This window comes from Sus scrofa, chromosome 1 (assembly GCF_054392235.1).
Source record: "Sus scrofa isolate SSC_HxYL_T2T_F1_AM1 chromosome 1, Sscrofa_HxYL_maternal_Yorkshire_Landrace_v2.0, whole genome shotgun sequence".
Classification (NCBI taxonomy): domain Eukaryota; kingdom Metazoa; phylum Chordata; class Mammalia; order Artiodactyla; family Suidae; genus Sus; species Sus scrofa.
Window position 1 is genome coordinate 195,105,322 of NC_139383.1, and position 288,358 is coordinate 195,393,679.

Genomic DNA, 288,358 nt, shown 5'->3' on the forward strand with positions numbered 1-288,358 from the left:
ATTACCATATGGGCTATTGACACTTTTATAAACCTAAGTCACATTATGGTATTTTATGGATCTTTTTTTCATGTTTTGCAATTTCATCAATTAAGGAATTCTTTTACCATACACTTCAATTTTCCCAGCTACATTTAAAAAAGGAATTAAGGGTAGTTCCCTTGTGGCACAGCAGGTGAAATACCAGGCATTGCCACAGCTGTAGTGTAGGCAGCAACTGCAGCACAGGTTCAGTCCCTGGCCTGGGTACTTCCACATGCCATGGGTGTGGCCAAAAACAAATTAATAAATAATGCATAGGTCAATAAAATTTCAAAATAAGATACATGAAGTATAAAAGGAACTAAATTGTAAGAAAATTGAAAAATGATGGAATCACTTAAAAGGATGATCAATGTTAAAAAAAAGTTACTCTGCAATTTTCTTACTGTATTACCCAAAATGTTACATTTTTTTTTTTTTTGGTCTTTTTGTTGTTGTTGTTGTTGTTGCTATTTCTTGGGCCGCTCCCACGGCATATGGAGGTTCCCAGGCTAGGGGTTGAATCGGAGTTGTAGCCACCGGCCTACGCCAGAGCCAAAGCAACTCGGGATCCGAGCCGCGTCTGCAACCTACACCACAGCTCACAGCAACGCCGGATCCTTAACCCACGGAGCAAGGGCAGGGACCGAACCCTCAACCTCATGGTTCCTAGTCGGATTCGTTAACCACTGCGCCACGACGGGAACTCCTGTTGCATTATTTTTTAAGAAGGAATAAAAGAAGACTGGAGGGACTATCTTTATAGTCTGCTTTAAGATTTCATAGAACAATAAGCAATGAGATCCTGCTGTTTAGCATAGGTAGCTATATCCTATCACTTTTGATAGAACATGAGAGAATATGAGAAAAAGAATATATATATATGTGTGTGTGTATATATATATATACATATATATAAAAAACTGGGTCACTTTGCTGTATAGCAGAAATTGACAGAACACTGTAAATCAACTATAATAACAAATTAAAAAAAAGATTTTATAGAACAAATTGGGAATTCAGAATTTTTCATTTTCCATCCATAGTGGTGAAGAAAAGGAAATTGTGAGGAAGAGGTTTCAAAGTTATTAGATGAGTCAGAAGATAAATGCAAAGGCAGATAGCAGCACTCTAGATGCTATTAATGATGGTGGAATGGGTCATATAAATGAAATCTCAAATTATGTGCTTTCAGATGAAGATACTATAAATGAATTTTCTCAAACTGAAGAATCGATAAGTGACCTACATATTTCTAAGAACGCAAAAGAAATGTGCTATTTTCACCCACTTAGTCACTAGACAGGAAGCATGTCATCATGCAATATTTTGTGACAGGAACTTGGACCATCTTATTCTCCCAAAATGATATATGATGATATTCTTTAATCTTTTTTATTGTTTGTGCACCAATATTCACTTGAGTTCAAAAGGCTTGTTATGTTTAAACTCCTAACACTTCTAATAAAGTTTTTCTTTGCTTAGTATTCCTTTATTCTTCAGCAAATTAATCATAAAATGACTTTGAAAGAATAATGAATATTTTTTCTTGACATATTGACAAAGAACACTCAGATTTCTCAGTTGTGAGCTCAGAATCCTTTATTAGTGTTAGCAGAGAAACATATTGATTACCTTGTTTAGGAGTGGCTCTGTGCCAGGCTTTGACAAAACCAAAAAGCAAAACAAAACAAAACACAACACAGGTCTGTCTTAAAGAGCTTATAACCCTGTTGGAGATCAGGAATATAAACTCTCTCTCATTGGCTGCAAATGCCACCTTAGGGTTTATTTCCAGGTGTGGGAAATTCTCAGCTCTCTCTCTTATGTTTAATATCTTGCACAATGGTAAGAAAATATCAAAACCAAGAAACACTGAAACAATCCTTGCAATTTATTCAGATTTTACCAGCACAGCTTATTCGTGTGTGCATGTACCTCTATGCAGTTTTTATTACATGTAAATCCTGTAAAACCACCACTCTAATCAAGATACTCAATTGTACCATCGCAAGACTTACCCTTGTCACCTCTCTGTAGTCACATCACTCCCCTCCCCATCTTTAACTCCAGCTACTAATCTGTGCTATATTATTTCATGAACATTACATAAATGGAATCATCCAGTGGAATGGTATCAAAGTATCATTTTGATATTGGCTTTCACGCAGCTTAATTTTCTTGAAGTTACTCCAAATTGTTGCTTATATCAACAGTTTGTTCCTTTTTATTGCTGAGCAGCATACCATGCATAGTATGAATGTACTATAGATTACTATTTAGCCACTAGGTAGTTTTATTTAGTACTATTTAGGACATTTAAGTAGTTACCAGCTTGATGCTATTAAAAACAAATCTGCTGTGAACAGTTATGCACAAGTTCCTATGTGAAAATAAGTTTTCATTTCTCTGGAATAAGCGCTTAACAGGGCAATTGCTGGTCACATAGTAAGTCCCTTTTAGTTATCAAAGAAACTGCCAAACCATTTTCTAGAGGGGCTGTACCCTTTTACATTCCCATTAGTAGTATGAGTGATTCAGTGTCACTGCATCCTCACTTGCATTTGGTGTTATCACCATTTTTCATTCTAGCTCCTCTGATAGGTGTGTAGTGATGTCTTGTGGTTTCAATTTGCATTTCTCCAATGGCTAATGCTCTTAACATCTTTTCATGTGTTTGCCTTCTGTATATCCTCTTAGCGAAACGTCTCCTTGTGACTTTTGTTCATTTCTCATTGGATTATATGTTTGGTTTTTACTGCTGGGTTTACAAGTTCTTTATATATTCTAGATATGCCCAGCTACTATTTTTACTCAGCTGCTATAACGTTTAAAGGAGAAATGATGTCACAAAGAGTCTCTATCTCATTGAACCACATTAATACTCCTCCCTCTTTAGAAAAACCATCTATATCAATTCCAGTCCAGATGTCTTCAGAGAGGAACACTCTTTGTGGGGGCCAGGTTCCAACCTTCAGGCAACATTTTATTTACCATTGATCTGTTCCAGGCCATTCCTTAAGAATTAGTATCACTCTTCATCCTTCTTTCTCTAGGATGTTATGAGGGCCACAAACGCAGCTGAGATAATGTTGACCTGACAATTTGTTTGTTTTTAAATTCCCCCCCCACTTTTCCACTTTCACTAGATGGGTTTCCTCTGCTCATTCGTGTCTCTGCTTCTTCACCATGTAAGCTTTCCCCTGGAATGGCTATGGCACTTATTTCTACATGCCTATGCGGCTTGGTTCCTTAGATTAACCGACTCTGCTTCCATGTCTAAATTCCATATTTCAGGGTGAGAGATGGGAATCCCTGAATACTGGGGTCAGTTGTGCACTTCTAGTGCAGCTGTGGCATGGGGAAGTGATAGCAAATGATATGTGGCAATCTTTCTGGGGGTGTGGCCTATGAAGCCCTCTGAGAAGGAGGTCTGAGGAGAAAATTGATGTCATCTTTATTACAAGGACCACAGGGAACAGTCAGAGAGGCTAAGTGGTCCCCAGAGCCAGTGAGCTCCAGTGGTAGGGACAGTATATAAAAGCCTAAGCCTGTCAAGCTCCACAGTTTCTACTGCACAGACTGTGCTGATCACCACACCAATGTTGTTCCTGCCCTTGAAAACCTGGGTTTCTTGGGGAAATCAACAAGTACCCACAATTACAATGGAGACACATACATTCCATGAAAAATACACCAAGAGGAAATAGAAGACAGAGATCTATTACATGAAATACAATTAAAAGAACAATAGCATTCTTCTGTGTTTATAGTATTATCCTCATTATAAAAATTCTTTAGTGCGTTTATGAGCCCTTGGGTGAGGTGGTTCAGTAACATAAGAAGTTAATTACATAAAGTGACAAAAAAAAAAAAAAGAATGGCACAAATCCCTTTGAATAAGATACATGCTTTTACACAATACATTTTAATTTCGTCCCCCCCTTTTTTTTGTCTTTTTAGGGCCACACCCACAGCATATGCAAGTTCCCAGGCTAGGGGTCAGATAGGAGCTGCTGGCCTACACCACAGCCATAGCAATGTCAGATCTGAGCATGTCTGTCTGTGAACTACACCACAGTTCACTGCAATGTCAGATCCCCAAGCCACTGAGCGAGGCTAGGGATCAAACCTGCATCCTTATGGATACTTGTCAGGTTCGTTACCACCACAAGCCACGATGGGAACTCCTAATTTTATTCTTTTAATTTTTTTTTTTTTGGCTGTGCCTGGGGCATATGGAAGATCCTGGACCAGGGATTAAACCTGTGCTGCAACAGGAACCTGAGCCTCAGCAGTTAACAATACTGGATCCTTAATCCACTGAGCCACCAGGTAAATGACTAATTTAATTTTCATTGGGTTTACAATGCTGTGTTAGTTTCTGTGTACAGAAAGTGATTCAGGAGTTCCCATCGTGGCTCAGTGGTTAACGAATCTGACCAGGAACCATGAGGTTGCAGGTTCGATCCCTGGCCTTGCTCAGTGGATTAGGGATCTGGCACTACTGTGAGCTGTGGTGTAGGTCACAGATGTGGCTTGGATCCCGCGTTGCTGTGGCTGTGGTGTAGGCCGGTGGCCACAGCTCCGATTAGACCCCTAGCCTGGGAACCTCCATATGCCTCGGGTGCGGCCCTCAAAAGACAAAAGACAAAAAAGAAAAAGAAAGAAAAGAAAGTGATTCAGTTATACATACATACGTATCTATTCTTTTTCAGAATCTTTTCCCTTGGAGATTATTACAAGATACTTACTAATGTTAGACTAATATTGTACTCTTGTGATTAAGTAAATGGGGTAACTAAATAGTATCTTTTTAAATACAATGTTGGATCTGGCCTACTAAAATTTTTACTTAATGAGTTTTCCCTATGTTCATGAGTGAGATTGGTTTATAATTTTTCTTAAACTAATCTTGTCAGGTTTTGATATCAAGAATATGGCAGTTGCTATACTCAGTAATTGGTATAAGATTGTAACTTATACTTGACTGCGATAGAACTTGACTCTAAATTCACCCAGCCTTGGGAGTTCCCACTGTGGCTCAGTGATAAGAGAACCCAACTAGTATCCATGAGGACTTGGGTTTGATCCCTGGTCTTGCTCAGTGAGTTAAGGATCTGGCTTTGCTGTTCGCATGAATACTGCGTTGCTGTGGCTGTGGTGTAGGCTTGCAGCTGCAGCTCTGATATGACCCCTAGCCTGGAAACTTCCATATGGCTGTGGGTATGGCCCTAAAAAGCAAAATTAATTAATTAATTAATTCACTTACCCAGCCTAGTGGGTTTTTTTTAAAAGAAGAATTTTAAATACAGGCTAATTTTTAAAACTGGTTATATAGACTATTCTGATTTTCTATTTCTTGGAGTCAGTTTTTTCCTCCCAGTTTTATTGAGCTATAATTGATATATAGTACTATGAGTCGAAGGTGTAAAACATAATGATTTGACTTACAAAAACTGTCAGGACAATTCAATGGGGACAGGAGTCTTTCTACAAATGGTGCTGGGACACCTAGATACATGCACAAGAATGAAGTTGACACCTCTCTCACATCATACGAGGAAATAAACCCCAAATGGATCAAGACATAAATGTAGTTCTAAAAACTATAAGATTTTTAGAAGAAAAAACATAGGCATAAATCTTTGGCCTTGGACCTTGGATTAAGTAATGGTCTCTTAGATATAATATCAGAAGCACAAAGCAGTAAGAGAAAAAGTAGATGAAGTTAATTAACATCATCAAAATCAAAAATCTTCTGTGCTTCCAAGAACACCATCAAGAAAGTGAGACAAATCACAAAACAGGAAAAGTTCTTTGTAATCGTATGTCTGATAAGGGGCTTGTATCAAGACTATAAAAACAACTTCCAACTCAATAGTAAAAGGACAAATAACCTAATTTAAAATGGGCAAAGAGGAGTTCCTGTTGTGGCTCAGTGGTAACAAACCCAACTAGTAGCCACGAGGATGCAGGTTCGATCCCTGGCCTAACTTGGTGGGTTAAGGATCCAGTGTTGCTGTGAGCTGTTGTGTAGGTCACAGATGTGGCTTGGATCCCGTGTTGCTGTGGCTGTGGTGTAGGTCTGCAGCTGCAGCTCCAATTCGACCTCTAGCCTGGGAACTTCCATATGCTACGGGTACAGCCCTAAAAAGAAAAAAAAGAAAATAAATAAAGTGGGCAAAGAATTTGAACAGACATTTTCTCCAAAGACAATACACAAATTGCCAATAGCACATGAAAAGATATTCCATACCTTTAGCCATTAGGAAAATGCAAATCAAAACCACAAAGAGTTATCACTTAACACCCACTTGGATGGCTGTAAAGAAAGATAGTAACAAGTGTTAGTGAGAGTGCGGAGAAATTGGAACCCTCAGACATTGAGGGTAGGAATGTAAAATGGTGGTTTGGCAGTTCCTCAAAAGTTGAACACAGAATTATCATGACAAAATTAATTCAAACATTATTCAGAATCAAACCTAATGACAAAGCAAGATGAAGCAGCCAAGAGCATAACAAAAGCTGCTATTTATATAAAACATTACCATGTGCCAGGAACTATGTGCTTTTACCTCATTTAATTCTCCTAACTCTTTGAAGTAGGTTCTATTAGTATGCCCATTTTACAGATAGGTGGACAAAGGCTAGACCTTGCCAAAGGTTATTCAGCTGGTAGGTATTACAGTAGGTCTTCAAACCCAGGTAGTCTGGCTTTGAAATCTGTGCTTCCAACCATTGTGCTATAATATCTCTCAATAGCAGCTTATAATTTAAAAAATCAGCAATGTATTCCTTCCCAACCCTGAGCATTATGAGACAAGGAATATCCTTTGGCCCCTACACATCTAGATTTGACATATTTTGTTGCTTCCAACCTGTAACTACAAATCTACTCTCAACTTTGAGTCACCTGATTTTATTTTACTACTATCTCTCAAACCCACCCCTGTACTTCACCCTTATTCAGTGGCTACATTTGTATTAAGGTCTACTTAGAATAGTAACCAAAAATGTATAAAATAAATCGTTTGTTCACATCGCAACACAACAATGGGAGGAAAAAAAATATATACATGTATGTGCAACTTGGTCCCCCATGCTGTACAGCGGAAAAAAACAATTAAAAAAATAAAATAAAATAAAAAAATCTTGTTTGTTCAAAATAAAAGAGAAGTTAAACATTTCCGTCTAGTCCTCAACTACTCTCTTATCAGGGCTTCAGAGACTTGCTCAGAAAAGCACTGCTGATGCTGATAACCAGAGCAGCCTACCAAGAGCACGTTATGCTCTGGGCTGCAAAACTACCAAAACAGTATCCTACATTCTTCTCTTTTGCTTGTATAATGTGTAACAGGACGGGGTTTGTGGAAATTATGGTAGTATATTTTCTAGACACACTTCCATTTCATGGAAATAAAATATGAAGACCACATCAAGATAAATACAGAAATATGAAGGTTTTATTTTTTTTAAAAAAAAGGCTACACAAATAGACAACTGAAAGGCATATATGAAGAAACTGCCAGAATAAACAAAAGGTCTCATCTACAAAATTATTTACATATTTAGGGCCCATATCAAAAAAACATGGTCCCCTATGTCTAGTACAGACATAGAGTTGTCTACGGTAACACACTTGGGAAGAGGACTTCTGCTGTACGTTCCAGTACAAGACATAACCAGACAAAGAAAACCCTAGAAGATACTTCAATGCTCAGAGGTTTTTAGATCTTGGCTTTGATGATTTTTAAGAAACAAATCAAATTGGCTTCCAATGGGACATATCAGTGGCCTCCAGTCAGTGACTATGATCACGATGTTTCCGAATGGCCCTCCATTTGTGGGCAGAGCATCTGTAGAGAAGATAGTTTTTACAAATGCCCTATTACCTACACCATTATAATTACTACATTATCTTCTTATAAAGACAAACAGGAGTCTTTAAACTTCTAAAAATATATGAGTTTCCTCAAGAATTTTTTAAAAGGTCCAGATTCATCAAAGATGAGTAAAAAAATCCATTACTTTCCTAAGTTCACGTTCTTACTCTATTCCTGCTTAAATGCAAAAGCTGACAATTTCTGATTTGCAGAAAGATTTAAAGGCTTTTGCTTTTTAGGCAAATTCAGATTCTCCTTCGTTTTTTCTTCCTGGTTTTCAGTTTCATGACTTTCATCGACCACACGTTTTCGCTTCTTTTCTTCAGCTCCATCACTTGCAATTCCTCCTTTGGCCTTGGCAGCCCAAGCCTTTGTAAATATATTGGAGGAGAAAAGATTTTTAGGCAGTAACAAAGAAATCAGAAGGAAATCATTTCTTTCTTTTTGCCACTCCATGACATATGGAGTTGCCAGGTCAGAGATCAGATTCGAGCCGTAGTTTTGAACTACGTTGCAGCTGTGGCAACGCTGGATCTTTAACCCACTATATTGGGCTGGGGATTGAACCTGTGCTTGAGACACTGCCAATCCTACAGCACCACAGGGGGAACTCCTGATTTCTTTACTTTTGTAGGTAACACACCTTTATATAAAGCAGCATAATTAGCACTTGAATTATTTTTTTAATTTTTATTTTTTTATTTTTGTCTTTTCTAGGGCTGCTCCCGTAGCATATGGAGATTCCCAGGCTAGGGGTCTAATCGGAGCTATATCCACCTGCCTTCACCAGAGCCACAGCAATGCGGGATCCGAGCCGCGTTTGCAACCTACACTACAGCTCACGGCAACGCCAGATCCTTGACCCACTGAACAAGGCCAGGGATCAAACCTGCAACCTCATGGTTCCCAGTCGGGTTTGTTAACCACTGAGCCACAGCAGGAACTCCATGCACTTGAATTGTTAAGCTAATCATAACGGGTTCTCATTTTTTCAAAAAACAAATCTTTTACTATTTAATTGCAGGGCACATTAAAAAATTTACATTCTATTTCTGTAATATTTCAATTTAAACTCCGCTCATATTTAACCACATTGTGAAAAACACTGTAACTGAAGATACTCTTAAAAAAGGAAAACTTTTAAGATTATTATAAACTCACATGCAGTTGTAGGAAACACAGAAAACTCCTATGTTCCCTTTACTCAGTTTCTCCCAATGGTTGCATCTTGCAAAACTGAACCTCACTATTACAATTAGGATACTGACATCAATAAAATCCCCCTTTTTACTTCTACTCATATGTGTGTAATTCTATTGTGGGCTGTGTGTTTGTTGCCATGTGGAAGATATACAACGGTTCCATAGACAGGAGATTCCTCCTGTTGCCCAGCCCTGTTCCTCTCCTCTCCCAGGCCCCAAGCTGTGGCAACCATCACTTTGTCTTACCAGGAACATTATACACACCATATGTTCTTTTCTCTTTTGGGGGGTGGGGGGGGGGCAGCTGTGTGCAGCAGTCTGATGTGGGATCTCAGCTCCCAGACTAGATATTAAACCTGGGCCACAGCAGTGAAAGCACTGAATCCTAACCACTAGACCACCAGGGAACTCCCTAGTACTTGTTCTTTTGGGATTGGCTTCTGCTCACTCAGCAAGAACCTAACAAAGTCCACTCATTTCATTTATCTCTTAAACCTCTTTTAATCTACAACAGTTCCTCCTCCTTTATTTTCCTTCCCAGTCATTGTTGAAAAGGGAGCCTTGGAGCTAGAGAATTTCTCACACTGACAGACTAGATTTAAGAGCTGTTTAAGGAGTTCCCGTCATGGGAATTAGCAGTTAACAAACCCGACTAGTATCCATGAAGATGCAGATTCGATCCCTGGCCTTGCGCAGTGGGTTAAAGATCTGGCATCTCCATGAGCTGTAGTGTGGGTTTCAGACGTGGCTCGGATCTGGCGTTGCTATGGTTGTGGCACAGGCCAGTGGCTACAGCTCCATTCGACCCCCTATCCCGGGAACCACCATATGCCGCGGGTGTGGCCCTAAACAAACAAAAAAAAAACTGTTTAAGATTTACACTAAAAATATTGATTATATTTTAAGTATTCAAAAACACAGACACGACTTTTGCCAAATCCCTTTCTCTTTTGCTGCATAAGGTCTCATTCACTCAGATGCCATTGTATCTAATTCTTTAGAATGTTTATCCTTTTATAAATACTTAGAAAAAATGAAAAACACAAAGTTGCTAATGAGATTTTAAAGGAGGCTAGAGGTGATTAAACAAATCTCTAGCTTCCTCATTTTGCAATACCTTTACTCATAAAAACCAGTATAGCAAGGTAAGTATCAATGTCACAAGTGGCCCATGCTGCACGCCGTCACCCCTGGGGAAAGGAGATCTGAGGCTTTATTGATACACCGCACACATTCCTTCCCCTAGCAAAGGAAAGCTGCTCCTAGCCTTCTTTCACATGCCAGAAACTGACATGAGAAGCAATAGGTACAAGTCACCTACTCCATGAGAAAGGCTAGAACATCAGTTTTTCTCTCTCAAAGCAGTATTCTCATTTAGCATTTGATGTGTAATTAAACAGCATTTTAAGATATTCTGCTTATAAGGACCCTAAAGTAGCAGTCAAAAAATGTGAATTAATTTCATTTTTACTTAATTTTGATTTATAAACAATGTACTTTCAGTTGCTATACTTCTTCTCCACCAAGACTTTACTAAAATGTATTCAATTTTCAAAAACAGAAAAAGGCATTTTCTTTTTTTTTAGGGTCACACCCATGGCATATATGAAAGTTCCCAGGTTAGGGGTTGAACCAGAGCTGCAGCTGCCAGTCTACACCACAGCCGTAGCAATGTGGGATCTAAGCCACATCTGTGATGTATACCACAGCTTGTAACAACTCTGGATCCTTAACCCATTGAGAAAGGACAGGGATGGAACTACATCCTCATGGATACTAGTCAGGTTCTTAACCTGCTGAGCCACAACAGAATTTTTAAACCTAAGAATTCACTAAGATTTTAATCCCAGCACAATTATCCTTACCTTCCTTTCTTCAGCTGACAATACTCTAAATCGAACCATTCCTTCTTTTATTATGTCTGCTTCATCTGAAAAGTCAGGATTGTCTGACAAAATATTACTTCTGTTTTCTTCCAGCCACATCTGGAACCCAGTCTTTGGCCTAAAATAGCAGTTATATTAAAAAAAAAAAAATTATACTCAAGACAGTTTTAAAGTGCTTTTGGATTTTTCAGGTTAGTATTTAACTATTAGTTTTCCCATACCTATATATAAAGAAAGACACAATTAATTACACTTTTTAATATTTGTAATTACATATTACTTAAAACTACCCAGAGACTGCAGAAATAATGAACTGAAAAAATCCTCTGTAAGGTCAAGTCAATGGGATTACTAACATTTGTATTTTCCAAGTGCAGGAACTGTGAACTCTGTGCTTTCAACTTTTTTCTGAATGCTGACAGGTTCAAGGTCTCCAATCATACTTGGCCCCTCTAGCCCAATAAAATCCTTCCAGTATCCTTGGTAGGCTCTCTCACTTCCCAGACCAGCTATTTGAACTCTTTATGACTTCTCTCAAATTCCTTACTCATCCTCTTATATTCGTTCTCACAGCTGACCTGGAAGTATGGGTCCTTTCTTGTACCATCATAATGTAAAGCATGGATACAGCACACTTATCAATTTTACTAGATTTCACTTCTGACAGAAATTGTTTTTAGGTCACAAGTAAAGATTTAATGCAAACATTTAATGTTTACTGAGCACTTTTTTTCTGCATGGCCTGTGGATAATATAAAATACTGAATCTTTTGGAGTTCCCCAGTGGTTCAGTGGGTTAAGGATCTGACTGTCACTGCTGTGGCTCGGGTTTGATCTCTAGCCTGGGGAACTTCTGCATGCCTCAGCCACAACAAAAACAAAACAAACAAACATTAATCTTTAAAATTTTGGTGCTAAATATCTAAATTAAATTCAGACAAGGGAGTTCCAGTCATGGCGCAGTGGTTAACGAATCCGACTAAGAACCATGAGGTTGCGGGTTTGATCTCTGGCCTTGCTCAGTGGGTTAACAATCCAGCAGTGGGTTAACGATCCAGCGTTGCAGTGAGCTGTGGTGTAGGTTGCAGATGCGGCTCGGATCCCGCGTTGCTATGGCTCTGGTGTAGGCTGGTGGCTACAGCTCCGATTCGACCCCTAGCCTGGGAACCTCCACATGCCGCGGGAGCGGCCCAAGAAATGCCAAAGAGACAAAAAAAAAAAAAAAAATCATACCAAAATAGGAGAAATAAACTACAGCTACCCCCTCAAATTAAATTGGTTAACATCAGATACCAGGTAACTGAAATACATAATGCTAAAAACGAAACAGTGACTTTTTCAATTTAACTGAGACATTTTAAATAATTCTAGCATATAAGAGATCAAGAAATTTGGTAACATATTGAATTGGTGGACAAATAGGAAATGGACAAGCAGGAACTCACATACTGTTGGGTGTATATAAAATGATACAACATCCATGCAGAACAATTTTGTAATATCTGCTGGAATTACAAATGTATTAACTTGAATCACACAAGAATTCATCTTTTTTTTTTTTTTTTTGTCTTTTTGCCATTTTCTTGGGCTGCTCCCTCGGCATATGGAGGTTCCCAGGCTAGGGGTCTAATGGGAGCTATAGCTGCCAGCCTATGCCAGAGCCACAACAATGTGGGATCTGAGCAGCATCTGCAACCTACACCACAGCTCACGGCAGCACTGGATCCTTAACCCCTGAGCAAGGCCAGGGACCGAACCCGCAACCTCATGGTTCCTAGTTGGATTGGTTAACCACTGTGCCACGACAGGAACTCCCATCTTATGGTTTTATGTATGTATATGTGAGAAGTCATATTCATATAAAGTTAATCACTGTACTATTTGTACTAGTAAAAGACCAGCCAATACCTTTTGTCCACTGGTAGAGAAATAAATTATGGTATAGCCATTCAATGGAATGTAAAAAGATTAAAAAAACTCTTCACGGAGTAGTAAGAAATGATTTTCAAAGGCTGCCGTTCAATAAAGAGTAAGATACAGAACAATGTGTATACTATCATTTCCGTAAAACTAAAAAAAAAAATACATAAAAGTGTAAGTCCAAAAGGCTCTATTAGAAACTTGTGCAATGACCCTTTGTGGATGGGGAACTAAGTGGATAGAAAAGAGATTTACTCTTTTTTGTTTTTTTTTTTTTTGTCTTTTTAGGGCTGCACCCATGGTACATGGAAGTTCCCAAGCTAGAGGTCAAATAGGAGCTGTAGCTGCTGGCCTACACCACAGCCACAGAAATGCAGGATCTGAGCCACATCTGCAACATACACCACAGCTCACGGCAATGCTGGATCCTTAACCCACTGAGAGAGGCCAGGGATCGAACCTGTGTCCTCATGGATGCTAGTCAGATTCATTAAACACTGAGCCACAACGGGAACTGCAAGAGATACACTTTTCATCACACATCAGTTTGTATCTTGACTGTTTCTCCCACATAATTGTATTACCTATTTTAAAACAAATTGAAAAACTGAACTAACTGGAGTTCCCATAGTGGTGCAGCAGAAACAAACCCCACTAGGAACCAGAGGTTGCGGATGTGACCCCTGGCCTCACTCAGTGGGCTAAAGATCTGGCAATGTCATGTGGTATAGATCACAAGACGTGGCTTGGGTCCTGCATTGCTATGGCTGTGGCGCAGGTCAGCAGCTGTAGCTCTGATTTGACCCCTAGCCTGGGAACCTCCATATGCTGAGGGTGTGGTCCTATAAAGACAACAGACCAAAAAACAAACAAACAAACAAACAAACAAAAAAACCCAACAACAAAAAAAAACTGAACCAATTATATAGTGTCCCAACAAAAGGTGTGTGTAATTTAAAACTTGTCAATATCTGTGGCTTCTCTAAAGTTATAAATGTTCAGAATCAGAATGCCCACTACCTGTGCCATCATACTATTTACGATAATGAATAATAGGACCATATAATTTTGTATTGCTACTTTTGTATGCCTTATATTGGGATACTGTATCTTGAGAATATTACATTTCTATGTACTGACCTTTGGTTTTCAGTGTTTTGAGGACATACAGCGGGAGTTTCAGATGATGAATTCTTGGTATTTTCTTCCTTTATTTCCTCAGTCTTATCAGTTTGGGAAGTTCTTTTCTGGAAAAACGATGCTGCTGATGCCTGTAAAAACAAACATAATGAATAGTGTTAACAAAATCCAGTGTGATTTTATGTTACAAGCAAACTTTGAAAAATGTGGGAAAATAGTCATGATTATTTAGAATTCTTACACTAACATGTGAAGTGCTGAGGTTCTCAGTTGAAAATTAACATGTATACACGCATAACACCGAAAAAACTATACTTTGAATTTCATGTTTTCCAGATGAATAAAATTATATGAAATGGAAAAGACAAACAATAGATCTATTTTACTGATGACAAATCTGGGATACCAAAACTGGGATGATATCTGGGAGGCAAAATCAGAATACAGAACAAGGAAAGATTAGAGCCAGGTGCTAAATCAGCTATCATTAAATAGGGATATGCATCAAAAGCATCTGGAATTGAAAACAAACATAAAAACCCCAACAAATAGATGCATGAGTACCGGGTATATATATATTTTATATATATCAATATATATATTTTAAAGTGATTCCAAAGCAAAACCAGAATTGAGAACCACTGCCCTTGCTTAACAATCAGGTATAAACAACTAGAGCCCCCTGGCTCATACCTGAAAGAGTAAACAAAATTAAAACAAAACAAACAGACCATGAGCTGTTTACTGCAGATGGGGGCAGCTGAAATCATACCTGCTTAGACTTTGGCTTTGGAACCAAAGGCTTTATAACTGGAGATTTTTCATTATTTGTGGCTCGATTAAGTGCAGATTTCTTGGATTTGTTCATATTGTCTAAAATATTAGTTGAACGTACTGAACTGAATGAATTGGCTGGCTCTTTGGAACTGCCTGATACCTAAAGTACAAACTGGTATTAGCACTTATGTTTAAAGAACAAAAATCTCAAGAAATTTATTTTTCCTGTAAATTTCTGTTAAATTTGCATTATAATCTCACCTTTGAACTGAATACATTTGGTATAACCCAAATTAAAACTGATATACATATTCCCAAATACCACATCCCCCCAAAAAAACCAGGGAGTACCTTTCAAAACCATAGGTTCTTAGAAAATAAGCAGAAAATTCTGGGTCCAAGAATGAACTAGTGCTGCTTTCAACTTTATTTTTTGCTTTTTAGGGCTGCACCCAAGGAACCCAAGGAGGTTCCCAGGCTAGGGGTCTAATCGGGGCTGCAGCCGCTGGCCTACACCAGAGCCACAGCAATGCAGGATCCAAGCCATGTCTGCGACCTACACCACAGCTCACAGCAATGCCAGATCCTTAACCCGCTGAGCAAGGCCAGGGATCAAACCCGAAACCTCATGGTTCCTAGTCAGATTCTTTTCCGCTGAGCCACACTGGGAACTCCCCTTAACTTTGTTTACTTAAATATTTTTAAATTTAAAATAAATATTTTAAAATTTAATCTGCTAGTCTTTAATCCCTCTAGGTCTAGGAAGGGTCATCTGGTAGTTTAGAAATATCTCCCTGTTATGGAAATGTACTTAAATAATAGAAAACATCACTGGAAAGAGTTTACCTTGAAGGGGTTTATTCGTCCTTGGCTGCTGGAGGTAACTGCACCTTTCATAAGAAAGAAACCCTCACTTAATGGTGGTAAAACTCAGAAGACTTCAGACTATTTTAATCTGTATTATATGAAAATATATGCACTTTGCAATTTTATTAATAACTACATATGACCTTCTTCCTACTTCCAAGATCAAAGAAAACTCAAACACTCTCCCCGACTAGTCATGATTTTCTCTCATCTCTCCTAAGCAGAAAAATGGGGGTTTTTTTGTTTGTTTTTTTGCTTTTTAGGCTACACCCATGGCATATGGAGGTTCCCAGGTTAGGGGTTCAATTGGAGCTGTAGCTACTGGTGTATACCACAGCCACAGCAACATGGGATCCAAGCCGCATCTGTGACCTACACCACAGCTCATGGCAACGATGGATCCTTAATCCACTGAGCAAGGCCAGGAATGGAACCCACAACCTCATGGTTCTTAGTCCGATTTGTTTGACGGGAACTCCAGCAAAATTTCTTAAGAGCTGTCTACACAGCTATTCCCATCTCCTCACCATTCATATGTTCCACCATCCAAAACTTGGCTTCCAGCTTGACTACCCTACAGAATCTTCTCTTGCTAAGGACTCTGAACAAACTCTTAGGTGGCCAAATCCTTTTCAGCCATCATCCTATTTGACCAGTCAACTGCACGCCAGACAGCTCAGCATTCCTTTCTTCTTGATGCCCTCTCCCCCTTGACTTCAGAGATACTGCATTCCCTGGCTAACCTCCTTGCTCTGTTACATTCTCATTCTCTTTTGACGGTTCCTCCTCCTCCTCTGCTTCCTCTACCTGATATATAAATGTTGATGATTCTCCAGGTCTAAGCTCATTTTCCCCTCACTTTACATTCTTCCCCAGTGCTCACTCACCCATACCCATGGTTTATGCTGTTTATGCCAGTGGTTTTCACTTTACATTTCCATCCCAGAGACACTCCCTTCCTGAGCCAATAGAAATTCCTCATCCTCCCTCTAAACCTACTTCCCCTAGTGTTTCCTGACTCAGTAAATGGTGCCATCATTCACTCGAGTACTCAAGTCCGAAACTGAGTCATTCTTCACACCCTGACCTTCCATATCCTCTGTGTAATCTTCAGAAACACCTCAATTCCTCCCATTCTTTCTACCTAGTCTGGGTCACTACTTCATCTCAATTGGGACCTCAGTAGTCTCGACATATAATCTTCCTCTGCACAGTACGCCATACTAAGCCCCTAACAACCTCCCAGCAACCTCAGAATAAAGATCAAAATCCTTACTATGGCCTACATGGATCTTCAGTTTGGTTCCTGCCCATCACTCCAAAACCATTCAGCACTTTCTCTTTGCTCCCTGTGCTCCTCACACTACTCTTCTTTTTTTCCCCCCATTTTTGGCTGCCCCCAGGCATATGGAGTTTCTGGGCCTAGGATCAGATTCGAGCCACAGATGAGACCTAAGCCTCGGCTGCGCCTATGCTGGATTCTTAAGCCACCGTGCTGGCTGGGGATTGAATCTGTGTCCTAGCGCTCCTAAGATACTGTAGACCCTATTGTGCCATAGCAGGAACTCCTCACACCGCTCTTACAGTCTTCACACATGCTGCTCCTTAAGCCCACATGCTTTTCCTCTGCTGCTGCTCCCACCACCTTTGCCTAGCTGACTCATTCATTCCTTAGATCTCAGCTTTAAACAGTCATGAGGCCTTCCCTGGGTCCCAACCATCCTTCGCTACTGACTGGATTAGAACCACCTTTTATATGCTTTTAATACTCTGAAGACAAGTAAAAGTACATTTTTAAAAATCAAACTAATTTTTTTTGGCTGCACTTGCGACATGTGGAAGTTCCCGGGCCAAGGATGGAAACTTTGCCACAGCAGTGACTCAAACTGCTATAGTGACAATGACAGATCCTTAACCTCCTGCACCACAAGAGAATCCCTATATGTACATACTTCTAGAAGCCAAACAGTACTGTAAGGCTTATGTAGGGATCAAACACACATGTGTGTACCTGACTTCGGTATCCCCTATCTAGTCGAATCCCTGACAAACAAGAGGCATTTAATAAGTGTCTGTTAGATGACCACAGTTTCACAAACAACATTCTGACTGAAAACAACAAAAACAGGTCCTAAAAACAGTCAGGTGAATTTTAATAGACGTATGACCTGCAAAATTTCCTTGACATTACAAAATCTAAGGTATTTCTTACCTGACTTAATAGCTGGCACATCAGTGGAATCTGCACTTTTAAAAAATGGGTTCTGTCCTACAAACAATTAAGATAAAACAATACAGTGTGAATGGGAAGATAAAGTCATCTTCTATAATCGACAACCAGACAGTAAAGATGTCTTGAAAAAGCATAGGTATTCAATTTTCCTCAGCCAAGTAAAATGAGGAAGTCACACATATGAAATTTTTCATCTTTAAATTGACTTCAAGATGTATCTTACTATGTTTGTGTATTTCTGGTTTTTCTTCTATATCATCAACCTCCTCAGTGTCCTCTGTATCTTCTTCAACTCGATTTCTGAGCCTTGGCTGACTCCACTCTGTAGGAGTATTACTATAACTAAAAGACAAGAATATTATTCAACAAAGAGCTATGCCAAGACCAAGTGAATATTTAGGATGTAAAGGAAAACTCAAACAACTGAAAATTTCTTACCCAGCATTCAACTTTTTTCTGAAATCCTCTTCTTCCTCTTCCTCTTCTTCAGCTTGGGGTGCTGCCAATTCTGCTGCCTTCTCTACAGCCAGTTCACTAAGTTTTTGGGCCAATATTAATCTCCGAGAACGAGAAGCATATTTAATGGCTAAATTCACAGCATTCTGAGTCATTAGATCTGCAAGTTCCACACATCGAAATTCCCGCTCTAGTTTACAAGAAAGCTAAAGGGAAAAAAAAGGGTGGTTGGTATATGGGCAAAATTATGTTAAGTAAAGCTTTTTAGAAATGAAAGAACAAGACTACTAGAAGAACTGAGAAAACAGTCTTCTAGACAATGTATCTCTGATTCTAAGATGCACTTTATTTTTTATTTATTTTTTTAGGGCTATACCTACGGCATATGGAGTTTCCCAGGCTAGGGGTCCAACTGGAGCTACGGCTGCTGGCCTACCCCACAGCCACAGCAATGAAGGATCATAGCTCATAGCAATGCCGGATCCTGAACCTACTGAGTGAGGCCAGGGATCAAACCAGCATTCTCATGGATACTAGTCAGATTTGTGTCCACTGCGCCATGGCAGGAACTCCTCTAAGATGTATTTTATACATTTTAACATCTCTCTCAGAAGTTGGGGAGCATCTTACAATTGATGATGAGTCAAAGTTTAATGGGCAGCATTTTTTTGTCTCAGTGACTTAAATAAAATAATGGTGCACTTTACAGTCAACTATTAGCTTAGAGTCAATGAAATATGACATACCATTGTAAGTTATTAATTGCTAATAAAGTAAGACATTTATTTAAAAAAATTCAAAAATAGTTCTCCTACATTTGTTTCCCCGCCCATCCTCCTACCTGCCCTCACCAAACAGGGTAGCAAACTCAAAGAAAGAATACACTTTCCATGATTTATTTGTTATTACTTTGCCCAGAACTGGGACACAAATGCTACTAAGTGAATTTGGGTGGGCAAGTAGATTTATCCATTAGCTTTTTACGTGTGATTGTCTATGATCTCTAACTACCCGAAATATTTTTACAATTTCCAAATAAACCTCTTTTTTGAGGGCTATATTTACAACATAAAATGAAGAATATTTATCATCTCTTAGAAAACACTAGCTTTTTCTTTTTGGTATGAATTCTGACAACTCAAATGGAAGCAACTCAAATATAATGTGAGGAAAATTAATAATTCAAAGACTACTAAGGGTTTCATAATTCACAGGACAGAAGAATTATTTTGTTATTTAGACATGTCAAGTCTGATACATTGGCATGGAAGTTTTAAATATTCACCTGCACATCCTTCTCAAGTTTCCCACAATCGCTTGTTTATAATCAGTATTTCTCCACCAGGGTGGTATTCTGCCTCAGGGGGCATTTGGAAACAAAAGGGAGCTGCATGGTTCTTCCAGTAACTAGATTCAACAATGGGTTTTTGCTGGGGGGCAGGAATGCTAAGGAACTGGCCAGGGTGCTAATACCCTGCTGAGGAATACTGCACTCCAGAGGAAAAGCCCCTCTGAGGCTAAATAGTAAATAAATCCAATGTATTTCCCTACATGTGTTGTAGGATACAAAAACGTCACTAGTTCATGTATCAGAAATAAGACTATATACGCAGAAAAAGCCTTTGACAAAATCCAACACCCATTTCTGATAAAAACCCTTCAGAAAGTGGGCATAGAGGGAACCTACCTCAACATAATAAGGGCCATATATGACAAACCCACAACCAACATAATTCTCAATGGTGAAAAGAATTCCCGCTGAGATCAGGAACAAGACAAGGATGTCCACTCTTGCCCCTACTACTCAACATAGTTTTGGAAATCCTAGCCACAGCAATCAGAGAAGTAAGAGATAAAAGGAATCCAAATTGGAAAGGAAGAAGTAAAACTATCACTATTTGCCAATGACATGATACTATACCTAGAGAATCCTAAGGATGCTACCAGAAAACTGTTAAGAGCTCATCCACGAATTTGGCAAAGTCACAGGATACAAAATTAATACACAGAAATCGACAGCATTTCTATATACTAACAATGAAAGAGCAGAAAGAGAAATTAGGGAAGCAATCCTGTTTACCATTGCATCCAAAAGAATAAAATACCTAGGAGTAAACCTACCTAAAGAGACAAAAGACCTGTACTCTGAAAACTGTAACACACTGATGAAAGAAATCAAAGATGACACAAATAGGTGGAAAGATATACTATGCTCATGGATTGGAAGAGTTAATATTATCAAAATGACTATACTACCCAAGGCAATATACACATTCAATGCAATCCCTATCAAATTACCAAGGACATTTTTCACAGAACTCGAACAAAATATTTTAAAGTTTGTTTGGAAGCACAAAAGACTCAGAATCACCAAAGATATCCTGAAAAAGAAAAATGGAGCTGGAGGAATCAGGTGCCCTGATTTCAGACTATACTACAAAGCAACAATCATAAGAACTGTATGGTACTGGCACAAAGACAGACATACAGATCAGTGGAACAGGATAGAAAGCCCAGAATTAAACCCACACACCTACAGCCAACTCATCTATGACAAAAGAGGCAAGAATATACAATGGAGAAAGGACAGCTTGTTCAATAAGTGGTGCTGGGAAAACGGGAGGGCCACATGGAAAAGAATAAATTTAGAACACTCCCTAACATCATACACAAAAATAAACTCAAAATGGATTAAAGACCTAGATATAAGACCAGACACTATCAAACTCCTAGAGGGAAACACAGGCCAAACACTCTCCGACATAAACAACAGCAACATCTCAGATCCACCTCTTAGAGTAAGGACAGTAAAAACAAAAATAAACAAATGGGACTTAATTAAACTTAAAAGTTTCTGCACAGCAAAGGAAACCCTAAACAACACAAAAAGACAACCCACAGGGTGGGAGAAAATATTTGCAAATGAACTGACTGACAAGGGATTAATCTCCAAAATTTATAAACACCTGCAGCCCCATACCAAAAAAACAAACAACCTCATCAAAAAATGGGCAGAAGATCTAAACAGACAAGTCTCCAAAGAAGACATACAGATGGCCAAAAAACAAATGAAAAGATGTTCAATATCACTCAGTATTAGAGAAATGCAAATCAAAACCACTCTGAGGTACCACCTTACACCAGCCAGAATGGCCATCATCCAAAAGTCTACAAACAATAAGTGCTAGAGAGGGTGTGGAGAAAAAGGAACCCTAATACACTGTTGGGGGGATTGTAAATTGGTGCAACCACTGTGGAAAGCAGTATGGAGATTCCTCAGAAAACTAAAAAAAGAACTCCCATTTGATCCAGCAATCCCACTCCTGGGCATCTACCCAGAGAACACCATGACTCGCAAAGACACATGTACTCCAATGTTCATTGCAGCACTATTTACAATAGCCAAGACATGGAAACAACCTAAATGTTCATCAACAGAGAAGTGGATCCAGAAGATGTGGTACACATACACAATGGAATATTACTCAGCCATTCAAAGGAACAAAATACTGGCATTTTTTAGCAACATGGATGGACCTAGAAATTATTATGCTAAGTGAAGTCAATCAGACAATGAGACACCAACATCAAGGGCTTTCACTGACATGTGGAATCTGAAAAAAGGACACAATGAACTTTGCAGAACAGATACTGACTCACAGACTTTGAAAAACTTATGGTTTGCAAAGGAGACAGTTCAGGGGGTGGGGGGATGCGCTGGGGTTGTGGGATGGAAATCCTATAAAATTGGATTGTGATGATCATTGTACAAATATAAATGTAATAAATTCAGTACGTAATAAAAAGATGAAAAATGAAAAAAAAAGAAATAAGACTATATAAAAGGAAAACTTACTCTCTAGTAAACTAAATTTCTTTAATACTAAATTCAAGGCAGTGTTGCATAGTGGTGAGAGTAGTGAATACTGCCTTTTGGAGACTGCAGTTACAATCAGCTCTGTGGTTTTAGATGTCACTTTTCCCTCAGAACTCTTTCTCCTCAGCTTTAAAATGAAAAGTCTGGGCCATTTACTCTTTTAGGAAATACTGAGTCTACTACATATTAGCCACCATGCCATTGCCTGGTATATAGCAGTGAAGGACACGTGGTCACTGCTTTCAAGGGTACAGACACTGCCTTCAAGGGTACAGTCTAGTGCAAGAAGAGCAGACAAGAAATCATTTTTTTGTCTCTCTCTCTCTCTTTGTTTTTTTTTTTTTTTTTTTTTTTTTTTTTTAAAGGGATGCACCTGTGGCATGTGGAGGTTCCCAGGCTATGGGTCGAATCGGAGCTAGAGCTGCTGTCTTACACCACAACTACAGCAGTGCAGGATCCAAGCTATTTCTGCAACTTATACCACAGTTTACGGCAATGCCGGATCCCCAACCCACTAAGCAAGGCCAGGGATTGAACCCACTTCCTCATGGATATTACTAGTCAGGTTTGTTACTCACTGAGACATGATGGGATCTCTGAGAAGAAATTATACTGCTGCCCATAAATTACTTTGGAATAAGGACACCAACATACGAACCTTATGTTTCAAAAAGTTCATTATCTCCAAAGATAAATGTATTTTAATATCCAAGGGACCAAACCTGGTCACTGGCTACAGACAATTTTTACCACACAAAGCTGCCTAAGAGGAAATCAAAAGGAAGGCATATCTAAAAGCCTGATCAAAGTTCTCAGGATTGCCCAGCCTAGAGATCTAAATGTCCACATTCAAACGCTATTTCCTGCTCATGATAAAAGCAGGAGCTAAAAAAAAAAAAAAAAAAACAAATAACAAACAAACAAAAAACAACAACAAAAAAAGCAGGAGCTAGAGTCAGTTCTCAAACTTTATTATTAATTTTTAGGGACACACCTTCTGCATTTGGAAGTTCCCAGACTAGGTGTAGCAGAGGAGCTGCAGCTGCCGGCCTACACTACAGCCACAACAATGTGGGATCGGAGCCCCATCTTTGATCTGCACTGCAGCTCACCGAAACGCCAGATCGTTGACCCACTGAAGAGGCCAGGGATCAAGTCTGCATCTTTATGCATGGATACTAGTCAGATTCTTAACCCGCTGAGCCACAACAGGAACTCCTCAAACTTTATTAATAAGCATCAGAATCTCCTAGAGGGTCTGTTAAAACAGACCAGTGGGAGGTAGCACTAGAATAGTTTATTTCTTCTTATAATCTTATATATTTTAGCTGCAACATCAACTGGGAAACATAAATTTTAAGGGAGAAAAACACCACCAGATACAACTTAAGAATTCTAGGTTGTGGAATCTAGTGATAATTCACATATGATCAATAGTCAATCTGGGAATTCCTGTCATGGCACAGTGGAAACAAATCCAACTAGGAACCATGAAGTTGTGGGTTTGATCCCTGGCCTAGATCAGTGGGTTAAAGATCTGGTGTTGCCGTGAGCTATATGTGGTGTAGGTCACAGACACGGCTCGGATCTGGCCTTGCCGTGGCTGTGGCATAGGCTGGCAGCTATAGCTCCAATTAGACCCCTAGCCTGGGAACCTCCACATGCTGTGAGTGTGGCCCTAAGAAAACCAAAAAAAAAAAAAAAAAAAAAAAAAAAAAGTTCAATCTAGAGAAAAGCATTTAACTTTTATTCCCCCAAGTACATTTATTTTACTTACCGCAAGCATTTTCATTAAAAGTTCCTGTTGTTCTTTTATTGCTTGATTTTTAGTACTCTCTTCATATTCATAACCACTTTTAGCTAAATAATCAAGATGATTGTGAAACAAAACTGAACGCCAATATTGTTCCTATAAAAGTGAAAAAATTGCTTAGTCACCTGAATACCAGGCAAGTGTTAAATAATTATCATATGATACCAGTTTCTGAATAAAATATTTTCTGAAATATTCCTTTCTATGGCTTATTTTACAATCCATATTCTAATATGATACTATGGCTTGACTTTATCTTCTAACCTTAAAAAATGGGGAATAGTTGAACCTTAGAACAATGTGGGGGTGGGGGGGGGAGATGGGGTGCCTACCCCCTATGTGGTTAAAAATCTGCGTATAATTTATGGTCAGCCCTGCATATACTCGATTACTTCATATCTGAAGCCTGACATCCTCAGATTCAACCAATCGCAGATCATGTAATACTGTAGCAGTTACCAATGAAAAAAATCCATCTAAAGTGAACCTGCATGATTCGAACCCATTTTCTTTGAGTCAACTATAGAGCATTTTAAAGTTTCCTAGCTATCATGGTTAATGCTCAGAGAACTAGATTTTAGAAGTTGATTTGTTTCTTGTTTAGAATAACTAACTGCAAGATTTCAAATGACTTGTAATGACACAAGCCTATGACTAGGGTGAGACACACCTGGCACCTAGGGTACAAAGTTCACGGAGGCATATCCTTCCGACTCGGAGAGCAAGTACCTGACCCTAGAGAGGCCCTGACAGTCATACCCATTTACCTCAAAGTCCCTAGAAGCGGCAATGGCAGTCAGAGCCTTGGGGATCATAAGCCCTCCTCCCTCCCAGCTACTGCTATTTATTTAACTACAAAATAATGAATAAACACTAGTCATCAGGACAATTCTAAATGCCTACATCACAGGCATGGCATTATCAAATTCGGTGTCAAGGTAAGATTTGTGCATACCTCCATTTGCCCTTTCTCTGTACCAGTCTGGCAGTAAGGAAGCTTAAAGGATAACACAGCTATAGCAGGGCGTGGAAGGGTGGGAGGAAATCGAGAACCTTTGCAAGGAATGCACCTGTCAGGAAAGAAAGAGTTTTACAGTAACAACTTTCTAAAATATCATTAAAAACTGCTACATTATAAGTTTTGCACACATTAGTAACTTAGAATACCATTATTCCAATAGCTGGCTTAATAATACACAACAATTCCTCTTTTAAAGAAAGTACTTTAGGCCTGATTATGCATAAAAACTATTCCTCCTCAGAGTCCCCGTTGTGGCTCAGTGGTTATGAACCTGACTAGGATCCATAAGGATGCGAGTTTGGTCCTCGGCCTTGCTCAGTGACCTGAGGATCTGGCGTTGCTTTAAGCTGTGGTATAGGTCAGGAGCTGCAGCTCCGATTTGACTCCTAGCCTGGGAACTTTCAGGTGCAACCCAGAAAAAAAGCAAAAACAAAAACAAAAAACTGAAAAAACAAAAAGTAGAGTTCCTGTCGTGGCTCAGCAAAAACAATCTGACTAGTATCCATAAGGACACAGGTTTGATCGCTGGCCTCACTCAGTGGGTTAAGGATCCAGTGTTCCAGTGAGCTGTGGTGCAGGTCACAGATGCAGCTTGGATCACGAGTTGCTGTCGCTGTGGTGTAGGCCAGCAGCTGCAGCTCTGGTTGGACCACTAGCCTGGGAACCTCCAAAAGCCAAGGGTGTGGCCCTAAAAAAAGCAAATAAACAAACAAAAAAAGCTATCCCTTCATGTATTTCAAGAATTTCAAAAATTCCTCCTCATGTCAGCTTTATTAAATAAACAATTACTACAAGTGAAATCAGATCTTTTCAGATTTTCCTTAGCAAAATGTCCACTTTCAAAATACAGAAATGGTGCCATAGATACTTCCCGTGGGACCTATGTTAAAAAACAGATCACCCTCAGATAAAATGCTGATAAAGCATATTCACCTTCATCCATCAGTTTGTAAATACTTGGTAATGAAGGTAGAAAATGTCATGTAAGAGAAAAAGATCACAAAATGTCCAGTACATGTAAGTGTTATTATAGACATTGATAAAGGATTTTGTTCATAAGTCTTTCAGAGCACTGACTCAAAAGTAGATAATAATTTTACCAGCCAACTCAGGCTGCTGGCCTGATTTATCTTTACATAGCATAGGATACATATTCAGTACTTTAACCAATGCTTTAAAAACTTGCAAGAAAAACCCAAACAGTTTTCAAGAACATTAGGTAACTCTTAAGAAGGAAAAGAAAAAGTTGACGTTTGTAGAGAACAAATCAGACTATAGCACGGAAAATTAGTAAACTCTCAGTTATGTATTAACCAGTAGTGACATGAAAAAAATCTTCAGAGGATAACATAAAGACAGTTTTTGCTAAAATGATGTTCATTTCAAATAGAGGTAGGAGTGATAAACTTCAGATCAGTAATTAAAGGTAGGTGTTTCGGAGTTCCCGTCTTGGCTCAGTGGTTAACGAATCTGATTAGGAACCACGAAGTTGCGGGTTCGATCCCTGGCCTTGCTCAGTGGGTTAACGATCCGGCGTTGCCATGAGCTGTGGTATAGGTCGCAGACGTGGCTCAGATCCAGCATTGCTGTGGCTCTGCCGTAGGCTGGTGGCTACGATTAGACGTCCAGCCTGGGAACTTCCATATCCCATAGGAGCGGCCCTAGAAAAGGCAAAAAGACAAAAAAAAAAAAAAAAACGGTAGGTGTTTTGTACTGATTCAAATGAATTTTTAAAAATTTATTTTTAACAAATGTATTACCTCACCAAAAAGAAAGCATACATACTGCTGAATTTGTGTTAGAAAATGTATTTATCTGGCTATATAGAACAGGGAAAGATATCTAGTCACTTGTGATGGAACATGATGGAGGAAAATGTGAGAAAAGGAATGTTGGGGGAAAAATTGTAACTGCAATGTATACATCTAAGGATAACCTGACCCCCTGGCTGTACAGTGGGAAAATTAAAAAAAAAATAATAAAATATCCTGGCCTTTTCTCTCTTGGAATATTAAAAAAAAAAAAAAAAAAGGAATGTATATATATGTGTGACTGGGTCACTTTGCTGTACAGTAGAAAACTGATAGAACACTGTAAACCAACTATAATAGAAAAAGCAAAAATTATTTTTTAAAAAAAGGATATAAATTTCAAAAAAAGAAAAAGAAAGAAAATGTATTTCAAATGGAAAGACTGGAAAGTTTCCATTGTGGTTCAGCGGAAGCGAATCTGACTAGTATCCACGAGGATGTGGGTTCGATTCCTGGCCTCACTCAGTGGGTTGGGGATCTGGTGTTGCCGTGAGCTGTGGTGAAGGTTGCAGATGAGGCTCATATCCTGTGTTGCTATGGTTGTGGTAGAGGCCAGTAGCTGTAGCTCCAATTTGACCCCTAGCCTGGGAACCTCCATATATCTCAGAAATGGCCCTAAAAAGCAAAAAAAAAAAAAAAAAAAAAAAAAAAAACCACCAAAAAACAGATATCATGAAATACAAAGCTAAATGCCTTAAAGATAGTATGGAAACTACCTTTGCTATTAACAGCTGACGTTCAATGACTACTGACCAAGGCCAGGAACTATGTACTCCTACATCACTTCATCTACACAGCAGCTCTGTGAGATGGGCGTTAGTTTCATCCTGGTTTCAGAAATGAGAAACAGAGGCACAGAGAATCTACAAGTGTCAAGGCCAGGGCTACAAAGTGAGCATTTCAGCCAGGATACCACAGCAGGCTCCAGCACTGGACCGCTATGAAATGCTGCTTTTCCAGAGGAGCAAGTGATTTGCTATCTTTACCATGAACACTAAAAGCAAACAGAAGTGTTAGAGATTTAAATAAACACAAGGGTGGATTTCTTGATAGCAAGGATAGGTAAATCTTATTAAACACAGCAACGGGCTACTAAAGCTGGCTGTACAATTTTTTTCCCTGGGCTTTCATGGGGCTATCAATAGGAAGGAAATGTATCGTCTCTAAATGTGTCTAAATTTAAGGAAAGCTTGTAAGAGAAGTGTAGTAGGCCATACTGAGAAATGCAGCATCCAATCTTTGAAGAATATTCTTCTTCCTTTTTTTTTTTTTTTTTTTTTGTCTTTTTTGAAATGCACCCATGGCATATGGAGGTTCCTAGCCTAGGCGTCAAATTGGAGCTACACCTGATGGCCTACACTATAGCCACAGCAACTCAGAATCCAAGGCTCATCTGCGACATACACCACAGCTCTCCACAACGCTGGATCCTTAACCCACAGATCGAGGCCAGGTATCGAACCTGGATCCTCATGGATACTAGTCAGGTTCGTTAACTGCTGAGCCACGATGGGAACTCCCTGAAGAATATTCTTCAAGTTGATTCTCCCAGAATAAAGCCAGAGGAAAAAAAAGCATTCTGACCAATTTATCACGGTACATACAAGTATATACATTTTTCAGCATATCTTCTCAGTGTTTCAGATGTCTGCTGCAAGATTCCTCTCAGTAATTCAATTATTCTCATAAAATAAGCCAGTTCTTAAGGGAGAAGTTTATTCTTTCAATCTATTTCCATTACTACCATATCTCAATACAGAAAAATAGAGGAAATTTTTGCTACTCATTAGGTGTGTGATCTTAAGTTACTTAATCTTTTGGGGCCTCAGTTTTACCCAGTTACTTAATCTTTTGAGGAGAAGGACCAGGAGTGAAGGCAGAGTTGAGGACCTGGACCAAAAGAAACTGGTGGTTCCATTTTAAAAAATTCTTGTTGGGCTGTTGAGCTATTACATACTGACCATGCATTCACATAGGCACAATGAACTGTTATAGAATGAATAAAAGTGCTTCCACTTGATGTATTAGTTTTCACTTGTATGCAGACAATATAACTTATAAATACAAACTTAGGTTAAAATATAGTTTTTAGGTATATAGAAGCCTTCTGCAATTATGGATTTCCTCTATCAACTGATACTCCCTGTACAAGCTGCTATTGTTTGTAAATTATGAAATGCTTTGACATTTAAAAAGGCTCTTATTCTTTAAAATGTCAGGAGCTACAGGCTTAGACAATTTCTAAAATCCTTCCAAGTCTAAACACTGTAATTCAGAGTCTATTATTTTTTTGTCCCATGTTGATTTAACAGTTAAATGTTACCAGCTGTAATTATCAGTCTTTAATAAGAGTTAAAACTCTTTACAGACCTTAACTGTAAAGCAAATAAGAAAGCCAGTTGTATAAATTACTGGGGGGTTAAAAATTGAACATGATAAAATACCTATAATATTAAATTAAATGAAAAACCAAAATTATTCATTGCAAATGAATAATTTCACATACCTCCTTAACATAATGACATTAACAAAAAAAGAATCATCTTAGTTGAATAAACATGTAATAGAATGGAAGAGTAAAAAATCCTTATAAATTCAAAACTTAACCTTTAATTAAGATAAAATATAAATTCTTCCATTCAAATTACTAAAAACTTGATTCCTGGAAAGAGACATGTAAAAATTTTCTGGAAACAACCTACACCCTAAGAACTGTTAAAAAGTTAACTAATATAATCCTTCTGATACTAAACATGTCAATAAAGGGGTATCTGGAAACTTTGAAAAGATAAGACATACAGAAACAGTAACTAGCAATTCCTCTACAGTTTTCTACTAAGTTCAATTTCACATTCTTTAAGAAGACTGTGTCTTCTCAAACATCCCACACTGCCAACCAACACCTTCAAAACTACCCTCTACCTTGCTTCAAAATCTGCCACCAGGGCAGAAGCCATCAGACAGGAATTACTTTCATCTTTCCTCTACCAAATCTGTCTGCATTTGTGCTTTCTTCTTTCCTCTCATTATGACAATAAAGTATCTTCCTACTTCAGATAGCTGGTCTAATATCCAGCACCTTTTGGGGGGGAATTTCATTCCTTCGTTTGTCTCCTTTTTTCAGTCAATCTCACCCTCTTTACTGAATGTGCTGCCAAAAGATTATAAAAATGTTCTAGAATCCCCAAGCTAAATATAGTTGGTACTTCATATCCAAAGATGTTGAACCCTCAGATACAAGGGCCGAATGTTCCATGCCTTGCTGTAAAAGGGGATTAGGCATCTGCAGATTTTGGTATCAGTGGGGTCCTGGAACCAGTCCTCTGAGGATACAGGGGCAGAACTGTAATCCCTTCCTTGACTTCTTATCCTCCGTTAGATACCCCATCTAAACTCAATTCATGTGTGTGGATGTAGCTCAGTGGTACAGCTCAGGCTTTGCATGTATGAGGTCCCAGGTTCGATCCTGGGCATCTCCACTTTAGCTAAACTTTGGCCTAAGAGTCACAACTGACCAATTCATGGAGAGTGGAGCTGTTTAAATTTAGGAGTTAGGTGTATTGAATTGCTCTAAGAGTCCCCTACTCAATAAACTCAATTCATTGCCAAACTTCTTCAAAAGAGTTGTCCACATATTATTCTTTCATTTCTTTACCTCCCATGCTCCCAGCTACTCATAACATTATATTGTCACTAAAAGCACTTTTAAAAGGGTTACCAATAATCTCCATGTACCAAATTAAGATGTTTTCTTGAATTTGAATTCTAGCCTTCCCAGACTTAGGTTATTGAATTGACTCTTTCATTAAAAGAAATTAATTTACTTAGTTTGGAACAACTAATACATTTACATGCACAAAAAGTATAAAAAAGAATATAGAGAAGTCTCCTATACTAATGAGTTTCTCTCTACCAGGTAACTACTGCTGTTAGTTTCCTTTTATTCTTTTTTTTTTTTTTTTTTGGTCTTTTTAGGGCTGCACCTGCGGCATATGGAGGTTCCCAGGCTAAGGGTCAATTCAGAGCTACAGCTGCCCACCTACACCACAGCCAAAGCTATGCCAGATCCAAGCCACATCTGTGACCTACACCACATCTCATGGCAATGCTGGATCCTTAACCCACTGAGCGAATCCAGGGATCAAACCTGTATCCTCATGCATACTAGTCAGAATCGTTTTTGCTGAGCCACAATGGGAACTCCCCTCCTTTTTATTCTTCCAGGGTTTCTTTTGCATATATTAGCAAATTTAATTACCTATTCTTATTCTCTCCCTGCCTCCCCTTTTTTGGTCTTTTTTTTCCCCTTTTCTAGGGCCGCTCCCACGGCATGTGTAGGTTCCCAGGCTAGAGGTCTAATCGGAGCTGTAGCCGCTGGCCTGCGCAAGAGCCACAGCAACGCGGGATCCGAGCTGTGTCTGCGACCTACACCACAGCTCATGGCAACGCCAGATCCTTAACCCACTGAGCAAGGGCAGGGACCAAACCCGCAATCTCATGGTTCCTAGTCGGATTCGTTAACCACTGAGCCACGAAAGAAACTCCTCTCTACCCTTTTATACAGATGGTTTTCATTTCACTTAACATATAGCGTCCTTACCCATTTAAACAATAATCTTGAGATATAATTCATGTTACAATGTTCAGAATACATACCATAACCATATCATACTACAGAGTGCACAATTCAATTTTTGGTATATTCACAGTTGTGCAATATCACCAAGTATCTAATCCCAAAACATTTTCACTACCTCAAACAGAAACCGCAGCCACTCCCTATTCTCCACTGCCCTCTCCCCTGCAAGCCCCTGGCTTTGCATTTGTCTTTCAGCAAATGTCCTATGCATATATCCATTCATCTATTGCTTAGGTTGCCTCCATGTAATACCTTGGTAATTGTAAACAATGTTGCTATGAACAATGGGGTTCAAGTATCTTTTCTAATTAGTGCTTTTATTTTTTTTTGGATATATACATAGAAGCAAAATTGCTGGATCATATGGTAGTTCTACTTTTGGTTTCTTGAGAAACCTCCACACTGTTTTCCACAGTGGCTGTACCAACTTCCATTACTACTAACAGTGTATGAGGGTTCCCTCTTCTCCACATCCTCACCAACATTTGTTATTTGTATTCTTTTCCATGGATCATACTTTAAATAGAAAGTACTAGCTTTTCTGTAAGATAAATCCTAAAGATAATAATTGGGTCAAAGACCATAAGCATTTCTAATTCTCATAGTTCTTAACACACTGCCTTCCATAGGGACCGTAACCAATTTATACTCCCATCAGCAATATATATACTAGTTTTTTTGATTATTTCCCCACAGCCTCACCAACTAAGAGTGTTGTCAAATTTTCAAATCTCAACAAAAACAAAAATAAAAAAAAAAAGGAGTTCCTGTCGTGGCTCAGTGGTTAATGAATCTGACTAGGAACCATGAGGTTCCGGGTTCGATCCCTGGCCTTGCTCAGTGGGTTAAGGATCCAGCATTGCCGTGAGCTGTGGTGTAGGTCGCAGACATGGCTTGGATCCTGTGTTTCTGTGGCTCTGCCATAGGCTGGGAGCTATAATTCTGATTTGACCCCTAGCCTGGGAACCTCCATATGCCGTAGGTGCGGCCCTAGAAAAGGCAAAAAGACCAAAAAAAAAAAAAAAAAATTCAAATCTAATACGTAAAAAGAGAAGTCTCTTTTTAATTCTGGTTTGTATTTATCTTACTTTAAGTGACAGCAATCATCTTTTCATGTATTTTAAATATTTATTTCCCTTCTGATTATTGCCTCTTTCTTGAAATAGTCTTCACGTAACAGTTTCTGTGATATGACTCTCTTCAGGTGATTTTTCTCTCAGTTGCTTAGCTAATCCTCCTTTTTCTCATTCAAAAGCTCCTACTCCAATAACTGACCTCTAAATGTTGGAATTTCTTTAGGGTTGGGTTCTGAAGACTTTTTTTTTTGGTCTTTTTAAGGCCACACCCTTGGCACATGGAGGTTTCCAAGCCAGTGGTCTAATCGGAACTGTAGCTGCCAGCCTATGCCAGAGCCACACATGTGTGTGTGTGTGTGTGTGTGTGTGTATACTGATGATTCTCAAATATATACCTTCAGCCAAAATTTCTCCTAATTCAAATTATATATTCCAATACTTTCTTGATATCACTCTATCAATATTTTTCAGGCTTAACACACCCAAGAGGGAATTCATTTTCACCTTCCTTATTTCTATAAATGGTACACCTAGCCATCTAGCAACTTGAACTATAAATATGGGTGTTATTGATTCTTCTCTCATTTCCAACCCCCAGTCTGCTAGCAAATCCTACTGTTTCTTTCTTGAATCTGCTTCTTTTCATTTCCTCTGCCCCATGCTAGCTCCAGTCATAATTACCACTCAGTAGATGACTGCAAAATCCTCCTACTGTTTCTTTCTTGAATCTGCTTCTTTTCATTTCCTCTGCCCCATGCTAGCTCCAGTCATAATTACCACTCAGTAGATGACTGCAAAATCCTCCTCAAACTTATAGCATTTGGGGAAGGACAAGTTGTAGCTAAGTAGGACTATCCCATACACTAAGATGTTTAACAATCCTGGCCCTAGCTTTCTGAATGATGGAGTAACTCTTAATCACTGCGACAGCTAAAAACAATACCCTACATTTCCAAACATCTCCAGAAGAGTGGAAAAACTCCTGGTTTAAAACTGCTTGTCCCTACTGCCAGCCTTACCTGTGCCAATCCATTTGCCACATACATTTTTCTTTTTACATTATAAAACAGATTACATCATTCCCCTAGATAAAACCCTTGAATGGCTTCCTGATACACTTCAAAGAAAATCTAAACTCTATAATGCAGCCTATGATTAACTTACTGATACCAGCTTGGACTTAGGTTCCCCTGCTTCTTTGGACTTTAGCCATGTTTATAATCTTTCAATTCCTCATATATACCAAGTTCTTTCTAACCTCAGAGGCTTTGTACATGCTATTTACTCAGCATGGATTCCCTTTCAATCCATTCTTCCATAAGAGACCCTTTGGTCTCCAGGGCTCACTGTAAACACTACCGCCATTAAGATCTTCTGTGACCATACTACCTAGAAAACGCTCTTCTACTACTCTCCATCACAGGTCTGCTCAGATTAACTAGGGGCATTTATCCCAAGTAGTAATTAATATTACTTGTTTCCATTATCTGTCTCTCCAGTCAGACTATAAGCTCCATGAAAGCAGAGACTTCTTTGTTCACAAAATACCTATGCAGTGTCACTGACAGTCTTTCAGACCAAGAAGATACGAGGTGCCAAAAAAGAGGAAAATATTCAACACAATATTGAATGCAGACTGTATGTACTGCAAATTCTACACCTGCTGTCAACTACTAAATTCCTTCTAGCTCTCTCCACAATAACAATAATTAAGCTAAAAATTTCAAAAAGCAACTAAATTTTATATTCATGTCTAAATCACATTTTAAAATATAAGGCTGTAACAAAAGATGAAATGCCATGTTTAACCAGAACTCCCCTTCCTATCTGGCTAAAGTGAAGCTTGTCACACTAATAAACTCAATTCCTATTTTGTTCATTAGTTCTAAGTCAAGCAATTGGTTGCAAACTTCAAAGTAAATATAAACAAATTCCTAATTTAGTGAATATGGAAAGCAAGTAAATGAATCAAGGTGAAAGACAGATTTTAAAAACACCTTTAGGAGTTCCTGTCGTGGCGCAGTGGTTAACGAATCCGACTAGGAACCATGAGGTTGCAGGTTCGGTCCCTGCCCTTGCTCAGTGGGTTAAGGATCTGGTGTTGCCGTGAGCTGTGGTGTAGGTCGCAGATGTGGCTCAGATCCTGCGTTACTGTGGCTCTGGCGTAGGCCGGTGGCTACAGCTCCGATTAGACCCCTAGCCTGGGAAACTCCATATGCCGTGGGAGCCGCCCAAAAAATGGCAAAAAGACAAAGACAAAAAAAAAAAAAAAAAACAACAACACCTTTAAAGAGCACAACACAAAGAGTTTCAAAATACTTTTTAAAAAGGGTCAACTGAGCATTTTCTAATAACCCACCGGAGATGCTGGGGATTTTCATGGATACCAACCACCCAGTAGTGATCAGATTTTCCTTTGCAGTGTTCTCTTGTGTTACATATGGGAGTCCATGTATAACCAAGTCCTCTGTTAAGCATTCGAACAATGCCTTCTGAATCCACATAACATGGGGTACCTATACACCAAAAGAAAAACAAATCATATGGAAATATAGCTATCTAGTTGTTAAGTGTTTTTTTTTCTTTTTGCTTTTTAGGGCGGCGTTTGCAGCACACAGAAGTTTCCAGAAGTTCTGATTAAATCTGAGCTGCAGCTGGTGCCTTTCATCACAACCTTAGCAACTCGGGATTCCTAACCCACTGAGCAAGGCCAGGGATTGAGTCCAAATCCTAGTGGACACTATGTTGAATTCTTAACCTGTGGAGCCACAATGAGAACCCCAAATAAATCCCTTTTCAAAAACACATACCAATCATTCCACTTTCAAATCAAAAGAAAAAAAAAAAAAGCCCCTAAAAACAAAAAGGTTGCATTTTTTCTCTTGTGGTAGAGCTGGTTAAATATCTAGTGTTGTTAATGCAGTGGCCCGGGTCATGGCTATGGCTTGGGTTCAATCCCTGGCCCGGAAATTTCCACACGCCACACATGCGGCCAAAAAAAACCAAAAAAGATAAATAATCAAGATTATTTCCCATCAAATTTCATTAACCACATAGAGTAAGACCTAACTGAATAAAAGCGGAAAAAACTGCATGTGATACGACTAAAATTTACCCAAATAAAAAGGAAAAAAACTGATCTGGTTCACTGAAAAATATGCCACCTGCTGGAATATAATAGTTTCTTAAAAACAGTGTTTTTTTTTTTTTTTTTTTTTTTTTTTGCTTTTTAGGGCTGTACCTGTGGCATATGGAGGTTCCCAGGCTAAGGGTCAAATCAGAGCTACAGCTGCTGGCCTACCACAGCCACAGCAACGCCAGGTCCGAGCCGCATTTGCAACCTACACCACAACTCATGGCCACACCAGATCCTTAACCTACTGAGCGATGCCAGGGATGGAACCCACAACCTCATAGTTCCTAGTTGGATTTGTTTCTGCTGTGCCACGACGGGAACTCCTAAATTTCTCTTTAGTACTCTTTCTCCTCCCTTTCTTTCTTGGCCTTGTCACTATTCTGTTTCCCAATTCCTAAGTAAGTTTGACGTAGGACACAAGGAAGCATTCCTGTTTCCTTCCTACTCTGTTCCCACTTCAGGATTTTGCATGGCAAATTCTGTAATTACCCTTTCCTTTTTTCTTTTTAGAGCCACACTCATGGCATATGGAGGCTCCCAGGCTAGGGGGTCTAATTGGAGCTACAGCTGCCAGCCTATACCACAGCCACAGCAATGCAGGATCCAAGCTTCATCTGTAACCTACACCACAGCTTATGGCAATGTCCGATCCTTAACCCACTGAGTGACAGCAGGAATCAAACATGCAATACTAGTCGGATTCGTTTCCTATGCGCCACACTGGGAACTTGGCAATTACCCTTTGCTTATCTGTGACTTTATACCCCTCTCACCCTGCAAACAGCAGTTTCCTCATTTCCTCAGGGTCTACATCTTACTGGTAATTGGGAGAAAAAAAAAATAAAGCTATATGAAGGGAAGTTATTAATGGTCACATTATGAAAGCGTAAGTGCTTAATAATATCCCAAGAGAAAACACATCCAGAAACGGTTGATTTTTAAAAAACAAACTGGAGGAGTTCCCATCATGGCTCAGCAGTAACAAACCCGACTAGTATTCACAAGGATGTAGGTTTGATCCCTGGCCTCACTCAGTGGGTTAAGGATCTGGCGTTGCTACAGCTATGGCATAAGTCAACAGCTGTAGCTCTGATTCCACCCTTAGCCTGGGAACTAACATATGGTGCATCTGCGGCCCTAAAAAGCAAAAAGAAAAATAAAAATGAAATACCACATAAGTCATAAATGTAATGTTTTAATTTCCTAGTGTCACATAAGAGGGAAAATTAGTGAAGTTAGTTTTAATAATATATTTTATTAAATCCAATATATCTAAAATATTATCATTTTAACATGTAATCAAGACAAAAGAATTCCTGAAATTTTTTACATAGTTTTTTTCATACTAAGGTTTTTTCATACTAAGCCTTCAAAATTTGGATAGTATTTAGTATCTATAGCACATCTCAAGTGCTCTATAGCCACATATGGCTGGTGGTTCCTGTAGTAAGACAGTGCAACAGTGGAAAATTCCTGATTTTCACAAAGAATCTGCTAGAAAAGCCACAACTTGAACACTGATTTCTATCTTCTTGCTAGCTAATCAACTTTTAGAAAAATCTATCTCCCTCTTTGCAAGTTTTATAATCAGAATTCTGATGAAGAAGAGATTTTGTACATAAAACAGCAGCTACCTTGCCCAACAATTCCAGTTTCCAGTTCTGCCAACATATTAAAAAAAAAACTTAAACATAAATATAGACAACTTATCTTTAAACAAATTAATTAAGAATAAAATAATGAAACAATATTCTTCTTGAAAAATATCCCTAATATAAAGAAATGATTTTATCTTGCCTTCAGCTGAAAATCCAAGCCATACAAGGTAGGATTTCCTTGTAAGAGGAAGAGGATCACCATGTAAGATTTGTTTTTTCTTTTTTCCCAGCTGTAGCAGTTGAATTCCAAGGCACTGATCCCCATCAAATCCTGTACCTAGTGATAAAATGTAAACATAAATTAGGTATTAAAGGTTATTTAGCTATAATGCAGCCTAACTTATTTTCTGGGAATTGATTTTGTGTTAATTCCTAGATTAACACTACTTTTTATAGATAACCTATCTAACTGAGGCAGCATTCAGATATTAGAAGCAGAATATTAAGTTACATAGACTATTTATATAAAATGTTTATAAGTGGTAATTCATTCACTCAAGAAGTATTTACAGAGCTTATTTTGTACCAGGTACTGAGGCTACAATGGTAAATAAGACAAAGTTACTGTTCTCATGAAATTCATATTCAGGCAGGAGAAGAAAAACAAATTTTTTTTAAAAAAGAAAAAAAGCTAAGTGTTATTATCAATGACTAAAATACGAATGTGATAGCCTGTCAGACTGAGTGGCTACTTTAGACTGGATAGACAAAGGTGGCCTTTTGAGAAAGTGAAATTTAAACTGCGATATGATCTGCAAATTGGAGCCAGCCATTCAAATCATGGGGGAGGGAGCTCCTATTGTGGCTCAGTGATGACGAATCTGACTATTATCCATGAGGACGCAGGTTCGATCCCTGGCCTTGCCCAGGGGGTTAAGGATCTGGTGTTGCCACAAGCTGTGGTGTAGGTGGCAGACGAAGCTTAGACTTGGCATTGCTGTGGCTGTGGCACAGGCCAGTGGCTACAGCTCTGACTGGATCCCTAGTCTGGGAACCTCCATATGCCACAGGTGCAGCCCTAGAAAGACATAAACAAACAAACACACAAACAAATGATGGGGGAAGAGCACTATAGTAGACAGGGAACAGCTAATGAAAGGGGCCTGAGATGGGAACAAACGCAGTGAGTTTGAAGAACACAAAGAAGCCAGCAGGAACAGAACCAGTAATGAGCATAAGCAGTAAAAGATGAATTTGAAGAGGCAGGCAAAAGACAGATCATGTAGGACCTTGTCACCTGTGATAAGAAGTTTTTTATTCTAAAGCAATAGGAAGTCATCAGAGGAATCTGAGCAGAAAAGGGACATGATTGGATTTATGTTTTTAAAAGATCACCTAGGCTGCTATGTGGAGAATGGATTGTGGAAGGCAGGGACTGAAGCTGAAAGGCTAGTTAAGAGGTTACTGCTATTGTGACAGTCCAAGACAGGAAGTCTGGGTTGGACTGGGTTTATTTGCTTTGGCCACACCTGTGGCATGTAGAAGTTGCCCAGGCAGGGAATCAAACCCATGCCACAGCAGTGACAATATTGGTCCTCAACCTGCTGAGCCACCAGGGAACTTCTGGACTGGAGTTTTAGTGCAGATGAAAAGAGCATTTGGAATATGTTGTGTAAACTGACATGATGTGACTTTGCCAGCAAAGGTGTTGTGGGGGGTGAGGGAAAGAAAAGAATCAGAAAAGGGAGTTCCTGTCGTGGTGCAGCAGAAATGAATCCAACTAGGAACCATGAGGTTGCAAGTTCGATCCCTGGCCTCACTCAGTGGGTTAAAGATCCAGCGTTGCCAAGATCTGTGGTGTAGGTCGAAGACTCAGCTCAGCTCCCATGTTGCTGTGGCTGTGGCGTAGGCCGGCAGCTGTAGCTCCAACTAGACCCCCTAGCCTGGGAACCTCCATATGCTGCAGGTGAGGCCCTCAAAAGCACATACACGAGAATCAAGGATAACTCTTACATTTCTGGCTTGAGTAGCTAGATTGACAGTATGCCCTTTACCAAGACTGGAAAAAACTAAGAAAGAAGTAAGTTTGGAGGGGGGAAAAACCCAAAAAAACCAGAGGTTTCATTGTGGCCATGTTAAGTTTGATATTCATATCAAAACTCCACATAGAGGAGTCACCTGTTGGCTCAACAGGTTAAAGATCTGGCATTGTCACTGCTATGGCTCAGGTCACTGCTGAGGGTTCAATCCCCGACCTGGGAACTTATGCATGTCCTGGGTGCAGCCAAAAACCAAACCAAACAAACAAACAAACAAAACAAACAAAACTCTACATGGTGATTTCAAGTCAGCAACTGGATATGTAAGCCTGGAGATACAAGGAGAGGGTAGGGCTGGTGATACTAATTTAGAGGTCATGAACACAAGGTGAATTAAAGCCATGGGTCTTGATGAGATATCCCAGGGTAGTGTCTCAAAATGCAGTTTCTGACCTGTGAGTCATGAAATCTATTCAGAGTTACAACAAGCATTTTTTAAAAAATGAAATCAAAGAGTAAACATTATCCATGAGATTACCATTCTAGTAACATTTGCACATATGCACAGAATAGCAAAAAAGAATGTATTTCTCACTAGGGCTAAGCACTTGAAAGACTGATAGCTCCCGACGTGGTTAGAGTATCAGCAAAGAAGGTCTGTGACTGAGCCCTGGAGCACCCTGGCTAAGAGGCTGGTGCAGGAGAAGCCAGCAAAGGGGCTGAAGGTGTTATCAGTAAGGAAAAAATTGGGAGTAATGTCACAGAAGCCAAAAGAAGAAAGATTTCCAGTGGAATTATTTAAATAAATAAGCATAAAAGATCATCAGTAGCCTTGATAAAACCAATCTGAGTTCATATAACTGTGAAATAATGTATCTAGGAAAACAAAGAGATCAATATCTGAAATCAAAATTGTAAACTGAAATCAAAAGTGGGGAGGGCTGGGAGTTCCTGTTGTGGTGCAGCAGAAATGAATCTGACTAGTATCTATGAGGATGTGGGTTTGATCCCTGGCCTCCCTTAGTGGGTCGGGGATCCAGCATTGCTGTGAGCTGTGGTGTAGGTCACACATGTGGCTTGGATCTGGTGTTGCTGTGGCTGTGGTGTAGGCTGGCAGCTACAGCTCCAATTTAACCCCTAGCCTGGGAACTTCCATATGCTGCAGGTACGGTTCCAAAAAGGAAAAAAAAAAAGGTGGGGAAGATTGAAGAAATGGAGATTGAAGAAAAGGAGGCAGCAACTCTTTAAACGTCGCATCCAAAGCTGTTTTGATCCATCATACAAGAAATTAGGTGGGGTTTTTTTTGGCATTTAAACTGATAGTTCTTATAAGATAATGACATGGAAGCAACTAGCCAAACTCCACCTTAGAATTCTTTCTATAGCAGTTTTTCTATAAGTAAAATGTTTTCATTTGCATTGTAATTAGTGAATACAACAAAATTCTATACAAAGACTATTCTGATTCGAATTCTAAAATAAACCCCAAAGGAGATATACCCCAAAACAAAAAAAGAGAGAGGAAGAAAAAAAAAAACAAAAACTCAAGTGATTTCCATCTTACTTCAGGTCCTGGTAAAATTACAAAAGATTAAAACCAGTCTACCTCTGTGATAAACAATGATAAGCTGTTCTCCATGTCCTGCCATTGACACCACAGGTCCAGGGAGACTGAAGACCTCTTTCTGAACACCTCCAATGGTAAACAAGCGAAGGAGCAAGGAGCTGGTGGCAGCAGCAGCCCATCCCTGACCAAGACATACGGCTTCAATATCCTCATTGGGAGGCATGTCTACAATCCACTCTTTGCTTGAATCCCAAGAACTAAAGTGCAGGCAGTGAAGCTTGCTAAAAATTAAAACAAGACCGAAACAATCAAACTTTCACATTTGATATTTTGTATGTATATATAAAACTAATCATAATACCCAGTAACAAAACCGAAGTTTATTTTTCTATAGTACATAAATAGTACAAAAATGGCTTTAAGACAGTATGAAATATCTTTAAAATGGACTATGTTAAAACCATTAACAGTTATGTTATTGAAGAATATTTAAAAATACAGGAAAATGCTTACAACATAATGTTAAATGAAAAAAGGCAGGCTAAAATCAGCAGCACATGATTCTAGTTCGCAAATACACAGAATGATCACAAACTTTAAAAAAGGAAGGAAGCATCAAAATGTTAGGTAATAATCCTCTCATTGCATACACATATGTAAAAAATTTAATATAGAACAAAGAGAAAAAGAAAAAAAAAATCCATATAGCAAGATTACCAACCACAGCTAACAATGTGACTTGTGTTTCTTTTTTCTTTGCATGTATACATATATATCTATATGTAAATTATTATGAAACTTAAGCTTCAGAATCCAGATACCACAGTATTTAGAATCAGAGGCAGTACTGACTTCCTGAACAGTAATTTTAAATTCAAATTTAAAATAAAAGGATAACATTCTATATGACAGTGAAATAATTTACCTAGTAAAACAAAGAGGATATATGAAATCAAAATTGTACATGGAAATAAATGTATATAAGATATTCTGAGTTTGAGACACTAAGCAACAGTGATTTATTTTAGTAAACTGATTTAATTCAATAACAATGTGTAAATTAGGAAAGCAACTAACATAATAAAATGGTCCAATTTGGTATTTCTCAAGCTTCAGTGCACATTTTATCACCTCAGGATTTTGTTAAAATGCAGTTTCTGACTCAGAAGGTCTGAGAGTGGGTCTGTGAATCTGTTTTCAATATGCTCCCAGTGGACCTATGTTCTTAGTTTGCGGACCACACTTCAAGCAGCAAGAGCTAATGTGTCCACTCAGAAGGATTTTAATTTCAAATCACCTGGGAGTTAGTAAAATCTATGATCAAGTTTATAAGCACTATGATCAGCTATAAAGAAAAAATCAGGAAAGGGCAAGCTGGCTGAAATAACAAAGTTGAGTAAAATATTTTTTTCTTCTTAAAAAAAAGTATAGATTCTGCATACATTGCTTTTCCATCATGATTTTGTCTCTATATCTACCTACCTACCAACATAGCTAAGAAGTCTAAAATATATTAAGTTAAAAAGCCAAAATGACAGGAGTTCCCATCGTGGCTCAGCAGTTAGTGACCCTGACTAGCGTCCATAAGGATGAGGGTTTGATGCCTGGCCTCACTCAGCAGGTTAAGGATCCTGTGTTTCCATGAGGTGTGGTGTAGGTCGAAAACTCAGCTCAGATCCCATGTTGCTATGGCTGTGGCTGTGGCATAGGCCAATGGCTATAGCTCTGATTGCACCCCTTGCCTGGAAGCCGCCATATGCTGTAGGGGCGGCCCTAAAAAAAGACAAAAAGACCAAAAAAAAAAAAAAAAAAAAAGTCAAAATGACAAATAGTACTAATAACATTTTTTTTTTTTTTTGGTCTTTTTGCCATTTCTTGGGCTGCTCCCATGGCACATGGAGGTTCCCAGGCTAAGGGTTGAATCAGAGCTGTAGTCACCAGCCTACACCAAAGCCACAGCAACGTGGGATCTGAGCAGAGTCTGCAACCTACACCACAGCTCACGGCAACACCAGATCCTTGACCCACTGAGCAGGCCAGGGATCAAATAACATTTTTTAGTGTATTTTTCTTTTTAAAGAGAAGTTTCAAATCTAATCTATCATGACAAAGCTCAGATCAGAAGTTGTCCAAAACTGAGATTAGATTAGATTAACTATAAACTGTTAACAGTAGTTATATCTGAGAGCAGAATTTGCTGGAGGTGGGGGGAGTTGGCAGCGGAATTTCTATTTCCTAAAAATTCTGTACTGCTTTAAGTTTGTTTAAAACTAATATGCATTTTAGTAAGAAGGGGACAATTAAGTAAAAACAGTCATATGTTCTGAAGTATTATGGGTGTGCTGGTATTTGTACTAAGCTCTTCTTTCTGAAATTTCATACTACAAAAGATGTAATTTAGTTTTCTGTCTCATTAACTTTTTGTATAGAAATTCAATATCTATATCTAACAGTTCAACAATAACAAATTCTTCCTAATAATCTTGAATTTACCTTGCTAGTTCATCAGTGCTCTCACATGCCAACAAAATAGCTTCATGGGAAAGATCAGCTACTGTATAATTCAAAGTGTTTGATAAGTGTGTTGCATGGTGTATGGAGGTATCATGGAACTCCACATCTATGGCATTGTCTTGCTCATCGTTATAGCAGCGAATAATTCCAATAGAATTCCACACCTACAAACATGTAAGATTAAATACAAGTCTGAGAAAGACTGAAGTTCCTAGAATCAACAAGCCAAAATGGTACAAATTAACAAATAAAACCATAATTCAATCTGAATCAAGGTTTAAATTGTGAGAGCAACTACAACTTACCTACCCCTGAAATAGTTTCAGGTAACAATAGGAACATCAGAGCAGCAATTACTAATTATTTTTCTCCTCATGAAAAGAACATACATATATATTTATTTATTAGAAAATGGAATATTTCACTTAATATTTAAAAAAATTTTTTGTCTTTTTAGGAGTTCCCGTCGTGGCGCAGTGGTTAACAAATCTGACTAGGAACCATGAGGTTGCGGGTTCGGTCCCTGCCCTTGCTCAGTGGGTTAACGATCCGGCGTTGCCCTGAGCTGTGGTGTAGGTTGCAGACGCAGCTCGGATCCCAAGTTGCTGTGGCTCTGGCATAGGCCAGTGGCTACAGCTCCGATTCAACCCCTAGCCTGGGAACCTCCACATGCCGCGGGAGCGGCCCAAGAAATAACAACAACAACAACAACAACAATTTTTTTGTCTTTTTAGGGCCACACCCATGTCATGTGGAGGTTCCCAGGCTAGGGGTCGAATCAGAGCTGTAGCAGCTGGCCTACGCCATAGCCACTGCAATGCCAGATCTGAGCCGTGTCTGAGACCTACACCACAACTCAGTGGATCCTTAACCCACTGAGTGAGGCCCAGAATCAAACCTTCGTCCTCACAGACACTAGTTAGATTCATTTCTGCTGAGTCATGACGGGAACTCCAATATTTTAATATTTTTATAAAACTGCATCAGTGTCATAAAAAAATACTGTATGATAGGCCTTTGAACAACCAAACCATTAAATTCCTCAAGAGAAACATTTCAAAGATTTATTTACTTACAAATACGAGGAAAAATGATTGTGGGTTTTTTTTTGGTCCAAATAAGTAGTTTATAGTTATGGCATAAATATATACATTTTAAGGCCGCATAAATTGATACCATTGGGAAAATTTGTCTTCTACTTATGTACACTATAGGCTCACACTAGGTAGGGTAAGCCCTAGTTTTTCCCTTCCCCTACCACAAATACAATACAAATACAATAGTTGGCAATAGCAGAAAAATTAAGACCTATTACTTGATGATTACTGAGGTAAGAAATTTTTTTTCCAAAATAAAATATCTTTAATGTTAACCTAAAAATTTATGCCAGGACTAAACCATTCAAAAATGACAACAGGTGGGAGTTCCTATTGTGGTGCATTGGAAACAAATCTGACTAGTATCCATGAGGATGCAGGTATGATCCCTGACCTCATTTAGTGGGTCAGGGATCTGCCGTGAGCTGTGGTGTACATCACAGATGTGGCTTGGATTCTGCATCGCTGTGGCTGTGGCTTCGGATGGCGGCTGCAGCTCCAATTCAACCCCTAGCCTAGGAACTTTCATATGCCATGGATAAGGCCCTAAAAAGCAAACAACAACAACAACAGTAACAACAACAAAACAAAGAAATGACAACGGGCAAAGTCCTCAGTGGAAAACCTCAAGTAATCAACAAACAGAACTATTGAACTTAAAAAAAAAACAAAAACTTTTAGCTTTCAAACTGAAGACAGAAAGTTAATATTCATCCATAAATACATATCTAATATCTACTGTGCCATACCTTGTTCTAAAGCGCTATCAGTAAACAAAACAGTATAAAGATACCTATTTATGTGGCACATACATTCTGAAGGCATGGGAAAAAGCGGCAAGTAGTTTTTATTCATAGTACCTATTACCTTCTAATAGCATACTGTACTAGGAGTTGCTTTCTAAAAAAACACCTTTTAACTAGTGTTCTGAATCAGTACAACCTCCCATATAACAACTAACATGACAAAATTTGGAAGTGTAGCCAAGAAACGGCAAGATACAGTTTCATTTACTTACGTTCATTATATGTCATTTTGCAAAGTAGAATTTTATTTAACACAATTTTCAATAAGGTTGAAACAAGATTAAAACTGTGAGCTAGGGAGTTCCCGTCGTGGCGCAGTGGTTAACGAATCCGACTAGGAACCATGAGGTTGAGGGTTCGGTCCCTGCCCTTGCTCAGTGGGTTGACGATCCGGCGTTGCTGTGAGCTGTGGTGTGGGTTGCAGACGCAGCTCGGATCCCGCATTGCTGTGGCTCTGGCGTAGGCCGGTGGCTACAGCTCCGATTCAACCCCTAGCCTGGGAACCTCCATATGCCGAGGGAGCAGCCCAAGAAATAGCAACAACAACAACAACAAAAAAAGACAAAAGACAAAAAAAAAAAAAAAACTGTGAGTTAATTATAAAATAAACCAACCACAAAATTACAATCAACCAAAGTGCTCCAGGCCAATTAATCTATAAACTTATTTTTACTAATATACCTACAGTGAAATAAAATGCTTAAAAGTGAGCAAACACCATTTTAAAGTTAAGTGTAGACACCCAAGGCTTACCATGAATCTGTGAGTGAGATGCAAGGGTGTAGAACCTGACTGGAATGGCTTCTGCCGGGGAGTTGGCATAGGACCATCATAAAACGGCTTTTGAGATGTTATAAGTGGTAGACTGTGAATGTTGCCTGCTTGATCATCTTCCTCCTCCTCCTTGAGACGACTAGAACCAGTTTTTAGCATTGTAACATCTAGAAAACAAAGGATTATACTCAGAGAATCATAAATACCAAGGACCTTGAAAAGAAAAGCATTATGAAATCTAATAACCTTACCCACTCATATTTAATAATATTAACATACTATTTACTTCTCTCATTGCGTTAACATCTGTGGTAATAGTTCAAAAGCAATGGCAGGTGGGGGAGTTAAACTATTGGTACCTTAGCATGAATCAAAAGGGTGGCACCAATCTGTACTAGTAGTCAGTGTATTGTTAACCACCACTTAATTGCAGTCAAAATAATAAAAACATTAATTTTATTAAATCTTGATCTTTGCATAGATCAAAAAAATGTTCTCTAACATAACACCGTAAGTCAACTATACTTTAATTTAAAAAATTAAAATAGAAAAATTAAAATTATTCACTGTGCTAAAATGAGAAGTGCACATAAAAAAACTGTAATGGCTGTCTCAAAGAACAAAAAAGCATTTGTGCAACTGAATTGTAAGCTGAAATACCTAATTTTTTCAGTAACACCATTTTTACTTGAAAGACTGCTAGATAAACTATGGTTATATAGACTCAGGTATGTGGCAAACATTTTCTTAAAAATGAGTGAAGTGGGAGTTCCTGCTGTGGTGCAAGGGATCGGTGGTGTCTTTGGAGTGCTGAGACATGAATTCAAGCACTGGCCCAGTGCAGTGGGTTGAGGCATGGTCGAAACTGCAGCTCGGATCTCACCCCTGACCCAGGAACTCCAAATGCTGAGGGCCAGCCAAAAAGAAAAAAAAAAAAAAAAAAAAACCTCTAAAATATACAAACAACTTATACAACTCAACAGCAACAAAGCCAACAGCCCAAATGAAAAATGGGTAAAAGACCTTAATAGACATTTCTCCAAGGAAGATATACAGATGGCCAACAAGCACATGAAACAATGCTCAACATCCCTGATTATTAGAGAAATGCAAATCAAAACTACCATGAGATACCACCTCACACCAGTCAGAATGGCCATCATTAATAAGTCCACAAATGACAAATGCTGGAGAGGGTGTGGAGAAAAGGGAACCCTCCTGCACTGTTGGTGGGAATGTAAATTGGTACAACCACTATGGAGAACAGTATGGAGGTACCTTAGAAAACTACACGTAGAACTACCATATGACCCAGCAATCCCACTCTTGGGTATATATCCGGACAAAACTTTCCTTGAAAAAGACACATGCACCTGCATGTTCACTGCAGCACTATTCACAATAGCCGGGACATGGAAACAACTCAGATGTCCATCGACAGATGATTGGATTAGGAAGATGTGGTATATATACACAAAGGAATACTATTCGGCCAGCAAAAAGAACAAAATAATGCCATTTGCAGCAACATGGATGGAACTAGAGTCTGTCATACTGAGTGAAGTTAAGTCAGAAAGAGAAAGGCAAAAACCATATGATACCACTTATATCTGAAATCTAGTATACGGCACAAATGAACCTTTCCACAGAAAAGAAACTCACGGACTTAGAGAATAGACTTGTGGTTGCCAAGGGAAAGGGGGAGGGAGTGGGAAGAAGTGGGAGTTTGGGGTTAATAGATGCAGACTATTGCCTTTGGAATGGATTAGCAATGAGATTCTGCTGTGTAGCACTGGGAACTATGATTAGTCACTTATGATGGAGCCTGATAATGTGAGAAAAAAATATATACATGTATGCGTAACTGGGTCACCTTGCTGTGCAGCAGAAAATTGACAGAACACTGTAAACCAGCTATAATAGAAAAAAATGAAGATCATTAAAAAAAAAAAAAAAAAGAAAGAAACTATCATTTGTTGCAGTTCCCATTGTGGCTCAGAGTTTAACAAACTCAACTAGTATCCATGAGGATGAGGGTTCGATCACTGGCCTCACTCAGTCGGTTAAAGATCAGTGTTGCCATGAGCTGTGGTGCAGGTCAGACATGGCTCGGATCCTGCATTGCTGTGGCTGTACCTGGCACCTGCAGCTCTGATTCAAGCCCTAGCCTGGGAACTTCCATATGCCCCAAGTGCAGCCCTGAAAAGTTAAAAAAAGAAAGAAACAAACAAACAAACAAACAATCATTCATTTTGGTGCAGCATCAAAGAAGAACATCCAGGAGTTCCTGCAGTAGCACTATGGGATCAGTGGTGTCTTGGGAGCGTGGGGACTCAGGTTCAACCCCCAAACCTAGCATAGTGGGTTAAAGATCCGGTGTTGTGCACCTGTGGCTTGGGTGGCAACTGCAGCTTGGATCTGATCCTAGGAACTCCATATGCTGTGGAATGGCCAAGAAAGAAAAAAAAAAGAACACCCACAATTATTTCAATTCTGAAATACCTCTCCCTTTTCCAACTACATTTCCTTCACGAAATTCAAGCAAAAACTTTATACGGCAGTAGAATGAATCTTTATGGCAGTAGACTGAATCTTTAAGGACGTGAGAGACTCCAGCTGTCTTCTATGCTAAACGTAAAGGGACTTGCAAAAGGGTAAAAGGGACTTGCAAAAGGGTAAAACAGTGCCATTTTTCTTCCTTTCTTCCTTCCTTCCTTCCTTCCTTCCTTCCTTCCTCCTTCCTTCCTTCCTTCCTTCCTTCCTTCCTTCCTTCCTTCCTTCCTTTCTTTCTTTCTTTCTTCCTTTCTTGTCTTTTTAGGGCTGTACCACGGCATCAGGAGGTTCCCAGGCTAGGAGTTGAATAGGAGCTACAGCTACTGGCCTACACCACAGCCAGAGCAATTCCAGATCCAAGCCACGTCTGAGACCTACACCACAGTTCACAGCAATGCCAGATCCGCAACCCACTGAGCAAGGCCAGAGATCAAACCGAGTCCTCATGGATACTAGTTGGGTTCATCAACCACTAAGCCACGATGGGAACTCCCAATGCCATAACTAAATTTTTTTAGTTATGCCATAACTAATTTTTGTTTTCACAGAAAATGTTACTTGTGTTTACATATGAGTTTATTAATGTTCTTTTAAAGTGAATATTTAAAAAATTTCTCAGCTTTAACTTTTAACATGGTAAAAACAAACATAACTCCATAGGCAATTATTTTTGGGGTCCTCAAAAACTTTTAAGAATGTGATGAGGAGTTCCCTGGTGACCCAGAAGTTAAGGATCTGGCACTGTCATGGCTGTGGCGCAGGTTCAATCCCTGGCCCCATGAACTTTTGTATGACAGGCACCAAATGAAAAAAAGAAAAAAGAATGTAATTAGCTCCCAAGACTAAACACTTCAGGAGTGCTACACCATAAACCCTATATGCTTTAAATGCAGCACAATTTACCACTGTATATTGGTATTTTACTTGGTAATGTTCAAATGTGTCATTATTTCACAAATGCGTTATTTCAGCATGTGAGTTGTTGCAATAGGCATTTTATTTAAAGTTATTAAATTACAATCTTTTTTTCCAGTAGCCACATTTTAAATAGTAAAAAGAAACAGGAGTTCCTGTCGTGGCGCAGTGGTTAACCAATCCAACTAGGAACCATGAGGTTGCTTGTGGGTTCGATCCCTGCCCTTGCTCAGTGGGTTAACAATCTGGCATTGCCATGAGCTGTGGTGTAGGTGACAGATGCGGCTCGGATCCAGCGTTGCTGTGGCTCTGGCGTAGGCTGGCAGCTACAGCTCCGATTTGACCCCTAGCCTGGGAACCTCCATATGCTGCGGGAGCGGCCCAAGAAATGGCAAAAAGACAAAAAAAAGAAAGAAAAAGAAACAGATGTGGTTCATTTTAATAATGTATTGCATTTAAAATATTAATTTCAACACGTAGTCAACGTAAAAAACAACCAAGAGGTGTTCCCATCGTGGTTCAGCAGAAACGAGTCTGACTGGCATCCATGAGACTGCAAGTTCCATCCCTCGCCTTACCCAGTGATTGCCGGTAGGCCACAGACGCAACTCGGATTCCTAGTTGCTGTGGCTGTGGTGTAGGCCAGTGGCTGCAGCTCCAATTTGACCCCTAGCCTGGAAACCTCCACATGCCACAAGTACAGCCCAAAAAAGAAAAAAACAAAAACACCGATATATTTTATATTCTTTTTTTTTTTGTACTGTATTCAAAATCTGGTTGCATTTTATATATACAAGACATCTTAATCTGAACTAGCCACATTTTAAGTGCTCAATAGCCACTAGCGGCTAGTAGCCAACATACCTGGTAGTGAAGGTCTATAAGGCCGGGGGGGGGGCCTTTCATTATTTCTATCAGTCATTTGTATCTTACCTTCCATCAGGAAAGAGATTTGTTAAGTGTATTGATCTAGTCAAAGAACTAGCTTTTGGTTTTACTGACTTTATAGCTTTTGGTTGTCAATTTCATTGAATTCTGCTCTTTATGATTTCCTTCCTTCTGCTTTGCTTGGCCTTTATTTCCTCTTCTTTTTCTAGTTTGCTAAAGCAGAAGCTTAGATGACTGATGCGAAACCTTTCTCAACATACGTATTTAAAGCTATAAATTCCCCTCTACATACTGATTTAGCTATAGTCTACCAATTCAATGACTTTAATAGTTTTAATGAAAAATTGAAAATATTTAATTAACAAGATGGATGATCCCATTCACAAAATCAATTCATACCAACTGAGTTCTCATCATCTTCTAGGATGTGACTTCGTTGTCTAGGACGACCTGAAGCCAGCATGAGGTCATCATCATCTTCCTCATCATTTCTAGTTTCTTTTGAAAAAGAGTGGGTTTCGACTGCATTGTCATTTGGAAAATCACCAACATTTCCTGTATCATCTCCATCAAAAAGATCATTGTAATCCCTTTCCACTCTGCTAGATACCTTGAACAAAATTAGCAAATTAGAAAGTATTAGTGGACTATTTGGAAAAACCCAATTACTCAAAAGGCAGTATTCTAAAATGATAAAGAATATAAACTCTACCAAGTAAGAAAACGCCCTGGTGAGAATAATTAGCAAACATATTTTTTATATAAGACCTAGTCCTTACTTTAAATGTCTTGTAGTCTAAGGATAAGGTGGGACTGTAAGACAGACATGTAAAAAACACATATATACACAAATATAAGGCAAGATTTTATTCCTCATAAGTTTTCCTCCAGAAAAGTCACCTCTGAGTTCTAACAAAGTCCCTCATTATAAAATATTCTCTCGTTTTCTTTTTTTTTCCTTTTCACTGCTGTACTTGTGGCAATGGAAGTTCTCAGGCTAGAGGTCAAATTGGAGCTATAGCAGAGGCCTACACCTCAGCCATGGCAACACCAGATCTGAGCCACATCTTTGACCTACACCACAGCTTAAGGCAATGCCAGATCCTTAACCCACTGAACAAGGCCAGGGATAGGGATAGAACCCACAATCTCATGGAAACTACATCAGGTCCTTAACCTGCTGAGCCACACTGGGAACTTCTACTTTTGTTTTTTCTGTTTGAGCCCATGGCACATGGAAGTTCTCGGGCCAGGGATTAAAACCGAGGCACAGCAGTGACGTAAGCTGCAGCAGTGACAATGCTGGATCCTTAACCTGCTGCCAGCCCCATGGGAACTACCCTCATTTACTTTTATTTTGAACCAAATAGTGCTTAGGTAAGAGATTGTTTGCTTTAAATGACCTTGGTTAAACCTAATTTTTTGTTTTCAGGGTTTTTTTTTTTTTTTTTTTTTGGTGCTTATAGAAGTAATCTATACTATATATTATTAGATAGAACCAATAGAAAAACAAAGGTAGCAAAGAAATTCAACATTAATTATTGATTCCCAGGGATATGAACACATCATTGCAGGTACAGAATGTCACTGTAAATAGTTTTTGAGATCACTTTAGAAAGTGAAGAGTAACAAATACACTGTAAAGATCACAATTATTCCTATAGAATGAATGAAAACTGTACGAAACGGACATTTAAATAAATGAGAGAACAGAAAAAATAACTTCTAAATTCACATATTTAAATATATGATTTGAATAATTATATTAGCAACTAAATGCTATAAGAAGATATTTCAGGAGTTCCCATCATGGCTCAGTGGTTAATGAACCCAACTAGTAGTCATGAGGACACAGGTTCGATCCCTGGCCTTGCTCAGTGGGTTAGGGATCTGGCATTGCCATGAGCTGTGGCAAAGGCTACAGATGCAGCTCAGATCCTGTGTTGCTGTGGCTGTGGCGTAAGCCAGTGGCTACAGCTCTGATTTGAACCCTAGCCTAGGAACTTCCATGTGCTGCAGTTGAGGCCCTAAAAAGACAACAACAAAAAGGATATTTAGGGAGTTCCCATTGTGGCTCAGTGGTTAACGAGCCCAACTAGCATCCATGAGGTTTCGGGTTCGATCACTGACCTTGCTCAGTGGGTTAAGGATCCGGCATTGCCATGAGCTGTGATGTAGATTGCAGATGCGGCTCAGATCCCTTGTTGCTGTGGTGTAGGCCGGCGGCTACAGCTCCAATTAGACCCCTAGCCTAGGAACCTCCATGTGCCGTGGGAGTGGCCCTAGAAATGGCAAAAAGACAAAAAAAAAGGGGGGGGTTTACCTTATCCCCATGGTGAGGGCCATAAAATGTTAGAGGTATTGTGAGGGGAAAAAAGCAAAAGGAAAGAGTGGGCAATTCTAGATAGGTGCGTTAATGTTTTAGGTTTAAGGTTTAAGAAAATGTGACGACCTTTGAACTAAAAATTATTTCTCGATTTAATTTTTTAAATCAATGTTAGACAGGCATATAAATTTGTCAGTGTTACATGGTTTATTTTAAAAATGAAAATAGTCCCCTGAACGGCCTCCAACTTACTTCTCTGTTATTTTAACTGTTTGATACTTTCCTCCACACTTGTAAATAATATTCTAGTGCAATTTTTAGACATTTTTCCAAAGATGACGTAGAGATGGCCAACAAGCACATTAAAAGATGCTCAAGACAAACGGATGGCCACAAAAAAAGAGGCTCAACATGGCTAATCATCAGGGAAATGCAAATAAAAACTACAATGAGATACCACCTCACACCTGACAAAACGGCTTTCCTCAAAAAGACTACAAATAAGAGTTCCCTGGTAGCTAAGTGAGTTAAGGATCTGGTACTGTTGCTGCTCAAATAGCTCAGGTTATTGCTGTGGCAAGGGTTCTATCCCTGGCCTGAAAACTTCCACATGCTGTAAGTGTGGCAAAAAAAATAAATAAATAAAAAAATAAAGGCCATAAACAACAAATGTTAGCAAGGATATGAAGAAAAGGAAACCCTGGAGTCTACTGTGGCTCAGCAGTAATGAACCCAAAGAGTATCCATAAGGACACAGGTTTGATTCCTGGCCCCACTGAGTGGGTTGAGGATCCAGCATTGCTGTGAGTGGTGTCGTAGGCTGGCAGCTGTATCTCTTAATTTGATTCCTAGCCTGGGAACTTCCATATGCCTTAGGTGTGGCCCCATAAGGAAAAAAAAAAGGAACCCTTCCATAATGTTGGTAGGAATGCAAACTGGTGCAGCCACTGTGGAAAACTGTATGGAGGTATCTCAAAAAACTAAAAACAGAACCACCATAATACCTACCACTTCTGCTCCTGGGTATATACCTGAAAAAAACTAAAAGCACTAAATGGAAAAGATTCATGCACCCCAATGTTATTAACATTATTTACAGCTGCTAAGCTATATAAGCAACCTAAGTGAATGGATAAAGAAGATGTGATATATATATATATAAAACAGAATACTAACTTAGCCATAAAAAAATGAAAATTTGCCATTTGCAACATGGATAGGACTTGGAGGGTATTATGCTAAGTGAAATAAGTCAGACAGACAAAGACAGTGTATGATATCACTTATGTGCAGAATCTGAAAAATATAACAGTGAGTATAACAAAAAAGAAACAAACTCACAGATGCAGAGAACTGATGGTTACCAGTGGGAAAGGGAAGGGAGGAGAGGCAATCCATGAGCAGAAGATTAAAGGGTACAAAGTATTATCAATAAAATAAGCTATAAGGACACTGCATAACACAGAGAATATAACTAACATTTTATAATAATTATAAATGGAGTATATCCTTTAAAAATTGTGACTCACTACATTGTACACCTGTAAGTTACATAATATTGTACACTGATCTATTTCAATAAAAATACAAATTAAAAAAAAAAAAAAAAAAAGAATATCCTCCCTGCTCTGGTCTTTTTTGTTAGATTCCCCCAAAGATCATTCTACCAATCTCCTGCCTGAAAAGCCTAAGACTGGCTGACAATGCTCTGGGAGCCAAGTATAAAAATTAGGCTGGGAATTTCACTGTTTACAGGCAGAAATCGAACCCCCACCATGGCAGTGACCCAAGCCACAACAGTGACAATGCCAGATCCTTAACCCGTTGGGCCACCAGGGATCAGGTATTTGAGCAAAGATAAATGGGTATATTAAGTCTATGATCTTTAACCTGAAGTCCAAACTAAGACTTGAAATATGAATGAGTATATTTGCCAGGCAGGTAGAATAATGAGCAAAAGCAAGGAGTTATAAAACAAGGTGGCCTGCTTAAAGCAGTTCAGTAAGACTGGGCAGCTAAGCCTAAGGGGTATATAGTTAACTTTAAGAGTGAAGGCTAATTCAGAACAGAAATGTCTATAAGCTAAACTAAGTTATAGGTATTAATGCTAATTTTTATCCCTATAAAACATTTATTTAACTAAAAAAACCCAAGAACACCAGGATACTAGTATTTCACAAAGGTATTGCTTAGAAAGCCGTAGAATATTAATAGGCATTATATGGAGGGAAATAAGTTTCTTAGTAAAATATATCTGGGAAACATTAGGATATACACGTTTAAACTGTTTTATGATAAAACATTACTGAACATCTAATAACATAAATAATACTTTTCAAAAAAAGTAATGTAGCTTGTAGCATTTCCCAAATCCCCACAACCACAGAAAGACTGAAGAAACTGCTCTACCCTATTACTTTTTACCTTACTGCCTGACATCTTTCCATTAGGATCACAAACATTCTCCAGTAGTCCAAGATTTCCTTCTGCATCCGTATAAGCTATTTGACCACAAGTAGGATGCCATGACAGGCCACAAATTGCATAACCTTTCTCATGTTTAACCCTAAAAATTAAAAAGTGAGTTCTTAAAACACTGTCAAGAAAAATATAAACTATACATTTCTTATTTAATTCTGTATTTACTTATTTATTTATTCTTTTTTTTTTTTTGTCATCTTTTGTCCTTTTGGAGCCACACCCATGGCATATGGAGGTTCCCAGGCTAGGGGTTGAATCGGAGCTGTAGACGCCGGCCTACGCCAGAGCCCAGCAACTCGGGATCCGAGCCTTGTCTGCAACCTGCACCAGAGCTCACGGCAACACCAGATCCTTAACCCACTGAGCAAGGCCAGGGATCAAACCCGCAACCTCATGGTTCCTAGTTGGATTCGTTTCTACTGCACCACGAAGGGAACTCCTACTTACTCATTTTTAAACTATACATTTCTTTAGGTATATTTTTGGAAAAATTTAAGGAATTTTTGATAAACATTTATTTGCATTCTGACAATCTAGTAACTAGAAATTTGAAATTTTTCATAATAAAACAAAAATCTAATAGAAATAAGCAAAAAAGAGAAAAAGATATACTGAATCATACCTTTCCATGCAATCTTTGGTTTCCACATTCCAAACTATAATTAAACCATTAATACTCCCTGCAGCTAAATACTGTCCACAAGGAGACCAGGTTACTATATTAAGGGTCTAGTAAAGAAAAATAATTAATCAATAACAATTTGATATATTTGAAACTAAACATTCATTTTATTACCAAATTCAAATTTTTATAACCCTTATTACACATACAATTTATAATTAAATATAGTACACAAATGGCAAGACAAAAATTGCCCCATTTTTAATTTTCTTTTTCAGTAATACTTAACAATCAGAGTAGTAGCAGCTATTACTTTACCATGAGAAAATTACACAAGCAAAATTTCAAAAGCAAAATCTAAAATATGTTATTATCCTGGAAGGAGACAGAACACAAGGTATCCTTTTTGCAGTCATCATCAAGATAAAAAGAAGTGGAGTTCCTGTTGAGGTTCAGCAGTAAAGAACCCGACTAGTATTCATGAGGATGCCAATTCAGTCCCTGGCCTTCCTCAGTGGGTTAAAGATCCAACATTGCCATGAGCTGTGGTGTAGGTTGCAGATGTGGTTCAGATCCTGAGTTGTTGTGGCTGTGGTGTAGGCCGGCAGCCGTAGCTCTAATTTGACCCCTAGCCTGGGAACTTCTATATGTTATGGGTGCAGCCCTAAAAAAAGGCAAAATAAAATAAAGAGAACTAGGAAGTGAAGTGAACCACAACAGTCTTAACTGCAAAATGGGTGTGTATGACTGAAGGAGTGGGGGAGGGAGGGAGAGAGGGAGAGAGGGAGGAGGAGAGAGAGAGAGAGAGAGAATACAGACCTACAATCTTTCTTGCTCTAAAATCCCAGTGACTATGATCACAAGTCTCAATGAAACTCACTTAACAATAAAGCCTAATTACTGATAATGTGAGAATTATTTGTTCTAACACTATGCTAGGGTTAAATCTGACTTTGTTCCCCTTTTTTTCTTTTTACATTTGCACCTGTGGCATAAGGAATTTCCCAGGCTAGGGGCTCAATTGGAGCCACAGTTGCAGGCCCATGACACAGCCACAGCAATGTGCCTCGGCTTGTAGCAATGCCAGATCCTTTACTCACTGAGCGAGGCTAGGGATCTAATCTACATCCTCATGGATGTTAAGTTGGGTTCTTAACTCACTGAGCCACAGCAGGAACTCACAAATTTGCCCCTTTTTTGTGTGCTTTTTAGGGCCACACTTGCGGCATGTGGAAGTTCCCAGCTAGGGGCTAAATTGGAGCCACAGCTGCAGGCCTATGCCATGGCCACAGCAACGCCAGATCCGAACTGCATCTGCGACCTACACCACAGCTCACAGCTGCCAGATCCTTAACCCACTGAGCAAGACCAGGGATCAAACTGGCATTCTCATGGATACTAATCAGGTTCTTAACCCACTGAGCCACAACAATAACTCCCCAAATTTGACTTCTTATAAATTAATTTTCTTATCAAATTTCACAAAGGAAAATGGTCAGATAGGACATAGCAAAAACTCACCTACTGGCTGAATGAAGAAAGGGTGAGAGTCGGAAAGTGGACACATGCACAACAGTCTAGGGTTGTTCTCATTTCCAACAATATTCCAACTGTAACTGTATTTCAGCAAAGCATGCATTAAATATTCCCAGTAGCCTACCACAAGTATCACTAACAAAACCTACCTGAGAGATGAAATTATCTGAAAGATCAAACTGATTGCTCCAAGTTTCTCTTCTATATAGCTTAACAGATTTTTCCACAGGAACTGCCAATAACTATTAGGAAAGATAAATAATTTAAACAAAAGTTTACATTCAATTAAATTTAAAGAGAAAAAAATCAGAACATTCATCCAAATAAGCCTACAAAACATAAAAGCAAATCTCTATTTTAACTGGCAACAAAACTCAGAAAATTACTTAAAATTTTGATAAGCAAAGAATGGGTGATGGTCATGTTGCTTGCAGTGACTAGTATTTTTACTACTAACTGAGAAATATAAGCTCTTTAGATCTAAAAATTCATCTTATATCGGGGAGTTCCCGTCATGGCTCAGCGGTTGGTGAACCTGACTAGCATCCTTGAGGATGCAGGTTCAATCCCTGGCCTCACTCAGTGGGTTAAGGATCCGGCGTTGCTGTGAGCTGTGATGTAGGTTGCAGATGCGGCTCGGATCCCTCGTTGCTGTGGTTCTGGTGTAAGCCGACGGCTACAGTTCCGATTGTACCCCTAGCCTGGGAACTTCCATGCACCATGGGTGCGGCCCTGAAAGACAAAAAGAAAAAAATTCATCTTATTTGCTAGAAAGAAATAGAGCCTGAATACTCTGAATTTGTTAAGAAAAGGACACCTATCTTCTTATACATTCTTCCAAAGAAACAGATTAGTAAAAAAGAAAATATGGTATATTCTTTCCACACTTATCAAAAAAAAGAGAAAAAAAACCTTGCCATTTATGACTAGTAAAACTTTGTTTCATTTAAAAATTTTTAAATTAACTACATTAATTAATGTTTCATAAGCAAAGAGAAAAATACATACTGGTGTTCCCGTTGTGGTTCAGTGGTTAACGAATCCGACTAGGAACCATGAGGTTGCGGGTTCGATCCCTGGCCTTGATCAGTGGGTAAAGGATCCAGCGTTGCCACAAGCTGTGGTATGGGTCGCAGATGCTGCTCAGATCCCTTGTTGCTGTGGCTCCGGCATAGGATGGAGGCTATAGCTCCAATACAAGCCCTAGTCTGGGAACCTCCATACTGGATTTCCCAACTATGACTTTAGTATAGAATGTATTTTTAAAAGTTTACATGACACAACAACGCATACACTGAGAAGTTACCCTACAATCCCTAAATTCTACTTCCCAAAAGCAAAAAATAAAGTATAGAGTACACAAGAATGCATATGTACATATATACAAGTATATATACACAATAAACAGTAGCATTCTATCTACTGTCTAAACCTACTGCTCTACAGCTTGATTTTTTTTTTTTTTTTTTGTCTTTTTTGTCTTTTCTGGGGCTGCACCCATGGGATATGGAGGTTCCCAGCTAGGGGTCTAAACAGAGCTATAGCCCCTGGCCTACAACAGAGCCACAGCAACGTGGGATCCGAGACGCGTCTGTGACCTGTACCACAGCTCATGGCAACGCCAGATCCTTAACCCACTGAGCAAGGCCGGGGATCGAACCCGCAACCTCAGAGTTCCTAGTTGGATTTGTTAACCACTGAGCCACGATGGGAACTCCCGCGATGTTTTAATGTATCTAAAAATTATTCCACATGAAAACATACAGATATACTTCATTCTAACGGTTGCATAGTATTCGACTTTCAGGAAAAAATTCCAGAATATATTTAACCAGATCCCTATTAATGAATACTTAGAATATTCCTAATCTTTTGCTACTACAAACAATGATACATTTTTATCATACATACTCTGTAGTGTCTATGTATAAATATGCTTATACACAGGGAACCATATTCAATATTGAGATAAAAAATAACGGAAAACTGGAGTTCCTGTCTTGGCGCAGTGGAAATGAACCTGACTAGGAACTATGAGGTTGCATGTTGGATCCCCAGCCTCACTCAGTGGATTAAGGATCCAGCATTGCCTTGAGCTATGCTGCAGGTCACAGACATGGCTCGGATCCCGTGTTGCTGTGGCTCTGGCGAAGGCCGGTGACTACAGCTCTGATGCGACCCCTAGCTTGGAAACCTCCACGTGCCATGAGTGTGGCCCTAAAAAGCAAAAAATAAATAAATAAATAAATATAATGGAAAATATAAGAACTATATATACATATAGATATACACACGCATAACTGAATCACTTTGCTGTACAGCAGGAATTAACAATCATTGTAAATCAGGCATACGTCAACAAAAATAAATAAAATAAGCTTATAGAATACATGCCTAGGCCTAGTACTGTTGGTCATTCAAACAGAAAATGCCATATCCTTTTCCACACAGTATATAATGAAACTTGATGTTTGACCATCTGACAAATGAAAAAATACACTATCGTGTTTCAATTCGTTTTTCTTTTAGTACAAAAGGCTACATGTGCTTTCGTATGTTAAAAGCCATCTGTGTATCTTTTTTTGTACACTGTCTGCTCATGTTCTTGTTCTTCTATTGGGATCTTATTGATTTATAAGAACTCTTAAATATTAAGAAAATTAGCTCTCTTGTCATATTGTTTCAGACTTTCCCCCAACTTATCATTTGTCCTTTGATCTGTAATATTTATCTTTTACTTTAAATATTGTCAAATTTTTGCATATACAGAAAAATTGAAAAAGTAATACAGCAAATACCTATACAGAGATTCATTTCACTGGTATGAAGCCTCCAAGATAGTTCTCAGTAATTCTCACCTTCTGGTATCCACGCCCTTGGCCAGTACATGTACTAAATCTCCTTTTCTCCACCTTTACAAGACACTAAATTTCTATATAAATTGTATCTATTTCTGATTAATAGATGTGTCTATTCATGAGTTAACAGCAAATTTTTAATCCCCATAGGATCATAGTATGTTCTGTCTGATTGAATTAGACGTCATCACTCCTCTTTTTCAAGACTTTAAGTGTTCCATATGGCTTTAGAATCAGTTCTATTTGGTTCCCCCAAACATCTTACTGATATTTTATATTTGAATGATCTCAAAACTAACTATAGATAATTTAGGGAAGAACTGACATCTTCACATCAAAAAATTGTTTCTAAGAATGGGATATATTTTTCTGTATCTTTTTCTAAATGTTGCCATTTGCAACATGGATGAACTTGGAGGGATAGGCTTAGTGAAGTAAGTCAGACAGAGAAAGATAAATACTGTATGCTATCACTTGCATGTGAAATCTAGAAAATAAAATAAATCAAATGAAATGAATAAATATAACAAAACAGAAACAGACTCTTGGATATTAAAAAAACAAAATAGTGGTTAGCAGTGAGAAGAGGAGAGAAGGGAGGGCAAAAAGGGGTTGCGCATTAAGAGGTACAAACTATTTTGCATAAAAAATAAACTAGAAGGACATATTGTATAGCACAGAGAATATAGCCAATATTTTATAATAATTTTAAAGGGAATATAATCCATAAAAATTTTGAATCACTATGTTGTACACCTGAAACTAGTATAATATTGTAAATCAACTATACCTCAATAAATAAAGAAATAACTTAAAAAAAGAATGGGACATATTTGTATTATTTCTGTCTTTTACTCTTCTTGGTAACAAAGTTTTCTTTATATAGTTTTGTCACATTTTTTGATAAATTTATTCCTAGCTATTTTGTGTTTTTTTTTTGATTTCACAGTTAGTGCATTATTTTCTCCCACCATATTTATTTTTTGGCCACACCCATGGCCCCATATATATATATATATATATATATATTTTTTTTTTGGCCGAGCCCATGACATGCAGAAGTTCCCAGGCCAGGGGCTGAACCCAAGCCACAACAGTGACAACACTGGATCCTTAACCCTCTGAGCCACCAAGGAACTCTATCCCACCATATTTTATAAATGGCTATCGTTTGGGAATATAGCACTGTTACTTGTTTTGTATACTAATTATTTCTCAACTATGTTACTGAATTTTCTTAGTATTATTTTTCCCCGAGCTGATTTTCTTGGGATTTCCTAGTACACAAGTATTTCATTTGCAAATACTGAGCATTCTCCTTCCTCTTTTTAAACCTTTCATATCTTTCTATTGTCCAGCTCTATCAGCTAGTACCTCCAAAATGTTAAATGCTAGTAGTAAGAGTTGACATAACAAAACTATTGCCAAAGTTGTTCCACTAAACACGAATGTAGGAGTTCCCGTCATGGCTCAGTGGTAACAAACGCAACTAGTACCCATGAGGACATAGGTTTGATCCCTGGCCTTGCTCAGTGGGTTAAGGATCTGGCATTGCCATGAGCTGTGGTGTAGGTCTCAGATACGGCTAAGATCTGCCATTGCTCTGGTTGTGGTGTAGGCTAGCACCTGTAGCTTGGATTCGACCCCTAGCCTGGGAACTTCCATATGTTGCAGGTGCAGCCTAAAGAGAGGAAAAAAAAACAAACAAACAAACAAACCACCAAAGAATGTAAAATCAACTCATTCACACAAAAAATACTCTTCAAAAAAAAGAACCTTTAAAAAGGTGGAATATTTCTTAAACCATTTCAATGTTAAACAGTTGGCTTGGAGCTCTAAATTTATAATCTAAATGAAAAACTTATACTTTTAAAAACTATTCTTACTAAAAATATTATAATAAAAATAAATAAAAAACCATTCTTACATTCAAAAATAACAAGGACTAGAACATATGATCAAAACAAAGTTTGAAAAATAAGAGTCACTCACCTTCCCACTTTTTGGCTGCCAAGCAAGTCTGCAGATTGATTTTGCATTTATCACATCGTTGCATTTTTGTAAAAGTGGCCAACTAATAGCACATGTCTGATTAAAAAAAAATTATTTCCCTTTATGAAAATTCTCTCAAGAAGATATACATCACTGAATACATTTAATAAATGATTTCTTCAAGCTGATATATAGCTCAGAAAAAATTCATATTAATTTAACTGTAATATTTGATTTATGTAAGTTACTTTTAAGTCTTTCAGAGTTACTAAATAATTAACTCAGGAGTATTTCCTATGTAGAAGAAGCAAACAACATACTCACCAAATAAACACACAGAAACAAAAAAACCCCAATACATTAAATTCATAAAGTTACTACAAAAATAAACTTGAGAGATCCACAATAAAATGTTAAGGTGTCAAAGTCAATCCTTTTAAATAGTTTAAATAAACATGAGGGGAGGATCTGTGGCTATTAGCTGAGGCACATCTGTAGGGGATGTTTTCCTCATCAGCCACATCATCCCTAGAAATGCCAAGCCTTCTCCAATTGGCTCAGGAAAAATTAATTGTTCCTCTGACAACTGAGAAAGCACTTTCTTCATACCTCATTGAAAACTATCATCACGCTGTGTTAGAGTAAGTTTTGTGACTCTCCAAATCAAGTGTGGCCTATGCCTTTCTTTCATATCCCCACCATCTAGGGACCACCAACACATGGTTTACTTTGTAAATATATAATGATCGAATCTCCCTCAGTGACTTAACAAAACCTACAAATGAAACAACCATTTATAACTTCCTTTGTGATTAGGGACAAAATCAATTAGTCTTCAATGATATTTGCTTTTGCATAGATTATCATGGAATGTGATCACAAAAAAGTAATGTTACTCAAAAGAAATTACAAGGAAAAATAATTATTACTTTGGTCCAATAATACATTATGTAACCCAACATATGACAGAAATAGGCAAAAAGTTCTAAATAGAAACTGATTAGTTTACCTGATCTGAAATTTGCCACACTTTGACAGATCCATCACAACTAGATGACGCCTGCAGGAAGAAAAGAATAAATTTCTCTATAGTTACAGACATAAAAACTATATGGAAACTGGTTCAATGACTAAATGAAAGAGACCTTTATCAACTGTAAAATTTTCTGCTAATTCTCTTACAGTTTTAAACACATTCTCAAAACACACACACACAAAAAAAAAAACAGGGAGAAAAATGATTACCAGAAAGATGTCCTTAGGGTCAAAGGAAAGACTTAAAACAGGGGCATCATGTCCTCGAAATGTTTTCTGTTGGCTGCAATCCATCACATCCACAACTTTGACTAGAAAATCACTAAGAAGAGAAATGTACATCAATAAACACCAATACAAAAGCTTCTGAAAAGCTATGACTGAAATATTTCAAAATAGTGAGTAAATGAGTAATTTCTTTTTCTTAAGTTTTTAAAAATTACGGTTGATTTACATTGTTGTGCCAATTTCTGCTGTACAGAAAGTGACCCAATCGTACACGTGTATGATTATATATATACACATATATGTATGTATATACATGTACACACACACACACACACACACATATATACCCACACACCATTTCCTTTCTTATATTACTTCCATCATGGTCTAATCAAAGAGAATAAATATAGTTCTCTGTGCTATACAGTAGGACCTCATTGCTTATCCATTCCAAATGTAATAGTTTGCATCTACTAACCCCAAACTCCCAGTCCATCCCATTCCCTCCCCTCTCCCCTTTGGCAACCACAAGTCTGTTCTCCATGTATGAATCTGTTTCTGTTTTGTAGATAGGTTCTTTCATGCCACATTTTAGATTCCACATATAAGTGACATTATTTGTCTTTCTCTTTCTGACTTCACATAGAATGTTTTGCCTATGTTCTCTCCTAGGACTTTTACGGCGTCACATCTTATGTTTAAGTCTAAGCCATTTTGAGTTTACTTTCTGCATGATGTGAGGGGTGTGTTCTAGTTTCAGTGACTTACATTCAGCTGTGCAGTTTTCCCAGCACCACTTGTTGAAGGGACTGTCTTTTTCCCATTTTATATTCTTTCCTCCTTTGTAGAAGACTAATTAACAATAGGTGTCTGGGTTTATTTCTTGGTTCTCTATGCTGTTCCATTGGTCTGTATGTCTGTTTTTGTACCAGTACCATACTGTCTTGATTACTGTAGTTTTGTAATGTTGTCTGAAATCTGGGAGAGTTATGCCTCCTGCTTTGTTTTTTTTCAGGATTGCTTTTGCAATTTTGGATCTTTTGATTCCATATACATTTTTGGATTATTTTTGTTCTAGTTCTGTGAAAATGTCACAGGTAATTTGAGAGGGATGGCCTTAAATCTGTACCCTGCTTTGGGTAGTATAACCATTTGAACAATATTCATTCTTCCAATTCAGGATTATATGGTTTTTGACTTTTCTTTTGTCAGTGTGGTGTATGCCACTGATTGATTCACATATGTTGAACCATCCTTGTGAACTTGGGATGAATCCCCCTTGGTCGTGGTGTATGATCTTTTTTATGCATAGTTGGATTCGGTTGACTAAAATTTTGTTGAGAATTTTTGTGTCTATATTCATCAGCGATATTGGCATATAATTTTGTTTTTTGTAGTATCTTTGTCTGGTTTTAGTATTAGCGTGATGGCTTCATAGAATGCCTCTGGGACTGTTCTTTCTTCAACCTTTTGGAAAAGTTTAAGAATGGTGCATCTAAGTTCTTTGTGTGTTTGGTAGAATTTCCCTTTGAAGCCATCTGATTCTGGATTACGTCTTCTTGATTGTGTTTTGGTGGTCCATATGTCTCTAGAAAGTTGTCCGTTTCTTCTAGGTTGTCAAATTTGTTGGCATATAACTGTTCATAGTATTCTCTTAAGTTTTTTTGTATTTCTGAAGTATCTACTGAGATTTCTCCTTCTTCATTTCTTTTTTTTTTTCTTTCTTTTTTTTAATGACCCACCTGCAGCATATGGAAGTCCCTAGGCTAGGGGTCGAATTGGTGCTACAGCTGCTGGCCTATGCCACAGGCACAGAAACACCAGATCCAAGCCACATCTATGACCTTCTACACCTCAGCTGATGGTAATGCCAGATCCTTAATGCCACTGGGAAGGGCTAGGGATTGAAATCATATCCTCATGGATACCAGTCGGGTTTGTTATCACTGAAGCACAATAGGAACTCCCTCCTTTTTCAATTCTTATTTTATTTGGGTTCTCTCTTCTTCTTGGTGAGTCTGCCCAGAGGTTTGTCAATTCTTTTTACCCTTTCAAAGAACAAGCTCTTGGTTCCATTGATTTTTTTCTACTGTTTTTATAATCTCTATTTTGTTGATTTCCTCTATGATCTTTCCGATTCCCTTCCTTCTGCTGACTTAATGTTTAATTTGTTCTTCTTCTAATTCTTTTGGGTAGTAGGTTATGTTGTTGATTTGAGATTTTTTGGCTTTTTGAGGAAGGCTTGTATTGCTATGAACTGCCCTCTACGAACTGCTCTGGTGGCATCCCACAGATTTTGAATAGTTGTGTTTTCATTATCATTTGTCTCAAGGCATTTTGTAATTTCCTTTTGGATTTTCTCAGTGACGCACTGTTTTTTTGTGTGTGTGTGTTGGGGGGGGTTGTTTGTTTTTGCTTTTGCTTTTTATTAGGGCCACACCTGCAGCATATGGAGGTTCCCAGGCTAGGGATTCAATCGGAGCCACAGCTGCCAGTCTACACCATACCAGATCCAAGTTATGGTTGTGACCATCACCACAACAAGGCTGGATCATTAACCCACTGAGCAAGACCAGGGATTGAACCTGAGTCCTCATGGATACCAGGCAGGTTTGTTACAGCTGAGCCATGACAGGAACTCTGATTCATTGGTTTTTTAGTAGCATGTTGTTTTGTCTCTAGGTAATCGTTTTTTTTCTCTTTCTTTTCCTGTGGTTCATTTCTAGTTTCATGCCATTGTGGTCTAAGTAATTTCTATACTCTTTAATTTGTTGAACTTAGTTTTCTGCTCCAGTATGTGATCAATCCTAGAGAATGCTCCATGTGCACTTGAAAAGAATGTATATTCTGTGTTTGTCAGGATGTAATGTCGTGAAAATATCAATTGAGTCTTACCTATTCTACCATATCATTTAGGATTTCCATTGCCTTGTTGATTTTCTGTCTAGAGGATCTGTCCATTGATGTTAGGGTGAATTTAAAGTCTCCTACTGTATTCCCATTGATTTCTCTCTCTCTCTCTCTCTCTCTCTCTCTTTTTTTTTTTTTGTCTTTTGTCTTTTTTAGCAGCATATGGAGGTTCCGAGGCTAAGGATCAAATTGGAGCTGTAGCTGCCAGCCTACACCACAGCCACAGCAATGCAGGATCTGAGCCATATCTGCGACCTACACCACAGCTCGTGGCAATGCTGGATCCTTAACCCACTGAGCGGGGCCAGGGATTGAACCCACAACCTCATAGATACTAGTCAGGTTCGTTAACCACTGAGCCACAACGGGAACTCCCCATAAATTTCTCCTTTTATGTCTGTGAGGGTTTGTTGTACATATTTGGGTGCTCCCATATTAGGGACATATATATTGATAAGTGCAGTATCTTCTTGAATTGATCCTTTTATCATTAAAAGCCTTTTTCTTTATGACCTTTGTTTTAAAATCTATTTTGCCTGATATGAGTATTGCAACCGCCACTTTTCTGTCATTTCCATTCACATGAAATATCTTTTTCCATCCCTTCACTTTCACCTTATGTATCCTTTGCCCTAAGGTGGGTCTCTTGTACGTCAATCCAGAGCTGAGGCTGCCAGCCTATGCAACAGCCACAGCAATGCTAGATCTCAGGCGTGTCTGCAACCTACACAACAGCTCACAGTAATGCCAGATCCTTAACCCACTAAGCGAGGCCAGGGATCAAACTTGCATCCTCATGGATACTAGTCAGGTTCATTACTGCTGAACCATGACGGGAACTCCTTTGCAAATCTTACTATATGCAGATGGGTTTTTGGATGTTTGTAGGAAGTGAGCACCACATCCTAATCCTCTGCCATCTTGGTTACATCTCTAAATGCCGTAATTTCTTTATAGTAATGTGTGAAAGTTGGCACCGAAACTTAATAAGTTACGTTTTAGTTTTGCTCTATAAGGATGCTAAAGATATAACTCAAGATTTCCCATATGTTAAAATACAAATATTGGAGTTCCCGTCGTGGCGCAGTGGTTAACGAATCCGACTAGGAACCATGAGGTTGAGGGTTCGGTCCCTGCCCTTGCTCAGTGGGTTAACAATCCGGCGTTGCCGTGAGCTGTGGTGTAGGTTGCAGACGCGGCTCGGATCCCGCGTTGCTGTGGCCCTGGCATAGGCCGGTGGCTACAGCTCCGATTCAACCCCTAGCCTGGGAACCTCCATATGCCGCGGGAGCGGCCCAAGAAATAGCAACAACAACAACAACAGCAGCAAAAAGACAAAAAAGACAAAAGACAAAAAAACAAACAAACAAAAAAAACAAATATTTTTAGGAAACAGTTTTCATTACATTGCTAGTCTAATTACAGTCAAAACCATTTTTAAAAGCACTATGCCTTTTAATGCAGCTCAGCAACTCACCAATTACATTTTCGTTTCTTGTGACAAATAAGCATCAATGCAAACAACTCTGACTGTATAGTCTAGACTCCACATAAAATAATTTTCAAAATTTTGTATCCAACCATCATCTTTCCTCAGTCTTTTCCAGCATTTACTGAACAGGCTATTGGTAAAGAAATACATCTCAATTCACAAAGAATCACAAGTTGTCACCAAAAATCTTTACCAGAAAAAAGACTTGGATATAATAATTAAATAACAACAATAAAAAGCAGGAAGAGAATTCTGAAAATGTTACCCTGGATTCAACAAATCAGACCATTTTGTCTTAATATTATTTCCTTTTCTGATATCAAAGAGCCTTACCTAGACCCAGCAGCAATTTTTGTACCGTCCTCATTAAAGATCACATGGTTTGCATTTGTAGTAAAGCGAGTTAATATACCATCTGGAACTCCTTCAGGAAATGTGTGCACCTGAATAGTATTGTTAGATACTGCAGTGACCAGTTTCCCATTCTAAAAGAAAAATAAAAGTAAGAAATATTGGAAAAACTAAGTAATTAATTGGGACTCTATAGCTAAAAATATGTTTAAAAGAACTTACAAATGTAGTTTGTGTCAAGAAAAAAAAATACCACTTAATGGACAGTTTTTCTGAAATGGCTATTAGCAAGAAAAATTTATTTGCTGTCTTTGGAAAATTTAATTCCCCTGCTATCAGCCAAACTTTTAGCCTCTGATTTTTCTTGTATTTCTGGCAAGAAAAATATTTAAACGATGTTTTCACGGATTCCCAAATGTCATAAAAAAGGAGACTCAGAACTGCTTTTCAGAAAATACACAGCTCTTCTCAACAAGGGACGAGTACAACAGCTGCACTATTAGTGCTGCCGTAAGTTTCTACAAAACCACTACTAAATGTCTTCTTGGCATAGGACAAAATCTAAATGCAGAATCCATGGTTCCCTCCATCCTGTTTTTTCTCAGCAGTGCCCGTGGCATGCAGTAATCCCTGCACCAGGGATCCAGCCCACACCGCAGCAGTGATAATGTGAGATCCCCAAACTGCTAGGCCATCAGGGAACTCCTCTTGGCTCCTTTTTTAAAAACACTAAATAAAAAGAAAGTTTCAGGATCTGAAAATGACCTGCAGATACCACTGTTGTGCAGAGCTTTTAGCTAAGAATCATAAAAAATCAAGGATCCGCCCTAGCCCCTTTATTACTTATCTAGCAGAAATTAAGTCCTGACAGATTAAATCACAGTCTACCAACCCTATGTACAATTTGATAAGTCATATGGTCAATTTATTAATTTAGATTCAATGATAAATGCTAAACTACTGAAATTTATTACTGAACATACTTTATCTTACGGCAAGAGGTCTCAGTCATATTTGCACACATAGAAACCCTCAGCCTATTGATAGCATCTGCTCCCATTATAATGGAAAAAGAACTTGGTGATACAATGGCATGTTACTATACAGCAAAATTTGGGGAGATGTATTTATCTGTTCCAATAACAATATAAATGACTCAAATTTGAACTGTTGTACATGCTTATCTTCAAGTTCAACACTGGAAAAGTATGGTTTATGCCCACACTGCAACTATTGTATATAATTAAACAATCTACAATAAACTAAATTCATAATATTGAAGGCAACAATAATTTTAGTGTGAAAACAAGAAGAGAATCAACAAAAAACTATAACCAACTCAGGACAATACTGATGATGTTAGAGGAGTTCCCATTGTGGCACAGTGGAAATGAATCTGACCTAAAACCATGAGGTTGAGGGTTCAATCCCTGGCCTCACTCAGTGGGTTAAGGATCTGGGGCTGCCATGAGCTGTGCTGTAGGTCGCAGACATGGCTCAGATCTGATGTTGCTGTGGCTGAGGTGTAGGCCAGCAGCTGTAGCTCCGATTGGACCCCTAGCCTGGGAACCTTCATATGCCATGGGTGTGGCCTTAAAAAGCAAAAAGAAGAAAAAATACTGATGATGTTAAATGTCCTTTGGGATAACTGCAGAAACAACAACTATTTATGTGTGCACATGTACAGGAATTTTGCAACCTGGCTATGCTCTACTTGGCAGACAGATTTATTAGGAGAATACTAACTAAGCATTCTCAGCTCTATAACAAACCTGAGTAATTCTTTAATAAAACACTGCAGTCCTCCCGTGGTGTGGCAAGTTAAGGATCAGTTTAAGGATCTGGTGTTGTCACTGCAGTGGCTCAGCTCACTGCTATGGTGCAGGTTCAATCCCTGGCCCAGGAACTGCCACATGCCACATGAGGGGCCAAAAAGGAACAGAAAACCAAAAAAATCCAAAAACACTTTAAACTAGTCCGCTATTCATGTGAAAATGTTAAAGTATATAACTATAACTATACTAACTCATCTGGGAAACCTGAATAAAAGCCTTGCTTTGAAGGCACTTTCCAACAAATCCATGGGAAACCAAATCACCATCGGTATATGGTGTCAACTAATAAAAATTAAAAAAAACAAAACATCCAAAGGATCAGGGCTATGGTCCGGATCTGGTCAAACTACTCTTCTTCCTGGTAGGTTGGTAGGAATAAAACACAGCATAGCAAGACTTGGGCTCCAGCCCACTGTGTTCCTTACTAAGTCATTTGACATTCCTCTGAGCTTTGATTTTCCCAAGAATAAAATGGAGATAGTCCCAGGTACCTCTCCTAATCTTTTTTAAAAGGCCTTGACAATGTAAAATACTATGCAAGCATTAACTACTACTACCCACAAATACGTTGATACATACCAGCCTGACTATTTTGGAGGGTGATATTTTTTCTGTTTGTTCTTGAATAAAGCATCTAATTGTACTTTCTGTACCACTGATTTCAAGAGTACATCTTTATGGGAATTCCTGTTGTGGCTCAGGGGGTTAAGAGCCGGGCTAGTATCCATGAGGATGCATGTTCAATCCCTGGTCTCACTCAGTGGGTTAAGGATCCAGCATTGCCATAAGCTGAGCAACATAGGTCGCAGACGCCACTCGGATCTGGTGTTGCTGCAGTGTAGGCTGGCAACTGCAGTTGCGATTCACTAGAAATGTTAATATGATTAAGTATGCTTCTTCATTTACTAAAATTTTTTGCAATATTTTTTATTCTGGCCAATCTTACAGGAAAAAATCCAACTGTTTAATCTGTACTTCTTTTCTTATTAATGAAACTTAGCTCTTATTTAATGTACACTGGTCATTTAATGTTTTTCTTCTGGGAAAACATCTACCATTATATATGGCCACTTCAAAAAGACTATCCAAAGTATCTAAAGACCATATCCTCTACCTTAGTGAATCTCGGTTTGAAAAAAACATGAATTCTGTGGAAAGATCTTTTTTTTCCCCCAAATACAATACACTCATCTTAAAATTCATGGCAAATAAAAAGCTTAATGGTTTTCAGATACTTAGTTTGCAAAGTCTTTCTAAAGACATACCTCCATTCTCTAGGTAACATACATCTCATTCCTATATTTACCTCACATAAAACATTATAGACGTGTGAAGTATATCTCTTGAAAAGGTTAATAAGTAGTCCTCTTTTCCAGTACAATTCCTAAAGTTATCTGAATTAGTGAGCTAAATACCTGAAAATGCAGTTTCCTCTCAAAAGGAAAAAAAAAGGGAAGATTTAAACCTCTTAAAAGATAAAGCGTAATTTTCTGTGTGTATTTTAACTGGCTCACCATTACTATCCATTAATCACCTTTAATAAGCCATTCAGATTTTACTTGTAAAAATTCTGGGGAAAATTATGGCATTAATATACATTTTTAATATTATTCATAAAAGAAACAAACAAAAAGGTACATCTATATTCAAACCTCTATAAAAATATTTATACCCAAGCATAAAACATCACAGAATCTGGCAGAATCATTTCATCACAGAATGATTCTGGCAGAATCATTTCATATCAGTTGCTTTAATTGTTTTTAATACCTTCAAAGCACATGAATATGCCTTTTCTCCAACATTAATGGACTTAGGATCATCATCATCCAAGTCTTCCCAAATCCTCACATCACCATCGCTTCCACAAGTTACAATACAGCTGTGAAAGAAACACATTTATTAAAAACTCACCCAGCTTTAGGCCTATTAAACTTTGGGAATGCTACCTTATCTCTATTTTAATAAAATCAAGTTACTAGCCAACATGTTTTCTCATTTTATATACACAAACATCAATAATAAGGACTATTAACCTCCTATTCTGCAAAACGAAAGGTGAGTTTATGTTCTCTAGTTTCTCCTTGACATAAAATTCTTTATATATTTGTAATAATGTAAGAAAAATGAATGTGTCATCTCTGTAACAGCAGGGATCAGGTCTACTTTGCTTACTATTGTGTCTCTAGCACAAAGCAGTCTCTGTTAAGTAGATTTGATAAATGTTGAATGAATAAATGGATGAATGCAAGAGCTCAATTATCCAAAGCAGATTATTCAAATGGCTGTCAGCTCTCTAATCTTGTTTTGAGTGCTTTTATTCATTTGGTATGTGTCCTATTAAGACATATAAAAAAGCAAATAAAATATAAAAATAATATGGTAAATGGCCAAGAGAAGCCATATTGAAAAACTATGAATGAAGTTCCCATAGTGGCTCACCAGAAACCAATGTGACTAGCATCCATGAGGACTCGGGTTCGATCCCTGGCTTCGCTCAGTGGGTAGGATCTGGCGCTGCCACGAGCTGTAGGTGTAGCTGCAGACGAGGCTCGGATCTAGTGTTGCTGCGGCTACAGCTCTGATTTGACCCCTAACCTGGGAATCTCCATATGCCATGGGTGCATAAAAAGACAGAAATAAAATAAAATAACACAAAAACTATGGATGTTCAGAAAGAAAAAATTAACTCCCATCAGAAAATCAGAAGCGTTTGTAAGAAAAGTGATTATTAACATTAGGAAATCAAAGGATAGCTAGGACTAGACATGCTGAGATTGGTGAAAAGGGCATTTCCAAACAGACAAAATTACATAAACCAAAATATGAAGATAGTGAAGCACAGGGTAGTTTACATGGAGCAGACAGGCCAGAAAACTGAGGAAAAAAAAGTAGATTGGGGTCATCCTCTTTAAGATGACATGTCAGAGTGAGGGGCTTAGCCTCTGTTTTATCAGAAATAACTAAGACTACAAGCCACAGTTTGCCAAGGACATTTCTGGGAGTTACGTATCCAGCTGGTTTGGCATTTGTCCTTATTTTTCATTTTAGGACATATTGGTATTAGTTGTGTCAAAATTGTCAGGTGGATTTGACAGACTTCTTTGCATTTCTAGCTTCTGTTATCATCTTGTTTAATAGTGTAACACATGGAATGAATAGAGTTCTCACCATAACATGGAGATAAACAGGAAAGACAACCAGTGATAACACATTTTCCCCTTTCCAATCCTTTCTTTTTCTTTTTTTTCTTTTTTTTCCAGGGCCACACCCACAGCACATGGAAGTTCCCAGGCTAGGGGTTGAATCAGTGCCACAACTGCCGGCCTACATCACAGACACAGCAATGCAGGATTCAAGCTGCGTCTGTGATCTACACCACAGCTCACGGCCACACCAGATCCTTAACCCACTGAGCAAGGCCAGGGATCGAACCCGCATCCTCATGGATCCTAGTCGGGTTCATAACCAACCGCTGAGTCATAACAAAACTCCTCCAATCTCTCTTGATGTACTGTAATACCTCTTTTCAAGGACAACAGGTATTATCTGCTAAGAAAAAAACAAAAGTGAAGTCAGACATGATGCCGTGGGAAGAGTGATTTCTTTCAGTTTCCAGAGGTGATGGTAGAAGTATTTCATATCCCTGTTCCAACCAGCTATCTGGTGTATAAGCTAGGTGTTCTGAGGGAGATGTAGAAAGTTGCAGTTGCCAGTTGGTGTTGCAAGTGGGAAATTAAACTGAAATAACAGTGGAATTAATAAGAAATATATGCAAGAAATAAAGTTCAACAGTTCTTTGAAGAGCTTTTAGAGTAGTCTGAAATTTCTTCCTACAATGTTTTTGTCATTTACTGTAGGAATAAAACTATGTAATTTTATTGTTGGCTATGTTTTTAAAATTTTACCAAAAAAAAAAAAAAAAAAAAACTCTAATAATCAATGGAGAAAAGCTGAAAACCTTCCTGCTAAAATGTACAAGACATCCAAGACTCTCACTATTTTTATTCAACACAGGAATGGAAGTTCTAGCCACATCAATCAGACAAACACAAGAAATAAAAGACATCAAATTGGAAGAGAAGAGGTATCCATGAGGATGTGGGTTCGATCCCTGGCCCCATTCAGTGGATTAAGAACATGACGTTGCTGTGAGCTGTGGTGTAGGACACAGACCCACCTCAGATCTGGTGTTGCGGTGGCTGTGGTATAAGCCAGCAGCTGCAGCTCCGATTTGACCCCTAGCCTGGAAATTTCCATAAGCCACAGGTGCGGCCCTAAAAGACCAAAAACATAAATAAAAATTTAAAAATAATAATAATACTAAAAAGATTAACATTTGGTATGCATTTATGTATACTAACAATGAAATATTAGAGAAGGAATATAAAAGACACCTTTTAAAATCACACCACCAAAAATTAAATACCTAGGAATAAACCTGACCAAGGAGGTGAAAGACTTACATGCTAAGAACTATAAAACATTAATCAAGGAAATTAAACAGGACTCAAAGAAACAGAAAGATATCCCATGCTCCTGGATTGGAAGAATTAATACTGTTATACTACCCAAATCGGCCTATAGATTTAAGGCCATCCCTATCCAATTACCCATGACATTTTTCACAAAACTAGAACAAATAATCCAAAAATGTACATGGAATTATAAAAGACCCAGAATTGCCAAAGCAATCGAGGAAGAAAAAAAGAAAGCAGAAGGCATAACTGTCCCATACTTCAGACAATATTACAAAGCTACAGTAATCAAGACAGTGTGGTACTGGTACAAAAACAGACATACAGATCAACAGAATGGAACAGAGAGCCCAGAAATAAACCCAGATACCTATGGTCAATTAATCTTTGACAAAGGAGGCAAGAATATAAAAAGCGAAAAAGACAGTCTCTTCAGCAAATGGTGCTAGGAAAACTGGACAGCTGCATGTAAATCAATGAAACTAGAAACACCCTCACACCATACACAAAAATAAATTCAAAATAACTTAAAGACTTGAACATAAGACGTGAAACCATAAAACGTCTAGAGGAGAACATAGTCAAAACATTCTATGACATAAACTGTATAAATGTTTTCTTCGGTCAGTCTCCCAAGGCAATAGAAATAAAAACAAAAATAAACCAATGGGACCTAATAAAACTTACAAGTTTTTGCACAGTAAAGGAGGCTATTAAAAAAAAAGATGAAAAGACAACCTACAGGATGGGAGAAAATAGTTCCAATGGATGCAGCCGACAGGGGCTTAATCTCTAAAATATACAAAACAACTCAACAACATAAAGCCAAACAACTGAATCAAAAAATGGGCAGAAGACCTAAATAGATATTTATCTCTCCAAAGACATACGGATTGCTAACAGGCACAGGAAAAAATGCTCTAATTATTAGAAAAATGCAAATCAAGAATATAAGGAGGTACCACCTCAGGCTATCATTAACAAGGCTACAAATAACATGCATTAAAAAAAATAAGACTACACATAACAAATGCTGGAGAGGGTATGGAGAAAGGGAAACAAACCTCCTGCACTGTCGGTGGGGATGTAAATTGATACAACCACTATGGAAAACAGTATGGAGGTACCTTAGAAAACTATATATAAACTACCACATGACCCAGCAATCCCAAGCCTGGGCAAAGATCCAGACAAAACTTCCATTCAAAAAGATACATGCACCTCTATGTTCACTGCAGCACTATTCACAACAGCCAAGACATGGAAACAACCTAAATGGTCACCGACAGATGAATGAATTAAGAAGATATGGTATATATACACAATGCAATACTACTCAGCCATAAAAAAAGAACAAAATAATGCCATTTGCAGCAACATGGATTCAACTAGAGACTCTCTCTTTATATGTGGAATCTACGATTGTTTCCCTAGTAGTACAAAGTGAGTATGCATCTTTTAAAAAATGACTTTTCGGAGTTCCTGTCATGGCTGAGGGGAAACGAATCAGACTAGCATCCCTGAAGACACAGGTTAGATCCCTGGCCTTGATCAGTGGGTTAAGGATCTGGCCTTGCTGTGGCTGTGGCATAGGCCATCGGCTGCAGCCCTGATTCAATCCCTAGCCTGGGAACCTCCATATGCCATGGATGTGGCCCTAAAAAAATACAATAAAAAATGACTTTTCATAAGAATTCAATGATGGAGTTCCCGTCGTGGCGCAGTGGTTAACAAATCCAACTAGGAACCATGAGGTTGCGGGTTTGGTCCCTGCCCTTGCTCAGTGGGTTAAGGATCTGGTGTTGCCGTGAGCTGTGGTGTAGGTTGCAAACGCGTCTCGGATCCTGCGTTGCTGTGGCTCTGGCATAGGCCGGTGGCTACAGCTCCGATTCGACCCCTAGCCTGGGAATCTCCATACGCCACGGGAGCGGCCCAAAGAAATAGCAAAAAGACTGAAAAAAAAAAAAAAAAAAAGAATTCAATGATATTCGATAGAACCTTCTGAGATAATGGAAATGGTCTACATCTGCCTACTAAGCAATTAGTAGTGACTACTGACTAGTATGACCAAGGAACTGAACTTTTGTTTAATCTTAATAGCTACATATGACTACTGGCCACTGTACTGGACAAAGCAGTGCCAAAACAATGACACTTGTTCTGAATTAATTTTGTTTATTTTTCATTCTAGGTTTTCTAGGAAATATGAAAAATGAAATCATAACTATTATTACGTTGTCTCTCTCAGTAAAAAGAACACTTTCACTCAATTAAATGATACTGGTTTTATAGCAATGTTACCAAAGGTTTTAAAAAGAAAATCAGTCAGATTAATTTCAATAATGTTTTTATTTTCCCTTCAGTTCATGGAAACAAAGTAAAGCTCTCGGAAGTTCAAAGCAAAGCTTGTGCAAAGTGAAATATCTGAAACTACTGGGAGTTCTACCTAATTGCATTTGAAGGGTTCAACACTAAAGATAAAATTCTTAATTTTCTGGTAATAATACACATTTTGGTAGAGTATAGCATTATAGTAAAAACATTTTTACTAAATTAAGAAATCTATGGGAGTTCCAGTTGTGGCTCAGTGGGTTAAGAACCTGACTAGTGTCCACAAAGATGTGGGTTCAATCCCTGGCCTCGTTCAATGGGTTAAGTATCTGGTGTGGCCGTGAACTGTGGTGTAGGTTGCAGACATGGCTCCAACCCTGCATTGCTGTGGTTGTGTAGGCTGGCAGCTATAGCTCTGATTTGACCCTTAGCCTGGGAAGTTCTACATGCTGCAAGTACAGCCCTAAAAAGCAAAAAATTAAAAATAAAAAAAATAAAGTGTTTTGAGTATTTGAAGAGTGACCTTATAAAATCTAAGTGTCCTTATAAAATCTAACAATGGTATTATTATTATTATTACTATTATAAGCAAGTTCTCTAAACCTTAGTTGCATTTTGTTCAGAATCAGTTAGAAATCCTTTTTTTTTTATAGTAACAAGCATTTTTATTTTTTCTACTGTACAGCATGGCGACCCAGTTACACATACATGTACACATTCTTTTTTCTCCCATTATCAGGCTCCATCATAAGTGACTAATCATAGTTCCCAGTGCTACACAGCAGAATCTCATTGCTAATCCATTCCAAAGGCAATAGTCTGCATCTATTAACCCCAAACTCCCACTTCTTCCCACTCCCTCCCCCTCCCCCTTGGCAACCACAAGTCTGTTCTCCAAGTCCATGAGTTTCTTTTCTGTGGAAAGGTTCATTTGTGCCGTATACTAGATTTCAGATATAAGTGGTATCATATGGTTTTTGCCTTTCTCTTTCTGACTTACTTCACTCAGTATGACAATCTCTAGTTCCATCCATGTTGCTGCAAATGGCATTATTTTGTTCTTTTTGCTGGCCGAATAGTATTCCTTTGTGTATATATACCACATCTTCCGAATCCAATCATCTGTCGATGGACATCTGAGTTGTTTCCATTGTCCCAGCTATTGTGAACAGTGCTACAATGAACATGAAGTTGCATGTGTCTTTTTCAAGGAAAGTTTTGTCCGGATATATGCCCAAGAGTGGGATTGCTGGGTCATATGGTAGTTCTACGTATAGTTTTCTAAGGTACCTCCATACTGTTCTCCATGGTGGTTGTATCAATTTACATTCCCACCAACAGTGCAGGAGGGTTCCCTTTTCTCCACACCCCCTCCAGCATTTGTTATTTGTGGACTTACTATAGTTAGAAATCTTGAATCAAAGCATTCAACTTAAGTCTTTGAAGCTTTTAGTGAAATGTAATTAATGAAAACAAAGCTTATACAGAGGAGACACTGAAATTCATCTCTACAGAAGCAAATCAGAACTGAACAAATTGTATATTAAAAGATGAAATGGTGAATGACTTAATTTTGATATTCAGTAGTTGCTCTCTGGGATATCTTGGCTTTTGGGAAGAACCCTCTGATATACCTCCTCTTTTCAATTGCACAAATTTATATCCTGTGCTAGAATGAAATGGAGTAGGCTTAAAATTTGTGAAATATTCAAAGGAATCACAGAGAGAATTTACTTGATGAATTTTGTCTTTAAAAATATGGTAGATTTTATCATTGAAAAAGGGTACTGTAAATGCAGGTGAAAAGACAGAATCTGTAAAAATGCTGGAGGTGAAATATTTATCCATTTCAGGTAAGGCAAATTTTTAAAAATTGAGACTTCCTTTTAGTAGAATTTGCTCTAAGCTTACCAAGTAGGTTAGAACCTAAATACTACTGCAAAATACTATGATTTAAAGAAAAGAATCAACTGAAGGTCTCACTTCAAATTTATTAACCATAAAATGCAACTCTGAAGAACACTAGAGCCAATTTTATTAGAAGAATAAAAAGACTATATTGAAAAAACTTTTTTTTCAGAAAAATATCAGCTACATCATGTTAGAGACAGGCTAAAAAAATTAAGGTATATGAATATGTACCAAGAATCACTATTTTATTTATTCTAATATTTAGATTATAGAATCTAAACATTTTGTTCATTTAAAAATATTTTAATGTGGAGTTCCCGTCGTGGCGCAGTGGTTAACGAATCCAACTAGGAACCATGAGGTTGAGGGTTCGGTCCCTGCCCTTGCTCAGTGGGTTAACGATCCGGCGTTGCCGTGAGCTGTGGTGTAGGTTGCAGATGCGGCTCGGATCCCGCGTTGCTGTGGCTCTGGCGTAGGCCAGTGGCTACAGCTCCTATTCAACCCCTAGCCTGGGAACCTCCATATGCCCCGGGAGCGGTCCAAGAAATAGCAACAACAACAAAAGACAAAAAGACAAAAGCCAAAAAAAAAAAAAAAATAGGCAAAAAAAAAAAAATTTTAATGTCACAAATAGAGAGTTTTTCCTGGCCATGCCCAGGGCATGCAGAAGTTCCTGGGCCAGGGACTGAACCGGAGCCATAGCAGCAGCAACTGAAGCCATAGCAGTGACAACACACAATCCACTGAACCACCATGGAACTCCACAAATACATTTTTTAAGAAAAAAATGTTTTGGAGTTTCTATTGTGGCTCAGTGGTTAACGAATCTGACTAGGAAGTATGAGGTTGCGGGTTCAATCCCTGGCCTTGCGCAGTGGGTTAAGGATCTGGCGTTGCCGGGAGATGTGAGCTGTGGTGTAAGTCACAGACTCAGCTTGGATCCTGTGTGGCTGGGGCTGGGGCTGTGGCTGTGGCTGTGGTGTAGGCTGGCAACTACAGCTCTGATTAGACCCCTAGCCTTGGAACCTCCATATGCCGTGGGTGCAGTCCTAGAAAAGGCAAAAAAAACAAAAAGAAAGAAAAGAAAAAATGTTTTGAAATGGTTTATTTATTTATTTATTTATTTTTGCTTTTTCAGGGCCGCACCAGTGGCACAGGGAAATTCCCATTAGGGAGTCAAACACAACAGAAACTTCCTGAAATACTTTCTTAATAGAAATAAGTTTCAGATCTACCAAAACAGAATAATTTGCCAATAAATCAGTAATTCAAAAAACTGTAATTTTAATTATTTTGAAATATTTCTCCCCATTTTTTTTGGCCACGCCCACAGCATATGGAAGTTCCCAGGCTAGGGACCATACCTACACCACAGCAGCAATCCAAGCCACTGCAGTGACACTGGATCATTAACCCACTGTGCCACAAGGGAACTCCCCTTCTCCCCATTCTTAAAGATGTCCTGGTTTAGATGAGAAATTAAGAAATCCACTGTAAATTTCTGAGCAAAGGATGAATTCTGTCATGCCCTTATCCTTTTTATGACATAACTACAAGAAACCAATGATTACCAAGGTATCCTCACACAATGTTCTTTGCCTAATCTGATGACACACGCCCCCCCAACCTTCCACTGGGCCTCATGAGATTCATGGTCAGGCAGCAGCAAAATCAGCTTTTCTCTAAACATTCCTCTGAGGACACCGTTTCCTCTTCAGCCCACTTAAGTGGTGGCTGATTTCTTTTCTACATCCCTCTGGGGCTTGGAGCTGGGCCTTTACTGCACTTCATTACCATTTCCATTCTATTGCCACACCCTACTCTCCCTTAAAAAAAGTGAAAAAAATATAAAACTGCCACCAGACCACCTCCAGATTCAGAAAGAGAAATGCCCCTAATTCTCTTAGGATGTTTGCCCAGGGCTCATTGTAATTCTCTCGCTAATAACACTATTCCTATCATAATTCTTGGTTTGTTTTTTTTTTTGGTTTTTTTTTTTTTTGTCTTTTTGCTATTTCTTGGGCCGCTCCCGTGGCATGTGGAGATTCCCAGGCTAGGGGTCCAATCGGAGCCACCGACCTATGCCAGAGCCACAGCAACTCGGGATCCGAGCCGCGTCTGCAATCTACACCACAGCTCATAGCAACGCCAGATCGTTAACCCACTGAGCAAGGGCAGAGATTGAACCCACAACCTCATGGTTCCTAGTTGGATTTGTTAACCACTGCGCCACGACGGGAACTCCCAATTCTTGGTATTTTTAATATTCATGTAGATGAAATCTTCTGATTCTCAATTCTGTCCTCCACCCCACCTCAGACACCTGTGGTCACAGCCTAGATTTTTGTCTTTACCAACAGTTACAACTGCCTCATAATCTCAGCTTCGATCATCCTAATTACTTGCCCTTTCATTTTATGCCCTTAATATCCTAAATCTAATAATTTTTAAAATTCTATTAGGATTGACAATTTATTGAAACTACCTTTTTACTTCCTCTCACTCCCTTCAAATTATCACATCCCTTCTAATCAGGTTTAGATTCCACAGTCTGTCATTAAAGTTACTCCTCTGCATCACCCTCAAACTTCTGGAACTTCTTCACTTTGTCATATTTACCTGGCAAACCCCAACCCTGGTTAAATCCAACTCTCTACCTATTAATAAATTTGTACTTACAGAGCTAAATATGGCTGAAAAAGCACTTAACCGGGTTATTTGGTCTCACTTTAAGGTTTTATTTATTTATTTATTTATTTATTTATTTATTTTTGTCTTTTAGGGCCGCACCCGAGGCATATGGAGGTTCCCAGGCTAGGGGTCAAATCGGAGCTGTAGCCACCGGCCTACACCAGACACAGCAATGCCAGATCCAAGCCGTGTCTTAAACCTACACCACAGCTCACAGCAACGCCAGATCCCCAACCCACTGAGCAAGATCAGGGATCGAACCTGCATCTTCATGGATACTAGTTGGGCTCGTTAACCACTGAGCCACGATGGGAACTCCTCATTTTAAATTTATAATCACTAATTTGAACTAGGCCTTTAGTTCTACCCTGCAACCCAATTACACTTCCCTATTCCATTCAATTTTCCCTCTATAAACTATCTCATCTCTCTCCTTTCTTCAAACCTCTACCTCATGCCCACTCTCAACTAATGACTTTACCTCCTATTTCACTAAGAAAACAGAAGCAATGTATAGAAATGGTCCACATGTTCTCCCCATCCCTCCCAGGCACTCCTTCCCTCTATTTATAAAACTGACCATACTCCTATCTTTGGCCAATCTCTCCACTTGTACTATAAATAGCCCCTTTCACCTACTCAAGAACATCACTCTAGAAATCCTCCCTCTTTTACTCTAACATCAGCTTATCCCTCTGTTAGATTATCACCACTGATACATATGCCCTAATTTCACTTAAAACAAAAACTGGAGTTCCCATTGTGGCTCAGTGGATTGAGAACCCAATAGCTTCCGTGAAGATGAGGGTTTGATCACCGGCCTCTCTCAGGATCCAGTGTTGCCACAAGCTGGGGTGTAGGTTGCAGATGCAACTTGGATCTGGCATTGCTATGGCTGTGGCATGGACCCACAGCTGCAGCTCCGATTCAACCCCTAGCAAGGGAACTTCCATGCACCACATGTGTGGCTGTAAAAAGACAAAGAATGAAAAATAAAACAAAAACCACCTTTCCTGACCCCACATTCCTACCCGACCACCCTCATTCTTTTGAGTGTTATCTTTAAAAGCTCCAATTCCTCCCTTTCCATTCTCCTGAATCCACTGCAACAAGGCTTTTATTCTTACCACTTCATTGAAAAAAAAAAGTTCAAGATCATCCATAGCTCCCATATTACTATATTTAATGGGGAATTCTCAGCCCTCAACTTACCTACCAACAACATTTGCCAGTCTATTACTTACTCCTCCTTAAAATACTTTATTTGGCTTTTTTTTTTTTTTTTTTTTTTTGGTTTATTTCTTTTAGGGCCACACCTGAGGCATATGGAAATTCTGGGCTAGGGATCGAATGGGAGCTGCAGCTGCTGGCCTACATCACAGCCACAGCAACGCAGGATCTGAGCCATGTCTGCTACCTACACCACCGCTTGCAGCAACACAGGATCCTTAACCCACTAAGCAAGGCCAGGGATCAAACCCGCATCCTCATGGATACTAGTCAGGTTCTGAATCTGCTGAGCCACAACAGGAACTCCTATATGGCTTACTGCTATCATTCTTGTCTCTTGGTTTCCTACTTTTCTAGCCATCCCTTATTATTCTCTTTAGCTAGATTCTCCTTCTCCTCCTACTTGATCTCTAAATATTTTGGAGTGCCCAGGGCTTGGCCCTTGAATTTTTTCTTAACGACATTCATTCCCCTCCCTAGCAGATTTCATCCAAGTTCACAGCATTAAATATCATCTATATACTGACAACTGCCACATTTAGATATCCAGCCAGGACCTCAAATCCTGAATTCCGGGAGGTATCAGCTAAAGATGTAGATCTCTATTTCTGGCTCACATTTCTTCTCTGAGCTTTACATGCATTTATCCAACTGTCTACATTTCTAGTTGGATTTCTCAAAGACATCCTATACTATGTCCAAATGCAAACTCATAATCTCCACCCCCTGTTCTACCTCTGAAAAAGGCTCCTCTCCAAATACACTGGATATCTGCAAAAGGCCAATTATTTCTCCAGAAGCATTCAGAAATACAGACGTTATCCCAGACACCTCCCTCTCTTTCATCCCTAATATGTGATCTATTCTGTTGATTTTACCTGTTTAGTATTTCCTGAATGTATCCTCTTTTCTCCATATCCATGTCTACCGGAGTCCAAACTTCCAACACACTCAACAAAAGGAGTAATAGATACCTTCAAATGGGCTCTCTGCATCCACTCCTACCCCTTTTCCAATTCGTCCTCCATGTATATGCTCAAAAACATGACTGGTTACATCTGTCTGCTTCAAATCTTTAATACCTTCCTACTGCTTTTAGGAATAAAAACAAAATTCCTTAATAAAGTCCTAAAGGCCTTGGATAAGATGTCCATTTCCTACCTTCACAAATTCATCTCCCATCAATCTCTGCATCACTCTCTACACTTCATCACGACCCCACTGCCCCCACCACCCATCTCTTCATACTTCTTAATGCCCCCTTAATCTTCCAATCTCATCTCAAGAAACACTTCCTCAGGAGTTCCTGTTGTGACTCAGCAGTTAACGAAATCCGACTAGTATTCATAAGAACGCAGGTTTGATCCCTGGCCTTGCTCAGTGGGTTAAGGATCGGCGTTGCTGTGGGCTGTGGCATAGGCCAGCAGCTACAGCTCCAATTCAACCCCTAGCCTGGGAACCTCCATATGCCATGGGCATAGCCCTAAAAAGACCAAAAAAAAAAAAAAAAAAAAAAAAGAAAAAAAGAAAAAAAAGAAACACTTCCTCAGAGAGGCTTTCCCTGCCTCAAACTAAATCAACTTCCCCTCATATATGCTAAATATACACTTATTTTTGCAACTGATTTGTACTCTTTCAATCTACAAAGATCTTAAGGGAAAAGATTATGCTTTAGGCTATTGTATCTCTAGCCCCCACTGGAGTAGACATGCAAATTTTTTTTTAGTGAATGAATCAACATAGGAGGAATAGCAGAAGTCACACAATTAGACAGTACTGCATAGGAACGGGATTTAGAAAAATAAAATGGATGATGGAAGAAATTCTCACAGTGAGGTATGGGGAAATCATCTGGCTTATACATGATTTAACTTAAAACTTTATCCTAACTAGAACAGCCTGTCTTATGGACTGTCAAACATAGGCTGTTCATTGGCTTTAACCACTAAGGAGAAGAATTCATTAAAATATCAAAATGGAGTAACTGCAGTTCAAGTATTCAAAACGGAGCTAGGTGGCCACTGTGGTTTTAGACACATTCCTGCATTACTGAGAACCTGAATTTTCTGAACTATATTGTACCCTAGGATACCACCAACCGTTCTCAAAACAATATGCTAGCAGTTGCCAGCTGCAATTCTATGGTATCAAGGTCTCCCCTTATAACTATGCAACCATACTGAACAAGTAACCCTTACTTAACAAGCACCCTTAATTCTCACCAGCTGCAGTTATAACTCTTCACAAACAACTTACGTAACTTTGCAGTATTCGCTGTTATAAGCCTCCCTCATTGTGCAGTCTGATAGAACACAATTTAAGTGCTTTAATCTGTGTCTCCTGGGCTACAGCCCTCAGCTTGGCTCAAATAAAACTCTTTTCTATTCCTAGTATAGGCCATTTATTGATTATTTCCCTCTACAGGGACTAGAATAACCCTGCGACAATATCACCACTTAGGAACCAAGCTGAAGAAATAAGAGGAAAAAAAAAGCTGTTTGAAAGTTAAATACAATTTAGAACGGGAAAGGGCATCATAAAAGGCAAGGAAGGATAAAATATCCCGAAGACAGAAAGGGCCACTAAATTTGACAAACAAGCAGCTACTGATCTAGCAAAAGAACTATTATTAATAATAATAGTGTGAGATGCTCAGGGGACGTGAACAAAGGGTTAATGTGGGGAAAAGCTCACACCCTTCCAACTCCTCTGGAAGTAAGATTTCACGCTCCTTAACTTTCTTGATACACTGAATTACCACGGTCTGAATGAAACAGTAAATATGAGGAAATATATGTGCCATTTTAGATTTCAACCTTATTTCTATCCGAATAATTTTAGGCAGACAGCTAACAGGACATATAAGAATAACTGTTCTAATAAATCACACCTGAAACGTTCCTTTTGCTTCTCAAAGTGCCTTACCTCCCAGAATCATCAAAACAGACATCTGTGTGTCCCTCTGTGTGTCCATATCTCATAGGCTTCTGTGTGGCAGGCATCTTTTCCTTTACCTACCTGAAAATGTTTTATAAAAGCTAGTGTTATTTTAAAGCGGCAAGAAGAGAGGTTAGTCTCCTCCCGGACACACCTCGGCAGCCCCTTTTCCCCCACCCGAGGGGCAGAAACAGGATACAGGAGAGGCTTGTAAGACACTAAGCCAAGAAAAAGACACGCTTCTCCTCCATGGGCCGCACGGACGCTGACTGCAGGGAGGAAAACTCACCCAGCAGACCGGACCCCTGCGACTGTGAAAAGCCAGAAGCCAGCGCGCTCAGGGCCGCTTCCCGCGCTTGGCGTGATCGCATACGGCGCCTGCGCCAGTCCGCCCACGCCCAGCGCGGGTCTGGACCCAGGTCGCCGAGCGGTGGCGTCAGCGGCGCGCCGGCCGCCTGGGAAAAAGCCGGTTGCTGGGGGAGTGAGGAAGAAAGGGAGGGAGCCGAATACGGAAGTGGTGGCATCGCTGGGAGAGCGGGTGGAGGCAGTGACGGCGATATCGAAGATGAGAACCCAGCGCCGAGGGATAGAGGCTTGCAGACCGGCATCCGCCTTCTAGGACCTACAGGAGGTGCTGGAGTGGGTGGGCCTCACTCCTCCCCCTCAGCGAGCACCCAGAGTGATGGCGGTGCTGATGGCGGCAGTTACTCGGACAGCCCTAGTTAAACTGCACTCCGAGAGGTGAGAGGGGGAAGGGTGATTGCTGCCTGGCAGTGCCCGTCGGGGTCTGCTTCTACTTGCTAAGCGCTTCTCACAGGCAACCATATCCCGGTCCCTTAATGGGTCCAGCCCCTCCTTGCGACCCGGCTAGGGAACGAGATCTTTGGGCATGTTCTTTGGAGAAGAGGTAGGCGAGATCCTTCTCTAGCCTTCAATCTTGGCATTCTTCGCTCCTTCACCTTGTCATTTCTATATAGATAAAAGAGAGAAGAGTTAATCTCAGTTCATGGTTCCTGGAGGTCTGGCATGTACATTAATGCTTATTCTTTAGGACATTTCATATGCATCCCTTAAAAAGAAACTCAGGTTTCCGTATTCAGACCCTTCCTAAAGTTCACTGAAGTTCATTTTCAGATTAAAAAAAAAAGCAGCAGCAGCAGCACTGGAACTAGAGTATTTTGTTGAATACTTGGTTCGATCCTTGCGGTCTTTGCTAAGCTCTTGGCCATTCAGTTTATGCTGTCCTTGTGTCTTCACGTTCTCCATGTTGGGAAACCAGTCTTTGATGAAAACCTTCACAATGACATTTTTGTGTGGTACCCACCTTCTGGTCTCAATCGGACGTTGTTTATGACGTAAGTGGAACGTTTTTCTATTGTAGAGATTTTTCCCATTGTTTTTCAGTCTAGTTCCTTTGGGAAAAGTTGCAAACGCACATTTAGACAAACCGTGGTATTGTTCTTAATGAGGCGGCATTGTGAAAGGTGTTGTTTTGAGTACTAGGGCTCCAAGTAGGCTTGCCAGACACTGAGGTTTGACATATGAATGAAGATGAAGAGTGATTGGCTGAAAAAGAACTTGGGGTTTGTGGAAAAATAACCAACCTATTGTTGATTTCCCACAAGAGCAAAAGATATTCTGAGATTATTTTTTCCGAGTGAGTTAATTTTATTTGGAGATCATTCGTTGTCTAGATAGACTGATTTTAGATCTAATTTTTTTTAATCCGAGTCAATATCATCAGATAGACTAGGGGTTCAAGGCGAACTCTGATAGTATGTCCAGTAAATCTTCATGAAATGTCAGTGTAGTGCTTTTCAGAGCTAAGCATAAGCAGAATCTGCATATTTGGAACTAAAGTTATAGCTATAAAATGCCCTAACTATAAAATCTGTAACACCATGTGACTTTAAAATTATGAATGGTGTCCACATTGCTTTCACTCTGCCTTAGCAACCGAGCTGTTTTATTCATAGGTTTAACAAATTTCACAGGTATGGAAATTAACACACACGTTCAATGATCTTGAGCTTTAGAAATGACCTTGAATATATGCTTCTTTACTTTTTTGGAATGTCAGTTTCTTCTCTAAAATGTAGGTTACCTTTATAGAATTGATAAAGTATATAGTAGATACTCATGCATGAATAAAAGTAATTGTCATGTGTTATTAATGAGGTATTTTGGGTGGGCATTTAACGGTTTCATTTAAAATGGAGTTGTTGGAATCATTATCCAGTAAAAATTTTTAAAAGACAGATTTTAATGTCTTCAGTGAATTCATCATCTTGTTGAGGGAAACAGACATTCAAACAATATGTACAAGACAGTAGTGTGGTAATGAAATGTATATAACATATCTTAGCAAAATTGCCTGGTTATTTAATATAGCTCTTTAAAAAGAAACCAGTGTAGCTCTCTGTCATTGATGTGATTGTCAATTTTTTCCAAATGGACTTATTTATCATTAACAGTGCATGTCTCATAGGAGTGAGTAGCTGAATGAACTCACTGAGAATGATGCCAAGGTCGCAGCTTCAATTGCAGTGAAGGTTAGTTAGCTTTGCTCTGTTGTGACTGTTCATACCACCCGTAGGCTCACAAATATTGCTGTTCTCAAGGACAATAGGGTGAGAAGGCATGAATATATTACCATTTTACTTATGGCAGTAAGTGTTCTCTGTATAAATAAAAATATCCTGTAATCTTAGTTTATCGAAGAGGCATGTCATTATTGCCTTATGGAAAGAGTTTTTTAAATGCCTTTTTAATAAAATATTGTTTGATGTAGAAATTATTAATCCTCTGAAATATAAGGCCAGAAGAGAGTAATAACAAAACTGAGAAGAACGGAGTATTGGAAAAAGAACATTGAAGGCAGTTTAGAAATCTGAAGATTTTTATATCTCTGCAAGTATCCTGAAACTTCCCAGTCTGTTTATTTTGGACGTAAATAATACTTGCACATGTATAAACTTCTTAAGGTATAAAAGGGAGTACAGTGAAAGTCCTACTCCTAGCCTACCTAGTTCCCCTGGCTAAAGACAGCAGGTATATGACTCTTGTGTTGTTACACTGCCAGTGGATCCTTACCACAGCAAGACAGTTATAATCTAAGTTAGAGTAACTTTATACTAGTTTGTAGGTAAAACTTGTTACCCAAGTTTAAGTGTAAGCATACATAATTATTACAAAGCAATGAAAAGAATAATCTGTCATTAGTTTAAAAAAAAACCTCACCTACTGTTTGTTGAAATCTATTTATTTACTAAGTTAGCTTGCAAGAAACAAATTTTTTATAATTAAGTTTGTTATTTACATCCATAATATTTTTTAAGATTTTAAAGCTTAAAAACTCTTTAAAAAGAACATGTTCAGTATCAAGAGTAATATAAAGTGCTTTATGATTTCAGAAATGCTGAAGCATCCTCAGCCTCAGGTCTTTGAGATTTTTTTTGTGCAGATTTTCTAGCCTTATATGTGGTCTTTGTTTCCTCCCATTCTTATTCCGTAATTTTGCAACTTTTCCCACCTCGTTTTTTAGAAACTAGCTTCTTCATAGAAGGTTCAGAGAATACAGTAATAAGTATTTTCATTAAGCTCAATGTATGCTATTTTCATACATGTTAATCCTGGCAGTAAAAATTTGGGGCAGCTAGCATTATCCAGATTTATCAGTGTGAACACTGAAGCTTAAATGAGATTTTAAAAATCAGGAGAGAGCGCTTGTAAGTGACAGTCTAAATTTTAGATCGTGTTTGATGATAGAGCAACCCATGCTATCTCCTTTGTACCATGCTTCATTTTTAAGTATGATATAGTGAAAAACTAGATTGTTAGGTTTTTTTATGCATCTTTAACACTTAAAAATTTTCTCTTTAGGGAGTTCCCGTCGTGGCGCAGTGGTTAACGAATCCGACTAGGAACCATGAGGTTGCGGGTTCGGTCCCTGCCCTTGCTCAGTGGATTAAGGATTCGGCATTGCCGTGAGCTGTGGTGTAGACCGCAGATGCGGCTCGGATCTCGCGTTGCTGTGGCTCTGGCGTAGGCCAGTGGCTACAGCTCCTATTTGACCCCTAGCCTGGGAACCTCCATGTGCTGCAGGAGCGGCCCAAAGAAATAGCAAAAAGACCAAAAAAAAAAAAATTTTTTTCTCTTTAGGCTAAATTGCTCTCATAGGAAGAAAGACTGCAAGGAAATTGGCCAAAGTGTCTAAATTGATTGCCTCGAGGTAATCAAATTATAGTTTTTCCTTCCTTTTTGAACTTTTCTGAATATTCCATATATTTTTAAATGAGCACATATTGTTTTTATAATTTAAAAATTACACATTGAAAGGAAAAAAATACATCCGTATGATATAATTTATTCTCTAAAGAGTTATAGTTGAATATCTTAAATATTCTGGTTTCTAAGATTCTGTTAAGGTTTTTTCACTTTTAGAAGTTTGTAGTGCCTGCTCTTAGTTTTCTGTTCCCTCTTCACTCTGGATTAACCTTTCTCAAGTGACAGGTCCTAGGCATTTCTCTTTATCTTTAGCTAGCATGCTCAGGGAATATATACCTATTTTAATGTTAGCTCAAGATTAATTTTTCTCCCACAGTTTGTTCCACAAAAAGGATTTATGATGAGTTAAATCTAGGAAACTGTGGCTTAAGCAGGTTTCCTAACTGAAGAACCTCTTGGAACCTTTTGCTAAATGTGCATTGTAATCGTTCAGAGGGAAAGTGATTCCCAAACTTGTTTGACAAGGAAACCTCTATGTATTAACATTTTTTAGTACTAAGTGTCCACAAGATTTCAGATTGGAGGACACTGGCATAAGCAAACTATAACTAGGAAAGTTAAGTAGAGAAAGTTTGAAGAGAAGGAAAGGTGTAATGGTGCTAATCTGTGTGTGTGTGTTGTTTTAAATAAATCCAGTTACATCCCATGAACCATAGCTTGGTGGCATGAAAAAGGAAATGGAAATATTTACTGTAGAGTTCCGGTCATTGTGCAGCGGAAACAAATCCGACTAGGAACCATGAGGTTGCAGGTTAAATCCCTGGCCTTGCTCAGTGGGTTAAAGATCTGGCCTTGTGTGAGCTGTGATGTAGGTCACAGATGTGGCTCGGATCTGGCATTGCTGTGGCTGTGGTGTAGGCTGGCAGCTGTAACTCCAATTAGACCCCTAGCCTGGAAACCTCCACATGCCCCAGGGGGCGGCCCTCAAAAGAAAAAAGATAAAATAAAGTAAAATATAATATTTACTGGAAAATGAACCTGTATTGCTTTTGTAATGAGGAAAAAACACTTTAAAATTTCAGAGATTTTTCTCATTTGAACAAATGATTTTTCATATTTTTTTCATTAACATTCCAAAGAATTTATCTGTCATGTACTATCCAGAATATTCCATTTATGGACTCTGTTTCCATAGAATCCAACTCAAGTATTAGGCTATGATGAAATATCAAAGTCTATATCCCACAGAATCCAATTTAAATATCATGGACTTTGATCAGAATGTGTTCAAGGGGTTTGGGACACATAATGGCAGGTAAACTTTGGAATCATAGATTTGATAAGGAAATTCCTAGGGTTAAATTACTACCAGAATAATAATTTATTTGTGATTTCTTTATGTAGTATAGTAAATTATTATTTATAACATCAAATTTATTTTAATTTGATATTTATATGAATTCTGTTCTCAGACATCAACATCAGCATTGTAAGACATAATAATTCAATGAATAATTAATACATTACGATAATGCTTTGTTATCCAACATCATAGAAAATACAAATGAAATTTATGGATAAATGAAGTTTAACTATTTAATTACTGGCTTTAAAACAGTTTTCTGGAGTTCCCGTCGTGGCGCAGTGGTTAACGAATCCGACTAGGAACCATGAGGTTGAGGGTTCGATCCCTGCCCTTGCTCAGTGGGTTAAGGATCCGGCGTTGCCGTGAGCTGTGGTGTAGGTTGCAGACGCGGCTCGGATCCCGCGTTGCTGTGGCTCTGGCGTAGGCCGGTGGCTACAGCTCCGATTCAACCCCTAGCCTGGGAACCTCCATATGCCGCGGGAGCGGCCCAAGAAATAGCAACAACAACAACAACAAAAAGACAAAAGACAAAAAAAAAAAAAAAGAAAGAAAACCGAGAGAAGAAGCAGGAAAGAATCATGAGCTTGATTTCAGGTAAGAATGTGGTAGGAAGATGAGAATGAGAGAGAGAATTGAGAGGAATAGCAAAAAAAAAAAAAAAAAAAAAAAAAAAAAAAAAAAAAAAAAAAAAAAACAGTTTTCTATGGAAATCTTGAATTAAAATCACCTTGCCAGCCAAGAGAATTATTTAAATCTGTTGTTAGCTTATGGTCACATTGAATGTTCATTCCTTAATCACAGTCAGTGCAATTGATTGTAGAACCTGGGATCTAATGGCTAGTTAATCTGGGAACTTGATTTCTTGAGAAAGGCTTTTTATATATAAACTTGCTTCTTGCTCATTAAGAAATAATAATAAATGTAACTGTGTACTCCCCAGAACATTGTAACTTAGATGCCTTCATAAAAAATTAATTATTGAATCAAGAGTCAAAGCAACCTTCCCCCAAGTGATTCTTTCACCATCTTTTAAAAAAAAAAAAAAGCATCTTTGCAGTTGCTAACAAAGATTGTTGATTTGTCAACACCTTTCAAAGTATCATCTTTGATTTCTATACTACATAAAAATGGCAATAAAGCCACTTTCTTTTCATTTTCTAACTTGTCTTCTATTTATTTCATTTCTACAAAGTTTGTATAAAATTCCAACAGTTAATGATAGGATATTTGAAAGGATTCATTCAGATTCAGAACCATACACTTTTTCTTTTAACATTCAGATTTTACATGGATAGGCAAGACACCAAAGCACTTTTTTTTTTAATCAATTCAATTTTATTTCCATTTTAACTAGTAGATTATCCTTGGCCCTAGGGAAAGGCTCCACCAGTTCTGTGTTCCTGAAATACAAACCAGTGAATATGTTTTGAGGCCAAGTAATTCAAAGACAGTTTATTCACAAAGTACATTTTTTCGATAGTTTCAAATAAAGCCTAAGAAACTACATAGCAATTGGAGGTTCAGAAATATTAGAAGAGACTACACTGTGAAAATCAATGCCAATCTTTAAATCAGTAAACAAAAATAAAATGCCATTATTTATTTATATATTTGTACCTTATAGGTCTGTGAATAGTGTGTCTTCTGCCAAAGTGAACACTTATGCCCACCTACCATGGATTAAGCCTAAAGTCTTCACTCTCTTTTCCTTAATTATGAATAAAATCTTTCTAATAATTTAATCTACTGGCTCCTTAATATGTAAAATTCCAGTGACTGAATCCCAAAGACACCAAAAACACTTTTAAAAAATCCTTTTTTAGTCTTGAAAAATAAATAATTTTCTCCCCCAAAAAATTAATGTTACTTTTATTGAGATCAGTGTGATTGAATTTTTTAATTTTGTGAACTTTGTTTTAATAGAACTTGTAGAAGGGATTAAAAAACCTTTTTCCATGTGAGAGTTTAGGTGCATGATGCATTTTTATAACAAAATCATGTAATAGTAAAGGAAATTCTGAACATCTTTTTTCTAAAAATATCTCTCCATCGCATGCTTTTTTAAGCAGTTACTTTCTCAGTAATTAAAATGTTACCTAAACCATGAAGTGACCAGATAAATGTTTTGTTTTGCCTTCTTAAAGTATTTGCTAAGCAGCTCCTCAGAGCTACCTATTATCCCAGTAAAGGTCATCAAATTTAGAACACTTGTCATTTTGTAAAAGAAAAATGCACAACTTAAAAATTTCTTAAATGTTCAGCAACTTAAGTACTTTGCCTGAAATGACTAGCAGACCTTATGTTATAAAATTTCCATTATCATGTCTATTTGCAAAGCATTGTAAAGATTCTCTTACATTAAATAATGTAATCCACCAGTATAGTCCAGCAACGTAAGTGAACAAAGACATGGAGAGGGTTGCCATCAAGTCCTCAGCTTTGTGTGTGTGTGTGTGTGCGTTCACTTTTTTTGTTTTTGTTTTTGGCCTCGAACGTGGCACGTGGAATTTCCAGGGCCAGGGATTGAACCCTCACCACAGCAGTGGTAACTCCAGATCCTTAACCCTCTGCACCACCAGGGAATTCTTCCTCAGCTCTTTGGAGCTCCCTCTCTTCCTTCAGGAACAGCACCTCCCAGACAAGTAGCCATCTGACAGTAAGTTAAGGGAGCATCGTCAACCATATATTCAATATTAATAAATTTTAATTATTCTAATTTTTAGACAAGTATAAATAGGAATTAAATTTCTTCCTACTTTGAAGATTACAACATTAAATGACATTCTGGCCTTTATATCGATATGGTATGGTATGGTGTATTTTACCAAATATATTTTTTTGCCAAATGAATTTATAAAAGAAGGACTTCTGGGAGTTCCCCTATGGTTCAGTGGGTTAAGAATCCAGCATTGTCACTGCTGCGAGTGGGACTTCTGAAGCATGAACTCAGTTTTCTAGCAAACAAATGGCTGTATAAAATTTATAGAAGGCTCTAGGTCTCAGATACCAAAATATAACCAGTCAGGAGAAGATCTTCTATGTATTAACTTTAAGTACAGGTAAATATATGGAAAATTTATCTAGGGTATTGGTATTTTTTGCTTTATTTTATGGACACCTGCAAAATTAGCACATGTAAGATTAACCTAAAACCAAAGATAATTTGATTGATTTGCACCTATTAGGTACAAGTTGGTAAGCCTTTCCAAAGTAAATCTGTTATGTTAGCATGTAAATTTATATAGAGTAATGCTGGAAATTAGTTCTCTGAGGGAAAATGTCAGATTGTTCTATAGCTTCATGGTCTGTTGAGTTTCAGCTATATCTGGCATATTTACCCTTTTTTTTTCTTTGAAACATTAGTTATCATCTTGAAAATTATATTTGCTCATAAATACCACCAAGGTATTTGTGATTTCTTCAATTATGATCTATTTCTGTAAAATTGGCTTAACCTGTAAGGGAAGAAAAGCAGAAGAAGATAAATATAACTGAATCACTGTGCTGTATACCTGAAACTAACACCATGTTATGAATCAACTATACTTCAGTTTTTAAAAAACTGGCTTAGGTGCATTAATGAAACAACGTACGTAATATCTGTTTCTTTTTTTAAGAAAGAGAAACATATTAACATTTATTGCATACTTGCTACATTTAGAATCTGAGCTGCCTCCTTCACATACATTATTTCATTTAATTCCCAATAGCCTAGTGAAATAGATAGCATCAGTATCTCCATTTTACAGGTGAAGAAATTGAAGTTTCAAAGTCACATGGCTAGTACTAAATAAACTGGACTCAAACCATAAATCTACTGCCTGCCATCATTGTGCTCTGGAACTGAATCCTCCTCATATGCATGTATAGAGATACTGAAACTGTTAAAGCGGTTGCTGCTGGGTTGCAGGATGATGGACAGGTTTTACTTTTTTCTTTATAACTTTAAGTTTGAATTTTTCATAGTGAGTATAAAGTACTGTTATTTTTGTTTATGTTCATCAAGGTGATATATGTACCTACATTGAAATTAAATTTAGCCGAAAAGCTTAGATAAGCTAAGAAATGCCGCAGTCTTCTCCTACCCATCTCAGAGGCATTTATTTTCAAAAATTTTAACTATTTTTCTGATGTTTGTTTTCACATTTCTTTTTTGTTCTTAAGGCCACACCCATAGCATATGTTAATTCCTAGGCTAGAGGTCAAATCAGAGCTGCAGCTGCTGACCTACACCATAGCCACAGCAACACTAGATCTGAGCCGCATCTCTGACCCACACCACAGCTCACACACAGTAACACCAGATCCTTAACCCACTGAGCAGGGCCAGGGATCGAACCTGCATCCTTACAGATATTAGTCGTATTTATTAACGCTGAGCCACAGCAGGACCTTCACATTTCTAAATCATGTACTTCTCTCTCAATACATCAATTATTAGACATTATTGGTTGAGTTTCTCTTATGATAGATGAGGATTTACCTCTCTTTTAGTCTCCTTCCTTTCTTTCCATTACTTGCTATACAAAGAGCCTTATGTCCTTGTGTGGTTATATGGACTAGTTTTTTGCTCTCTAGCAGTTCCAGACACCCTTTTGTCTGGAAACCTCCCTTCTTAATCATTGAGGTATTCACATTCACTCTCTCCTCTGTTAAATGTCTTGTTTCCTACATTATGCTTTTTGTTTGGGGTTTACATCCTAATTTTAGTAGAGTACATCCTGCAATATGAAATATGAGGTAAAATTCTTGATGCTTTGCACATCTAAAAATGTCTTTATCCTGTTTGATCATTAGGCTAGTTGTCTCTTCAAGGTTGGAAACTATCCTCTAGCTTCCAATGTTACTTACTGTTGAGAAGACAGATGCTGTTTTATTTAGGGTCCTTTGTGACTTTTTTCCCTCAAGTAGCTTTTATTTTTATTTTTTTGGCTGGGTTACATACATAAATTGATTGATTGAACACTTAACATGAGATCTACCTTAACAAATGTATAAGCAGTACAGTACAGTATTGTTTCCCATAAGGTAAGAATAAGAAGACTTTGGTATTGCCTCTTTATCTCTAGGGTTCTAAAATTTTAGAATACTGTAACTTTGTGTATTTTCCCTGGTGCTGGACACTCATGGTACTCCTCTGGGGAGACCCATGTCCTTCAGTTCTGGGAAATTTTCTAATACAGTTTGGTTTATAATTTCCTCCTCCATTTTCTTGTTTTCTATGAAATGTCTGTAATGATCTTCTAATTTTCTTCTCTAATTTTCTTCTCTGTCATTTTTTCCTCTTTCCTATTATTTCTTCAACTTAACCTCCAACTTTCCTGTTGAATATTTTATTTCTGCAGTCATGGTTTTAATTTCCAAATTTTTCTTATTCTCTGATTGTCCCTCATCTTACTCATTGATTGGTATGTCTCCTCTTAACTTGGAAGAAATCTGTTTTATTTCTTGCTTCTTTCATGGTTACCGTTTTCTGAGTTCTTTGTTTTAGTCACTGTTTATATTAGAAGCTTTCTTCTAACACATGATGTGCAATAATGCTGCCTGAAAGCAGTGCATAAGTAGGCAGGGCTAATGAATGGATGAGCTTCACAGAATGCTTGGTTGGCCCTCCAGCTTTTTATTGGAGGATTTCTAGTAATCAGCATCTATAGATCTCTTCTCTTTGGCCATTGTATTTCTCCAGCAAAATATCTTCCAATCTCCTATTAGGAGGTATAAGTCTAGCTGCTAGAGTTCTGGAAGCTAGATGGAAGAAGGGAGCAGGGAGTTTTCCCTCAGATTTTAGTTCCAGGCCTCCCCTCTATCCTCACTATGTATGGTTTCCAAAGTCCCTGAGCCTCACTGGTTCATTTTCTCCAAATAATAAATATCTCATCTCCTCTAAGTATGAGAGTAAAAGCCAGAGAGATCTAGCTGCACTTGGCAAATTTTCAACCTATCTCCCCATTTTCTCCATTCATACTTTCTGTAGCATCTGGTGCCTCAGGGTCCTGGACTTTGCCTGCTCTGTTGGCTTGTTTCTCATCCATGTTGCCTCTGTGCCGGGTGTCTCCCATCTCTCCACTGCTGAGTCAGTCATTGCTCCTCTGTTCATTTTCTGTCCTTGTATTTTGTGACTCAGGTTGTAGATATCTGCTAGTTTCACTGAAGATCAAATTTATGTTTTTATTTCTCATTTTCCTTTGGGGCTGACTTCTGAGAGAAGGGTGGAATAAAAAGATTTTCACTTAGCCATTTTTATTTTAAATCAGATCTTTCTTTCTTTAACAATTAGAAAAAAAACAGAAGTATTTTCTTTTTGAGGGGAAATCAAGTTATACTACTCATTAAAAAATTTAACATGGAAAACAGCTGTTATAACTAAAGCATCGGAATCACTAAAAGAGTTTATAGGCGTTCTAGTTGTTTTTGAAGGCAGATAGAACAATGGAAGAAGACCCTGGTAAAGGTGGGAATGTCATTAAGAGCAGAAGTAGAGGGCTTAGTTATCTCTAATGCAGAAATGAAGGAAGATGAGAGACCTCACAGCCAGTGGAGTAAAGTTAATCGTAGAGTTAATAAACTGCCATTTATATATATATATATATATAAACATATATATATAAACATATATATAAACATATAAACATATATATAAACACATCATATAAACATACATATATATAAACATATATATAAAAACATACATATATATATATATATATTTTTTTTTAGTTTTACGGCCACACCTGAAGCATATGGAAGTTCCCAGGTAGGGGTCGAATTGCAGCTGCAGCTGCAGCTGCAGACCTACACCACGACCACAGCAATGCAGGATCCTAGCCATGTCTGCAACCTACACCACAGCTCACAGCAACACCAGATCCTTAACCCCCTGAGTAAGGCCAGGGATTGAACCTGTGTCCTCATGGATCCTAGTTGAATTCATTACCACTGAGCCACAATGGGAACTCTAAGCCAAGGACTCCATCTGCGTTGCAGCTGTGGAAATGCTGAATCCTTTAATCCACTGCACAGGGCCAGGGATCAAACCCGAATCTCCACAGCAACCTGAGCCCCTGCAGTTGGATTCCTAACCCATTGTGCCACGATGGGAACTCCTGATATTTTGAAAATAAGTAAAAGCACTAGGCATTTCAAACTTTAGATGATATTTTTTTATATTATGCTGAATTAAGAAGTTGAAAGTATGGAATGTTAACCAAAAAAATCTGCTTGGGGCTCCTTTTAAATTTTTTTATTTTAAAAAATATAAATGTAAGTTTTTAGTACCAACTGTCTCTTCTGATCAATGACTCTTCATATTCTACAGCCTACTTTGTGGCGTCTGCCTGTTTATTTTTGTTCAGTTGGAATTTAGTCAATGAACAACCAAAGCATGCTGTTGAATATAATTTTGGTATACTAACTGATGGTGTTTCTTTCAAAATTAGATTTTAAAATATTTTTCCTTGTGGATTTTAAATGATTATGTACCAGTGAGCTCATTAAATCAAAACAATAAGTATAATCACCAGATGCTATTTAGTGTTTAGAAATGGGGTACTTTATATGGCAAGCCTGTGTCATTTGTTCACACTTTTAAGTACTTCTCAGTCATATTTGCCACTGCAGATGCTTGTTTCAAACCCTACAGATTTGAAAATGGATTCAAGTAGCTCTAAACATTTATTTGACTGTTGGGATTATTAATGTTCCTCTAACATAATCAGAAGTTTAATCATAGTCAGAATGTTAAGTGCAGCTGATTGTCACAAACAATCACAAAATTCAACTTGCATTTGTAAAATACTTGAAATTATAGAATTACTCCCCAACCCCAGTTCTGGCCTTAAATCTTTTTCTAGCTAAGAATAGTTAGTTTCTGTCTACAATCAAATTAATAAAACTCAGTATTTTACATTATAAATTCTAGTATATCTAGCCAACTTATATATAAAATAACAAATTTTTATCCAGTTGCAAATTTTCTGAAAACTACCTAGACTGACAGTAAACTTGACCAGTTATTGAAATGAATTGACGAAGTAGCATTGAGAATTCTTGCATGACCTTCCTACTATTCCCTGGTGATTTTATTTAATAAATTCTTAACAGCTTTCTTAATGTAACTGTTCATATTTTTCAGTCAATAGGAAAGAAAACAGAAGAAAGGTAATGGTTTGTCACTAACTCTTATAAAGAATTCCCTGGTCTGCTGTGAAATTAAAAAAAAAAAAAAAAAAAAGAGGAGGAGAGATTGGCATAAGAGGCACCTCAAAACCAGAAATTTTTCATATTTCAGACATATTTTGGCTCAGAGGGTAGGCTTAGTTTTTGCTCCACATCGAAAATTAGCTATTGGAAAGACACTCAGTTTCTTGGCTCTATGGCACTATGAAGTTATTAGCATATGGTAAAGTAGTTTATTTAAGTGGGAACCAAATACCTTGGAACTGCCTTCCAACATTTCCAGTACTTTTTCATCTTCTCATCTTACATCTAATCAGGGCTTAATTATATAAACTATACAATGTTAATGACAAATGATTAATGATTTTTTTTCCTTAGATACATCCAGAAAGCATCCAGAAGAAATATCCTACTGGAAAAACTGAAAAAGCTGTATTCGTAACACTGGAATTTGGACAGTTTGTTAAAATGGCGGAAAATAGTGAGAATAATAGTAAAAATGTAGATGTAAGGCCCAAAACTAGTCGAAGTCGAAGTGCTGACAGAAAGGATGGTTATGTATGGAGTGGAAAGAAGTTATCTTGGTCAAAAAAGAGTGAAAGTTGTTCAGATGCTGAAACAGTGAATGCTATAGAGAAAACTGAAGTTCCTCTAAGGAGCCAAGAAAGGAAGCACAGCTGTTCATCTATTGAGTTGGATTTAGATCATTCCTGTGGCCACAGGTTTTTAGGCCGATCTCTTAAACAGAAACTGCAAGATGCCGTGGGGCAGTGTTTTCCAATAAAGAATTGTAGTAGTCGGCACTCTTCAGGGCTTCCATCAAAAAGAAAAATTCATATCAGTGAACTCATGTTAGATAAGTGTCCTTTCCCACCTCGATCAGATTTAGCCTTTAGGTGGCATTTTATCAAACGACACACTGCTCCTCTAAGCCCCAAGTCAGATGAATGGGTAAGCACAGACTTGTCTCAGAGTGAATTGAGGGATGGTCAACTAAAACAGCAAAGAAACATGGAAGAAGAGGTCAACTGTTTCTCACATACGGATGTTCAGCCTTGTGTCATAACCACTAACAGTCCTTCAGATAGAGGTAGTCCTGGGACAGGCTCTATGATAAACCTGGCTTCAAATAACAGTATAGAAGATAGTGATATGGATTCAGATGATGAAATTATAACACTTTGCACAAGTTCCAGGAAAAGAAACAAACCCAAGTGGGAAATGGATGAAGAAATCCTGCAGCTAGAAACACCTCCCAAGTACCATACTCAGATTGATTATGTTCACTGTCTTGTACCAGACCTCCTTCAGATCAATAACAATCCATGCTACTGGGGCGTTATGGATAAATATGCAGCTGAAGCTCTACTAGAAGGAAAACCAGAGGGTACCTTTTTACTGCGAGACTCGGCACAGGAAGACTATTTATTCTCCGTTAGTTTTAGACGCTATAGTCGTTCTCTTCATGCTAGAATTGAACAGTGGAATCACAACTTTAGCTTTGACGCTCATGATCCTTGTGTCTTCCATTCTCCTGACATTACTGGGCTCCTAGAGCATTATAAGGACCCGAGTGCTTGTATGTTCTTTGAACCACTTTTATCCACTCCTTTAATTCGGACTTTCCCCTTTTCCCTGCAGCATATATGTAGAACAGTTATTTGTAACTGTACAACTTATGACGGCATTGATGCCCTTCCAATTCCTTCTTCCATGAAATTATATCTGAAGGAATATCATTATAAATCAAAAGTTAGAGTACTCAGGATTGATGCACCAGAACAACAATGCTAGGAAAAGGGTAGGAACATGGAAATGATTATATACATATCTTCATTTAATATTTTTATTATGCCATTTTGAATTTTTCTACAAGGGCAGATGAAATCCAGAATAAACTTCTGCCCTAAATTTCATTTCCAGATCAGTTTATTTTTCTTAGGATACAATAATTGTTTAAGGTTACACATTAGGAGTTATTGGATATTTTTGACCAGGTGTTTGGCTTTTGTTTTTACCATGTAGATTGTATACTTAATTTTTTTCTTAATTGTAGCTTGCATATGATCCTACCTATTTGAAATTTGGTAGACATTGCAAACACAGCTGAATAATCTGTAATTTATACTTTTCTTTAAAGATAATTGTGTCCTTTCTTGCATATAAAATGCTTTGTTAACCTCACCCTTTTCAGAGTTGTTCTAAAGTTCTTCAGTGAAGCTGAGTGTGTTGTAATTTACAATCCATACTAATGTAATTGACTTGTAATTTACTCATAGGGATGTTAAAAGTTTACAAAATGGCTTAAAATCAAATTTGATGTGTTTTCATTTTAAATGTTAACTAAAGCAGGATTACTAAATTTGATTAATCAGGTCGGTGAGAATCAAATAAGGACATGATGTTTTGGAGGTGAACTTATTCTATAATGCAGCATGGTCATTTGCTATTGCCTGAATAGGTCTTTCTCTCAAACCTAGAAGAGTTACCATCTTGAGAACATAACTATTATTCCTCTTTCACTGGAAACTTTAAAAATAATGATAGCACTATTAGTAACTAGTAGTTACTAAAGTAATAAAGCAACTAGGGTTTTTCTGTATTATGAATTGTTGCTTCTGCTCAGCCCTTTTTTAGAAACTAAGCCCATTACTTTGGAGAGATGCCACAGTATATAAACAGCCACAAATTTCCATTGGTAACCAAAGAGACCCAAGTAGTTTTTCATTATTTTAAATTGAGTTTGAATAAAGATTCAGGAAGTAAACATGGAGCTCAGTATTCAGGAAGCTTAATATTGTTTTTGATCTTCAGGTTTCAAATAATTATTCCTGTTTTCAGAATTAGCATGTCTTTAGTATGGCTTTCAAAAAAGGAAAACATTTTGAAAGCTATGTGGCTTATGCCATACTGAACAATACTGCACACCAGGCATAATACTTTAAATTTACCATCCCAAGAACAGGGAAGTATTTTGAGAAACATCATCCCAGTATATAAGATAGATGGAATGATAGCCTATCCAACTTTTCTTTTTTAAAGAGTTAATGAATAATAAATATCCTGACAGTTGTTTCTTCTGGTGAGTTGTCTACCCCTTTGTACAAATTGGCATTTCTAATACCATAGTAATTGATTTCTTGATACTAGTTTAGCTGTGATAGAGAGCTGCTTCTATCTGGATTAAATGAAATTTGATTCAAATTTCCAAGTTAGAATAGATGTTCTTAAGTCTCATTGCTTTTATGTTGAAGTAGCATTTCCCTTTCCTGCAGTTTTGCTGTTAACATAAAGGTGGCATTTTAAAATAATTACTTCAAAATACATCTTCAGCCGTTATCATAAAAACAAGAAAACCTGTTACCAATATCGTCTAGCATTTTTTTCCTCAGTGATCTCAAGATTGTCTTGGTTCCAGTGAGGGTTAGCTACTAAAATGGCACCTCTCTTAGCAGTGATGAGGCTCAGGATATCAACACCAATGTCAAGATAAGAATCCCTTCTAAAAATGGTATTTCCCTTTTACAAAAGTGGGAAAGTCTCAAACTACCTCATCTTTATTGTGGCGCTTTTGTAGATCACTGAGAAGCTTCTCTTATTTACCAATATAACGCTTCCTAAATATCCACCTTTGGTGAAAGAAAATTAATAGTATGGTAAGACTCTACCCATGATTATAGTTTTTTATCAGAATTTGATATTGAGACTTTCTGTTTCTATGAAACAATATTGTTTTAAATATTTTTCTTTTAAAAATAACTTTCTATCAGTACAGAAAAACCTAAGGGATGACTAGGTAATGACTATTCTGTTAAAAGATAATTTTATAAAGATAAATGAAATATAATTATGTTGTCTTTTATAATGGTAAAAATTAGTGTTTATATGAAAATCAAGATCTAAGTAGCTTTTCATATATTCACACTGGTTGCTTGTGATATATTTTCTCTCACTGTCTTATTTTTTCAACTTCAAGGTATTGGTAGCTGTTAACATTTTCAAGTACTGCCATTTATATAGCCTTGAAGTAGATGATCTAATAAATGAGAGCAGGAAAGAGATTCATTTGCTCTGAAACAGTCTGTATTTTTCCTTTGGTATTTGCCACAGTGAAAAGAAATCTGGAAAGTAGAAATATAAGAATTGGGAAGGGAATTGTTTACCATGAAGGAAAAAGGAGAGTAATAATAAATTAACTTTTTAAAGCATGAATGGATTGAAATTTAGAAATGTTAATAAGCCTTTCTTGGTGACTTTTGAGGATACATTTGGAAGAGCATTCAGTATTCAGAAACTTATTAAGAAATGTTACTGGAATTATGTATAAGTAAATTAGTAAAGTTATGAGAGAAACTGTGGGAATATATATATCTAAATATAAATTTTGTGACTCTGAGTTGGGCATTGTGAGCAATTGAAAAGTGTAAATTTTGGAGTTGAGAAAGCATTCAGCATGGTGGAAATGTGTAGCACTTATTGGTGAGAAAGGATGGGGCTAAAAGAAACGAGATAAAATATTAAAATTAAGAATTTAGGCATTACCTCAGGGGGAAACACTTGACAGTGAAAGGGAACTACTTAATCGCTAATAGCTAGTCTGGACCAGACACTTAAATGCACTTTGGGATTCATTCTGCACTAACCAGGAAATAAACTTGACTTTTCTATTTCTCTCTGAAGCTTTCAGGAGTACCCCCGATACACACCCTATTTTAAAGCTACAGCATCTTGATTCATACTGTAATTCTTGAAACATGCTGAATGGAGTTTTTTTAGGTTCCTTGAGCATTTTTGTATGAAGAATCATATCTAATTCTATAACCATGCCATTCACTTAAATAATTCATAGAGGGAATGGTTTAATTTAAAGGAAGACCTAATAGGAAGAGGATTAAAGGAAGCTTTTAGTCAGCCTGTGGCTAGATTTATTGATTTGGTGATCAGACCTGTATTCTTTCCTGAACTTCAGCTAATGGCAAACTGTGGTCAAAAAATGGCTTTCAATTAAAGTTTTGACTTTCTTAGTATAAATAATATAAAGAATGTCTAAGTAATTAGAAATCCTTCAAAAAAAAAAAGTAGAGCAAATGTGGCAAATAGGAATCATATTATACAAATTCCATTTCTTTTTATAAGAAAAACACAAACCATTATCATTTATTCATGAGCCAAAGCCATTAAGATAAATCAAGCTATCAGCTTCCTGTCTTGCTGAAGTTTGGATCATTTTATAGATCCATGTAATAGAGAACTTCCTTCCTATGAAACAAAAACCTTGAGACCTAACTCATAAATATACTCTTAGTTTTCATTAAAAAATCTTTTTTGTCACTTTTAGCTCTAATCAGAGTCAAAAAGGTTATATATTGATTTGGGGAGAGCAAATTTCACAGGAAGTAGACTTAATTGTATAACATTCCTGGAGACAACACAAGGGAAACAGTGTTTAAATGTAAAATAGACTGTGTGCTAGGTAATTTAATGCCCAAATGAATAAAAGATTTTTAAGTCAAGATTATTGTTTCTAGTTTAGAAAAAAAAATCTACAATCTCAGTTTTAATAATCAGTTTTACATCCTTTTTTATTTCTAAAGAATAAACAGAAAGCACAAGAAGTTTTCCTTTTTTAATGGCCTGCTGGATATGACCAGCAGTACAAGAGTCTGTCTATACTATTCTAACACATTAAAATATTGGACATAAAATGGAGATAACTTTTGGAAATGGTTTGGCTTTTAAGTAGAACTGAAAACTAATGGATATAACCCAATGAAAAGGGAATCCTCTCTTCAAATAAAGCCAATCTTTGTGAATTACTTTTACATTTTGAATAGATTACTCAATCCTAAATCTTTCTTTACTCTTATTTCCTAGCACATAAAATATAGATAATAATACTTGTCACTTGACTTCCTGAAGGTTAATTCTTCAGTTAAGAGGTGACCATTGGAGCATACTTGAAAATAATTTCTGTCCAGCTGTTAAGTACTAATGTGATGATAGGTTTTCAAAGTATCCCCTTAGTGGACGCTGCAGATTCGCATTCACTTTTAGTCTGTTAATAGGCTTTCTTGACTTGATTTGATAATAAAGATAATGGTACAATTTGAATTTATGGTTTAAACTCTGCAATTAGATGAACGGTTTCAATTTCCTCCTATCTTTAATAAGGTTTGTGTAAAATTGATGTTTGCCTAAGTTATTTTAAAAGTTGATTACATTTACAGGAAGCAAAGATAATCACTTTTGTTGTGGTTATAATTTAAGCTTTCAGACTCGAGAGTGTAAAACTTAAGGAGATATACTTAAATTATGCTGAGTTTGCTAGAATTGGATAAATTTAGTATAAACCAAGTATGAACTTGATAAACACCTGAACATACAGAGTTGAAGTAGTAACTTCACAAAGCTATTAGTACTCATCAGTCAGGCTTGTGTGATCCACCCCTTACCCAAAAAGAAGTAAATGTTTCCATTTTTATTCTAATGCTGAAGTTGAATGTTTCTTGGATGTGAGTTCAAATAAATTGATCTGAATAAGTTTTCATTTCTTATTAAAACTTCATATATAAAATCCAAAGTCTTTGTAGTTTGTTTAAAACACACACACACATTTTTTCTTTCTTTTCTTTTTTTTTTTTTGTCTTTTGTCTTTTGTCCTTTTAGGGCCACACCCTCGACCTAAGGAGGTTCCCAGGCTATGGGTCAAATCAGAGCTGTAGCCACTGGCCTGCACCACAGCAACGCAGGATCCGAGACGTGTCTGCAACCTACACCACAGTTGGTGGAGACGCTGGATCCTTAACCCACTGAGCAAGGCCAGGGATTGAACCTGTGTCCTCATGGAAGCTAGTCAGGTTCATTAACCACTGAGCCACGAGAGGAACTCCAAAAAAACCCACATTTCTTTCTTTACCTGACACATTCAACTTAGATCTGATAATAGAAAATTTTAAATCTGTTACACATTTTCCTTTAAGTTTTTAGTGTCTCATTTTGGGTCCTCCAGAAGCAGATGCCAGGATGTGACTGAATGTGCAAGAAATTTATTGGGGGGGGGTGCACACCTATTAAGAAAAAAGGGAAGAGAGGAGGAGAAGGTGGGAAGTCTTCATCTCACATTGCAGATCTGACATCTCTGAAAGGAAACACTGGGTAGGGAGGGCAGTGCAGTTCTAAAAAAGCTAGGTGGGGATTTAGTTCCCAGTAGAGAGAGGTTGCCTGTAGAAGGCCACATGAGACAGAGCTGCATAGCTCTGGAACTTCCACCATGCTCAGTTATTGACTGGGAACATAGGAAGAGCTGGAGGCTGTTGCTCACTCTGATACACATGACCAGGACTAGAATGAGGTGAGTGAAGCACTCAATGTGGACACAAAATTTTTTCGACCAAAAGACAGTGATGAATTTTTTTTGTGCAACATTTAAGAATCAAAAGAAGGAGTTCCCATTGTGGCGCAGTGGTTAACGAATCAGACTAGGAACCATGAGGTTGCGGGTTCGGTCCCTGCCCTTGCTCAGTGGGTTAATGATCCGGCGTTGCCGTGAGCTGTGGTGTAGGTTGCAGATGCGGCTCGAATCCCGCGTTGCTGTGGCTCTGGTGTAGGCCGGTGGCTACAGCTCCGATTCGACCCCTAGCCTGGGAACCTCCATATGCCGTGGGAGCGGCCCAAGAAATGGCAAAAAGAAAAGCCCAAGAAATGGCAAAAAGACAAAAAGAAAAAAAAAGAAATTTACAGTAGGAGTTCCCTTCCAGGTGCAGTGGTTAACGAATCAGACTAGGAACCATGAGGTTGCTGGTTTGGTCCCTGGCCTTGCCCGCCTTGCCAAGTGGGTTAATGATCCGGCGTTGCCATGAGCTGTGGTGTAGGTTGCGGACGCGGCTCGGATCCCGCATTGCTATGGCTGTGGTATAGGCCCCCGCATTGCTGTAGCTGTGGTGTAGGCCGGCGGCTACAGCTCCGATTCGACCCCTAGCCTGGGAACCTCCACATGCCGCGGGAGCCGCCCTAGAAAAGGCAAAAAGACAAAAAAAAAAAAAAAAAAAAAGAAAAGAAAAGAAATTTACAGTAAAATGTCCCTTCAACATCTTACGCAAAGAAGCAAAAAGTTGTAAAAATATCGCATACTTGTAATTTTTACATGTAAAATACATGTACGTTTTATATGTGTTTTGCCCATAGTTATGCAAAATTATTACCACATAGCTATATATATATATACCACATAGCTATATATAGCTGGTAATCTTCATTACCAGCTAGCTAGCAGGTTCCTTGATGGTGGGGCCACGTGTCAATCATCTTTTGGGTGTGACAGAGTAGGTATTTAAAGGTATATTCGAAAGTGGACAAGTGGAGTGAGACTCTCCGCGTAGCAGCGGGTTAAGGAACCGGCATTGTCAATGCTGCTGCTTAGGTCGCTGCTCTGGCTCAGCAGGTTCTACCCCTGGCCCAGGAACTTCCACATGCCAGGCGTGGCAAAAAAAAAAAAGTAAGGACAATACTAAATGAGAAAAATCTACAAAGACATCCGTTGTTTCTGTAGTTAGTATCAATTTGTCAAGCTATTTATAAACAAAATTTTTTTTGTCTTCCCCTTCCCGTATGGTTGCTTTAGCTCTCCCCAGTTTTGGTCAAATGATCCATGTCCAGAGATTAGGCTGCTTTCACACCTAGCCAGCTGTGGCTCTAGAGACCACCAGCTGTAGGGAATCCAGAACCTGCCTTCAAGCCTCTCCAGGAGACAAGTTAGCAATTTCAGCCAGACTGCTCAGAACGTCACCGGCCCCTAGCGTTTCCTCCAGATTGCCCAAAACTCCGGAAAACCCAGAGCTTTCCTCTAGCCCAACTGGAGGAAAGAGCCGCCCTAGGGCAAGCACAAGGGGCAGGGGGCCGCGGGGGCCTGGACGGCCGCAGTGCTACCGGGCCCCTCTAGGGGGCGCGCGCGGCCGGCCCGACCCAGCCGAGCCGACCCGAGGGAAGGCGGAGCGCGGGCGGGGGCTACGCGCTCGGAGCTCGACGCTTCCTGTTCCGGCGCCAGGAGGAGCCGCGCGCTGCTGGTGCTGCTGGTGCTGCCGCCCCCGCCGCCGTCGCCGCTGCCGTCAGTAGGGTTGCGCTCGGTTCTTCAGCGCCAAGTTCCTGCGGACCCATCGCCACTTCTAGACCTTTCCGCGGGCTCGGATCTTGTCGGGTGAGACTGCTTGGGCACTAGCGGAATCGTGGAGGAGAGCGAGGGATCACGCCCAAGCGGGAGGCGGGAGCGGTAACGGAGGTGACTGGAGTAGCTTCTTGGGGGATGGAGGGCTAAGGCTTTCCCCCCGTCATCCTGCTCCCGGCAGCGGGCTGATCTCCGGATCGCCCCCCGGGAGGAGGTGTGGGAGGCGGGTGACGTCGCTCGGGACGGGTTTCTCCGTGCTTGACGTCAGGCTTGGCTGGGGGGCGGGGCGGGGAGCGGGCCTGGCCCCTCCCCCACCCCTTCCCGGGCGGGCACGACCCCTCCCCCATCCCTTCCCGGGCGGGCACGACCCGCTCGCTAGCCGGTTAGCTCCGGTTGATCCCGGACTCCTTTTGTTCGTCTGGCCCTAAAGGGCTGCGGGCCTCGAGCCCCTTGGCCCAGCCCGCCTCCCTCATTCATTACTTCTACTGAAAGGGAGAGGCAGGCCCGATTCTTGGAGGCGTCCTTGGAGCTAATTGAGATTATTCGCAGTGTAACATTCTGGTCGGTATTTCTAGAGCAATTGAAAGCAATTAGAGGAACACCCGTGACAGAAACTATGAGAAGTCCTCAGTTTTGTAATACTCCCCATTTTTAGGATTTAGGAGCGCTTGGTAGCTTTGGACCGTTTTCTTTTAAAAACCAAGAGTAATACTTTTAATAAATATAGATTCTACTGTTGAAGAATCAAACCGTACCCACCTGACCGGAAAAAAGTTTCTAGCATTGCTAGTAAAGAAATACACACTCAGACACCTAGTGGTTCTGAGCGCCTGTTTTGAAAACTAACTCTCATTACATGCGAAGGTAGCCTTAAGAAATCTTACAAAAGTTCTTTTGTTCAGGAGTGTTCATGGGGCAGGAAGAATAGAAATTTTCCTTGCTGCTGGCATTTCTGAACCTCCTGGTCATAACTAGGTTGTCTCCAACTTGTATATACCGGCGTGTTCTTCTCCTCTTTCCAGGAGGAACAGAGCCAATCGCCTAATCGAAATCTTTGGGATCAGTATGTTTTGGAATTCAGAAATCTTTGGATTTTTATCTTTAGAATTTAGAAAGACAATAAGGTGCATAGATGAGAGATCACTCCAGCAGAGTCTGGGCAGCACCCTAATCCATTATTAACATTTGTGCAGATATAGGTAGGAATTAATGAAAATGAGAAATAACGTCAGGTCAGATTTTTGCCACCAAGTAAGGTGTACACCGAACTTGGGAGCATTTCTTTCATTTTTAGAGGTTTCTGAATTGAGAACTACAGATAAGGTTTGTGGACCTATGGTAGCAGTTGTAAAAGCTGAGTTTTGCTGTGTGCCAGACAGTGACCAAGAGGTGTGTTTATTATGCAGGTCTCAATAAATCTGAGTGAGAGTGGGCGCTATTCCAGTCTGCTTTCACCTCTTAGGTTTGCAAAGTTCAGCTTGTCCAGAACCTGCCAGGGGAGAACTGCAATGTTATCTAGTCAGTCATACTTCTGGTGTTTTAACCATATGGAATTCGCCCATGTACCACGGAACGCAAGATAGTATATTTTCCAAGCACTTTTGTTATAGGCACTGGATTTACCAGTCCCATTTAGTCTGTCACATTACCAGCCCATTCTTTTAGTTGAAGTAACAGGTTCATTCAGATGAGCTGACAGACATTCGCACCTTGGTCTGGATACTGCTAAGGCTTACGTCTTCCCCTCTCTATATTCCCACCATTCTGAACTGCTTACATGTCCTTCCCACATCTCTCTTTCATCTCTTGCAGCTTTTGCAGACTTCTCCTCTCCCTAGAGCCTGTCCCACCATCCCCTACTCCCAGCTCTTTCCTCATTGTTCTTCCAGACTGCACAGGCACCACTCCTCAGGATTCCTCCCCTGATACCCTTGCCTTGACTCCTTTGGGAGCTCTTCAGGGTACCCCCATAGTGCCCTGTGCTTACCTGCGGTCAGGTAGCTTCTGTTTAGATGCTAGATCTCTGACAGACCAGCAGCACTTCAAGCCTTTATTCCATGTTCATTTCCCCAAGGCCCAACACAGTACCTGGCACATATGTTCCAATAAGTATCTGAATGTAGAAAATATGGCTGATGTGAGGTTGCTGGAAATATTATTTTTTAATTATATGTTTTTAAGTAACTTAAAGTGTCTGAAATGTTGCAAATCCCTAATTTCTGGAGTTGCCTAAATACAGAGCTTATCTGATAAAAGCTAACACAACTTTCAGATATGCTAATTCAAAAAATACATTTCCACGAAAGTTCCTGTTGTAGAGCAACAGAAACAAATCTGACTAGGAACCATGAGATTGTGGGTTCAATCCCTGGCCTCGCTCAGCAGGTTAAGAATCTGGCATTGCCATGAACTGTGGTATAGGTCACAGACCAGCTTGGATCCTTCATTGCTGTGGTTGTGGGGTGGGCCGGCAGCTGTAGCTCCAATTTGACCCCTAGCCTGGGAACCTCCATATGCCATGGGTGTGGCCCTAAAATAGTAAAAATATATATATATATTTTTTCTCAGTACACTATATTACCATTATCCTCTCGTCCCCATACTAAACAAAACAGTGCAAAAATCCTGCTCTCTCTTAGTGATTCTTAATAAATATCTTACTTCTTTATAACATGTTACAGATTATTAGATATTTTACTAACATGTGGTCAAGAATTACAACTGTTTTGCTGATGAGAAAATGGTCTCTGGTTAAAAAGCTTGCCTTTGTCAACAGATTCAGACAAGAGGATTGATGTCCAGGTTTCATAACAGTATGGCTCCATACTGTTACCGACTCCACCACAGTTTGAAACCCTTTGAAATGTTCCTTATACAGCAGTGAATAGTAATTTATGGAGTTCAACTTTTTTCTTTTTTTTTTTCTTTTTTTGCTTTTTAGGGCCGCACCTTCAGCATATGGAAGTTCCCAGGCTAAGGGTCAAATCAGAGCTATAGCCACTGGCCTGTACCGCAGCCACACCAGATCTGAGCCTCGTCTGCAACCAGTACCACAGCTCATGACAACACTGGATCCTTAACCCACTGAGTGAGGCCAGGGATCGAACCCACATCTTCATGGATGCTAGTCAGGTTCGTTAACTGCTGAGCCACAAACGGAACTCCTGGAGTTCAACTTTTTAAAACCTCCCCATAAATTACTGTTTTTACTTTAAAGGCCACAGGCATTACAGAAATGTTTTCCTTTTCCTAGTGCATGTAAAAGAAATGTTGTACTCTAGTTTAAAATTACTCCTACTCTTCATAAAATACAATGATTATTTTTCACATGATGTATACTGCCATAAAGTGTTAATGAAAAATTGTGGAAGTAATAGCTATAGATTATTCCAAAAAGAAAAACGAAGATCTTCCCTTGATTTTAAACAGTTTTTTTTTTTTTCCCTAGTTCAAGGTTACATTGGCCTCATCTTAGTTGGCATAATCCATATGTTTTGGAATTGTTTTTTAGAAGATCTAAGGTTTTTGTTTTTTGTTTTTTTACATTCTTCAGTTCTTCTCGTATTGGATCACCAACACTATTTTTTAAACCTTTTTATGATAAAGTATTCCCCAAAGAGTAAATTGGGATGTTTTCAATTAATATGAACACTTTATTCTAGGCATGGAGAGCAGGTCGCTTTACTGTGCAATGCCTTAGAACAGGAAGTAGCCTGTTTCTAATCCCTTTAGTCAGGCCTATTATTTCCTCCATCTTCCAGGATTTGATTTTGAATGTAAATTTTTGGAAGCAAGACTCAGTTTAACATTATTTCATTAATGGAATAATATTTTAATGTAATGCTATGATTAATTAACTATAGTTTTTCAAAAACTAAGAAAGAAAGAGTAATTCTGAAAACCTGAACTCAAAGACCATGTGAAATTGAATGTGTTGCTTTGTTGTTTTCTCTTTCAGAAGTAATATGAACTTTGATACAGAACAATTTTCTGTTTCAGAGGGGTTCTCCCTGTTTGAAAACAATGTTATTAGTCTTATGTAGACTTTAAAATTGTGCACTGATAAACTTTCTTCGGAAGTTAGTCCTAAAAATTTACTATTGTGTGATGGGACATTTTAGCATAAAACAAAACTTAATAGGAATGAGTGAATAATTGTATTTGCTATAATTCGTGATGTGTTTTTTAACATATGAATTAAGGGCAAGGTTATAGCAGTTGTTACGGTGGACTTTGAGTTTATTTTCTCTATCATTCTCCATGATAACCAAATCATATTTAATAAAACTTTGTGAATGTAAGAATGGCTCACTATTAAGCTATATATATATGTGCTTGTGGGTATAAATGTGTGTGTGTGTACACACATATATATAATCTATTGTGTATTGATAGGTCAAAGGAGAAAAACTGAGATTAACTCATTAGATGGTAAGAAAATCTTCTAAAGAAATTTAGTGTCCCTTTTTTTTAACCAGCAAAATAGGAATAAATAAATCTAGCAACATAGGCATAAGAAACTTGCTTACTGTAATTTTTTTAAAATCTTAAATCTACAAATGAGAATTATACTTAAACATTAGAAGCATTGCCAAGAGAGTTGAGAAGAAGACTGCTGTGCTTACATTATCACTATTTAACATTTCATCATTTTTTGTCTTTTGTCTTTTTAGGGCCTCACCCATGGCACATCGAAGTCCCCAGGCTAGGGGTCGAATCAGAGCGCAGCAGCTGCCTGCCTACACCACAGCCACAACAACGCAGGATCCTAGCTGTGTCTGAAACCTATACCACAGCTCACGGCAATGCCAGATCCTCAACCCACTGAGTAAGGCCAGGGATCGAACCCGAATCCTCATGGTTACTAGTCAGATTCACTTCTATTGAGCCATGACAGAACTCCTAGCATTTCATTGTTAAGTCCTAGTTTATGCAAAAGAGGAATGAAGTGTAAATATTAGAAAGAGCAGGTAAAATTATTTTTTGCTAATGGCATAATTCTTTACCTGCAGATTTGAGAGAATCAACTGACTCAAATAAAATAATTCAATAATGTCACTCCTTACAGAAGTAACACACTAAAATTTAAAAGCCTTTTCCCATATATGAACAACCAATAAGAAAATATAATGGAGGAGCCAACTTGTAACCATAGGAAAAAGTATACCAAAAGAAACATCAGAGGTCTATACATCTTTCTTTCTTCCTTCCTTCCTTCCTCTTCCTTTCCTTCCTTCTTTCTTTCTTTTTAGGGCTGCATCAATGACATATGGAAGTTACCAGACTAGGGTCAAATAGGAACTATAGCTGCCGGCCTACACTACACCCACAGCAACACGGGACCCAAGCCAAATCTTCAGCCTGTGCTGCAGCTCATGGCACTGGGTCCTTAACCCACTGAGCAGGGCCAGGGATTGAACCCAAGCCCTCATGGATACTAGTCAGATTCATTACTGCTGAGCCACAATGGAAACTCCTATACATCTTTTAAAGATCCATAGAGATCAAAAGAGGAGTTCCTGTTGTGGCTCAGCAGCTTACGAACCCAACTAGTACTCAGGGTTCCATCCCTGACCTCTGTCAGTGGGTTAAGGATCTGGCGTTGCCATGAGTTGTGGTGTAGGTCACAGACAAGGCAATCTGGTGTTGCCTGGCTGTGGCGAGGCCTGCAGCTCCTGTTCAGCCCCTAGCCTGGAACTTCCAAAGGGTGGGTACTGTCCTAAAAAGAAAAAAGAAAAAAAGAGAAAGTATACCATTTAGAAATTTGACTCAAAAAAATTTGTAGGAGACTTGATTTTAAAAACCACTGAGTAATAAATGATAATGTTGGGACTAGGAAGACATACCTTATTCTTGAATGAGAATATTTTATATTTTAAATGTATCAAATGTCCCCTAAATTAATCTGTAAATTTAATGCAGTTTCAACTAGAACGCTAACAGATTCTTTTTTTAAACAAAATAATCTGGAAAAAATAAGCATGAGAATTTTCAGGAAAATCTGGAAAGACAGCAATACTAGGTCATAAAAATCTGTTAAAAATATAAAGCTGCCCTAATAAGATGACATGTTATAGTGTGAATTAGAAAAGAATAAAGCTCACAATACCTATGGGAAATGATGGGGGCTCTACAGTCTGGTGGCTAAGAGCCTTGGCTCTGGATTATACTTGCGTTTAAGTCGCTTCTCTGCTTGTCCCTAGCTCTGTGACCTTAAACAAGTTAACTTGCTAAGCTTCCTTTTCTACAGCTGTCAGCTGGGTATGATGATAGAATCTGCAGCTGCTAAATGAGATTATATACCTAACACACTTAACGGTACCTGTTCCATGATATATATTCAGTATTTGTTGTCAGTAGCAGGTGTAGAATGTGTTAAAGGTAGCTTGTTATGTCAATTGAGAAAAGATAGATTATTCAGTAATTATTATTGGAAAGAAAGATTTTAAATAAGATAAACCATATAAATACTATTAGAAAGCATAGGTGAACTTTTTTTCTCTCATAAATGACAGACAGCTAATTTCCTTAATGTGTTAGAAAGCACTAAAAAAGATGTACTACTAAGTAGTAAAATGATCAAAGTAAAAAAAAAAGTATGTTGCTGTCTAATTTATTATGAAATCAAGGAACAAGCAAAAACTAAGAAAGTGACTGTTGAGTTGGAAGAGGGAATTGATTTGAAAGTAGCCTGTGCAAACCTTGTGGACTGAGGGGAATGTTCCATATCTCAGATGGTTATAGGGGAATTTACAACTGTCAGAGCTTACTGACCTGAACACTAATCCATGCATTTTATTGGGAGTTAATTGTACTTGAGGTTTTTTTGTTTGTTTGTTTTTGTCTTTTTGCCTTTTCTAGGGCCGTTCCTGTGGCATATGGAGGTTCCCGGGCTAGGGTCGAATCGGAGCTGTAACCGCCGGCCTACACCAGAGCCACAGCAATGCAGGATCCGAGCCACGTCTGCGACCTACACCACAGCAACTCTGGATCCTTAACCCACTGAGCAAGGACAGGGGTCAAACCTGCAACCTCATGGTTCCTAGGCAGAGTCGTTAACCACTGAGCCATGATGGGAATTCCTGTACTTGAGTTTTATTTATTTATTTATTTATTGTCTTTTTGCTATTTCTTTGGGCCGCTCCCGCGGCATATGGAGGTTCCCAGACTAGGGGTCGAATCGGAGCTGTAGCCACCAACCTACGCCAGAGCCACAGCAACACCAGATCTGAGCCACATCTGTGACCTACACCACAGCTCACGGCAACACTGGATCCTTAACCCACTGAGCAAGGGCAGGGACCGAACCCGCAACCTCATGGTTCCTAGTCAGATTCGTTAACCACTGCCACGACAGGAACTCCTGTACTTGAGTTTTAAAGATTGAAAAACATAATCCAAAGCCATGAGCATATTCACAGAAAAAGAAGTCTAAATGAGGTATTAAATATAAATGATGCTCTGCTTTCCACCTAATTATGTAAGTTAAAACAACAAGATGCCAGTTTTTTTAACCTATCATAATTGAAAATGACTTACAAATTTAATAACATCCGGTGATGAAGGGGAATTTTAAAAAGATAGTGTAGGAGTTCCCTTTGTGGTTCAGCGGTTAACGAACCCAACTAGGATCCACAGGGATGAGGGCTCAGTCCCTAGTCTCTGCTCAGCAGGTTAAGGATCCGGCATTGCCGTGAGTTGTGGTGTAGGTCAAAGACGAGGCTTGGATTTGGCTTGGCTGTGGTGTGGGCTGGTGGCAACAGCTATGATTCGACCCCTAGCCTGGAAACTTCCAGATTTCGAGGGTGTGGCCCTAAAAACAAACAAACAAAAAGAATAAAAAGGATAGTGTAAACTGGCATGGGCTTTTTGAGATGGATTTTAGATGACCTTACCTGTCGATTATATATTTCACCTCTAGTACATTTCCCTGATGATAGACTCAGAAAGATGTGTTGAGAGATGTTCATTGTGTTGTTATTTAAAACAATTCAAAATGTGAACAATCTAAACTGCCACCAAATTGAGTGTAAACTGAATTATGGATCACTTTTATGTGATGTGCAACCATTAAAAAGGGATGAAGTTCATAGAGCTGTATGAATGAACTATTATAGAAATTATAAGTGATTAAGATTCCATTTAAGTTAAAATGATAGAAAGTTACTTAAAGAATATACAAGAAATGGTAAACACTGGTTTTGAAATATTCCTTCTTTTTTTTTGTTTTTGTTTTTGTTTTGTTTTAGGAAAATGTCTGATGAATTTTCGGTAAGTTGATGTATTTATTCTTCATAGGTTTTTGGCTCTTAGGAAAAAAAGGCGTGGTCCTGATTGTGGGCCATAAGTTTAAGAGAAATAGCTTTTGTGATCCTTGGATTTTTTTTTTTTTTTTTTTTTTGGCATGTGATTTTGATAGATGATTTGCCTTAATTTACTTAGCTTTAATGTGTTTGAAAATGCATTCTGTCTGTTTATTTCTTTATAACTCCTTAAAGTGTTAAGTCTGTCCTCTTATCCTGATGTTAATAATAGCCAACATCTGTTGAAAATTATATACCAGGCACTGTATTAAGTGCATTACATGAGTTATCTTGTTAAGCATCAAGTTAGCCCTAAGATACTGTTTTGAAAATGAGGAAACCCAAAGCTCAGAAAGGGTATATAACTTATTTGAACTAAAACCAGGATTCAGCTCACACTATGCTGATCAGCTGTATTTAGCAAACTTGAGTTTCTCTGTGGAATTTGCACTGTAAAACTGAAATTCAAGGTAACTCCTCAAATTTTGTATTAAATAAGTTGTTTTTAAATTGGCTTTTGAAGAATCCCTAAACCTTTATGGGTTTATATTCATGTTTGGCATTACTTGTCCCTGAATGAGATGAGTAAGACATGCTTGTTTTGTATTCCAGTTGGCAGATGCACTACCTGATCACTCCCCTGCCAAAACCTCTGCTGTGAGCAATACAAAACCTGGCCAACCTCCTCAAGGCTGGCCAGGTTCCAGCCCTTGGAATAACCCAAGTGCTCCACCTTCTGTGCCATCTGGACTCCCACCAAGTGCAACACCCTCCACTGTGCCTTTTGGACCAGCACCAACAGGAATGTATCCCTCTGTGCCTCCCACTGGACCACCTCCAGGACCCCCAGCACCCTTTCCTCCTTCTGGACCATCATGCCCCCCACCTGGTGGTCCTTATCCAGCCCCAGCTGTGCCAGGCCCTGGCCCCACAGGGCCTTATCCTACACCAAATATGCCCTTTCCAGAGCTTCCAAGACCATATGGTGCACCCACAGATCCAGCTGCAGCTGGTCCTTTAGGTCCATGGGGATCCATGTCTTCTGGACCTTGGGCACCAGGAATGGGAGGGCAGTATCCTACCCCTAATATGCCATATCCAGCTCCAGGGCCATATCCTGCTCCTCCTCCTCCCCAAGCACCAGGGGCAGCACCTCCTGTTCCATGGGGCACTGTTCCCCCAGGAGCCTGGGGACCACCAGGGCCATATCCTGCCCCTGCAGGATCATATCCCTCACCAGGACTCTATCCTGCTCCCAGTAATCCTTTTCAAGTGCCTTCAGGACCTTCTGGTGCTCCACCGATGCCTGGGGGCCCCCATGTGAGTGTTTAATTTGTTATTTAACATGTACTAATAGTCCCATAAGCACAAATGACAGATTGTCTCCAGTTTGGGATGGAAGATTAGAAAGCTTTTTAACCTTTTTAAAAAAAACAAAAACAAAACCAAAAAACTGTATATAAAGTAAGAGTAAATTTCAAGCTTCAGATGAACTTTGGGTAAAACATTTAAAAGGATGAAAGCACAAGTTACACATTCCTGATACTAAAAATAAGAAACTTCCCCAAAGACTGTACTGTAGTGAGCAATGTCCTCAAATAGCATTCATCGGGTAAACTCAGATGTATTTCATTGGACTTTTTAAAATTATAACATTTCTCAGTAATGTTTTCTAGTATCATAGCAAAGCACAAAGTTCAATAAAAGTAATCTCTGCCATTCTGGCTGGATATAGAGGTAGTTTGTTTTTTTTTTTTAAAGAGAATCCAAGGCAGTGAATGTGTGATGTCGCCCTTCTTTGATACAACTGCCTGTAGTGTTTCTCGGTCAAGGTTTTGTTAGATCCTTAGCAGCGTTGAGCTCCAGGTTATACCACTCTTCTGCTTTGCCAGTTATATATAATGCCATATGCTTTACTGTCAGCCAGGCTAGAATAGGGTTGATACCTTAGTGGAGGACCCTGTCTCAAACATATGACCAAATAGAAAAGCACCCTGTTTCCCCGTGAACTGAGCCAAGCCAGATTCTTAGGGGGAAAAAAAATCTATTTATTCTTAACAAAGAATGAATCATATCTCCAACCATATTAATCAGTCATCCACTTGAATTGTAATGGAAAAAAATCTTAAAGGGCCCTCAACTTCTTTTCATTAGTTTAAGTTGCTATTATATAGTCTTTAAAAATTTTTTTTCTAAATTGTATGCCAGAATAAGTGATGATTTGCCGTTTGGATTTATTAAGCAATAAATAAATTTTATTTTAAGCCACAGCAAGGAGTTAGTAAACTCCATTTACGAAATCTAGAAGTTTACTTTTTCTTTTTTCTGTTGCAGTCTTACCATTAAGTTAACAATGGACGAAGAGATGACGCTTTGCTTTTTGAAGTACATATATATATGCACATGAATGCATATATAAAAATTGCTGTTTCACTATTCTTAGAGGGCATTCATGAAAGAACACCTCTTGCACCTCTCAGAAGATATCTGCCTCTTGTGCTTGGATGTTTAGTACATCTGATGGATATAATCAGATAAAAATGTAAAAGTAAATCATTCAAATGTGATTTTTATTCGGTTTTTATGGAAAGTTAAAGTTAATAAGTATATTGAATAGCTCTTTGATACAGTTGTTTAAAAGAAGTTTTCGATTTGTTTAAATTATGAAACTGAACACTTATATAATCACTTTTTCCCGTAAATAAACACACTTTGAAAACAATCACATTGTCATAATTTAAACAAATGATGCCTCTCAACATCTTGAGCTGCTCTATCTATAGGATAAATAACCTGGTCCTCTTGAGGTTATATTTTGGATATAGATTTTAATACTATTGGTAATTATTGTCAGATGTTGAGTTCATTTTTATCCTTGAGCTTTTAGTAAGAACTTTTCCTTCATTTTGACTTCCACCTGATTTGTTTTATTTTTAGCCAGATGGGTTGTAACAACTCTAAAATCTGCCCTTGATGGAAGCTAACTTTTTTCCTTAATGCAGGCCAGCATGTATGTCAATTATATTCTGAGAGCATTGGTGATCTCTTTGTATTGCTTAGAACAGATTATTTTGAGATGTCCATATTACTTTGGGAAGAGCTCAAGGAAGAAACTAATTCTCCTTCATCTGAATCCACACGTAGAGGAGACCCTGAGAGTTGCTTTATGGTAACAAATAATTTGCATTCCCACAGGACACTCTTCTACAGGACCTTCCCTGTAGCCCCCTCTTCCTCAGTTCTTTAGAAGGAGCACAGCCTTTGATTCATCCCTGATACGGAAAACTGGCACACTCTAGGGGTCTGTCACAAACACACAGATGTTAATGTTTAGAGAACCTTCGTCATACAGACGAGCAATTGAAATATGTATGTCTCTCAGAGTCTGGTTAAGCTATGTCGTTGTCAATTGCATAGTTTCCTGGATCTGTTTGTAAAGTGCTTATGGCTAACAGTTCAGTTCTGTATTTTTTGACAGGTAAATAGGTAGAAGAATAAGTGCCATCCTTAAAAATTATTCTCTAGCTCTAACAATAATAATAAAGTGTAGATCTCTGCAATTGAGTTTAAAGCATTGTGACTGTTACTTAAAAATAAGTGTTGTTTGTAACCTTCAAAGTAGCTTTTTGGCACCTTACCTTAAAATCACATTTTTAGATTTGGGATATAACTGACCATGTTATTTGTCAAATAACATTTTGAAATTTTGAATGTATCCATTGGGTTACTAAAATGTGAATTTCTTGAGCAGTATATGAGAGATTTATGCTGGAGCTCTTATTTTTGCTTAGAAATAAAATAATTTAGTAGTTTATTTCCCTTATAGTTAAAAATGTCAAGAATGCCAAATGCTGCCAAGTTAATGGTTTGATAGCTACCTCCTTTTTAAGAAAGCAAGATTGCCACCTTTGAGAGAAGTATTCAGTTTAGGCCTCCCTTTTAAGTGGATGACAAATTCAAGCTTTCAGAATTGAAACTAATTTGTTTAGATATTTTCAGACTGGGGAATGTTAGCCAGCTCTTTCGTAGTGGCAGTCTTTTATTCTTGCACTTCTCTGCTGGGACAAGTGGCAGCTATCTACAACACTCTTGGAATCTGTTGTCAAAGTATCCTTCAGTTTATAAGGCAGTAGCCTAAGAAGGTGTCAGAGCTTAAATTATCCATCTGTTTCATAATGTCTATCATAATGTCAGCTAACTCTGGAGGGGTGATAGGAACAGTGAGATGGCAGCAAAGATATCTCTCCTTTTGGTTATTTTGGTTGCCCCACATTGTGATAAGTGGACAACTCTGGCTTTAAATAAAATAATTAATGTAACACTAGAGAGGATAATGTCTGACTAAAAGAAAAAGAGGTAATGAGTTTGGGAATCTGTAATTGTGGAGTCCATTTATGATTGGAGAAAACCTTCTGCTCAAGGACTTGAAGGGCCATGACTACAAGATTTGGAATTACTATCCCTTATAAGTATATTAACTTTGCTGGCGACCCATACTGCCAGTGTGCCCTAGAGGACACTGCCATTTTAAATTTTGCGTTTCAAGTATCTTCTAAGTAATATTTGGGTTTGGTTGGTTTTTGTTTTTCTTTTTTTTTTTTTTTTTAATGTAAGAGTGGAAATCAGAGGGAATAAGTTTGCTTTTACATTATTTTTAATTCTTTTAAGCATCATTTCTCAACTTGGAGAAGGGGCAACTCAATTCTTGTGGGTACTCTGGGGCAAAAAGTATTTTTAGGTTCAGGGCGGAGTTTTAAGGGTGGAATGGAGGAAAGCATCTAAGAAGGTTTTTGTCTTTACAAGGGAATAACATTGCTTTTAAAACAAGTTGTGCTAGGCTGAGATTGGTTTGTAGAAGAGACTGCTTGTTAGAAAGTATGTTTGGTCTTAAGGGAATTCGAAGTATGGAATATGCTGGCATTTGGACTTTCAGAGCAAGAATTTTAAGATAAATGTGATGGAGATAGTTGAGATATGTTGAGGAATAGTGTTTCTGGAATTAGGACTTTACTTAGAGTTTGAAACATTGAACCTAAAAATGACACCAGAAAATTCAAATAGAGACCGTTAGGTCCTCATTCACACACTCAGTCCTCAGGAATCAGGACTCCTGAAAGGAGTACTTACAATGCCTGGCCTGTCTACTGGACTCCGCCCGACACTTTTGCGCTTTTGAAGATGGCTGTTAACAGCTCTGACTCCACAGGCCTGTTTTCTGTAAAGTATGATATTGATTATTTGGGCATAGACAATACATTTTTTAATTCCCCAAAGGCTTTCCTTCTTTGCCATTTACAGTTATTGTTTTCAGTAGAGAATAATAAAAGGGCAGAGAAGAAAGAGGTGAGTTTTTGGCCTTGGTCCTCACTTTCTAGGAAAGAAGTTGGTTTTGCCCCTCATACTTTTACCTCACAAATAATTTGAGCTACCTATTGTACTCAGATGTACAGTTTTTGAAATTATTCGTGTACATCAGCATAGCTCTACTCAGAGTTTCAATTTAAATACCATGCCAAGTTTGCATATCAGTCAGTTGCCTACACTTCTAAATGATTCATGCCAGTGTCTTCCTTCCTCACCCTGAATAATCTAGTGCTAGATTTATAAAATGCCTGGTTTATAAACCTTGGAAATTAAACCTAAGCACAGACCTTCAAGTGTTCACGTTTTTGAGAAGCATAAGGCTTAATTCAGATGAATCACACTGATACACTGTACTATGCATAGAAAGTGGTGGGTGGCTTTCAGGGAAGACTATAATCTTAATAAAGCAATATTTAGTATTGAAGACAGATACTGTTCTTTTTATGTTTCAGAATTCTGCCAAGTAAAACAAAAATTGCCAATAAAATAATCAGTATTAAAGAAGTGCCATGCAAGCTTCTGGCAATAGAAAACATCTGAAAACTGCATTCATTCAGCAGACATTTAAATGTCTATGATCCAGGTGCTTTGCCAGATGCCAGAGATACAGAGATGAAAGAATGCCTGTCCTTCAGAGACTTACAGCCCAGGGGAAGCATTGCAGAGTTGATTAGTACCCCCAGTATTAGTTACCTGGATAAACATTCTAGTATTGCTGCTGGTAGAAATTAGAGACCAGCCTTTGGGCATTTAAAAGTAAGAAAATGCTTTTCAGGACTGTATTGTCAGTGCAACTATTCAAGCATGTGAAGTAATGGGATATTTTTCCCCTGGATAAAGGCACTTTCCTGCCTGTCACTGATTAGCAGATACTGATTTGTTGCCATTAAGTAAGCTTGACTTCTGATGTGTGCTCTATAAAGATTTTTTTTCTTGGTATTGTGATTTTTTTTTTCATTGACTCAATAATGACAAATTTAATGTATGTAATTGTCTATGCATTTTAAGTTAAACTGCCTACAATGTGATTTGAGACATAAACATTTGTATTATGAACTGTAAGCAGTCTGTTTAAGATGTTAGGTTTTATCACCTGCTGCTGTATTTGTAAACAAAGACAAATGTTGCTTTAAGACGTAATTATAATTAGGAATAGTCTATGGATGTGATACTTGATATTTTTTAAGATAAACCTTTGCTTTTGTGTATTATACCTGGAAACTTTTTTTAAAGTGTATTTTCATGGTTTTACAGCTTTTCTACCAATTTTATTAATTAGGCCCAATTCTTGACTTTCTAGAACAAGTTTGGAGCCTAATTAACTGCAAATCTGTTGTCATAAAGAAAGGGAAAAAAGGGCCTGAGACATCCATCTGTATGTGGCCTGCGTTCACTATGGCATTTAAATAGGCTGCCTGGGAACAACCCCTCCTCCACAAACCATCATTCAGCAATGAAGTGTCCATTGTGAGGACTTGTTCTTCTCCCTTCAAGGCTATTCTCTGTAACAAGGTTATCTGTACACATGAAGCTCGGCAACCTTCCCTAGCTGCCCCTGCTGCCACCATCCCCGCTTTCTTGTATGAAAGATCCTGCTCTGCCTGTGGTTAAGATAAGGGTCACATTATTCAACTTGATGTATAGTTGCCATTCCTTCCCACATCGGGGGTTACTAGCCTTTCCTGAAACCCAGTGTAAGTAGGGCTATAAATGACCGAATAATTTATACTATATTCTACTTCTGAAAAGGATTTATGTTTTTGCCTTGTAACTGGACAAAATGCAACAAGTTTTTAAAATTGCATTTGATGTCCTCATTCATACCTCCAAAACTTAGCACTAATCATTTTGCAACAGATCTCTGAAGCAAAATAGAATCCTAAATATAAGCTCACTTATATTTTTTGTCTTTTTAGGGCCGCACCCCAGGCATATGGAGGTTCCCAGGCTAGGGGTCAAATCAGAGCTGTAGCCCCTGGCCTATACCACAGCCACAGCAACGCCAGATCTGAGCTGAGACTGCAGCTTAACCCACAGCTCACAGCAATGCCAGATCCTTAACCCACTGAATGAGGCCAGGATCCAACCTGCAACCTCATGGATACTAGTCAGATTCGTTTCTGCTGGGCCATGGTCACTTATTTTAGATAAGACAATGCGATAGAATTCTAATACCAAAAGAGAATTTGGACCATCTCTATGGTGGTCTGTGGCTTGATCCTATAGCATTTGAACATTATTCTTGTTAAGGGAAGGCTTTTATGTTGATGCACTGAAGAGTTGTTTGTGTGTGTGTGTGTGTCTTTTTGCTATTTCTTGGGCCGCTCCTGTGGCATATGGAGGTTCCCAGGCTGGGGGTCAAATTGGAGCTGTAGCCACCGGCCTACACCAGAGCCAAAGCAACGCGGGATCCGAGCCGCGTCTGCAACCTACACCACAGCTCACAGCAACGCCGGATCGTTAACCCACTGAGCAAGGGCAGGGACCGAACCCGAAACCTCATGGTTCCTAGTCGGATTCGTTAACCACGGTGCCACAACGGGAACTCCTGAACAATTTTTTTTTTTGGCCACACCCGAGGCATGCACAAATTCCCAGACCATGGATCGAACCAGCATCATAGCAGGGACAACTCCAGATCCTAAACCCACTAAGGCACCAGGAAACTCCAAACAATATATTTTGTAGTTCTCTGGGGTTCTAGGAATGAGGAGGAGACAGAGTAGTCCGGTTAAGCCTACTTCCTCTCTGCTTGCTTGCTTTCTCTAGAGCAATTTGACAATTACATTGTATGTGTTTTAGTTAGTGTATCAGTCACTTTGGGCTGCCAGTACAGAATACAGACTGAGTGGTTTAAACAGTAGAAGTTCTTACAGTTCTGGAGGCTAGGAAATCCACAATCAAGGGCATGCCAATTCAGTTCACTTCAGTTCCCTGATGAAAGCTCTTCGTGGCTTGCCACCTTCTTACTGTTTCTTCTCATGTGGGGAGAGAAGAAGCAAGCTTTTAGTTGTCTCTTACACAGACACTAATCCCATCATAGAAGCCCCATCTCCAGATACCATCACACTGTGGGTTAGGACTTAAGTTTTACTGCTTTTAAATTTTTAAAACTTGTAAATGACAACATCTCCCAGTCGAGGTTTGCTAAAATCAGTCATATCCACAGTTATAATAGAATATCCATCTAGAATTCTAAGCTCTGCTTACAAAGTGTTCGTGTCACACAGGAAAAGAGGAAGATTTTGCTCTGTCTTGTATTATTTTAGGCCTCTTTTTTTAAGATGGTCATTTAGATTAGCATTCCCTAAAGAGAGGTATATTAAAAAGCCTTTTTTAGGGATAAGGAAATCTTTAAAGAGAAATTAAACAGGAGTTTCCGCTGTGGTGCAATGAGTTAAGAATCCAATTGAAGCGGTCGATGTCACTGCACAGGTTCAGTCCCTAGCCCAGCACAGTGGGTTAGCTCATTGAATTCTTAACACCATACAATCTAGGAGGAGACAGAAGTGAGTCCAGTTGACAGTTTACGTGCACTGTTCCAATTAAGCCTCACAACCAACCTCTAAAACCAGGACAGTTCTTAATCCCCATTTTATATTAAAGATGATGGGACTGAGGCTAAGACGTAGAGCTCACATAGCTGGTGTGTTATGGAGCTGAGATTAGAATCCTAGGTGTGACTGATGGCACAGCTTTGCTGCAGCACGGGCTTTCCTAAGGACAACAGGTTCTCTATCTTACCCATGTCTGATGTGGTTGCCTTGGTGCTATACTTCTTCCAAAATTGTACACCTGGAAAGCCAAGTCCATCTAACATTTATTGAATGCTAGGTAGCAGACTTTTCACACATTTTGTGCCAGTGAATTAGTTTGACTGGTTGTTCACTTTAAAAAGCTAGTGTTTGAGGAGTGTCCGTCATGGCTCAGTGGTTAACGAATCCGACTAGGAACCATGAGGTTGCGGGTTCAATCCCTCGCCTTGCTCAGTGGGTTAAGGATCTGGCATTGCCATGAGCTGTGGTGTAGGTCGAAGATGTAGCTCAGATCCTGTGTTGCTGTGGCTGTGGCCAGTGGCTACAGCTCCGATTCAACCCCTAGCCTGGGAACATCCATATGCTGCAGGAGCAGCCCTCAAAAGCCAAAAAGACAAAAACAAACAAAAAAACTACTGTTTGAAATGCACATCCTTAGAGTTGGGTGAATAGGCACAGTTCTCAAACTGCTAACTTAGTTGTATTTTCAAAAACAAAAATAATATTCAAGGTGTAGCAGCCAGGAGAAGGTTAAAAAATGGATATGAGAATTGTTATATAAGGTACTAGATGATCAAGTCCCTCATTTCTGCCCTAATGACTATTGAAGACCCTGATTATCCAACTGCCCTGAAGTGGGAAAGGCTTGGACAAGGCTGTCAGAGGGGCAGAGACAAAAGCGGTCTCTGTTGGTAGTAGATGAGCAGCCAATATGTACACGAACTGCACAGAGGGTGGGGGAGTCCAAGGGAGGTTCTGCCAAGTATGGCTTGACAGTTCTTTTTTTAAACTTGCCAACACAGGACATGCTAAGTTAAAACGTCTTAACTGTTGCTTAGTTACTGCAACACAGAAAAATCTCAAGTACTAAACTTAATGAATACCTGGATCTCCTCTTGAATGCCCAAAGAAATCTATATATAAAAAAAAAAAAAAGACCAAACTACATGACTAATGATCAGACTCATACTTGGGCTTTTTATAGCAGTGGAATGAAGAGGATTAATGTGAATTAGGAGAAGCCTCTTTACAAACTTCACAAGACTTCTTATCTGAAAGGTGGTAATAAGTCTCCACCTCTGGCAAGTCCATAATAGAAATCTGATCAAATTCTAGAATGCAGCTGTTCATGGTTCAATGAGCAGCGTGATTGCTGGGGATTCGGGGGCAGTTTTTAGCTTTGAGCTTAGCAGGGCAGAGTTGATTTGGTGCAACTGACTAGCTCCCTGTGCTTATTTACCTAATCTGTAAAACAGATAATATACAAAGTACTCAAAGCAGCAGGAGAGGACAATGGAACATTCTTTCCACTAGCTGAGGGGTTCTATTTGGTGTATTAGCATAACTAAAGGATCACACATCTAATGTATAGTATCTATATTAATGCTCTTTTAAAAAAATCAGATTGTCAAATTTGAAGGCTAAAAGTTATATACAATGTGAATATATTTATTGAACACAAAGCATTATAAGTAGTTATACATGCCAGTTTGCCTGGGACAACTCTGATTTATATTGTCTAAGCATAATTATTAACAGCACCCTCCTTGGGTTCTCAAGTGTCCCAGTTCCAAGGATAAATTATATGGTTATCCTAACTATAACAAAAGAGAACACAAGATATTCCATGTTTGTTTCCTGAGATTTAAAAAAAAAAAAAAATTCTAGGAGTCCCCTTGTGACTCGGCAGGTTAAAGATCTGGCATTGTCACTGCTGTGGTGTGGGTTCAGTCCCTGGCCTAGGAACCCCCGCATGCTATGGGTGCAGCACAAAAAAAAAAAAAGAAAGAAAGAAAAAATCTAAAAAACATTTCACTTTGCTGTACAGCAGAAATTGGCACGACATTGTAAATCAACTATAATTTAAAAATTAAAAAAAAACACTTCAGCATAGAATTACCTTTGATTCATGCATACTATCTAGGGTGCCACTTATATTGCATCTTATACAGGCAAAGAAAAGTGTCCTAGTCACTTAATTGCAGCCACAGTTGTCTTCAGAAAATCCCCAAAGAAGAGAGCATATTCTAGTCCTGGAACAGGAAGCCATGCCTTTTTAAATAGAGAAGCCAGATAGAGAAGGAAAGATGAAATAAAGTTTCCTACTTTTCTGGGCATCTCTCCAAGGGTTTCTGCCTCAGAGCCTCAAATGTGTCTTTTTTTTTTTTTTTTTTTTTTTCTCTCTCTCTCTCTCCATTCTGAAAGCTGTTTCTCTTAAAGCTCTGAGTTCTTTCCTAACATAATCCTCTCAGACTGAGTAGTACTGAAAATTATGTCCAGTTCTGGGGGTCCTTTAGCTACTGCATACAAACTACCAAATCTGTGACAAAATTGCATTGCATTTCCTCCAGTCCTGGCTGACATGAGTGTTTCTCATTCATAGTAATGGTGGAGGGGAGGGCAGGGGAGGAGACAGTGAAATTATTTCATAAGGTACATTAGTGGCAGGAAATAAATGATGAAAACTTGTTAAGCTATTTCAGAAGTATCTGTTGGCCGCCATAATAGTTCTCAATTTTTTGCTACTTGAGGCACATTTTTTAATACCAGAACTTGTGGCTCCCTCCCCTGTAAGGATTCATTGTTCCATGGGTTGTCTTCATAGGCTTGGTAGAGCATCTGCTGCCACACCCAAGTTCCCAAGTCCTCTCACAATGGCTACACTGCAAAGTCCTTGCAGTGGCAGGAGCCGTTTTTCCTTGGTGCTGGCATACTGGCACACTCCCGCCCTGCAGTCTGAATCCTGCGCTTTCTTTACCATCAGCAGCATCTTCTCAGCTTTCTATTCTGACAGCCATTGCCATAAAAGTACATGTCCCCAGCTATGGCAAAAATTAATTTTGCACCTTGACCACAATTGAGTGACACATCTGTCCTCAGCACACTATTAGGCTGCAGTGCTTGTGAAGTTAGAATTGGAAATGCCTCACTGAAAACATCAGTTTGAATAGAAAGTGAAACCTCAAAATGCTCCAAGTTTGGAGCATTTGAGGTCATCTGCTGCCAACACTTTTCATAACAAAGTACTTGGGAATCCCATCTGACTTATTTATCAGAAATTTATTGTTCGCAAAGAACTCATACTCTTTGTATAAAGAAAAACTTATTAGCATTACCAGGGGGAGGGTTGGAAGGGAGATGCAACTAGGAACAGGAGTTGATGGAAGGCTTGATAGAGTCTGCTAACGTTCTACTGAGTAGGCTGATACAAATGTTCGTCCTATTTAACTCCAAAGATGCGTAATACTCTTGAATACAATTTACATTTTTTTTTAAGTATATGGGGCCTGAGCACCTAATATCGAACAGAAGCCCAGTTTCACCCAGATTCTCTTTGAGAAAGGAAAACAGGCCAGAGTTTCATGTGACTGATTCCTGAGACCTGTTAACAGCAGCATAGGCCGTGCCTAACATCAGTGTTTTTCCTTTGACCTAATAACTGAACATCTCACTTGCTTTAGGAAACAAACAGACAGTTGTCACTAAAAACAAGAGCATAATGGGTCTGCCCAGTAGTCCACTCAGTCTAATGTCCAGCAGACAATGGCACCAAGAGGTGTTTTGTGAAAGAGCATAATTGGTATCTAAACCCAGCAGGAGACAAGTGGAAAGACGACTGTAAAGCATTTGATTTTATTAGGCACTGTGTTAGGCTCTCGCAAAGAGTATCCCAGATAAATGCCCTCCCCTCCCCCCTACACACAAGAGGAGATGGTAGGGATGATGTGTTCCATGGATATACTAGGGAACAGAAAAATGAGGAAAACAATGAAAGTGAGAGTGAGGTGGTGGAGTACAGTGTAAAGAGCACAGGTTCTGGAACCTCATCAGCTATATATACCACCTAGTAGATAATGTCACATTGGGTGAGTTACTTAACGTCTTGGTGCCTCCATTTCTTCAGCTATAAAATACAGGTAACAATAATTCCTAACTCCATAGGGTTTTGAGAATTAAATGAAGTAATCCAGGAAAGGCAATTAGTGCTTGACATTGTAAACACTCAACAAATGTGAATTTATCACGAGACCTGGAAGGCATTTTTCTAGGTCTTGGGCCTACAAGGGTGTTATATTCTAGTAGAGGAAAAAGAAAAATGAACAGGAGGTTTTCATCAGTGTGATGTTAGGTTTGCAGCAGGCACAGATGACTGAGAATGCCCAAGGAGCACCTAATAGTTAAATAGCACTACAGTCTCCTAAGGGCTTTGATGACATCACCCCATTGAGTCCAGGGGTAAAAATTCAGCTCTGAATGCAAAGCCAAGTTCTTTCCCCTTTGCAATGCAGATCTCTGCCAGGGATTCAAGTCATTTGGCACTTTAGAAAAAGTCCTGTCTCAGAGAAAGAGAATAGAAGAGACCAGCCTCACATCTAGCTCCTTTGGCCCTGGCATATTTTCCTAATCACATCCATACCCTGTTTGAAAGCAGATGACTTTGGGGTAGGCTAAGAGAATCACAAGCCCCAGGCAGGGATGGGTATGTGAGTGAGTTGTAGGGAAGGATGAGAGGCAGGCAAGTACTCTGGGGAGGAACTGATTGAGGCAGGTCAACTGTTCTACCTCTGAGTAGCCTGTGTTCCCAACATTCCAGAGAACATTCCAGCCCCACCCTGAAACAGCTTTCCATGCACTATTCCCAATGACATCAGCAGCATACCTGCAAGCACAACTCACTTCCTGGCTGCCCACAGCTCCACCATTCCTCCTTGCTGGGCTTTGGGAGTACACATGAGCTATTCATTGAGGGTCTCATGCCACAGGAACTCCAAAACACCTCATTTTTAAACAGAGAGCCCTGCTTTTCCAAGGCTCCTTTGCTCCAGGTTACATGAGACTTTAGCCCATACACAGGGATGCCAGATGCTACTCTGATCAGGGAATAGATAAAAGGCATTTCTTAGAATGAGCATAGGAGGATCTGAGACTTGGTTAAAGGGAAGTGGGGAGACTAACCTAAGACAATGGAAGACAGAACAGCCCTAAGTTAAATAAGCAAAAATATATCAACACCTAGATTTTTTCAGTTATTCAGCTGGTTTTTTTTTGTGTTATATTATTATTTTTATTTTATTTCATTTTTTGCTTTTTCAGGGCCACACCTGCGGCATATGGAAGTTCCCAGGCTAGGGGTTGAATTGGAGCTACAGCTACCCCACAGCCACAGCAATGCAGGATCCAAGCCTCGCCTGCAACCTGCACCACAGCTCACGGCAACATTGGATCCTTAACCCTCTAAGGAGGCCAGAGATCAAAACTGCATCCTCATGGATACTAGCTGGGTTTATAACCTGCTGAGCCACAACAGGAACTCCCCCAACTGATATTTTTTATTAACCACTTACTCTGTACCCTATGCTGGTAATTCAATAGTGAGCTTGTCAGTTTCTGTCCTCCCACAGCTCACAAGCTAGTGGAAGAGACAATCATTAAATAATATTAATTACATGTATGATAAGTGATGGGGAGAAAAGCACAACCTAGTATATAGGAGTCAGATAAAGCTCACCAGAGGAAACAATGCTTGCACTGCAATCTGAAGGATAAGCAGGAGATAAACTGGGAGAAAGGTGCCAGGGAGATGCTGTAAGAGGGGCAAGAAGGCAATCTTTGTGCAGGAGGAAGGGAGCACAGGAATGGGGGTACCTGCCTCTATGTTGATGGTGTTGAGCAGAGGATGTGAAATGGAGCACACACGATAGGAAGAAGACTTGTGATTGGCTCTACTTCTTTTCCCCTGCTTTGTCTACTAGATTAAGTTAGCCGGCTTTCTGCTGACAAATGCAGAAACCCCTATAACTAGTTTCAAGTCTTTAGAATCCCTTGATCCTCCAGGATAACCATACCTGAGAGATCCTTTTCATAGAGACCTGGGTTCCCTGACATCTCATTAAACTAATATTTTCCCAGCCTAATGGAAGAGGAGGACTTTTTAAAAGTACTCTTAATAGCTGTCAAAGTGGTGATTATGCAGCATCCTGTAAGCCCTTAGTGAAAGAATTATTGTCAGCACTGTGCTGATTAGGGGACGGGGTGTCCATCCTTGGGTTTATTCCAAAGGAGAAATTAGAGAACTCCTTGACAGAATAATTGGTCAGCTCCGGCCCAAGCAACCCCAATTTTCCTGTCTTACTTCTTGCCATAGATTTCTTTCTAACCCAGAAAATCTGAATGTCTATACTTACAGGATACACAAGGGGCTTTCAAATCAACTGCTTAGTCTGCAGTTGCTATAGGGAATATCTACTATCTCTCAGACCTCTTTAAGGCCTTGCACAGAGCAATCCCTCAGGCAGCATTTCCCAAGACATGTTCTATAGAACAGAACACTAATTGCTAGATATGTACCTTGAGTTCCATGAGTCAGTAAGTTTGGGAACACTACATGTTCTATTGCTCATGGAAAGGTACCCCTACATCAGTGCATTAAGGCACTAACAAGTCTTATGGTAAAGACACCCAAGAGTTCCCATGTGTATTTAACTACAGGAACTTTTTGTTTGAATAACTATGCTTCTATGGCAAGACTAGATGATAGTATTGCTTCTTTTCTTTTCTTTTTTTCTTTTTCTTTCTTTCTTTTTTTTTTTTTTTTTTGTCTTTTCTTTAGGGCCGCACCCACGGCACATGGAGGTTCCCAGGCTAGGGGTCGAATCGGAGCTATAGCTGCTGGCCTATGCCAGAGCCACAGCAACGCCAGATCCAAGCCATGTCTGTGACCTACACAACAGCTCATGGCAACACCAGATCCTTAACCCAATGAGCGAGGCCAGGTATCAAACCCGTGACCTCATGGTTCCTAGTCGGATTCGTTTCCACTGCACCATATTGGGAACTCCAAGTATTGCTTATTTTCTATTTAACGTTTATTCAATATGTGCAACATAAAAGTAGTGAGTGTGTCACAGAGAGCTGAAGGAAGAACAGGAAAGGAATAACAGAAGGGGAAGGTTTAATACATTTGCTGTATAGTTTCAATATATTCAATTTTAGAGTTGCCGTCACGGCACAGTGGAGACGAATCTGACTAGGAACCATGAAGTTGCAGGTTTGATCCCTGGCCTTTCTCAGTGGGTTAAGGATCCAGCATTGCCATAAGCTGTGGTGTAGGTCAAAGATGTGGCTCGGATCTGGCATTGCTGTGGCTCTGGCATAGGCTGGCAGCAACAGCTCCAATTAGATCCCTAGCTTGGGACCCTCCATATGCCATGGGTGCAGCCCTAAAAAAAAGAGTCCGTACTTTGGCCACCCATTAGTGATACCTCGTCTAGCTCCATGTGCCCGCCATGGCTGTTCAGCAGACTATTTGACTAGCTGCAATTGTGGTTAATTGCATCTCTCCAACAGAGCAAGTATGTATCACTGACACAGGACCCTGTTGCTTGAACCTCAACTCTAGTCTTTTTTTTCTGCTTTTTAGGGCTGCACCCATGACATATGGAAGGTCCCAGGCTAGGGGTTGAATCAGAACTACAGCTGCCAGCCTGCACTACAACTACAGGAACATAAGATCTGAGCCACGTCTGCGACCCTACACCACAGCTCATGGCAACATCAGATCCCTGACCCACTGAGCGAGGCCAGTGATCGAACCCTCATCCTCATGGTTATTAGTCAGATTCGTTTCCACTGTGCCACAACGGGAATTTCCAAACCCTAACTCTAGGCTTCATACCTGCACTTCCAGCAGGGAAAGCTAAAACATCAGAGAAAGAAAAATGTAGAAGTCCTAGGAATATAGCACACCCCAATAACATCGTCCTATGAATACCACTTGTCCTTATCCTAAGTGTCTAACATAGCCATTTTCCTCCTGTGTTTCTCACAGTGTGTTTTTACATTGACTTAATAAACTTTGTGATACAAGCATTTCAATTGGGTGCTTTATATTCCATGAACTCTGGGATAGCTTCCCTAGAGGCTACTACTAGATGAAGGTAATTTTCTACATGACAGAGTGAGACACACATAGATTTTTTTAAATTAATCTAGTCAATAACACTGATTAGGAGTTCCCATCATGGCTCAGTGGTTAACGAATCCGACTAGGAACCATGAGGCTGCGGGTTCGATCCCTGGCCTTGCTAGTGGGTTAAGGATCTGGCATTGCCGTGAGCTGTGGTGTAGGTTGGAGACGTGGCTTGGATCCTGTGTTGCTGTGGCTCTGGCGTAGGCCGGAGGCTACAGCTCCGATTCAACCCCTAGCTTGGGAACCTCCATATGCCATGGAAGCAGCCCAAGAAAATGGCAAAACAAACAAACAAAAAAAACCCTACTGATTAAACCTAGGATAGCATGATCAGGAAAAAAAAAATAAAACACCAATTACCAATATCAGGAAAGAAAGATATGAGATGACTACACATTCTGCATATACTAAAGGAAAAATAAGGAAACAGTAACAGATTTTTCTTTCTTTCTTTTTTTTTTTTTTTTGTCTTTTTAGGGCTGCACCCTCAGCATATGAAAGTTTCCAGGCTAGGGGTCGAATTGGAGCTGTAGTCCCTGGCCTGTATCACAGCCACAGCAATACAAGATCTGAGCTGGGTCTGAGATCTACACCACAGCTCATGACAACACCAGATCCTTAACCCACTGAGTGAGGCAGACAACACCGGATCCTTAACCCACTGAGTGAGGCCAGGGATTGAAACTGCATCCTCAGGGATACTGGTCAGATTCATTTCCACTGAGCCATTAACAGCTCAGTTTATTGGCATAAGCCAATAAATTCAACAATTCATATGAAAGTGACAAATTCCTTGGAAGACATAAACTATCAATGCCCCCAAAAGAAGAAATAAATAAATAGCCCTGTCTTTTAAAGAAATTGAAGTTGTAGTTTAAAACCTTTCCTTAATGGTACAGCCACTCTGGAAAATACCCTGGCAATGTCTAAAAAGGTTGAACTTAGAGTTACCATATGACCAAGTAATTCCTCTCCCAAGTATTTGCTCAAGAAAAATGAAAACAGGACCTGGGGATTAGGATGGTGGAATAGTAGGACTGGAGCTCAACTTCTCTCCTAAAAACAGCAAAATTTACAACCAAATACTGAGCAATCTTCAACCAAATGGACCAGAAACTTTCAAAAAGATATCCTACTCCAGAAGAAAAAGAGGACGCCACATCATGAGGTAGGAGGGGGAGTTCCCGTCGTGGCACAGTGGTTAACGAATCTGACTAGGAACCCTGAGGTTGCGGGTTCGGTCCCTGCCGTTGCTCAGTGGGTTAACGATCCGGCGTTGCCGTGAGCTGTGGTGTAGGTTGCAAACGAGGCTCGGATCCCGCATTGCTGTGGCTCTGGCATAGGCCCACAGCTACAGCTCCAATTAGACCCCTAGCCTGGGAACCTCCATATGCTGCAGGAATGGCCCAAAGAAATAGCAAAAAGACAAAAAAAAAAAAAAAAGAGGTAGGAGGGGCCATTATGTGATATAAGCAACCCCATACCTCCTGGGTGGGAAGCCCCACAGACTGGAAACTAACTGGTTCACAGAGACTCACCTACAGGAGTGAGAGTTCTGAGCCCCACATCAAACTCCCACCTGTGGGGATCTGGCACTGGGAGAAAGAGCCCCTAAGCACCTGGCATTGAAGGCCAGTGGGGCTTGTGCACAGGAGCTCACAGGACTGGGGGAAACAGAGACCCTCTTCTTAAAAAGCACACACAGACTTTCACATGCACTGGGTCCCAGGGCAAAGCCAAATCTTCATAGGAATCTGGGTCAAACCTGGCTGCAGTTCTTGGAGGACCTCCTGGGAAAACAGAGGTGAACCTGGCTTGTTGTGGGGGAAGGACATTGGAAGCAAAGCTCTTGGGAATATTCATCAGTGTGCCTTTTTCTGGAGGTGGCCATTTTGGGAAAATCTGGCCCTACCCATCAGTCAGCACTGAGAAGCCCCAGGGCAAACAACAATCCAGGTGGGATCACAGCCCCCCCCCCCCCATCAGCAAACAGGCTGCCTAAAGACCTCCCAGGCACAGAGCCACCTCTAATCTCACCCAGAGACAAAGCCCCACCCACCAGAGGGATGGGAATTAGCTCCACCTACCCGTGGGTAGGTAAGAGTCCCTCCCATCAGGAAGCCTACAGCAAGTCCTCATATCAACTTCAGCCACAAGAGGAGCAGACACCAGAAGTAAGAGAGGCTACAACTCTTTATTATCTGTAAAAAGGTCACCACATCAAAAACCTATAAAAACTATAGCTCAGATGAGGGAGAAAGAAAAAACCCCAGAAAATCAGCTAAGTGATCAGGAGATTGTCAGCCTCCAGGAAAAAGACTTTAGACTGTTGATGCTGAAGATGATGCAAGACATTGGAAATAAACTGGAGGCAAAGAGGGATAACTTACAGGAAACACTGACCAAAGAGATACAAGATATAAAACTTAAACAAGAAGAGATGCAAAATACAGTAACTGAAATAAAAAACTCTCTAGAAGCAGCTAACAGCAGAATACAGGAGAAAGAAGAACAAATAAGCAAGGTGGAGGACAGATTAGTGGAAATCACGGATGTGGAACAGAAAAGAGAAAAAAGATTGAAAACAAATGAAGATAGTCTCAGAGAACTCTGGGACAACCTTAAATGCACCAACATCCGTATTATAGGGGTGCCAGAAGGAGAAGAGAGAGAAGGGGACAGAAAAAATATTCGAAGAGATAATAACCAAAACTTCCCTAACATGGGAAAGGAACCACTCACTCAAATCCAGGAAGCACAACGAGTACTATATAAAATACAAGGAGGAACACCCTGAGACACAGATTAATTACACTGACCAAAATTAAAGACAAAGAGAAAATATTGAAATCATCTAGGGAAAAGAAACAAACAATATACAAGGGAACCCCGATAAGGTTATCGGCAGATTTTCAGCAGAAACTCTGCAGGACAGAAGGGAGTGGCATGATATACTTAATGTGATGAAAGGAAAAAAACCTCTAACCAAGATTACTTTACCCAGCAAGGCTCTCATTCAGATTTGAAGGAGAAATCAACAGCTTCACAGATAAGCAACAGCTAAGAGAATTCGACAACACTAAACCACCTTTACAACAAATACTAAAGGAACTTCTTTAGCCAGAAGGGAAAAGGCTGCAACCAGAAACAAAAATACCACAAATGACAAGGCTCACCAGTAAAGGTATATGTATAGTAAAGATACGAAATTATGCACGCACTATTATGCCACCAAAATCAGAAATTGTGAGAAGGGTACAAATGCAGGACACTGGAGATGCACTTGCAATTAAGAGACCAACAACTTAAAACAATCTCTTATATATATATATATATATAGACTCATATCAAAGCCAGAATAACTGCAAACCAAATATCTACAATTCATACACAAACAAATAAGAAAAATCCACACAAATACAACACTAAAGATAGTCATCAAACCAGAGAGGAGAGAACAAGAGAAAAAGGGAAGAAAAAAGAGTAACAAAAACAAACCCAAAGCAATTAATAAAATGGCAAAAAGAACATACATATCAATAATTACCTTAAATGTTAATGGACTAAACGCCCCAACCAAAAGACATAGACTGGCTGTATGGATACAAAAACAAGACCCATATATATGCTGTCTTCAAGAGACCCACTTCACTTCTAGGGACACATACAAACTGAAAGTGAGAGGATGGAAGAAAATAGTCCATGCAAATGGGAATCAAAAGAAAGCTAGAGTAGCAATACTCATTTCAGACAAAATAGACTTTAAAATGAAGAATATTTTAAGGGACAAGGTCACTACCTAATAATGATCAAAGGATCAATCCAAGAAAAATATATAGCAATTTTAAATATCTATACACTCAACATAGGTTCACCACAATATATAAGGCAACTGCTAACAATCTTAAGAACAAATCAGCAATAGCACAATAATAGTGGGGGACTTTAACACCCCACTTACAGCAATGAACAGATCATCCAGACAGAAAATCAATAAGGAAACACAGGCCCTGAATGAAGCATTAAACCAGATGGACTTAATAGATATTTATAGGACATTCCATCCAAAAGCCACAAAATATACATTCTTCTCAAGTGCACATGGAACATTCTCTAAGATTGATCATATCCTGGACTACAAATCAAACCTCAGTAACTTTAAGAAAATTGAAATCATATCACGCATCTTTTCCGACTACAACACTATACAACTGGAAATCAACAAGAAAAAAACTGCAAAAATCCACAAACACGTGGAGACTGAACAACATGCTACTAAACAACCAATGGGTCACTCAAGAAATCAAAGAGGAAATTAAAAAATACTTAGAAGCAAATAACAACAAAGATACAACACTCCAAAACCTACAGGATGCAGCAAAAGCTGTTCTAAGAGGAAAGTTTATAGCAATACAAGCCCACCTCAGGAAAAAAGAAAAAGCTCAAATAAACAACCTAACATTATATCTAAAGCAATTGGAGAGAGGACAGACAAGACCTAAAGTTAGCAAAGGAAAGAAATCATAAAGATCAAAGCAGAAATCAATGAAATAGAAACGAAGAAAACCATAGAAAAGATCAGTGAAATGAAAAGCTGGTTCTTTGAAAGATCAACAAAATTGACAAACTCTTAGCCAGACCTATCAAGAAAAAAAGAGAGAGGATTCAAATCAATAAAATTAGAAATGAAAAAGGAGATGTTACAATGGACATCACAGAAATACAAAGGATCATAAGAGACTACTACATGCAACTATCTGACAATAAAATGGAAAACCTAGAAGAAGTGGACAAAATCTTAGAAAAGTACAATCTTCCAAGACTAGACCAAGATGAAATAGAAAATATGAATGGACCAATCACAAGAACTGAAATCGAAACTGTATTTAAAAGACTTTGAACAAACAAAAGTCCAGAACCAGATGGCTTCACAGGCAAATTCTAGCAAACATTTAGAGAAGAGCTAACACCTATCCTTCTGAAAATATTCAAAAAAACTGCAGAGGAAGGTACACTCCCAAACCCATTCTATGAGGCCACTATCACCCTGATACCAAAACCAGACACAGATACCACAAAAAAAAAAAAAAAAGAAAAGAAAAGAAAGAAAGAAAAAGAAAATTACAGGCCAATTTCACTGATGAACATAGATGCAAAAATCCAACAATACATTAAAAGGATTGTACATCATGATCAAGTGGGATTTATCCCAAGGATGCAAGGATTCTTCAATATCTGCAAATCAGTCAATGTGATATACCACATTAACAAACTGAAGAATAAAAACCATATGATCCTCTCAAAAGATGCAGGAAAAGCCTTTGACAAAATCCAACACCCATTTCTGATTAAAAAACCCTCCAGAAAGTGGGCATGGAGGGAACCTACCTCAACATAATAAAGGCCATGTATGACAAACCCACAGCTAACATCATTCTCAAAGGTGAAAAGCTCAAAGAATTCCCGCCAAGATCAGGAACAAGACAAGGATGTCCACTCGCCACTACTATTCAACATAGTTTTGGAAGTCCTAGCCACAGCAATCAGAGAAGTAAAAGAAATAAAAGGAATCCAAATTGGACAGGAAGAAGAAAACTATCACTATTTGCAGATGACATGATGCTATATCGAGAGAACCCTAAAGACTCGACCAGAAAACTGTTAAGAGCTCATCTATGAATTTGGCAAAGTCGCAGGATTCCAGAAATTTTTTTTAAAGAAGTGGCTGCACCCATGGCATATGGAAGTTCCTGAGCCGGGGATTGGCCACACACACGAAGTCCAGGATATAAAATTAATACACAGAAATCAGAGTTCCAGTTGTGGCTCAGCAGAAACTAATCTGACTAGCAAACATGAGGATGCAGGTTCAATCCCTGGCTTCGCTCAGTGGGTTAAGGATCCAGCGTTGCTGTGAGTTGTGGTGTAGGCTGCAGCCACCAGGCCAGTGGCTACAGCTCTGATTTGACTCCTAGCCTGGGAAACTCCATATACTGTGGGTGTGCCCCTAAAAAGACAAAAAAAAAAAAAAAGAAAAAAAAAAAAAAAGAAAAAAGAAAAGAAAGAAAGGAAGAAAAAATATAGAGAAATCAACTTTATTTCTATATACTAACAACGAAAGATCTGAAAGAGAAATTAGGGAAACAATCCCATTTACCATCACATCAAAAAGCATAAAACATTGAAGAATAAACATACATAAAGAGACAAAAGACCTGTACTCTGAAAACTATAAGACACTGATGAAAGAAATCAAAGATGACACAAACAGGTGGAAAGACACCATGCTCTTGGATTGGAAGCATCAATATTATCAAAATGACTATACTACCCCAGGCAATCTACAGGTTCATTACAATCTCTATCAAATTACCAAGGACATTTTTCACTGAATTAGAACAAAGTATTTGAAAGTTTGTTTGGAAGCACAAAAACCTAGAATATCTGAAGCCATCCTAAGAAAGAAAAATGGAGCTGGAGGAATCAGGCTCCCTGACTTCAGACTATAATACAAAGCTACAGTCATCAAAACCATTTGGTACTGTCACAAAAACAGAAATATAGATCAGTGAACAGGATATAAAGCCCAGAATTAAACCCATGTACTACATTCAACTAACCTATGACAAAGGAGGCAAGAATATACAATGAAGAAAATATAGTCCCTTCAATAAGGTGCTGGGATTGGACAGCTACATGAAAAAGAATGAAATTATAACACTTCCTAGAGTTCCCTTTGTGGCTCAGTGCTTAACTAACCCAAACAGCATACATGAGGACTTGGGTTCAATCCCTGACCTTTTCCAGTGGGTTAAGGACCTGGTGTTGCCATGAGCTGTGGTGTAGGTTATAGGTGTGGCTCAGATCTGGCATTGCTGTGGCTGTGGTGTAGGCTGGTGGCTACAGCTCCAATTTGACCCCTAGTCTGGGATCCTCCACAGGCTGTGGGTGCATTCTAAAAAGACAAAACAAAAAACAAAAAACAACAACAACAAAAAACCAATCCACTCTGACATAAACCACAGCAATATCTTCTCAGATCCACTTCTTAAGGTAACGACAATAAAAATAGAAATAAACAAATGGGGAGTTCCCGTTGCAGCACAGTGGTTAACAAATCTGACTAGGAACCATGAGGTTACCGGTTCGATCCCTGCCCTTGCTCAGTGGGTTAACAATCCGATCCAGCATTGCCATGAGCTGTGGTGTAGGTTGCAGATGCGGCTCGGATCCTGCGTTGCTGTGGCTCTGGCATAGGCTGGCAGCTACAGCTCTGATTAGACCCCTAGCCTGGGAACCTCCATATGCCATGGGTGCCCAAGAAATGGCAAAAAAAGAGAAATAAACAAATGGGGTCTAATTAAACTTAAACGTTTTTGCATAGCAAAGGAAACCCTAAACAAAACCAAAAGACAACCCACAGAATGGGAGAAAATATTTGCAAATGAATCAACTGACAAGGGATTAATCTCCAATATTTATAAATACCTTCTGCAGCTCAATACCAAAAAACAAACAACCCCATCAAAAAATGGGTAGAAGATTTAAACTGACAATTCTCCAAAGAAGACATACAGATGGCTAAAAATCACATGAAAAGATGTTCAACATCACTCATTATTAGAGAAATGCAAATCAAAACTACTATGAGGTACCCCCTCATACCAGTCAGAATGGCCATCATCGAAAAGTCTGCAAACAATAAATGTTGAGAAAAGAGAACCCTAGGAGTTCCCATTGTGGCGCATTGGTTAACTAATCTGACTAGGAATCATGAGGTTGCAGGTTCGATCCCTGGCAACCCCCTAACGCTGGGCTAAGGATTCAGCGTTGCCATGAGCTATGGTGTAGGTTGCAGACGTGGCTCATATCCCACGTGGCTGTGGCTCTGGTGTAGGCCTTTGGCTACAGCTCCGATTAGATCCCTAGCCTGGGAATCTCCATATGCCATGGGAGTGGCCCTAGAAAAGGCAAAAAAAAAAAAAAAAAAAAAAAAAAAAGAGAGAGAGTGAGAACCCTATTACACTCTTGGTGGGAATGCAAATTGGTGCAACCACTGTGGAAAATATTATGGAGATTCCTCCCAAAACTAAAAACAGAATTACCATTTGATCCAGCAATCTCACTCCAGGCATCCATCCAGAGAAAACCATGACTTGAAAAGATAGATGTACTCCAATGTTCACTGGAGCACTATATGCAATAGCCAAGACATGGAAACAACCTAAATGGAGGAGTGGATAAAGAAGATGTGTACATATATACAACAGAATATTACTCAGCCATTAAAAGGAAATAAATAATGGCATTTGCAGCAACAAATCTAGCATCATGGATGAACCTAGAAATTATCATGCTAAGTGAAGTTAGACAGTGAGACACCAACGTCATATGCTATCACTTACACATGGAATCTTAAAAAAGAACACAATGAACTTCTTTGTAGAATAGATACTGACTCACAGACTTTGAAAAACGTATGGTTTCCAGGTTGTGGCTGGAAGTGGCTATGTCGTGGCTCAGTGGTAAACGAACCCAACTAATATCCATAAGGACTCGGGTTCGATCCTTTGCTTTAGTCAGTGGGTTAAGGATCCAGGGTTGTCATGAGCTGTGGTGTAGGTCACAGACATGGCTCAGATCTCACGTTGCTGTGGCTGTATTGTAGACTGGCAGCTATAGCTACAATTTGACTCTTAACCTGGGAACCTCCATATGCTGAGGGAGCAGCCCTAAAAAGAAACAAAAAAAAATTGGGTAAACGGGAGCTCCTGCTGTGGCGCATCTTGGGAGCACTGGGATGCCAGTTTGATCCCCCACCTGGCACAATAGGTTATGGATCTGTCATTGCCACACCTTCGGCTTAGGTCAAGTCTTTGGCCCAGTTCTGATCTCTGGCCCAGGAGCTCCATATGCTTCTAGACAACCCAAAATGAAAAAAATAAAATAAAATTGGAAAAAAAAAAAAATGCACTTTTTTCCCTTTGCTTTTTAGGACCGCACTTGAGACGTATAGAAGTCCCCAGGCTAGGGGTGGAATCAGAGCTACAGCTGCCAGCCTACACCACAGCCACAGCAACGTGGGATCTGAGCCAAGTCTATGACCTACACCACAGCTCACGTCAATGCCAGATCCTTAACCCACTGAGCAAAGCCAGGGATCAAACCTGCATCTTCATGGATCCTAGTTGGGTTCATTAACCACTGAGCCACGAAGGGAACTCCACGAAGCATATTTTAAAATGCTGCACATCATCAGTCATTAGGGAACTTAAAAATTAAAATCACAAAGAGATACCACTACACACCTATTAGAATATTCAAAATTAGACTGACCATATCAACTGTTATCAATGATGTGGAGCAACTGGAACTCTCTTATGCTATTGATGGCAATACAAAATGATACAACCACTTGGAAAGTAATTCAGAAGTTTCTTAAAAATTTTACCATTTACCAATCTTGTGACTCACCTTTTGTACTCCTAGGAGAAATGTAAGTATATGCCCATTCGAAGACTTGTACACAAATGTTCATTAATATTTCAAAGCTGGAGATAACTCAAATGTCCATTGGTAGGTAAATAGATAAACTATGGTATATCTACTTAGTATCTACTTGATGCTCAACAATGGAAAATTACTGAGCAACTGATAAACACTCAACAACATGGATGAATCTCAAAATAGTGCTGAGTGAAAGAACCAAAAAAAAAAAAAATAGTGTATACGATTCTATTTACATACAATTCTAGGAAATCCAAGCTAATCTGTAGACACAGCTAGTAGATATTGGTTGCCCGAGAACAAGTAAATGGATTACAAAAGGATATAAAGAAACTTTGGGGGGTTGTTATGTTCATTAACTTGATTATGGTTTCACAGGTGTGTACATGTTAAAACTTATGACATTATATACCTTAAATATGTAGAGTGTATTACTGTATCTCAATTACATCAATAAAACTGTTTTAAAAGATCAGAAAATTATCTTCCAAAATAAATGGAGAACCTATTTACAAAATAATAGCCAATATCCATTGAACATTTTAAAATGCCAAACACAGAGTTCCCATCATGGCTCAGCAGAAACAAATCCGACTAGGGACCATAAGATTGCAGGTTTGATCCCTGGCCTCACTCAGTGGGTTAAGGATCTGGCATTGCCATGAGCGGTAGTGTAGGTTGCAGACTAGGCTTGGATCTCATGTTGCTGTGACTGTGGTATAAGCCAGCAGCTACAGCACTGATTCCACCCCTAGCCTGGGAACTTCCATATGCTGCAAATGCAGTCCTAAATAAAAAAGCAATAAATAAATAAAATGCCAAACACTACACTAGTTAAGAGTTACTACTTCCTTTGATCTTCCCAGTAACTTTATGAAGGAGGTACTATTATTCATTAAGTAACTCACTCAAATTACACAAGCCATTGAGATACTGAGCCAGAATTCTAACTCTGGACCAATTGACTTCACTACCTACAATCATAACTGCTGGATAACATGATTCCAGGAGGCATTCAAGGCATTTTCAGTCCAGTGGAGAGATAGACACCACCCTCTGACTACAAGAGAGTTAACTGAAAAAGACAGGGAAATTTTAGGGAAGCTGAAACTAATCTCTTCTAAGTTTCCAGACCATTGACCCAAAAGCAGGGCAGTTGCTCTAGACAAAGAGTCCTGGTGCCTCTGTAGGGCCACTGGAGAAGGGAGGGGCTAGCAAAGGATGGGCAGTCTCTAGACCAAAGGAAATGGAACCATGCACACTCAGTTCAGGCAATCTCACCAGGCAGGGCTCCTCTAGTTTCTGCCCAAGTTAAAGACAATCATAAGCAACTGACTAGACATTTCCATGTCCCATTTCAGGAGTACCCAGAGAGGTTTTGAATTGAACAACCTAAGATTTAGAACCTTGGGTGAGTTCTTTCACTGCTCAGTATTTCCACTTCCTCATCTCCAAGATGGGGAAGTTGAACTAGGTGTTGGCTGTGGTTCCTTTTAGGTCTCATGAGCTCTGTCCCAGCCTATTACTATGGTTTCCCCAAGACGTGTGAAGGCTCTACCGGCCATTCATGAAGTATCTATTAGGGTGACATTACTTCTCTCAGCTGACTACAGGGAAATGTACTGAGACTACAAAGCAGCATCATTAAATAACTAAAAAGGAAAATAAGTAACTTTGGATGACTTTATATTAATAGTTACTTTTGCTTTTCTTTTTTTTTTTTTTTTTTTTTAGGGCCGCACCTGTGGCATATGGAGGTTCCCAGGCTAGTGGGCCAATCAGAGCTACAGCTGCCGGCCTACACCACCGCCACAGCAATGCAGGATCCAAGCCGCATCTTCGACCTACACCACAGCTCATGGCAACACCAGATCCTTAACCCACTGAGCGAGGCCAGGGATCGAACCCTCAACCTCATGGTTCTTAGTCGGATTCATTTCTGCTGGGCCACGACAGGAACTTCAACACCGGATCCTTAATCCACTAAGCAAGGCCAGGGAGTGAACCCTCAACCTCATGGTCACTAGTTTGATTCGTTTCTGCTGCACCACAATGGGAACTGCCTGATAGTTACTTTTCTGACTACAAAAGTAATAGAGGTTAATCACAGACATTTTAGGAAATACAGACTGTGAGGAAAGAGTTAACACAGCAGGTCTGGTTGCTTACTCCGTACCTGTCTTCAAGGGATCCATGATTAACACTTTGCCTACTGCTGGAAATGCGACCCTAGAGTGTTCTTTTTGTTAGTGATCGATGGGCTATACACTCCTGGATCAATGGACCATACCATACCTTCTTGTCAAGTTGCTTTGCATAAACATCAAAATCTACAATCTATACCTGGTTTCATTGGTAGGGTCCTGAGTTTTGATTGTCATGGTTGGTCGCATAGCAGGATATGTGACCAGCTCCCCATAAACGCTTTGGACTCTGAGACCCAAATGGCTTCTATGGGCAAAGACATTTCTCTCACACATGTTCACAGTCAACAGTGAGAGAATGAGTAGTCCTGTGTAACGTTGGACCAGGAAGGACATTGGAAGCCAGTGTTAAACCTTTCTAGACTCCATGAATAGATGTCGTTTTCCTGCTGCTTTCAGTCTCTATCTCTTGCTACCATAAATCTGAGTGAGTATAAAACTTGCTATTGGGGAGTTCCCGTCGTGCCGCAGTGGTTAACGAATCCGACTAGGAACCATGAGGTTGCGGGTTCGATCCCTGCCCTATGCTCAGTGGGTTAACGATCCGGCGTTGCCGTGAGCTGTGGTGTAGGTTGCAGACGCGGCTCGGATCCCGCGTTGCTGTGGCTCTGGCGTAGGCTGGTGGCTACAGCTCCGATTCAACCCCTAGCCTGGGAACCTCCATATGCCCCGGGAGCGGCCCAAGAAATAGCAACAACAACAACAAAAAGACAAAAGACAAAAAACAACAACAAAAAAAAACTTGCTATTGGGTCTCGTGGGTCCTTCTGATCAATCGCTGAAGGAAACACAAATATATATTATACATATATACAATATTTAGATATATATAACCAAAATCTCTCTGCCTAGCTATAACCATTTGGCTAATTTTAAAAATGGGTTTTGAAGTTCCTGTCGTGGCGCAGCAGAAACGAATCCAAATGGGAACCATGAGGTTTCGGATTCGATACCTGGCCTCGCTCAGCGGGTTGAGGATCCGGCATTGCCGTGAGTTGTGGTGTAGGTCGCAGACGCAGCTTGGATCTGGCGTTGCTGTGGCTGTGGTGTAGGCCGGCAGCTGTAGCTCTGATTCAACTCCTAGCCTGGGAACCTACATATGCCGTGGGTGTGGCCCTAAAAGGACACTAAAAATAAAAAATAAAAAATAAAGGAGGGTGGATGCCCAAATGTGATTTTCTCAATACTAACCCCAAGATGAGTCTGTTCCCAAGTGTATAACCAACCCTGAGTCACAATCCCCGGACCTTAGGCACAGCCGTGCAAGTGTGGCCTTGGCCAGAAGAGGGCACTGCCACCTACTTGTGTGACCATCTGCATAGGAACCAATAGGATGAAAGAGGTTTTGACTTTCAATTAATTACGATTTTTTAGAGCCCTTGAGTTAAAATAAATGCCTGTGAACTTTTAGTTTCACTTTGAGCCCAAAGCCCAAAGCCTTCCCTCACAATACTCAAACTTCATGTTCAGTAATGCAAAGGGGACATGGATGCTGTGTCCTTTGGCTTTCCTGGTGCCTTATAGCTGGTCCAGCTGGGCAGAGCCAAAAGCAAGGGAAAGGAGGATGCATTTGGCAAATGAGAGAGAGAACTGGGAGGACTGCTGGGGTTCCGGGGTGGGGGGGAGGAATCTTCTGGTGAGGTACAGAGGAGGACAGGCTTGGGAGGATACTCTTTGTGTCTGGGTTTGAGAGAATACTACTATAAGCCCCTGAGGCACTGCCGCTCTGTCTAGCAGAGCAGTTAATCTAATCTCTGGATTCTTAACTGAAAATGGAAATTCACATAAATATAGTTGTTCTTTAGTTCACATTAATAATTAAAGGGCTCCCTCTCTCACTTCCATATTAATGACACCTTCCATTCGTGTAGCTTGAGAATTTGCAGAGGGCTTTCCCACCCACAGCAATAGAATAGAGCAGGTACTGATTATTTCCAGTTTGCTGTTGAGGAGACACTGGGGGTGAGTAGGTTGCTCTCGATGTTCTGTAATCCGAGTCTGGGAGGGGACCAGAGCCCTGGGCCTGATCTTAGCCCTATGCTTTGTCCCCTATCACAAATACATTTCTAACTCTTATCATTGCTGTTTCCAAGGCCTATTAAAAGCTGAATGTAGGCATACTCTGTGACCCAGCAATTTCACTTGTAGGAATGTATACAGCAGAAATGTATGCACAGAGGCACCAAAACATATGTGCAAAACTGTTCATAGCAGCATAATGGGAAACAGCCCCAAACAGAAACCAACCCTAAATCCCATCAACATAGAATGCACAAGTAGACTGTGGTATATTTCCTTCATGAATTCCAAGAGGAAAGAATAAATGAACCACATCTATGCAAAATATAAATAAACTTCACAAATATATATAAAGTTCAAAAACAGGTGAAACTGATATAAAGTGTTAAAAGGTCAGTGGCTATAACTCAAAGGACTAGTAACTGGGAGGGAGGCGATACAGGGGTCTAGTGGAGTGCCACTAATGTCTAGCAGACCCAGACAGTGGTTACCTGGATGACAGGTGTGTTCACTTTGTACAAATTCACCAAGCTGTATATTTTTAAAATGTATTTTATTTTATTATTTTCTTTATTTAGACTGTCCTGGGGCACATGGAGTTCCCCAGCCCACTGTGCTGGTCCAGGGATCCAACCTGCATCCTGGCAGTGCAAAGATGCCACTGATCCCATTGCACCACAGTGGGAACTCCAAGCTGTATATTCATAATGCATACACTTTTTTGCATGTATGTTACACTTCAATAAAATGCTTAAAAATCCTGATGTCTAAATAAATTACTTTTCCATGAGCAACTTTAGTACTGCTCAAATGTAGCTCATCTCTGATTAAAGCAGACTTGTTTGTTGCTCTACTCTGACAGTGACCACACCACCATTCCCCAAAGAGTTCCTGAAGGGTTGAGAGATGAGGTCAACATGTGCCTTTGCATTTGTGCATGCAAGAATACATTTCAGGAGGGCTGCCACACAGGAAGTTCATCCTCAGCCTCCAATACTACAAACATATGTTCTTTCTGTGTATCCAGAAAGTAAAAAAGAAAGAAACACGCAAGCAGAATAAGCCAAACGTAACAAACATCTCCAAATGGCAAAGCTTCCCGGCTTGTCTCATTTTTAACAGCCAAGGACAAGAGCACTATCTTGCAAGAAAAACAACTCCAACCCCTGCAACCCAACCCCTGGCACCTCCAGACAGGACAGACCCAAAGCACGGGGCAGCAAACTGAAGCTGCTCAAAATTCCAGGCAGGGACTGACGAAGTCATAAATGGAACCAGATTTCCTGTTTCCCAGAGCACAACCTGCTTCTTATTAGCCCTTATTGTTTCTTGCAGGACCAGGGGGCTTAAAAATCTTAAAGGATAAAAGTACAACAACACATTAGATCAAGGATTGGCTATCTCTGCCCATGGGCCAAGAACACTTAGGCCAGGGCTAAACACACACACACCCACCCACACACACACACACACACACATACTCACACCCACACCCTCTCTCTGGCTCCCTCTTTTGCACTTTTGTTTTGGAGAGCATCTACTGCTCCAGTTCCTTGTATCTCCTATATCAGTGACTTACTGCTGTTTCAGACTCACACTCCATCCCAGGGGCAAAAGAGTGAGAATCTTTTTTTTCAGTTTGTTTAGGGCCGCACCTGTGGCATATGGAGGTTCCCAGGCTAGGGGTTGAATTGGAGCTACAGCTGCCGGCCTATATCACAGTCATAGCAATGCGGGAATGGAGCCGTGTCTGCAATCTATACCACAGCTCACAGCAATGCTGGATCCTTAACCCACTGAGTGAGGCCAGGGATCAAACCTGCATCCTCATGGATGCTAGTCAGATTCGTTTCTGCTGAGCCACGACAGGAACTCCAAGAGTGAGAATCTTGAAAACCATTTTGACAGATAGCCACCTTCATACATTCTCTAGCTGGAGTGAATTTGGAGGAGTTGGCCTTGTTTTTTTCCTCCCAGTGGCCAGAGGGACACTGGCTGTGCTTTTTACACAGAAATCTGGAAGCTGGGCCATAGATATACTGCTCTGCTCAACAGCAGAACAAAAGGACAAGAGCAGAGATCAGGACTGAGCGTGGTGGTGTTCTTCCCAGGCCTAAATGAATCCTGGAGGTAGCTGAGATACCCTGGGGTTTGCGTAGTTAGCACTCAATACTAGGAGTTTCCCAGCAGTGGCAATACTCAAAGCCTGGTAGATGGCACAACAACTTACACACAAAGGAGTTCATTGCAGCAGTGTTGTTACAGAGAAAAATGAGAAGCAAGCAAAGCCTCCAACAACAGAATGTGTTAAATTATGTGATAATGTTATATATAATGGGTTATCATGCAGCCATGAAGAAGAATGAGGCAGCTTGATATTAACTAACACAGAAAGTGGTCTATGCTGTAAAGTTAAACGAGAAAGGCAAGTTGGAGATAACTATATACAGCATGAGTCCATTTATACATTTTAAAAATCCTGGATACACACACACACACACACACACACACACACAGTCTCACACACACTAGCATTGGTAAATGATTGAGAAAGATACACACTTATCAGGTTACCTCTGGGGAAGGGACTAGAAGGGAGGTGAGGGAGATCTTTCCAATTTTGCCTTGTTTGTTTCTATATTATTTGTTTATGCCATACCGGTAGTTCTTTAGTCATTTAAAAGGCAATTTAAAAAACGAAGGCTATGGGGATGGGATATGGAGGAGGCACCTTTGATGGGGATGGAGTAACACAAGAACCAGAGGCTTGTGTAAGTCAGGGCCAAAAGCTGGGAAGGAGGCTCACCCAGAATTTCAGGCAAAGCTCCAAGTTCCTGATGATGAATAACAGATTTTTTTTTCCTGTTTTCTCTCTTTGGGGTCATGCGCTCTTGGTTCTTTTTGGGTCTCTTCCAATTCAAGGCAGCTGGAGGAGAAGGGCCCTTCAGCCTTCGGAAAAAAACTGCTTTCTTCCTTGGTGCCAATTTCCATGGTTCTTTTCCTGGACCTCTGAGCACAAGATCTCCAGGGGCTAAGGAAAAGGTACCTCAGTATTTAGCCAAATTTTATCAAGCCAGTTTTCCTCTTGCCTGTGGAGGTTTTTAAAGATATAAGCCTCAAGAAGTTCCTGTTGTGGCTCAGTTGGTTAAGAATCCGATACACTGTCCCTAAGGAGGTGGGTTCAATCCCTGGACTCACTCAGTGGGTTAAGGATCTGGTGCTGCTGCAGCTGTGACATAGGCCAGCAGCTGCAGCTCAGATTCGAGCCCTAGCCTGGGAACTTCCATATGCTTCAGGTGTAGCCCTAAAAAGAAAATATACATATATCTATACATATATACATATATATATGCCTCAAATATAGACATACACATTGAAATGTAGAATGTTTTATTATGTTAGCCAATGACCCATGTGAATGTAAATCAGTTAAGAGCTTTTTTTTTTTTTTTTTTTTTTTTTTTTTTGTCTTTTTGTTGTTGTTGTTGCTGTTGCTATTTCTTGGGCCGCTCCCGCGGCATATGGAGGTTCCCAGGCTAGGGGTCGAATCGGAGCTGTAGCCACCGGCCTACGCCAGAGCCACAGCAACGCGGGATCCGAGCCGCGTCTGCAACCTACACCACAGCTCACGGCAACGCCGGATCGTTAACCCACTGAGCAAGGGCAGGGACTGAACCCGCAACCTCATGGTTCCTAGTCGGATTCGTTAACCACTGCGCCATGACAGGAACTCCGAGTTAAGAGCTTTTTGAAAATAAATTGAACAATATAAAGAGTCTGAAATGTTTTGATACCATTTTATCCAGTAATAAAACATCTAGAAATTTCTAATGACAGACAAAATGCCTCAAATAAGGAAAACATGTGAAGATGGTTCTTATTATGTTTCCTTTTATAGTAGGTAAAAATTGGAAACAAACTAGTCCAACAAACGGTCGGTGACTGGTTAAATATGTGTGCTCCATGGAACACTGCACAAAAATTAAAATTATAACAAAATTTTGTAATAATAAGTTCAAATGTGCTAGTGATGGTCCTGTAACGTCTTTTGTACACAAGTACTTTTGTATGTGTATGAAAACTCACTTCATAAGAAAGGATAAACATGTTCAGGCCTCATCTCAGCCTAAAATCAGAAGCTCAGGGGGTAGGGCTTGGACATCCGAATTTTTTTAAGTTTCCCCAGATGACTCCAATTGAAGCCAAGGCTGAAAGAGAACTTCAGACCCAAACGAGACCTCCTAGTTCAGCTGTGGCCCAGTCTAGTTCATCTGGATGGAGTTATACACGGGGTACTGAATGGCTTGTTTCCTTGGCCTTGTCCCTGCATGTAAGGACTAGTGGGTTGTGTGGTGGTTCCAGTAGGAGGCTAATCATAAATTTGAGATTAGAGCCAAATAGCTTTACATCTCACCACAACCAGTGGTAGCAAGTAGGCTCATTAGGAAGTAAATGGTTAAGATATTCTCGGTAAGAGGCATGAGGGCTTGAACAGGGTCAGGATAGTGGGAGGCATGGCAGAGGCAGATCCTGTACAGTGGGGCACATGAGCTAAGGAGCTATAAACAAATCCCAGAATATCTGGGGCCTGTCGAAGAGGGGCTGCAACCTGCTGCCTGCCTGCTGGGATTGGCCTCCACAGTCTCACCAGCAGACATAAAAGCAGAAAGCTTTAGAGGGTCTACCACTAAGAGAGTTTGGTGTCCATAGGGCTCTTTAAAGAACATTTGGGAGTTCCCATTGTGGGTCAGCGGGTTGCAAACCCAACTAGTATCCATGAAGATGCAGGTTTTACCTCTGGCCTCGCTCAGTGGGTTAAGGATCTGGCGCTGCCACAAGCTGTAGGTTGCAGATGCACCTGGGATCTGGCGTTGCTGTAGCTGTGGCATAGGCTGGCAGCTGCAGCTCTGATTTGACCCTAGCCTGGGAACTTCCATATGCTGTGGAAGCCAATTTGCTATTGGGCCAAAGGAAACAAATGAAAACTGAATAGGAGAGAGAAAACTCAGGATAGATAGACAGCAAAAGGGGTCCATCAGCAGAATATAATGACCCTTTATGGTCCCCAGGTTTCCTCTTGCCTATAATTCCATCCACTGTGACATTAATTCCACTTGGGTTATTAGGCATTGTGTCTTCACTGTTTCCTTCTAAACTGCATACCTCTGGAGTTCTCCTGTACCTCAGTGGGTTAAGAATATGGTGTTGAGGAGTTCCCGTCGTGGTGCAGCAGAAATGAATCTGACTAGGAACCATGAGGTTGTGGGTTCAATCCCTGGCCTTGATCAGGATCTGGCGTTGCTGTGAGCTGTGGTGTAGGTCGCAGATCTGACGCACCTTGGATCTGATGTTGCTGTGGCTGTGGCCTAGGCCGGCAGCTGTAGCTCCAACTGGACCCCTAGCTTGAGAACCTCCATCTGCCACACACACACACACAAAAACCCCAAAAACACAAGAATATGATGCTGACACTGCAATGGCTTGGGTTGCTTGGAAACTTCCTCATGCCATGGGTGAAAAAAAAGGCAGGAGTTCCCATTATAGCTCAGTGGTAATGAACTCAACCAGTATCCATGAGGATGTGAGTTTGATCCCTGGCCTCACTCACTGGTTTAAGGATGTGGCATTGCTGTGAAATGTGGTATAGGTGACGGATGTGGCTTGGATCCAGAGTTGCTATGGCTGTGGCATAGGCTGTAGCTCTGATTCTACCCCTAGCTTGGGAACCTCCATATGCTGCAGAGGTCACCCTAAATAGCACAAAAAAAAAAATCAGACTCCTAAAAGGAACAATATTTTGTTTATTTTTATTTATTTATTTTTGGCTACACCTGCAACATATGGAACTTCCCAGGCCAGTGATCAAACATGGGTCTCAGCAGCAACCCTAGCCACTACAGAGACAATGCCAGATCCCTAACCCACTGCACCAAAGCAGGAACTCCAGGAACAACACTTTGATTCAACAACAATTCAATGGAATTAGCTAGTGATTTATTCAGCCAATTTGAATGCCTACTCTGTGCTTGGTACTGCACTATGAACTGGGGTACATTGAAAAGAGGACCTCGTTAAGGTGAGAAGTATCTACTGAACAGCTCCTGTCACCTGACAGGGAGCTGGCACTGATAAAGGAGGAAAGCAGAAAAATGCACAACACTGTCACCTCCCTCAAGGAGCATCTAGCCTTGCTGGGGGGAATCCAAGCATACAAAAGGCAAAACAAGCAATTGCTTACTAAATGCCTGGTACATCAAGAGCCAATGTGAAGACGAGCTAAGTACCTTCATGTCAAAGAGCCTTATCAGAAGCCCTCATGATTGAATCACACTAACCCTTTTCATTAGGGATGCTGGAAAATAAGCTGTTATAACCTTACTGTTTTCTAAAGATTAACACGAGTGTGACTTTCTGGTTCTGAGGTCTCACCTTAGTTTGTACCCTACACACTATAGCTCTGGCTAGACTCAGTGATATTGAAAGGGAGTTATTCAGTAAGTATTTACAGGGCACATCTTCTTGGCCTGTGACCCCAACTCTGGCCACTTGCCATGTCCTGGAGGTGGACTGAGAAGTTTCGCATTTACTAACCACCCACAAGATGCATGGTTTCTGTCTATCATAGTCATGCTCACAAGGTACCCTCGTGAGGAAAACCTCACCAGCTGCCGGCTCCTGCTGTCTCTGGGAAGGGACAATTGTGACTGTTACTTAATTGGAGTAAGGAAGTAAGATTTAGGCACAGAGGAGTAGTTATGGCTTAGAATCTAGGCATCAAGCAGGACCAAAAGGGAGATACTGCCAAATCTTGAGGAGCTCTGCCTTTTACTGAAAACATCATTAGTAAATCATGTTATCCTGGAAGCACATTCCAGGCAAGACATCCTTTGGAGCCAGATCAAAAGTCTAGGAGGAACGAGGACTGTAGACTAGCACAGGAACCAAATCGACAGCTAGCCTGTAGGAGGGGCAGACTCATTGGCACCAGAGATTGGGAAAGACTGGAGGCAGAAGTGGAAATCAAATCTGGGATTGCCAAGGATGAGCAGACACAACAAAATCCAAATCCAGACACTGAGGTGGCATGAACCTCAGGTGGAGCCCAGCATAGACCACAACATGAAGATGGGGGTTCAAAGCCAGGGCAGCTATTGGTGTCTGCAGAGTAAGCAAAATATTGTCACAGGGGTTGCACCAGGTGGTGGGAGGACTGACTGGGAAGAAACACTTTCTGAGAAGATGCAAAGGTGAACATCTCATATCTTGAAAAAAGTGTGGGTTACACGAGTACATTCACTTGTGAAAAGTCACTTAATTGTACACTTGGGATTTACTCATTTCGATGTATGTAAATTTTACTTAAAAAATGTAAAGAAATCAAACCCTCGTTAGGTTTACTTTTGGCCATGCTATGAATCAGCAATTCTGAAATTACAATCTGTGTATTCTTGGGCATGAGGTAAACAGGAGCTACATTTCTAATCCTTGGGGAAAAAAACAGATACAGAAAAGGTGTTTTTTGCTTTGGAATTAAAGTAATCAGTTTAACTATACATCTAAGTCTAATACAGCTATATGTATGTCTCTGATATATTTCTAATATATATGTCTTTGAATTTATTTCTGTATATATATATATATATATGTAATATTATCTAATCGTATTTGCTGAAAGGGTCTAGTAACAATGAAACACCAGTAGGAATGAGCATATTTAGCACTCAGACCTTGGTTTCTCCCTCCCTCCCTCTCTTTTTAATTTTATGGCCACACCCATGGTACATGGAAGTTCCCAGGCCAGGGACTGAATCTGAGCCATAGCTGTGAACTTCGCCACAGTTGTGCCATTGCTGGACCCTTTAGCCCACTGTGCAGGGCTGGGGATTGAACCCACGCCTCCACAGCAATTCGAGCCACTGCAGTCAGATTCTCAACCCACTGTGCTACAGTGGGAACTCCAGATTTTGGTTTCTAAATACCATGATAATGGTATTCTAAATACTAATTGGTTCTAAATCACCACTAAAGGAACAAGGGATCCTTCAAAATGAGTTATTCCAGGGTTGGGGGCATGAAAAGTTGAAGATGAGCCTGGAACATCTTTTTGAGCCAAAATGTAAGGAAATGCCCAAAGAATCATGGGAATATGTTGAAAGGACTCAGAAGCCAACCTGACAGGGGCTTCCCCTGGCTCCACCTGGGACAATTTAAACATCAAAATAAATAATATCTATCATGTATTGTACTCCTCTGAATAAAATGTGAATCTATAGTGATACAAATAAATGAATAAATAAATAGAGGTAAAAGGAAACTGCTCCATTATAGGAGAATGCCAAAAAGGCAGAGGCAGAAAGTCATCAATGGATGCTAAAGGTAAAAGTGTGATTAAATGTAGGATAATTGCAGAGTTGCAAAGTATGCTCCCCAATTACTTATTATAAAGGAAAAAACAGTAAATTTAATGCACCCTGAAATCAATCAAGTGATCAAACCTAACGTCACTATATTGGTATAAACCAATATCCAATATCATGATCAGATTAGAATCCTTGGAGAAGAATATACCATTTCTCTGATATTCCTGTCCTAAATGCATAAACTGAGTCTAACCATGAGGAAACATGAAACAAACCCAAACTGAAAGACATTCTACAAAATAACTGGCCTGTAGTCTTTTAAAATGTTAGGCTCAAGAAACACAAAGAGAACCTACAGAAACATTCCAGAATAAAGGAAAATAAATAGATATGACATATATGCAGTGCATGATCTTGGCTTTGATCCTGGACTCGGGGGGAAAAAAAAAGTAAGGACATTTTGGGCAACAATTGATGAACTAGATGGTAGTAATGTTAATGCTTAATTTCCTGATTGTGTTACCTGAATTACTAGTAAGTGAATGTCTTCCCAGAAAATGCCCACTGGACTATTCTGGAGGAAAGGGGGCACCATACCTCCAAATTACTCTTAAATGGGAGGGAAGGAAGATGGAGGTGTGAGAGAGAGAGAAAGAGAGAGCACAAATAAGGCAAAAATGCAAACAAATGGATCAGATTGTAGGAGTTCCTTGGACTGTTCTGATAATTTTTCTATAAAACTGAAATATTACCAAAATAAAAAGTTCAACCCCAAAACAAAGGCACGCAAACAAACTTCTGGGTGTGGTCAGGAGCCAGGCAACAGTCTGACTAGCAGTTAAGAGGCCTTTGTTTACTGCTGGGGCAGAGCCAGCCCAAAGTATGGTGTTCCAGGGCTTGCAGAAGGGGAGGGTAGCCACCCTGTGGGGTAGGCTTAGTTGGCTGGAACTGGTATTGAATAAATTCTGTTAGTGACTATTCCACAAACTGGGGTGCAGTTCCTGGCATAGGCCGTTTTGTCCTTGTAGCAGAGAGGCCTTACAGCTGTTTCGTGTCAGATGATTCATAGATAACACAGAGCAAACAGAATCACTGGTAAATGTGTGAACTGTGCTCTTATTTCATTTCCTTTTTTAAAAATTTTTTATTGTAGTTGATTGACAATGTTCTGTCAATTTCTACTGTACAGCAAAGTGACCCAATTTCATATATATACTCTTTTTCTCATATTATCTTCCATCATGTTCTATCACAAGTGACTGGATATAGCTCCCTGTGCTATACAGCAGAATCTCATTGCTTATCTACTCCAAATGCAGTAGTTTGCACCTACTAACTGCTAACTCCAGGTCATCCTGCTTCCTTCCCCTTCCCCTTGGCGAGCACAAGTCTGTTCTCCAAGTCCATGAGTTTGTTTCTGTTCATTTCTTTTCATAAAACTATTGTTTAAGTTTTCTGATTTTTGTCACAGCCCACCAAGAGAAATGTGGTTACATTTTTCGCAAGGAGGCCCAAAATTTTAAAATCTGGTAAAAAAGCTTAAGGTAAAATCAGTTAAGGTTTCCCCATTTAGTAAGAGTAGTAATCAAGGCATAAGTTTTCCCTAAGCATTTCCTTGCCAAAGAGAAGCATACGTTTAAACATAATTCAGTAACATCTCTTCTGTGGCCATTGTCCCACACTTGGTCTTCTGCCACAGCTCTGAAGCACAGTGATTTCTCTTTCTCTGTCATCTCTTTTTTTGGCCAGAGATTCTGAGAATCTCTGAATTGCTAATTACATGATTTCCTAGGGTTCCTCCAGAAACTTAACAGATTTTCTTTTTTCCCCCAGAAAATTGAATGCCCCACAAATCAAAGACCAATAAGCCAAAAGTCAGGCTTCTTCACACACCCCCGAGGTGGATGTCGACTGCCTTTCCTCAGAGTAAGAGGCAACCACTCTGCCAGCTCCCTCAAAGTCGATCTCACTATGTAAGTTCTTCCTAACCCCTGACTTACGCCTCTCAGGCTGTGCTTGGGAAGGGCCAAGCATAACCGCTGTGCTGGGGAATGGAACAAAACAGAATTCACCTTCCCTTTCCCTCTGCCCGCCGTGGGGACTGTTTCTGACTCCCATCCTGGCTCTGGCGGCCTGGGCAGCACCTGGCCTACATTAGAGGGGGCGCTGCCCCTGGGAGGCTGGGAACAGAATTAGGTTTCCATAGCGTACTGGTTATCACGTTCTCCTTACACAGCTCATTAGAGTCAGGCTGAGTCATTAGGGTGTGGAGGCTGTTGGGTCACATTCTTGCAACATAACAAGCAGAGTCCTGGCAGAGAAAATACAGACTATGGAGTCTATAAAACTTTTTCAAGGCCAGCTCTCAAAAGCATGCACCAGGTCTGTGAGAGTGAAATAAAAACTGAGCAGAGCCGGTCAGAACTGCACGCATTAGATTAGCCCATGATTGACCTGAGATGGCAAAAGAAGAGGCCTCTGGAAAGACAAATACCTTGTGGAGTTTGGAGGCTCCAGCAGAGGGAGGGCATGAAATTCTACTTATAAAGAAGGCTGAAGTTTGAGGAGAGTCCTGATAAATCCCTTACCAGCCTCTGCTCTCCAGTTTACCTGCTTTTTTTTTTTTTTTTTTTTTTTTTGCTTTTCAGGGCCACACCCACGGTATATGGATGTTCCCAGGCTAGGGGCTGAATCAGAGCCACAGCTGCCAGCCTACACCACAGCCACAGCAACTCCAGATCCAAGCCAAGTCTGCAACCTATGCCACAGCCCACAACAACACCAGACCCTTAACTCACTGCGTAAGGCCAGAGATTGAACCTGCATCCTCATGGATACTAGTAGGATTCGTTTCGGCTGAGCCACAAGGGGAACTCAGCTTTAACTACTCTTGGTCTTGAACGCCTAGCCGGACAGAGTTTACCAAAGCAGAAGGAAGCCCTTCACACCCCAAGGATCAGGCAGAGAAGAGTGATTGGTACCTGAGATCTGTTTTCAGGGCATAATTGGTTCAAACCTCTGAAACCGTAAGATGAAAATCCAGTATATCTGAGCAGGTTTGCTGGGACCTGAAGGTTCACTAGACAAATCGAGGCAGACCTAACTTGTTTTCTTTGTAATTTAAAACCATTTCTTTCAGTGAAAAAAAAAAAAAAAAAGAACGAATACATATACATGTAAATTGACAGAACATTGTAAATCAACTATAATAAAAATTATTAAAAAAAAGCAAAGTATGAGGAGATGCCTTCTCACCTTTGGTTAGTTTTCTCCCACTTCCCAAGCTGGGCTAAGGAGAGACAAAAGAAAAGGAAGGGAAAGCCCAGGAAGACAAGAAGACTCCTCCCCTCCTTTCACAAATTTCTGTTCTTCTCCCATCCCGGTAGAGCCAGGCCTGGAAAGGGTGGTCATTTTCTGTGTGAAGAAAGCACCTCCACTTGTGCTGAACACTTCTGTCCAGGGCCTGTGTATAGTCCCACAAATGTCTCACTGGCAGCAAGCAGGTGCCAGGTATGGTTGCAAGTCCATCTTTGCCCCTGGAAAAACCAGTCAAAAGGCATGTCTTACTGAAGGTAATCAGACACCCTCTAAACCCAGACAACTTTACTGCATTATGAAATACAGAAGGGATGAAAACCAACATTTGTTCGAGGGAAGTTAAGTGTGCTGGACACTTGAGTTACATTCTTACTTAATCCCCCACCAACTATGAGGCAGATAGCATTATACCCATTTTACAGATGAGGAAACTGGGAATGTGTTTCTGACAAGGTACAAGCTGCAGGACCTTAGGTAACCAAAAGAGTTAGGATTTGAACCCAGGTTGGTACATACAGAGGCCTATGTGCTTTCCATGGGGGTCATTCATGCCGTGCTCGCCTTTCCCACTGGTTTGACCTCCAGCCATGTGGTTACTTCTGGTCACCCAGAGAGTTTTAAATCTCCCATGAGTTTTGAAGTTTGCCAGAAATGATGGCAAGGTCACTAGTGATTTGAACTCCATCTTTTAAATATATATGATTTAAATGTTATATTTTAAATACACTCATATTTAAAAAATTTTAAATATACATATATACATATATATATATATATATTTTTTTTTTTTTTGGTCTTTCTGTCTTTTCTAGGGCCACACCCACAGCATGTGGAGGTTCCCAGGCTAGGGGTCTAATCAGAGTGTAGCCACCGGCCTACGCCAGAGCCACAGCAACACCAGATCTGAGCCATGTCTGTGACCTATACCACAGCTCACGGCAACACTGGATCCTTAACCCACTGAGTAAGGCCAGGGATCGAACCCACAACCTCATGGTTCCTAGTCGGATTCGTTAACCATTGAGCCATTACGAGTTTTTTTTATATTTTTGTTTTTTGCTTTTTAGGCCCGTACCTGCAGCATATGGAAGTTCCCAGGCTAGGGGTCCAATTGGAGCTGAAGCTGCCAGCCCACACCACAGCCATAGCAATGCCAGATCCTTAACCCACTAAGCAAGGCCTCATGGATACTAGCCGTGTTTATAACCTGCTGAGCCCAGTGGGAACTTCTACCATATTTTTAAAACAATAATTAAAAACACAAACATGCAGCTATGTTAACTACCAAATTATAACACAGTAGAAACCACTGGCACATAAATTTCTGCTGACAGGTTTCTGAGCAAATCTTGGGATAAAACTTCTTGAGTTCTCCCTGTTTCTCTCTTTCACCTAAAAGGACTTTGAAGAATAATTTACCTACACGCGAGTGCACAATCCTCAGGTAGACAGCTCATGAATTTCCATACATATAGACTCCATATAACCACTACCCACATCAAGATACAGACAATGTCCAGCACTCCAGGGAGTCCCCTTATGCCCTTTGAAGTCACTGATACTCTCTCCCCATCGCTATTCTGAGTCTGTCACCACAGACTAGCTAATCATATGTCATTGATTAGGAAGACTACAGGTATGGGGAAGACTACAGGCACTGGCCTTTTACATGCATTCGTAAAAACACAGTACACAGTTAACTCCCACGTCAGTTTGGCCCACACTCTTAGCAGGCCTCAGTGGGCCTATAAAAAGCCTTGGGTATTTCATGTCTGACTTTTATATCTAGGTCAGTAGTCTTTTTTTTTTTTTTTTTTTGTCATTTTGCCTTTTCTAGGGCTGCTTCTCACAGCATATGGAGGTTCCCAGGCTAGGGGTCGAATCTGAGCTGTAGCCGCCAGCCTACGCCAGAGCCACAGCAACTCGGGATCCGAGCCGCATCTGCAACCTACACCACAGCTCATGGCAACGCCGGATCCTTAACCCACTGAGCAAGGCCAGGGATCGAACCCACAACCTCATGGTTCCTAGTCAGATTCATTAACCACTGAGCCACGACGGGAACTCCTAGGTCAGTAGTCTTAGTTATGGTTTGATTTGAAAATTTTAAAGTGTTCTGGTATTCCTTTTTTCAAACTTCTGGATCAATTTAAAAAATAAACAGGTAAGGGAGTTCCCCTCCTGGCATAGCAAAAACAAATCCGACCAAGAACCATGATGTTGTGGGTTCAATCCCTGGCCTCGCTCAGTGGGTTAAGGATCCAGTGTTGCTGTGAGCTGTGGTGTAGGTCGAAGACTCAGCTCGGATTCCGCGTTGCTGTGGCTCTGGCATAGGCTAGCAGCTATAGCTCAGATTCGACCCCTAGCCTGGGAACCTCCATATGCCATGGGTGCAGCCTTAAAAAGCAAAAAATAAAAATAAAAAATAAATAACAGGTGACAAGACAAGCTGTTTTTTTTTGTTTGTTTGTTTGTTTGTTTGTTTTTGTCTTTTCCAGGGCCACACTCGTGGCATATGGAGATTCCCAGGCTAGAGGTCTAATTGAAGCTACAGCTGCCAACCTATGCCACAGCCACATCAACGGGTGATCAGCTGCGTCTGTGACCTACACAACAGCTCACAGCAACACTGGATCCTTAACCCACTGAGCGAGGCCAGAGATCGAACCTGCAACCGCATGGTTCCTAGGGAATTCCTTGTTTTGTTTTTTAAAAATATTTTTAAAATTATATATAGACGTAAATTAAATGCTGAGCCTCATATAAGATTACAATGGTTTTATATATATATATTTAATGGCTGCACCCACGGCATATGGAAGTTCTCAAGCTAGGGGTTAAATCGCAACTGCAGCTGCTGGCTTTCGCCACAGCCACGGCAACTTGGGATCCGAGCCACACCTGCAACTTAAAGCACAGCTCATGGCAACACCGGATCCTTAACCCATTAAGTGAGGCCAGGGGTCGAACCCTAATCCTCATGGGTACTAGTCAGGTTCATTACCGCTGAGCCACAATAGGAACTCCGGGGATTGTAGTTCTTAATCCCTGTAGGTGAGGATGATGCCCAGAGGTGCCCAGAGATTAACCACAGAAGGAAGCACTGCCTCTCAGATTCTCTAGGTCCAAAACTCACAAGGCACTGCACCTCACCTTCTCTTCTTCTCTCCCATCCCTGAAGCAAGGACCTGAATGCCATTTGCTGTCATTGTCATTACTCCTAGTATTAATTCTACCCTCCCTGTCACAACAGGCAAACATGTATTTTAACTCTTGCCAAGGGCTTTAAATGATTTCATTTAATCGTATTTATCTCATGAGTTCTTTCTCTCAATATTCCAACCTTATAGATAAAGAAGTAGAAACTTGGGGGCATTTAATAACTTGGGCAAGTTCACACAGTTAAAGAGGCAGAGCTGGAATATGAAGCCAGGCAGTCTGATTTCTCAATCACTGCAATGTACTCCTCATTACTAATCAACAGAAGAAAACAAAGGTAGCAAATGACAGGCAGTTAACAGAGCAAAACTTCAAATAAGTCACTAGTGACGTCACACTTTGATACAAGTGGGGCCAGGCATCTCGTGGTCCCACTCCCCCAGCTCCTTCTTAGAAGCTCTAGTAGCACTTGCCAGTCTAGGTTTTATCTAGAAAATCATCCTCCCACTCACCCACCGCCCACAGGGTCAGCTGCTAGAGTCATGATCTCCAGTTTTTAGCTGGGGTGGGGGTGGGGGACTGCCCTAGTTGCCTGACTTTGGGCTGTGCAGCCTCTTCTAGGATGTCCTCGGTTTTCACTCTGGCTAGGGCCTCCTCTTAACCCTTCTACTCTGCAGTTGTTTAAATCTAGACCCAATTGGGAGTTCTCCAGGCCTCAGGCCACTGTGCTTTTTGTAGAGCTGCCCCCTCTGCTCCCATGCCTTCTTCCACTTCTCACCTTGGAAGTCCTGCCTTTTTTCCATGATCCAGTTCACATCCCTGTGCCCTACGCCTATGATGGGTGTCACCTGATGGAGTGTTGACGCTCAATCCTAAATCCAAATTCATGCAGGCCAAGCAATTTTGTGAACCTCATTTCCCAGCAGCTGAGGGGCCCCAGCCAACATCCTAGGACCTGTATGCCTTCCACCTGGACCTCCAGCAGCCCCCAGCTGACCACCATCCTATACATCAGTCCCCTCTGAGCTTTCCAAAGGCCCTCTTCTCACATCAGAAGGGCCAATGTCCTGCTCAGCTCCTGGATCTGAGGGTTCTGTGTAGCATGAAGTAAGGCTCTCCCAGCTCATGCCCTCAGCCCTCAACTCTCTCCCAGCTGCCTTCTGATGACTCACTGCCCTCAGGCCCATGCCTTCCCCCTCCACTTTATTTCAGGAAATGACTTTTGAAAATGGTTTCCCTTTTTAAAAAAAAAAAAAAACAAAACAGAACTCATGAGGTAAACAGGATTAAAAGAAATCATGCCTGAAAAGCTCTTGGCACAGGGTAAAAGTTAAAATGCACATTTGCCTGTTTTGATGGTGAGGGTAGAATTAATAGTAGGAGTAATGACAGTGACAAAGCAAATGGCATTCAGGTCGTTGCTTCAGGGATGGGAGAGAAGAAGAGAAGTTGGGGTGTGGTGCCCTATGAGTTTGGGACCTAGAAGAATCTGAGAGGCAGTGCTTCCTTCTGTGGTTAATCTCTGGGCACTCCATCATCCCAGGATGGTTCCCTTAAGCCTGCCTACAACTCTGGAAATCCTCTCTTCTACCAGTCTCTGCACTGGAACCATGTCAGTGGATTCCTTCTCTTGTTGGGACCTTGAGTGATCCAGTAGCTGACAGGACTGTGTGTCTTTCCATCCATCTTTCGTGCTGGTCCTCCCTTCTCCCAACATCCCCCTCTTGGCTGTGGGCACCAGCATTTTCCCAAGCACTCAAGTGTGACTTTCCATCATCCCTGGCTGGTTCTTCCCTCTCCTGGAGCCCCTGCAATCCAAATTCCCAAGACCCTACATTCCTACCACATAGAGGGCCTCACATGCTCCCCCTCATTTCTCCTCATTTCCCTTCCCATGGCTTCTCTTTCCTACTCAGGTTCTTCTTACTGCCCACGTAGGCTATATCAACAGCGCCCTAACCAGATCCCCAGCCTCCAGCTTCCTCCTCTGAACCCCTCACTCAGCCTATGATTTGCCATCAGATTAATCTTCCTAACTCTGAGGCTTTCAAAATCTTTTGGCTGTGACTCACAATAAGAAATATATTTTACCTCACAATCCAGTACACACATACCAAACATACAAGAGTGCACTCTGATGTTTTTGTATTCACGACCCATGAAATTGACTTTGTGACACACAAATGGATCATATTCCACAGTTTTAGAACACTGCCCCACCTAACTCTAATTATGTCACTACCCCAGTGAAAGTTTTCAAGAGTCCCCACTACTGACCGAATTCAGTACAAGTCATTTAAACCTGGCATTAAGACTTCTACAGGATAACCTTAATTTGTCTGGCTAGAAATTTCTCTCCTTACCTCCATTTACATCATTTTAACCTCTCTGAAGGTTAGAGGTCTAATATACAGAAGAGGAACAAAACTATTTCCTCAGCACGAAGGCCGGAGGTAGACTAGATGGTAAGTTTATTTCCCTCTTTAAGGGCTATGATTCTGGGATCGTAAGGGTCCAACATGCAGTAACCAAACCTATCTCCTCTCCAGTTGCCATACACTCCCGTATCTATGTCTGTGTTCATACTGCTCCCTTCAGCCATTTTCCTCCATCTCCTCTATCTGTTAATGTTGAAATCCCATCAAAGTCCAGCAGGAGCAAAGGACACAAGAAGGAAGATCAGACTATACTTAAGCAACGCCATGAGTCTACTAGGGGTGGAGCCACTACTCCGGCTGGCATGTTACACACAGGTGGGAAGAAAGATGAAATGAAAGAGGTGGGCTAGGCTAGACTGTGCCAAACTGAGAACCTCGGACCGAGATTTCACCTTAATTTAGAGGTCATGGAGAGTCACTGAGAGTTTCTGAATAGGTGTAATATGACCAAAGGTGAGGTTTAAGAAGCCTGATTTGACTGAAACTGGGGACATCAGAGATTATTTCAATAGTAAAATCAACAGAGCCTAGATGTAGTCGGTAATAAGACAGGCCAGGTCAGAGATGGAAGCTAGAAATACAGGTAGTCAGCATCTAGGGAGTTCAGCTTTGGCTACAGATAAGCATCCTGGACAGCAGACGGAATACGGTGTCAACTCATAAGGAGCAGACTCGAGCAGAGGGCCAAGAAGGTCCCTGGCTTCTGCCAGCTTTGGCAACACAGTGCAGGGACAAGCCAGGAACTGAGACTCAGAGGCAGGAGGCCAGTCCTTGAAATGGCTGGTGAGAGCAAAGTTTCTGGGAAAAAAAAGAAAAGGAACCACACCCTTCACTCAGATCCTAAATGTGACAGTTTCTCTGCCAAGCATTTTTGCACGTTGGTCTAACTCCAAAGCCTGAAGTCTGAATGACACCAGACTGCTTCCAAGGTCCCCGACAACAAGAAACAAGTTCTCTTTCCTCCTGAGACCCGGCACAGTGCTTACACAGACTAAGCCTAGATAAATATTTGTTGGATCGAACTACAAAGAGATTATCATTCCTATCACCCCTAGAGATACCACTGCCTGTCCATCTGTGTTTACTGGTGATTCTTGGTGTCCTGGGCCTTACACTCTTTAAGTGAAAGAGCCTGTATACCAAAGCTCTGTGGCTGGTTATACCAATACTCTGAATTCATGAACCTAAATGTATTTCTAGGTGAAAGGCTTGAGGTGCAGCTTCAACAACCCATGATGCGTGAACAGCCAAGGGAGAAATGAGTGTTACTGTTGTCTTTCATCCCAAAGACCTTGGGGGACATCAAAACATGAACTGTACATCATAATGAGATTTGTTTTCCTCATGCAGAGGGAGAAGCCTGTACTATCATTATGTCTCGTATAATGTGCCCTCTTCCAGATATATCTTGGTCTCCCCACCACCTGAGGTGCTCTATAGGTGGGTGGGGCCACACAGGAGCAGCCAGGGTTGGGAGGAGGCTGAGGATTGTGCCAGAGCTGCTGGGCTCAGTGTGGGGCCCAATGCCATTCTGCGGTGGGAGCCCTGGTGCGGGTGGGAGCAGCTGGCTGTGGTGTTAGGAGCAGCACACTCCCAGGAGTGAACATGGCACACCTGACTGCCAGAACAAGGGTGTAGAACTGATACTCTGGGTAAACTCTCCAAAAGCATGTATTATTTAGACTCCCTGGCTCCTAGTTATTGAGTCCACACTTACAGCCCCTCTGCTAGCAGGAAAGCAGAGAGAAAGCCCGTCGATTCCACGTTTGAGGCTCATGGTATATTAAAAAAATGAACAGGAATTCCCTGGTGGCTCTGTTGGTTAAGGATCTGGCACAGTCACTGCTGTGGCTCAGGTGACTTCTGTGGTGAGGGTTCGATCCCTGGGAACTTCTGCGCCAAGTGAGTGGCAAAAAAACCAAAAAAACAAAAAAAACAAAAAAAAAAAACCCAAAACAAATGGCTGAACAAGATTTTAAAATCAGTCTATTTTAATGTTTAAGATTAAAATTATAGGATGAATACTGCCTTCTTTTCCACCTGCAACTACAACTTTGTGTCTGAATTCATAACCTCATTTGCAGACAGTGCAGAAGTTCAAATTTGAGACTCTTTATGAACATGGGGACTAGATCTCTTGCCTCCAATTCCACTGAAGCCTCCCCTCCCTTGTTCCCTACCAGGCCCAGATGCAAGAGGACTAAACCTCAGCTCCTTATGGCTCCAGTGTCAGACTGTCCCCTATTCCCATTCAACCATAGAAGCTCCTCTGACTTCAAATTGAGCCTGGAGCTTTGAACTGCCCTAGGGACTACGACCTGATGCAACACCCTGGCCTTGTCTGAAGTCTGTTTCCTGGATCATGAGACCCTTTGCTGTCAACTCAGCCAGTAAACCATGATGCTTGGCCTGAGTTCTATCTGTGGTTTCCTCACATACACTAAAATTATGAGGATGCCCTATGTCTAAATGCTTGGATACACTCACTTGCAGCAACAGAAGAAGGGATTTCCCAGAGAGACTCTTTGCCTTGGGCACACAACACCTGCCTCTAAATCCCCTGAGCCAAGCATTGGAGGTGCCCTGATGTCCAAACACATGATCAATGCCACTGTGATAACAGGATGAACTGCCAGGATTCTCTTTTTTAAAAACAGTCAAAGGGATCTAGGCTAAAACATTAACACATCTACTCTATAAGATTCTGGGTTTAGGGAACAAGGGTCAGAGGGACCCATTTCTTTGGAATGGCTGAATCTGCTTCCTCTCCAGCTTTGTGGGGGTGCATATCCTAAGGGCTCCTACGAGGCCAACTGATCTATGAGTCAAAACCTTCTTGGATTCTCCTTACTGAGAACTTTTTGGAGTTCCCATCATGGCTCACTGGAAATGAATCTAACATCCTCGAGGATGCAGGTTTGATCCCTGGTCTTGCTCAGTGGGTTAAGGATCCGGTGTTGCCCTGAGCTGCGGTGTAAGGTCACAGACACAGCTCAGATCTGGCATTGCTGTGCTTGTGGTATAGGCAGGCAGCTATAGCTCTGATTCGACTCCTAGCCTGGGAACCTCCATATGCCACTGGTGTGGCCCTAAGAAGACAAAAAAAAAAAAAAAAAAAAGAACTTTCTTCTGAGAATCTCAAATTTGTTTGGAGAGAATTAAGGACTTAGCAATCAACTCATACTGTCCCCATTAAACACACACACACACACACACACACACACACACACAGAGAGATTCTGTCTCTTTTGAGAAGTGGGAACTCTGAGGCCCTGGGGCCTGTTCTGTGTCCTGGGGTGGTGGACCTGATTCCTGCCCCAGAGCTCACTGACAGTTGAAAATGTGAAGAGGTGCTGAGGAAAGGGGAGTGATGCAGTTAGAGAAGGCTGTCTAAAAGATCTAAGTAACCTGGAAATCACTGATACGTAAAAGCACTGACCCTTCAGAAAACACAGATAAGTAGATGAGAAAGAGCAGAAGGAATAACAGAGTATCTACAATTACATGAAAGGAATAACAATATTTTTTCAAACATCATCTTAATTATAAGGAGGTACAAATATGATGATGTAGGAGCCAGAATCGTGTTTTTTGGCAAACAGCTACGTAGTTTTGTTTTTTCACTGGCTATGGCAAAAAGGAAAACATTAAAAACAAATTTTAATACCAAGGGGAAAAAAATGACACAAGTGGAAGGAACACCTTTTCCCCAGACCCTGATCACAGATTTGAGAAGTAGTGCACCTCTATTTTAGAAAGCTTCTGCCCATCAGAGAGATGCTAGAAGACATGGCTGGCTACTCTATGTTTGTCTGGGGTATTCTCTCTTGAAAAAAAAGATTATAAAGGAAGTGCCATATCAGTCTTAATCTGAACTTTGGAAACCCCTAGTCACACGACTTTTAGTGTGTATTTATAAAGGAAATATTGATCATTGCCTTCCTTTCTTTAAGAGTGAAAAAGAAGTTCCCTGGTGGCCTTGCAGATTGTCTCTGCTGTGACTCGGTTTCGATCCCTGGCTGGGAAACCCCCGCATGCTGCGGCCTTGGCCAAACAAACAAACAAACAAACAAAAAGTGAAAATTCTGGGAGTTCCTTGTTGGCCTAGAAGTTAAGGATCCAGCATTGTCACTGCTATGGCTCGGGTTACTGCTGTGGCACAGGTTCAATCCCTGGCCCAGGAACTTATGTATACCGTGGGTGTGCCCCCTGCAAAAGAGTGAAAATTCGGGTATAGAGCTTACATGAATTCTGATGGATTTGGTCATAACTGGACCACCAGTGCCTTGGTCCACAACCCACACTGTTCACAACCTTCTTTATCACCAGAGAAAATGATTTTCTCCACCCCCATCCAACTAGGAACCATGAGGTTCCATCCCCTCAGTGGGTTGAGGATCCGGCGTTGCTGTGAGCTGTGGTGTAGGCTGCAGACATGGCTTGGATCTGGCATTGCTGTGGCTGTGGTGTAGGCTGGTGGCTACAGTTCTGATTAAACCCCTAGCCTAGGAACCTCCACATGCAGTGGGTATGGCCCTAAAAAGACAAAAAAAAAAAAAAAAAAAAAAAAAAGAAAGAAAAGAAAAAGAAAAAGGGATGTCATTCAATCACATAACACTTTATTCAATCTGTACTCATTCAATGGCTGGTGTTTTACTGGGTACTGGGGATCCAAGACCAAAAAAAGACAAAGCCTTGAACTGGTGGTCAGAATCACACCAACAGATGTAAAATTACACTCTATGATAAGTGCTTATCTTTCCAAGAAGAAATCCTCCTTGTTCTTTTTTTTTTTTTGGCCACTCCCACAGCATGCAGAATTTCCCCTGCCAGGGATAGAACCCATGCCAAGGCACTGACCTGAACTGCTGCACTGACAACGCTGGATCCCTAACCTGCTGTGCCACAAAAGAACTGTAATCCTCTTCGTTTTTTTTTTTGTTTTGTTTTGTTTTGTTTTTGTTTTTTGGTCTTTTTAGGGCCACACCCTTGACATATGGAGGTTCCCAGGATAGGAGTTGAATCAGAGCTGTAGCCGCTGGCCTATGCCACAGCCACAGCAACACCAGATCCAAGCTGCATCTGCAGCTTTCACCACGGCTCACGTCAATGCCAGATCCTTATCCCACTGAGCGAGGCCAGGGCTCAAACCTGCATCCTTATGGATACTAGTCAGATTCATTTCTGCTGAGCCACGATGGGAACTCCAATCTTCCTAGTTCTTAATTCATCCCTTGTTCCCTCCTTGTGTCTCCAACATCAGTCTCATCCTGTTCACCTTCTTCTCTGTCACATTATGGTTTTTCCTTTTAATTCTGCTTCCAAACATCTTAACAGAAGAGTTTTATATTCCTCAAACCACATTACGTTGGTTCCTGCCCACCCCATTCTACTGAAATGCTCTCTCATGACTGGCAATGGGATTCCCCCATTAATGAATCCTCATTGCAGCTTCCCTGTTGTTCTCTCCTCACCCGGTATCTAACCCCCTGGCTACATCTGCAAACATTCTTCCCTATTGGATGGTGCTTTCCCCTTATGCCACCCAGTGACCGGCATTCTCAGGGGTCCATCCTCAACCCTCTGTCTTCTTTCCATTCTAGGAGATGCCATTCCCTTTCAAGGCCCCAGCAACACTCTCTCTCATCACAGTTCCAGTTTGAGTCTCTCCTGGGCTCAGATCCGTTTTTCCATCTCAACCTTTACTCTTGGATGCCCTGTTGGACTTCAAGTCTGAGGATGCACAGAACAAAACTCATGGTTTTCCCTCTCACCCTGCTTCTTCTCTGTTTTCTATCATAATCAGTAATATCCCTTTCCTTTCATGTGCCCAAGTCAGAAGCCTCCAAGTTATCTGCAACCACACTTTCCGCCTCATTCAGGCATTCTATCTGCCATCGAGTTCTCTTAGAGGCCAGGCCCAAGATGTCTATCCCAACAAGGGATGGCAAGCAGGTTTCCTTGAATGTACCAACTCTAAGCAAGTGGCTGCCTGGAGCACCTCTGTGTTGAGAAGGATGCCAAGGTAGCATGCGACTACACCAAGAAAAAGCAGTTTTGCTTTTTCAGATATCTGTTCTGCTTTGGGTGGCAGTACACATGCCAGGTATGTGCTATCCAGATCCAAACGTTCCCTGGTGCACAAATGAGATAACCCTTTCCTGTTCCCACTGCCACTGCTCTGGATACTCTTAAATATTATGGTAGTCTCTGTGGGTGGCCTCCTTTCAGTCTCTCTCTTCTCCACCTCACCAATCATCCAGTCTTTGCTTTATCTGTCCAAAGCAAAGATCTATCTATCCATGCCTGTATTAAAAAGGCTTTCTCACATATGGCATTAAAGACCCTCTAGAATCTGACTAAACCGCCCCCCAGCCTCCCAGATCAGGCTGTAGAGAGAGCATCATAGTTCACAGCACAGACTTGAGGCCACCTCTTGAAGTTCAGACTTCAGCTCTGCCACTTGCTGGTCCTGTGACCTTGAGAAAGTTGTTAGACTCTCTGTGCCTCGGTGTCCTCATTGGCAAAATGAGAATAACCATACCCAGTTCATAGAATTATTGTAAGAATTAAATGAGTTAAAGGACAGAAAACACTAGAAGAGCTTCTGGCATGTTACAAACTCAATGTCAACATTCACTGCTATCATTGCTACCATGCCTGACGCACTTACTCCAGTGACTTTGGTCAGGCTGTTTCCATTGTCCCTGCCCCACCTCTCCCCACTCCCAGGAAGAGTAAATTGTTCCTTGTTATGTCCCCTCCTCCAGGATGTGTCATACCCCTCTACTCCAACAGTTATCACACTGCACTGTACTTAGTTTTTGTTTGTGTTTTGCTTTTTAGGGCTACAGGGGCAGCATATGGAAGTTCCGAGGCTAGGAGTCAAATAGGAGCTGTAGATGCCAGCCTACATCACAGCCACAGTAACCTGGGATCCAAGCCGAGTCTGCAACCCACACCACAGCTCACAGCAGCACCGGCTCCTTAATCCACTGAGTGAGGCCAGGAATCAAACCCATATCCTCATGAATATCATTCAGGTTCTTAACCGGCTGAGCCACAGTGGGAACTCCTGTACTTAGTTCTTTTTGTGTGTGCTTGACCCAACGGTTGGGGGCACCCTGAGGGCAGGGAAGGTTCACAAGAGAAGGTTGAGAGCTGGATGGCAGTGTGTCTTACTTTCATGTCCTTTACTTCTACTGCAGTGTCTGGAAAATAGTAGACATGATTATGTCTGAATGACAACATGATGAATGAATGAAGGAGTGAGTTGACAGGGGCAGAATGAACACCAGGTAGTAATAATGATTATAGTTGAAACTGGTTTATCCATAAGGGATATAATAAATAATAGTTAATCTACTGGCATCCAATACCAGTAGCAGGTACATTTTTTCTTGCTTTTATATCAATAAGTTATCAGGAATCAATCACTCAGTTCTGACTTTTTAAATTTTTTTTGGTGGGCCCATGGTACATGCACTTCCTGGCCAGAGATGAGATCCAGGCCTCAGGTGCAATCTACACCACAGCTGTGGCAATGACAGATCCTTTAACCCACTGTGTACTAGGCCAGGGATCAAACCTGCGTCTTGGCTCTGCAGAGACGCCTCCAATCCCATTGTGCCCCAGCAGGAACTCTAGCTCTGACTTTTACCTTGTCCCCAGGAAGGGCTTTTACTAATAAATATTATAGTGTTCATTATCATCTCTATAAACACAAACTGCACTTTTCATTGCCCAATCTCCCCCCCACCTCCAATTCTATAATAGATTTGGCACAACTGGAAACTACTATTGGACTCTAAGACTCATGACCCTTATCAGCCCCCCATTTTTTTTGACTGTGCCCACAGCTTTTGGAAGATCCAAGGCCAGGGATCGAACCTGAGCCACCACAGCGAAAAAACACCAGATCCTTAAACTTCTGCACCACAAGGGAACTCCCGTGTGATCTTTACTCTTGATGGGACATGGACAAGTAGCTCTGAAGGCCCCATGATCATGACTGTCATCACAGCTAATGCTAACAAGGAATTTGAAGAGTTTTGACTTAGAACCTGGATTAGAAAGAATTAGGCCTCTTCTGAAAAGTACTTACCACTATGTGCTGCCTCACACTCCAGGTATGATCCAGAATGTGCTTTTGTAGACAATAGAGTTCCACAGTTTATAGTAAACAGCCAGGCATATAACTCTGTGTCTCCTAGCTTCTCTTAAGATTTATGACCTTGGTTCTGCACTTGTGGGTTCAGAACACATGACACGCCCCTCGAAGTGCAGAGGGGGTGAAAGCCTCCTCCAGGTTCTCCCATTTTCTGCACAAACCAGATCTCCAGGTTCACTCCACAAAGATATTTATGTTTGCTGACGAACAGAAGTATTGAAAACATGCACATCACACTGCCAGTGTGTAGATCTGGAAGAATCTCTGAGCAGAAGCCTGTCCAGCCTGTTCCGCCCCACCCTGCCACAGCCCTACAATGTCCAGAGTTGTGTTTGCACTAAGTGCGGCCATGGCTCCAAGGAGGAGATGCATATCAATGGTGGCAGACATGCTTTCCAGCTGGCTTCTTCCTCTCTGCTTCCCTAATCTAACACACTGGTAGCTTGGAGAAGTCACACCTGGAAAGTGTATTGACTGTTTCAGTTTTGGTAAAAGGTGGAGAAAATCCATGTAAAGCAAGCTTATGTGCTTTTATGAAGGGACAGGGTGGCGGGGGTGGGGTGGGGGAGAGTGTCATATGATTTCGGGTGTGTGTGTATGATTTGGGGAGGGAGAAAAGAAGAGGATAGAATCTGCGGAGGGATGGGTGGCAAGGAGAATGGAGGTCCTGGAGAATGCAGCTAGGCGGAGGCCAGCACCCATGAGTATTTGTTGGGGACAAAGACCAGAAAATTGTGGATCTGAGCAAGCCTGGGCTGAGAGCAGACAGGCCGCCTAGCAGAGAAGGAGCAGCCCAATGCCAAGTTCCCAGAAAAAACTTCCCAGAAGCAGGGTGTCTCCCAGGACCGAGTTGTGGGTGGGCAGTATGGGATTCAGTGGGGAAATCCTGGAATGTGAGTCAAATAGCAGTAACGATAACAACACTAAAAGCCAGTTCTCTCTGGTTCAAGTCTCAAGCAGCATGCATGCAAAGGAGGAGGCCCAGCCATCCCCATGTCACATGGACTTCAGTGAAGCCCCATGAAGGCCTATATTCTATAGGGCCCGATAGTGGTTGGTGACAGAAACCAGCTTCAGCAAGCCCAAGGGGAAAAAGGATTTTTTTATAAAGGCAAGGCAAGAGGGTGTGGTGGCAGATAAGAGTGACATAAAATCCAAATGCAGAAATGAGACTAGGTCTCTGAAAAGGCCTGGAACCAGACATTTAAATATGTCAGAACTCTGTGCATATCTTGTTTGTTCTCTCTGTGCAGCCTCTTGACCCATCTCTGTGGACCAGCTTGCGCTGATCTTCATTTTGTGTGGCAGAACGTTTTGTGTGGCTCCCAAGTTTCCATGGTACAGATGAAGCCACCTGTACAGACTGACTGACTGATGATCTCTTAGGGCCCAAATCCAAGCTCCCAGGTGAGAGCATCCAAATGCTCACCTTGTATCAGGAGTTCACTCCTGGACTTCCCTTGTAGTGCAGTGGGTTAAGGATCCAGTATTGTCACTGCGATGGCTTAGGTCACTGCTGTGGCGTGAATTCAATCCCTGATCCAGGAACTTCTACATGCTGCAGGTACAGCCAAAAAAAACCACCACCACCACCACCACCAACAACAACAACAAAACAGTTCATTCCTGATCCTATCCACTCCAGCTAGAGCAAGATGTCAAGACACGTCAGCATGGAGTTCCCGTCATGATTCACTGGAAACAACTGGTATCCATGACGATGAAGGTTCCATCCCCGGCCTCGCTGAGTAGGTCAAGGATGCCGTGTTGCTGTGAGCTGTGGTGTAGGTTGCAGATGTGACTTGGATCTGGCATTGCTGTGGCTGTGGCATAGGCCGGTGCTTACAGCTCCGATTTGACCCCTAGCCTGGGAAGTTCCATGTGCCGCATGTGTGGCCCTAAAAATACAAAAAAAAAAAAAAAAAAAAAAAAAAAGATATGTCAGCATGGCAGCTGGGAGCCACCCCTGCGAGCATGGCAAGGGGCACTTCTGAGAGAGGTGGGCAGGAGAAGCCATCCAGGAGATATCCAGCCTGTCACTTTTCTCTGCTGCTGCACTCAATGTTGCCATTCTGGTCCCTCTTTCCTCAGATGTTTATATGGCTTCTCCCTCCTCATTATTCACAGCTCAGCTCAAATATCACTTCCCTGGAGACTGGCTATCTGACCAGAATCAGATCCAAATCACGGTTGCGACCTATGCTGCAGCTGTGGCAACACTGGATCTTTAACCCATTGTGCCAGGCTGGGGATTGAACCTGCATCCCAGCGCTCCTGAGATGCTGCCAATCCTGCTGCATCATGGTGGAACTCCCAAGAAGAGGAGATTTGGATAAAGACACGTAGAGAGTAAAGACTCTGTGAAGCCCCAGGCAGAAGGCGGCCATCTGCAAGTCTCAGAGAGAGGCTGAGAAGAAACCAACCCTACTGACACGTTGACCTCAGACTTCTAGCCTCCAGAACTGTGAGTAAATGCATTTATGTTGTTTAAGCCACCCGGTCTGTGGAATGATGTAACTGCAACCCTAGCACAGGAATACACTCTCTATCCCTTTCCTTGTTTGATGTTTCCTCAAAGAGGCAGCTGAGATAGTGGTTGGGGCACAGACCCTGGCTCTGAGCCCTCTCAACAGTGATGGCAGCAGCTGTGACAGGGCCTCGTGGATTTCCTGAAGCCCTGGGGACATAGAGAAGTGACCACAGCAGGCATGGGGGTTTTGGCAGTAGCTAGAGCATACAGAAGGCCTGGGGTCAGGCTCAAGGGACAGATAAGGCACGGCTAAGGTGGCCAGGGCGAGGCTGGGCTGGAGAAGGGCCTTTCTACCTGTTGTGGCACTGGGGAGACCTGTTCCCTGGTGCTGCTGTCTTCACCCAAGAAGAGAGGCTCGCCCTTCTAAGCAAGCCATGGCCTTCACTGTCCCCTGAATGGGGATATAGTTAAAAGTACGGCGGGGGACCTTGCAAATCAGCGCTGGGCATGTCACCGTCACTGACCCTGTTTCACTTGTTGACCAGGCTTTGATGAACCCATCATCCTGTGACCTCTGGGGGTGAGGGTGGGGGTTGCAAAATGGTTAAGGCACATATTAGGCCCTCACTAAACACTTCTGAAGTGCAAACAACCAGGAATAACAAGAGCATACAGGCACAGTCCCTTTGTTCTAGATTTGGAAATTGTTCCACTTCACAGGACAGACTCTGTTCCCCATAACACCCAGCATTTCTTTCAGTCCCTCAGTCAGCCAGCCATGTTTCTCCTGCTTCCAAGCTCGGAATCCAGTTGTTCGACCAGAGAGACCAAATGTCCCCATTGCCTGACTCAACTTCTCACTTGTCACCTGGAAGCGTTGACACTATGTGGACACAGACAGAATCATCAAACTTGCCCTCAGCTCTCCAGAGTCCAAGTGTGCAAACTGGAAAGGCCTGTTTGTTTTCCTTTATTTGTCTGTTCCTCTATTCTGCTGTCTATAAGACTTACTATCAATCTATTTTTGTTTATATCTCATAAGAGCTTCATCTTTTGTCAGACATTCTTTCCTTATTTGGCCCCCTGTCATGCTAATTTCTGAGTAGTTTCCCACCTCTTTTCTGGCTTGTTCTGGCTCATTCACACTTTTAATATGTCCACAATTCCCCTACAGTCCTCTCTCTATCCTTCCTCTCCAATTCTATTTTCCTATTAAAAATCTGGCTCTGGGGAGTTCCCATATGCTGCAGGGGCAGCCCTGAAAAGCAAACAAAACAAAACAAAAAAAACTTGGCCCTGGAGTTCTCACTGTGGCACAGTGGTTTAATGACCTGGTCTGTCTCTGTGGCATAGTCAGTTCAATCCCCTCTCAGTGCAGTGGGTTAAGGATCCAGCATTGCCATAGCTGTGATGTAAGTCACAGATGCGGCTTAGATTTGATCCATGGACTGGGAACTTCCATATGCCTCGGGTGTGGCCAAAAAGAAAAAAAATTTTTTTTTTCTCCTCCCCTTTATGTTTTCTTTCTTTTTTTTACCCACCCTTAGAGAATCCCTCTTTGCTCTCACAATAGTTCCCCTCATCAATGCCCTCGGTACCTTCTGTCATGCCACCAGCCTCCCTGAAGTTCTTCCTTCTTCCTGGTGAGATGCTTCTCCCAGGGTCCTTGCTTTCATATCAGGGTCCTAACATCACTCTATGGGTAAAAATCTGCCAACTTACCATGTGCAAGATAATACGGGGCTTGTCCCTTATTTTAAATAGCACAGTGATTTACATAGACTCATTCAGTGATATGTTTATTGATGCCATTCGATTGCTCTTCATATTTATCTTAGAAGACTTTATATAGGCTTTAGGTTGAGCCATTGACTGAATGTGTACAAATTATAAATTCCCAGGCACACCCTGATCATAGCACAATCCTTTTGTTAGCATTAAGGGGCATGGATCTGGCATCAAAGAGTAGTACATGGTGATGGGCAATTAAGGAAGTGAAGCCAAAAAGATGCATGAGCACATGATTAGCATATAAGTGAGCCCAGAATGTAGCAAGGACATGAGCTTTATACATCCCTGAAACGACTAAAGATTACCAGGAAGAAGGCAAGAGACTGACTCATTCTTTGTCTCCATAACAACCGGTTCGACTATCCCTTTTTCTTATTACCAGAGGCTAGCCTTATAAAGGGCAGCAATGCCACTCCTGGCCATGTGGCCTCATGACTCAAAGTCTTAAGATTTATAGCATTTTAAGAGACAAAGGCCATTCCTGTGGGTAACTCCTTTTTGATACTCAAAGGTTAGTCATTTACTTTCAAGCAAATTGGTTGCCAGGCGCCCTCATCAGAGAAGGGGTTATATTTTCATAAAGAATCTCCAGCCCACAGGGACTTCTATGTGTAAGCGTAGAGGTGACGGTGATGGAAAAACAGTACCAGCCACTAAGTCATTTTCAAATGTATCTTAAACAATGTGAGACACCTTCTCAGTTCCAACAAGTCAGCCCTTCGCATGTTTATTTCCCTCCTAAAGTGGAAAACTGGACGGAAGAATTCATCTTTACACAATCGACTAATTATTTGGTTGTTTTAAGGAGAACAGGAATTATTTAGGGGCCAGATTATACCCGGTTTCCTCCCTGGTTTACTTAAGCCAATCCCTACAAGGATTCTTTGCTCAGTATTCTTCTAGAAGAGTTGTAAAAGTTAGCTTCTGGATTCTGTTCCTAGACATGGGTGAGTGTAGATAAGGAAATCACCTTCCTTAACAGCAAAAATGAGATGATAATACGTATCTATTTCTTCCAACAAAAAACAAGGCAAAGATAAAGTTCCTGTTGTTAGCTCAGTTGTAACAAACCCGATTAGTATCCATGTGTATGCGGGTTCGATCCCTGACATCACTCAGGGGGTTAAGGATCCGGCATTGCCATGAGCTGAGGTGTAGGTCGCAGACGCGGCTCAGATCTGGCATTGCTGTGGCTATGGTGTAGGCTGGCAGCTACAGCTCCAAATCAGCCCCTAGCCTGGGAACTTCCATATGCTGCAGGTGCAGCCCTAAAAAAGGGCAAAGTTAAAAGGAATGTATATGTAATTTGACTTTCTCATGCAAAATGTACTAAAGAGAGCTGGCTGATAACTGCTTCATAATGGAGTTGCTTTGAGACTAGGTCTATTTATCTAAAATAAGTGGTCAACTTTTAGTTCCCTGGGGAATAGACATTAAAATTTTTTAATTTTTTTGGTTTTATTCATATTTTACAAATATGGCTACTTACTAATTGAATGCTTCACTCTTAAATTTTTATTTATTTATTTATTTTTTGTCTTTTGTCTTTTTAGGGCTGCACGCAGCATATGGAGGTTCCCAGGCTAAGGGTCCAATCAGAGCTACAGCCATGCCAGATCCGAGCTGTGTCTGTGACCTACACCATAGCTCATGGCAACACCGGATCCTTAACCCTCTGAGCGAGGCCAGGGATCTAACCCGAAACCTCACAGTTCCTAGTCGGATTCGTTTCTACTGTGTCACGACGGGAACTCCAAATTTTTAATAATTCTTGAGGCATTAGTTAATTAGAGGGAAGAGCATTGAAAGTGATAAAATCAAACAGCCACAGGACTTTTCTCCAGTGCCTATACTATGAATTTATTTACTTAACAAATATTGAGTGCCTACCGTGTGCCTCTTGGATTCATCAGTGAATAACAGAGCAGAGAACTCTGTGGTTGGGGGGGTGGAGGGAGTAGAAGAAAGGCAGAGGGATCCAACAATAAAGAGTAGATATAAGAAGTAAATTCTAGAGCATGCTGTAATTTGATAAATTATGAAAAAAAAGAAAATCTATGAAAAAAAAAAAACCTAGAGCAGGGAAAAGGGGGATCAGTAGTATGAGGAACTGAGGAACTTTTGAGCTGTGATTTTTATTTATTTATTTTTGCTTTTTTTTTTTTTTTTTTTTTTTTAATGGCCACACCTGTGGCACATGGAAGTTCCCAGGCTAGAGGTCGAATCAGAGCTGCAGCTGCTGACCTACACCACGGGCACAGCAGCAACAGATCCAAGCCACGTCTGTGACCTACATTACAGCTCATGGCAATGCTGGATCCTTAACCCACTCACTGAGCAAGGCTAGGGATCGAACCCATGGATACTAGTTTGGTTCATAACCTGCTACTAGTATCACGGATACTAGTCTGGTTCATAATCTGCTAAGCCACAATGGGAACTTCTTGAGCTGCAATTACAATAGGGTGGTAAAACAGTAACTCATGGAAAAGGTGCCCTTTGATCAAGGATGTGAAGGAGGTTAGAGAGACAGGTAGTAGGTAATGGGAGAAGTGAGCTCCAGATATAGGAAATGACCTGGGCAAGGATGCTAAGTCATGGTGGATCTTGTGTGCAGGGAGGTCTTGCTCAGTGAGTTAAGGATTCGGCGTTGCTGTGAGCTGTGGTGTAGGTTGAAGACAAGGCTCAGATCTGGTGTTGCTGTGGCTGTGGTGTAGGCCAGCAGCTACAGCTCCAATTGGACCCCTAGCTTGGAAACCTCTATATGCTGTGGGTGTGGCCCTAAAAAGACAAAAAAAAAAAAAAAAAAAAGAAGGTATATTGCTTCAAAGAAAGTTGAAGGTACTGAACAATTACATTTGGAGTCTAACTCTGACTTCCGTCTTATTAGCCTCCCCTCGCTCATCCTTACCCAGGCCACAAGACTGGGAATCTCCATATGCTGCAAGTGCAGCCCTAAAAAAAAAGAAAAAGAAAAAGAAAAAGAAAGAAAAAAGAAAAAGAAAAACAAAAACACACAAAAAAAATGTAATTTGGACTTTTCATAAATGTCCATCCTTCAATAACACTGTATCAGATATTACATAATGATACCACATTTCCATTTCCCGTTCTGATTTACTGAGTGAACTCCCTGCCCAAAACATACATGTGTAACTGTATCACCAAGTTATATCACATACACCAGTTGGCCAATTCTAACTAGGTCTCCTTTGTCCCACTGAGGTTATTTATAGGATCCCCATGGTTCTGTTTTTGCAAAAAAGCAGGGCTCGCCCCAAACCTCTCCTCTGCTCAGTGCAGCCCCAAACAAGTGACCAATGTGGACCCCTTTCATGCTAACAAATTAGTATGCCAACCCCTGGCAGCTGCAGCATCTGCCCACCCCTTGAGGAATGTCCATTACCTACTTGAAGAACTCCCAGTGATTGCCAGTGGTTCTCCCACTGGATACTAACATCTGTCCTAGGAGATTGCTCTGAAAATCTGCAAAGAGCCAGAAAACCCTGAGGTGTGTGCAGAAGGGGGAACTGCTGCTTTACACCCCTGGGCTGTACTGTGTCACTTGGGCCTTGATGCAACTTCTCAAAAAGCTTTCACAAAGACAGGGCCATCAGCCTCTGGCTCCGTTCCTCTCTCTCTGAGGCTCCAACCTAGCAAAAGGGGCTGGACTGGCATTGGTTCCGACCTCCCCTCCCTCTGTCCTTTGTTCTTATTCCATTGTCTAGCACCAGGTCCCTTCTTCCTTGAGCCAAAAATCCCAAAGCTCCCAGAAACAGGTCAAGCAAGTGTAGAGGCTTTCTCACATATGCCATCAGCCAGACACAGTCTCCACTGTGAGACTGAAAACTGCCTCTCTGAATTAAAACACTGGAATCAAAAGAGCAAGTCTGCTCCTCTGTTCTCTCAGAGATCATTTCACCACGTGGTCAATCATTCTTTCCTTTTCTGAATGTCCCCTTCCAATTTCTAAATCTACCAACTTTTGATGGCTTGTTGTTGATGGTGTTTTCCCTTCTTTCCTTTTTTTTTTTTTTTTTTTTTTTGCTTCTCGGGGCCACACCCATGGCATGTAGAAGTTTCTGGGCTAGGGGTCCAATCAGTGCTGCCACTGACAGCCCACACCACAGCAACAGCAAGGACAGATCCAAGCCGCATCTGTGACCTATGCCATAGTTTGTGGCAATGCCAGATCCTTAACCCACTGAGTGAGGCCAGGGATCCAACCCACATCCTTGTGGATACTAGTTGTGTTCTTAAGCTGCTGAGCCACAACGGGAACACCCCTCCTTCCTTTCTTCATTGCTTTTGTTCTTTGTCTTAATCTGTCAAATAGCAAATGTCCTATTTCCAAAGGCTAATTTCTTAGACCCTGACATACTTTCAATTTGATCTATGTTGGGACATTGGCCATACCTAATTCTCTGTGCCTCAGTTTTTTCATCTTTAAAGTGGGGATAAAAATAGCTACTCCCATATATGTGTGTAAAGCACTACGTATAATACAAAGCACATAAATGTTTGATGAACAGTAGCAGCCAATATTATGTGAACTTTGTTTACATATACATTATGAGATATAGTTATATATAATGAATAAATACACACATATGTGAAATAATTACAATAGTTACCACATTCATCAGTTCAATTATCTTTTTTGTGGGTGAATGTGATAAGAATATTTAAGATCTACTCTCTTAGCAACTTTCAAGTATTGTTAACTATTGTTAACTATGGTATTGTTAACTATAGTTAACTATGGTATTGTTAAGTATAGTTACCAAGCTGTAATTAGATCCCCAAACTTATTCATCTTGTAACTGGAAGTTTGTGCCCTTTGATTAATATCTTCCCATTTCTCCTATCCTCCAGCCCCTGGAAATCACCAAACTATGTTTCTATGAACTGGACTTTTTTGATTCTACATATAAGTGAGATCATTCGGTATTTGTCTTTCTCTGACTTACTTCACTGAGCATAATGCCCTCAAGGTCCATCCATGTTGTCACAAATGGAAGGATTTCCTTCCTGCCATTTTTTATGACTGAATAATATTTCAGTATGTATGTATGTATAAGTGTGTATAGATAGAGATATAGAGCTATATTTCACATTTTCTTTATTCCATTCAGCCATCAATGGACACTTAAGTTGTTTCCAGGTCTTGGTTCATACAAATAATTCTGCAATGAGGAGTTCCCATCGTGGCTCAGTGGAAATAAATCTGACTAGTATCCATGAGGACACAGGTTCAATCCCTGGCCTCGCTCAGTGGGTTAAGGATCCAATGCTGCCATGAGCTGTGGTGTGGGTTGCAGACACAGCTCAGATCCCGAGTGGCTCTGGTGTAGGCCAGCAGCTATAGCTCCCTTTTGACCCCTAGCCTGGGAACCTCCATATGCCACCAGTACGGTCCTAAAAGGACAAAAGGGAAAAAAAAAGAAAAAAAGAAATAATTCTGCAATGAACATGGGAGAGGAGATAGCTCTTCCAAGAGAGTGATCTCATCTCCTTTGGATAAAAACCCAGAAGTGGAATTGCTGGATCATATGGTAGTTCTAGTTTCATACTGATTCCACAGTGGCTGCACCAATTTACTTTCCCACCAACAGTTCACAAAGTTTCTCTTTGTGCCACATCCTCTCCAAAGAGCCATTCTAAAAAGCATTAGGTGATACCTCATTGCGGTTTAGATTTGCATTGCAGTTTTGATAAGAGCCGTTCTAAAAGCCATTAGGTGATATCTCACTGTGGTTTTGATTTGCATTTCCCTGATGATTAGTGATGATAAGCACTTTTTCATGTACCTGTTGGCCATGTATCTTTTTCGGAAAAATGTCAATTTGGTTCCCCCCCCCCTTTTTTTGTCTTTTTGCCATTTCTAGGGCCACTCCCTCAGCATATGGGGGTTCCCAGGTTAGGGGTCGAATCGGAGCTGTAGCTGCCAGCCTATGCCACAGCCACAGCAACACGGGATCCGAGCTACATCTGCAACCTACACCATAGCTAATGCTGGATCCTTAACCCACCAAGTGAGAAAAGGGATGGAACCTGTGGCCTCAAGGATCCTAGTCAGATTTGTTTCCGCTGTACCACATGGGAACTCCTGGTCCCTCTGTCCATTTTTCAACCAGATTTTTTTTTTGCAATCGAGTTGTATGAGTTTCTTCTATATTTTGGATATTGATCTCGTCTTTGGATATATGATTTGCAAATATTTTCTCCAGTTTTGTAGGTTGCCTTTTCATTTTGTTGATAGTTTTCTTTACTGTTCAGGAGCTTTTTGGTTTGATGTAGTCCCACTTGTTCACTTTAACCTTTTATCACTTGTTGCTTGTGGTGTCATATCCAAAAAATACTGCTAAAATCATTGTTAAGGAGGTTTTTCCCCTGTTTTCTCCTAGGAAGTTTATAGTTTTAACTCCTATATTTAGATCTTTAATCCATTTTGAGTTTTTGGTTTTTTTTTTGGTTGGTGGCATGCAACAGCTTGATGTGGGATTTCAGTTCCCAGACCAGGGCAGCAGTAGTGAAACTGTGGGTCTCCTAGTCACTAGACCACCAAGCAACATCCCATAATTTTAAAAAATTGAAGTATAATTGATTTACAATGTTTCAGGTGTACAGCAAAGCAATTCACTCATTCATATATATTTTTATGTTCTTTTTCAGATTTCTTTCCATTATAGATTATTATAAGCTATTGAATATAGTTCTTTGTGCTACAACTATGTCCTTATTGATTACCTATATGTGTACCTGTTAATCTCAAATTCCTAATTTATCACTCCACATCCTTTTCCCCATTGGTAACCATAAGTTTGTTTTCTTTCTTCCTTTTTTTTAAAAGCTGCACCTGTGGTATATGGAAGTTCCCGGGCTAGGAGTCTTATTGGAGCTGCAAAGCTGAAGCTGCCAGCTTATGCCTACACCACAGCTACAACAACCCTGGAGCCCAGCTGCATCCGCAACCTAAGCTACAGCTGTGGCAATGTCAAATCCTTAACCCACTGAGCTAGACCAGGGATCCAGCCCTCATCCTCACCCTCTTAATCCGCTGAGCCACAACCAGAATTCCCCATAAGTTTGTTTTCTATGTCTGTGAGTCGAGTTAATTTTTGTGAGTGGTTATCTGAACTGAAAAAAAAAAAAATCTTGGACAATCTTAGCCATTTCACTCAGCTATTATCCAGCAAAGTGCTACTGAACAAATATCACCTCTCATGGAAGCATCACTACTTTTAACAACCTTTCTTAGAGCCACAGCTTTATGTTATTTTATTCCTGCCTTTTCCAAAGGTACGTTTGTATTTAACTCTTCCCTTCTTCATCAGGACTCTTCCCAATCTCTGAGAAAACAGACTTTCTAGGAAGTGATTCATTATTTCGACCATTCATTCAAATATTTACTGAGAACCAGACACTGGGTAGATGCTGAGGGTGCAACAGAGAGCAAACAGCAAAACAATTCAGAGCTCTCGGTCTGAGAAGGTATGCACCTGTGTCACAGTTCATAAAGGGAATGAAAGCAAGGCCAACAACATGGAGCATCTCACCTAGCAGCTCAGAAAACTTGACAGGGCCCTTCCTGTGACCAAAGTCACTGTGCCAAGGCCTTGATGCTGAGAGGAGATTTAGGTGAAGTAAGCGCAGAAAGGATGAGGATGCCTCCGATTCACGCAGAAAATAAGTGAACACGATATAAGTCAGCAAATAAGCAAGCCAAACTCCCCAAAGAAGCACACACTACAAATTTCTCAGACTCCATTTTGGTCTGAGCAGTTAGCAGGTGAATCTGGAGAAAGGGCGGTGAACCCCAATCTCCAGAGGCTACCGAGGAGACCAACTAGACGCAGCCCGGATGGGGGTCACTAGTCAGGGTCCCACCCGCCGCTCTTCCGGGTCGGGCGTTTCCTCTGGGCCCTGGAGCCGCGGCGCCCAGGTGTCCAGCGGGGCTGGGAACTCGCCCAGCCTCGCCCGCAGGGCGAGGCCGGGGCGGTAGGGGTGGCAGCCCCGCCCCGGGAGAGGCGGGCCGGGCCGGGCCGGGTGTATTTGAGGCGCGGAGCCACCACCCCACTAGGACGCTACCACCTCCGCGCAAGCTATCCCCGCGACGAGCGAGAGAGTATCTGGGCGTCGGGTGAGTGGCGCGGGGCGCCGGGCCTGGGACGGGCACCGGGCAGGGCGAGAGCTCCTGGGCGCTGCTCGGTGCGCGGCCCCCTTTGGAGGGCCGGGCGGGAGCCGGGGGCAGGCAGCCGAGGGCCGCGTTCTGGGCCCGCGTCTGTCCTCGAAAGAGGAGTCAGAGATTCGGGAAAAGTTAGCAACGCCTTACAAAGATTCACCTGTACGTCCTCGAGGCCTCCGGGGTGTCTGTGGGGGGTGTCTGCGGACGCTGCCGGGGCTCAGGGCACCTCAGCGGCTACTGAGAGGCTCATCCTCCGCGTCGCTCCCTCCAGCCTCCAGCTCTGGCTGTGCCTGGTGGGCGCGCGCGCAGCCTCTCAGCAGCTCGTCCCAGCTGCGCGTGAGAACAGGTCCCCCTGCCCCCGCCCCCAGCAGTAGTGCCCCGGGACTCTGTCGGACGGCTCCTGCTACCCCGGCCTTGGCTGTCGGCCACTTGATCTTGCTGTGGGATGCGAATGAGTTGTGCTACCAGGCCAACGGCGTCAGGGGCTGCAGCCTCTCTCTGGATGCTGATCCCGCAAAAAAAAAAAAAAAAAAAAAAAAGAAAGAAAGAAAGAGGTGCTGCTCCAAGGCCTAAGTGGGCATGTACCCAGCTTGGCAAAGTCTGTGCACCCTCAGTTTTTCCAAATCAGTGATTCGTCCCTGCCCAGACTTAGGTATTAACGTTCTCAGATATGTGCCAAAGATATGTGGGGTGTGGCAGAATGTCGGTGCAAGTGCGCAGAGGACTAGCTGGGGTGGGGGCTGGGGGAGGGCTTTTAAAACGTGTGAGGATTTATTCCAAATTGTGAGTTGTACAAATAAAAGCTCTAAAATGCATCCACATTGAGGAGTAGGAGCTAGGAACACAGGCGTTGACACTGTGACTTAGGTTTCATGTCTTTCCCTAAAGTTGGCAGTTCCTATTCCAGACGTGGAATATTTGTAAAGTGATTCCTGGGAGTTAGGTTGCTGGATGATGAGGAAGGCTGGACCTCAGTGACCCATTCTGTTTCTAGGATTCTGGAAAAGGAATGGAATACAGGCTCATTTAGTTCTAGAGAAAATGAGAGCAATAAAAATCGACCATTTGGCACAGAGCATGAGAGAAGATTTTACCAGCTTCCAAAATTCTGACTCATTCACCTCAAGTGTATAAATTTGTCTTTCATACTATGGAAATTGTGTTTCCATAAAGGTTAAAGTTCAGTAATAACAATTGGAGTCCCTTGGTGGCTAGCAGGTTAAGGTTCCAGCATTTTTACTGCCCTGGCTCTGGTCACTTCTGTGGCAAATGTTTGATCCCTGGCTCAGGAACTTCCACATGGCCAGAGGTGCCCCCCCCAATTAAAATAAACGAATAAATAAAAATTAATTTCCCACAACAGTCTCCTTTTCAGGCATGGACTTTGAATCCCTAGAGTCTTTCATTCCTTTGATGTCTATGACTCATCCTTGATCTATAGGAGACTAGAGCTGCTTCCTACATTAATAAGGTGTGGGGGTTACACTTAGAATCAACGCTTACTCCATATTTAGGGGAGAAGTTTGATGATGGTTCTTGAATGTTTTGAGCTTAGAAATACTAGGAGGGAGTTCCCGTCGTGGCGCAGTGGTTAACGAATCCGACTAGGAACCATGAGGTTGCGGGTTCGGTCCCTGCCCTTGCTCAGTGGGTTAACGATCCGGCGTTGCCGTGAGCTGTGGTGTAGGCTGCAGACGTGGCTCGGATCCTGCGTTGCTGTGGCTCTGGCGTAGGCCGGTGGCTACAGCTCCGATTCAACCCCTAGCCTGGGAACCTCCATATGCCGAGGGAGCAGCCCAAGAAATAGCAACAACAACAACAACAAAAGACAAAAAGACAAAAGACAAAAGACAAAAAAAAAAAAAAAAGAAATACTAGGAGGATTCCTCACTAGGTTATATAAATGGCGGGCGGGGGGGGGGCACCTGCCTGTAGATTGACCCCGAAAGCTAGCCTTTGTTTTTAGTGAAATAGGCAAATCTCACTCTGAGGCATCCTTTATCAATGATAATTTTTCTATGCCACAAATATGCAGAAGTACTTTAGAAAGAATTTTTTCTTACTGCTAGTGAGATCAAAAAGCCAATACTGGTTCCACCTATTACTTAGATACCTTTTGCCCTAGAACCCTCATCAGCCAGATTCTACATCTTAACTGCAACAGAAATCTATATTCTTATAGCAAAACTTGAGACTTTCATGTTACCTTAAAAACCAATTGGCTTCTAAACCTCATGTACCTGAGACTCGTGGTAACTGATCTAAAATATTGCCTCTCTTTCCTGTGATAGTTTGTGACACAGGCTTCTGTTGAGGATAGCTAGTTAACATTTTGTGCCTGGTCCCCAAACTTGTTCTTCTCATTCAATTCTGAATAGTAAGCCTGCCAGGGCAGTAATTCCAATTTGCTGCTGACTAAGTATCATGTGTTCTCTCTCGACTGATACTCAGCTTTTCCATAAGGGAAAAAAAATCAGTTAACTGAGAGGCACAAAGTAACTTTACCTTCCTTGATGCTGCGGAACTATGATGAAAAAAGAATCCTAGTAAAGGACCAGTTTTCTTTGCTCTAACTCAGCATCCCTGAATTTGGCTTTAATTAGGGGGCTTTCCTCAAGCCCTATTCTGTATTTCAGTATGGCCAGGAAGTAGACCACCTCTCCTGTTCTTTGGAGAGAATATGGGCAGTGCCTGCGGTTCCAAGGAAATGCAGTCATGATCTACTTCCCTTACCAGCTTGTGTAAAGCTTGGGGCCCTTTGTGGGCAGAAATTTCAGAAGTGCTCCTGGGAGGCCAGGCAACTGGATTAATTGCTAGGTGGGCCTAGAATAGCATAGTACAGTAGATAGCCACTCTTTATTAAAGGGAGAAGCTACAATTAGTAGCCGATTAAAATGATCTGTGTTCTTACTCATGTTTAAATCTCTTATTCCAAAGTGATGCTGAACTGCTTCCTGTAGGTTTTTCCCATCATAAAGTCTCAGGTAGTATTTCCTCTATGTATTTGTTTGTCTTTAATGTAATGTTTCTTTTCCCGCTCTTCGAAATTCTGATTCTGGGAATGCCAGGATAGAGTTCACATACCTATAGTACTGTAGAGTGGAACTTCTTTTTTTCTTTTTTACATTTTCTCATCTCTTTACATGTAAACTACTCATCAGAAAAAATTTTTTTTCCTGTCAAGTAAGGAAGATATTTATCCAAATAATTTTTTTAATTGTTTTTTTGATTCTTCTTTTTGTTCTTGAGATATAAGGTTGCTAACCTTGATTTCAAAAGAACATTGGTTGGAACCCTTTCCACCAGAAATCTGATGGTTGGGAGTTGACATAATCAAAACAATGCATACCTAATTTTTGGAAAAGTACTTGATCAGTTTAAACGTGGTTACAATTAGGCAAGTGACTGTGCAAAATGGCATCCTTATGTTCAATATCATTGCACACTGAATGAGTCACTCAGCTACTTTTCTGACAAAAACATGATCTTTTTTCATTTGTTTTCAATTTCAGCATGTTATGCAGTTCTGAATGAATAATCCAGAAAATTAATTTCTAAATGAAGTAATTAGCACTTTCAAAGGACTATACTTTAAAATTTCAAAGTGTGAGGTTTTATGCTAGTATGAAATCAGCCTGAATTAGGAGTCAGGATGCTCGAACCCTAGTCCTTGGCCTGCTAATGACAGAATGGCTTTGAGTCACCATGTTAGCTCTCTGAGTCTCACTTTCCTCACCTCTCAAGTGAGGATATTGACTTTTCCCTGTCAGTCTCATAAGATTATTATCAGCATCAAAATAGACAAGGTGTGTTAAAGTGCTTTGTAAACTGAAAAGCACCACACAAGTACAGGGTGTCATTATTCTAATGGGCTTGTCTAATGTGTCACAACACAATCCAAACTGTCATCGTTGGTGTTATGTGAAACACAGTGGAAATAAAGTGGAATCCGCTTTGTTTCTCAAATTGTTTTGCTTGGGAAAGAAACTGAATATGCTTGAACAGGGACTTTGAAAAGAATAAATGTTCAATTTTGAAAATGCTTTTTGTGTGTTTCTGATTGTGATTAGCCTTTAAACACATCTAAGTTTAATTGCAGTTTTGTTAATAAGACATACCATTAGCCAGTGGTACACATTTAGCTAGCTTGAACAATTGAAACTAACTTTCTGGGGTTTTTTTACCTGCATGTGTACATTTATATGGAGAGATACATGCTAATTAGCCTAGACCAGTGATTCTCAAAACAGGCAAAATTTTGCCCTCTTCCAGCCCTTTCCAGAGATATTTGGCAATGTCTTAAAACATTCTGGATGGGAGTTCCTGTCATGGCTCAGCAATAATAAACCTGACTAGTATCCATGAGGACTTGGGTTTGATCCCTGGGTCTGATCAGTGGGTTTGATCAGTGGATTAAGGATCCCACTTATTGCCATGAGCTGTGGTGTAGGCCAGCAGCTGTAGCTCCAATTCGACCCCTAGCCTGGAAACTTCCATATGCCGCAGGTGCGGCCCTAAAAAGACAAAAAAGATTCTGTATTATCACAACTGGAGTCAGTGCTCCTGGCATCATGTATGTTGAAGCCAAGGATGCTGCCAAACATACGACAATGCAGGGGACAGCCTCTCACTACAAAGTATCACATGTGAAATGTCAGTGGCACTGAGTTTGAGAATAAGCCTGTACACAATGGGGATATTTTAAAGAAGTGAAAACATAAAGTTATTGCTGAGTCTTTGGTGTGTTGCTCAGGAGTGGAAAAAGAATGTGTAATCAAAGGAATTAAGCTTTCTGCCCACTGTAAAGTTCAAGATCGTTTTTTATTGGCATCCAAAATGAGAAGCTTGATTTTCTTGACTTAAGAAATGTCTTTTCTGGAGTTTTCGTTGTGGCTCAGCAGTAATAAACCCGACTAGTATCCATGAGGATGTGGGTTCAATTCCTGTCCTTGCTCAGAGGGTCAGGGATCCAGCATTGCCTTGATCTGTGGTGTAGGTCGAAGATGTGACTTGGATCCCACGTTGCTGTGGTGTAGGCCAACTGCTATGGCTCCGATTTTACCACTAGCCTGGGAACTTCTATATGCTGTGGGTGCGGCTCTTAAAAGACTAATAATAATAATAATAATAAGTAGAAAATAATCTATTAAAAATGTCTTTTCCTTTTCTGTAACAACTCAAATTCCTCCTATAGTAGCAGCACAATTTTGTAAGCAGTGGCAGCCTTTTGGAGAAGGAAACACAGAACACCCAACTTCTGCTTTAAAAAAATCAAATACTGTATACTAAATACCGTGATTGTAAGCCCTGGAAGAGTATTACTATGACTTCCCAAATTGCCAGAAATTTCCACATTGGAAGCTGGGCACGGTGATGACCTGAGTGTTTCTAAATATGTTCGAGAATGCCCAGATTAAAAAGGAGATGTGCATAAAGAAAAAAGGGGTGGGGTAATATCTAACTCTTATAAAGAACAGCAGAGTAGAATAAAATACCTGGTGTTTAAATGAAGCACACATGAAGTTCTAGGAGCTCTGCTTGCTTGTTTTTTTAACCAAGAAATGTAGTATTTTACATTTTTAGAACTGTTAGTTTTGCTGAGGGAGGAACACGCAAGGCCTAGTTGATAAAGCAAGAGAGGTTTATTAAGGCATCAGAGGGGCACAGACTGAGCTCAAAATGGTGCCAGCCCTGACTGTATTGAGGTTCTAGGCTTATAAAGGATCTGTGGCTGGAGTTCACGGCAGGAACCTGTGGCAGGAACAATGAAGAAGAAGGAGGGGAAGGTCAAGGGAGGGGTAGGGGTTGAGTTCCATGACAGAGGGCAGTTAATCCTTACAGGTGGTTAATCTATGCGGGCAGTTGTTTTCTGCCATTGTTTCTTGCTGCCCAACTTGGGCATCCACATTCTGGGAGTGGTGTCCATGGCAGATCTCCAAGGTGAACAGCCATATTTGGGGGGTGGGAGGGGTTTGTTTCTGTCCTCTTGGGAGCCGATCAAGGAACCTAAGAACCCATCAAGTAGCCACCATTTATTGGTTCGTTTCTTCAAATAACAGAACTATGGCAAGTAAGCCACTTAAGGAAAAAGATTCTGATAGTTTTAAGATCCGGGTAATTTTGGCCATACCCAGCTGATCTTGAGTCAAGACAACTCATTCAGGCCTGAGGAGTCCAAAGCTGCCCTTCTGCCCTCATCACTAGAACACCAGCAGTGAGAGCAGGTGTAAAACATCCTGTTTGGTTGGGGACTTGGCACCTTGGCATGAGGGTGGGGACAGTGGACAGGATCAGCGCTGCTACCCTTTGGGGCAACGTTGGGCAAGGCTGACCCTCTTTTGTAACATCCTACCCAAAATGGTTTCCTCTGCATCGTCTGACCTTTTTTTTTTTTTAATTTCATTCATTTTACTGTGAGAGATTTCATTTGAAATAACAACTATTTTTTTAAAAAAGAAAAAAAGCAACTTGTGCCCATCTTTCCTCTTTATTGCTCCACATAACAGTCTCACCTTTCCTTCAAGGCTTAGCTCAAACAACACTGTCCTTTCCCTGTTGGAAGTAATCTTTCCAGTTGTGACTTCCCATGGCATGTGGTCTGGCCCACAGGGTCAATCACTTTCACCTCGTCTGGCCTGTGAAGGGACCATACATGTTGACTGCCTCCATCTTCAAACCCAGTTAGGAGCCCACAAGAGACATAAATGTATGCAAATGAAGGACTAAACCAACAGCAGCAACTACGTCTTGTGGGGGGAAAGTGGGGAATATAGGAATCAACCAACTGCTTTCCTCCTAAATCCCAGGGGAGGGCACGGGAACCCTGGCTTTTGTTCACCAGGGGAGTGGGCGGTGGGTGATATTAATGCACTGAACACTTTTTAGGAGGTGGTGGAAAGAGAGCACAGGAAGGAAGGTGAAGGGGGACCAAAGACAACCAGGACAAACACGTATTACCTAGGAAACTGTTTACTTTCACTCCTTCCCTCCCACCGGCAGCAGAGCATGGCTGTTACTCCCGTGATTCAGGCCACAGGCTCTTGTGATTAGAGTTTAGTTCTGAGTTAAATAGGGTGTGGCAATCCAGGCAGAGCACGACCCCGCCCCACGATGAAATGAGACATTTTTGTGGCTCCCCACTACTGACTTAGGTGTATTTGGGGACTAGACTGGCTTGTGTTAGAATCCCTGTAGATGGACTAGTCCTGCTTAGTGAGCTGTTTGTGACGTTATTCAGGCAGAAACCAAAAATCTTTCAGGATCAAATGATAACCTGTGGCTCTTTTTTTTTTTTTTTTTCCTTCTCCTTTTAGGAGAATGGCAGACGGTTTTTCGGTAAGTGTCTTATGTCTGTTTTCCTACCTTCATGTGTAGACATTCATGCAGGTTGAGGGTTTTGTTTTGTTTGTTTTTCTTTTTCTTTTTAGTCACCAGAGTTTCCATCTAACTCTCCCACCACTCGTTAGCTGGAGTTGTGTTTTTCCAGCAACAAATTCAGGAAGAAAGCCAGGCAGAGAGGCCTGGGCCTCACTAACAGTAACCCCTTTACTGAACTGCCTAGGACAGAAGCGGGTGGATTCTGCTGGCAGGAGCTAAGAAATCCACTGAGCAATGGGCTGTCTCAGCATCCTGATTTTTTTCTTTAATACTGTGGTGCCCTCTACCCCTCCTCCCTTCCCAAATGCTGAACTAAGAAGCAGTCAAAATAAATTCCCATTAGTATTCCCAAATTAACAGAATGACTCACCCCACCTACAGCCATGAGTCTATTTTCCTAAATCCAGTTTACGTTTCCTCATCAAGCCCTCTGATTTTCTCTCCCCTTCCCCCAGGCCCCTGGGCTCCCTTTACAGCCTCGGCTTGTTGTTCTAATACCAGGTCTGGGCTTGGATTCCTAATGCATCAAAGGTTCAGACTGTCAGAGTTCCTAGGTGGCACAGTGGGTTAAGGATCTGGCATTGTCACTGCTGTGGTGTGGTTTCAATCCTTGGTCCGGGAACTCCTGCATGCCATGGGCATGGCCAAAAAAGAAAACAAAAAAACCCCAGAACACAAAAGATCAGACAATCCTAATGGATGATACTCAATCAACACAGCAATCTTTACTGAGTATCACGTAAATACCACATTACTCTGCTAAATACCATAGGAGACAGGAAGGGAGAAGGCAGTGTCTCTTCCTGGAGAGAAAGGACACCAACGAACACTGGCCCAGCACCTTGCAGTCTATACGGAGTCCTCCCAGATGCTGCCTCACTTGTTCATCCCAGTAATTTCGTGAAAGAGATCATTACTCCCATTTTACAAACAAAGACACTTAAGTTCTATCCAGGTAACATGATGTCTCCAAGCCTTCGGAGGTCTTGATGGATGGCACTGGATTTCAAACCAAATCTTATGACTCTATTTCCCAGGCCCCTCCCTGTGCACAAGGCAGCTTCTCCAGTTCTATCCTGGATGCCACTCATTAGCTGGAGTCGTGCAGCAGACACCCAGCAATGGGAAGGTCAAGGCAACCAGGGCCAGCTGGGTGGAGCTCTTGCAGCCCAAGAGCATCCTGATTTTGTGATTATTTTCCTCATGTCAGTGAGAACATATGTGCTTTTACATAGAGGATGGCTAGCTCCCAACTTCAGCAACTTAGGAAAAGGCAACCCTAATGATCTGAGATGATGGGAGGCAAGAATAAAGTGATAAAGCAGGTATAATCCCAAAGTCTAATTTTAGTCTTAGGAACTCAGTGAATAGGTGGGGAAATTTTATTCATAGGAAGTTCATAGCTTCACCCTATCCTTCTAATTCTTAGATTACATATTCCTATTTACCTGAAAATTCTGTTTTTGTGTTTTTCATCCTGTAATGGTTTATGTCTTTCTTTCCAGCTTAACGATGCTTTATCCGGGTCTGGAAAACCAAACCCTCAAGGATGGCCTGGTGCATGGGGAAACCAGCCTGCTGGGCCAGGAGGCTATCCAGGGGCTTCCTATCCTGGCACCTACCCTGGGCAGGGGCCTCCTGGTGCCTACCCTGGACAGGCACCTCCTGGCGCCTACCCTGGACAGGCACCTCCAGGGGCCTACCCTGGCCCAACAGCACCTGGTTATCCTGGCCCAGCCGCACCAGGAGCCTACCCTGGGCAACCAGGTGGGCCTGGCGCCTACCCGCCTCCTGCACAGCCAAGTGCTCCTGGAGCCTACCCTGCCACTGGCCCCTATGGTGCCCCTTCTGGACCACTGGTAAGAGGAATTGGTCATTTCACACACCTGGATATAGTGATAGGGACATAGCTAATGAAGAATGTAGCAATTGTCTGAGGTGGTGGTGCCATCACTTTGCAGTGCTCCCTGGGCCCTGACCTGCAAAGGGCTTCAGGGAGACTTGAAGCTTTCATCTCACTGCCTAGAACCGCTGTGCAACCACCAGCCACAGTGTATGTTGGTCCAGTAGAAAAGACTGTTGTTCCTGTTGAGTTTAAGCATGTGGACTGTTAGTACAAAGAGGAGCTAATGTATCTTTTGAAGGCATCTGTAAAGCAGCTTTAATATAAATCAAGTTAAGGTCATAGAAATGGGGGAGGTGTGGGTTGTTACTATTGTTAATAAACACTGGGTACGTAACGTGCCAGCTGTGTACCTCTTCATGGATGATCTCATTCAATCCCATAAGCTCCCCATAAAATACTATTGTTAAAACCACTTTACAAAATGAAGAAATGGTACAATAAAGAGTTAAACCACATTTCCATGGCCTTAGAGGGACCCTTTGAAGGACCCATGGTAATCTCATTTTTAAAAACCTTCTAAAGAGAATTTTGTGATCTAAGGGTTGAATTTTCATTTTATAGTAAAACCCATTTTAATAAATCAATTGTAAGCATAAAAATATAACTCTGTGGGATCCCAGACACATCTCAGACACAGATCCTTCCCTTCTAGATAGTCTAGTTGGGAGAAAATGTACTAATATGAGGAAATAGTTCAATAGTAGAGTGGGATCAGCCCCTTTCAGGATGTGATCCCACTATGATGGCACAGGAAGCATTTGATCTGCTTGTAGGTCAGCTTAGAGGAGAGAAGAGAGAGCGCTGGGGGCATGGGAGACTTTGAGCAGAGCTTGGACCAAAGACATGTAGTCAGCTGAGGCAAGGGGACAAGGGAGGCTGTGGAAAGGAAGAGGTGGATGGGGAGAGATTGCAGAGAAAAAAACCCCAGGATCTAGTGGTTAAGTCTTAGGAAGAGGTGGATGGGGAGAGATTGCAGCAGAAGAACCCCGGGATCTCATGGTTAAGTTTTAGGAGTCAGAGACAACTCTGGCTTTTTAAGGTTGGGCAAGGAGAGCACCAGCCAAAGGTCAGCCCAAACCAGGAACTCGGGAAGGGGACCAGATTGGGGAGGAGCAGGGGAGAAAATTCCAGTTCATACTGGTTGGATTTGCAGCACCAGTAGCAAAGCCAGACAAGGAGGAAGCACAGGTCTTGTACAGATCACGTCTAGAGAGAAAAGAGAGTTGGATGATGGTTGCTTGGGGGGAAGTAATTATTAAGGAAAAAGAGAAGAGGCCAAAGGCAGAGCATTGGGAATACTTACAGCACCTTGAACATAGATGGTCAATAGATATTTGCAGAATGAACTGGAGCATGTGTTAACTGGGAAGTGACCATTCCACAAATGTTGAGTACCTGCCACATTCAAAGCATTCCACTGGGCCTGTGTGAGTGGACCATAGGAGACCTCAGAAGCCCAGAAGATGCCACAGTGTCTGCCTTCAGGAGGCAGAATAACCACAGTGAATCATGTTGGATGAAAAGGATCTTAAGAGTGGCACAAAAATGTTGATTGCAAGGCCTAACTTAAGCCTTCTCATAAAGTAAGCTAATGCATGAGTTTTATATTGTAATGGCCCTCATCATGAGAGATCCAGTGCTCCCAAAGGGGACATGGTCTGCCTTTGGTAGCAATTAATGGATGACCTTATTCTCAATTATTAGTTGTAGTTGTGTAGGGAATCTTCTCTTCAGGCCCTGGGCAAGCTGGCCTAAGAGTCTGAAAAGACGGCTTTCAGCAGGGTTATATGTTATTCACACATATTAATAGTGGTTAAACTTTAGCAACATCTTTTTCTTTCTTTCCTCAAGAAAATATGACTCCTTTATGTGTGTGTGTGTGTGTGTGTGTGTGTGTATACATATATATATATATACCTATATGTTTTATTTGCAGAATGTGCCATATGACCTGCCTTTGCCTGGAGGAGTCATGCCTCGCATGCTGATAACAATTCTGGGCACAGTAAAGCCCAATGCAAACAGGTAAAGAGCAAAACTAGCAAGTCTAACACATTTGTTGATTACTTTGGGAATAAAGGGTGATCTGTTTTGAATTTTAATAGAATTTTTAAAATTACACATTTAGAATCTTGGCTATACCACAGTTTGGAATTTTCCCATAAATCAATACACGTTCCCACCAAGAAGACAAAGTTTTCCTCACTAAATCTTGTTTTTCTCCCAGAAACAGACTTTAAAAAAAGTTTCCCTTGTGAGGACAAAGAGGAAGAGCAGAAAAACCCATTCTATTGGTTCTTCCTAGCAATGAAAGCTTTAGAATTAAAGGAAAGAGCCTTTGTAGTATAATGTTTGGCCATCCCTCTACCTCTGAGCCATATATTGTCTAAAAAACAAAGGCCATCAAAACTTAGAGTCAAAGACAAAAAGATGCATAGTTGATCTGAGAGCTTAGATATTATACCACTCTGCAGTGAGATCCTACTGTGTAGCACAGGGAACTATGTCTAGTCACTTGTGGTGGAACATGATGGAGGATAATGTGAGAAAAAGAATGTATATGGATGTATGGCTGGGTCACTTTGCTGTGTAGCAGAAATTGACAAAATTGTGAATTATCTATAATAAAATCTTTTAAAAATAAAAATTAAAAATATTATACCATTCTATCCTCATATTTCTTACAAATGTCCCTGCAGTTATGCAGATCACAGTGCGCTCATATTTGTGAGCCCGGCTGCCATTTCCATCTTCATTCTGGGTGAAACAGAGTCAGTTTCCCCTGTTGTCAGCCTTGTGCAGATGATGTGACAAGATGGGGAACCCCAGTCTTCCTGAGTAGACACTAAAAAGTTTAAAAAGACTCTATAAGTTTAAGATTTTGTGAGAACTGGAGTTCCCATCGTGACGCAGTAGAGATGAATCTGACTAGGAACCATGGGGTTTTGGGTTTGATCCTTGGCCTCCATCAGTGGGTTAAGGATCTGGTGTTGCCGTGAGCTGTGGTGTAGGTCGCAGACACAGCTCAGATCCAGTGTTGCTGTGGCTGTGGTGTAGGCCGGTGGCTGCAGCTCCGATTCAACGCCTAGCCTGGGAACCTCCATATGCCTCAGGTGTGGCTCTGAGAAGACAAAAGACAAAAAAAAAAAAACTTTGTCAGAACAAATGAAACCACCATTGATACTGGTTTGCTTGAGGTGAGCTAGGATGGGATAAGACTTTTGAGCTCATTTAGGAAAATCCATGCTGACTTAATGGCAGCCCTGGGACCTTGGCTCTGGTTATCACCACTGGTTATATTTACATATATATAAGCAGGCTAAGACTATCCCGAAGGTATCCAGTATGTCTGTCCCTGAAGTTAACGAAACCAGTAAAGCTCCTACAACCACTAATTAATCTATTTCTGGGTCTTATATAGACAGTACACAAAAGGTACAAATTTGAGCCACGCACACAGGTTTGTTCAAGAGTCCCTAAACAGCCTCTACGAGTGCCTGTCCTGTTGATCTTAGTGACTCAATGGGAGCCACCTCATCTGTTATCAGGAGGTGGACTCAGATTCTGATTTGATCATTTTAACATTCTTCTAGCCATTCACTCTACCTCCAGCCAGCCTCCTCTGGTTCTACATGGTAGTCATCTCCCTAAGCCAGCTCTTCTTTCTGCACAACCCATACAGCTTCTAAACACAGCATTTTGGCACAATAAAGCTTGTTACAAAACATATATAACTTCCAACTCTGTGCTTATCCATCTTGCCTCCCAAAATGACATAGGAGCCAACACTCTTGTCCTGTGCCGACAGCACTCGCAGTTTGGTAATATCTGCTCTCCTCCTGCTGCAGCTGTGGCGGAGAACCACATTAGCATCTTTGCCTTGTTGTGATCAGAAAAGTTAGTTCCGATCATAATTGAGATGTTGACTGAGACTGTGGCAGATCAAAGCCAATGTTGGTTGAAATTATTAAGGTGGCAGTAAACTGAAAAAAAAAATCTATTGCTTTGTTCTGCAAAATCTGAGGAATTAGGTGAAGGAAAAGGATCCTTAACGTGGTAGAGATGACAATTATCTTCCTTTTCACTGCTGAGAAGATAGAGGCTTTGGGTATTTTGTCAAATACAAATTCTATTGCTAATTTGACTATATGGGTCCTTTCCCTGTGAGTTTAATCATTGGTGGTTGTATGTGTCTGTTACTGGGCAAATGGTAGTACCCAAAGAACCATTGTGCATAGGTCTAGAGTGCAAGCCTTGCTTTCAGACAAGAGCACCAGCAGTGGCTTCTGATGTTAGCACTCTGTGGAGAACACTTTGAGAAACAAGGGGGTAGATTTAGTACTTTAACAACCAGAGAACTTGTGTTTGCACTAACATCCAAGCAGAAAGAATGGAGTAAAACGTTTAGCCAGCACTTCCACTCATCCCACTTGGCATCCTGGAATGTTTAACACATTTATTATTATGCCATTACAACTTAGCAACATGATACTGAACATTAACTACATCATCTCATTCTTCCTGTTTCAGGACTGGGTTTTTGGTTAACTATGAGGAAGCCAGGTATTTTTAAAAAGATAGCACTTTTTTAAGTGACTGCCTTACTTTTAACTGGGATTAAGAGTAACCTGGCAGGGCAGGAGAGGTGGCTGCTATTACGGCAATGCCAGGTATAAAGTGCCTTCAATGCGGCCCCAAACCTCTACAAAGCCTTGACCATTTTCATGTGTAGAGGTAGTAAAAAGACAGTTACAACTGAGTAGGAGGGTATGCCTGAAGATGAGGCCAAAAAGCTTGGCACATATTGTCATTTACTTTGAGATGCAGTGTTAGTGCAGAGAATAGAGTCGTCCACTCCTTATCTGAGGTTTGGCTTTTGGCAGTTTCAGTTACCCGAGGTCAGTCGCAGCCTGAAAAAATTAAGTAGAAAATTCTAGAAATAAACAGGCCATGAGCTTGAAGTTGCCAGCATTCTCAGTGGCATGATGACATCAACTGTCCAGCCCCATCCTGCCCGGGACAGGAATTACCCTTTTTACAGCATATCCCGCATGTTAGTCACTTAGTGGTCCTCTTGGTTACCAGATCACTGCCCTGGTATCATGGTGCTTGTGTCCAGGTAATCCTTATTTGACTTAATAATGGCCCCAAAGAGCAAGAGTCGTGTTGCTGGCAATTCACATACGCCAAGAAGAAGCCCTAATGTGCTTCCTTTAAGTTAAAGGGGGAAAGGTCTCAACATAGGAAAAAAAATTGTATGCTGAGGTTGCCAAGATCTACAGTAAGGACAGATCTGCCCTTGAAGTTGTGAGACAGGAAAATGAAACTCATGCTAGTTGTCGTTGCTGTCATACCTCAAATGCAAAGGTACGGCTCCAGTGCATTAAGTGCTTGGTTAAGATGGAAAAAGTATTAAATGTGTACAGTAAGATATTTCAAGAGAGAGAACTCCATTCACATGACTTTTATTACAGCATATTGCTGTACTCGTTCTATTATATTATTAGTTGTCAACCTCTTAATGTGCCTAATGTATAAATTAAACTTTATCATTGGTGTGTATGTATGGGAAAAAAAGTATGGATGGATAGGTAGGTAGATAGATAGGCAGACAATTTGGTTTGGTTCTATTCGTGGTTTCAGGCATCCACTGAGGGTCTTGGATATGCATATTCCCCATGCATAAGGGGGGACCACTTTCCAGTTTGAACCACTCATTTTCTGTTTAGAAATTGTCCCTGTATTTTATGAAAGATTTGCTCTTTAGAAAATTGTATGTTCATGGAGTTCCTGTTGTGGCTAAATGGTTATAAACCTGACTAGAAGCCAGGAGGATGCAGGTTCGATCCCTGGCCTTGCTCTATGGGTTAAGGATCTGGCATTGCTGTGGCTGTGGCATAGGCTGGCAGCTGCAGCTCCGATTCAACCTCTAGCCTGGAACCTTCTATATGCTGTAGATGCAGCCCTAAAAAGACAAAAAAAAAAAAAAACAAAAAAAATTGTATGTTCTTCACTTTAATACAAAGATACAACTTGAATTATACTAACTCTGGCCTTTGGTTTAAAACAGACTTGCTTTAGATTTCAAGAAGGGGAATGATGTTGCTTTCCACTTTAACCCACGCTTCAACGAGGACAACAGGAGAGTCATTGTTTGCAATTCCAAGCTGGATAATAACTGGGGAAGGGAAGAGAGACAGATGGTTTTTCCATTTGAATGTGGTAAACCATTCAAAGTAAGTTATTTTTAATGTATTGATAATGTCTATTTCTCAAAGGGAATCACTCTTAAACCACAATGCACTTGAAGTGAATTTTCATCAGCTGTCCTGGGACACCTAACATCTGCTCCTCATTCCAGGAGACCAGTCTCAGGAACAGTAGCACACCCCTAACTCCATTCAGGCACTTCACTGTCGTCCCTGTTACTACCCCTCTGAGTTTAAGCTTTTCTGACATGAGGAAAATACCATCTTTAATAAAGAGGGCAGAAAGTCTTTACGGTACAGTTGCACTGAGACTTAATTCCTTAAAACAACATAGTTAGCATGGCAACCAAAACTCTTTGGAGTTCCCTTCATGGCTCAGTGGTAATGAATCCGACTAGTATCCATGAGGATGCAGGTTCGATCCCTGTCTTTGTTCAGTAGGTTAAGAATCTGGTTGCCATGAGCTGTGGTGTAGATGGCAGATGTGGCTTGGATCCTGCGTTGCTGTGGCTGTGGCCAGCAGCTGCAGCTCCAATTTGACCCCTAGCCTGGGAACTTCCATATGCCACAGGTGCAGCCGTTTAAAAAACATTTTTTCTTAAATTCTAAAATTAACACATGATTGTTTTATGAAAAGAAAATTTCTAGATTTTCATTGAAACTTCCTCCATCCTTTACCCTTTCCCCCATACTCACAAAGGTTGCAACTTGAATAGCTTTCCAGTCTTTTCTATGACAACGCATTTATTTGTAAGCACTGCCTCAACAAATATTAGGTCCACATATCAGGATTGACTGTAGAGTAAGCAATAAAACAGCTAGACTATAAGCTTCTCAGGGCAGGGACTAAAGGGACCAACAAGGATCATACTCTACATCTGGTGGACATCTTTCCTTATTAGAACATTGCCAGCATTATTTAGATATGAGAGAGTTCACCCTGTACTCTACTGACTAGAGTATGGAAATATTCCAAACAAATAAAACCTGGAAATTTGTATTTATTTTACTAAAATACTGTGATGACTATCCTTATACATCTTTGCTTCCTAGAATACTTTTATTCAAAGAATAAACCATTTAAATTTTAGATAAAGGTATTGCCAAGGTGCTGCTTCCAAAAGGATGTAAGGATTAACACATCCACTGACTATTATTGGATTATTATTATTATAGTGTTTCCCTTAATTTTGCCAAAGCTGGTATTATCAATCTTCATAACATTTTCACTCTAAGCAGAGAATTCCTATTTTAGCATTTATTATTTTTACTTTTAGGTGTTTGAGGCCATGCAAAAACTTTGTTTTTATGTAAATTATTAGTCTCTCCCTCTGTGACTTCAACTATGTATCCTACTAACAATATCATTTTGTTTCCATCTTTGTGTAATTTAGAGGTTATTTTGCTGTCAGGTTACTTTTTCTGGGTTTAATCAGTTCTACAAATGACCATAAAGATAAAAATGTTAGACATCCCGCAGTCAGGCCAGATGGATTTTGAACTGAATGGGTGTTCCTAATAGTTTTGTGTATATGCCGTTTCAGATACAAGTCCTGGTTGAACCTGACCACTTCAAGGTTGCGGTCAATGATGCTCACTTGTTGCAGTACAATCATCGGATGAGAAATCTCAGGGAAATCAGCAAACTGGGAATTTCTGGTGACATAACTCTCACCAGTGCTTCACACACTATGATATAATCTTAAATGGGCAGATACTTTTTAAAGAAATGAAATTGAACATAAACCTTACACATTCAAAAGTTTCATGTTCACTATGAGTGAAAAATTTTACCTTTATTCATCATTGTCCTTATAAATTACTCATTTAATAAATAAGAGTTACCTGTCTTTATTTGTCATTTAATTGGGGCAGTTTATTCTCGATAATGCACAATGGACTCAACTGAAAAAGAAATATGTAGCAATTAATACTGGACTCTCCCAAAGTTGCTCAAATATTTTTTTAAAGGGAAATAGGAGTAAATACTATCCCCAATTAACCTCTCTCTTCAAGGGTTTCATAAAAACCAGCAGATGCTACAAGGAAAACATTCTATTTTCTTACCTAAGGAAACATAATATATTCAGGAAATCAGAAAAGCAGAAAGAAAAAGTTCACCTAGAGATCCCTCACAGACAATTACTGTTGGGATTCTGGTATATTTATTTCTTTTAACTTTTTTTTTTTTTTTGTCTGTTTGCTATTTCTTGGGCCGCTCCCACGGCATATGGAGGTTCCCAGGCTAGGGGTCAAATAGGAGCTGTGGCCACCGGCCTACGCCAGAGCCACAGCAACGCAGGATCCGAGACGCGTTTGCAACCTACACCACAGCTCACGGCAACACCAGATCCTTAACCCGCTGAGCAAGGGCAGGGACCAAACCCGCAACCTCATGGTTCCTAGTCGGATTCGTTAACCACTGCGCCACGACGGGAACTCCATCATTGAATTCTTATGAAAGTCATTTTTTATTGTATTTTTTTAGGGCCACATCCATGGCATATGGAGGTTCCCAGGCTAGGGATTGAATCAGGGCTGCAGCCGATGGCCTATGCCACAGCCACAGCAATGCCAGATCCTTAACCCACTGAGCAAGGCCAGGGACAGAACCTGCAACCTCATGGTTCTTAGTCAAATTCGTTAACCACGGTGCCGACGGGAACTCCCAGGACACTCCCTTTTAAGCTATTTTATCTCTTTAAACTATATACTTCACTGCTTTCAAGTCAATAGTTAATAGTATGAGACAATCTTCCCATGGGTTTTCTTGGTTTTTATGAAATCTCCAGATTTATTGGTGGTGGGGGGGATTAGGTTTTTAAATAGAAATAAAATCAGCTTGAAAAATTTAATAGTTTGCACTGTTAGCGTTCTCACCCATGCCTTTCTGCCCTTCCCTGCTACCAGCAAGGCCAGATTAATGCAACTTCAAAACTAGGATTTGCTCACACGGCTTCGGGTTTTTATAAATGACAAAAACGTTTGATCTATTATTGTTTCTATAATACCATCTTCTCAAATCCTTTGTTGTTACAGGTTGGGTTTCCCAAGAAGCAAAGAGATTAGAATGCAAGAGATTTTTGAGGGAGACAAGAAGGTACATAACTGGGCAGAAAGAGCGGTTGAGCATCCATGCCTCAGCCTACCCTACAGGGGTTCTGAAGCTGGAAATGACCCTTTAGAGATGTCAAGAGAGGGACAGGTCTTCATATCATCATATTATCAGTCAGTGAGTTCAGGCTACCTAGGAAGCAGTAAGATCCTGGATGAAGCGGCTCTCTTCCCCTGAGGCAGTTCTCACATGGGATGATTCCTGAGGGCTGCCTACTAGCAGCACTTCCAGCAACTGAAGAAATTTGTCCTTCAGTCCTTAGTGGGATGTGAGCAGCACATCACAGCTCACTCCAAAAGGTATGTTAATTCCTTAATCTAACATTCTGGTCTTGACTGTTCTATTCCAATGATGAAATAAAGAATATAATAAGCTATGAGGAAAAGAGGGAATTTGGTTTATTTAAAATTACTTACATTCTCTGAGCTTTGGTTCCTTTGTCTATAAAATGGGTTATTGTGACCATTGAATAAATACTGTTTGCAAAGGCGTTGTCATATAGTAGGTCCTCAATAAACAGAAATTCCATTTTTTTTCATTTTTGGAAAGGCTCTTATTCTATTCAGCGTTTTTATTTTTATCTTTAAAGATTTTCTTAATACCTCATAATCTTAGAGTCCAGTAGCACAATGACACTCTGGCTGTAGGGTATACTGATGGCTGTCAACCCAACACATTCCTTATTTCTTTCTTTCTTTTTTTTTTTTTTTTTTTTTGTCTTTTACCTTTTTTTTAGGCCTGCACCCATGGCATATGGAAGTTCCCAGGCTAGGGGCCCAATTGAAGCTGTAGCCGCTGGCCTACACCACAGCCACGGCAACGTCAGATCCTTAACACACTGAGTGATGCCAGGGATCAAACCTGTGTCCCCATGGATGCTAGTTGGGTTCGTTAACTACTGAGCCAGAACAGGAACTCCTACATGCCTTTTCTCTTTTTTTTGGCTTTTTATCTTTTCTAGGGCCACACCTGTGGCATATGGAGGTTACCAAGCTAGGGATCCAATCAGAGCTGTAGCTGCTGGCGTACACCACAGCCACGGCAGAATCCGAGCTGTGTTTATTACCTATACCACAGCTCACAGTAACGCCGGATCCTTAACCCACTGAGCAAGGCCAGGGATTGAACTCGCAACCTCATGGTTCCTAGTCGGATTCGTTAACCACTGCACCACGATGGAAACTCCACCTTATTGCTTAACAGTCCTGGTTTTATCCAGGTACAATCCCAGATAAAACAGGAAATCATGATTAGTTTAAGCAAACCCCCCACTGATCTACAGATGGAGATGTGGCATTAGTTGGCCTAACCAGAATAAAGGGAAGGACATAACTCTGATTACAACTAGCAGGCATCTTATGACCCTTTAGAGAAGCCAACACCAAGGATGCTAGAGTGAACTATAAACAGACGGTGGTCTTTGATGCCATTATTAATTTGTTGACTGTAAAGTGCCTGAAATCACCCTGACAACTTGTGAAATAATAAAATTCCTTATTTCCGCTCCCCACTATGGGTTAGTGGGTTAAAGATCTGGCTTGTCTCTGTGGAGGCGCTGGTTTGATTCCAGGTGTAGGTTCCCGGCCTGGTGCAGTGGATGAAGGATCCAATGTTGCTGCAACTCTGGCTCGGATTCAACCCCTAGCCAAGGAACTTCCATATGCTGCAGGTGCAACTGAAAAAAGAAAATTTCCTTATTGGTAAACCAATTTGAGTATAGTTTACTATTACTTAACAGCCAGAAGCTTTCTAAATGATTCAATAGTACATCTTATTAAACTTACACACAACAAAATCATTGTTTTATTCTCATCCACTTTATCCTTGAGGGAAAATATTAGTTTACTAATAGGTTGCATATTGCTTTATAAAAGGATCTGCTAAGTCTTGGCCTGCTTTGTACCAATTTCTTTCACATGCTCATGGCCCCAGGCCCTTAGAAAATCCTAACTTTTACATAAAATGTTTCTTTGCTCTATATGCCTTGTTTGAATTATCTATTAATGAGTTGTTAAAGCTGATTTTATATTTTGTTAAGACTAGGTATTCTGAGAATATTCTTCTAAGCCAGCACCTTACATAGCTTCCTAACTGCTCACATGGTCTTGATAATAAATACTGTACTTTCCACAAGCCTAACATACCTTCCTCTGACTACAAAAGCAGATGTGCTTTCTTTTCTTATGTGGAAACCCCTAATCTTAAAGGATTATCCATTAAGTTGATGTTTGTTTGATGAATACCTCCAATACTCACCTCCTGTGCAGCAGAAATAAATAGACCCAGATCTGGTTAGATGCTTTAGCTACTATGAGTCATCTTGAGTGCTCTGTTATTCTGATTGCTGTCTACTACAATCCTATAGTTAAGAGTTTTATAAAAGAGAAAATATTTCAAATGCATTAAGTGATTGATATAATTCCCTTTAAGGGAATTCCTTCAAAGGTTGTTAGTCAGATCAAGGGGAAAGTGACAAGAAAAAGACAAGGATTTAATGAGAACCTCTTATAATTTAACAGTTTGAAACTGCAGCATGTAAACTGATTTCAGAATCCAGAAAGCTTATCTAAAGAAACTCAATATAGAAAATGTAATATGCAGAGCTGCTGAACATCAACAAATCTGAGTCCAGGAGTTCCCGTCATAGCGCAGTGGTTAACGAATCCGACTAGGAACATGAGGTTTCGGGTTCGATCCCTGGCCTTGCTCAGTGGGTTAAGGATCTGGCGTTGCCGTGCGCTGTGGTGTAGGTTGCAGACACAGCTTGGATCCCGTGTTGCTGTGGCTCTGGCGTAGGCCGATGGCTACAGCTCCGATTAGACCCCTAGCCTGGGAACCTCCATATGCTGCAGGAAGCGGCCCTAGAAAAAGGCAAAAAGACAAAACAAACAAACAAACATACAAAAACCAGAGTTCAAATTAAGTATAAAATAATGCAAATATTTCTTTCAAAGGTTTATATTTTGATTAAACTAAAGAATTTTCCTAAGTTCTGAGTAGGTATACTTAACTTTAAGCTTATACATTTTATTTTTTTCTCTTTAGGGCTGCACCTGCAGCATATGGACGTTCCCATGCTAGGGGCTGAATAGGAGCTGCAGCTGCCTGCCTACACTGCAGCTTGTGGCAATGCCAGATCCTTACCCCACTGAGAGAGGCCAGGGATTGATTGAACCTGCATCCTCATGGATACTAGTCAGGTTCTCAACCTGAGCCACAATGGGAACTCTGTGTTATTTTCTTTGGCCACATGTGTGGAAGTTTCCAGGCCTGGGATCTAACCCATACCAAAGCAGCGACACCAAGTCCTTAACCACCAGGCCACCAGGGAACTCATAAGCTTATACATTTTAAACAAGAGAGACAAGGCACTAAGTAAATACATTTTTATTCTGCATGGTTAATACACAAAATATCCCAACTACCCTTGAAAAACAGTATCATATCTAAAACACACTTTGATGAATACTGCGTATTAATACAGTACCCAGTAATCCCTTAGTATCTCAGTGGAACTGGCTCCAGGACTCCCCTGACACATACACACAGGGATACCATAATTCGAGAATACTCAAGTCCCGCACAGTAGGCACTCAGTATCCATGGGTTCTACATCTGCACATGGAGGGCCAACTGTATGATGCTATATAAATGTGTTGAAGAGAAGTGAACATAAAGAAAATACATTTTCTTCAACTTTTCAATATTCTAATATATCACAGGATTGATAACATGAAGAAAACACCTGTATTTATTTTTAAATTCAGATTTCTTCTGGTTGTTCTCCACTGAGGGGCCTTAGAGGTGAAAAAGTAATCAGGTTACCACCAAAGGAAATGTGTCTGGTACATTCTTGATGTCTCTTCTCCACCTGAGTGACTGTATGTTTGCAGTTTAGGCCTGGCTAGAGAATAAATGTAGAGAAGTCACTAAGTAACTGTCAAGAGTTTCACCAATTAAGTTTTCAACATTCCAAGTTAACAGTGGGTCAATTAATAACATAAATGACATTTTTGGTACATAATGATAGCACTATTAGTGACAATGATTATGCTACTTTCTAGTGGATCTAATTTCAAATATATAGGTTGTTTTTTTTTTTTTTAATTGACAAGGAATTTTAGGACTATATGCCTTAAAAGATGATTAGTAAAATGTAAGTAGACTAAAGCAACACATGCAGGAGGCATAAAATTGAGGCCATATCCTAAACTACTTACACAGATTCCACAAATCCTAAGCCATATAACTGCATTTACTAGTGTGATTCTACTGGGAACATTTTCTTTGTTTCCTCTCAAGCCCTACCTCAAGTTAAAATGATGCTATAGGCCAAGTAGAAATGTGGGTATAAAATAGGTGGATCCATTTAAAAAAAAATCCAAAAATCAAAATTCTAGTATTTATGGCAGTAGAATATAAATCATAGGGAGACTGAATTATAAGATACTAAGATTTATCAACAAGATAATGTGATAACTGTGAAGCAGTTTTAATCACATTACTAAAAGAGAACACTATGATTCATTTATTTCCAGATTTACTTATCATATATTATCAGAACCAATCATTTAGAGTTCAGATCTGGGGACAAGATTTAATCAAGTTTATATAAATTAAGTCTTATGCTGAAGTCTCTGTCCCTCTAGGTCTCAGTCTATGCTCAAAGGAGGATTAGACCAAGAAAGAACAGTGTGGTCACAGTAACACACCTCATTCTGCTCCTGAGATGCAGGGCAGCTCAGAAAACTGAATACAATACACAAGGCCCTTAAGGAATTAGTGGCACAATGAAGCTAAGCATTCACCAGGATTCATGAGGTTAACAAAAATTGTTGCTACTTGAGCCCACATTTGCCTTAGTGAATATTTTACATTCTGAATTAGCAAACCAAGGTCATCCTGATTCATTTTAGAAACTGACTGTGGAAAATTTCAAGGTAAGGCTGTAAAACAGAGTTGTGACCCTGGTTACATGTTAGAATCGCCTGATGAAGGTCCTAATCCAGATTACTGAAATAAAAAATATATGGGAGTAGGGCTGAAAACCAACACCGTCAGCACTCAGTAGGCAAGAGAGCCCTACTCCATTCGTGCCACAGTACCAGCATCCATGAACATGACCCAGACAGTTCTGCCTAAGAGGGAATTTGTGGTCAATGAGGGAAGTAGATTCCTGAAATTATAATATGTTTTTTTAGGAACAAGGTATCATCTATTCATATTATAATCTTCATAAGAGATTAAATGTGTGTGCTGTGCACATTGTGCACCTATGCCTGTATAGAAATTAACATTCATGAGATGAGATCTTTTATAGGAAGACTTCACAGATGGGCTGATGTTTGAACTAGATTTGGAAGCAAAAAGTCACCAAAAGGAAAGGCTGGAGAGCTTCCAAATAGAATAGCAGGACTTAAATATAGTAATGTAAAAGAATAATCAATGATGGCTGAAAGTAGAATGGACATTATCTCCCCAACTGTATGCTTCAAAAGTGTAGAAACGTTGCCATCTATTTTGCTTGCATTACTGACAAATACCCAGCATAATCCAAGCTACATATTAGATATTCAAGTATTCAACCAATTTGTCAAAAATTTGATACATAAATCATATGGAGAATTAAATCTTCAGAGTTTAATACTAAAGCATACTATAATAAAGTATATAAACAGTTCTCTTTTTGAGAAAAAAATGAATAAAAATGGATTTCAGAGTAAATAAAACAATGACAAAATGTAGATTTTAAACTAGGCACACAAATTGAAAAGCAATAATCATTTTATAAAATAAATCCAGAATATAAAGAACTTTTCAAATAAAGTTGGAAAACTTACTGAATCAAGGAGGTGGCATTCAGTAGTGAGACTTTTATTGTCAAAGAGTACTGAAAAACAAAATTTGTTTGCATTTTAAATGATTTTGTTTAAAATAATTTTTAACTTTGTAAGAAATATTCTCGCACTTAAGGGTGGCTAGAGTCTTTCTGGCAGTGATGACCTCCCCATAAGAACACGCCTCTTGCAAAGGATTTCCTCCATCCCTCTCCAGAAGAAAAGACGACACACAAGAAGTGTCTGGTGCAGAGCCCCATTCCTATGTTATGGATGTGAAAGGCCCAGGATGCTATAAAATCAGAGTCTTTAGCCATGCACAAACAGTATTTTTGTATGCTAGCTACTCACTGTCCTCTGCTAACCCACAGAAGGAAAAGGCCGGCTCACAGAAGGATGCTCCTTCAGGTGGAAGCAGCACTTAAAAGCACCCTGAATCAAGATGAATGGAAAATCATCCCAATAAAAACACTACACACACTTTGGAGACACACACACACATACGCAAAGGTTGTTAGAGATGGACAAAGCCTTGAAAGGTATGAAAATTTCCATGTATCAAATGCTAAGAAAAATATGTGTCATTTCATGCTAGCACAATTTTTTTTTTTTTAAAGGCCATACCCGAGGCACATGGAGGTTCCCACGCTAGGGGGTGAATAAGAGTTGTAGCTGTTGGCCTACACCACAGCCACAGCAACTTGGGATCACAGCCATGTCTGCAACCTACACCACAGCTCACAGCAATGCTGGATCCATTGAGTGAGGCCAGGGATCAAACCCGCATCCTCATGGATACTAGTTGGGTTTGTTAACCACTAAGCCATTATGGGAACTCCCTACTATCACATTTTTTAACTGTAGTTAAATTATCTTTGAAACTTCTCATCCTTAATTTCAGTATCAAAAGAATCTACTATAGGAGTTCCCTGATGGCCAAGTGGTTAGGATTTGGTCTTTTCACTGCTGTGGCCCTGGGTTCAATCTCTGGTCTTGGACAGGAACTTCTGGAATCTGCAGATGTGCACCCCTAGCCCCCTGCCCCCAAACAAGTCTTGTATAAACAAATATCATGCTTGTAACTTAATTTAATTTTTTTGGGGGGTGCACTCATGGCATTTGGAATCCCCCAGGCCAAGGATTGAACCTACGCCACAACAGTGACAATGCTGACACTTAACCTGCTGTACCACAAGGGAACTCCTCACGCTTGTAATTAAAATGTACCCAAAAGATGCTAGTAGCACAAAATAGCTGGAGTGCATTAAATATCTGGCCAAGACTATGTTTATTTTGCCCTAGGCCCCAGTCAGAATAGCACCATGGAGTAGCAGGTGAAAATAACAGGTGAAATCATCACACATTGTAACAAAAATACAAGAGCTTTTTCCTGTTGAAGAACAACTGCAACAAAGTAGGTAGGAATAGGGATTAGGGAAGAAAAATAATGTATTTTAAAGAAAGGTTTGAGGATGTTTAATGGAAAAGAAGAGAACTTAAAACACTCCAAGGAATTTCTCTATTTCTGAGTCTCCACAAATAATGAAGGATCCAATAGATGGGATTAAGAGAGCACAGTAGAAGGAGTGGAGCTCACCTTTCCTCATGAAAACACCAAAATTACAAACAATTGCTGATAAATCACATCAACAAAACAGACTGGGAGCTACCAAAAAAGATATCTTACACCCAAAGACAAAGAAGAAGCCATATCAAGACGGTAGGAGAGGCACTTACAGAAACACTTGGGGACTAAACAACATGCCACCAAACAACCAATCGGTCACTGAAAGAATCCTGAGAAAGAAAAATGGAGGTGGGTAGTTCCTGTTGTGGCTCAGTAGTTAACAAATCCGACTAGGAGCCCTGAGGTTTCAGGTTTGATCCATGGCCTTGCTCAGTGGGTTATGGATCTGGTGTTGCAGTGAGCTGTGGTGTAGGTTGCAGACACAGCTTGGATCCTGCATTTCTGTGGCTCTGGCGTAGGCCGGAGGCTACAGCTCCGATTCGACCTCTAGCCTAGGAACCTCCATATGCCATGGGAACGGCCCAAGAAATGGCAAAAAGACAAAAAAAAAAAAGAAAAACGGGGCTGGAGGAATCAAGCTCCCTGGCTTCAGACTCTACTACAAAGCTACACTCATCAAAACAGCATGGTACTGGCACAAAAACTGAAATAAATAGATCAATGGTACAGGACAGAAAGTCAAGAAATAAACCCATGTACCTATGGTCAACTAATCTACAACAAAGGAGGCAAGAATACACAATAGAGAAAAGACAGCCCCTTCAATAAGTGGTGCTGGGAAAACTGGACAGCTACATGTAAAAGAATGAAATTAGACATAACGTGATACACAAAAATAAACTCAAAATGGATTAAAGTCTAAATATAAGATTGGATACTATAAAACTCTTAGGACACAAGCTGAACGCTTTCTGACATAAACCACAGCAATTACCTTCTCAGATCCACCTCCTAGAGTAATGACAAAAAAAATAAATAAATAAACAAACAAATGGGACCTAATTAAACATTTTTACACAGCAAAGGACAGCCTAGACAAAATGAAAGACAACTCACAGGATGGAGAAAATATTTGCAAATAAAGCTCATGACAAGGAATTAAGCTCCAAAATACATAAACACCACTTGCAGCTCAATATCAAAAAAACAGCTCCATCAAAAAATGGGCAGAAGATCTAAACAGATATTTCTCCAAAGAAGACATATGGATGGCCAAAAAAACACATGAAAATATGTTCAACATCATTAATTATTAGAGAAATGCCAATCAAAACTACTAAAGTGTACCACCTTACACCAGCCAGAATGGCCATCAACCCAAAAGTCTACAAATAATAAATGCTGGAAAGGGTGTTGATGGGAATGTAAATTGGTGCAACCACTATGGAAAACAGTATGGCGGTTCCTCAAAAAACTGAAAATAGAAATACTTATGACCCAGCAATCTACTCCTGGGCATCTATCCAAAGAAAACCATGACTCAGAAAGATACATGTATCCCAATGTTCACTGCAGCACTATATACAATAGCCAAGACATGAAGCAACCTAAATGTCCACTGACAGAGGAGTGGATAAGGAAGATGTGGTACATATAAACAATGGAATATTAGTCATAAGAAAGAATGAAATAAGGCATTTGAAGCAACTTAGGTGGACCTAGAAAGTCTCATGCTAAGTGAAGTTAGACAGTGGGAGACAAACATCATATAATACCACTTACACATGGAATCTAAAAAAAGGATGCAATGAACTTATTTGCAGAACAGAAACAGACTCACAGACTTGAAAAAACTTATGGTTTCTAAAGGGGACAGGTAGGGAGTAGGGAGGGGTAGTAGACTGGGGGTTTGCAATGGAAACATTCTAAAATTAGGTTGTGACGATGGTTGTACAACGATAAATAAGTATAAAATTCACTGAATTAAAAAAACAAAAAAGATTTTATATATATATAAAACAATGAATGATTATATATATATATATATATAAAATAATGAATAATATATATATAGAACTAATAAAGGTTCCCAAATAGTTAGGTCTAATGTAAAATGCTACTGACATCCAATGCAGATTATTGATTTTTAATAGGTTTATCTCAAAAGGTGTGGGGTGGAGAGTAGGGTACTAAAATAAAAACTAATTCTCATAAGATATTTACTGCAAGTATCCAATTTTTCAACCTTCGTTCTTAGAAACTGTATCTTGAAATGTTTATAATAATCTATAGTCCAAGTTCATTTATTTAACAAAGCCACATTTAAATACATTAAAAAGACCTTACCTGACTGAGAAATTTTTGTTTCCTCTTCTGGTGAGACATTTTTTTGTGATGGTATATTTTTTTCAGGGGTAGTCATCAAAATATCCTCTGATGTAACTGAATTTACTTCTATTCCTTCCACATCTGCAATTTCTTCCTTTTTGTTAGTGTTAACATCATCTGCCACTTTGCCAGCAAGGAGAGCCCAACTCATTCTTTCACTGGGTAAACAATCTATCTCAAAGTTTATCTTATTTACATCCTGGAAGTAAAAATGGTTATTAATTTAATTATCCAAAATTGAAATAAACATGTCTTATTGCTATTAAAAGTAAGAAATAAGAGAAGGATAGCATTCTGAGCACAAGCTAAAGAACACTGTAAATCCTACTAATTTGCTTCTTGAACAATTAGATCAGATAATACTATAGCAATAGTATAACTGAAGCAGAGTTTCTCAGTAAGTACCAAAGAAACTTCAGTGCAGAGATTGGCAAACACTTCATGTGAAGGGCCAAGATGATCCTTGAACAACATTGGTTTGAACTATGAGGGTCTACTGATATGCAGAATTTTTTCAGTGTTAGAACTACAGTACTACTTGATCTGCAGTTGATCGAATCCACAGATGCAGAACCGCAAATATGGAAGAACCAAGTATAAAGGTGAACCAACTTTAAGTTGTAGGTGGATTTTGGACTTTGGAAAGGGTTAGTGCCTCTTGCCATTGTTCAAGAGTCAACTCTAAATGTTTTAGTCTTTGTGAGCTAAAGAGTCTCTGCCACCATCACTGAACACTCTACCATTCTATTTCCCAAGTAGCCAGATAAAACAAATGATTACGGCTGTGGTACCATAAAACTTTATTTACAAAAATAATCTTGATGTGAGTTGACATACAAATTGGCACTATGGTTTCAAACAAACCAAAAGCCTTTGAGGAGTTACCGTTGTGGCACAGTAGTTAACGAATCTGACTAGGAACCATGAGGTTGCAGGTTCGATCCCTCGCCTTGCTCAGTGGGTTAAGGATCCTGCGTTGCCGTGAGTTGTGGTGTAGCTCGCAGACACGGCTCGGATCCCGTGTTGCTGTGGCTCTGGTGTAGGCCGGTGGCTACAGTTCCGATTGGACCCCTAACCTGGGAACCTCTACATGCCACGGGAGCAGCCCTAGAAAAGGCAAAAAGGCAAAAGCAAAACAAAACAAACAAAAACCCAAAAAACAAAGGCCTTTGTAACAAGAACTATCATTTTATTTGACTGATTTAGATTTCCACTGGAAATTGTGGGGGTTATTTATGGAGTTACTATACACAATGATATAAACAGATAACATTATGGGCTTAGCTATTGCACAGTAGGACTTACATGGTTTACTTCAATTAAATTTTGTAATCCAGGACACTTAGTATCTTTCACTATGCTCTTCCTGAAAAAGAAAAAAAGCAGCATTGTACTCAGATAATTAAATATATTGCTATTTTTTGACTTGTGTTGAGACTTTTATGCATCAAAGATGTAGCCTCATCCAAGATCAAGCCTGATACAAATAGATTAGTTCTGGACAATAGCTATTGCTGGATGGCCTTATAAACCAAACATATTTTTTTCTCAGAAAGCTCATAAGCCTGGTCCCATGCTGGTCAGTCCACTGGCAATCTTTTGAACCTCAGCCAAATCCAGAGCCATATACTAGGATAAGTTAGGATAAAGCTGACATCTGGGGGATTGAAGCAACAACTCAATTATTGTATAGCTGGAGTTGGCTATATTTACTTGTTAGTTTTAGCACAATATATTCTAATCCTAAAGTTTTTAACTTGCATTTTATTAGAAATCTCTCTCTCAACCTCTTGGAGTTTTTTTTTTTTTTAAATATACGCTATTTTTCTGGTTTTCAGGTTCAGTTTGCCCACATTGTACAAAGTAGTTTATTTGTAAAATGCTCTTTCAGGGCTATTTTTGAACATTAAGTAAAAAAGTTTTTATGAGCACTTGCAATATCATTTAAATACAATTTTGGATCTTCAAGATAATGAACTACGGGATATACAAAGTAAAATAACTTGCATTTAAGAAACGACAGTAGGGAGTTCCCACTACGACTCGGCAGTCAGTTAAGAACTTGACTAGTATCAATGAGGATAATGGTTTGATCCCTGGCCTCAGTCAGTGAGTTTAAGGATCTGATGTTGCTGCAAGCTGTGGTGTGAATCACAGATGTGGCTCAGGTCTGGTGTTGCTACTGTGGCTTTGGCATAGGCCTGCAGCTCTGATTCAACCCCTAGCCTAGGCACTTCCATATGCCACAGGTGCAATCTTAAGAAAAAAAAAAAAAAAGACAATAAATTGGTATTCTATAACCCATAGATTTCTAAAACACCTAAAATATTTCAGTCTCCATAAAGGCTAAAAATTAGATTTTTTCTTTTTTTTCCCCCTGGCTGTGTGTGCCCATGATATGTGGAATTTCCCAGGCCAGGGATTGAAACCACACCACAGGAGAGATCCAAGCCTCTGAAGTGACAACACTGGATCCTTAACCCACTGCTCCATAAAAGAACCCCTGAAAAGTAGAAATCTTGAAACATGTTCCATGGGATATTTAAGAACAAAGACTTTCATTTGTTTCCCCTATTTCAATTCACATGTGTTCTTTATTTTTGGACAGCCTTGTCTGCTACATTGACTCAATAGTCAATGCTGTCTCATCTCCAGATTAATAGTTAAGTCCAATAGTACTCTTTTGGCTCCAGACTACAATTTTATTTTCTACTTTGTCTTTTTCCTATCATATTTTTGGTATATTTACATGTCATGAACAAGAACTAAGGACTATATTGGTAATTTTGATGCACATTTGCAGAGGCAGTACTATGTAGCAGAAAGAATGCAGGCAGCATCCACTCTCAACAACTGTAAGCTGACCTGGATAAGTTACTAACTTTTCAGGTTTTCTCATTTTTGAAAGACAGGGATCTTGTACCTCACATGGTTGTTCTGAGGTTAAATGAGATAATAGGATCATATGATAGGAACCTAGAACCGTGCCCAGCCCATAATAATTGTTCAGTACACATTAGCTACCCCTTTCTGCTCTGCCATCTGTCAGCAATCTCAAGGTGTTTTCTATAAAGCCTGGTACAGAATGCCCACCTCTCAATAACTCTGGGGAGGTCTCAGCACTATTTTATAGATAATCAAACAGAAGCTAAGTGAGTTAAGGAAACTTGTACCTAAGTTTCACAGAAGGTTGTACAGCTGGTTTTGAGCTCAGATCTGTCAAGCAATAAATTGCAGGACTGTTGAGCTTCTTCTTAGTTCTGTAGAATTTAGTTTGCCTATCCAAATATGGCCATTTACCAATCTGGAATCTTAAGCATTAATTTCCTCATTTATGAAACGGAAGTATTGGGGAGTTCCCATTGTGGTGCAGTGGAAAGGAATCCGACTAGTATTCATGAGGATTCGGGTTTGATCCCTGGCCTTCTTCAGTGGGTCAGGGATCGGTGTTGCTGTGAGCTATGGTGTATGTAGGTCACAGATGTGGCTTGCCTGTGTTACTGTGGCAGTGGTGTAGGCCAGCAGCTGCAGCTCTCAATTCCACCCCTAGCCTGGGAACTTCCAAATGCCATGGGTATAGCCCTAAAAAGCAAAAAAGAGTTCCTGTTGTGGTTCAGTGACAATGAACCCAACTAGAATTCATGAGGACTTCAATTCGATCCCTGGCCCTGCTCAGTGGGTTGAGAGAATACAGCATTGCTGTGGCTGTGGTGTAGGCTGGCAGCTGTAGCTCCAATTCAAGCCATAGCCTGGGAACTTCCATTAACTGCACGTGAAAGAAAGAAAGGAAGAAAGAAAGAGTGAGTTCCTGTTGTGGCACAGCAGAAACAAATCCGACTAGAAACCATGAGGTTGTGGGTTCAATCCCTGGCCTTGCTCAGGATCTGGCGTTGCTGTGAGCTGTGGTGTAGGACACAGACATGGCTCGGATCTGGCATTGCTGTGGCTCTGGCGTAGGCCAGCAGCAATAGCTCTGATTAGACCCCTAGCCTGCAAACCTCCACATGCGGTCCTAAAAAGACGAGAAAGAAAGAAAGAGCAGCATTGCCCCTATGTTACAGGGTCATTGTGAAATTTAATAATATATATCTTGAATATTTAACAACGTTAACAATCTGAAATGGTATTTAATGTCTCCATCTGTTAAACTCTTACTAATAAAACATGAAATAAATACCTGTTTTCAGGAATATTTGAAATCAAAGTCTTATCAATATGTTCACTTTTGGGACTCTGAGGATCAGGATTCTCTGGTGATGTTGTAGTTTGTTTCAGAAGACCCATCTCAGCCCTGCCCTCAGCCACAGCTTTGCTGACAGACTTAGGTGTTCTCAGTCTTTGAGAAAGACGTTCAGAAGAAAGTCCTAGAAGATTAGAGAAATCATCTCAATAGCAAAAAGCTTTCATTCATTTTTTATTGTAACTGGAAAGACAGTGCAAATTCTTCCTATTCTCCTACCAATTAGCCTCTTTTCCTGTAAAACAATGTTTGTTAAAGTCAAATGCTTGGGACTTTCCATTAAAGCTAGTATTGAATGCATACGTTAAACTGCTTCCTCTTGACATCCCACTACTAAAACAGTAACAAAGATAATTTTGAAAGGTAGAACATATAAGGACTAGCATTCTTTTTTTTAAGGTTATTTTTTGAAATATAATTTTCAAGGACAAAGGGAACTAAAAAAAGACAACAAAACCGATAAATTTTTGGAAGCATAATGTAGATGGATGAGTGGGATATTACTTGGTAGACCCAAGAAAATTAATCCTAGGAGTTCCCATTGTGGCTCAGCAGTTAACAAACCTGACTAGCATCCATGAGGACTCGGGTTCGATCCCTGGCCTTGATCAATGGGTTAAGGATCTGGCATTGCTGTGAGCTGCAGTGTAGGTCGCAGATGAGGCTCAGATCCCGCATTACTGTGGTTTTGGCATAGGCCATCGGCTATAGCTCTGATTGGACCCCTAGCCTGGGAACCTCCATATGCTGCAGCTGCGGCCCTAAAAAGGGGGGTGGGGAATGAGAAAGAGTTCTTGGGAATTAACATGAGAGCCAACAGGAAAGTTGAAGAAATTCAGGAAGTGGAAGAAAATGACAAGTATAGGAAAGAATAATAGAAAATAGTCCAATTACCAGGGGAAAAATACATGTTTCTGAAAGAAAGAGCAGAGAGAACCAAGGAATGTAAAGTAAAGGAACAATTCAAGAAAAAAAATCCTCTATCTTGTTTAGAGGGGACCATAAATAATACACTAAGACTCCTTTAGGCATTCGAAGTAGTTGCCTTTAGGAAGTGACAAATGGGATGAGAAGAGCCTTCTTGGGGGACTTCTGTTTTGTTTTGCCTCATATAAACTATGTGTTCTATAACTAAAACAATTTCAAAAGGATCAATTTTGGTCAAAAACCATGATCTCTCTACTCATAAGTGCCAAGATGGGTGTATAACAGACAGCAATGAGCTCATAATCATAGAAACCACTAGGATCCTTGTGGAGTAAATCGCAAGGAGCCATGTCATAGCAGTGAGGTGATTCCTGGGTGTCCATGGAGGTACAGCTGCTTAGAGGAAAGGAAACAACCCAAAACCACAAACTAAAATATCTAAATTGACAGGGAGGTGATAAAATAGTTGAGGTCACAGATTTACATTTGAATGTGAATATTAGACAGCAACTCAAGTTTATTGTCAAATATCTTCCTAGTGGACCCCATTAAATAATAGGGAAAAAAATCCCTTCTGCTGATTAGTACTTAAAGAGGACATAGCCCCTTTCTCCTTGAAAATAAACATCTAGCACTTAAAGCACTGACAAAAGTATTGACAAAAGTATCTACCAAAATTAAGAAACACATTACTTCAATATGACCTCTCATCCAACAGCTTATATGCAAATAATTTCAATCTAAGTAAATAAATTGAAAAATAGAGCCAGAGTTACAAAAGACCTTAGGATTCCTGAAGAATAATTTCCTAAAGTATTAAAACTAGTTATATTGGAATATTTTAAAATTAGGAAATTGGTATATTTACTACATTTCAAAAAGATGAAGAGAAAAAAAATTTTTTTTGCCCCCCCCCTCCTTTTTTTTTTAGGGCTGTACCTGCAGCATATGGAAATTCCAAAGCTATGGGTCAAATCTGAGCTGCAGCTGCCAGCCTACACCACAGCCACAGCAACTTGGGATCCGAGCTGCATCCTTATAGATAATAGTCAGGTTCATTACCACTGAGCCACAACAGGAACTGGAAAATTTTTAATATAAATGAAAATTAAACCAAACCCACCTTCCATAAGCTATTTCTCAGAAATCACAGAAAGCATATACACCTTCATGTAAAAACTTATTTTTCACCTCTTACCTATTCAACCCAAATATTAGTCTCAGCAGAAAAACTAACCTGAGAATGATTTAACAGGACTTTCAATTCTGAAAAATCCAGCATCAAACACTATTTTATCAACTTCCTTTGGCATGGCAGAGGCTGCCGCCTCAGCATGTTCTTCCTGCTTAATTCTCTCTCTCATTTTGTTTTTTATGGCAGCCAGGCGATTTCTAGCTGCAAGTCTTCCACCATCATCTGGTTTGGGTTTACTTGCTGTACCTGAGACAAGTTTTTTCTGTGAAGAGAAATTATAACGCTTATTAAAGCTACTTATTACCACCTTACGAGAAAAACAAATAGAGCCTACATAAAATATTTCACACATTCATCATCTACTGGAATTCCTGCTGTGCCACAGTGGGTTAATGATCTTGTCTCTGTGGAGGCAAAGGTTTGATCCCGAGCCGTGTGCTGTGGGTTAAAGGATGAAGCATGGCCACAGCTGTGGCATAGGTTGCAGCTCAAACTTGGACTCAATACCTGGCCTGAGACCTTCCATGTGCCACAGGTGGGGCAGAAAAAGAAAAAAACGTAGAAACATTCATCATATACTTATCAAGCTCCTAGTATATGCTAAAATTCTGGGGGTCAAAAGGTAAAGGACAAACTTCCTGCCCTCAAGGAGGTCTCAGCTTCACAGTGGACGAACTAGACAAGGACACTGAGAAGAAGAAATGTCATGTTAGAAATAAATCCACAAGTTCCTCTTGTAACTCAGTGGTAACAAACCTGACTAGTATCCATGAGGATACAGGTTCAATCCCTGGCCCCACTCTGTGGGTTAAGGATTCAGCATTGTCATGAGCTGTGATAGAGGTTGCAGATGTGGCTTAGATCTGGCATTGCTATGGCTGTGGTGTAGGCTGGCAGCTGCAGCTCCGGTTTGACCCCTAGCCTGGCAACTTCCATTTGCCACAGATGCAGCCCTAGAAATATTAAAAAAAAAAAAAAAAGAAAGAAAAAAAAAGGAAAGAAATCTAGAGCCTGAGTTTATCAATTAATCAAACTTCAGAGGCACCAAAAAGGCTTACAAGGAGTGGCATCTTAGGTAAAATCACAGCTTGGCAAGCTACAAAATGGGATGAAGAAAAGGCCAGGTAGGGAGAATAGCATGTTTGCAAAACCAAAAATCAAAGAAAGCATGGAGGAGTTGGCAAGAGACAACCAATAGCTAATTATAATCCCTCACATGTAACCACTTTGAGGAGCTACATTTGTATAGAAGTCAAAGGAATAGACTACTTTTGATTTTTTTAATCTGGAGGTTAACATTTATGTTTTGGAAAGGTTACTCTGTGACCAGTTTGGAGAATGGACTGGAGAGTTTCAAGCCAGTTAGGAAGGAGACTATTGCTGTGATACTGGAAAAAGATGATAGTAGTAAGATTAAGAAAGATTAAAATTGAAAAAGTTAGTAGATTCAGGAGACATTTGAGAGGCATAATTGAGAGAACCTAGTGATCTTTTAAACGAGTGTGGGTAAAGATGGTGAAATACAAAAATGAAAGGACCACAGAAGACAGCCAGGTTTCTATCTTGGACACCCGATGGGATAATAATAATTCTCCGAGACAGGGAAACAGTGATGGGTGAAGATGGTTTCAGTTTGGGATAGACTGATTTTAAAATACGTGTCATGATGTATGGAACTAGGGTTTAGCAGTAAGTATGGTTTGAAATACAGATTTGGGAATCATCATAGGGTGGCTAACATAGCACAGGAAAAATATGGAAGGAGAGAAGAGAGTTGAAATAGAAATTTGAGTATTACAAACACTTAAGGGATAAATGGACAACAGGCACTTGGAAACAACTGAAAAATAGGTAGAAGGAGGAGGAAAATCAGTAGAACACAATTTCAAAAAAGAGGGAGTAGACTGTATTTAATACTGCCGAGGGATTAGATTTTATAATTAAGTCAGTGCCTAATAATTGCAGCAATTAGTTGATCAATAACCTTGGTTATAACTGTTCTAGGGGCATTGAAAAGGGTGAGGATCAATTGTAGTGAGGTGGAGAAGTGAGAATCAAAATAGTAAGAACAGAGCATAGACAATTTTTCAGGAAGCATATCTGTGACGGAGAAGAAAAAATGCGGAGGAGGAGAGGGAGGTACAAGTAACTGGAGGGAGATGTGGACACCACAGGTTTGGTTGTTTGTTCTCCTCTTTTTTGACCGCACCCACAGATGTGGAAGTTCCCTGGGCAGGGATCGAATCTGAGCCGCAGCTGCGACCTAAAGCCACGAGTAGGGGCAGTGCTGGATCCTCTATCCACTGTACCACAGCAAGAACTCCAGGATTTTTTTTGTTTTGTTTTAATGTAAACAAAGATAAGACCCTTAAATATATCTAAAAACTGATGGGATAAGCAATGAGGTCCTGCTGTATAGCACAGGGAACTATATTCAATTGTTTGTGATGGAACATAATGGAAGATAATGAGAAAAAGAACATATATGCATATGTATGTATGTACAACTGAGTGACTTTGCTGTACAGTAGAAACTGACAAAAAATTGTAAATCAATTATAATTTAAAAAAAAGGCTTTTTAAACTGATGAGAAAAAGCATCAGAGATGGAGTTCCTGTCATGGCTCAGTGGTAACAAACCTGACTACTATCCATGAGGATCTCTGACCTCACTCAGTGGGTTAAGGATCTGGCGTTGCTGTGAGCTGTGGTTTAGGTCGCAGACCCGGCTCAGATCCTGCGCTATTGGCTGTGGCGTACGCTGGCAGCTATAGCTCTGATTGGACCCCTAGCCTGGGAACCTCCATATGCCACAGGTGTAACCCTAAAAAGCAAAAAAAAAAAAAAAAAAAAACAGGCGGGAAAAACAGAAAACAAGTCAACAAGGCTAAGTGATGGAATGAGAGGTAAATGACTAGGAGATAGGGAGATAGAAGGGAATGGTATCAAAGGATAGGTAAAGGAAAAGATTATGGAAGAAATAAAATTTAACAGTCACCTATAAAATAAAGTAGGAGGAGAGAGACATCTGGTGATAAGAGACAGAATTACAAGGCTCTGATACACTGCTATACTGCTACAGCCATTATCTGTATCACTGATGATATTAATGTTTCCAGAATTAGGCACTCAGTAAGAAATACCCACAGTATCTTCAAAATGTTCAAGCATCTGTCACCATTTAGCAGATTTAAAATTCATTCAATCAATTTGGTCAATTTCCTTAGAATCTTTGTCATAACAATCATTAAAATAACTTTATTAAAAAGTTCCTTTAACACTCCCACATCTTAAACTCCTAAGGATTCAAAACAGTTTTTATCTGGATTACATAGCATAATAAAGTACCAACCTAGAAACCTGATTTTATAACCACAGACATTTATCTAAAATCTAAAAGGAAAAGCCAGAAATGCTCTAAGGTGGAAGCATTCATCTGAACCAAAAACTCTGAGTTTAAAACATCACTGGAAAAGAATTCAACAAATAGATAAGAAAGGAATCTATCATGATAAAGTAAATTTTACAGAGAAAAGTAATAGGAAGTTTTATAAGATCAAGTATAAGGAAGAAGAAAGATGTTCTAAAGAGCCATTATTCCTCTTTTCTATTTAAAAAATTTTGAAATATTACATACAAAAGAGGTTGCATAGCCTATTGAATAAGAACAGGGATTCTGGAATGAGCAAGTCTAGCCTGAAATGCAACTCCACCTTGGGCAAGTAACCTAATCTTTCTGGGTTTCATATTCCTCAACTGTAAAATGAGGATAACACCCACCTCAGTATGAATGTTAAGGATTAAATGAGTTAATACACATCAAGTACTTGGAACAACATTTTGGCACATACTAAACATTATATACATTATCTACTCTTATTATTACAACAAATGTATAAACACAGTTTAAAGAATAAAACAAACACATACACTCCCCTCTATTTAGCAACTCAGAAGCTCTCAGGATGCCCCAATCCAATCACAGCCCCAATCCTTCCTCCCTCCAGAAATAACCATCCTGAATTTTGTGTTGATTTTATTCTTTCTTCAAAGACAATTGGGATATTGTAAGCAATATATGAAACTTATTTTATAAAATGATGAAAAATCTGAAGCTAAATGTTTTTAAAGCTTGAAAATAAAAATTTCACTAGATTAGGAAAATCCGTATTAGAAACCCACAAACTTACTCGAACAACTTTTTTGCTTGTATCGTTACTGCTTTGCCATCCAGATTCCTCAAGTTTGGTCAGATTGTTAAATTTTTGGTTTACATCTTCTATCTGTTAGTAAAGCACAAGTTTATCATATTACTGCTAACCACATTAAAATTACAAATAAACTGAAGCTTCAAAAGAAATTGAGAAAGTCAACATAAAATTAGACTAAGTCATTCTCAGTTTGGTATTCAAGTAAAAAACTCTTCAAGTAAAACTGTTCCTTTTTATTTTTGGTCTTATAAACCTCCATAAATTTACATAAAGGATGTCATATATGGATAACTCTTCTAAATTATTTTTGATCCCTAAAATGGTAGGAGAGATATTCTAAATGTTTTTGTTTCCTAAATTACATAAAGTGAACATAACATAATCTTTCTCTCTCTTTTTTTTTTCTGCCACACCCAAGGCATGTGTTAGTTCCCGAGGGCCAGGGATCAAACCTGCGCCATAGCAGCAACCAAGCCACAGCAGTGACAACAGCTAGATCCCTGACCCACTGAGCCACAAAGAACTCCTCACTCTCTTTTTTTGTAGTTTTTTTTTTTTTTTTTTGCTATTTCTTGGGCCGCTCCCTCGGCATATGGAGGTTCCCAGGCTAGGGGTCCAATTGGAGCTATAGTCTCCAGCCTACGCCAGAGCCACAGCAACACAGGATCCGAGCCGCGTCTGCAACCTACACCACAGCTCAAGGCAACGCCGGATCGTTAACCCACTGAGCAAGGGCAGGGACCGAACCCGCAACCTCATGGTTCCTAGTCGGATTTGTTAACCACTGCGCCACGACGGGAACTCCTTTTTTTGTAGTTTATTACTGAAGGACATCTTGGCTGTTTCCAAGTTTAGGCAATTATGAATAAAGATGCCATGAACAATAGTGTACACTTTTTTATGTGAACATGTTTGCAATCAATTAGGTAGATACCAAGAACTATGACTACTGGATTGTATAAGAGCATATTTAGTTTTGTAAGAAACAGCCAAACTGTCTTCCCAAGTGACTGTACATTTTGCACTCTTACCAACCGTAGTTCCTGTTGCTCTGCATACTCACCAGCACTTGGTGCTGTCAGTGGTTTGGATTTTTGCCATTTTAATAGGCCTGCAGTGGTATCTCACTATAGTTACTGTAGTTTTACTAGCATGGAATGTTGATACTTATTTCTCTTTTTGTTTTTTCTTTTTAGGACCTCACTCGTGGTATATGCAAATTCCCAGGCTACGGGTTGAATTGGAGCCACAGCTGCTGGCCTACACCACTGCCATAGAAACTGGGATCAGAGCCGCATCTGCGACCTATACCACAGCTTATAGCAATGCTGGATCCCCAACCCACTGAGAGAGGTCAGAGATCAAACCTGAATCTTCATGGATACAAGTCAGATTTGTTTCCATTGCACGACAACAGGAACTCTGAGCCTTATCTCTTCATATGCTTACTTGTCATCTGCGTATCTTCTTTGGAGAAGTGTCTGTACAGGACTTTTCTTCATTTTAAAATCAGGTTGTTTTAAGGGTTCTTTGTATATTTTGATGAAGAATAGTCCTTTATCAGATACGTCTTTTGCAAATACTTTCTCCTAGTCTGTGGCTTGCCTTCTCATTCTCCTGACACAATTTCATTTTAAAAGATTCAAACAATATCCCCATCCTTTTAGTATTTCCAGTCTCCAAAGAGGTAACCACTGTCAACAGTTTGGTAAACTTGCCTCAAGTCCACTTACTATGCATTTATATTCATATGTACTCTCAATCTTTCTCTCAAAAAATTTTTTTAAATGTCCAAGACTCAGGATTACATTTATGATCAATTGATTTTCAACAAGATTGCCACTGCAATTCAATGAGGAAAAAACAGTCTTTTTAATAAATAATACTGGGAAAATTGGATATCTACAAGAAAAAAGATGAATTTAGATTTATACCAATACCAGACACAAAAATAAACTCCAAATGGATCACAGGCTTAACTGTAAGAGCTAAAATTATAACACTTTCAGAAAAAATCCTGAGAGAAAATCTTTGTGACCTATAGTTAAGCAAAAAGAGATCTTAGACATGACCACAATAGAAAAAAACTGATAAATTGAACTTCATCGAAAGCACTACAATCTGCACTGCAAAAGACACCATTAAGAAAATTAAAAGACAAGCCACAAGCTGGGAGATAATATTTGCAAATAATATTTCTGATAAAGGACTTGTATCCAGGAGTTTCCGTTGTGGCTCAGCAGGTTAAGAACCTGACTAGTATCCATGACGATGTGGGTTCGATCCCTGGCCTTGCTCAGTGGGTTAAGGATCCAGCATTACCGAAAGCTATGGTATAGATCCACATTACCGAAAGCTATGGTGTAAGTCATAGATGAGGCTCAGATCTGGCATGGACGTGGCTGTGGCCAGCAGCTGCAGCTCTGATTCACCCTCTACCCTGGGAACTTCCATATGCCACAGGTGTGGCGCTAAAAAGCAAAATCTTAAAATTTAAGAAAAAAATGTTTAAAAAAAAGGACTATATCCAGGATATATGAAAAACACAACTCAATAATAAAAAGGCAAACCAATTTTAAAACGTGCAAAAGAAACGACTAGACTTTTTGCCAAAAAAGACACATGAATGACTAATAGGCATATAAAAAGATGCTTAACATCATTACTGATTAAGGAAATGCAAATCAAAACTGCAGTGAGAGGCTGCACACACACTAGGATGGCTATACTAAAAAGATAGGCGGGAGTTCCCATTGAGGCTCAGTGGTTAACGAGCCCGACTAGGATCCACGAGGATTCGGGTTCAATCCCTGGCCTTACTCAGTGGGTTAAGGATCCAGTGTTGCCGTGAGCTGTGGTGTAGGTTACAGACACAGCTTGGATCCAGTGCTGCTGTGGCTGTAGTGCAGGCCAATAGCTGCAGTTCCAATTCAACCCCTAGCCTGGGAACTTCCATATGCTGCAGGTGTGGCCCTAAAAAGACAAAGGAAAAAAAAAAAGGCAATAACAAGTATGGATATGGTGAAAGGGGGACATACATTGTTCGTGAGAAAGTAAAATGCTGTAATCACTTTTAGAAAATACTTTGGCAGTTTCATTGGGTTAGGGATTGGCGTTGCTGTGGCTATGGTGTAGGCTGGCAGCTGTAGCTCTGATTCGACCCCAAGCTTGGGAACTTCCATATGCTGTGGGTACAGCTCTTAAAAAAAAAAAAAAAAAGAAAGAAAGAAAGAAATTAAACAAAATTCACCATATGATCATCGATATCTAGGTATCTACCCGAGAGAAATGAAAATATATGTCCACACAACTATTTGTATATGAGCATTCATAAGACTTCAAAATCATCATAGTGGAAACAATCTAAATGTTCATCCATTGGTAAATAAAGTACAGATAAATGTATCTACAACATGGATGAACCTCAAAAACATCATGCTAAGTGAAAGAAGCCACCACATGGAAAAGCCAACATATTGTATTCTTCTACTTTATATAAAGTGTCCAAAAAAGGAAAATCTACATAGATGGCAAGAAGATTAGTGGTTGCTTAGGCCTCGGAGTGGGAATGGGGACTGACTTGCAAATAGGCAGGAAGGATCCTTTTGTGGTGATAAAAATGTTCTAAATTAGATTATAGTGATGGTTGCAAAGCTCTAAATATATGGAAAATCACTGAACTGTACACATAAAATGGGCATATTTATGATAGGTAGATTATACTTCCAATACAACTCTTAAAAAAAAAAAAAAAGGCCTAGAAGCCAAGTTGAAGAGGCTCCCACAGGCCAAAGCTGACAAGTAAGTATCAATAAAGACAGTAACTATAAATAATGAAAACATATTGAATATTTTTAAATCCACAAATTAATAATCACACTAAGAAACACAAAATCAGGAGTTCCCATTGTTTCTCAGCAGTTATAAGCCTGACTAGTATCCATGAGGTCGCAGATTCAATCCCTGGCCTCATTCAGTGGGTAAAGGATCCAGCATTGCCACGAGCTGTGGTGTAGGTCGCAGATGTAGCTTGGATCCCATGTTGCTGTGGCTGTGGTATAGGCGGGCAGCTATAGCCCCGATTCAACCCCTAGCCTAGAAACTTCCATATGCCATGGGTGAGGCCCTAAAAGGAAGAAAAGAAAAAAGAAAAAAGAAAAAAAAAAAACAAAAACCGAAAAATCAACTGATCACCAATGAAGGATACTAGTAACCAACTCAATGACATGAAAACTGGTAAATATATACATACTGGTCATAAAGTAATGCTTACATTATTATGACAACATAAACACTCTTCACATCTGGGCCATATAAATATTGAGACTGTTTACTTCTCTAGACTTAATACTTATTTTGCTTTTTTCTTGTTACTTGTTCATGAGTCTATCATCAATTCACTCTAAACTCTGCACATACGTATAAATCTCTTAACATAGTTTAAGAAACAAATCAGATATTTTCCTCAGTTCAGCTTTCCAGAGACAGATCTGGCAGAGCCCTTGGCTCCATCTCTGATCAGAGCCACTGCTCGCTAAACTTGCTGCACACTTTCTTGGCTCCTGCTAGGCCTCAATACTCTTAGCCCCTTTCTGGGGATCAACCCCACTTCCTCCCCATTCTTGGCTTACCCCCTCACTTTCGTGAGGTACCTTCTCACCTAGCATCCTGAGAAAGACTGTTGGGGAGGTAATATTTGAGACTGTATGTTTGGAAAATGCTCTTCCACCCTCACACTTGATTGTCCAGCTAGAGAACTTCAGGTAGGAAGTTATTTTCTTCAGAAGTCTGAGGGCCTCGTTCTCTCAGCTTTAAATGCTGCTGTTGTGAAATCCAAGGTCATTCTGATTCTTTTTTTTTTTTTTTTTGGCTTTTTAGGGCTGCACTGCTGCATATAGAAGTTCCCAGGCTAGGGGTTGAATCTGAGGTATACCCGCTGGCCTATGCTGCAGCCACATGGGATCTGAGCCATGTCTGCGACCTACACCGCAGCTCACAGCAGTGCCGGACCCTTAACATAATGAGCAATGCCAGGGATCAAACCTTTGACCTCATGGTCACTAGGTGGGTTGTTACCACTGAGTCATGATGAGAACTCTCGTTCTGACTTTTGATCCTTTGTATGAAATTGTTCTCTACGGAGACTTCTAGAGTTTTCATCCCACGAGTTGTACAGTTACACTTAATGACGTGCACTGGTGTGGGGCCATTCTGATTCACAATGCTGGGCAATTAATGGGCTCTTCCATCTGGAATTCATGTCCTCTAGTTCTAGGGAAAATTTTTAAGCTATGTCATTGATCATTTACTTTCTATTTTTTTCTATATACTTTTTCTGGAATTCTTATTATTTGGATACTATACTCTTTCTAATAGTTTTCTTCCTCCATCCAAACAGCTTTCTTCTTATGTTTGCTTGGCTTTTTTCTTTCGGGTTTGAAACGTTCTTAAAATGTCTAATATACGTTTTTGAAATCATATTTTGTATGCATATTTCTAAAATATGCTCAAAAAGCTAAATAGCATCATCTCCTCCCATGTCTTTACTGACCCTACCAGTGATTCCCTCTCTCATAGCACTTTCACATTAGATTGGAATTATGTTTTGTCTAACTCACTAATCATACTACAAACTCCTCTGGGACAGAGAATGTGCCTTATTTTATCAATGCCTAGCACAATATCTGGCATAAGTAGGAATTCAGTAACTGCTAGATGAACTGAACCACTAAAGAATATGTTCACTCACTTTCCCACATGTAGAATCGTTATAGATTATTCAACAGTTGAATATAATCTCAATTTCCCACCCAAATAGAAACTATATTGACAATATAGGGGAGAAGAAATCAGTCATCAAATTTAAATAGCACAATGGGGTCCCCATGTGGCATGGCCAGTTGAGGATCCAGCTTTGTCACTGGAGGGGCTCAGGTCACTGCTGTCAGAAGGGTTCAATCCTTGCACTAGGAACTTCCACATGCCATGGATGCAGCCAAAAAAGAAAATTTAAACCGTGCTTCACAGTTTATTAAGGTGCTAATATATCATTTAATATTATAGGTACATAAGCAGCTACTGTTAACCCTTTTATTTTATTTATTTATTTTGTTGTTGTTGTTGCTATTTCTTGGGCCGCTCCCGCGGCATATGGAGGTTCCCAGGCTAGGGGTTGAATTGGAGCTGTAGTCACCGGCCTACGCCAGAGCCACAGCAACGCGGGATCCGAGCCGTGTCTGCAACCTGCACCACAGCTCACGGCAACGCCGGATCGTTAACCCACTGAGCAAGGCCAGGGACCGAACCCGCAACCTCATGGTTCCTAGTCGGATTCGTTAACCACTGCGCCACGACGGGAACTCCTTGTTAACCCTTTTATACTACTGTGACCTCATTTTCCAAAAAGTAGGCTCAAAGGTATATTTGATATATTTGAATATATTTATGTTGATTTGAATATATTTATTCAAAATACTTGATCACATACCTGAAAACTAACCATATCCCAAAATCCATCCAGATCAGTACAGGTAGTCTCCTTTTCACCTCGTTTATATTCACAATTGTCCACCAGTCCTTCAAACTGTTTGAACCTTTCTTTCATAAGAAGTCTTGTCTGGCCAACTGCTGTGCGAATAAGATCTTTAGCTAAAGGAAATACAGGGTTTTTAAAAGTTAAAGGACAAAACAGGACCTTTATTGCAAGCCAACCAGCTAAGACAACGTCATTCCAAATATCCTAAGGGTTACAGAATCAAATTCTTCAAGTAAGACAAAAAATATTTACTACAGAATTTTGTCATACAAATACTGAGCATTTACTATCTGCTTCAATTCCCGCTAAATATTAGCAATACACACCCTTATATATTTTGCTACATAGTAAAAAGCATTCTACCTCTCCTTGTGTTTTATAAGAATTCAACTTCAAACAACTCAATGCACATCAGTACCAAAAGACTTCAAGCAGACAGCACACAAATGATTTTTTCTAAACAGCTTTCCTGAATAGGTAAAATTAAGGAACTTTTCTGAAAATGTCATGTTAATTTAGGTAATTCTTGTCAAGAAAATGTTTTTTGTATAATTAAACAATACCAGATATAGATGTCATTCATAAAGTCATAGTAAAAAAAAAAAAAATCTGGAGTTCCCGTCGTGGCGCAGTGGTTAACGAATCCGACTAGGAACCATGAGGTTGCGGGTTCGATCCCTGCCCTTGCTCAGTGGGTTAACGACCTGGCGTTGCCGTGAGCTGTGGTGTAGGTTGCAGACACGGCTCGGATCCCGTGTTGCTGTGGCTCTGGCGTAGGCCGGTGGCTACAGCTCCAATTCAACCCCTAGCCTGGGAACCTCCATATGCCGCAGGAGCAGCCCAAGAAATAGCAACAATAACAACAACAACAACAAAAAAAAAAAAAAAAAAAAAAAATCTAGTAATAGGCAGACATAACTCATGAATGATAGTTAATATTCTAACTACTTACATCTTTTAAGTCAGATACTATTTTTGCACACAAGAATTAGTGAACATATGTGAAAAATTCTTGCTATTTTGAATAACAATGAGACTATAAAGTTGGACATTAGGTTTTTATGTTTCACATAAATGTAATCATATTGAAACAAAGCTAAGGCATTAAAAAATATAAATGTCAGGCGTTCCCATCGCGGCTCAGTGGTAATGAACCCAACTAGTATCCATGAGGATGAGGGTTCAATCCTGGGCCTCAATCCGATGTTGCCATGAACTGTGGTGTAGTTTGCAGATGTGGCTCAGATCTGGCGTTGCTGTGGCTATGATGCAGGCAAGCAGCTGCAGCTGTGATTCAGTCCCTAACCTGGGAACTTCCATATGCCGCAGGTGCAGCCCTAAATAGACAATAAAATAAAATAAAAACAAATGTTCCCTCACCATCATCTGGAATGTCCAATTCAAGCTTTCTGTCCCATTCAAAGCAGTGTGAAGTTAACTTCTCAGTTTCCAATTGGAGAATATTTCTAAAATTATGACATACATTTCAGTTTTGTAAATGTTTCTCACCCTAATATCTAAGTATTAGCATTATAGCACTTACAGAATATTAATTTACCAGAATGGATGCTTAATTATTTTTATCAACTATGACATATTAAAATCCAGAAAGACAAGTCGACACTATATATGTCCATACTTCTACACCTAAAATTTAAGTGGATAGTTAATGTCAAGAGCCCATTTTCAACCTAATATTATTTTTTTCTGTTCTTATTTTTCAGTGCCTGAGCAGAAAGAATTGGACATTCCTTAGTTCCGTTATTAGTTCTATTTTCCATGGAACTAAGACCAATCCAATTTCCAAGAGTATGTTTAGGCTAAAAACTATTAAGTTTCGATTTAAAGTGATAGGCCCTTACAGATTCTATTATGCCTTTTTTTGTTCAAAGGCAGTGGTTCTTAACTGCAGTCAGTTTTTCCTACCAGGGGACATTTGGCAATATCTAGAAACATATTTGATTGTCATAAACTGGAGCAGTGATACTAGCCATTGCTACAAAACATCCTGCAGTACAGGGGACGGACCCCAAGCAAGAATTATCCAGTGTAGGGAAGTTCTCTTGTGGCCCAGTGGGTTAAGGATCTAGCACTGGGTTGCTGCTGCAGCACAGGTTCAGTACCTGGCCCAGGAACTTCTGCATGCTGCGGACGTGATCCAAAAAACAACAACAACAACAAAAAAAACCAAACCAGAACAAAACAAAACAAAAAAACTAAGCAGTCTAAAATGTCAATAGTGCCAAGGTTAAGAAACTCTGGCCTCAGGAGTTCCCGTCGTGGCGCAGTGGTTAACGAACCTGACTAGGAACCATGAGGTTGCGGGTTCGGTTCCTGCCCTTGCTCAGTGGGTTAACGATCCGGCGTTGCCGTGAGCTGTGGTGTAGGTTGCAGACGCGGCTCGGATCCTGCGTTGCTGTGGCTCTGGCACAGGCCGGTGGCTACAGCTCTGATTAGACCCCTAGCCTGGGAACCTCCATATGCCGTGGAAGCGGCCCAAAGAAATAGCAAAAAAAATGACAGAAAAAAAAAATAAATAAAAAAAATAAAATAAAATCATCCAAGCAGGAAAACTGAGGATAGTATTTATTTCTTAGAAGAAAAATTTAGCTGTTTATATCTAGTGGCAACAGAGAATAGCTTAATTAATGAGAAAGGAGACCTGGAGTAGATCTGATATTATTTAGCTGGGTAAATTGCTTATCATCTCAGTGTCTCAGTTGAAAATGACAATGGACTAGCTAAACTCTAAAAGACTTTACAAGGCTAAAATGTTATACCCTGAAACAATTGAAGTGGCTCCCAAACATATAAAAAGAAACTAATTCATAACGGAAAGAATGGATATTAAAACTAGAGCAAGATGATATTTCTTACCTATTTGATTGGCAAAGCTCAAAAAATTGTTAATATTGTATTGGAAAAGGTATGAGGGTTTTCTTGCTACATTCACTCAAAAATAATACAATAGAATCATTTTCTATGTGATATGAAATGTTGAGAGGCCTTTTACTAAATGTAGGCCTCTGACATGTTTCCAAGGCATTTAGGTAACATGTTGAAGATCTCCAAATAGGATGTTAATTTTCTCTTCACAGTTGGAGAAATATCATTCTGTCTCATGATTTGATGGGCTTCCTACCATTTCCCATCATCCTTCTTTCATAAACTTTAATTTTGTTCCTTGTAGTGGGGGGAAAAGGTATGAGAAAATAGGAACTCCCATACCTTGATGGAGTGAATGTAAATTAAAATCTTTATATAAATTTGCACATGAGAGAATTAAAACATAGACAGGGCTGTTCTTCGCAGCCTTGTTTGTAATAGTAGTAGACTGAACCCAATGTAAATAACCATCAAAAGGGGACCTATTAAGTAAATTATGGTAAATTCAAATAACTGGATACTATGTGACCATTAAACATACACATGCACACACAAAACAACATGAGAAAGCTCTTTAAGTAATAAAATGTAATGTCTACTACATGTAATCTTAAATGAAAATAGAACAGTATGCTATTGTTTATACAAAAGAAAATATGTACATATATGCTTGTTAGCCTACATATGCATTATCCACCTCTGTAAGGATCCACAAGAAATGAGTAACACTCGCTTCCGAGAAAAGTTTGAATTACAGGGATGGGAGACAGAGTTGGGAAAAAGATTTCCCACTTATAACTTTTTCTACCATTTGAGTTAGGAACCACACTAATGTACTAGTTACCGAAAAAAAGTATGAAAATGTAAAAGATTAATGAAAATCACAGAAATCCAGTTTCCCCTAATTCATCTACTATATTCAGATTAAAAATAGCTTAATTTTGATTTTAAATGTCTAGACATTAACACAAAATTCTTACACTAGGAACAAATGGACACACCTGAAGTATGGCACATCATGTGGCTGAGGTATCTGATCTTCATTTATTTCAAGTAATGGGACAACCTCTTTTATTGAATGGCTATTTGAATTTTTATTAGTAAATTCATTTTTATTTAAGACATGTTCTAAAGATAAAAGAAAATATTATATATAAATTTCAAAACAGCAACTCTTAAAATGACATCCCCCACAGGACAAATTTTTTAAATCCTTCAATATTTTTCAATGTTGAATTTAAAAACTTTACTTCTGTCTCATTCACCATAGATCCTCTAAAGCGTCTCCCAATACTCTTCACCTCTTCAAATTTATACTTATTTCTCCCCACCTTCTCAGTCTGTATTCCTTATTCCAACTCTTTCTCTCTGAAGATATTTTGCCCCATGTTTTCCCCATCCCAGCCCCAAGATCACACCCTTAAACTATAAGGTGAAAAAGCTCTAAACAGCCTAATAAATGTCAAAGCAGAAGAGTAAAAAATTAATTAAAATATGGTACCTTTATCTGAAACTGTTACAGAATCCAAAGGACATTGTAATTTACTTGAATCTTGATGTTCTGTTTTGGCAGAGTAGGTTTTACATTTTTGTGCCAAGATTTCTTTTGTTGCTTGAGTCTTATCACTAAAAACAATAGCAAAAGTATACTTTATGAAACATGAGCCTCATATATCTAATTGAAGGATTTCAAAATGATGTTGCTTTTTAAAAACTGGGATAAAATCAAAACATTTTAGAAGTAGTTTTCCTAAAGTAATACTCAGCAAAAAACCAAAAAACAAAAAACAGGGAGTTCTGGTCGTGGCGCAGTGGTTAACAAATCTGACTAGGAACCATGAGGTTGCAGGTTCAATCCCTGGCCTTGCTCAGTGCGTTAAGGATTCGGCGTTGCCGTGAGCTGTGGTGTAGATCACAGATGTGGCTTGGATCTGGCATTGTTGTGGCTCTGGCATAGACCGGCAGCTGTAACTCTGATTAGACCCCTAGCCTGGGAACCTCCATATGCCACAGGTGCAGCCCTAAAAAGACAAGAGACCAAAAAAAAAAAAAAAAAAAAAAGAGAGGGAGAGAGTTCCTGCTGTGGCTCCATAGGTAAAGAACCCAATGATGTCTCAGGTTCCATCCTGGCCTTGCTCAGTGGGTTAAGGATAGGGTGTTGCCACAAGCTGAAGCGTGGGTCACAGATGCAGCTCAGATTCAGTGCTGCTGTGGCATAGGCCAGCAGCTGCAGCTCCAATTCAACCACTAGCCTGGGCACTTCCATATGTCACAGGTGTGGCAGTAAAAAGAAACAAACAAACAAACAAAAAAATTAAAGGCAAAAAAACCCCAAAGTATACTGTGAAAATAACAACAACCTATAAGAAATTCAAAAACTGTCAAATACATTACTGTAGCCTTCTAAAGAATTTTTTAAAGACCAAATTTTCATGATTTACAATTATCATTTACTAACTAAATAATAACTTTTAAAAAGCACAGGACAGGGAGTTCCTGTTGTGGCACAGCAGAAATGAATCTGACTAGTATCCATGAGGATGTGGGTTCGATCCCTGGCCTCGCTCAGTGGAGCGGGGATCTGGCATTGCCGTGAACTGTGGTATAGGTCGTAGATGCAGCTGGGATCCTGAGTTGCTGTGGCTGGTAGCTGTAGCTCTGATTCGACCCCTGGCCTGGGAACTTATATGCCTCAGATGCAGCCCTGAAAAGCTAAAAAAAAAAAAAACCACAAAACAAAAACCATTAAATTCTTACACTTCTATGTTGAAAGCGGTCCAGGTATAACTGGGTGTCAGGAAAGCACTGGCACTTCTGGGGGTCATAGGTGTTACTTGATAGGTCTTCAGACCATCTAGTGGCTGAAACATAAAATCTTTAGGTGCAAAGGAATTCTTCCCTTTCATTTTTGCAGTATCTGTTTTAGGTAAAGTTTCTGTTTTTGATAAGACTCCATCTGGATCCATTTCATTTGTTGCACTAGTTTGTGAATCCAAAGTATTTTCAGTGAAGAAACTACTAAACTCGGTTTTAAAAGAAATGACCTAGATGTGAGGAAACAAAATAGAGTGAGAATTTCTCCTCTGGGGATATAATCAACCAATTTTTAAAATATGAAAAAATATGAAAATTGAAATAAGTATCTCATGTACATAAGTTGAGACAAAAACAAATAAAATTAAATGTATATATGGAATCAGAAGATCAGCTAGCTGAACCACTATTACCAGAGAAAGAACCAATCCTCATTAAAAGGACTAAATAAAATGTTTAAGGTATTGTAGCAAATTAAAATATATGAAAATTAAGGTGGAAAAATTACCCACATAATACTTACCTCTGTATTTAAATTATGTTGATAATCACAATGGTTTAAGATTCAAAAATCCAGTGTTTATTGGATGACTACTATTGTCAAGGACCAAATCCTTTTTTCAAATAACCTTGGATTATTACAAATAATCTTATCATATGAGCAAAAGTATCTCTTAAATGTGACACAGTAATTTTAACCATATAAAATGTGCAGCTTCTTTTGTTTTTCAAGTCAATTTGTTTTAGCTTTTTAGTTCCAATATAATTGACATGTACATTATATTAGTTTCAGGTGTATGACATAATTTGATATTTATATATACTACAAAATGATCTAGACAGTAGGTCTAGGAACATCTGTCACTATACAGTTATAATTTTATTTTCTCATGATGAGAACTTTTACAACCTACCCTCTTCGTAACTTTCAAATATATAATACAGTGTCATCAACCATAGTCACCATTATGTCCATTACATTCCAGGATTTAGTTATTTTGTAACTGGAAGTTTGTACCTTTTGACCACTTTCACCTGTTTCACCATGTAAACATAATGTTAGAGGTTTTTACATTTCTGCTTTTTTATGCAATATGAACCGAACCCAGAATGTTTCAACTTGGACAAGGGTAACACTGTCCGTGAGGCCAGAGTGGCAGTGAAAGTAAAAACAAGTGGTAATCCTTAAGGGAAAAAAATCAATCTCGGTGGAGGACTATGAGTGCCACCTGCTTATCTGTAAAGATTCATCCTAAACTGTGCCTTCCTTGGAGGATCTTTATTCTTAGTTAAGAATCTAGCCACTTTCTTAAACTTCTGCATAACTTTTTCCTTTTTTTTTCTTTTTTTTTTTGTAGGGGCTGAACCTGTGGCATATGGAAGTTCCCAGACTAGGGGTCGAATCGGAACTACAGCAGCTGCCTACACCACAGCCACAGCAATGAGGATCCAAGCCAAGCCTGCAACCTACACCACAGCTCATGGCAACACTGGATCCTTAACCCACCGAGCAAGGCCAGGGATCAAACCTGCATCCTCATGGATCCTAGTCGGGTTCTGTTAACTGCTAAGCCATGAAGGGAACACCCTGCATAACTTTTTTTTTAAGGAACTGTAGCATGGATTATAAACTAAGGTGCTGGGTCCTCCAAATGACGGCTCTTTTTTTTAAGACTCTACAAGGCACTATGCAGGAAGCTATAAGAAATATTAGATTTTTTTTTTTTAAATGGCCACACTTGTGGCATATGGAAGTTCCCAGGCCAAAGACTGAATCTGAGCCACAGCAGTGACCTATGCCAGAGCTTCAGCAACAATGGATTCTTTAACCCACTGCACTGAGCTGGGGATTACTGTGCCTCTGTAGCAACCTGAGCTGCTGCAGTTGGATTCTTTTTTTTTGTCTTTTCTAGGGCCGTTCCTGCAGCATATGGAGGTTCCCAGGCTCAAGGGGTCTAACTGGAGTTGTAGCTGCTGGCCTACACCAGAGCCACAGCAACACGGGATCCGAGCCTCGTCTGGGACCTACACCACAGCTCACGGGAACGCTGGATCCTTAACCTACTGAGCAAGGGCAGGGACTGAACCCGCAACCTCATGGTTCCTAGTCGGATTTGTTAACCACTGCGCCATGATAGGAACTCCACGGATTCTTAACCCACTGTGCCGCAGTGGGAATTCTCCAATTCTTAACTACTCTATGTAGGTATTATGTGTTGGAGATGGGAAAACAAACACATAATTTGCCCAAGGTTATATAACTAATTGGAAGCAGAGACAATAGTCAAACTCAGGCCTAAGTGAATCCAAAGTCAATGCATTTCACCCTACTCCATCCTATCTCTTAGCTAATTCCCATATGAAGGTTTCTGTTAGCTGTGTTTTTATTATTTTTCTCAATTTCCTGTTAACCAAATTATGCTTTCTCTACCTATAAAGTTCTGGGGAAACGAAATCTGAAAATCAACAGCAGTAAATCCTCTTGATGCTTTCTTATGGTTCAAGAGATTAACACTATATATATATATATATATTTTGCTTTTTAGGGTTGCACCTGCAGCATATGGAGGTTCCCAGGTTAGGGGTCAAATCAGAGCTACAGCTGCCGGCCTACACCACAGCCACAGCAACACAGGATCTGAGCTGCATCTGTGACCTACACCACAGCTCATGGTAACGCCAGAGCCTTAACCCACTGAGCAAGGCCAGGGATCGAACACACAACCTCATGGTTACTCGTTGAATTCATTTCCACTGAGCCACAACAGGAACTGCTAACACAACTTCTTAAAGCAGTTCTATATGCTTAATTTCAACTTCATGAAAGTAGCAAGGAAATGTCCAAAGTACCTAGAAATAAAGAGATGTTTATACTCTACCTTATCAAGTTTTGTTTCTATCTTTTTGGCAGGTCTTCCTTGATTTGCAAACTTTCTTTCTCCTTCATTATCTAAAATAAAAGTGAAATAAGACATCCATAGATAGAGAATGACTAGATAGAGACTAGATAGAGAATGTTGCATTAAAAGTACTAGATAGTATGGGAAGGGAAAAAAACACAATAGGAATGAATGTCTTAAATGATTTTTTTTTTTTTTTTTTGGTCTTTTTTAGGGCTGCACCCTCAGCATGTGGAGGTTCTCAGGCTAAGGGTCAAATTGGAGCTGCAGTGTCAGCCTACACCATAGCCACAGCAACACAGGATCCAAGCTGAGTCTGCAACCTCCACTACAGCTCATGGCAACACTGGATTTTTAACCCACTAAGTCAGGCCAGGGATCAAACCCTCATCCTTATGGATACCAATTGGGTCTTAAAGGATTTTATAACTAAAAGTCACATTATAAAAGAAGATAAAAAAAAAATAGATGAAATTTCCTGCTAGGCCATCTGTTTTAACAACAAAACAAAAGGTATAATAGTATTTTACCTTTTGCCTCTAAATATAAGATACATATTTACTACAGAAAATTAGAAAAAGTTTCTAAGAAACACAAAAACAACAATCAAAAATTTTACTCAAGGGAGTTCCTGTTGTGGCTCAGCAGTAACGAACCCAGCTAGTATCCATGAGGACTTGGGCTCAATCCCTGGCCTTAATTAGTGGGTTAAGGATCTGGCATTGCTGTGAGCTATGGTGTAAGCTGGCAGCTATAGCTCTGTGATTCAACCCCTAGTTTGAGAACTTCCATGTGCCACGGGTGCAGCCCTAAAAAAGTCCAAAAAAAAAAAAAAAAAAAAAAAATTTTTTTTTTACTCGGGCTTATATTATTCAGTGGTAATCACTGTTGACACCTGAGTATGTTTTTCCAGGTTTTTTAAAATATTTTTTTATAGGAGTTCCCATCGTGGCTCAGTGGTTAACGAATCCGATTAGGAACCATGAGGTTGCGGGTTGGATCCCTGGCCTTGCTCAATGAGTTGGGGATCCGGCATTGCCATGAGCTGTGATGTAGGTCACAGATGTGGCCCGGATCCCATGTTGCTGTGGCTCTGGTGTAGGCTGGCAGCAATAGCTCTGATTAGACCCCTAGCCTGGGAACCTCCATATGCCAAGGGAGCGGCCCTAGAAAAGGCAAAAAGACAAAAAAAAAAAATATTATATTCCCTCAAATGGATGGCAGTACTTCAACATTTGAGCACCCACTGTGTGCTAAAGAGACACCAATGAACAGAACCTATCTTTAGGAATTAGAACCTCCCCTTTCCTCCTCTCCTACTAAAAGAAGTGCATGATGATTTTAAAAACTGAACACAGAAAAAACTCAATAAGAGTTCCCATCCTGACTCAGCAGTAACAAACTCAACTAGCATCCAAGAGGACAAGGGTTCAACCCCTGGCCTTGCTCAGTGGGTTAAGGATCCTGCATTGCTGTGGCTATGGTGTAGACCAGCAGCTGCAACTCCGATTTGACTCCTAGCCTGGGAACTTCCATATGCCACGGGTATGGCCCTAAAAAGAAAAAAAAAAAATTGAACAGAGAAAAATGCTCAAGGACCAAAACATTCTGGTTCAGTCACTGATCAAAAAATTGTTCCTACCCACAAATAAGCCACATCTTTATAGAATAAAATTATGAATTGTTCATTTCCAGTTAGACTAACATAGCACATGTTGGCTTTAGTTACAAGTTCTATGACAAGGGGGGAAGTAGGACCCTGGAAGTGGAAATGAATGGCTAAAATATATGCCAGTTAGTGGTTATGTAAGTATTATCCCCCATTCTCTTCCCTCTCTACTATATGTAATAAAAACACTTCTCAGTGGGAAAAAAAAAAAAAAAGACATTGTTCTTACCATTAGCAACTCTTGTCACTGGCTTTGTTGCTGCTGTGGATGAGACGGTTCTGGTAACCTGCTTTGCTGCCTGAGTAGCTGACCGAGTCATTCTCATTGGTGGTATTACAGGTTGAATAGCTGTGGGAAAAATAACAAAATCAAATGCTTTTGGTAATTTTAAATTATTGGTGTGGCAACATCAAAATTTATAAATACTGCTAATACTTATACCTTTTTTCTCTTTGTCCAACACTTTCTTTTCAGAAGTCTGTCTTTGACCAGGTCGAATTGCTCGAACATCACTCCGTGTATCAATCTATTTAAAAGGTTAGGTGCTATGTGATTTAATTACATAATGAACCAACACCACAGTTTTAATGTGTAAATTGACCCATCTAAAATCTGATATATGACACAACAAAAAATCTACCCCAAATAAAATTACATAAATTTCCTTATAAGCTTTTTTAGAATTCTAAAATTTAGAAAATGTCAATAACCTAGGCTACTAAAAATAACTGACTATAATCTTTTGAGACTCCTTAAATATACTAGACATGTTTTTAATTCAAGACCTTTGAATTTTGACTGGAAAATTCTTCTCCTGGATAGGAAGCTCTTTTCAAAAGTTCATTCTTGGAGTTCCCATCGTGGCTCAGTAGTTAACAAACCCGACTAGTATCCACAAGGACTCAGGTTTGATCCCTGGCCTTGCTCAGTGGGTTAAGGATCTGGTGTTGCTATGAGCTGTGGTGCAAGTGTAAAAAATAAACAAATAAAATATTCTTCACCCAGGCATCCCTTATGAGATCTATATTAACATATCCATGCCACACTCTTTTTTGTCTGTTTACTGGGCTTCATTACACATTTGTGTCACCAGTAAGTATAGACAGGGATATAAAAGCCATAGGGTGGGTGTTATAAACTTAAGGGTCTTCAAAACACTGTTAATGGATAAAGTTATTAGGAGGCTTACTCAAAGTCAAGTGGGCAAGGAGGGAAATAGTATTATGCCTCTTTGTCAGGTGAGTAAGCTAAGTTTCAGTGTTCAATGAATTTGAGTCACTACCATGTTCCCTCTTGGCTCTAGGATATAATAGTGAACAAAACAAACAAAATTCCCTGTTTTCAAGGAGCTTACATGTGAGTTAAGCACTAAAAAAAGGACTATATAGTGCGTCAGTCAAAAGCATTTAATATTATGGGTAAGATTTTCTTTTTTTCATTTACAGTGATTTTTATTTTTTTATATTTAGCTGGTTTAGTGTTCTATTTTCTACTGTACAGCAAAGTGACCCAGTTTACACATACATGTATACAGTCTTTTTTCTCACATTCTCATGCTCCATCATAAGTGACTAGACATAGTTCCCAGGGCTACACAGCAGGATCTCATTGCTAATCCATTCCAAAGGCACTAGTTTGCATCTATTAAACCCAAATTCTATGGGCAAGATTTAAAAGAAGAAATTAGAAGGGAGATGGGGAGTTCTGAAGTAGATGTAGAGTGGAATTTTGATCAGGCCTCAATGAGATGATGGCATTTTGAATGAAGTCTAGAGAAGTAGAAAAGGTTTTGTTTGTTTGTCTGTTTAGGGCTGCACCACCCATGGCATATGGAAGTTTCCAGGCTAGGGCTTGAATCAGAGCTGCAGCCTCTGGCCTACAGCACAGCCACAACCATGCAGGATCCAAGCTGTATCTACGAGCTTCATCACAGCTCACGGCAACACTGGATCGTTAGCCCACTGAGCGAGGCCAGGGATTAAACCTTCATCCTCATGGATACTAGTCAGGTTCTTAACCCAGTGAATTACGACGAGAACTCCAAGAGTGAGCTTTTTTTTTTTGGTCTTTCTTTAGGGCTGCACTCTCGGCATATGGATGTTCCCAGGCTAGGGGCCAAATCGGAGCTGCAGCTGCTGACCTATGTCTCAGGCACGGCACCATGGGATCTGAGCCACGTCTCTGAGCTACATCACAGCTCACAGCAACACCAGATCCTTAACCCACTGAGCAAGGCTAAGGATCGAACCTAAGTCCTTGTGGATACTAGTCGGGTTTGTTAACCACTGAGCCATGACAGGAACTTCAAGAGTGAACTTTTTTGTTTATGGTCCTTTTTTAGGGTTGCACCCACGACATATGGAGGTTCCCAGGCTAGGGGTCCAATCGGAGCTACAGCTGCCAGCCTACACCACAGCCACAGCAACGCTGGATCCTTAACCCACCAAGCAAGGCCAGGGATAGAATCAACAACCTTACGGTTCCTAGTCAGATTCATTTCCGCTATGCCACGACAGGAATTCCAAGAATATTTTAAATGACCATTTCCTTAGGATCTAGCCAAATCAGTCCTGTCACAATACCAACAACAGTGATTTTGGTATTATTAACTCTAGTAAAATAATCACTGTGCTTGAAGCTGGTACCAGATTAAGATTAAAAATGAATTTACTTACTCTAAGAAAAAAAGTACAATTTGTCCTTTCAGTAACAATGACCCCCTATCAACTATACCTCGGTCAGCTCCATTTGGTCTTTAGCCTTTGACCTTGTAATCCGCACCGAAGATGGAACAGCCTTAAACAGTCGAAAGAAGATAAAGTTAAAAAAACAAAAAACAAAAAAAAAGCACAGATACAAAACTTACTTCCATGTCTCATTATGGAATAAAGTTCCCATTTTGTTTTTTTTCTTTTTTTTGGGGGGGGGAGTTGTCTTTTTGTCTTTTCTAGGGCCACACCCTCAGCACATGGAAGTTCCCAGGCTAGGGGTTGAATCAGAGCTGTAGCCAAAGGCCTATGCCACAGCCACAGCAATGCCAGATCCAAGCTGTGTCTGCAACCTGCACCAGAGCTCACGGCAACACCAGATCCTTAACCACTGAGTGAGGTCAGGGATCGAACCCACAACCTCATGGTTCCTAGTTGAATTCCTTTCTGCTGCACCATGATGGGAACTCCTAGTCCTATCAAATCTCTTAAGATGTCTTCCAAGGGAGTTCCTGTCATGGCGCAGCAGAAACAAATCTGACTAGTATCCATGAGAACGCAGGTTCGATTCCTGGCCTTGCTCAATGAGTTAGGGATCCAGGGTTGCTGTGGCTGTGGTGTAGGCGGGCAGCTATAGCTCAGATTCAACCCCTAGCCTGGGAACTTCCATATGCTATGGGTGTGGCCCTAAAAAGTAAAAAAAAAAAAAAAAAAAAAGACAAACATTAAGTATTGGCAGGATATGAAGAAAAGGGAACCCCTGTGCACTGCTGGAGGGAATGTAAATTGGTGCAGCCTCTATGGAAAACATTATGGAAGTTCCTCAAAAAATTAAAACTAGAACTACCATATTATCCAGCAATTCCACTTCTGGGCATTTATCCAAAGGAAATAAACACTAAATCAAAATGCTATATGCACCATGTACACTGCAGCATTACCTTCAACAGCCAAGACATGGAAACAACTTGAGTGTCCATCAACGGGTAAGTGGATAAAGAAAATACGATACACACACACAACAAAGTGGACTATTCTTATGTCATAAAAAATAAGGAAATGTTACCATTTGTGACAACATGGATGGACAATGAGCATTATACTAAGTGAATTAAGTCAGACAGAGAAAGATAAAAACCATATGACCTCATTATATGTAAAGTTTAAACAAACAAAAACCCAACCTCAGAAATAGAGAACAGAGGTATGCGATGGGTGAAACAGTTGAAGATGGTCAAAGGTACAAGCTTCGCCCATGGCATATGGAAGTTCCCAGGTCAGGGACTGAAACCAAGCCATGGCAGTGACCCAAGCCACTTGAGTGACAACACTGGATCCTCAAACCACTGCACCATTAGTAAACTTCAAAAATTCCAGTTTTAAAATAAGTCATTCCCAGGAATGTAATATAAAGCGTGGTCACTATAGTTAATAATACTGTATTGTAGGAGTTCCTATCATGGCTCAGTTATAACAAACCTGACTAAGAGCCATGAGGATGCGGGTTCAATCCCTGGCCCCTCTCAGTGGGTTAAGAATCCAGTGTTGCCATGAGCAGTGGTATAGGTCGTAGACTTGGCTTGGATCCTGCAATGCTGTGGCACATGCCAGCACTATAGCTCTGATTCGACCCCTAGCTTGGGAACTGCCATACGCCTAAAAAACAAAAAAAAACTTTTTAAATAAAAAACAACAAAAATAATACTGTATTGTATATCTGAAAATTACTAAGAGAGTAGATGTTAAATGTTCTCAACACAAGAAAAAAATTTGTAACTGTGTGGTGATGGATGTTAACTAGAATGATTGCGGTGATCATTTTGCAAAATATACAAGTAACAATTCATTATGTTGTATACCTGAAACTAATATAATGTCATAGATAACTATCTTTCAAAATAAAGATATACCTATTTTTTTGAACCAATGGCCCAGTCCACTTATCTCATCTTACCTATTTTATACATAGTGAATATCTGCCAGTAGGCACACAACTGATCTTCCTATCTATAAACTCTTCCCTTTCTAGACTACAATCCTCAAAGCCATCATAATCTTCTTAATATTACTTTGATAATGGTACAAGTTCATTGATAAGCCTCCCTTGACTCTCCATATCCTACAGGAAAAATGTCAAATACTTCGGCATAGCATTCATTGTTCAGCCTGGCTTTACTAGTTTTTCCAGTTTTATCCAATCTCAACTTACCCATACCACATCAAGAGACCTGGCTTTCACCTTCTGAATTCCTATTACGTCATTCCCACCTCCTACCAACTAGTTAAATGAATAAAGAGACTCAAGAGAAATGATTATTTTAGAAATCTAATTTCTTAAAGAAAATTCCAGCTAAAAGAACTATTCCTCTCTATCAAGTTAGCATAGTAAACTTACCTTTTTTGGCTCAATCTTCATAGTATTCTGGTTTGAGGTAAGAAAACAAGGCATAACAGGTCTATAAAGACCCACTTTAAATACTCCTCGTTTAGCTTTCTCTCTCTGCTCTTTCAATTTTTGAAGCTGCTTTTCTTCTTTGTATTTTTGAAGCATCTGTCTTCGTTGATCACTTAGAACAGTTTTCAATGACCCTAAGTAGGGGGAGGAAAAAAAAGAAAAAAAAAAAAAAAAACAGTACATAAAACATTTCAAATAAAAAATTTAGGCAAACATCTTACCTTTCAACTTCAATTGATGCTAGAAATGCTTTTAGGAGCTCCCGTTGTGGCTCAGCAGTAATGAACCCGACTAGTATCCACGAGGATGAGAGTTTGATCCCTGTCCTTGCTCAGTGGGTTAAGGATCCAGCATTGCTGTGAGCTGTGGTATCGCTCACAGATGTGGCTTGGATCCCATGTTGCTGTGGCTGTGGTGTAGGCTGGCAGCTGTGGCTCCAATTCGACCCCTAGCCTGGGATCTTCCATATGCTGCAGGTGCACCCCTAAAAAGCCAAAAAACAAAAACAAAAAAAAACACTTTATCTTTTGCCTTCACTTGTTCAAATATATAACTGCTTGCTATGTACTAGGCATGTATTACTTCATTTTTAAGTTAATTAACTTCTATGATAGCCACCCTCCCAGCCGATCTCCTGTGATTCTCACCTCCTGGCAGTCATGCCTTGTGTCATCCCTTCCCACACTGAATAGGTCTGACCTAAGTAAGTGGGAAATGATGGAGTGGGACTCCCAAGACTAGGTCATTAAAGACATGGCAGCTTTTGCCCTGCTCTCTCTTGGATCATTTACTCTGGAGGAAGCCAGTTGCCATGTGGAACCTTAAGCAAACTCAAGCAGACCCATGAGATGTCCACATGACTAAGAACTAAGGCCTCCTGCCAAAAGCCAATCAGCTTGCCAGTTATATGAATGAGTCATCTTAGAAGCAGATCCTCCAGTCTCATTCAAGCCTTCAGATGCATCCTTGGATGACATCCTGACTGGAATCTCCAGAACCACCCAGCTAAGCTGCACCCAAATTCCTGACCCACAAAAATTGTATAAATTAATATTTATTGTTTTAAGTCACTAAGTTTGGGGGAAATAATACCATTATTTTCTTTGATATCAGGGCTACTTATCAGTTTCTTGAGCTCAATTCAGGCTTTCCACCTAAATATTCTTATGTTTATTTAAACTATGAAACATTTTACAATATAATGTTCATTTAGTATAATTTAATATAGCAACATTTATTGAGACATTTTTACATGAAAAATATAAGCAGCTACTATGTGTGAGACACTGTTAGACAGTAAGAATAAGTAAGAAAATTTCTTCCCTTGAGCGATTCAAGTCAACACAGTTTCAGTTTGGTTGAGCATGAAATAAACAGGGGAATACACACAATAAAGCATCAATACAAACTGCCATTTAGCAAGATCAGAAAAGACTTCTCAGAAGAGAGAATACCTGAGAAGGGTTCAGAACAATATGTGTTTGCCCACTGGGTAAGGGTTAAAAATAATCCAGAGGTTAACTGTGTATCTGAATAAAATTACTTCAAAAAGGCATATACTTAAAATGGATGAATTTTAGAGTTCCCTGGTGGTTCAGTGGGTTAAGGATCCAGCTGTGGTACAGGATCGATTCCTGGCCCCAGAACTTGCACATGCCACAGGGGCAGCCAAAAAAAAGGGATGAATTTTATATTATGTAAGCTGGACCTTGGAGTTTCCGTCATGGCTCTGCAGAAACAAATCTGATTAGCATCCATGAGGACCCAGGTTCCATCCCTGGCCTCCCTTAGAGGGTTAAGGATTTGGTGTTGCTGTGAGCTGTGGTGTAAGTTGCAGATGTGGCTCGGATTCCACATTGCTATGGCATAGGCTGGCAGCTGTAACTGATCCAATCCCTAGCCTAGGAATCTCCATGTGCCTTGGGTATGGCCCTAAAGAAAAAACAAAAAAAGAAAAAACAAAAAACACAATAACAAATAAATAAATAAACTGGACCTCAATTGATAAAGTTATTTTTTTTTTAATCCAAGCAAAGATCAGAACATGCAAAAGCACAGACCATAAAGTGGTCAGTCATCAAAAAACCCTATCTTCAACTTCTCTGAATGTTTCCTTCATCTCTTCATCTAGCCAAAACCTGCCTCTTCCCTGAAGACACTACTTCCCAATCAAGTGGTTGACTGTTTTTGCTCCTGCAAAAGAACATCACTGGACCTAAAGAGGAGAGTTGACTTAATTGCTGCTTCCCAATTATTTCTTCCTCTTCACTAAAGGATCCCAGCTTTTCATTTTATGTCATCGCTCAAACTGTCCAGTACCTCAATTTGCCTCCAGTTTCTTCTTCCTTGAAGGTTTTTACTCCTGGCTCACTGTCATTGTCTTCATCACTATTCTTGTACACATCTTGATGACTCCTCCAGTTCCCTGGCTTCTCAACTGTTAGATGTTCTTTCCTCCAACTTGTTTCTTTACTATATATCAGCTACCCATTCCAATGGTCACATCGATACCAGTTTTTCAAACTTTTTCATGTTGTGGCACACATTAAAAAACACCATTTCACAATGGAACAGAGACAAACAATGCTTATGATCAAATACAACAAGTCAAAGAGAAAGAGCTCTGATAAATCCAGGCCCTGTCAGAAACTTCAAGGCTGAGAGGACCATCATCTTGTCACACCTGTATTTATTTGTGAGACAATGACGCATTTGATACCTCATTATTATCAATGAATAACTGTATGTCCTCCATGAGCCCAATTTCAAGCTATTTTTGCTTTTTAGGCCATACCTTCGGCATATAGAGGTTCCCAGACTAGGGGCTGAATCAGAGCAACAGCTGCTGGCCTATGCCACAGCTCGAGCCATGCCAGATACTTTAAATCCCTGAGCAGGAGCCAGGGATCAAACCCGTGTCCTCATGGATGCTAGTCGGATTGGTTTCCACTGAGCCACAATAGGAATTCAGCAATCTATTCTCTTGATTACCATATCTTATCTTTTCAACTCTTTGGCCCCACCAGGATCTTCCTACACTCTATGATCTACACTCATCTTTCTAATGTCTCTCACTTCCCTCATGTCCTCAAGAATTTTTTTATCCAATTTAGATTCCATGATTACAATTTAGTAGTAATCACCTCAACTTTTTGGACCCTCTCTCACATTGTTGTACAAATGGCAAAATTCCAATTAAATGCCATTCCCTGCCCACTTCCTCCTGCAATGCACAAATGAATATGGTTGGGAAAACACACAAAAGCATGCTACTTCCTCTCTTTCTACAGTCAGCCCTCCCCTGCGACCACAGATTCAACCGACGGCATATGGAAAATATTCCAGAAAAGAAAATTCCAGAAAAGTTCTTAAAAGCAAAACTTGAATTTGCCACGCTGGCAACTATTTACATAGCACTTACACTGCATTAGGTATTCTAATTTTTTTATTTTATTTTTTTTTAGGTATTCTAATTTAGAGATGATTTAAAGTATACAGGAGGGAGTTCCCGTTGTGGCTCAGTGGTTAACGAATCCGACTAGGAACCATGGGGTTGCGGGTTTGATCCCTGGCCTCGCTCAGTAGGTTAGGGATCTGGCGTTGCCATGAGCTGTGGTGTAGGTCGCAGACTCGGCTCGTATCCCACGTTGCTGTGGCTCTGGTGTATGCTGGCGGCTACAGCTCTGATGGGATCCCTAGCCTGGGAACCTCCATATGCTGAGGGAGAGGCCCTAGAAAAGGCAGAAAGACAAAAAAAATAAATAAATAAAGTATACAGGAGGATGTGCAGTGGGTTTTATGCAAACACTACACCATTTTGTTTAAGCGACTTGAGCATCTGCAGATTTTGATATCGCGGGGGGCTACGGACCAGGGAGAACATGTATACTGGAATCAATTGCCCTCACATACCAAGGGATGACTATTTATGGCTACAAACTTAATGTTTGACCCTATATTTCTGTATTTCGATACTCCCTATTCCCCTTGAATTACTATTTCATACATTAGTCTCTCCTCCAACCTGCAACACCTCCTCTCCCATCTGTATTCAAAGCTCCCATCCAGGTAACTGAGCTTCACCTTCCCTCCTAGAGGAGTTGAGTGTGTGCTACCTAAGGCCAACTCTTCACCTAGCTCTAGATTCTATTCCTTCTCACCTACTCAAGGACATTCTTCTAGCAACTGACCCTCTCATTCATTTTTCTCCCTCTACCAGTTGTTGCCATCAGAAAGTTACAAACATGCAGTAATTCCTCCTAACTCACATTCTCATTAGCCATTTGCCTCATTATTCCTATTTAAGGAAAATTCAAGAGTTATCTATATTCTCATTTACAATTCTCCTTCTGTCCTCCCTTCACTTTTTTCAAATTATGAAAAATTTCAAATACAAGTAGAATCTAACAAACCTCATTTACCTATCATCCAGATTCAACAATTATGAACATTCTGCCACGTTTGCTTTTTTCCAAGTATGTGAAAACAATTCCCACTCATAAAATTTCATCCATAAATATTTCAGTATGCACCTCTAAAAATAAAGGCATTTTCTTTGATAACCACAGTATCATTATCACATCTAACAAAATTAGCAGTAATTCCATATTATCATCTATCATCTAAGTTTCCCTGTTTGTTTCAAAGCGGTCTTTTTTTTTTTTAAACCATCAGTTTGTTCAAATCAGGAACCAAGCAAGATGCATACATTGTATTTGTATTTTGTTTTTAGAGCCACACTTGTGGCATATGGAGGTTCCCAGGCTAGGGGTCAATTCCGAGCTGTAGCTGCCAGTCTACACCACAGCCACAGTGCAGGATCCAAGCTGCGTTGGTTAACTACACCACAGCTCATGGCAATGCCAAATCACCAATTCACTGAGTGAGGCCAGGGATCGAAGCTGCATCCTCATGGATATTAGTCAGATTTGTTTCCGCTGTGCCACACAGGAACTCCCCATACAATGTATTTGGATCTTTTATTTTTTTCTGGTGGGGTGGGCACACCCGACACATATGGAAGTTCCCAGGCTGGGGGTCCAATCGGAGGTTCCGCTGCCGGCACAGCCATAACAGGTACTCCTGTATTTAGATCTTTTAAATCTCTTCATCTGGGAGATCCCATTGTGACTCCGAAGGTTGAGAACCCGACATAGTATCTCTAGGAGGCGGGTTCAATCCCTGTTCTCGCTCAGTGTGTTAAGGATCCTGAGTTGCCACAGCTGCAGTGTAGGTGGCATATGTGGCTCAGATCCAGAGCTGCCATGGCTGTGGTATAGGTCGGCAGCTGCAGCTCCGATTCGACCCATAGCCCAGGGGCTTCTATGTCACAAGTGTGGCCCTAAAAAAAGGGAAAAAAAAAATCTGTTCATCTAAAACAGATCCTCCGCCACCTTCTTTTCAAGTCATTGTCAAAATGTTGACAATTACTAGTCAGTGTTCTTACAGAATATCCTGCGTTGTATATTTGTCTGTTTGCTTTCTTGTGTTTTTTATTCATTCTGCTAGCCCTCATATTTTCTACAAACTGGAAATTATATCTAAGAGTTTGATTAACTCATGTTCAATTTGGGGGGGGCAAGAATGTGTCCTCAGTGGTGCCGCCATTCTCTTCTAAACCCATTCCAACCTGGTTTTCACTCCCTGAACTTCATTCCACCAAAACGACTCATCAGGACCATCAGTGTCCTCCACAGTGAAGTCCAAATTCTCACTTTCATTATTTGTTAACCTAACGAGAAGCACTGACACAGTTAACTACTCTCTCCTCAATATGATTGTTTCACTTGTTTTCTAAGATACAGGCTCTTCTGGTTGTCCTCTTAACATTTCTCCTCAATTCTTTGTTAGTTTTCCCCTGTGTCCTCATCCTCTAAATGTTGGAGTACTCAATCTTCTATCCTTTTACCACACCAAAACTCCGGGTAACCACATCCAGTCTTTAGCTATAAACACCATGTATAAGTTGGCAACTCCTGAATTTCTATCTCCAGCTCAGACTTCTCTCATCTTGTATATCCAACTATCTTTCCATGATTTCCTCCTACATGTTAATAGGCATCTTAAATCTACCATGTCCAAAACCAAACGCTTAATCTTACCACTCCCTAAAATCTGTTTTTCCCTCAGTCCTTTACAAGTTAGTAAATAGCCACTCTATATTTTTAGTTGCTCAGGCCAAAAACCTTGGAGTCATCCTGACTCCTTTATCAACCCTACATCCAATCCATTAAGAAATCCTATTGGATTTGACCTTCAAAATATAACCAGAATGCAACCACCTACCTTTGCTGCTACTACTCTGATCAACCATCAACTAAATTACTGCAATAGTCCCCTAAATGGTCTCTCTGAGGCCATAGTTGCCACCCCTTCAACCAGTCTCAACACAGTGACCAAAGCGATGATTTTATTTTTTTTGGCCATACCAGTAGCATGCAGAAGTACCTTGACTAGGAATCAAACAGTGACCAGAGCCACAGCAGTGACAACACTAGACTCTTAACCTGCTAGGCCACCAGGGCACTCCCTCAATGATGTTTTAAAAATATAAATCAGATTACATCAACACCCACTAATCCATTAATGGCTTCTCATTTCACTCAGAGTAAAAATCAATGTCCATCTAACAGTAGCCCTCAGGACTCTGTGGTAGCTAACCTGTTTGCCTTCTCTAGCCATGCTGACCTCCTTGCTTTCTATGGAACACATCAGGATCACTCCTACCTCTCAGTCTTTGCAAAAGAGAAATAAAAAGATATTATATGAGCATACTGACAGGATTAAATGTCATTAGAAAGATCTTGATCAAGGAATGGAGCATTTGAGAGGGCACAAGGAGAGGCAAGGAGGCAACTCAGAAGGCAGGAACATCACCTCTTCTCAGACAGAAAATGTCCAGTTCTTCCTTCAAAGGCCACCTTATGTCATGCTATGATCTAATTTTCATTTCCTCTGAACTCCTAAGAGATGTTATTCTTTTCTCTGTCCTCTTCAACTACCAACCCATTTCCTTTGACCTTCAAACATGCACAGATCACTGCATCTCAAAAATAAAAACATAAGAACCCTACAACACTTTAATCCAATTACCTTCTCATTTTCCTTCAGAATCACAAAAATGACAAATCTGGAAGAAATAGTTTTCCCCAATCTCTTCTTTTACAAAAATCAATTAAGCTGAATATATTGAGTATCTTGTATGTGTCACATACTACAATGATTTTGGAAAAGTGATAAAAGTGAAGTAATGAACACTTACAACAACTGGACATCTCTTTCCTCTATAAAACTTCTAAGACTTTATCTCCCTGCCATTTCTTCACAATTTATCCTTGCTTTATTTCACCAAAATCTAGCTCCTAGTGCCTGCTATATAAATTCAAATAAATAGGAGTCCAGTGACTCCTTTCAATTAAATGCATAAGTCACTTCCCAGTTCTCTTCCTCCTTTTCTGTAGAATCCCATGCCTTCTAAGACATTATACTTTTATTATTTTTATGTTTTCCTGAGATCATTCCTTTCTTTATTAGTTGGTTGTTTCCTTTCTAATGACCCCAAATCCTTTGGACCAAACTACAAGGATTAATTCTTTGCTTTTCCAAGAAATGCCCCCATTGGTAAAGTATCCTTTTGTTTGTACTTCAATCAGTTCTAATTTTATGTCCCTTGTCAGTTTGTCTTGTCAATAATTATCTTACACAAGTTCTAGAAGTAAGAACTTTAGGAATCCTGTAAGGCAGTATAAGCTAAAAAGTGTTATAATATGCCATAGGTGAATGGCTCAAGGGACAGTCACAGCCTTTACTCGGAATAGGCGGTATTTAGCTGTAGAAAACACCAAGTTATTTAGAATAGTTTCCATTCTTCTGGCCAGAGTTTTGTTTTTTGTTTGTTTTTCTTTTTTGTCCCCACCCCCACTTGCCCTGGGGCCATATGGAGTTCCCAGGCCAGGGATCATATCTGAGCCACAGTTGCAACCTACACAGCAGCTGATGCAACGCTGGATCCTTTAACCCATTCTGCCAGATGGGGAGCTTACCTGTGTCCTGGCACTGTAAAGATGCCACCAATGCTGTTGTGCTGCAGTGGGAACTCCTGGTCAGAGTTTTTGTTAAGCTCAGATAGTAAACCAAGTTTTATTCACTCTTCAAGGCACTGAAAATTACAAGAGACCTTTACTTACTTGGCTTGACACCGGACTTTTCTGGAACAAGCTCTTGAGATGTCTCATGTAATTCAAGAATGCTTCTACCTTCCAAGGTTGGAATGTTGACATCTTTCAAACCAAAGTGTCTATTTCGTTCATATTCCTTATGTCTGTTTTCTTTCTGAGACAATGATTTCCTATGAGCAATTTTAGTTCTAATCATGTCCGTACTTAAATCCTTTCTATGTCGACTGGCAAAATGTGATGAAGACATCCTATTAGGAAAAAGAGAGAAAAATCAACTTACATGGAATCTCATTTTTATTATTTAAAAAATTAAGATTCTAGTTCACATCCTATCCCACATCAGTAAAAATGTTAAAATACAAAAAAGAATAAACATGTGACTGAAGAGTGGGAAAGAGGTTATCAAAAGACAGTACAACCCAGAGTTCCCGCTGTGAACTAGTATCCATGAGGATTCGGGTTAGATCACTGGCATTGCTCAGTGGGTTAAGGATCTGGGCATTGCCATGAGCTGTGCTGCAGGTCGCAGACACGGCTCAGATCTTATATTGCTGTGGCTGTGGTGCAGGCCAGCAGCTGCAGCTCTGATTTGTCCCCTAGCCTGGGAACTTCCATATGTCATGGATGTGGCCCTAAAAAAAAACTCTTTAATTAAAAAAATTAAAAATTAAAAAAATTTTAAAAAGATACTACAACCTATTTTGGGGTTCTGAATGAGAACTTGCATGACAGATGATGGCGAAGCCCAGGAAGCCAAGGTCTGGAATATAAACAAGAAGTTCCAGGCTTACCAGAGAGAATGATGCAAAACAGAGTATGAAGTAAAGATGAAAACAGGGAAAAAAAGTGAAGGACAGTATACAGAACAGTTTCCCTAACTTTCTCCTGGTGATGAATGCAGGAAGGCTGACATTTCTTCTCAAGCCGAAAACCAAAACAAACACACAAGATACCTATTATATAGGTAGAAAGAATAAGAAAGACGATGGCCTGAGTTCCAAGAAACCATGGGTCCAGCTGAGGAAAGGAATAAAGAAAAGTGGAAAGTCTACAGGCATCACCCATACAGCTGGTATAGAGAACAACCAAGCCTAACTGGAGAATGAGGGCTGAGTCTCCAAAGAAAAGTCTTGTCAGATTAAAAAACAACAACAACAAAAACAGAGGATATGCCATTAGAAAGTTTCAAAAGATATAGGCACACTATACTCTTCAATAACAACAACTAAGAAAGTCCACTGGAATCCTGAAAGAAAAATTGCACAAGAAATGCAACAAATTAAAATGTTACATGATTTTAAAGCAGTCAACGAATATTTTTTTTTTAAATGACCTGGATGCTAATAACATTGTCATTTCCTGTGACAAAGGACTGTGCTTCTTTTTTTTTGAAAAATGAAGAACTCTACAATTAGATTTTCCAATTGCTGAAAATATCAATTTGCTAAGAAAGATTTTTAAATTTTAAAAAATATGTATTAGTTATTTTAAAATACAGCATAGCACCATATACAGAACTGAAAGTATATTTAATTATCATATAAACCCTAAAAGGTAGTTAGTATAATTACCGTTATACAGATGAGGTAAATTAACTGCTCACATGAGCGCAGCTGAAAGGTAGCAGTTAGAATCCCAAACCAGGGAGCCTGGCTTCTTCACAGTACATCCAAGTTCAGTCTTTGGCTGACTGGAGTTTCTTCCAGCCAGAAAGCCTAGAATGCCTCAGTCTTGGTTGCTTAGAGGCTGTCAACTGAGGCATTTTTAGTTGTCACAGAATCTGGAAGGAGCTACAGGAATAACGACGGGCCAAATGCTAATTACGCCCTGATGGTAAAATGTTGACTGCTACAGAGATAATAGGAACAAATATTTACTCTTCTGGAGGACTGTGACATCAGCTTGGGAAAGACAGGTAACACCGTCGTAAGAGGCGCCTCCCCTGAGCCGCGCGCGTCCAGCTCGTAGCCGCCAGTGCTGACCTTCTAGAAAGAAGCGGACCGGCGCCTTCCCTTCAACTCTCCAGCGTCCACTTACCTGAGGCAGATTTTAACGCAGAAACCTCGACCAAACTAAAAGTGAAGAAACTCTCCGGGCCTAAGAGACCACCGCCACCTCTGAAGAAGAAACGCCCTGAGCCCAAGACTCAGCAAAATTCAAACTTCCCGCACCAAGCCTCTGATTGGAAGTATTTTAACCAATGCTTCCGGTAAAAATGCCCGCCTCTTCCCTCCGACGAGGCTTCCGATTGGTTCGCTCCCGCGATTTTTGAATTGATTGAAAGGGGAACGGACGGTTCGGAGGGAGGGCATGAGCGGAATCAATGGATGCTTCCGGATAAGCTCTAGTTGAGGGGCTGAGCAGTGGGGGTCGCTGAGGCCGTGGGAGAGCTGGAGTGGCTCGTGTTTTCCCCGGGCTACTCCGAATTCGCCCTGGAACTCCTAGGGCCTCGCGGGTATCAGAAAGGACAAAGGAGCTCAGAAGAAGAAAAGGGAATTTAGAGTTTGCAGGACTTTTTAATATCTTTTTAAAATTATATAAGCCCAGAAGAATTATTCGAATATGAACGTTTAGAAAAGCTTAACGCTTTAATGAAAGGGTTGTATTTTTGTTTGTTTTTTATTTTTCCAGGGGGGCGGAGGCCGCAGGTGTGGTATATGGAGGTTGCCGAGCTCTGGGCCCTATGGGAGCTATAGCTGCTGATCTGCACCCCAGCCACAGCGAGGGCGGGGGTGGGGTGGGGTGGAATCTGAGACTTGTCTGCGACCTGCATGAAGCTCATGCCAACGGATCCTTAACCCGCTGAGCGAGGCCAGGGAAGAATACTAGTCGGTTTAATTTCCACTGAGCTGCAAAGGGAACTCCAAGAAAGGGCTTATTAACACTCCATATTTCTCTCTACATCTTTTAATGTTCCTTTTCAATGTTAGCAGCCTTTTTTCCCTCATACTTTTTTTTATAGAAGTAAAAACTTTAAGCATTGAAAAGCATAGTGGTTTTAGTATAAGATTTGATGAGTTTTGCTAAGTGTAAACAACAGTGTAACCACCACCCAATCAGGATAAAAAGCATTTCCATCACCCAAGAGCTCCCTCTAGCGCCCCACCGCTTCGACTACCACTGTTCAGGTTTCTATCACCGTAAGAATAGGAGTAGTAGGTACACTTCCCTGTCTGCCTTCTTTCTCTCAGTGTAATTGAGTTAGGAGGTAAATGGGCCCCTGGACTGAGAAGAGCTGGGACTTGTTTCTCTTTGACACTTCAAGGAAAAAGTTAACTGCAGGACCTGAGCTCTGCTGGAGTAGAAAGATAAGATGACCACTTCAATCACTGCTGGGGTCAAGGGGACCTCCCGAATTAACACGCGTGCAGTAAGACTCCTAGGGGTCAAAAAGGGAGGGGATTCCAGGCCACAATAAGTCCTGATACCATCCCTGCCCTCTTAGCTTTGGAATCCATCTTTGCCAAAAGATGTGCACATATACCGGAGAGGGTACTGTGTCCAGTAAGGAGTGAGAAATAAAACAAGATAATTGGCTAAAGGTAAACAAAGACGCAGAAGAACTGTGCCATAAAAGCGATTTAGATCACCTCTCTGGCGCACTCCTCATTGAGGGGTACTGCCCTCACCTGCACTCCTCTTTAGGGTGTGTATTACTTCTTTACTTCTGATTTAAATAAACTACTTCTCTGTGTGCTCTCCCCATGTGTTGTACTGTGACTCTAACAATAAACTTTATACCTGTTTTCAGTCTTTCCCTCCCTGAAACGTTTTTGCTTTCAACAGAGGGCAAGAATCAGGGCAATTCTACTCTTAGCCTCTAGCTAGTCTAGTGACTAGGAGTCCTGGTTTTTCATCCAGGCTGCCCAGGTTCAGTGCCTGAGCAGAAAATTAAGGTCTCACTCCAAGCCATCACTCACTGCTGCCTCTCCGAAATCATAATGATTTTGAGATCCATCCCTACCATTACACGGATCAGCAGTTGTTAATGCTGAAAAGTATTGCATTGAATAATTTGCTTATCTATTCACCTGTTGGTGAATTTTTTGGATTGTTCCAGTTTTTAGCTGTTATGAATAAAGTTGCTGTTGGACTTCAAGGCTCCTTCACGGAGACTGAACTCAAAGCCTGTGGCCAAGACAAGATTGCCAGACCCTTGGAGTTCCTGTTGTGGCTCAGTGGTAACGAATCCAACTAGTATCCATGATGATGTGTGTTGGATCTCTGACCTCGATCCATGGGTTAAGGATCCAGCCTTTCCATGAGCTGTGGTGTAGGTAGCAGATGGGGCTCAGATCTCATGTTGCTGTTGCTGTGGCTGTGGTGTAGGCCAGCAGCTGCAGCGGTGTAGGCCAGTAGCTGCAGCTCTGATTTGTCCCCTAGCCTGCAAACTTCCATATGCTGCAGGTACAGCCCTAAAAAGCAAAAAACAACAAACAAAACTCTTCTTTCTTTTTGCCCTGATATGAGTCCAGAAATTCTTCCAGCCCACACGCACAGACCATGACAGTTGCTACAAACATCCTTGTACAAGTCTTTTTGTGAGATGATTTATTTCTCTTGGGGAAATATAAGTGTGGGATTATTTTTTAAATCAATAGTGACTTCCTTCACTGTAAAAAAGCCTTTTAGTTTTATGTAGTCCCACTTGTTTATTTTTGCCTGCGGAAACACCTCCAAAAAGATATTGCTAAGATGAATATCAACAAGTTTATTGCCTATGCTTGCTTGCTTGCTTGCTTGCTTGCTTGCTTGCTTGCTTTTTTGCTTTTTAGGGACACACCCCTGGCATATGGAAGTTCCCAGGCTGGGGGTCGAATTGCAGCTGTAGCCACCAGCCTATACCACAGCCACAGCAATGTAGGATCCAAGCCAAGTCTGCAACCTACACAACAGCTCAGGGCAATACCAGATCCTTAACCCACTGAGGGAGGCCAGGAATCAAACCAACAACCTTATGGTTCCTAGTCAGATTTGTTTCCACTGCTCCACTACAGGAACTCCAATTTGTGTGTGTGTGTGTGTGTGTGTGTGTGTGTGTGTGTGTGTGTGTGTGTGTGTGCTATTTCTTGGGCCGCTCCCACGGCATATGGAGGTTCCCAGGCTAGGGATCGAATCTGAGCTGTAGCCACCAGCCTACGCCAGAGCCACAGCAATGTGGGATCCGAGCCGCACCTGCAACCTACACCACAGCTCACGGCAACACCGGATCGTTAACCCACTGAGCAAGGCCAGGGACCGAACCCGCAACCTCATGGTTCCTAGTCGGATTCGTTAACCACTGTGCCACGACGGGAACTCCAGGAACTCCAATTTTGAGTTTATTTTTTATATGCTGTAAGAAAGTGGTCCAATTTCATTCTTTTGGATGTAGCTTTCCAGTTATCCTATCATTTATTAGGGAGACTTTTTTCTCCATTGAATTGTCGACTTAAGAAAAGTGCACAACCAAGGAGTTCCTGTTGTGGCTCTGTGGTTAACGAATATGACTAGGAACCATGAGCTCGAGGGTTCGATCCCTGGCTTCGATCAGTGGATTAGGGATCCGGCATTGCTGTGAGCTGTGATGCGGGTCACAGATGTGGCTCGGATCCTGAATTGCTGTGGCTGTGTCATAGGCCGGCAGCTACAACTCCAATTGGACCCCTAGCCTGGGAACTTCCATATGCCAAGAGTGCGGCCCTAGAAAAGGCAAAAGACAAAAAAAAAAACAAAACACAACCTAAAAGTTGAGAGCTAAGTTTTATTTGGGGCAAAATTAGGACTTGAGCCCAGGAGGCACCATCTCAAATAACCCTGAGAAAACTGCTCCAAGAGGACAGACAAGGGGGGTGTCAGGATATATAGGAGGGGTTTTTTGCAACAAATTGCAGGAGGTAGGAACAAAAGATTACAGAAAACCATGTATCTCAAGTTAAGGAATTTATCAGTTTTCTATGGGAACATGAAAATGTCTAGGCTCACTGAAATCATTCTTTCACTATGCACCTTAGCTATCTCGGCCAGTATCCTGTGTTTTCACAGCCTGAATTCCTCAGGGCTCACTGTTAGGAGTGGTTGCAATCTGATGGCTGCTAGATGGCAGGTATTCTTTGTTTCTTTCCTGAGTTCCCTCAGAGCTCACAGACTCACCGTTGGAGGTGGCTGCATATGCAGATGACTGTGACGTCCTTTGTTTTGTCGACTTAACTACCGCCTGGGCAGTGCTTTAGATAGGTCTGAAATACCACTCCAAAGAGGCAGGGGGAAGTAATATCCGTGTATGTGATAAAGGTGAAGGGGGAGGTGGATGCAGCTATCCACACATTTTACAGAATTTTTCTGCTGGTCTCGTGAAGACAACTACTAGTCGTGAGAGGCAGACATCACCATGAAGGATTTTAGTGTTTTTCTAGTATGAGAAAATGCAAGAAATGGGGGTGTTGAGGGTCAGCAGCTGCAGTGGCACATGATTTAATCCATGTAAAGGCAGATGGCAAGTGCCAAACTCCAGTTCACAGTAGGCTCTTGCCTCATTTCTCATAGATTAATTGACCATATGAGCGTGGGTTTATTTCCGGGCTCTCTATTCTGTTCCATTGATTTCTGTGTCTGTTTTTGTGCCAGTACCACACTATTTTGTTTATTGGAAATGTTAGAGATGGAGTAGGATAGTTATACAAGTAGTTGTAGTAGTCCTAATAGAGGACCATAGATAGAGAGGGAAACCTAGAGAAATTGGGGAGATGACTGTAAGTTCATAATCACTCAAGAAAGCCATCAGAACAAAGTAGGCTTGCTTAACTATAAAACCATTTTTAAAAAGTATGAGATATGCTTCAGGTCATTAAGTGAAAGATAAAATGAGGCCTCTATTCAAGTTCAGCAAGATAATGATCCTTGGGACCGAGGACAGGAATTCAAGGGAAAGATGACATTCCAAAGTAGGAGACCCTCATTATACAGAAATCTGAGATGACTCAACATATTTTAGCTTATGTTACCCCCCTTCTGCTGATTTGATTAAGCATCATGTCAGTCCTAGTTTGTCCACATAGAGTCAAATACTCTCTTACCGGATATGAAGGAGGAACTAATAATGTAAGCCTGATAGAACAAGGAAGAGGGGGGTCTTTTCTCCTTCCCATTTTCTTTGGATAATAAAAATGTAGCCCACCTAATGCCCAGGCAGTGCTTCTTTGCCTGCCTGCTTGTATCTCTGTCCTATCTTAATAAATCTATTTGTTGCCCATCGTTTTCTCTTGCTGAATTCCTTCTGCACTGAGGCACAAAGAACCTGAACTTCACTAAGTCCAAACATGAGATGAGTGATTCTAATTTAAATATATAAGTAAATAAATAAAAGTGGGTTGGGAGTTCCCACTGTGGCTCAGTGGTAACAAACCTGACTAGTATCCATGAGGACTCGGGTTCAATTCATGGCCTTGCTCAGTGGGTTTAGGATCCAGCATTGCCATGAGCTGTGGTGTAAGACACAGACTTGGCAGATCTGGCATGGCCGTGGCATAGACCAGCACCTGTAGCTCTGATTCAACCCCTAGCCTGGGAACTTCCATATGCCACAGGTGCAGCCCTAAAAGCAAAAACAATAATAATAATGGTGGACTTACCATCATACCAGCAATTCAGTACACTTCTCTCATTATGGATAGGCCAAACAGACAAAATTATAGCAAGGACATATAGAAGATGTGAACAAAGCAATTAGCAAACTTGGCTAAATGAAGATTCCCTTTGTGGCTCAGTGGTAATGAATCCAACTAGTATCCAAGATTCGGGCTTGATCCTTGGCTCTGCTCAGTGAGTTAAGGATCCGATGTTGCCGTGGTATATGGTATAGGTTGCAGTCACTATTCGGATCTGGAGTTGCTGTGACTGTGGTGTAGTCACAGCAGCTGCAGCTCTGATTTTACCTCTAGCCTGGGAACTCCCATATCCCACAGGTGCAGCCCTTAACAACAACAACAAAGGCTAAATGAACATCAAACAATCAGAGAATACATATTTTTCTCAAGTACATATAGAAGAACTACAAATAATCATATATTAGGCCACGAAGAAAGGTTCAAATGGATATTTCAAAGAATAAACATCCAATAAAATTAGGCATTAAGAACAAAAAGATAATTAAAAATCTCTATTAAACAACTTCATTTAAGAAAAACTTATCACTATGGAAAACAGTATGGAGCTACCTCGTAAAACTAAATATAGAATACCATATGAACCAGCAATCCCACTCCTGGGCATATATCTGGACAAAACTTTCATTGAAAAAGATACATGCACCCATATGTTTACTCAAAATAGAAGACACAAGTAATTTACGAATGAGGATACACAAAGGGGACTATACCAATTATCTATTGCTGTGTAACAAATTATCCTAATATTTGCAGCGTACAATGATGACCATATCATTTGTTCTTGGTTTAATGGGTTGGAAATTTGGGCAGATATCTGTGGGACCATTCACCTGGCTTGAATTGTTATTGCTGGTGGGGATGTTGGGACTCTCTCTACTCATCCTCTCATCTCCTTCTCCTCCTAGAAGAGGGGAATTCCAGATGGCCTCACACACCTTTGTGGGGCCTTGTTGTTGACCATCAACTGAGGCTACTCCTTCCACATGGTTAGTCTTTTATTTTCCAGCAAATTCTTCACTCGACCTCTTCCTCCAAAAGACTAGCTTGGACTTCTGTACATGGCAGCTGAGTTCCTTTCCAGCATATGTGGGAGAACTCTTAAGACCTGGGTTTGAAAGTCTAATATCATGACTACCTCTTCTATTGGTCAAAGCAAGTGGGTTCAATCTTATGTGAGGAGTAGCAAAGTTATGTTCAAAGGGGAGTGGACACAGGGAAGAATGATGCATTGGGAACCATTTTTAGCAGCCAACAGCAGAGGCATAATTACAGATAAAGTGCTAAAATGACAGAGTTCCCATTGTGGCTCAGCCACTTAAGAACTTGACTAGTATCCATGAGGATTTGGGTTTGATCCTGGGCCTTGCTCAGTGGATTAAAGATCCAGCGTTCCTGCAAGCTGTGGCACAGGCCGGCAGCCACAGCTCCAATTTGATCCCTAGCCTGGGAATTTCCATATGCTGCACTTGAGGCCTTAAAAAAAAAAAAAAAAAAAAAAAAAAAAAAAGTGCTAAAAAGACAGGAAGAGAATACCACCAAGAGCAATGTGCCAATTCTGAAATCTTAGATTAATGGATAAATTCAATAAAAAGCTTAAATAGTCCTATAAATAAGGTTAAAACTGGTTTAAAACGTTATCTTAAAGAAAACAGCAGGCCCGAATGATTTTATTTTTTTGTATTTTATAGGGCCGTACCGAGGCATATGGAGGTTCCCAGGCTAGAGGTAAATCAAAGCTGTAACCACTGGCCTACACCAGAGCCACAGCAACACGGGATCCAAGCTGAGTCTTTGACCTACACCACAGCTGACGGCAATGCTGGATTCTTAACCCACTGAGCGAGGTCAGGGATCGAACCTGCAACCTCATGGTTCCTAGTCGGATTCATTAACCACTGAGCCACAAAGAGAACTCCACAAATGATTTTATAGATTCCTATTTCAACTCAGTTCATAGTAAATTCAATAGAAGAAAGAAAGTGTGTATAAAGAGTGCCATCCTCCTGACTAAAAATAAAAGCAAGAACCTCTAAGTTTCCCACTGTAAGCCATGGCAGCTGGTTTTTGCAGCACCGCATTCATCTCCCTGAAATATACCATCCCTTAAGAGTCTTTCACTCACATGGTCAATCCATTGATTCCTTGTAACTGAAACAAGGCTGGTTTATTTTCAATCAGGACTGCAAGTGCTAGAGGATTATGGAAGGAAAATACCTGTTATGCTGCATTTCTTAAACATTTTCCATTGTGTAGATCCAAGTGTAGAAGAAAGTTCCTAGTACTTCCAGGGGTCTGAGGAAGCAGCTCAAAGTGGCCTATCGCATTCTAAAATTAGTCAAACTTCATAATTTTCTTTAAAATATCATCTTGATGTATTTTTCTTCATAAAATGTGAGGTCTATATAGGTTTTATTTAGTATTTTATTCCCCAAATCATTAGCAAATACAGATGCTCATTTTTTGGAAAATGTTTTGAAAACTGTAAAGCTCTGTACAGATAAAACCTACTATTTTTGTTAGTCTTTTTAATTGGGATTAAAAAGGAAATGGTGTTTATAAATAACAGTCAGGTAATTCCTGCTATGGCTCAGTGGAAACAAACCAGACTAGTATCTGTGAGGATGCCAGTTCAGTCCCTGGCCTTCCTCAGTGGGTTAAAGATCCAGCATTGCCATGAGCTGTGTAGGTTGCAGACGTGGCTCAGTTCCTGGGTTGCTATGGCTGTGGTGTAGGATGGTAGCTATAGCTCATATTCAACTCCTAGCCTGGGAATTTCCATATGCCGTGGGTGCAGCCCTAAAGGGTAAATAAAAAAAATAAATAATAAGGTCAACCTACACCATTTTTTGAAAATTACTAATTAGGCTCTTCTGATAGAAGTTCTTCAGAAAAGATACGTCTGGGGGTAATTTTTCCTTTTAGCAAATTCATAAATCATGCCCATAGTTCCAACAAGCAAGATAGGAATAAAAGGAGACAGTGCGATCCTTTGAGCAAAGGGAATTGTTGGACTTCTATGGAATTTTATTTATTTATGTTATATTCAAGCACTTTTAGGTTAAATTATGTAATGTAGTTGGCAAAGATAGCACAGTTCTTTCAATTGAGATTGTTACCATCAGAAGGATACATTCTTCCCAGTTAAAGAAACATTTTTAAGTTAATAAGGACAGGTCTGCAAAATTATTGTCTTTTCTATAAACTTTAACTGTGGAACACTTAAGATACATTCACTCTAAAATAATGATGACCTAAATTCAGAATGGTATCTCAGTACTGAAAACTAATGAATCATCAGTTACTGTAATTGTAGGAACCCTGAAAGGAAAAAAATAACTGTTAAAAAAGAGGCTATGGAAAAGAGGTCATAGTTCCACTTAAACATATATAAAAATTCTCTTTGTATGTATTGTAGGGTAAATGAATATGCACTTGTAGAAGGGATGCTATAAATAAATTGGTAATTTTCTATGTGGCAGAGAAATTACGACAAGATCATATTTAGAACAATGAATTCAGGTGTGTGGATGGACAACTATTTTTACATATCTGATGACAGTGCAGATTAGTATAATTTTTTTTTGGAAAGCATTTTGGCAGTATGTGCCAAGAGCCATAAAAACTTCAGAGACTTTTTGACCTCAAAATGCCATTTCTGATGATTTACCATAAAATCAGATGCCTAAAGATGTTCACTAGTTTCCCTACAATGAAAAACTGGAAGCTATTTTAATGTCAATAATAGGAGAATGGGTTAGTAACGAGTCTAATCTACATAATGGCATATTATGCAAACACTAAAAATGTACCTATGAAAGCCAAATAAGGACATAGAAAAATGCACAGGACATAGTGTTAAATGTAATAATATACAGTGCTTGTTTGCTGTTGAAAAAAGTGAACAGGAATATATCAAAATTATAATAGCCGTGTTAAAGTGGAGATAAGAGAAGATTTTTCTTTCTTCTCTGCTTCAAAAAGTTCAACAGTAGGGAGTTCCTGTTGTCACAGCTCAATGGAAATGAATCTGTCTAGTGTCCATGAGGACACAAGTTCCATCCCTGGCCTTGCTCAGTGGGTTAAGGATCCAGAGATGCCGTGAGCTCTGGTGTGGGTCGCAGGCGTGGCTCAGATCTGGCATCTGGCATTGCTGTGGCTGTGACACAGGCCAGAGGCTACAGCTCTGAATCAACCCCTAGCCTGGGAACTTCAATAGTAAGGTGTTGTTACTTTACAATTACAAATGTGTTAAATTATTGCCACAATGTCAATGTTAAGAAAGATCACAATGACTGTAAATGTTAAACATGTTCAAAGGTTATTAGGAGACTTGGAGATTACAAGGTCTCAGTGTGTTTACACAGTTTGGAAAGAGGGGCATTTGCTCCCCTACTCCAATTGCATAGCCATTTTTATGCAGTTTTTAATACCCTAAAAGTATAGTTATCAAATTGTAGTGTAGTGGGGCCATGGGGTGGAACCCACAATCCACAGTTAACCAAATTGTAGCATTATTTATTTATTTACCTATTTTTATCAGTTATAGAACCTATCTAATTATCTAGTTATGTAATTTTTAATTCTTTTATGGAGTTTAATTCAACATTCATTGAACCCTAAGTACCACGCACTGTCTTTAAGATTGCCAACAACCTAAATGAATAAAATACAGTTCTTGTCCTCAAATAGCTCCTCTAGTGGTGAATATACACCTTGTATTAAATCCAGAGGAGCTTTGGTGACCCCATTCAGCATGGACTTTTTTATGTAAGCAATCACTTAATCAGCTAACCATCAAGTACCTCTTGAATGACTGTTATTAAATACTAAACTAGGAGTTCCCATTGTGGCACAGCAGAAACGAATCCAACTAGGAACAATGAGGTTGCAGGTTTGATCCCTGGCCTTGCTCAGCGGGTCAAGGATTTGGCATTGCTATGAGCTGTGGTGTAGTCACAGATGTGGCTTGGATCTGGTGTTGCTGTGGCTATGGCCTAGGCCGGCAGCTGTAGCTCCAATTTGATCCCTATCCTGGAAACTTCCATATGCCTCCGGTACAGCCCTTAAAAAAACAAACAAACAAACAAAAAAAAACCCTAAACTAAAATTAGTGAAATTTTAATGAACATTAATAACCTGTGAACTTGTAATGTTTTCAGTTCTTTCTTTCTTTATTTATTTTTTGTCTTTTTGTCTTTTTGAACTTGTAATGTTTTCAGTCTTTTATTTTGTTTATTTATTTATTATGTTTTTTGTCTTTTTAGGGCCTCCACACATCTCCAATGGCATATGGAGGTTCCCAGGCTAGTGGTCTAAGCGGAGCTGTAGCTGCTGGCCTACGCCACAGCCACAGCAACACCAGATTTGAGCCACGTCTGCAACCTTCACCACAGATCACAGCAACGCTGAATCCTTGACCTGCTGAGCAAGGCCAGGGATCGAACCCACAACCTCAAGGTTCCTGGTCAGATCCATTTCCACCACGCCATTATGGGAACTCCTGTTTTCAGTCTTTTAAATGAGAGTAATTTTTTAATACTTTATGATAAACATCATTTAAATGAGTACAATCTCAGTTGGATGCTGGCGAATTGTATTCCCCATATAAATCTCCAAACAGTTCTTCTAAGAAGAGGATTCTGCTGCTACCTGGAGCAATAACTTTTATTAATGAGGCTTTGAAAAATATTCAGGTAAAAAAAAGAATGGGATGGGAAAGTGCTGTCAAAGTAATCTGCATTTTATTTTTATTTATTTATTTATTTTTTTGTCTTTTTGTCATTTCTTGGGCTGCTCCCTGCGGCATATGGAGGTTCCCAGGCTAGAGGTTTAATTGGAGCTATAGCCGCCCGCCTACGACAGAGCCATAGCAACGCAGGATCTGAGCCACGTCTGTGACCTACATCACAGCTCCCAGCAACGCCAGATTGTTAACCCCCTGAGCAAGGCCAGGGATTGAACCCGCAACCTCGTGGTTCCTAGTCGGATTCGTTAACCACTGTGCCACGACGGGAACTCCAGTAATCTGCTTTTTAAAAAAGCAGAATATAAAACTATAATATAGTTTTAATCCAGTTTTGGAAAATAAAAATATTTATACCTATTTATAATAATTGCTAATAGTTAATAAGCTCTTGTCAGGTGCCAGGCACTGTTCTGAAAGTGCTTTACCCACTTAATCCTCAGAAGAAACCTATAAAGTAATTAGGATTAGGAAACTGAGATACAGATGTTGTAAGTAATTTGCCTTGAAGTTACCTGATCCAGTTCACACATAGAAAGGAGAAAAAAATATTTGAAGGAAATATTAAAGTTTTAATATTTCTTACATTTAGAGCATGTTATAACAATATTTCATTCTCTTTTTTGGCTACATAATTTCCTATTTTTTCTATAAGGAACCTAAATTGTTTTGTAATCATAAAATTGTTTAAAAGTAAAATATTTAAGAAGTGTTCTCTGTGGCACAGTGGGTTAATGATCTAGCTTGTCTCTGTGGCCACACTGGTTTGATGCCCAGCACAGTGGTTGCAGCTGTGGCTCAGATTCAGTCCCTGGCCTGGGAACTTTAATAAGCCACAGGTATGGCTGAAAAAAAAATTAAAAATAAAATATTCAAAATTTCCAATCAATACATTGCTCAGAAATAATAAATGGAGTGCTATAAGCCAATGTATTTCGGTAAGCATGCAGAGAACATGCATATTGATTATTTGATAATTTTTTTATTTTGTAGTTTGAATGGGGAAATTAAGTGACTTAGGAAGTGCATTGATAAAGTCAGACTATTTCTTTTCTTTTTTTTTTTTTTGTCATTTTAGGGCTGCACTAGCGACATATGGAAGTTCCCACTGCAACGCAGGATCCGAGCCGAGTCTGCAACCTACACCACAGTTCACGGCAACATTGGATCCTTAACCCACTGAGTGAGGCCAGGGATCGAACCTGCAACCTCATGGTTCCTAGTCCGATTAGTTTCCACTGTGCCAGGATGGAAACTCCCAGACTATTTCTTTCAGTGAGTGTCAAAATCCTTTAAGTTTGCATTTGAAGCCTATTTATACACACTCCCTTCCATGGGAACACAAGCTGTATAAACTTTGCTCAACCTTCTCCAGAATGAATCTAATACATACGTATTATCCAATCTTGATCTAAAGAAACAGAGCATTACAGAGTCAGCGGGACTGCTACAGTAGCTGTTTTTTGACTCCAAGTACCCTTTTAAAACAGTACCACTGGCCCATCTCTAAAGGAATACCATTTCTTAATGCCTTAACTAGCTGGCTATAGATTGAATCCACATCTCTCTGACGTCAATGTTTATGTTCTTTCTAGAACACCGCCAGGCTGCTTCTCCAAATGATCGGATCATATGGTTTTTCTTTGGTTTCTTTTATTCTGAAAATTGAAGATGTTCATGCAACACTGAAGCAAGTATCAGCATCCACCTCAGAAAACAGGCTCATTAAAATTATCTACCAAGTGATTCATAAATAGAGGCAGAACTAAAACACATCTGTGGGTATACTTTTACCTCTATTAAATCATCATAAGGTACAAACATGCCTGGGAACTCCATGAGATATGGCCCTATGCTAACAGCCAAATATAGATAGGACAGCTGCCCAGAGTCTGCCAAACCTCTTTAATGCTGACTCAGGGTGCTTCTAATTATTTCTGTCCCAAAGAACCTGTGGTGTGTCTTATCTGTAATGGCATCTAATTTCAGGGAAGAGTTTTGAAAAACTTCTTTACAATTCCTTGATGCTGTTAGAGATGTACTTGGAAGATGCAGAAGATAGTCTCTATTTCACAATGATGGTGGAATCTATGCAAAGAGGAGGGAACAGGGCTGATCAGCAGCCCCCAGTTTTGATTTAGGGTAGATGGGCCTGCCCTGAAGCTGAAGAGAAAAACTGGAATCTAAGAAAATTGAGAGTTTATTTTATGTGGCAGAGAATGTGTGATTACAAAAAGATGGGCTAGGAGAAGAAAGAACTAAGGATAATGTGAACCAGTAAAATGTATTTTCGTTAGTTACTATCAGGGGCTTGGTGATGAGAAAACTTGTTCTCTAAACTCATGGACCTGAGCTGTCCAATGTGGTTGCTACCTGCCACTTGTGGCTGAAATGTCACTAGGGTGACTGAGGAACTAAATTTTTCATTTTACCTAATCTTTTTTTTTTTCCTCATTTTTTTTTTTTTTTTTTAGGGCCACACCAATGATATACGGAAGTTTCCAGGCTAGGGATCGAATTGGAGCTGCAGCTGCCAGCCTACACCATAGCCACAGCAATGCTGGGTCCTTAACACACTGAGCGAGGCCCGGGGTCCAACCCACATCCTCAGGGATACTAGTCAGGTTTATTACCACTGAGCCATAATGGGAAATCCTAATTTTACTTAATCTTAAGTAGTTTAAATTTGAATTTACAAACTAGTATTTGATTCAGTTATTAGAAAACTCAAGTATGTTTGGAAAAACTTTGGTTTGTGAGTACACTTTTTCAACCATAAATTTTATGACATCTAAATACAGATCAGCTATTTCACTGAAAATCTAGTCAAAGTTGCGATTTGCTATACTGGATTTTGGAGACTGGCTATGAAAAATAGTGAAATATCAAATATTTTAAAATACTGATTCTGTATTGAAATATTTTGGATCAATTGTAGATATACTGAGTTAAAATATGTTACTAAAATTGTAACTGAGCTGGACCCTATGAGGCCTTCCCAGAGTGGACCCCCATTCAAATCCTCCATCTGCCTTTTTGTTTACAGAAAAACTTTAGTCAAATAATCAATTTAATCAGAGAAGAAAATACAGGGAAAAAGGAAAACAGTCAAGCAAGACAGAGTAATAGTTCAGCCATTCAACAAAGTCAAGGACCTTTAGTTCTTCCTTAAGGACAATAGATAATATTCTGAGCCATGTCCTTGGAGCTGTTTTGCAGGTGGTAGAGCCCCCACCAGGTGGAAGAAGTCAACTGTGTGCAGCCTACAAGCATGTAGACCCCAGATGGGTTTGAAGTAGAAGGTTGATGATGCTGACTCCAAATCACTTCTCCATCAACCAGTCAAGAAAATATCCATGAGCTGATCACACTCTGCTCCTTGAACACTGTAAGACTCTCCACTTCCTCCTCCAAGCAGGGGCACAGTCCTTGAGGACTGCTTTTTTTTTTTTGGTCTTTTTGTCTTTTTAGGGCCGCACCCACAGCATTTGGAGGTTCCCGGGCTAGAGGTCTAATCAGACCTGTAGCTGCCCGCCAATGCCACAGCCGCAGCAACGTCAGATCTGAGCCACGTCTTCAACCTACACCACAGCTCATGGCAACGCTGGATCCTTAACCCACTGAACAAGGCCAGGGATGGAACCTGCAACCTCATGGTTCCTAATCGGATTGGTTTCTGCTGCAGCATGACGGGAACTCCCACCTACTTCGTTTTAGTGTTGCTATTAGAAAAATTTAAATTGCGTGTGCGGCTCACATTACATTTTCAGTGGAAAATGCTGGCACAGTTTAAGAGAAACTTTGCTTCTTAAAATATCAGTGTCCCTGGTGGCTCAGGGGGTAAGGGAGACAGGGTTGTCACTACCGTGGCTCAGATTGCTGCTATGGTGCATGTTCCATCCCTGGCCTGGGAACTTCTGCATGCTGTGGGAGTGGCCAAAATTCTTTTTAATATTTAAAAAAATTAAAATATGAAGGAGAATGGAACATCTCACTCCCTATGGGCTGCTTTGACACAGGGAAGCAGCCTCAATTTCCAACCCAGGGCTTCAAATAAAGAGGTTTTTTAAATGGTAGTTTCCAAGGAAACAAGTAATCAGACTAGAATATTCCTAACAGAACTTAAAAAAAAAGTTTTCAATAGGAGGAGGCCAAGGCCAGGTAAACAATGTTTCTCCTCATGCTCTACAGCTCCTCTCCCTTGCAGTGCACTGCTTTTTCACCAGTGACATGGCCTGCTCTTCTTTGTTCCTGCTGCTTCTGGAGCAAAGATTACAGAGAAACTTCAGTTGCTAAAGTGACAGCACTGGTCCTCAGGGGAACCTCGATTCTGCTCCTTCCTCAGAATCACTCATCTCTGGCCCACACCTAAGATAAGCCCACCTAAGTCCCTCTGGCCAAGTCATCCTATCTCCAGGAGAGACTGCATGCTCTCTTGTAGCAAGAGGTAAATCAGCTTTAAGTATGAGGGTGTTCCTGATGGTCTTCATCTGATGGGCCTTGCCTATGGACATCTTGAAAAGAAGTCTTGAAATCTTGAAGCTGATACCAAAGAGGAGCAAGAGGAACGAATCATTCACTGATTTAAGAACTACTTGTAATATAAAGACTGGAGTTTTGGAGTTGCCATCATGGCTCAGCAGAAACCATCTGATTAGTATCCATGAAGATGCAGGTTCAATCCCTGGCTTCTCTCAGTGGGTTAAGGATCCAGTGTTGCCATGAACTGTGGTGTACGTGGTAGACACTGTTCAGATCAGGTGGAAAAAAAACAAACAAACAAGAGTTTTATTTATTTTGTCTTATTTTGTCTTTTTTTTGTCTTTTTAGGGCAGCAACCTCAGCATATGGAAGTTCCCAGGCTAGGGGGTCAAATTTGTGCTGCATCTGCCGGCTTGCACCACAACCACAGCAATGCCAGATCCAAGTCTTGTCTGCAGCCTAGACCACAACTCACAGCAACCCACTGGATCCTTAACCCACTGAGCAAGGCCAGGTATCAACCTGCATCTTCAAGGATACTAGTAGGGTTCATTGTTGCAGAGCCACTATGGAAAGTCCCAAACCTGGAGTTTTAGAGTCAGACCAACCTGACCTGCGTCCTGAAGCTGCTCAGTGTCTGTTCTCAATCTTCATTGAGGTGGGTCTTATCAATACATACTTGGTAAGGTTGTTGTAAGAATTAAATGACATACCCTATCTAAAGAGCTCAGCACAGCAGCTGGCATATAGTGAGCACTTAAAAATTGTTATTGTTAGCTGACCACAAAGAGGAAAAGTTAGGATGAGAACCAAATCCTTGGAGTTCCCTGGCGGTTCAATGAGTTAAGGACCCAAGGCTGTCACTGCTGTGCCTCTGGTCATTGCTGTGGTGCAGGTTCAGTCCCTGGCTGCGGAACTTCTGCAGGCTGCAGGTGCAGCCAAAAAAAAAAAAAAAAAAAAGATCCAGTTCTTTGGACTAACCCTGTTTCTGACAAGGCAAGGAATGGGGGTTGGATGACACCTGGGATTTAATTATTTAATCGATTTGCCTGTAACAGTTAAATCTGTTTGTTTGTTTGTTTGTTTGTTTGTTTGTTTTTTTGTCTTTTTGCCATTTCTTGGGCCGCTCCAGCGGCATATGGAGGTTCCCAGGCTAGGGGTCTAATCGGAGCTGTAGCCACCGGCCTACGCCAGAGCCACAGCAACGCGGGATCCGAGCCGCATCTGCAACCTACACCACAGCTCACGGCAACGCCGGATCCTTAACCCACTGAGCAAGGGCAGGGACCGAACCCGCAACCTCATGGTTCCTAGTCGGATTCGTTAACCACTGCGCCACGACGGGAACTCCTGTAACAGTTAAATCTGAAAGGAGGGTGAAAGGGGCTGTGAATTCTCCTTTGGAATTAATGGATGAAGGGATTATATATAAAGGATTCTCTTTTTCTGTTTTCCCAGGTTTTTAAGGTGCTTTTACTTCATATGCTTAATAAACTTTTAATGCCTTGTGGCTCCAGAGTCCATGTAAACCAAGTCTTGAATTAGCATGCTATGGAGATCAGTATAGAACTGTGTGGAAAGAATGTGGGCTTTAGCCCCAAAGATTTGGGTTTAAATCCCAACTCTGCAAGTTTTTTTGTGGCATAGGCGGTTAAGGATCCAGTGTTGTCACTGCAGAAGTTTGGGTCCCTGTTTTGGTGCAGGTTTGATCCCTGGCCTAGAAACTTCTGAATGCCCTGGGTGCAGCCAAAAAGAAAAAAAAAAAAAATCCCAACTTTGCCACCTTTTTATTCCACAGATTAAAGACCACATATGGCCTTGGATAAGAGACTCAATTCTTCCCAAACCTGTCTGATAACAATAGCTTTCTCATGGAATTTAAGATAAAGGTACATTATATAAAATACCTAGCAAATAATATATTTTTAATCAATGGTACTTTAAAATAATAACAGTGATAACAACAGCAATAATAACAGTATTTTGAATCCACCATTAGAAACTATGTGCACTTTTTTTTGATAGGTAAGAAGTGGATTTATTTAGAGAGATACATATTTCATACACAGAATTCAGTTCATCTCAAAAGGCAGGAGTGGTCCAAACTACGTACACTTTTATTTCAAGTATTGAGAAATAAAGGGCAAGAAATATTGTTATAAAAATTAGTAGAAATGACAGAATTAGTACTAGTGGGTCACAACTATAAACTGGTAGAGTTTTTCTGGAAAACAAACATGAGATGTCTTGCAATCAGTTTTACTTGTTTAAAGGATGGGTAAGATTTCGCTTAATTCATAACACTGTAAGCCATTGCTTTGGATCAGCATTTTCCCCTCTAAATGTCCATTTTGAAATTTAAAGAGAGAATTCAGTCAAACTTTCTTTTTTTATCCACTTATTGCTGCTTTTCCCCACCAATCATTAAAAACTGTTGATGATTCTTCCCTCAGAATCTGTCTGAGGAGTCCCCCTTGTGGCTCAGCGGTAAGAAACCTAATATGTGGGTTCCATTCCTGGCTTCACTCAGTAAGTTAAGGATCAGGCATTGCCACAAACTGAGGTGTAGGTTGCAGACACAGCTCAGATCTGGCATTGCTGTGGCTGTGGTGTAAACCGGCAGCTGCAGCTCTGATTCAATTCCTAGCCTGGGAACTTCCATATGCTAAGGGTGCGGCCCTAAAAAAAAAAAATTAAAATAAACAAATAAATAAAATAGTCTTTATTTGTAATAGATCTAATTTTTGTTAGAACAGAATTGCCTTAGATAGTTTAAAAAAGAATATAAATTAAAATGAAAATAAAAACTCTCCTCTTCACTTACCCCCTCTCCTCCTCAGCCACTAATTCATGTCCCCAAAATCACCCCTGTTAAAAATTTCTGCTTTTATTTTAATATCAGATTTCTTTAAGTTCTACCACCTGTAACAGAATCTTTTGATAGGCCACTATGAAAAATTAAGACATATTTAAATGTTTAGTTTCCAGTTTGTCAAATTTAGTATGGACTGAGCATTCCCAACGAACAATGAGAATGATACCTATCTTTCTACTTCTACCTACCTCCCAGTTTTTCTTAGTTATATTCATATGTGTCTGAATAATTTTGTATTTTCCCTTTTCTATTTCTCCATTCAAGTAAGTAACAGGTTCTGAATTTGATCACTTTGGGGGAGGTATAGGACAGGGAGGAAAGCAGAAGCAGGCTGTAAAATGTTGCTGGCTTTGTTTTCCATAAGTCTAAGCTCACTGAGGAGCACAGGAAATGAGAGAGGAAGCATGATGACCTGGAGAAGCAGGAGGTGGGGGAGGCTGCTCCCCTAGAGACTCTCTGAGGGTTGGGTATCGGGGAGAAGCTGCACAGAGCTTCAACACTGCTCTTGCTGGAGCCCTGAGGAGCAGGCAAGCCTCAGAAGACTATAGCAGTGTCAGGTATTTCAGGAAGGCAGGACCCCTAGCACAGGGTTCCCAGCCTCTGCCAGGACTCTCATGCCACCTATGAGGCCCAAAAGGAGCAGAGACCTGCTGCATGGGAAATAATCATTTGGTGAGGCTCTCAGTTACCTGCATGGACAGATTACTAATGACCAGTGGGTGCCCCTTCTCTCTGATGCTTTGGCAACTGTGTGCCTGGATGGGACTCATTCAGGGAGGGCAGAGAAACTCCAACAGTATCTGTGCTTACATTTCCCATCAACGGGTCTTATGGGGGAGGTGGGGCAACAAAGGGAATATTTCCCAAGAGCAAAAGTTAAATTGCAGTGTAGTGAATAAATTGATATTTCTTATATACTTGAAGATGTTGGCTTTATACCCTGCCGCATAATTTTTTAAATTGTCATATTTATGACATTCATATGCACCTCTGCAATGTAATTATTAGATCTCATGTGCTTTGGGGACCGTTTGATATGCCAAAGCGGGAGCTAATACGTAGCACATATGCTGTTATGATTACATAAGCATTATGTAAGTATTAAGTACAGCAAATACTGTGCTTCGACCAATTTAGAAAGAAACTGAATCTTATGTCATTAAAAGTTTGCTGCTAAAATCTTTCCTTAATTTTTTCCTGCTTCTGCTTATTGGCCATCACTGTTGTATAATCTGGTACCTTGGATTTCTATTTTTGTGCTGAGGCACTTTCTCAAGTAAATTTTTCTTTGTGCATGGAGCATGAAAGGTAAATTTTTAATTCTCAAATCTTTATTTCGTCCTCATACTTATTTAACAATAAGGCTAAGGTTTTTTTTTTTCTTTGTCTTTTTAGGGCCCCACTTGAGGCATATGGAGGTTCCCAGGCTAGGGGGCTAATTGTAGCTGTTGCTGTCGGCCTACACCGGAGCCATAGCAACTTGGGTTCTGAGCCGCGTCTGCAACCTACACCACAGCTCACGGCAACACTGGATCCTTAACCCACTGAGCAAGGCTAGGGATTGAACCCGCAACCTCATGGTTTCTAGTCAGACTCATACTGCTGCACCATAACGGGAACTGCAATAAGGTCAAGTTAAAAAAAAAACAAACAACTTCCCTTAGATCTTTGAAGACATTACTCCACTTTTTTCTATAGTCTTACTTTTTGTCCATTGGGTCTAACACAGATTAAGGGGGAGGTGAATTGGAGCCTCTATCCGATGTATGTTTCTATTTCTCCTTGTATAGCCTATAGTTTTTGTTTGATGAATATTGATGCTATGTTTTTCAGTGCATAAATTTTATATCTCCATTGTGAATTTCCCCTTCAGTATTATAAAGTTTTGGAGTTCCCGTCTTGGTGCAGGGGAAACGAATCCGACTAGGAACCATGAGGTGGCGGGTTCGATCCCTGGCCTCACTCAGTGGGTTAAGGATCTGGCATTGCCTAAGCTGTGGTGTAGGTTGAAGACATGGGTCAGATCTGGTGTTGCTGTGGCTCTGGCACAGGCCGGTAGCAACAGCTCTGATTAGACCCCTAGCCTGGGCACCTCCATATGCCGTGGGTACAGCCCTAAAAAGACAAAAGACAAAAAGAAAAAAAAAAAAAGAAAAAAGAAAAATATTATAAAGTATCTTGTTTACTGTGTTTTGGGGCCAAATTCTGAAGTTACTACAAGTCTAGCTTTGATTTTTCTCTGAGGCCCTAGTACTCTCACCAGAAAGCATCCTTTTTTTTTTTTTTTTTCTCTTCTTTTTTGGCCACCCCACAGCATATGGAGTTCCTGGGCCTGGGATCAGATCTGACCCACAGTTGCCACCTAAGCTACAACTGAGGCAATGCCAGATCCTTAATCCACTCTGTAAGGCCAGGGGTTGAAACTGAGTCCCTCTGCTCCCAAAAGGCCACTGATCTCATTGTGCCACAGGGGGAATTCCCAGAAAGCATCTTTCATGAACTACACTGACGCCTGTTTGACAGACAACTCCTCTCTTAGAATTTGCTGATGCTGAGCCTAGAGTGTATCTGCATCTGTTAGAAAGAACCTGGCTTGCCTTTGGTATCCTGAGATGCAGTTTCCTCTCCTGACTTCCTTTTTTTTTTTTTTTTTTTTTTTTTTTTTAAGGGCTATACCTACAGCATATGGAAGTCCCCAAGCTAGGAGTCAAATTGGAGCTGCAGCCACCAGCCTATACCACATCGACAACAACACCAGATCCGAGCCTCGTCTGTGACCTACAACACAGCTCATGGATCCTTCACCCACTGAACAAGGCTAGGGATGGAACCTGGGTCCTCACGGATACTAGTCAGATTCATTTCTGTTGAGTCATAGCGGGAACTCCTCCTGACTTTTTTCATGAAATTCAAATCTATTTGCTTTCTATTTTCCAGGCAGTCCTCAAATTTTCTGGTACCTTGATGACAGTCTAATCATTTTCTACTGATATGGTTTTGTGCTTTAAAAAAAAAAATCTGTCTTGGAATTTCAGTGGGAGGTGGGAGGGTGTGGGGTTAATCATGTGTCATGCATGGTCTACATCTTGACCTAGAATCTTTTCTGGAGATTCTTAATAAGCTCCACATTTAGAGGAATAAAATATTGTTTAGTGCCCATCCATTTTCTTTTTCCCTCTCATATTCTTTAGCATGTATTACATGTGCACACAAAATAGTTTATCATCTGTATGCTTTTCCTTTATAATCATTAAAATTCTCAGTGCTTGAGTTCTCTTTTCTCTCCATAAATGTAAAATACTGGAAAATGTAAAATACTGGAAAGATATATATGAATGATGTATCCCTAGTGAGCTTTCAAAAATTTCAGCATACATTTTAAAGAGATATTACTATTATGTAACCATTATAGAATGGCATGATTCAAAAGGAAATTACAACAATCTATAGTGAGAATACAGTATAATAATTTAAAAAATGAATAAGTTCAAAGGTTTGAATAAATTACTTGCACATAATATTATTCTTATACTTTCTATGCATTACCAGCTTCAAGGTATTTTATAACTAGCAGCTGATAATATTTTCAATAAGCCATTTATTTTCTTTATTTGCTGAATATCTAAGCAGAAAGTTATATATTCAATTTAACTATAAGTGTATATGATGTCATTATCTTCCTGATCTTAAATCCTCATTTGGGAAGATGAATCTTTTTCATTTTTTAATAGAAACATTCCTTCACCTACTGTGTTAGCTGCATCAGAAACTGTATCATCAGTTTTCATTTTGAACATTAAATTGCTGGAGTCCTTCTTTAAAGGAACCAGGTTGCAGTACAGCAGGCTCACCATATGATAGCATCTGAAGGCCTAGAAACCGGCATCATGTAGCCCTACATTAGGCCTGTGTCCAAAAATTTAGGCAGAGAGCTATCTTGAAGGTAGCAATAGGAAACAGAGTTGTGAAACAGTTATACTAAAAGATGCTAGGAGTTCCTGTTGTGGCTCAGCGGAAACAAACCTGTCTAGTATCCATGAGGATGTGGATTCAATCTCTGGCCTTGCTCAGTGGGTTAAGGATCTGGAGTTGCTGTGTACTGTGGTGTAGGTCGTAGACATGGCTAGGACCTTATGTTGCTGTGGCTGTGGTGTAGGCTGGCAGCTGCAGCTCTGATTCGACCCCTAGCCTGAGAACTACCATATGCCTCAGATGCAGTCTTAAAAAGAAACAAACACGCAAAGATACTAAAAATGTTCTATAGCTTGATCAAGTTTTGGTTTCATAGGTATATATATATAAATGTAAAAATTCATCAAACTATATATTTAAAATTTGTGCATTTTACTCAATATTATACCTCAATAAGAAACTGAAGTGAACATAAATGAAAAACATTTTATATAAGCCACTTTAAATTTTTCTCTGGAGTTCCTGTTGTGTCTCAGCAGAAATGAACCCGACTAGCATCCATGAGGACATGGGTTCAATCCCTGGTCTCCCTCAGTGGGTTAAGGATCCTGTGTTGCCATGAGCTGCAGGGTAGGTTGCAGATGTGGCTTGGATCCAGATTTGTTGTGGCTGTGGTGTAGGCCAGCAGCTCAGCTCTTTTGACCCCTAGCCTGGGAAATTCCATAAGCTGCAAATACAGCCCTAAATAAATAAATAAACAAAGCTAAATAAATAAATCAACCTGACCCTAAACCCCTATTTGAACAACAAAGTATTGGATTTGCTGAGTTTACCATTATTGCAATAGCTCAGAAATAGTAAATCAACAAACTATCGAATAATTTCCACCAACAAAAAGCAATATCAGCATCTTTTTAAAAGAGCCATCAGGAGTTCCTGTTGTTGCCCAGCAGTAACAAATCAGGCTAGAATCCATAAGGATGCAGGTTTGATCCCTGGTCCTGCTCAGTGGATTAAGGATCCGGCATTGCCCTGAGCTGTGTTGTAGATCACAGATTCGGCTTGGATCTGGCATTACTGTGGCTGTGGTGTAGGCTGGCAGCTGTAGCCCTGATTCCACCCCTAGCCTGGGAACTTCCATATGCCATAGGTGCGGCCTTAGCAAGCAATAATAATAGTAACGGTGGACTTACCATTATACCATTATACCAATTGTTCGTAATTAGCAATTTAGTACACTTCTCTCATTATGGATGGGTCCTAAAAAGCAAAAATAAATAAATAAGTAAATAAATAAGAGAGCCATCAGTGTTTCTGCTATAAGTTGTGTATCTTTCACTGCACCGACATCTCTTCTGATCACTTTGGATGAAGATACTGTTGAAGATAGCCTTGATGATACTCATTCTGTGACTAAAGTGTTTCTAATTCATAGCCAATGATTAGGAGTGTGAATTTGCAAGGGAGTTTGTTTTGTTTTCATTCTACAAATATTATCTGACAGCCCATCATGTGCCAGGAACCCAACTTAGACCTGAAGGACAGGATAACCAATGAAACAGACATAGTCTCTTCCTGTGGAGCTCAGAGTCTAGGCATTACGGGACTGTATAATGATAAATAGATGGATAGATAGATAGATAGATAAACTATATGCATTAAGGATAACATTATCATCTGTTGTTTGCTGGCCAGCGTCCCTCTTCCTTTGGATTTCCAGAGCCAATTCTACATTATCTAATTTGGTGGGAATTGACCCCAAGCCCATGACCACAGTTGATGAATTAGGACCACTAAGAAACAGTAGGTAGACTCTTCTGAAAAAGAAGCATTCATTCTTGCCTTTGGTAATTTCAGGTAAGCCATCCAGAAGATCAGGGCTACCAGGTATGTACCCCTAGAGGATACCATTTACATGAGCAAAAGATGAAGTCAACTCCAGAAATAGGACACTGTGGAGCCCTTATTCAGATGAACTGAAACGTCTCACAGACTTTTCAATTAAATTGAGCCAATACATTTATTCCTTTTTTTTTTTCTGTCTTTTTAGGGTCACACCTACAGCATATGGAGGTTCTCAGGCTAGGGGTCAAGTCGGAGCTGTAGCTGATGGCCTACGCCACAGCCACAGCAATGCCGGATCTGAGCTTGTCTAGCTCAGGGTAACACCCGATCCTTAACCCACTGATTGAGGCCAAGGATTGAACCTGTGTCCTCAGAGACACTGTGTCAGGTTCATAACCAGCTGAGTCACAAGGGGAACTCCCCTACTTGCTCCTTTTAATCTTGCTCATTTTAATCTTATGTTGTATATGGACATCTTCATTTATCAATGCAGAGTACATTGGATGTATCATCAAATGACTCTGTCTTCCACTGATAGAAATTAATTTTCCTCAATTTTCACTTTAATAAAGGATACCTTTACACATATGTCTTTGTCCATTTATACAACCATTAAAAACTCTGGGAGTTCCCACTGTGTCGACATGGGTTAATAATCTGAATGCACTGGCTTGGGTCACTGCTGAGGTGTGAGTTCAATCCCCAGCCCTGCCCAGCGGGTTAAAAGGATCCAGTATAGTTTTGGGAGTTCCCGTTGTGGCTCAGCAGGTTATGAACCAAACTAGTATCCATGAGGATGCGGGTTCAATCCCTGGCCCAACTCTGTTGGTTAAGGATCCCACGTTGCTGTGGCTGTGGCGTGGGCTGGCAGTTGCAACTCCAGTTGGACCCCTAGCCCAGGAACTTCCATATGCTGCACGTGTGGCCCTAAAACGCAAAAAGAAAAATTGCCTTCCAGAGTGATTATAGCAATTCATATTCTTCTCTGAAACACACAGATTATTTCTCTTCACCATTGCTGACACTTTTTTGTTTGTTTGTTTGTTTTTTGTCTTTTTGCCTTTTCTAGGGCTGCTCTCGCGGCATATGGAGGTTCCCAGGCTAGGAGTCTAATCAGAGCTGTAGCCACTGGCCTACCCCAGAGCCACAGCAACTCGAGATCCAAGCTGCATCTGCAACCTACACCACAGCTCACGGCAACGCCGGATCCTTAACCCACTGAGCAAGGCCAGGGATTGAACCCGCAACCTCATGATTCCTAGTCAGATTCGTTAACCACTGCGCCATGACAGGAACTCCTGCTGACACTGTTTTGTCATATTTTGCCAATACTATAATGAAAAGCAATATTGTTTTCTTGATATGCATTTGTTTAATGAGTATATAATACATAAAACACACATGGAAAGATCCATACATACTTAGGTTCTTTTAAAAACTCACTATTTTTGTACACATTGTCAAGTCAAATCCTTTCCCAATTTTTCTGTTGGATCATTTTTTGGATTTTCCTAATTGATTTGCCTTTATATATTAAGAAAATAGACCATTTTCTTGCACATTATGAATATATTTTCTAAGTTTATTTATTTATTTTTTGTCTTTTTAGGGCTGCACCCAGAACATATGGAGGTTCTTAGGCTAGGGTTTGAATCCAGGCTGCAGCTGCTGGCCTACACCACAGCCACAGCAACGCGGGACCCAAGCTGCATTTGTGACCTACGCCACAGCTCATGGCAACACCAGATCCTTAACCCACTGAGTGAGGCCAGGGATGGAACCCATGTCCTAATGGATACTAGTAGGTTCATTAACCACTAGCCATGACAGGAACTCATATTTTCCAAGTTCATTGTTTGTTCTTTGATATCTTTTCTTTCTTTCTTCTTTCCTTTCTTTCTCTTTTTTCCTTCTTTCCTTCTTCCTTTCTTTCTCCCTTCCTTCCTCCCTTTCTTTCCCTCTCTCAAGTATAACATTTCAAGCATACATAAAACAGGAATGTTTTCTGTGTGTGTGCATTTATGCATTTATACAATGAGCACTTATAGGCCTGTCATCCAGTTTGATAGTGTTACCATTTTGCAATTTTGCTTCACCTTTAAAAAAATAAAAGAATAAATTGTTACAATCAAAGCTTCTTTTATATTCTTATTGGTTCCATTCCTCTCCATCTGTCTCCAGAGGTAACCACCATCTTGAAGGTGATGTGCATCTAGTTTTGGAGATATACCTGAAAACCCCTTCTTATGTGCCAAAAGTTTAAACATTTTCTTATGTCATTCGGAAAAAAGGGTGGGGGGGAGACAGCAAAAATAAATTGACTGTTAACTGTTGTTCTCAAGTAAGTCTCACCAGGATCTACAAGCATATTTCTAAGATCAATTTCATGTCATTGCAATAAGGGGGCTTGCAAAGTTCCCATGAGAAGCTATTCGCAAAGTATGCCAGCCTTCTGATTAATGTTGCTAATAGAGAAAAGGGAAGAATCCACCCATCAAATGAGGTTATGAGTGGATGTATTATATATTATGCTATAATTTCTTTTGATCCCTGGAGAGATTATTTTTTAAATGGCCGCAGTACCTTTTTGCCCACTTTGAAGCCTATGTTAATTGAGATCAAAGCCCTTGTGTCTGCCTCTGTAAAAAGGTGATGGGTCTGGGGTGTTTGGATCCACTTGGACGTATGAAAAAGAAGAAATTTCATAAGTAGAGTGATGCAACCAGTGTGGGCACGTTTGAACACTTTTGCAGAAAGAATTAATAGAAAGTTTGAAAAAAATCTTTGAATAATCTCTAGTCTTTTGAAAAAATTCTGAAACTTCTACCTCATTGCTTATTTGTAAAAAATTTAAATTAGGCCTAGCCTAAACAAGGAAGTCACCTGTGATTTTTTTTCACTTGGAAAGGTTTTATTTTTTACTTTCTTTTTTTTGTTGTTGTTGTTGTTTTAAAGTTTAAATGGACTATAGTTGATTTACAATGTGATAATTTCTGCTGTACAACAGAGTGGTTCAGTTAGTTATACATATACACATATCCATTCTCTTTCAGATTTTTTTCCCACATAAGATTTACCTGCGATTTTGACAAGCATCTTAAACAGTGTGCTTCCATGGTTTTAAACTTTTTTCATAGATTTGTTTCTTTAAAAAATTTTTTTTATTATATTTGATTTACAATGTTCTGTCAATTTCTGCTCTACAGCAAAGTGGCCCAGTTATACATAATATACATCCTTTTTCTCATAGTATCTTCCATCATGTTTATTTCTTTTGAAAATACATATAATTTTGTCAACTTGTAAAGTTTATATAAATTGCATCATCCTGTGCATATTTTCCTGCAACTCATCATGGTTATTCAGAATGACTTCAAAATTTACCCATGTTGATACATGTAGATTTTTTCATTCCCTTTTGTGAATTTGATTTTCTGTTTTAAAACTAATAAAAATTTAGATTCTTCTTTTCTTTTTAGTAAAAACAGTGCTGCGTTGAATATAGACAGCATCTTGTACACACGTCTGAGAATTTCTCTAGTTCATCTGGCTACAAGTGAAACTGCTAACTTGTGAGGTGGTACAGTACACCTCTGTACTGCATATGGCCAAGTTTCTCTTCCAAATAGTTGTATCACACAATTTCTATTTTCCCTGTCTCTGGCATTTTTGTTTTGAAGTATATTTTATCAAACTATTGCCTTGTGACTTCTAGCCTCTGTGTCTGTGTGTGTGTGTATTGTCTTTTTTTTTTTTTTTTTTTTGCTTTTCAGGGCTGCACTCGAGGCATATGTAGGTTCCCAGGCTAGGGGTCTAATCCAAGTCACAGCCACAGCAATGCCAGATCTGAGCCTTGTCTTCGACCTATACCACAGCTCATGGCAATGATGGATCCTTAACTCACTGAACAAGGTCAGGGATCGAACCCACAACCTCATGGTTCCTAGTCAGATTCGTTTCTGCTGTGCCTCGACGGAACTCCTGTATTGTCATTTTTAGAAAATGGTTCAGCCCTTTGTTCAGCCCTGGTTTTGTTTTTGGGGGGTCTTTGGGTCACATTTAGGTTTTTTTTTTAATTACTTAATGAATTATTACATTTATAGTTGTACAATGATCATCACAATCCAATTTTATAGGATTTCCATCCCATAACCCCAGCGCATCCCCCCCACCCCCGAACTGTCTCCTTTGGAAACCATAAGTTTTTCAAAGTCTGTGAGTCAGTATCTGTTCTACAAAGAAGTTCATTGTGTTCTTTTTTCAGATTCCACATGTCAGTGAGAGCCCATGATGTTGGTGTCTCATTGTCTAACTGACTTCACTCAGCATGATAATTCCTAGGTCCATCCATGTTGCTAAAAATACCAGTATTTCATTCCTTTTAATGGCTGAGTAATATTCCATTGTGTATGTGTACCACATCTTCTTGATCCACTCCTCTGTCGATGGACATTTAGGTTGTTTCCATGTCTTGGCTATTGCAAATAGTGCTGCAATGAACATTGGAGTACATGTGTCTTTGTGAGTCATGGTTTTCTCTGGGTAGATGCCCAGGAGTGGGATTGCTGGATCAAATGGGAGTTCTATTTTCAGTTTTCTGAGGCATCTCCATACTGCTTTCCACAGTGGTTGCACCAACTTACAATTCCACCAACAGTGTACTAGTGTTCCTTTTTCTCCACACCCTCTTCAGCCCTTGCTGTTTGTAGACTTTTTGATGCTGGCCATTCTGGCTGGTGTAAGGTGATACCTCAGAATGGTTTTGATGTGCATCTCTCTAATAATGAGTGATGTTGAACATCTTTTCATGTGTTTTTTGGCCATCTGTATGTCTTCTTTGGAGAACTGTCTGTTTAGATCTTCTGCCCATTTTTTGATGGGGTTGTTTGTTTTTTAGGTATGGAGCTGCAGAAGGTATTTATAAATTTTGGAGATGGGAGTTCCCATCATGGCACAGTGGTTAATGAATCCAACTAGGAACCATGAGGTTGTGGGTTCAGTCCCTGCCCTTGCTCAATGGGTTAAGGATCCAGCGTTGCCATGAGCTGTGGTGTAGGTTGTAGACGCGGCTCGGATCTCGAGTTGCAGTGGCTCTGGCGTAGGCCGGCAGCTACAGCTCTGATTCGACCCCTAGCCTAGGAACTTCCATATGCCATGGGAGCGGCCCAAGAAATGCCAAAAAAGACCAAAAAAAAAAAAAAATTTTGGAGATGACTCCATTGTCAGTCGATTCACTTGCAAAGATTTTTCTCCTATTCTGTGGGTTATCTTTTCATGTTGTTTAGGGTTTCCTTTGCTGTGCAGAAACTTTGAAGTTTGATTAGATCCCATTTGTTCATTATTGTCAATACTCTGAGAGGTGGATCTGAGAAGATGCTGCTGTCGTTTATGTCAGAGAGTGTTTGGCCTATGTTTTCCTCTAAGAGTTTTATAGTGTCTGGTCTTACATCTAGGTCTTTAATCCATTTGGAGTTTATTTTTGTGTATGGTATTAGGGAGTGTTCTAATTTCATTCTTTTCCATGTGGCCCTCCTGTTTTCCCAGCACCACTTATTGAACAGGCTGTCTTTTCTCCATTGTATATCCTTGCCTTGTTTGTCATAGATTAGTTGGCTGTAGGGGCGTGGGTTTAATTCTGGGCTTTCTATCCTGTTCCACTGATCTATATGTCTGTCTTTGTGCCAGTACCATATGGTTTTGAGGATTGTTGCTTTGTAGTATAGTCTGAAGTCCAGGAGCCTGATTCCTCCAGCTCCATTTTTCTTTTTCAGGATGTCTTTGGCTATTCTGGGTCTTTTGCGCTTCCAAACAAACTTTAAAGTATTTTGTTTGTGTTCTGTGAAAAATGTCCTTGGTAATTTGATAGGGATTGCATTGAATCTATAGATTGCCTTAGGCAGTATAGTCATTTTGATAATATTAACTCTTCCAATCCATGAGCATGGTATATCTTTTCATCTCTTTGTGTCATCTTTGATTTCTTTCATCAGTGTCTTATAGTTTTCAGAGTACAGGTCTTTTGTCTCTTGAGGTAGGTTTACTCCTAGGTATTTTATTCTTTTGGATGCGATGGTAAACGGGATTGCTTCCCTAACACATTTAGTTTTGATAGCTAAACTAGTTTAGTTGTTTTTTGTTGTTTTTGTTTCACAACGATGGAATTAAAAAAGAATAGTGCTAATGGTACAAAAATCTGGTAACCCATCATGATTCTTTCCAGATTGCACAACTCTGCCTGCCAAATATTAAGAGGGGCTAACAGTAAAATTAAATTCAGAATACTGTGATTTGAAAACTGTGCTAAACACTATAGATAATAGCCAGATATTTTTCATTGAAAGGTTTTTGCTCATTGGTCAGAACTGGGTTTTCTAATACAGCATTAATAATTGTATCACATCCAGGGTGAATAGTTAATCTGGAAAATTCCACTACTGATGCTTATTTTACCCTATCTTCCTCGTCCTACTTCTTTTGAATAGTGTTCACTTTCTCCTCCTTTCCAGATCAATCTTAAAGTTTCAGGAAAGTCCTAGATATAACAAAGTTTAGGTTCAAGTTTTTTGCAATTTAAGCTCATTCAAGGCACTAAACTTTCTTTTGCTATCCTAGCTAAAAATAAACTACAACTCCAAACCTGTAGGATAATCAGACGTGACATCTGCTGGGCTGTCCTGTATAAATAAGCAATATATTACAGAGTGAACAGGGACTGTAGTAGATATGATAAATCAGGAGTTACTTTTTAACATTTAATATTTTTACTTCTTTTGGAAAAACCAGAGGTATTTTCTTATTTTACATGCTTAATCATTTTTTTATGAAACATGTTGTTTCGTAACAGTATAAAATCTAACAACACTTTATCACACTACCACTGGGCATGTGTGGGGGTGTGGGGATTGCATTCTTTCACCATCTAAATGTCCCTAAATGAAGAATTTTTCCCTCCACTTTGCATTCCTCCAAATTATGTGTGAAATTTCCTTTGAAGAGGGTAGAACTACTTTAGAAAAGTTTAAATCCTACATAAGGAAAGTCATTTTTTTCCCCAATATTTCAAGATTTTTAGAAGGTGGCAAAGTCTTTAAGCCCTTTTGTTCAGCCCTGAGGCTTTTTTTTTTTTTAATAAGAATCT

The 288,358-nt window shown here is 40.1% G+C and overlaps 5 protein-coding genes, 1 long non-coding RNA gene and 1 pseudogene across 18 annotated transcripts; 4 read left to right on the forward strand and 3 right to left on the reverse strand.

The window, feature by feature from the left end:
* Nucleotides 1-7,469: 7,469 nt before the first annotated feature.
* WDHD1 (WD repeat and HMG-box DNA binding protein 1) lies at nt 7,470-86,095 on the reverse strand. Of its 3 annotated transcripts, none has more exons than XM_021102265.2 (26): nt 86,046-86,095; nt 85,745-85,837; nt 71,949-72,060; nt 68,326-68,477; nt 63,573-63,684; nt 63,337-63,387; nt 62,328-62,423; nt 57,627-57,719; nt 55,942-56,048; nt 55,263-55,404; nt 50,912-51,122; nt 46,136-46,323; nt 43,459-43,643; nt 41,005-41,246; nt 37,559-37,696; nt 34,985-35,141; nt 25,034-25,148; nt 24,043-24,174; nt 18,371-18,594; nt 18,156-18,274; nt 17,912-17,968; nt 15,679-15,722; nt 14,828-14,992; nt 14,056-14,186; nt 10,975-11,113; nt 7,470-8,276 (listed from the first exon to the last, which is right to left on the reverse strand). In XM_021102265.2, the coding sequence occupies exons 2-26, from the start codon at nt 85,819-85,821 to the stop codon at nt 8,076-8,078; spliced, it is 3,390 nt and encodes a 1,129-aa protein (XP_020957924.1). In that variant the 5' UTR covers nt 85,822-85,837; nt 86,046-86,095; the 3' UTR covers nt 7,470-8,075. The 3 variants fall into 3 exon arrangements, with proteins under 3 accessions (XP_020957924.1, XP_084837597.1, XP_020957925.1); XM_084981471.1 differs by having other exon boundaries at nt 55,942-57,299; nt 57,361-57,719; XM_021102266.2 differs by lacking the exon at nt 85,745-85,837.
* A 100-nt stretch (nt 86,096-86,195) lies between these two features.
* Nucleotides 86,196-106,098, forward strand: SOCS4 (suppressor of cytokine signaling 4). Of its 2 annotated transcripts, XM_084975211.1 has the most exons (3): nt 86,243-86,497; nt 88,231-88,308; nt 99,903-106,098. In XM_084975211.1, exon 3 carries the CDS (start codon nt 99,993-99,995, stop codon nt 101,316-101,318), a length of 1,326 nt encoding a protein of 441 aa, XP_084831337.1. In that variant the 5' UTR covers nt 86,243-86,497; nt 88,231-88,308; nt 99,903-99,992; the 3' UTR covers nt 101,319-106,098.
* On the reverse strand, nt 92,662-185,987 carry LOC110262207 (uncharacterized). 5 transcript variants are annotated; one of them, XR_002346959.2, is made up of 7 exons: nt 185,857-185,987; nt 159,421-159,701; nt 125,226-125,326; nt 110,672-110,797; nt 97,315-97,547; nt 94,688-94,804; nt 92,662-92,749 (listed from the first exon to the last, which is right to left on the reverse strand). It is a non-coding gene; the product is annotated as an uncharacterized LOC110262207 (long non-coding RNA). The 5 variants fall into 5 exon arrangements; XR_014819373.1 differs by lacking the exons at nt 110,672-110,797; nt 159,421-159,701; XR_014819384.1 differs by lacking the exons at nt 92,662-92,749; nt 94,688-94,804; nt 110,672-110,797 and having other exon boundaries at nt 97,426-97,547.
* MAPK1IP1L (mitogen-activated protein kinase 1 interacting protein 1 like) lies at nt 108,566-123,562 on the forward strand. 4 transcript variants are annotated; one of them, XM_084981643.1, is made up of 4 exons: nt 108,566-108,798; nt 116,934-116,955; nt 117,600-118,307; nt 119,322-123,562. In XM_084981643.1, the coding sequence occupies exons 2-4, from the start codon at nt 116,938-116,940 to the stop codon at nt 119,331-119,333; spliced, it is 738 nt and encodes a 245-aa protein (XP_084837769.1). In that variant the 5' UTR covers nt 108,566-108,798; nt 116,934-116,937; the 3' UTR covers nt 119,334-123,562. The 4 variants fall into 4 exon arrangements, with proteins under 4 accessions (XP_084837769.1, XP_020957939.1, XP_003121866.1 ...); XM_021102280.2 differs by having other exon boundaries at nt 122,804-123,562; XM_003121818.6 differs by having other exon boundaries at nt 108,566-108,717.
* LGALS3 (galectin 3) lies at nt 185,593-203,041 on the forward strand. 2 transcript variants are annotated; one of them, XM_005659974.4, is made up of 6 exons: nt 185,593-185,654; nt 193,013-193,034; nt 194,582-194,935; nt 196,919-197,007; nt 201,053-201,218; nt 202,736-203,041. In XM_005659974.4, exons 2-6 carry the CDS (start codon nt 193,017-193,019, stop codon nt 202,889-202,891), a joined length of 783 nt encoding a protein of 260 aa, XP_005660031.1. In that variant the 5' UTR covers nt 185,593-185,654; nt 193,013-193,016; the 3' UTR covers nt 202,892-203,041. The 2 variants fall into 2 exon arrangements, with proteins under 2 accessions (XP_005660031.1, NP_001090970.1); NM_001097501.2 differs by lacking the exon at nt 185,593-185,654 and having other exon boundaries at nt 193,012-193,034.
* Nucleotides 203,042-207,678: 4,637 nt separating this feature from the next.
* Nucleotides 207,679-256,907, reverse strand: DLGAP5 (DLG associated protein 5). 2 transcript variants are annotated; one of them, XM_021102311.2, is made up of 19 exons: nt 256,755-256,907; nt 254,727-254,965; nt 246,481-246,674; nt 244,111-244,173; nt 241,819-241,903; nt 241,606-241,725; nt 239,687-239,757; nt 236,751-237,037; nt 235,495-235,619; nt 234,995-235,121; nt 232,488-232,573; nt 231,060-231,220; nt 224,552-224,644; nt 220,404-220,623; nt 218,177-218,363; nt 215,305-215,365; nt 213,958-214,198; nt 210,147-210,196; nt 207,679-208,206 (listed from the first exon to the last, which is right to left on the reverse strand). In XM_021102311.2, the coding sequence occupies exons 2-19, from the start codon at nt 254,962-254,964 to the stop codon at nt 208,201-208,203; spliced, it is 2,415 nt and encodes an 804-aa protein (XP_020957970.1). In that variant the 5' UTR covers nt 254,965; nt 256,755-256,907; the 3' UTR covers nt 207,679-208,200. The 2 variants fall into 2 exon arrangements, with proteins under 2 accessions (XP_020957970.1, XP_003121868.1); XM_003121820.5 differs by having other exon boundaries at nt 207,679-208,210.
* Nucleotides 210,309-210,713, forward strand: LOC110262214 (small ribosomal subunit protein eS27 pseudogene; annotated as a pseudogene).
* Nucleotides 256,908-288,358: the final 31,451 nt, after the last annotated feature.

Bases quoted from the DNA above. Each gene is read 5' to 3' on its own strand.
- WDHD1 (XM_021102265.2), bottom strand. From the start codon at position 85,821: ATGCCTGCCACACAGAAGCCTATGAGATATGGACACACAGAGGGACAC. The intron at 24,175-25,033 runs GTATGCACAAAT...TCACTTTTATAG, and splicing joins CAGAGAAAGGGCAAATGGAG to GAACAATATTGGCGTTCAGT. The intron at 15,723-17,911 runs GTAAGAAATACC...TTCTTATGAAAG, and splicing joins TGTGCCAGCTATTAAGTCAG to GTGCAGTTACCTCCAGCAGC.
- SOCS4 (XM_084975211.1), top strand. From the start codon at position 99,993: ATGGCGGAAAATAGTGAGAATAATAGTAAAAATGTAGATGTAAGGCCC.
- LGALS3 (XM_005659974.4), top strand. The intron at 194,936-196,918 runs GTAAGAGGAATT...TTTTATTTGCAG, and splicing joins GTGCCCCTTCTGGACCACTG to AATGTGCCATATGACCTGCC. The intron at 201,219-202,735 runs GTAAGTTATTTT...ATGCCGTTTCAG, and splicing joins AATGTGGTAAACCATTCAAA to ATACAAGTCCTGGTTGAACC.
- DLGAP5 (XM_003121820.5), bottom strand. From the start codon at position 254,964: ATGTCTTCATCACATTTTGCCAGTCGACATAGAAAGGATTTAAGTACG. The intron at 237,038-239,686 runs GTAGAGTATAAA...CCTCACATCTAG, and splicing joins TAGAAACAAAACTTGATAAG to GTCATTTCTTTTAAAACCGA. The intron at 235,620-236,750 runs GTAAGAATTTAA...TATTGTTTTTAG, and splicing joins ACCGCTTTCAACATAGAAGT to TGATAAGACTCAAGCAACAA.